The sequence below is a fragment of the Protopterus annectens genome, chromosome 7.part1, assembly GCF_019279795.1.
Source record: "Protopterus annectens isolate FY-2018-M chromosome 7.part1, PAN1.0, whole genome shotgun sequence".
Classification (NCBI taxonomy): Eukaryota; Metazoa; Chordata; order Ceratodontiformes; family Protopteridae; genus Protopterus; species Protopterus annectens.
The window spans coordinates 84,707,189-84,995,546 of record NC_056740.1 but is presented as its reverse complement, the minus strand read 5'-3'; positions in this window follow the sequence as shown (position 1 = coordinate 84,995,546).

The following is a 288,358-nucleotide window of genomic DNA, read 5'->3' as shown; positions in this document are numbered from 1 at the left end:
TTACTCCATAAATTTATCAGAACTGCTTCATGAAACACACCGTGCTTGCATTCAAAAAGACACACCTAATGTTCTCAAGAATTCCTTTCTGAATGCTGAAATTGTGCTGTGTTATGTCAGACGGGAGAGTATATTCAAACTATTCCAGCTTTTTCTGAAAGCCATCTACTGTCTAATTACTTCACAATCAATGCAAAATTCAAAATGAAGCTAGAAACACTCCCCATTACAGTCAAACTAGGCAGTTTTCATGAAAATTCAGGCTATCTGTTACAAAGACAGTTAATAAGTAACATCAATTAAGTTGCTAAAATCTGAACAAATACTAAGTTATTTACATCCCTGAAACATTATATATATGCTATTAACAATAGGATTATAGTTTTATAGGAAATACAAGATACCCAAGTCTTGCAACTATTTATGCCTTGCCAGGACCTCTTACCTCCATGTTTATTTACCTGGTGGAGAAAAATTGTATCCCTGGTTGTAGTATTTGTTGGACTATCTGATTTGTGAAGACGCAAGAGATCTTGGATCCAGGACCGAATGTCACAGAAACAAGGCATAGATTTTACCTCAGGAGTCTGTAAGATACTGAGTAATGGGATAGTGCCTCTATGCTTTTATGTGGTCTTTCTATTTGTTTGATATGCCTAGTGGAGAACATCCCAAAGGGTACATTGGATTCAATGGTAGACCTAATCAATGCCAAATATATAGAGCCAAAGACATCTACAGATCTGGATGATATTACTTTGGCAGTTAGTTGCACTAAGTAGGACTTTCTGACTCCTGCTGTTGCATAGGTAGTTACTAGGCATGCAGTCCAACAGTTAAAGAGACTAGCCCAAATTCACAGCTGCCCCAAAGCACAGCCTGGTTAAGGAACTTGCTCAAGGTCACACATAAGGCAAATAAATGTTGGGGGAATCAAATCCAAACCACAGGAAAGAGCTTGTTAACAGCATATAGTCTTAATCCTGTGTCCTAACTGCCATGCATGATGACAAAAAGAGGGAATGCAAGTTGTAAGCTCTCTAACTCTTTTCTCAGGTTTTCAATTTGTAGTATGGTTTTGTCTTTATTGTAAGCTGGGGGTGTTTGTTTACCAAATGTGATAATGCACCTTTTTAGCATTGCTTCTGACCTCATTGTTAGTACACTAGGTATTTATAAAGTGCAAGTCCATGATGGAGGACTTAGGTTCATAGGTTCATAGGTTCATACTAGGCTATCTGCCCTGGGGCAATTATAAGCCTAGCCCGATTCTGTATGGCTTATGCCACCCCTTGATTTGAGTATACTGTGCCCTTTCTAAGGTTTAGTTTACTGTGCCTCTGTCTAATAGTGACAAGGGAGTAATCCCTGGGACAAACCTACGATCCCCCATCCACCTATCGAGATTCTTCTTGAAGAGATTCAGTGAGGTGCTCTGCCTCACATGAACTGAAATTCTATTCCAGAGTGAAGGGAGCCTCTGGGTTATGAACCTGTCCCTCCAGCAAGTTCTATTTATTTCTGTGCTGAGGTTCAAGTCCCTCGAGCGTGTGCCACTAAGGGATTTAGATTTACTGAGGTGGAGCATGTCCATTAATTCTGGATTTGACATAGCTTTGTATGTCAGGCATAGATCGCCTCAAAGTAGGCGGTATGCAACTGAGTAGAGCTGGAGTTTTTTTAACCGAGCAGCATATGGCATCTGTTTGAGACCCTTGATCCTCTTGGTGAGATACTTTTGGGGTCTTTCTAATTGCTGCAGGTGTTGGGTAAGGTACATCCCAAAAGGGGCATTGTATTCTATGATGGGCCTGATGAGGGATGAATAAAGGGGCACGATTACCTCTCTTGATCTAGATGTGAAACCCTTCATGATGAGGTGGGCTATGTAGAAGGTCTTTCTAACCACTTTGGCAATGTGGTTTTCAAAGGAGAGATTGCTATCAACTTGGGTCCCCAGGTCCCTAATAACTTTCTCTGTACTTAATGGGTTTCCGCCTATGTGGTAATTTGTGGGCACATTGTTTTGCCAAAGGGTATGACTATACATTTTTTGGCATTTAGCTTTAAACCATGGCACTGGCACCAGTTATCTGTCTCTGTGAGACCTTTTTGAAGGATGTTTGTGTCAGCTGGAGAGTTGATTATGGCACCCAGTTTGCAGTCGTCTGCGAACTTGGTGAGCCATAGTCCTCCCACATTTGCCTGTACCTCAGAAAAGTATATACTGAACAAGAGTGGTCCCAGGACAGAACCCTGTGGGATGCCACTTATGACCGGTTTCGAGTCTGACATGGCTCCAGCAACTCTCACTCTGTGGGTTCTGTCTTTGAGCCAGTTTGCGACCCATCTTGTGACATAGGGGTTTATATTTAAGCTGGATAGCTTATCTATGGTGCCTGAGTGGGGTATTGTGTCAAATGCCTTTGCAAGGTCCAGATAGGCTGTGTGGACTACCTTCCCTTCATCTATGGCTTTGGTGACTGTTTCGAAGAAGTCAACCAGGTTCAAAAGGCAGGATCTGCCCTTGACAAAGCCGAACTGGGTAGGATCTTAGACATCAGGGGAACTTGACAATTACTCCCAGTTAGCAGTCATCTGCAAACCTGGTTAGCTAGAGGTCTTAGTTCATAGCCTGGAGATTAGAAAAGTAAATGCTGAACAATAGTGTCAACATTGATCCCTGCTGGACACCACTGGACACTTTCATACTCTCTGATAAGGCACCTACTCTCCACACTGTGTGGGTTCTCTCCTTTAGCCAGTTTGCAATCCATCTTACCACAAAGGGATCTATTTGCAGTGTGTTACCTAGCATGAGGGATGAAACCAAACATCTTGGCCAGGTCAAAGTGCACTGTGTGGGCAGCATGATTGCTATCAACAACCTGTATTATCCTTTCAAAGAAGTTAACCAAATTCATTAGACAGTCTCTATTCTTGACAAAGCTGAACTACTGTTAGTCTTCTTTGGCAAGAACTGTACTATTGCAGTTTATCATGTCAGTTATAATATGTTACATGTCTTTGCAAATAAGACATATCAGACTGATGTACCTATAATTCTCAGGCTCAGTGATGAGGCCACCATTGTGGAGTGGCATAACTGCTGTGTGTGTCAAACCTGAGGGACTAAGCCAGTGACTACACTCGTGTAAAGTAATTTAAGGACAAGGTCTGCCAAGACTTGATTAGTAGTGCTTATTAAATATGCATATTCATATAATTTTGTATCTAAGTGTTAATTTTCACAGTGAATGTAGGGTTGAATGGTGTTAGTTTTAGAATTTAAAGCATTTACATTTAAAATGGTATTTATTTTATGTTAAAACCTTCATTTTTAAATAGTATGGAAAATTGTTTGTATATTGTTTCATTATGTTATATGTGAGTAGCAGATGTCATTTTTAAACTTTAGTGATGATACAGTTGATCTAAATGAATGAATTTTAGTTTAGTTTTACAAATGAAGATTTATTTGTATGTTTGATTTTGTATTGAATAATTGTGTAATTACGGGGCGGAGGGAAGTGTATTTCAGTATAAAAGTTTGTTTGTACCTGCTGTAATTTGTCTGAAGAAGTCTGGTCATTGTACTAGACAAAAAGCACTTAACATTAAAGTGTGGTGCCGTGGTTTGTTCATCACTTTTCATTAAAGACCTGAATAGCTGAAGATTGCTGGCTGTTTGAGGTGCTTTTGTCCTGCATATTTGTTTTTTTCAATAGTGCTCATTAACCTCCAAGTAATATTATCAGGTCCCATAGAGGAGGTAGCTTTAGTCTTGGTTAGAACCTTTAGTGCATGCTCTTTAGTTATGACTGGGGAGTCTGTGAGCTTCAAAGATAAGTGAGCTTTTTTATAGTCATCTTTGAGGTGAAGCTGATACAGAACTTGCTAAAAAGTATGTTGGTGATATTTGCTGGGTCAGAGCAGGTATTGCCATTATTAATAAATTCATTAGACTGCTGGGTGTTATTGTTTAAATTTAATAGCATAGATGAAGAAGTACTTATAAGTGTCCTTAGCTACAGATGCTTACCTAAGTTCATGGGTTGCCTTAGTATTCCTAATATTACTTTTCAAGTTTGTAATCAATTTTCTGATGCTGTATTTGATTTAGGGATAGTTTGATCTGCTGCATACTTTAAGTAGTTCTCTTTTGTTGCAGAGCTTATGCATGTTGTTGGACCAGCAGGGATGTTTGTTTTTAAATTTCCCATTGTATCTGGTTGGGTCTGGTAGTTCTACACATTTTCTAAAAGGGCAACAAATTCCTTTGTGAAGTTACAGTGGCTGGGGTGATTATGCTGCTGTTGTAAGTGGATTCTAAAACATAGTCACAGAATTTGATGAGATGTGTGCATTTGAATTCCTTAAATTCCAAGGCATTGGTATCAGCAGGTTTAGAGATTTTAAAGATGAATGTCACTAGTTTATAATCTAACTTAACTGTGGAAGGAGACACCAGAGGAATAGTACATGAATGTCCTATATTCATCAGAGTCTTCTCTAGTCAGTCCAAGGAATTTTTGTTTATTAAATCTAAGAACATTTGGGCATGTCCTACCTTTGAGGTACAGGCGTTCCAGTTTACTGATGGGTAGTTAAAGTCTCTCAAAATAATAGAGCTCTGGATTAAATGGAATGTATAAAGTAAATTTAGGAACCCTGCATTATTCCCAAGGGTTAGAAGACACACTGTAACATTAACAAATGTGTTTTACTGTTTAATATGATTTGGATCTTACAGAGTTACATTTGTGGGTTTCTGGTAATATGTCTAGAGGAGATATAGCTCTACCAACTATGGACATGTCACCACACTTAACATCAGATCAGATGGCAGGATAGGTGCAAAAGCTAAACAAGGAGGCAGTGTTTTCTGAAGATTTAAACTAAGTTTCAGTAAATAAACATGTACATTCACCAAATGGAGGAGAACCTCAATGTCAGACAGTTTATTATTGAGACCTCTAGCTTTGAGCAAAGTCCCCCTCATGAGGTTCTGTTTTGGATTTTATATGTTAGTTTAGTTGTGATATCCATTAGCTGGACTCCACCTAAAACAGGCACTATGGGAGCAGTAAAGGCTTTCACCAGTAATGCAAGAGCCTTAAAATGAGTGGTACAGACCATCCTTGGGCATCTCATCACATGCTGATATATGACCACAAATAAATGCCTTCAAAGTAAAAGGCAGTCACTGGAAAAACAAAAAAATAGTAATCAGAAACTAACTCTACACAGCTTCACTGTCTGTCTCACCGTTAATTGTAAATTAAGTGCTTTTGTGTTATGAATGTTTGATTTCACCAGAACTAAATATAAAAGTGTACTTTTTATACAACCACATTTAAGTAGTCACATGATTTAAATTACATGATTAATATAAGCCATATGATACATTCATAATTTTTACATATAATACTAATAAAAACACATTCTAAAAACTTATAAAAAAATAATCATATCACATACAGACATTCTTTAGCTGCGGTGGTACAGCGGTAGCATTGTTGCCTCACAGCAAGAGTTTCTCCTGTTCAATTCACGGCTGGAGTGCCTTCTGTGTGGAGTCTACATGTCCACCCCATGGTCGAATGGCCTCCGAAAGACATGCGTGAATGGGCGTGCCTTCGCTGAAGGTTGGGTGTCAGGCTGGCAACTCAGCACCATAAAAAAATCTACTGCCACTCAATAGCGGACCGGTGTTCCGCTGTGGAGACCCCTAACCGGGAAAAGCCGAAAAGACAAACAACATACAGACATTCTTAATAACTTACATCAACTCATAAATAATATACACATTTCTACAAATAAATAATATACATATCTATAAATAAATAAATATGTACATATACATCCTTTTTCTCAGTCACTGCCTCTTATTGGTAATGGGATTTTTTTCTTAAATAAAAATGTAAAACATTTAAAATTAGCACATTTTTTAGCATATACACATAAAGACTTATTCATATCCACCATCCAAATACAATAGTCATGTTCATAAATTCTTTGTTTTAGTGCTCTTCCTGTTTTCCACACATAAAATGCATCACAAGACACACAGCCTGCTAGATACCACTGTTGGTGAAGACTTCCAGTAACTGGAAATTATAGAGCTGTGTGTTAGAAAAAATTGAGATTTTTCTAAGGGAAAAGTGGGTTTGTAATTGCATGCCCACATATGTGTCACACATTCGAGGGAGTGCAACTGTTTTTATTTGACAGTGCCAGAACAAGCATTTTTATACTCTAGTCCAGTTAGCCTAAATGTATCTGTACATTTTCAAATAGCTGGAGGCATGCAGGGGCAAGCTGGGAACAAGTTGCACATTTTTGGGAGACCCAAGGTTTAGGTACTTGGAAGAGGGATCTCTGGAAACTATTGGATGTTTTATGGTCAGTGTTTGGACCTCTTACAATGTAGCTCCTTTTGCTTGGCTTTAAGAGATTTGATCTCTCAAACAAAGGTGATTGGACATTGCTTTATCTGGTAGTGTTGGTGAGTGAAAGGCATATAATGCATGGAAAGAGAAATACTCTCCAAGAAAGTCAGACTGTTTACCATTAATGGAGGACAGTCTGAACTTGAAATTTATGACCAATGATCCTAAACAGTGGCAAAAGACATAGAAAATTGTGGACTCGTATCTTTGTTGGTGGTGATTATGACTTTGAGTATAATTAAATGTGACAGAAGAGTATATGGAAGCAAAAGAGTCACACTGAATGATGTGTTCTGTGGAAAACTGCAGAAGAAATGTGGCAGGTTTTGAAAGAGAAATTGAATGCAAAAAAATCAAAGAAAATGTTTAACATCAGGATCTGAGCACAGAAGGTCAGGAGGATATATTTCTATAAAAACAAGATGCTTGCTTAAGGTGAGAGACAAAAAATGTAAGAAATGTAAAATAAGCCACACTATAACTTTGAAAACTGAAATAATCTGGACAGACAAACATAGTATGAAACAAGATCAAGAAACAATTTAAGAAAATGTATATAAAGATATTGATCATAATAAGAAATCATATTATAGGTACACAGGATGTAGTAGTAAAGGCATACAAATCAATAAACTGTAGAGCCTAAATTCTACTCTCAAACACTGCAGATTATACATATATTTACAAAATCATATGCAAATTATTTTGGTTCCACAAGGGGGTAATACATTGCCTTATCAACTTTTAGGTACCTTCAGATACCGAAATGAAATTAGATTATATTGAAAAAGAATTATGCAAACTGGGCCCAAATAAAGTACAGGGATGAGATGGAATTAGTTATAACGACCTGAGAACACGTTGGCATGAGCTTACAGTACCATTCTATCTGTTATTCACTAAGTCATTTAAGTACAGGGAGGTTCCACAATATTGGAGACATGCACTTGTTAAACCCATCACTAATGGAAAGGGGAATAGGACAACCCAGATTCATACACTCATATGTTTACTTTCATGTTGTAGAAAAATGGAAAATGTTATTTGGATAAATTACTGTCAAAATTGAAAAGGTTGGGACTTGAAACAATATATCAGCATACATATGTTAAAAATAGATCTATAACTACCTGTAACATGCTGTTCTATAACAATGTAATAACAACTACAATAATGAAGAATTGTGCTGTTGTGTAATTTATATAGACAACTTCAGCATTTGATAGGAACATACACAAAACACAGATCAGTAAATGAAAACAACAAGGTATTGATGTAATTTTGATAAGATGGATAGTTGCATGATTTACAAATAGAGCATGGCAAGTATCATATAGCAACTGGACAGGTAAAATTCTAGGTTGCAGTCAAGATATCCCAAAGGGCTCTGTTGTAGGTCCATTCTTGTTTAGGTTGTATCTTTCAGATCTTTTTCATCTGAGGTATTCTACAGTCTGTATGGAGATGACGTCGGTACACTGATTACATGTGTTACAGATGGCATATGTCTGCAAAAGATTTTGACTAAATTGACCATTTGGGCAGAGGAGAATAATATGCAGATAAGTAAATAAATCAAATACTAAGCACTTGAGATTTTGGAGACATAAATTGAAAGGTGAATATTTAATACAGCACACAGTGTTTGTTAATACAGCACACAGTGTTTGAAACTGTAGACTCATTTAATGATCTGGTTATATGAGTAGATCCAGCTTTGAATTTTCCTAATCAAAGCAACCAATTAGTTAATAATAGTTATATAACTATAGTTTTTATAAAAATGATTTTAACGCATAAACAACAAAATCAGTGTGCAAAGCAGTCACTGCCCTTAAGGCCAAATACAACACCAAACATACTTGTCATAGGTGACTCCATAGTCAGACACACTGACGTCCCGCTCACCAGACTGAGTAAGGAGAAGGTCACAGTAAGCTGCCTGTCTGGCGCTAGAATCCGCCACATAACGCAAGCACTCGGGTCTCTCAACAGCAGGTACAAGTACGACTCAGTCATTGTCCACGCTGGTGTCAATGACCTGAGACGTACCTCCTTGGACTACATGAAAAGAGACATTGAGGAGCTCTCTGATTATGTAGCCCAGGCAGGTATGACCCTGACCTTGAGCAGTATCCTACCTTCACCTAGAATGATGCCACAATACAGTGATAAGATGATCAGCTTTAATAATTGGCTTAAATTCTGGTGTCATTCAAAGGGGATCAAATGTCTGTCTGCCTGGGATGACATGCTGGACAAGCCACGCTGCTTCGCAAGGGACGGCTTGCACCTGTCACCCCTAGGCTTCCGGATATTGGCAAAGGCTCTTGCCAGCCCATAGTGCCTTTTTAGGCAAGGCTCAAATTCTAAACCTACCACCCTAGAACACAAAAAAGGAAAAAAAACTAAGGGTAATGCTGCTCAATGCCAGAAGTCTCAATCTCAAGATGCACGCACTCGAGGCCCTTCTCAGTATGGAGAACATCGATGTTTGTGCTGTGACAGAAACCTGGTTCAAGGCTCCTGAGAGCACCCCAGCACTATCAGGTTTCACCTCATATCATGCGTTCCGGCCCCAAAATCCGGACAACACCAAGAAAGGAGGGGGGGTGTCCATATTCATAAAGGACACCCACACCTCAAGGTTGGTGGCAATGCACGATGCATCGGCGACCATCCAGGTGCAATTAACCATAGGCAAGACTGCTCTGCAATTTGTAGCATATTACAGGCCACCCTCTCAAACTCAGGAACCTCACATGGCCTTCCTGAAAACATTGGAGGGGATAAATGTATCTCCATACACCATCATACTAGGTGACTTCAACTACCCTAATATAGACTGGGAACACTACTCAAGCCCAAACACTCTAGCCCAAAGGTTCCTGGAGTTCATAAACTCAAATGCCATGGAACAACTAGTCACCTTCCCCACAAGAGGAGAAAACATACTTGATCTCATCATCACGAACATGGGATCACAATGTTCAACACCGGAAGTATACCCCTCACTGGTGAGATCAGATCATAAACTAATCTCGCTGGAGGTCCTCATCCCGCCCCGACCTGAAATAAAAAAGACCACAGTGAAAAACTTCTCAAAAGCCGACTTCACACTTCTAAAAACTAGTGTGGTCTCCTTTAAGGCCCCTGAGCCAGTGGTAAACATTACTCAAACCGCTGAATCACTTACAAATGCCTTCTACTAGCACCTACAGGACTGCATGGATCAGGCAATCCCAAACAAAACTAAGACTCTTTGTACCAAAGGCAAGCGTCCAGTCTGGTGGACCCCAGCCATAAACAAGCTCTACAACAAAAGGAGGAAGCTACTACAAGATAGAGCAAAATCCTTGAAAGGTAAGACACCTTTGATCATTATAAGTAAAAACTAAGAGCTCATAAAATCATCCAAGGCAAATTTTGAGAGAAAAATCGCCAAGGACTCAAAAGACAATCATAAGGCCTTCTTTAGCTATGTTAGAAACCTAGGAGGAAACTCCCAGATATGCTCAGAATTAGTTCAAAATGATGTGAAGATTACTGAACCTACACACATTGCCAACATACTGGCTGACAGGTTCAGTGCAAACTTCCCCCCTCCCCAAAAGGAGAGATATCTATATCAGAGGATTGTAGCCCCCCAAACATCTCCAACGCCCAGGTGAGAACTGCTCTCTCCAAGGCAAAAAACACAGCATCCATGGGACCGGATGGTGTCCCCAGCTGTGTGCTCCACGAACTCAATGAGGAATTAAACCCGCAGTTAGGACAGCTGTTTAATCTTAGCCTCACCTCAGGATACGTACCCAAGGAGTGGCGCACGGCGACTGTGGTCCCACTTCACAAGGACGGTGCCTCCACCGACCCTGGAAATTACTGTCCCATTAGCTTGACAAGCCTTATCTGCAAAGCCATGGAGAGGATCATAATGGAACTCATAAATAAAGACATAGGGAACTTGCAGACTTTGGATCCAACCCAGTTTGGCTTTGTCAAAGGCAGATCATGCCTTTTAAACTTGGTTGACTTTTTCGAGACAGTCACCAAGGCCATTGATGAGGGAAAGGCAGTCCACACAGCCTACCTCGACCTGGCAAAGGCCTTTGACACAATACCCCACTCAGGTATCATCGAAAAACTCATCAGCTTGAATGTAAACCCATACATCACAAGATGGGTTGCAAACTGGCTAAGTGACAGAACCCACAGGGTCAGAGTTGCTGGAGCCATGTCAGACTCAAAGCCTGTCACAAGTGGTGTCCCACAGGGCTCAGTCCTGGGTCCACTCTTGTTCAGCATCTACTTTTCTGAAGTACAAGCAAACACAGGAGGGTTATGGCTGACAAAGTTTGCAGATGACTGCAAACTGGGTGCCATAGTCGAAAACACATCTGACACAGATATCCTTCAGAAAGGCCTCACAGAAACGGATAACTGGTGCCAGAGCCATGGCCTAAAGTTAAACGCCAAGAAATGCATAATCATACCCTTCGGGAAAAACAAGGTTACCCCTAGCTACCATATAGGTGGCAATCCACTGAGCACAGAAGAAGTCATCAGGGATCTGGGGACCCAGGTTGACAGTAGCCTTTCATTTGACACTCATGTTGCTAAAGTAGTTAGGAAAACCTTCTACATTGCCCACCTGATCATGAAGGGATTCACATCTAGATCAAGGGAGGTCATCGTCCCCCTGTACTCATCACTCATTAGACCTATGATTGAGTACAATGCCCCATTCGGAATGTATCTGACCCGACACCTGCAGCAGCTGGAAAGGCCCCAAAAGTTCCTCACCAAAAGGATAAAGGGTCTCAAAAATATGTCTTATGCTGCCCGACTGAAAGAACTCCAGCTCTATTCAGTCTCATACCGCTTGCTCAGAGTTGACCTGTGCCTGACATATAAGGCCATGTCAAACCCAGATTTGATGAATATGCTTCACCTCAAAAAATCTAGATCCCTCAGAACCACAAGGGCGGGAGACTTAAACCTTGACACGGTTATTAATAGAAAGTGCTGGAGGGACAGATTCATCACCCAGAGACTCCCTATGCTGTGGAACAAAATCCCGGTACATGTGAGGCAGAGCACCTCACTGGCCTTGTTCAAGAGGAATCTTGACCAATGGATGGGAGATCGCAGATATACCCCAGGGATTACTTCAGTGTCACTGCTTGACAGAGGCACAGCAAAATAATAGGCATAGTTTTATTCAAACTAAAGGGGTGGCGAAAGCCACATAACTATGGGCTAGGCTTATAAATGCCCTTGGGCAGATAGCCAAGTATGAACCTATGAACCTATAAAGTCTAGGAAACCAGACATAATGAAATCATTGTTAGTTGCATTAGACCCAAACTGGAATAACAATATGGACACATCATAAGAAATCAAGCATGAGTAAATTACAGAGAGTAATTCAGAAATATACCAGTGACATTCATGGATATAAATTTTTAAGTTATTCTGAAAGATTTAAATACTTGAATTTGTATGTCTCATACAGACATTTAAGAGGAGACCTTATTCAGGTATGTAGGAAATTTAGAGAAAACTACCTCTGGAAATGCTTGGTGTTATCAAAAAAGTAGTAGACAATCATCTGACAATCTACATAAAATATTATATCAGGTCTGAATGGAGAGATAATAAGTCAGCAGCAAAAGAGAGTAGTATTGGAAACTGAATTCATCCTCAAGTCATGGTGAGTACCTTCACGAGGTGGACCCTGTTTTTCACAAAATCTCACCAAGATGACGCTGATATATAGATTGTATTTATATAGCATATATCATGGACAGAAGTAGGTCAAAAATTTAAAAAGATAGCTGGGTGCACAAGACCCAGGATAAAAAAAATGCCCAATCCTGGTAGGCGCACTGGTGCCAGGACTGGAAAAAATGATAGTGTAGAATCCTCAAAATACAGAAACATTCCTACAATGTGTTGCCCAGGCCAGGCCCAGGGGGAGGATGGCCCCCTGTTGTAGAAGGAAGAAGCAGTCCACAAAAATCACAAAAACTGATAGGCCAAAGAAGAGCCATAAAGACGACAAAGCAGACTACTGAGGCTAAGAAAGAAATTATGTATAGTTACTAGTATGCAAAATCCCAGAATTTCCAGGCACAAGGTATACAAAAAGATTGAGAGAAAAATTAGAGGAAAGAAAAATACTTCCACAAGGAAAACTGTTAGAAGCTTTGACTAAAAAAATAGTTTCATTACTACAAAAAATTTGTGACATTTTGGAGAAGTATTTATGAAGATCCTGTGGAACATAACAAAGATACAATCATATTTAGATATGCTATCAATACATCTAACTCCATACGAATTGCAGAAGGAGTCATTACTGGGCACATTGTGGGTGCTGTGAAGAGCTCTTCTGGCTGACATCAAAGACTGAAACAATACTCATTTCATGAACTTTAATCGTACTTTGACTTAGGAATGGAGTCCATTCTCATCATAGTAGTAGAAACCCAAACGATACGGAGAAATTAAAAAAGATAATATAGGAATAAGAAGTCTACTAACTGGTTCTCTGAGACTGTGGCTGCTACAAGGAGTATACTACCAAACTGCATTAAAACAAACACTGGTTTAAATATTTATAAGAACAACCTGTACACTTATTATGGGAATACCTGTTCTGGTATATTGACAGCTTAGAAGTGCATTGCTGCTTGTGCTTGCATGTATGAAGCATTTATATGTATATACATATTGTCCAGAAATGTAAAGCACTTGTCTCTTGTGTTCTGGTTAAAAGAAAACAATGTAAAGAATTTACTATATAAGGTATTAGACATTATGAGGGAGTCTGTCATACACCTAGGGACGGTATTACAGAGTATATTTTCCATTATCTACAACTCATGTTTTCAGCAGTTCTACACCTGTGTCATAGAGAAAGAGAAAACCATGACCTGGGTAAACTGTGTTGAATTAGTGGCCATGGGCACTTGATCGCACAGGCAGGGAGGATAGATGTTAGTTTATTGTAAGAGGGAGAGTGTCGACTGATCCCTTGTTGAGTGCTGGTACAGATTGGAGCTAGAAAAATGCCAGGGTAGTACATCAGGAGAGGGTTGAACAGGCATTATTGTTATATGGACCTGAGATGAACCACACTCAGGCTACTGCTCATTTTATGCTCAGCATGCTGGGGGAGGGAATTAGGGTTAGGAAAAGAAATCCTATGCCCATTAACGATGACAGCATTACTCCAGGTATGTCAGCCCTTGCCTTCAGGGATGACAGAAGATATAATGGAAAAGCCAGTGACCTCAACCTGTATTAATGATTGTGCCAATTGAGCATGTAGAAAGGGAGGCTTGATAGACAGAAGTGGCACATGGATGTGTAGTCAGCAGTACTTTCCATTGACTTGGACTTGTGGAGTTTATTTGTAGTTGAAGCAGATACTGTTGCAGTTATTAATTTGTGTTTCATGCTTGCTAAATGAGATGCCTCCTTATCCCTCCAGTAGTTCAACAAACTATAACTGTGCGGATTCAAACTGTTTTTATTCAGACTGCCTTGGTTGTTGGAACTTCTTTTTGTTTTTTACTTTCAAAATATAATGGTCTTTCATATGTTTTTATAAGACAATTTCAGTGCCTCTTGAATAAGTTTTCTTAAGAGTTGTGTATTAATGGAAAAGGAAGGAGGTCTGGGAAGTAGATGTTTTTCTTAGTATTCTGTCATTCATTCAAAAGAATGAGGATAAACTCTTGTTGCCAAATTGAATCCCTTCTTCCCTGTGCATTACTAATTATAAAGTCAGAGGTTTAGGGTTCCGTGAATAATGCAAATTTGTTTGAACCAGAAATGTCTGAAATTAAGGTGCATAGGTTCATAGGTAGGTACTAGGCTATCGGCCCAAGGGCCTAAGTAAGCCTAGTCAACAGGGTTCCTTGGCTTACACCACCCAAGAAAGTTAATTTCCTGTGCCCCTGTCGAGCAGAGCCACAGAAGTGATCCCCGGGGTGTATTTCGTATCTCCCATCCAGACATCAAGATTTTTCTTGAAGAGTGCTAATGAGGAACTTTGCTTGACATAGATGGTTAGCTTGTTCCAGAGTATAGGAAGTCTCTGGGACAGAAATCTATCCCTCCAGCATGTCCTGTTTATTGTGATGACAAGGTTTAGGTCCCTAGAGCATGTAGCTCGGATGGATTGGGATTTCTTTAGGTGTAGCATGTCCAACAGCTCTGGGTTTAACATAGCTTTATATGTTATGCAGAGATTGCCTCAGAGTAGGTGATATGCTACAGAGTAAAGCTGGAGTTTTTTGAGACTGTCAATGTAGGGCATCTTCTTGAGGCCAGTAATCCTCTTTGTGAGGTACTTCTTGTGGCCTTTCCAGCTGCTCCAGATGTCTTGTGAGGTACATTCCAAAAGGGGTGTTGTACTCTATAATGGGACTAATGAGTGCCGAGAAGAGGGGAACAATGATCTCTTTTTTCCTGGATGAGAACCCTTTTGTGATGGGGTGTGCCACATAGAAGGATTTCTTGACTACTGTGGCAATGTGATTATCAAAGGAGAGACTACTGTCCACCTGGGATCCAAAGTCTCTTATTACACATCTGGCATTAAGTAGACTGCCGTTTATGCGGTAGTTCATGGGTACAGAGTTTTAACCAAAAGCAGATGACAATGCACTTTTTGGCATTGAGCTTGAGGCCATGCCTCTGACACCAGGCATCTGTCTCAGTGAGGCTCTTCTGAAGGATGTCCACATCATTTGGGGACTCAACTATGGCTCCTAGTTTGCAGTCATCTGTGAACATCATTCTCCAGAGGCCTTCTGTGTTAGCCTGTACTTTCGAGAAGTAGATACCAAACAGAAGATGTCCCAGGACTGAACCCTGTGGTACTCCACTTGTCACTGGTTTGAAGTCAGATATGAAGTCTGCAACTTTTACAGTGTGGGTTCTGTCAGTGAGCCAGTTGGCAACCCATCTTGTGACATAGGGATTTATACCTTGTTTAGTGAGTTTAGCGATAATTCTAGACTGGGGGATGGTGTCGAAAGCCTTGGCAAGGTCAAGGTAGGCTGTGTGAACCACCTTACACTCGTCTATGGCTTTGGTGACTGCCTCAAAGAAGTCGATCAGGTTCAGAAGGCATGATCTGCCTTTCACAAACCCGAACTACGTAGGGTCCAGAGTTTGGAGGTTATCAATGTCTTTGTTTATGAGTTCCATGATGATACGTTCAATGGCCTTGCAGACCAGGCTTGTCAGGCCAATAGGGCAATAGTTCCCAGGATCAGTGGTGGCTCCCCCTTTGTGGAGTGGGATAACTGTTGCTGTGCACCATTCAGTGGGCACAAAGCCTGATGTCAGACTATGATTGAACATGCTGCTTAGGTGGGGAGCCAGTTTGTTCTGAAGTTCATGTAAAAGGCAGCCTGGGATGTTGTCCTGTCCCATGGATGCTGTGTTTTTGGTTTTAGAGAGTGCAGCTTTTACCTGCATAGATGTGATTACAGGGACTCTGCATTCTTCCTGTATAGATATGGGCCCTTTAGGAGGTGAGAGTGTGTAAAGTTAGCACTGAACCTGTCTGCCAGGATGTTGGCAATAGTTGGTTCTGTATATTTAGTGCCATTGTGCTGTAACTCAGAGCAGATTTGGGTGCTGCCATTGAGATTCTTGACATAGCTATAGAATGCTTTATGGTTGTCCTTAGAATCAGTGGTGATTTTGTTTTCTTAGCTAGCTTTGGAGGATCTTATAAGGGATCTCAGCTTCTTACTGACGCTGACCAGGGAGCTCCTCCACACGTAGGATTTTACTCTCTTTTCCAGTAGTTTCTTCCTTCTGTTGTAGAGTTTGTTTATGGCAGGGGACCACCAGATTGGCTTCCTTTTTTTGGAGGACAGCATATTGGTTCTGTTTGGGCTAGCATGATCCATGCACTCGTATAAGTGCTTATAGAGTGTATTTGTGTAGGATTCAGCAGTTGTAACTGTATTGTCCATCTGCATTGGTGTCATGAAGTTCACCACTTCTCTCTTAAGAAGCATGAAGTTGGCTTTGGAGAAATTTTTTACCGTGGTTTCCTTAATGGTAGGTGGGGGGGGGGTGCAGATATCTATGGTGATTAGCTTATGGTCGGATCTGACCAACAAGGAGTTAACTTCAGGTGTGGAACACCGGTCACTCATGTTGGTAATGACTAGGTCTAGGATATTGTTGCCCCTGGTGGGGGTGTGGATAAGCTGATCCAGGGCACTGGAATTTATGAATTCCAGAAAGCGTTGAGTGAAGGAGTTGATACATGAGCAGTTTTCCCAGTTAATGGTGGGGTAGTTGAAATTGTCCATTATTAGGGTGATTGGTTGAACCCTAATATTTTCCAGTATATCAAGAAAAGAGGAGTGGGAATCCTGGGGCATGGTGGGGAATCTGTAGCGAACTACAATTTGGATTGCAGTTTTGCCCAGAGTTAGTTGCACTTGAATAACCTCTGATGCATTATGCTGCGCAACTAGCCTGGAGGTGTGGATTTCCTTAAGGAATATGGAGACACCTTTGCCTTTGGTGTTCTGGTCCAAGTTAGATGGCCGAAAAGTGTGGTATGAGTTATAGCCTGGTAATGCAGGTGTGCTCTCTAAATCCTTGAACAGTCTCAGTCACTGCACAGATATTGATGTTCTCCATTTTAAGGAGTGCCTCGAGTGAGTTCATTTTGAGATTTAGAAGTCTAGCATTGAGTAGCATTACCCTCAGTTTTTGCTTGCCTGTTCCTCTTACGGTGGTGAATTTATCATTTGAACCTTGCCTAAAAAAGGCACTATAGGGGCAGTAAAACCCTTAGCCAGTATCCAGAATCCAAGGGGCAACAGGTTCAGGCCATCTCTGGTAAAGCATTATGGTCTGTCGACCATGTCGTCCCAGGCAGACAGATACTGGATCCTCTTAGAATGACACCAGAAGCTTAGCCAATTGTTGAAATCAATCATTTTGTCCTTGTACTGCGGTATCATTCTGGGTGATGGTAGGATGCTACTCAGGGCTAGGGTCATACCTGCCTGAGCTACAAGATTGGAGAGCTCTTCCATGTCTCTTTTCATGTAGTCCAAGGAGATACATCTCAGGTCATTCACACCAACATGGACAATGACAGAGTCATATTTGTACTTGCTGTGGAGTGACCTGAGTGCATGGGTTATGTGGCAGATCCTGGCACCGACAGGCAGCTTACAGTAACCTTCTCCTTGTTTAGCCTGGTGAGTGGGACATCAGTGTGCCTGACTATAGAATCAGCTATACCTAGTGTGTTGGGTATGTTGTTTTGCCTTTTGGGCTGTGGTTTATTGGCACACTGAGTCTGTGGGCTATGTGTCATTTTGGGTTGTGTTGGGGGGTGGAGGTTGCTTGTGTTTCTGCTTTGGATGTCTCTGTTGCTTGAGCAGATTATTATTGAGAGCCTCTGTGAATGTTTTTGTGTTTCTATGTGTGGATTTTGGTGGTGTAGGTTTAGTGGGACTATCTGATGAGTGTGGTGTGGTGCAAGTGATGAGATGTTGACATTTTTTATGTTTGCCTGGCATGTGGTGGCATAGATTGTTAGCTTATTGTAAGAAGGTGAGGGTAGAATGTTAACATGTGATTCAAATAAAGTTTTTGAATCTGTCACTTATATGTCTCTTTTAGATACTTCTTCAAAGCATGGCTTTATGCATTTGTATAACTAAGTATATGATTTCCCATCTGTGATACCTTTTGTGAATGGTTGTTTTTGGTCTAGTGTTTTTATATTTCAGGATTTAAAGCATAAACTACTAACATAAGGGTGTGATTCCAAACTGGTGTTTACCTCAATCTCAATCTCTTTAGGACTTTCATGTTGGGAAATAATCCCCTTTTTCCTACTTAGGTGCACTTCTTGGTAATGCAAATCTCAGCAGAACAAAACTAGGTAAATGCAGAAGAGCTAAGCAAATAATGTGCCATTAAATTATCTTACAAAAAAAAAAATAACAAAATAAGCAGGAAGCACAAAAAGATGGACCAGTTTCTTCAAAATACTTTATTAAACAAGCAAAAAAAAAATAATAATAATAATGTATAATTCCTGTAGCATCTTGGCCCTTCGGCCTTTACAGAGTATAACTTGTTCCTCCCACAAGTGCTTTATATACAACAGCATAACCACCAATTATTCAATCAAACAATTAAACATTACAAATTAAAATGGAATTATATTGCAATCAAATAAGATATTTCCAGTTGCATTCCATGTTAAGTCCCCCAGAGGACAAAGTATCAAATTGCAAAATAAAAATTGGCTCTTTCTTCAAACGTTTCCTTTTATATATCACATATATTGAAAGGCTCATAGGTTGGTAATAGACTATTGGCCCTAGGGCCTATACAAGCCTAGGCGTAACGATTCCCTGGATATTTCTTTCCACAATATTTACTTCTCTGGACCCCTGTCTAGCAGGGCAATTGACGTGATCCCGGGGTGAATTTCCTATCTCCCATCCAGTCGTCAAGGTTCCTTTTGAAGAGGAAGTCAGAAAAAAACTCTCCGCAAGTAGGACCCGGTGCAAGGCAGGAACAGATACAAGTAGACAAAATTGCCAGCACCAAATACAGTGAAAAGCATCAAATGAGTCTAGTAAGTTAAATACATAAGTATTTTATTAAGGTATAATGAGCATCCCAGACCGGTTTCAGCCAACAGGCTTTCCTCAGTGGGAATGAAAGTAGTAACAACTTTGAAGTGACACACACACACACACACACACACACATATATATAAATATATATATATATATATATATATATATATATATATATATATATATATATATATATAAAAACATGAATCATTCAATAGGATTCTTCCCAAAGTGATCTTCTCAACATTCAAATTGTTTCCTGTGTGAAAAATAAAAAGAGAATGAAAAGTTATACCATAAAACCACATTGTTAGTATCAAATGTAAAAAGTATAAATAAAACACATAATAAGTGTGATAAGAGACTTTGGGACACAGGTGGACAGTGGTCTCACCTTCGATAACCACATTGCCACAACAGTCAGGAAATCCTTCTATGTGGCACACTTCATCACGAAGGGCTTTTCATCCAGAAAAAAGGAGGTCATTGTCCCACTGTACTCATCCCTCATTAGACCCATTATAGAATACAATGCCCCATTTGGTATGCACCTCTCAAGACATCTGCAACAACTGGAAAGGCCTCAGAAATACCTCACTAAAAGAATCACAGGCCTAAAGCAGATGCCCTATGCTGACTGCCTTAAACTCCAGCTATACTCTGTCGCATATCGTCTACTCAGAGGCGATCTCTGCTTAACATACAAGGCCATGTCAAACCCAGAGCTGTTGGACATGCTACACTTAAAGAAATCCCAATCCCTCAGAGCTGCACGCTCCAGGGATCTAAACCTTGTCATCACAATAAACAAAACATGTTGGAGGGATAGGTTCCTGACCCAGAGACTCCCCAGACTCTGGAATAGATTGCCCATACATGTCAAGCAGAGTGCCTCTTTGGACCTCTTCAAGAGGAACCTTGACGATTGGATGGGAGAAAGGAAATTCACCCCAGGGATCACGTCAGTCGCCCTGCTAGACAGGGGTCCAGGAAAGTAAATAATGTGGGAAGAAATAGCCAGGGACTTGTTATGGCTAGGCTTGTATAGGCCCTAAAGCTGATAGCCTAGTACCAACCTATGAACCTATGAACCTATAATGTTATAAATGGTCATTCAAACCAAGTGAAAACAAAGCACCCAGTTTGATGATCCAATACTTCTCTTTTTTAGTGAGAATTGAATGCCATCCTTGTTTGTTAGATCTATCACCAAAAATTCTGTCAATAATAGAGAACTGGAATCTGGCTGAGTTATGTTGTAAGCAGTGCCTGCATAGGGCACTGGCCCCTCTCTTGGTTCGTATGTCACTACAGTGCTCAGACATACATAATTGAAGTAGTCGTGATGTTTGTCCAACATAAAATGAACCACATGTACACGTTGCAAGGTGCATCACCCAATTACTATTGCAATTGCCAAAAAATTTAGTGTAAAAAATCCTATCAGTGTTTTTACTGGTGAAATGTTTTGATGTAAAAATAAATGGACATGATGAAGAATGACCACAATGGTAGGTACCCAATAGTTTGTTACCTGTCATAGTTAGTTGTTGATGTATGGCTCCAGCCGAGCTTACTCTTTTAAAATGTGAAAAAAAAGACCCAGATGTCCTACCTCTTCTATATCCATACTTACATACATCACCAATCAGAGGTGTAAGTTCATCATTGGCAGTAAGAATGTTCCAATGTTTGGACATAATATTCCTGATTAGGTTAATGTTACGTCCAAATGTTGTGATGAACTGGATGGATTCATCCTGTTCAGTCTGAGTTTTTTCACGGTATGTAAGAAGGGAGGTTTTAGTAGAGTTGGAAGCAACTTGTTGGGCACCCTGGATGTCCAGCTCCTTGTGACCCCTAGCTCTAAACCTGCTGGCCAGATCCTGTTGGGATTTTTCATAGTCATTTTCTGAGGAGCAGATTCTGTGAATCCTGAGGAATTGAGATTTGGGTATGTTTCGGATAATGTGGTTGGGGTGCATACTCATTGCATGTAGTAAATTGTTGTACTGGGGATATTTGCAAAATGTTTTACTTTGTAAAGTGTCATCTGGAGTCCGAGTTATGATCACATCCAGAAAGTTGATCTCATTCCTATCATAAGTTGAGATAAAATCAATACTCCATTTGTTCTGGTTGAGATACAGTACAAATTCCACCAAATATTCCTCATCCAAACGCCAAACCAACCAACAATCGTCCAATTACCTACATCAAATGTCAAGTTCCTCAATATATGGATTGTGTGTCGAATCATAGATGCTCCTCAATGTATCTCATAAACAAGTCTGCATATATGGGAGCAAAGGATGCTCCCATTGCAGTGCCCTTAAGCTGCCAATAATATTCTCCCTGAAAATAAAAAATGTTTTTATTGAGAACATGCTCGGCCATGCAGACCAAAAGTGTGTTACAGCCTGCTGGATAAAGTTGGGCTTTGTCTAACCAAAATTTGAGGGCTTCCAATCAAGCCCAATGTGGTATATTGGTATATAGAGCCTTGACATCCAGGGTGCAGAGTAGCCAGTTAGGTTCCAGTTGATTATCAGAGATGATGTATAGAAATTGTGTAGTATCCTGTAATCTGGCATAAATAAGGCCAAGTAGTGGTTTGAGATATAATGTGAGGGACTCAGATAGTGGTTCAGTCAATTAGCCCATACCCGATACAACTGGTCTTCCAGGAGGTTTATTAAGGCATTTATGTATCTTGGGTAAAAGATATAATGTTTGTTTCTGTGGATCCTGGACCATGAGATGTGTCTTCACCGTATCGGATATAATACCCTCAGAGACAGCCAGGTCCAAAAAATCATCAATTTCCCGCTTGAAATTCGGAGTGGGGTCAATAGGCATCTTCATAAAATGGGAAGGGTTGGAAAGTTGTCCATTTCCCTCCCCCAGATAATAATCCGTGTCCATGATGACTATGGCCCCACCCTTATCAGCCTGAGTAATGACAATGTTTTTATTGTCCCTAAGTTGTTGCAGTGCCTGTTGTTCAGTGATAGATAAGTTGTGTTTCAAGGGAGAAAACTGATCCAACTTAAAGTGTATATCCCTGAGTACTGCTTGTTGAAAGACAGCTACATTGTGATTCATGGGTGGTACAAAGCTGGATTTATGAAATATGAATTCATTAGATCTTTGAGAATTAGATCTAGACCCAAAGAAAAGTTTGAGGTTAATCCTGTGGCAAAAGTCATTAATGTCATTAACTATGTCTGATTCATCGAGAAAAAACCCAGGAACAAAATTCAAACCTTTATTCAAAAGTTTCCTTTGGTCATCTGTTAAAACAGTTTATGAAATGTTCAGAATGTTACCATCTATAGTTTCATAAATGTTTGTAGAAGACCCTCAATTGTATCTATCTTTGTACCTTCTATGCTTTCTCCCACCCCTCCTCCTAATGTGTTTAAAGGATGGGTCTGGTTCTTAAATTTCTTGGGAACCAGGGATTCCCCAGTGTTAGTCCCTTCAGTGTCTGTAGTGGAGGAATCCTCCGCTGATGTACTGCTGTACGTATGATACCCCTTCAATATTGATTTGGGACTTTTTTTGTTCCTACCTGGTTCTGTCTGGTATCCATAAATCTAACATTTTTGGTAGTGTCAAAGGGTTGTCCGTTTTGGTAATCGGTTAAATCTCTATTGAATTTTTTGATTTTCTTTCCTTGATTTGTTTTTCAAACACCAACAGTTCTTTTGACAGCTTACTGAGGTATACAGAAAATTATGAGTGTCCCTCATAAATTTTGACTTCCTCACACAGGTCACCAACCTTTTTGATGTTAGTTTCAATAGTTCGTTGATAATAAGAACTTAATATTCGAACAAAGTTCATAGATGCCTGTTGTTGGGCTTGATACCAATCATTGGTCAAAGTTTTATCAATCTTACTTACTAAAGGTTGGGTTTCGATTCCCAGACCCCTGGAGGTTATTTCCTTATTCATACAGGCTTTGAAAAGCCTTAAATGACATATGTTTGTTCTCAGACCTTTCATACTTTTACTAAGTTTATGAAAAGCAGTGTTGCAGCTGTCAACTGGATCCGTTTGTTGTGGAATACCATTCTCATTTGGTATGCCAAAAACACCAATGTCATTTTTGTCGGCACAAAGCCCCTGAAGTATTGTTTCAAGATCCATGACAATAAGCTGTGGAATGATAGATCTTTTCAGATCACAAAAAATGTTTGTTGTTGTTTGTAGGAAAAAGTCAAAATAATAGTATATGCTGTAAGCTGTCAAAAGTACTGAGCTAATAACCCTATATATCCAGTGTAATAAGATAAACTGACTTATCAGAGGGGCAATCCTGGCACTGACCAAAAATAATGCCAATAAACCTAATTATATATGGTAGTGACCAATAAGCTCTGGCCACAAACTGGTACAAATTAAAAGTACAATTCGCTTGAGAAGTTGGTTTCAGCAGAATCCTGATAGGTAATTGTAAATATGCAAGCATAGGTGCTCAGAATATTCTTAAAGAACTAGTGGTTAGACATCATATAATAAAAATATGAAGAATTTAGGGATATTCTGATTAATACCAAAATATAATTCACAAAAGGCCTATTGCTATTTTGCATCCAAAAAATAGCTGTTTCATTTATTCTGTATTTGGAAATGCTGGGTGTAATGTCTCATCAAGATAAGATTAAACCTTATAATTATTAAGAAATTTTTGGAATGTTCTGATAAATACTAAAATCTAGTTCGCAAAATGCTAGTATTATTCAACCCTATAAAGGCTGGTGCCAGAGTGTGGCAATAGCCACCAACATAGAACAGGGTGATAGATATTGTTCATGGGGTAATCCAAAGGTGTAGATATTCATATATGATCATCCAATGTGAAATAGAAAAACAAAAGTGTTGTCCAACCCTATGAAACAGTATAGCAAGTTAGCTCAGTGTTAATCAATCATGTTCTGGTGATATCTAAACTGGTATCGAACTATCAAATTAGTCTGTCGTTTATATCTAAATTAAATAAATGAATAATCACTTAATCATACAATGGCAGTGAGTATATAAAAAAAAAAAACAATAATAACAGTATGAACCTGCAACTAGATAGTACATGAAATAATGGTTCTTAAATGTTAAGTAACTGAAGAGGCTATTTAAATGCAGTTATAACATTCCATATTTGTATAAAATCTAACAGTTGTCCCACTGGTGAGAAACAGGGTTATATCTTTGTAGTACCCATATTTGTTTCAAACATAATGTTTCCACATCCGGTTCCATACAACAATAGCCCTAAAATTAATAGCTGGAATCCGGCATTAATCCCAACATATATATCCGGTTTATCAGAACCATATAGATAGTGATAGCAATGTCCAAAGTTAGTTAACTTCCCAAAAAATGCATCCAAGTGAACTGATTGGAATACATCTATTGAAGTATAAAGAAAATTAAAGTTCCATGACCGTATGTTGTAACCAAGACCAGTTCCGTATTTCCATCTGCCAAAGCACACTGATTGTTGTCAAAAACAGCTACACATCCATGAAAAGAGCTCTCGTTCACATATCTAATCACATATAAATGTTCAAGCCCTAAGGTTTGTGCCCTCAGCAAAAGAAACAAAAAAGCCGTGAAAAAATACTGTAAGACTTATCCAAATGTTGGCTGAAACCGGTCTGTGATGCTCATTATACCTTAATAAAATACTTATGTATTTAACTTACTAGCCTCATTTGATGCTTTTCACTGTATTTGGTGCTGGCAATTTTGTCTACTTCCTTTTGAAGAGGGCCAAGGAGGCACTCTGTTTGACATGTATGGGCAGTCTATTCCAGAGTATGGGGAGTCTCTGCATCAGGAACCTATCTCTCCAGCATGTTTTGTTCATTGTGATGACAAGGTTTAGATCCCTGGAGCCTGTGACTTTGAGGGATTGGGATTTCTTTAAGTGGAGTATGTCCAACAGCTCAGGGTTTGACATGGTCTTGTATGTTAAGCAGTGATCACCTCTGAGTAGACGATATGCCATAGAGCATAGTTGGAGTTTTTTTAGATGGTCAGCATAGGGCATCTGCTTTAGGCCTGTGATTCTTTTAGTGAGGTATTTCTGCCACCTTAACAGCTGTTGCAGATGTTTTGTGAGGTACATACCAAACGAGGCATTGTACTCTATAACGGTCTAATGAGGGATGAGTACAGTGGGACAAAGAACTCTTTTTTTCTGGATAAAAAGCCCTTAGTGATGAGGTGTGCCACATAGAAGGATTTTCTGACTGTTGTGGTGATGTGGTTATCAAAGGTGAGATCACTGTCCACCTGTCTCCACCTAAGTCTCTCATCACACTTTTAGTGTTTAGTGTACTGCCACCTATGTAGTAATTTATGGGTACATGGTTTTTCCCAAAGTGGATAACTATACATTTCTTGGCATTAACTCATTCCCTCCAGTACAACTCTTCTGAGTGTGTACCTTTAACTCCTAGTGTGTGTGGCCTGAGCCTTTAAAAATTAAGTTATCACCTTACAATTCTAACAAATACTCATTGACAGAGGTCAGATATCAATACAATTGTGTTTGCCATCATGTCTGCTTCAAGATAAAATATTCTGATACCTTGTATGTAGCATGATTTTTGGAATTATTAATGCAATATGAACAAGTAATATTTGACGCCTAGAGGAGCAGTAGTAGGTAACTGCAGATGCACCCGGAGGCGTCACTCGGATGTAATGAGTTAAGCTTGAGCCCATGGCTCTGGCACCAAGCAAATGTTTCTGTAAAGCCCTTTTGTAGAATATCCACATCATTTGGGGATTCAGTAGTGGCTCCCAGTTTGCAGTCATCTGCAAACTTTGTTAGTCAGAGTCCCTTAGTGTTGGCCTGTACTTCAGAGAAGTAGATGCCAAACAGGAGTGGTCCCAGGACTGAACCCTGAGGTACTCCACTTGTCACGTGTCTGGAGCTGGATTTGGAGTTGGCTACTTTACAATCTGAGTTCTGTCAGTAAGCCAGTTGGCAACCCATTGAGTGACGTAGGGATTTATGCCCAGCTTAGTAAGTTTATCAATGATTCCAGAGTGGGGGATGGTGTTGAAGGCCTTGGTGAGGTCCAGATAGTCTGTGTGGACCACCTTACCCTCGTCCATAGCTCTGGAGACTGATTGAAAGAAGTCAATCAGGTTCAGAAGACAAGATCAGCCCCTCACGGACCCAAACTGGGTGGTGTCCAGTGTTTGAAGGTTGCCAATGTCTTTGTTTATAAGTTCCATGATAATGCGTTCCATGCCCTTGCAGATCAAGCTCGTCAGACTGATGGGACGGTAGTTCCCCTTGTGGAGTGGGATAACATTAGCTGTGCACCACTCAGTGGGCACAAAGCTTGAGCTGAGGCTATGATTAAACATGACACTTAGGTGAGGTGCCAGTTCATTTTGTAGTTCATGGAGTATACAGCCTGAGATGTCATCTGGTCCCATGGATGCTGTATTCCTAGCTTTATAGAGTGCAGTTTCTACCTGTGTGGCTGTGATTACTGGAATTTGGCAATCATTTGGTATTGAGATGGGCCCTTTAGGGGGTGAGAAGGGGGATAAGTTGGCACTAAATCGATCTGACAGGATATTGGCAATATCCTTGGGATTAGTATATTTAATGCCATTCTGATGTAGCTCAGAGCAGATCTGAGCATTGCCATTTAGATTTTTTCCATAACTATAGAATGCCTTGTGGTTGTCTTTGGAATCTTTGGCAATTTTATTTTCGTAACTAGCTTTGGAGGATTATATGAGGGATCTCAGCTTCTTACTGAGGCTGGTAAGGGAGTTTTTTGCATCTTGGGATTTTCCTCTTTCCTGCAACAGTTTCTTCCTTCTGTTGTATAGTTTGTTTATGGCAGGGGACCACCAGCTAGGCTTCCTTTTTTTGGAGGAAAGCCTGTTGGTTCGATCTGGGATGGCACAATCCATGCATGAGTGTATCTGCTCATACAGTACCTTAGTGTAGGATTCAGCAGTCGAAATTTCAGCTACCATCTGCATGGGTGTCATGAAGTTTGTCACTTCTGACTTGAGTAGCATGAAGGTGGCTTTGGAGAAGTTTTTTACGGAGGTTTCCTTACTAGCGGGTGGGGGTGGGATGTGGATGTCAAGGGTGATTAGCTTATGGTCAGACCTGATCAATGAGGGGGTGACCACTGGTGTGGAGCATCTATCTCCCATGTTGGTAATGACCAGGTCTAGGATACTGGAGCCTCTGGTAGGACAGTGGATTAGTTCATCCAGGGCATTGGAATTTATGAATTCCAAGAACCGTTGGGAAAAGGTATTGGTACCTGAGTAGTTTTTCCAGTTAATGGCAGGGTAGTTGAAATCACCCAGTATTAGAGTGTTTGGTTGTATCTTAATATTTTCCATTATGTTTAGAAAGGTGCATGAGAATCTTAGGGCATGGAGGGAGATCAGTAGAAAGCTACAATTTAGATTGCAGTCTTACCTAGTGTTAGTTGCACCTAGAGAATTTCAGATGCATTGTGTTGGGCAACTAGCCTGAAGGTGTGAATATCCTTGGTGAGTATGGACACTCCTCCACCTTTAGTGTTTCGGTCTTGGTTTGGTGGCCAAAAAGTGTGGTAAGAGTTGTAGCCTGGTACTGCAGGGGTGCCCTCTGGAGCCTTGAACCAGGTCTCAGTTACTGCACAAATATCAATGTTCTCCATTTTTAGGAGTGCCTTGAGAGAGTGCATTTTGAGGTTTAAACTTCTAGTTTTGAGTAGCATTACCTTCAGATTTTGCAGGCATGTATCTGTTATGGTGGTGGTTTTGTCCTTTGAACCTTGCCGAAGAAAGGCACTATAAGGGTGGCAAAAGCTTTAGCCAGTAACCTGAATCCCAGGGTCAACAGGTGCAGACCATCTCTGGCAAAGCATCGTGGTTTGTTGATCATGTCGTCCCAGGCAGACAGATACTGGATCCCCTTTGAATGACACCAAAAGCTTAGCCAATTGTTGAAGGCAATTATTTTGTCCTTATACTGTGGTATCATTCTGGGTGAAGGCAGGATGCTACTCAGGGCAAGGGTCATACCTGCCTGGGCCACATGATCTGACAGCTCTTTCATGTCTCTTTTCATGTAGCCCAGGGAGGTACATCTCAAGTCATTCACTCCAACATGGACAATGACAGAGTCGTATTTGTACTTGTTGTGGAGTGACTTGAATGCATGTGTTATGTGGTGGATTCTGGCACCAGACAGGCAGCTGACTATAATTGTCTCCTTGTTCAGCATGGTGAGTGGGACATCAGTGTGTCTGATTATAGAGTCACCTATGACTAAAGTGTTGAGTATGTTGTCTTGCCTTAGGGACTATTGCTGGGTGGCACACTGGTGTTGTGAGCTATGTGTCACTTTGGTTGTGACTGGTGTTTATTTGCATTTCAGTTCGGGGGTCCTTGTTGCTTGGGCAGGTTAATGTTAAGGGCCTCCACATACGTGGGTTTGGTGCTGCTTTGTGTGAGTGTTGATGGTGTGGGTTTTGAAGGGCTGTGTGTTGCTTGAGGTGTAGTGCAGGTGTTAACCTTCTCCTCTTGACTGTCTAGCACAATCTTGGCTAGAAAGAGCTTTGCTTCCAATTTGGCTATGTAAGTGCATCTCTCGCAGGTTGTAGTGTTGGGTGCTAGGAGGAGAGGGCTGTCTGTGTACATGAGGCAGTTGCTGCATTGCCCCAGTATGCCCAGCTTCACCAGGTAGACAGGAGAAATCACTGGAAGTTGACCCTTGGACATGCCTGTTTAGGCGCTTTTTTTGTAAAGTACAAGAGCTGTTTTCCCTTACCTTTGCAAGGTACTTTGCAATTATAGGCTGTTTAGTGCCTACAATTTATTTTTCCTTATTAACAAGTCAAACAAAGAACCGTCGGATGAATACTGCTATGTTCTTAAATATTTTATTAAAACCAAAAGAGAACCAATATATCCAAAAGATTAGCGCTTTCGGGTGTTAACCCTTCATCAGATAAAACATAAGTAACATTAAACACAATTTAAAATAAAAAGCATCCAATCAGACACTAGTAAAAACCCGCCTATTTCTCAGGGTGGGTTTCATGGGGATGACATTATTGAGGCCCGGCCTCCTATGAGCCATGAGCTCTATAATCCATTTGGACTCTATGAGCTCAGTGAGTTGTTTGATGTCACCCCCCCACTTTTATTAAGTTTAACATTTGCAATAGCCCTAAACCTGAAACTATGTGTGGGAAAGTCATTCACATGCCTGAATAGGGCATTGTGTATATCACCATTTCTGATGGCTGATAAATGTTGTAACACCCTTGCTTTTAGCATATTGTTGGTCTTGCCCACATAAAAACATGGGCAAGATTTACAATCAGCCAGATAAATGATATCTTTGGTTCTGCAGGTTGCCCTAGCCTTTAGCTGAAAAATTTTTCCTGTATTGGGGTGTGTGAAGGTGGTATCTTTATGTATATGAGGACATGCCTTACACATCCCACAAGGTACACTACCAGCTTGTATAACATATTGAGTTTTTTCAGTGGAATGTTCTCCACAAAGAATATCCTTCAGGTTCCTATTTTTTCTATATCCAAAAGTAGGATATGGGCCTGTTATATTTCTAATCTTGTCATCACTAGTCAGGATATTCCAATTTTTCCTTACTATTTCACTGATCTCTTTGATGTTACTGCTGTATGTGAACATCAACTTGAGTCTTCGCTCACCTGCTCTGCTATGTGTGGGCTCTATTGTTAATGGATCTGAGGAATGTAGCCATGGTTTATATCTCTGTCCCCTTTTGGCTTTACTATTACAAATAGCCTTATTAACCATATCCACCTGATACCCCCTATCTTGTAAAAAGCCTTTTAACCTATTGGTTTCTCCTTCAAAACAGGAGTCCTCAGGGCAAACCCTGGAAATCCTGCTCATCTGTCCTTGTACTATGCTGGGGAAAGTGTGACGTGGATGCATACTATCGTATGATAGGAGCGTATTTTTCCAACATTCCTTTCTGTGTAGACCAGTTGAAAACCCTAAGCTGGTTTGTGTTATGGAGACATCCAGGAAGTCTATGTTGGTATAAGATACCTCCTTAGTGAACCTGAAAAAATCAGTGGTAGAATGTAGGAAGGTAATAAACTGGTCCAGTAGAGAAGTCTCCCCCTTCCATAAAATAAAAACGTCATCTACGAAACGTTTGTACAGTCTGATATTGGACTGCCAAATTGGGTTATTGAGAATATACTGGTTTTCCCAGAAAGAAAGCACTAGATTAGCATACGTATTAGCACAGGGTGTGCCCATGGCCACACCCTGTGCTTGTCTATACAACTGTTGTGGACCCAAAAATACATTGTTGTCCAACACCAAACTTAACATGGTTCATATTAGACCTATCTTGTCTTCATCAACATCTCGTGTTCTCAAAAGTCTACCAATGGCTGTAATGCAATATTCATTGTTTATAACTGTGAATAGACTCTGTATATCAAGAGTCACCATGAGATATAGGTCCTCATTGGGTCCCCTTTGCACTTCCCCTACTGCTTTCAAAAATCCCCCAGTATCTATCAAAATGTTGTCCATGCTGTCTACAAATGGCCGGAGTGTAGTTTCCAGCCATATTGAAATATTTTCTGTCACCCATTTTCTCCCCGACACTATTGGTCGTAGGGGCGGATCTTTCAAGGATTTATGAATCTTTGGTAGGCCTTTGAAAATAGGGGTAACCACTCCTTCTATTTTAAGGAAATTGTATAATTCTTCATTTATTACCATGTTTTGCAAAAGCTGTTCCAGAGCTTTATGTACCTTGTTAATTAATAATTTAACATTTAGGGGGTTAATCGGAATATAAGTCTCCAAGTCAGATAATAAAAACCTTAGCTTATTTTGATAAAATATGGTGTCCATTATCACAATTGCACCCCCTTTATCTGCCATTTTTATGGTTATGTTATTGTTGTTACTTAAATCATGTAGAGCTTGCTTTTGTACTAAACTTAAATTATAATACCTTTGAGTAAACCCCCTCTGAAAATATTCTAGGAGGTCATTCTCACAAGCTTTTATGAAAAGATTCATTGATGCAGTGAATGTGGGAACAAAACTACTAGGTTGTCTCAACCCCATCCTATCGGTATTGCTGTTACCAAACATGTAGCGTAAAGCCACAGTTCTAAAATATAACATAAGATCCATCACTACTTCGTGATACACGCTTTCTCTACTTGGAACAAATGATAGCCCCTTATTCAAAACGTACAATTCAGCTTGACTCAAACAATAAGTAGATAAATTATACACAATGTCATTATTACCAGAAATAGTCACTCCAGAGTTCTCTTTTTGTTTTGTGAGTCTCTGCCTTCGCTCAACGAGCATTTCCAGGCCCCTTTCTTCCTGACAGGGACTGGCAAACTGTTCAAAAAATGCCGTTCAGCCATTAAATCCTTAGGACAAGCCCCCAGTCGAAAGTCATCATTAACAGTACTTTCCCTTCGATTAGTCTTAATCTCCATAGTTGTTTCTTTATGGTTTAGTACTAAACCCAAAGTCTTTTGCTGCTCTGCACCATTATGTTCCACTAAATCACTGGCGTCAGAAGCGGAAGCAACAGTCAAGGCTCCTGCTGTTGATGGAATCTCGACTCTGTGAGTGGCTTCAGTGTTTGAGGTGACATCATCATTCGTCACCAAGTCGCCTCGTTGATGAGTAGCCTGCGGTTGCTGTAGTGCAACGCTATATGGCTCTGTATCCCTCTTTTGTCTCTCTGAAATATTCTGAGTGGTAGGAAAGGATTTTACTGTGTTGCGTGAATGAGAAGGGTATCTGATGTGATTGTTGCCCTTCTCCGACTGCGCTATCCTAGGTTTCGCCCATACAAAGATACTCCCCCTGGAGAAATCATCATGGTCTCTTCTCAACTTATTCATTTTAGTCATTTTTAACTTACTTTCATTTTCTGATAAGGAATGGTAAGTATCATCAAGTCGTTGCATATATGTATCCCCTTCATATTCATTAAGGAGCTGATATTGCAATTTCTTAACATCTTCTTTTAAAGAGGCCATTTCAGGTGCAAAGTAGTCATTCAAGAGCTCCATATATTGGAAGCTCGTTTTTATATTAATGAGTTGCCACTTTGCCAGTAGCTCAGGGTAGCGATCCCCTTGTGTCGGCATGCATAGAACCCTCATACCACAAGGGACTATGCCATATTGTAAGCATGCTTCAAAGTGAAAAGTCTGCCACTGGAGATGTTGCAGTCTCCCCATTTTGTAACTGTAGTCTCTCAAAAGTTCATCAAAATTTTTATCTACCATAGCAGGAACAGAACCATTTAAACTGTTGTTCTTGAGGACCAAAAAGCCCATATTAAGCAACGGGTTGTCCATAGATATAAGGTCCTCAAAATTCTTACCATTTGCATTCTGTCTCAATAGTCCATTCTCAACTGTAGCATTAGCAAAACTTTCTTCAATAGACATAGCAGCTCAGCCCCAATAGAGCACAAACCCAAGGTAAATCCAAAAAATGCTCGATGCCAACGTGATCCAACCAAAGGAAGATAAACAGATACAGTCAAACAAAGAACCTTCGGATGAATACTGCTATGTTCTTAAATATTTTATTAAAACCAAAAGAGAACCAATATATTCAAAAGATTAGCGCTTTCGGGTGTTAACCCTTCATCAGATAAAACATAAGTAACATTAAACACAATTTAAAATAAAAAGCATCCAATCCGACACTAGTAAAAAACCCGCCTATTTCTCAGGGTGGGTTTCATGGGGATGACATCATTGAGGCCCGGCCTCCTATGAGCCATGAGCTCTATAATCCATCTGGACTCTATGAGCTCAGTGAGTTGTTTGATGTCGCCCCCCCTTTTATTAAGTTTAATATTTGCAATAGCCCTAAACCTGAAACTATGTGTGGGAAAGTCATTCACATGCCTGAATAGGGCATTGTGTATATCACCATTTCTGATGGCTGATAAATGTTGTAACACCCTTGCTTTTAGCATATTGTTGGTCTTGCCCACATAAAAACATGGGCGAGATTTACAATCAGCCAGATAAATGATATCTTTGGTTCTGCAGGTTGCCCTAGCCTTTAGCTGAAAAATTTTCCTGTATTGGGGTGTGTGAAGGTGGTATCTTTATGTATATGAGGACATGCCTTACACATCCCACAAGGTACACTACCAGCTTGTATAACATATTGAGTTTTTTCAGTGGAATGTTCTCCACAAAGAATATCCTTCAGGTTCCTATTTTTTCTATATCCAAAAGTAGGATATGGGCCTGTTATATTTCTAATCTTGTCATCACTAGTCAGGATATTCCAATTTTTCCTTACTATTTCACTGATCTCTTTGATGTTACTGCTGTATGTGAACATCAACTTGAGTCTTTGCTCACCTGCTCTGCTAATGTGTGGGCTCCATTGTTAATGGATCTGAGGAATGTAGCCATGGTTTATATCTCTGTCCCCTTTTGGCTTTACTATTACAAATAGCCTTATTAACCATATCCACCTGATACCCCCTATCTTGTAAAAAGCCTTTTAACCTATTGGTTTCTCCTTCAAAACAGGAGTCCTCAGTGCAAACCCTAGAAATCCTGCTCATCTGTCCTTGTACTATGCTGGGGAAAGTGTGACGTGGATGCATACTATCGTATGATAGGAGCGTATTTTTCCAACATTCCTTTCTGTGTAGACCAGTAGAAAACCCGAAGCTGGTTTGTGTTATGGAGACATCCAGGAAGTCTATGTTGGTATAAGATACCTCCTTAGTGAACCTGAAAAAATCAGTGGTAGAATGTAGGAAGGTAATAAACTGGTCCAGTAGAGAAGTCTCCCCCTACCATAAAATAAAAACGTCGTCTACGAAACGTTTTTACAGTCTGATATTGGACTGCCAAATTGGGTTATTGAGAATATACTGGTTTTCCCAGAAAGAAAACACTAGATTAGCATAAGTATTAGCACAGGGTGTGCCCATGGCCACACCCTGTGCTTGTCTATACAACTGTTGTGGACCCAAAAATACATTATTAACAAGGAGAGCTGAGTGCTTGTATCAGTTTAAGGCTTCCTAGTGCTTTCCAGCAGGTGCTAGAACAAGTGCTAGTCAAAGGGGTTCAGATTTTAGAGCTACTACTTTGAAACCAGCTAGTTCTATTGGAAAATTTGAAGAACAGACTTTCTGGCACCTGGAATAGTTTAACCACGGCCGGCCTTAGGAATAGGTGAACTAGGCGACTGCCTAGGCGCCATACAGTCGGCCTCATAAAGCATGGAATTTTAAGTATTTACTTATTTATTTTAGTACCGTTGTTGACTCACAGCAAGACGCTGTCCGTTCGATTCTCACCTAAAGCGTCTTCTGTGTGGAGACATGCGTGAAGGGGCTTACCTTCGTTGAAGGTTGTGCATCAGGACTGGCATCTCCGCATGTAAAAATCTTCTGCCAATCATTAGCGGACTGGAGTTCCACTGTGGCAACCCCTAACCAGGAAAAAGCTGAAAGAAACAGCAACAATGTTTGTTATTTTGTGATCTTCTCGGCACCCTGTCTCTGAGTGAAGGGCGCCGAGAAGATTGCAAAATAACAAAACCATACGGAGAAGGAAAGGCAAAAGTGCCCTCTCACTTTTATTCCTTCAGGTTGGCCAGCCATTGAATAATGCATCAGAATAATAGGAAGGTGCTTTAGATATAATGATCACTTTCCAGGTGTGATGCAAGGTTAATTACGAGCTGCAGGTCAGAGAAATGGAACAAACAGAGTGTGTGCGTGTGCATGTGCGTGTGTGTGTGTGTGTGTGTGTGTGTGTGTGTGTGTGTGTGTGTGTGTGTGTGATTCTATTCAGCGTAGTGTCTGTGATCTCATAAAGGATTGTTAACGTACTGAAACCTTTTCTGAAACCATGCTGACATTTACTGAATACAACATATTTATTAACATCAGTAAGTTGTAGGTATATATTTTTCAAAGATTTTTGCTACAAGCAACATGTTGGAAATGGGCCTAAAGTCAGTTGGCTGGATGGGGTGGCGTGTTTTATGGACTGAGTTATTTTAGCATTTTCTAAATATTGGCAATGATTGGGAATAGTTTTTTGTTTTATGTTAGTGGTTTGAGAATATGGATACTGGCCATTTTAAGAAATAAGGGGTGGACTTTTAATTCTGTCTGCTGACCAGTACTCTGTAGTTTGGCACAGAGTCAAAGCTTTCTTTTAGTAGAGAATATTTTGAATGTGAATTTAAGGACAGTGTAGCTAAGTTGGGTAAGTGTGTGGGGGGTATAGGGACGTAGATATGCTTGTGAATATGGGGTGGTATTGATGAGATGTGGCAAAACAGTCCTTCAGTAGATTTGGCAAGTTTAATTGTGGGAGGGTTTCAGAGTTAGGTCATGTCATGGCTGGAATGTTTGCTGGTTTATGTTCTAATAATTACTGGCTTTCATGCCAGCACATTTTGGAGTGACTCAATAGGAGTTTTCACATGGATCTATGGAAGATTGTTTAGCTATTCTCATGGCAGTTTTATGGCAGTTCTTCAGGACTGCTATTGTCAAGCAGGGGCTGCTTGTGGGAAGGATTTGGAGTGTAACAACTGTCTCCAAGCTGTTTCTTTACAATTTAATTGCACTTGTATATTTCTTATCACACAGAAACACCCATTCTTGCAGATTTTGTTACAGTGATCAGTTGGCTTTGCATGGAAGGAATGTTGATGGACAATATTTGGGGGGGCAGCATGTATATTGTATATGAGTCCAGTCTGTCACTGTGACTGCAGACAGAATGGATAGCTTTGTAGTTAGTAGAAAGGGGAGACCAGTGATTACTACATACTTTTTGTTCCTTAAGGAACCATCTGGAGATTGCAGGGTTACAGTTACTAATGGAGTTGGCTATATAATATAATTTCTATTTGTTTCTCTAGTGATATATATCTATACACAAATATGCTTGTGTGTGCGTGTTTGTCTGTGTGTGTATGTCGGTATCCTAGAGACTGCTAAGAGCTGACCTATGTCTGGCATACAAGGCATCTTCCGACCAATGATGGATTTTTTGTACATCAGAAAGTCCAATGGCATCATAGAACAGACTCCCCCCATCCACATAAAACAAAGTTCTGCCCTATGACTGTCCATAGTCAAACACAACTTGGATTTACCGATGGGAAGCAGAAAATTTACTCTAAGAGTGCTAACTGAGTGGGTCCTTTCAAATTATTTATGGTATGATCACAGTTATTTTCATGAAGGGTAATATATAATTATGAGTCACAGCCTGTCTCTCTCTCTCTCTCTCTCTGTATATATCTACATGCATATGTGATTGTGTATTAAAAGGGGTATCTGTTGCTGTTCTGTGTTTTCTGGTAATGTGCTGGTAAAGGAATCTAGACTCTCTATAGATCTCTTGTTGCTCTGCATTGCCTGTTTCCTAATTTTAATTTTTACTTGACTGTGCTTGTGTTATTTGCAAAAGTGATGTAGTCGATATGTCTTAACTTCCCGAACCCAGAAATAGTTGAAAGAGTGCACATCCACTTGACAGACTCTACTGACATTTTCTAGTTAGAATGGATATTTATATTGAGCTTATTTCTAGATCTCCAGACCAACTCCCTTTGTATTAAACAAGCCTTACTTCAGTCTGACCTGCACTTACTTCAGCAATGGTTGCATGCCCTTTCATTCTGTCTGTCCATTTTTTGTGTCTCTGGCAGTTCCCTTCTTCTCCTCCTGAAAGAAAACTCCAACTTACCCAACTTAAGCTGGCCAAAGGTCCTGTCTCTGAAAAGGGTACATCACCTAACTCTTTTGATCCTGATATAAACACACATGCATGTGCTCACAATCACACATGCATACACAGAAACAGACACACACACAAACTCTTTTATACCTGATCACCCAGACCAAACTATGGTTTTGCATCATGCACCTGACTTCTGTGAGTCTGTGGACTACTGTTTTCAAAAGTGGGGCCTAGGTCCATAACGGTTTGGGAACCACTGCTCTACACTAACTACCAGACTGCTGACAGGAATTAGTTTGACTTTCAGTGCGTTTTCACGGTATTAAGGGTCTCCGTGCATTTTCAAGGGATTATGAATTTTAGTTCATTTTCATGGCATTGTGAGCTTCAAAGGAAGAAAGTTTACTGCTGCTCATGCTAAGTTTGTTTTCAGTGTAAAACTGTTTTGCTTATCAAATGGCACACTGCGTTGTAGAATTTGAAAGCAGTGTTAGTAGCATAATTGTCTTTGGTGCAGGAGGCTATGGATTCTACTCCCACACCATGTAGATGGAATATTGAATTTGTAGTGCCCAATTGATTGCTGATTATTTGGTGCATTTTAAGGAGGAATAAGGGTTCTACACTCCTGAGTATGTCCTCCTTTATATGAGATGCCTAGTAACTATGAATGTGTTGTCAGTTTTAGCCATTTCCTATTGCAATATTAATGGTAATACAGGCAATTAATTCCTCAAGAACAACAGACACTGAATTTGTAGATGAAACATTAAGATGTAAAGTTGTTTGCCGGAGGCAACATCTTCATTAGTTATAGATCTCTTTAATGTGGAATTGTTCAGACAATTTCTCTTCTGCAGAGATTGTGTGTAGTGAGTGATATTAGTAGATTGCTATGACAGAAGTCCGAGTGGCCATTTATGGTTGAAATTTTCTGAAATGTGTAGTTTGTCATTATTGGTTTATACATTGTGTTTCATTGCTTATTAAAAGAATGTTTAAAACTACAAATTTAAAATGCATTCTACAAAGTGGTGCTATATTATATAAGGAATGTAATTTAATGCAATCAGGAAGGTGAATCAAAGAACAAATAAATGTATGCATGGCCCTAAAAATGTGTGCAAGGAGTCTGTTTTAAAAACATTCCAAAAGTAAACTTAATCCTCCACTGGCCAGATGCTTTTTCTATAAATGTGGGTTTTCATGTCGTTTCAGTGGCAAAGAAGTTTACTGTTCATGCTAAGTCTGTTTTAACTGTGAGACTGTACTGTTTGTTAAGCAAATGGCTTTCTGCGTGTGATATTCTAGCTTAAGCTACTGTACCCAGGGAGGAGACAGGTTACAATTCTACTTTCACTGAGCTGTAAGGCTTGCTCGCCTATGTTTACAGTAAATTAAGCAACCCTTTGGAACAAGGCACATGGGTTTCTATTTTCTGAGGACATGACTTTTATAGTAAAGTGTGTGAGAAGGAGCAGCAGATAAAGCAGCCTTACTAAAAGAAATTTCCATCTTCACTTGCAGTTTAAACTACATTACAAAATATCTTTTCTTCTGTACATTTAAATAATTGAAGGGAATGACTGGATTGAACTTCTAGGGTATTGGCCTACCTTTGGGCATGGCTCATAGTGTTGTTTCATGAGTATTGTGTGGGTGGGGCTTAAGGGGCACCGGAGCACTACTTTGCCTAGGGCACCATATCAGCTAAGGCCGGCCCTGAGTTTAACCATAGCTCCACTGCACTGCATGATGTGAAAAATGCGCAAACACATGCATTTTTAAGACAGAAAGTAGAAAGGGATAGAAATCAGCCCAAAATGGCTAATAAAATTACAATTTCAGAGCTGGAAACCATTCTAGTGTTAGATAGGCAGTACAATTCTAACCACTCCTACTGGTAAGCAGTAGGACTTCACTCTACCACAGCAAGGTCTGAATAGCTCTGAACACAGAAAATAAAGTCCTGAAACCAGCAAAGTGAAGGATCTGGACTATACTAGCTATAAAAGGCGGGAAATGAGCAAAAAAGACAGTATTTTTTGTGTTTTTTTTTTTGTTTTGTTTATTTTTTTCATTAAAACAATGCAATAATACAGAAATAAACTCAGAAAAGGCTAACACACTTGAGTGTGTAGCCCTAAACAGTAAATGCAACTAAACTTTACAAAATTAGCAATTAAAAACATTTTAAATGAAGCAAGGCAAGTGCACAACTGAAAAACGATTTAAGAGGCAGGAATACAGTAGAATAAGTAGCTAGTCTACATATACAGAAAAGTCTATATATACAGACAAGCAGCTAAAACACCAATAAAACAATTCAAATGCAGTGCAGCCTAGAGCACTTGAGTTGTAGCAATATTAAGGCGAATACAGTTTAAAATAAATGCACTAAAATATACTCTATATTTCCAAAACGTTTGAGAAACACATCGAGATTCAGGCAATTTTTTTTTTTTTTTTTTTTTAGAATGGGAGAAAGGAGGAAAAGAAGGAAAGAAACTAAGTGGGTTGGCCTTCTCAAATGTTCTCTCTGTATTAGGTAGAATGAGCTAATGACACTAGACTGGGAGGAGTGTCCAAGATCAAATTTAGAGTTGGGGCGGGTAACTGCAAGGCCAGCAGGCATAAAGACAAGATGCCAATAAGGAGGGAGGGTGGGAAGTTATTTTAGGCAGAAAACACTATAGAAATGTTTATCACAGCACAGCAGAAAACCATCAGTGAGCCAATAGCTATGAAATACAGTACAAGTATGCAGCATACAATAAAATTGCTATAAATATCTAGAATAAGCCACAAATATTAAAAATAAGAAAAAAAAAACAGGCTACTTATTGTTATACATCACAGATCAGGTGCTCCTCTTCGGATAGCTCTGTGTGTAATGGCTGAAACACTCAAGTTAACTTCTTAAGTAACAGAAAGTTGAAACCTGAAACAACTTGAAAAAAAGCTCAAAAGAACCAATGAGGTGCTTCCTCCTAGCTGTAGACTTGGCAACCCAACTAGACAATGACAATAGACAATAAACACTAAACTCTCAATGAAGAGGGGGATGGTCATTGCTAATTAAGATGGCATAGACAATGAGTTCAGAAAATAGCCTCTAACAAAGAACTAGGCCCACAGCACAATCAGGAATATAAAGAATATTTAGGCAGAACACACTACAGAAATGTTTATCACAGCACAGCAGAAAATGAGCAGTGAGCCAATAGCTATAAAATACAGTACAAGTATGCAGTATACAATGCAATTGCTATAAATATCTAAAGTAAGCAATAAATACTAAAATAAGCAAAAAAAAAAAAAAAAAGGCTACTTATTGCTATATATCACAGATCAGGTCCTCCTCCTTGGATACCTCTGTGTGTAATGGCTGCAACACTCAAGTTAACTTCTTAAGTAACAGAAAGTTGAAACCTGAAACAACTTTAAGAAAAAGCTCAAAAGAACCAATGAGGTGCTTTTTCCAAGCAGTAGACCTGGCAACCCAACTAAACAATGACCATAAACACTAAACTCTCACTGAGGTGGGGGATGGTCTTTACAAACTAAGATGACCTGGACAATGAGCTCAGAAAACAGCCTCTAACAAACAACTATGCCCACAAAACAATCAGGAATATGGAGAATATTACGGCTACTACCTGAACTATTTTAGGAGAACACACTACAGGAATGTTTATCACAAACACAGTCAGGAATATGGAGAATATTACAGCTATGACCTAAACTATTTTAGGCAGAAAACACTACAGAAATGTTTATCACAGCACAACAGAAAACCAGCAGTGAGCCAATAACTATGAAATACAGTACAAGTATGCAGTATACAATAAAATTGCTATAAATATCTAGAATAAGAAAAAAATACTAAAAATAAGCAAAAGAACAGGCCACTCATTGCTATATATCACAGATCAGGTGTTCCTCCTCAGATAGCTCTATGTGTAATGGCTGAGACACTCAAGTTAACTTCTTAAGTAACAAAGCTGAAACCTGAAACAACTTTAAAAAAAGCTAAAAAGAATCAATGAGGTGCTTTTTCCAAACCATAGACCTGGCAACCCAACTAGGTAATGACCATAAACACTAAACTCTCACTGAAGTGGGGATGGTCTTTGCTAACTAAGATGACCAGGACAATCAGTTCAGAAAACAGCCTCTAACAAACAACTAGGCCCACAACACAATCAGGAATATAGAGAATATTACAGCTACTACCTGAACTATTTTAGGCAGAACACACTACAGAAATGTTTATCACAAACACAAACAGAAATATGGAGAATATTACAGCTACGACCTAAACTATTTTAGGCAGAAAACACTACAGAAATGTTTATCACAGCACAGCAGAAAACCAGAAGTGAGCCAATAGCTATGAAATAAAGTGAAAATATGCAGTATACAACAAAATTGCTATAAATATCTAGAATAAGGAATAAATACTAAAAATAAGCACAAAGAACAGGCTATTTAATGCTATATATCACACATCAGGTGGTCTTCTTGTATAGCTCTGTGTGTAATGGCTGAAGCACTCAAATTAACTGCTTAAGTAACAGAAAGTTGAAACCTGAAATAACTTAAAAAAAGCTCAAAAGAACCAATGATGTGATTTCTCCAAGCTGTAGACCTTGCAACCCAACTAGACAATGACCATAAAAACTAAACTCTCACTGAAGTGGGGGATGGTCTTTGCTAACTAAGATGGCCTGGACAATGAGCTCACAAAACAACCTCAAACAAAAAACTAGCCCACAACGCAATCAGGAATATGGAGAATATTACAGCTATGACCTAACTATTTTAGGCAGAAAACACCACAGAAATGTTCATCACAGCACAGCAGAAAACCAGCAGTGAGCCAATAACTATAAAATACAGTACAAGTATGCAGTATACAGTAAAATTGCTATAAAAATCTAGAATAAACAATAAATACTAAAAATAAGCAAAATAATAGGCTACTTATTGCTATATATCACAGATCAGGTGCTCCTCTTCAGATAGCTCTGTGAGTAATGGCTAAAACACTCAAGTTAACTTCTTAAGTAACAGAAAGTTGAAACCAGAAACAACTTTAAAAAAAGCTAAAAAGAACCAATGAGGTGCTTTCTCCAAGCCATAGACCTGGCAACCAAACTAGGTAATGACCATAAACACTAAATTCTCACTGAAGTGTGGGATGGTCTTTGCTAACTAAGATGGCCAGGACAATGAGCTCAAAAAACAGCCTCTAGCAAACAACTAGGCCCACAACACAATCAGGAATTGGGAGAATATTATGGCTTCTACCTAATCTATTTTAGGCAGAACACACTACAGAAATGTTTATCACAAACACAATCAGGAATATGGAGAATATTACAGCTACGAACTAAACTATTTTAGGCAGAAAACACTACAGGAATGTTTATCACAGCACAGCAGAAAACCAGCAGTGAGCCAATAACTATGAAATAAAGTACAAGTATGCAGTATACAATAAAATTGTTATAAATATCTAGAATAAGCAATAAATATTAAAAATAAGCAAAATAACAGGCTATTTATTGATATATATTACACATCAGGTGGTCGTCTTGGATAGCTCTGTGTGTAATGGCTTAAACACTCAAGTTAACTTTTTAAGTAACAGAAAGTTAAAACCTGAAATAACTTTAAAAAGCTCAAAAGAACCAATGAGGTGCTTTTTCCAAGCAGAAGACCTGGCAACCCAACTAGACAATGACCATAAACACTAAACTCTCACTGAAGTGGGGGATTGTCTTTGTTAACAAAGATGGCCTGGACAATGAGCTCAGAAAACAGTCTCAAACAAACAACTAGACCCACAACACAATCAGGAATATGGAGAATATTACAGCTAATACCTAAACTATTTTAGGCAGAACACACTAAAACACTACAGAAATGTTAATCACAGCACAGCAGAAAATGCGCAGTGAGCCAATAGCTATGAAATACAGTACAAGTATGCAGTATACAATGAAATTGCCATAAATATCTAGAATAAGCAATAAATACTAAAATAAGCAAAAGAACAGGCCACTTATTGCTATATATCACAGATCAGGTGCTCCTCCTCAGATAGCTCTGTGAGTAATGGCTGAAACACTCAAGTTAACTTCTTAAGTAACAGAAAGTTGAAACCTGAAACAACTTTAAAAAAATCTAAAAGAACAGGCTATTTATTGCTATATATCAAAGATCAGGTGCTCTTCTTCGGATACTTCTGTGTTTAATGGCTGATACACTCAATTTAACTTCTTAAGTAACAGAAAGTTGAAACCTGAAACATCTTTAAAAAAAGCTCAAAAGAACCAATGAGGTGATTTTTCCAAGCAGTAGACCCGGCAATTCAACAAGACAATGACTATAAACACTAAACTCTCACTGAAGTGGGGGATGGTCTTTGCTAACTAAGACGGCCTGGACAATGAGCTCAGAAAACAGCTTCTAACAAACAACTAGGCCCACAACATAATCAGGAATATGGAGAATATTACAGCTACTACCTAAACTATTTTAGGCAGAACTCACTTCAGAAATGTTTATCACAAACACAATCAGGAATATAGAGAATATTGCAGCAAGGACTTAAACTATTTTAGGCAGAAAACACTACATAAATGTTTATCACAGCACAGCAGAAAACCAGCAGTGAGCCAATAGCTATGAAATACAGTAAAAGCTTGCAGTATACAATAAAATTGCTATCAATATCTAGAAAAAGCAATAAATACTAAAAATAAGCAAAAAACAGGCTACCTATTGCTATTAATAACAGATGAGGTGCTCCTCCTTGGATAGCTGTGTGTGTGTAACGGCTGAAACACTCAAGTTAACTTCTTAAGTAACAGAAAGTTGAAACCTGAAATAACTTTAAAAAAGCTCAAAGGAACCAATGAGGTGCTTTCTCCAAGTTGTAGACTAACAACCCAACTAAACAATGAGCATAAACACTAAACTCTCACTGAAGTGGGGGGGGTGGTCTTTGCTAACTAAGATGACCTGGTCAATGAGCTCAGAAAACAGCCCTTAGCAAACAACTAGGCTCACGACACAATAAAGAATATGGAGAATTTACAGCTACTACCTAAACTATTTTAGACATAACACACTACAGAGATGCTTATCACAAACACAATCAGGAATATGGAGAAAATTAACGCTACGACCTAAATTATTTTAGGCAGAAAACACTACAGAAATGTTTATCACAACACAGCAGAAAACCGGCAGTGAGCCAATAGCTATGAAATAAAGTGCAAGAATGCAGTATACAAGAAAATTGCTATACATATCTACAATAAGGAATAAATACTAAAAATAAGCTCAAAAAACAGGTTACGTATTGCTATATATCACACATCAGGTGGTCCTCTTGGATAGCTCTGTGTGTAATGGCTGAAACACTCAAGTTAACTTCTTAAGTAACAGAAAGTTGAAACCTGAAATAACTTAAAAAAAGCTCAAAAGAACCAATGATGTACTTTCTCCAAGCTGTAGACCTGGCAACCCAACTAGACAATGACCATAAAAACTAAACTCTTACTGAAGTGGGGGATGGTCTTTGCTAACTAAGATGGCCTGGACAATGAGCTCAGAAAACAGCCTCAAACAAACAACTAGGCCCACAACATAATCAGGAATATGGAGAATATTGCAGCTATGACCTAAACTATTTTAGGCAGAAAACACTACAGAAATGTTTATCACAGCACAGCAGAAATCGAGCAGTGAGCCAATAACTATGAAATACAGTACAAGTATGCAGTATACAATACAATTGCTATCAATATCTAGAATAAACAATAAATACTCATCATCATCTTCTTTCGGCTGTTCCCCTTATGGGTCGCCACAGCAGATAACCTGTTTCCATTTCTTCCTATCCTCTGCATCTTGCTCTGTCACACCAACCACCTGCATGTCTTCTCTCACCACATCCATAAACCTTATCTTAAGCCTTCCTCTTTTCCTGTTACCTGGTAGCTTCATCCTTAGCATCTTTTTCCCAATATACTCAGCATCCCTCCTCAGCACATGTCCAACATAATCGTGCCTCTCTGGCTTTGTCTCCAAACCTTCCAACCTGGGCTGACCCTCTAATATACTTATTCCTAATCCTGTCCACCCTTGTCACACCCAGTGCAAATCTTAACATCTTTAATTCTGCCACATCCAGCTCAAACTCCTGCCTTTTTATCAATGCCACTGTCTCCAACCCATATAACATAGCTGGTGCCACTACCCTCTTGTAGACCTTCACTTTCACTCTTACAGGTACTCGTCTGTCACAAATCACTCCTGACACTCTTCTCCACCCACTCCATCCTGCCTGTACTCTCTTCTTCTCCTCTCTTTCACACTCACCGTTACTCTGAACTATTGACCCCAAGTATTTAAACTCATCCACCTTCGCCACCTCTACTCCTTGCATCCTCACCATTCCTCTATCCTCCATCTCATTCACACACATATATTCTGTCTTATTCCTGCTGACCTTCATTCCTCTTCTCTCTAGAGCATATCTCCATCTCTCCAGGGTCTCCTCCACCTGTTCCCTACTCTCATTACAGATCACAATGTCATCTGCAAACATCATAGTCCACGGGGACTCCTGTCTGATCTCGTCTGTCAACCTGTCCATCACCATTGCAAATAAAACAGGGCTCAGAGCTGATCCTTCATGTAACCCCACCTCCACCTTAAATGCATCCGTCACTCACACCGCAGACCTCACCGCTGTCACACTACCCTCGTACATATCCTGTACCACTCTTACATACTTCTCTGACACTCCTGACTTCCTCATACAATACCACAACTCCTCTCTAAGCACCCTGTCATATGCTTTCCCTAAGTCTTCAAAAACACAATGCAACTCCTTCTGACATTTTCTGTACTTTTCCATCAACACTCTCAGAGCAAACATTGCATCTGTAGTGCTCTTTCCCGGCATGAAACCATACTGCTGATCACTAATCATCATGTCCCTTATTAACCTTGCTTCCACTACTCTTTCCCACAACTTCATGCTGTGCCTGATCAATTTAATCTCTCTGTAGTTACTACAGCTCTGCACATCACCCTTATTCTTAAAAATCGGTACCAAAACACTTTTTCCTCCTTTCCTCAGGCATCCTCTCACTTTCCAAGATTTCATTAAACAATCTGGTTAAAAACTCCACTGCCATTTCACCTAAAAACCTCCATGCTTCCACAGGTATGTCATCTGGGCCAAAAGCCTTTCCATTCTTCATTATCTTCATAGCTATCCTTACTTCCTCCTTGCTAATCCATTGTACTTCATGATTCACTATCCCTACATCATCCAACCTTCTCTCCCTCTCTCGCATTCTCTTCATTCATCAACCCCTCAAAGTACTCTTTCCATCTCCTCATCACACTCTCCTCGCTTGTGAGTATGTTTCCCTCATTATCCTTTATCACCTTTACCTGCTGAATATCTTTCCTAGCTCAGTCCCTCTGTCTAGCCAATCGGTACAGGTCCTTTTCTCCCTCCTTAGTGTCCAACCTTTCATACAACTCTGCATATGCCTTATCCTTAGCCTTCACCACCTCTCTCTTGCCATGCACCTCATCTCCTTATACTCCTGTCTACTTTCTTCATCTCTCTGACAATCCCACTTCTTCTTTGCCAACCTCTTTCTCGTTATACTCTCCTGTACTTTCTCATTCCACCACCACGTCTCCTTGTCATCCTTCCTCTGTCCAGATGTGATACCAAGCACCTTTCTAGCCATCTCCCTTACTAGCTCTGCTGTAGTTACCCAGCTATTTGGTAACTCTTCACTGCCACCCAGTGCCTGTCTTAACTCATCCCTGAACTCCACCTCACAATTACCCTTTTTCAATTTCCACCATTTGATCCTTGGTTATGCCCTCACACTCCTCCTCCTCCTCTTAACCACCAACATCATCCTACAAACCACCATCCTATGCTGCCTAACTACACTTTCTCCTGTCACCACTTTACAGTCTCCAATCTCCTTCAAACTGGTCCTCCTACATAAGATATAATCCAGTTGTGTGCATCTTCCTCCACTCTTGTATGTCACCCTATGCTCCTCCCTCTTGTTAAAATACGTATTCAAAACAGCCATGTCCATCCTTTTCACAAAATCCACTACCATCTGACCTTCTACATTAATTTGTTTAACAGCATACCTACCCATCACTTCCTCATCCCCTCTGTTCCCTTCACCAACATGCCCATTGAAATCTGCTCCATTCACCACTCTCTCACCCTTGGGTACAGTCATCGCCACTTCATCCAATTCACTCCAAAATTTTTCTTTCTCATCCATTGCACACCCAACTTGTGGAGCATATGCACTAACAACATTCATCATTACAACATCAATTTCCAGCTTCATAAACATTACTCTATCTGACACTCTTTTCACCTCCAAAACACTATTAGCATACTGTTCCTTCAGAATAACTCTTATGCCATTTCTCCTTCCATCCACACCATGATAAAACAATTTGAGCCCACCTCCGATACACCTAGCCTTACTCCCCTTCCATCTGGTCTCTTGCACACACAATATACCAACCTTCCTTTTGTCCATCATATCAGCTAGCTCTCTCCCTATACCAGTCATACTGCCAACATTCAAAGTTCCGACCCTCACTACCACAGTCCTAGCCTTTCTCCTCTCTTCCTGTCTTCGGCCATATCTTCCGCCACTTAGCCTCCTTCGGATAAGCAATAAATACTAAAGTAAGCAAAAAAAAAAAAAAAAAAACAGGCTACTTATTGCTATATATCACAGATCAGGGCTGCTCCTCGGATACCTCTGTGTGTAATGGCTGAAATACTCAAGTTAACTTCTTAAGTAACAGAGAGTTAAACCTGAAACAACTTTAAAAAAAAAAAAGCTCAAAAGAACCAATGAGGCGCTTTTTCCAAGCATTAGACCTGGCAACCCAACTAGACAATGACCATAAATACTAAACTCTCACTGAAGTGAAGGATGGTCTTTGCTAACTAAAATGGCCTGGACAATGAGCTCATAAAAAAGCCTCTAACAAGCAACTAGGCCCACAACACAATCAGGAATATAGAGATTATTACAGCTACTACCTGAACTATTTTAAGAGAGCACACTACAGAAATGTTTATCACAAACACAATCAGGAATATGGAGAAAATTACAGCTATAACCTAAACTATTTTAGGCAGAAAACATTAGAGAAATGTTTATCACAGCACAACAGAAAACCAGCAGTGTGCCAATAACTATGAAATACAGCACAAGTATGCAGTATACAATAAAATTGCTATAAATATCTGGAATAAGCAATAAATACTAAAAATAAGCAAAAGAATATGCTACTTATTGCTATATATTACAGATCAGGTGTTCCTCCTCGAATAGCTCTGTGAGTAATGGCTGAAACATTCAAGTTAACTTCTTAAGTAACAGAAAGTTGAAATCTGAAACAACTTAAAAAAGCTCACAAGAACCAATGAGGTGCTTTATCCAAGCCATAGACCTGGCAGGCCAATTAGACAATGACCATAAACACTAAACTCTCACTGAAGTGGGGGATGGTCTTTGCTGACTAAGATGGCATGGACAATGAGCTCAGAAAACAGCCTCTAACAAACAACTAAGCCCACAACACAATCAGGAATATGAAGAATATTACAGCTACTACCTAAACTATTTTAGGCAGAACACACTTTAGAAATGTTTATTACAGACACAATCAGGAATATGGAGAATATTAAAGCTATGACCTGAACTATTTATGCAGAAAACACTACAGAAATGTTTATCACAGCACAGCAGAAAACCAGCACTGAGCCAATAGCTTTGAAATACAGTAAAAGCTTGCAGTGTACAATAAAAGTGCTATAAGTATCTAGAAAAAGCAATAAATTCTAAAAAATAAGCAAAAAACAGGCAACTTATTGCTATATATCACAGATCAGGTGCTCCTCCTTGGATAGCTCTGTGTGTAATGGCTGAAACACTCAAGTTAACTTCTTAAGTAACAGAAAGTTTAAACCTGAAACAACTTTAAAAAAAAGCTCAAAAAAACCAATAAGGTACTTTCTCCAAGCCGTAGACCTGGCAACACAACTAGACAATAACCATAAATGCTAAACTCTCACTGAAGTGGGGGATGGTCTTTGCTAACTAAGATGGCCTGGACAATGAGCTCAGAAAACAGCCTCTAACAAACAGCTACGCTCACAACACAATCAGGAATATGGGGAATATAACAGCTACTACCTGAACTATTTTAGGCAGAACACACTACAGAAATGTTTATCACAAACACAATCAGGAATATGGAAAATATTAACTCTATGACCTAAAATTATTTAGGCAGAAAACCCTAAAGAAATGTTTATCACAGCACAGCAGAAAACGGGCAGTGAGCCAATAGCTATGAAATACAGTTCAAGAATGCAGTATACAATAAAATTGCTATAAATATCTAGAATAAGCAATAGATACTAAAATAAGCAAAAAAAAAACAGGCTACTTATTGCTATATATCACAGATCAGGTGCTCCTCATCAGATAGCTCTGTGTGTAATGGCTGAAACACTCAAGTTAACTTCTTACATAACAGAAAGTTGAAACCTGAAACAATTTAAAAAAAATGAGAAGAACCAATGAGGTGCTTTCTCCATGCTGTAGACCTGGCAACCCAACTAAACAATTAGCATAAACACTAAACTCTCACTGAAGTGGGGGATGGTCTTTGCTAACTAAGATGGCCTGGACAATGAGCTCAGAAAACAGCCTCTAACCAACAACTAGGACCACAACAAAATCAGGAATATGGAGAATATTACAGCTACTACCTAAACTATTTTAGGCAGAACACACAACAGAAATGTTTATCACAAGTACAATCAGGAATACGGAGAATATTACAGCTACGACCTAAACTATTTTAGACAGAAAATACTACAGAAATGATTATAACAGCACAGCAGAAAACCAGCAGTGAGCCAATACTTACAAAATACAGTACAAGTATGCAGTATACAATAAAATTGCTATAAATATCTAGGATAAGCAATAAATACTAAAAATAATTAAAAAAACAAGCAACTTATTGCTATATATCACAGATCAGGTGCTCCACCTCAGATAGCTCTGTGTGTAATGGCTGAAATATTAAAGTTAACTTCATTAAGTAACAGAAAGTTGAAACCTGAAACAACTTTTAAAAAAGCTCAAAAGAACCAATGAGGTACTTTCTCCAAGCCATAGACCTGGCAACCCAACTGGACAATGACCATGAACACAAACTCTCACTGAAGTGGGGGATGGCCTTTGCTGACTAAGATGGCCTGGACAATGAGCTCAGAAAATAGCCTCTAACAAACAAGTAAGCCCACAACACAATCAGGAATATGGAGAATATTACAGCTACTACCTAAACTATTTTAGGCAGAACACACAACAGAAATGTTTATCACAAATACAATCAGGAATATGGAGAATATTACAGCTACAACCTAAACTATTTTAGGCAGAAAACACTACAAAAATCTTTTTCACATTGCGGCAAAAAAAAACAGCAGCGAGACAATAGCTATGAAATACAGTACAAGTATGCAGTATACAATAAAATTGCTATAAATATTTAGCATAAGCAATAAATACTAAAAATAAGCAAAACAAAACAGGCTACTTATTGCTATATATCATAGATCAGGTGCTCCTCCTCAGATAGTTATGTGTGTAATGGCTGAAACACTCAAGTTAACTTCTTAAGTAATAGAAAGTTGAACCTGAAACAACTTTAAAAAAAGCTCAAAGGAACCAGTGAGGTGCTTTATCCAAACCATAGACCTGGCAACCCAACTAAACAATGAGCATGAACACTAAACTCTCACTGGAGTGGGGGATGGTCTTTGCTAACTAAGATGGCCTGGACAATGAGCTCAGAAAACAGCCTCTAACAAACAACTAGGCCCACAACACAATCAGGAATATGGAGAATATTACAGCTACAACCTAAACTATTTTAGGCAGAAAACACTACAAAAATCTTTTTCACATCCCGGCAAAAAAAACAGCAGTGAGACAATAGCTATGAAATACAGTACAAGTATGCAGTATACAATAAAATTGCTATAAATATTTAGCATAAGCAATAAATACTAAAAATAAGCAAAACAAAACAGGCTACTTATTGCTATATATCATAGATCAGGTGCTCCTCCTCAGATAGTTATGTGTGTAATGGCTGAAATACTCAAGTTAACTTCTTAAGTAATAGAAAGTTGAACCTGAAACAACTTTAAAAAAAGCTCAAAAGAACCAGTGAGGTGCTTTCTCCAAGCCATAGACCTGGCAACCCAACTAAACAATGAGCATAAACACTAAACTCTCACTGGAGTGGGGGATGGTCTTTGCTAACTAAGATGGCCTGGACAATGAGCTCAGAAAACAGCCTCTAACAAACAACTAGGCCCACAACACAATAAGGAATATGGAGAATATTACAGCTACTACCTAAACTATTTTAGGCAGAACACAAAACAGAAATGTTTATCACAAACACAATCAGGAATATGGAGAATATTACAGCTACAACCTAAACATTTTTAGGCAGAAAACACTACAGAAATCTTTTTCACATCCCAGCAAAAAAAAAAACAGCAGTGAGACAATAGCTATGAAATACAGTACAAGTATGCAGTATACAATAAAATTGCTATAAATATTTAGCATAAGCAATAAATACTAAAAATAAGCAAAAAAAACAGGCTATTTATTGCTATATATAATAGATCAGGTGCTCCTCCTCCGATAGCCATGTGTGTAATGGCTGAAACACTCAAGTTAACTTCTTAAGTAATAGAAAGTTGAACCTGAAACAACTTTAAAAAAAGCTCAAAAGAACCAGTGAGGTGCTTTCTCCAAGCCATAGACCTGGCAACCCAACTAGACAATGACCATAAACACTAAACTGTCACTGAAGTGGGGGATGGTCTCTGCTAACTAAGACGGCTTGGACAGTGAGCTCAGAAAACAATCTCTAACAAATAGCTAGGCCCACAACACAATCAGGAATATGAAGAATATTACAGCTACTACCTAAACTATTTTAGGCAGAACACACTGCAGAAATGTTTATCACAAACACAATCAGGAATATGGAGAATATTACAGCTACGATTTAAACTATTTTAGGCAGAAAACACTACAGAAATGATTATCACAGCACATCAGAAAACCAGCAGTGAGACAATAGCTATGAAATACAGTACAAGTATGCAGTATACAATAAAATTGCTATAAATATCTAGAAAAAGCAATAAATACTAAAAATAAGCAAAAAAAAAAAAAAAAAAAAAAAAAAAAAAAAAACAGGCTACTTATTGCTATATATCCCAGATCAGGTACTCCAACTCTACTGTAAAACTATGGCCTGCAGTCCCTGTGGATCCCTGTTATGGTAATTTTGAAAATGCATTTCTATGGGACTTTCCATTTTACCCTTTTTAATGTCCCCGATATGTTCCTTTACCCTTATGGCACCACATCTTTTGCTTTCGCTAATGTAAAATATATTGCATGGACATTTTAAAGCATATATTATTACCATAATATTGATCCACAAGGTAAATGGTATTGATATTCCTGAATAATTGGGAAATATGAGGGACAATAATGTAAATTATGTTATTAGTTTTTCTGGAGACACTTTTTGAATAAAGAAATTGCAATTTGGTATTTGTACTAATGATGTTATGCAGACTTTATGTCATTAAACGCAACGTTTTTAAACTAGTTAGAACGTTGCACCTAAAGGTTTATTTTGAAGGGGCCAATAGAAATAATAATGTTATAGAAGCAATGATAAATGTTGGCAGTGATATGGGTGATAGCGATGATAGTTTTTTTCTTGTCATTCTGATTGCGACTCCAATGTTTATTGAAGGCATAGTTTATAAAAGTGGGTTTATACTTCTTTTAAGAATGATATGATTCAACAGTTTTCTATGTTATTCAATTATGGTGTTGAAAAGGTATACAGTAAATTTTATGCTAATAAAGCAAATGTATGTTATAATTTAAGTACGAACGGCAATGTTTATAATGTATAAGTAGAAGAGACTTGGTGTTTAAACACACAGATAAAGGGGGAACATTGGTAGTTATGCATTATACCCAATATTTAAACATGTTATCAGCACTTGAATAATTGTGAAGTTTATGCAAAGATAGCCCTAGAAGTCAACAAAAAAGCATTGGAGTAATATAAAGAGTTATTAAGCAAGGGATTTAGACTAAATTATTTTTCATATGAAGATGTAGAATATAAATTTAGTTATAAAAATTGTACTATGGCTCATTTTTTTCTGCCTAACTAAGGTTCATAAAGATCTTAAGAATCTACCTGGCCATCCTATTGTAGCAGTGTGTGAATATTTTACTCATACTTTGTCATGTTTTTTACACAAATATTTATTAATGGAAGTAGTTAAATGACCATCTCACATAAGAGATGTGTTTGATTTTATGGATGAAATAAAAGATGTGAAATGGATGAAAGGTATTCATTTTATAGTAGTGGATGTAGTTAGTTTATACACAAACATAAATCATATGTTTGGATTGGAAGCGTTGCTTTACTTTTTGGGAGACAGTCCAAATACACAATTCATCACTGAATTAATTTATTTTTGTCTTAATAACAATATGTTTGAATTCGATGGGGAATTGTATAAACAACTGTAGGTCACAGCAATGGGGACAGCATTTTCCCCCATGTATGTAAATGTATTTATGGGGCTTTATGAATATCTTTATGTGTATAGGAATATTTTTTAAGCATTTTGTAATAAAATATTTTAGATTTCTAGATGATTTGGTCTTTATATGTAAAGAGATATATGATAAAGTGGATTGTTTTATACAGGATTTAAATGAAAATGGGTTTGGTTTAAGGTTTGATATTCTTCAGGTGGGAATTAAAGGTTTTTTTTTAGATATTATAATGAAGGGTGGCTTTAATGGTAATATAAAAATGAGGATTCATAAAAAAATTGAGAATGGAAATCATGTTTTGCACGAACGTAGTTGTCACCCCCACACACACTTTAAGAGCTTTACCTTTTGGGGAATTTTTAAGACTAAAAAGGTTATGTAGTGATGAAAGGGATTTTAAGCAGGAATTGGAGAGCACTGTCCAAGTATTCTACAGGAGATATCATGATATGGAATTATTACGGGAATGCAGAGAGAAATTGTTTAGACAGTATAATAAATGGAGCATGTATTTTAGGAATGGGGAAAGAATGGTGAAAGGGGAAATGGGACAAGAATCCATAATTTTTCATTACAGGATATACATTATTCTCAGAAAAATTGGTCAGTTTAGTTGAGTATTTTTTGGGTGTTTTAGAGAAATTTAAAAATGTGGATTTTATGGGGGGGGGGGATCAACCCCGAATTTCATATATACAGGGGAGAAGTATTAAGGATATCTTAGTACATGGCAAATTCAGTTTACCAATGGTAATTTTGAATAATGAGGTTGCTTTTAAAGGAACATTTTTGTGGGGTAATTGCTGTGATTTTATAGTTTCCCAAGAATCAATGGCAAAAGATTTCAGGTTCAGGGAAAATTTAGTTGTATAAGTAGGGGGGGGTGTGATATATGTTTTAAAATATCCATGCAATGAGTTTTACTTTGGTGAAAGCAAAATATGTTTTACTGTAAGGGTAAAGGAACATATCAGGGAAATTAGATAGGGTGAAGTGGAAAGTCCCATAACATGCATTTTCAGAATTACCATAATAGGGATCCACAGGGACTGAAAGCTACAGTTTTAGAGCCGATAAATTATGAGCCTTTCAATATATGTGATATAAAAAGGAAACGTTTGAAGAAACAGGCAATTTTGATTTTGAAACTTGATATTTTGTCCCCTATGGGACATAACGTGGAATGCAACTGGAAATGTCTTACTCGACTGAAGTATTATTTTATTTTAATTTGCAATTGCTTCATTGTTTGATTGAATAATTTGTGGTTATGCTTCTGTATATAAAGCCCTTGTGGGTTGAAGAAGTTATACTCTATAAAGGAATTTTACATTATTGTTTTTTTTTTTTTAAATAAAGTATTTTGTGGAAACTGGTCCATCATTTTTGTGATTCCTGCTTTTGGTGGTTGGTCAATTAACAAAATAAGGCTCACCATTCTTCTCAAATAATCTGGCTTTTATTATCTTAAAATAAATGCTTTTGTCTGAAGATTTAATCAGATCTAACAATGGAGATGTTCTACTTTTAAATGCACACACTTTGTAACATTGCCTTAAGGTGTAGGAGATTTCAATGTAGTCCAAAGGAGGGGATGTGTTGCAGCTGAGACTAGCGTGGGTCTAGATGCAATACCAAATAAGAGAAGCAATAAAAGCAGATCTACAACTGGATGAAAAAAATGCTATAATTGGTATGTCATATGTGGATTGCTGCAGAGAATCTATATAGACATACTGTTAATACCATGACAGTGGGAAAAATGAATAACCTCATTTAAAAAGATGACATAAATGTGAACACTCATCCATGTACATGTTATCAATGTAATATCATGTTTTACTTCTACATTCTACAAGATACAAAACAAGGATATTATTGTAGTAGGATTTTTTTTTTTGCTTTGGTTTTGAACATAGTTATTTATAAACTGAAATCTAAGTTGGCAGAAGGTGTTTAGTTTGTTTGTTCACCAATGTCTCTGACATAGTTTCATTTTTGTTCCAATGATTTGATTATTTAATTCAAGAACAAAGTTTGAATATCATAAACTCATTTTTAGAAGAATGCTTGAATGTTGGTGTGGAAACTAATAAATCTAATTGTGTTGGGTTTGTGATGTTTGTTCTACTTAGTAATAATCTGTTTACATGTGATACTGTTGCAAAACCTTTTTGGAATTCTTTGGTATTTTGTTAACTGTGGCAGGTAGGGTTACATAGTCTGAATGACATTGCAACTTTTGAAGACTTTTCATTTATTTTTTATGAAGAATGGTTTCTGCTTAATTTAGTCACAATAGAGTAAATGAATTATGTAGTGAGACATTCATTTTCTACAAATTTATGAAGACATTATTGACATTACTTCTTAACTTTATGTGGACTCGTGAAAACCTATAAATAGGATTAATATCTGTAATATGAGATAAAATAGTAGTCCTCATTTATTACATGCCATGATTCATTTTGTATCTCTTCAGCTGTTTTCATTCCTTTTTTTTTTTTTTTTTTGAAGAAAATCCCAGGGGTGTTTAAAGCCTTTCCTCTGAAAGTTTTCTTAGTGTAGTAATACTGAATAATTCACTGACTGCTTTCTCATTATGATATTAAGCAGGATGCGTTTGTAGCATGGAAAACAGTCTTTCTTATAAAACTGCATGCAAATGCAATAGTCTAGGGTTCGGTGCTAATCTAATTAGTCGTGTACTCTTCCACAAAAATGGCATGCCAGCAGGATAACTTGGAAAAACATTTCAAAGAATCAATCTACTTAGTTCCCTTTTTGGCAAAGAGGGAAATATGCGTGGGCCTATGACATTTCATTCATTGGCTATTCAGTGAATAGCCATTTCTTACAACAAACAAACAAAAAGGAGAATAACAACTGAAAAGTACTCATAAACAAAGCAGCAAAAAGTTCAGTCAGTGGCAGAAACCGCAACCATACAAAGTTTATTGTAAATAAATATTAACGCCAACTGTAACTCAGTTAAACATGTTTTCGTCAGAGAAAGCTCTCTGACTTCATCAGATAACACAGGTATAATACAAGAAACCATTTAAATACCAATTCCATAATGAATTAGTCAATAAGCAGTTGTCTATTAAAGCAGCAAGATGTAATATGTGCATAGTTAATATAGGAAACCAGCCAGTATAACTTCCTTACCAACATAAAATAATGCAATACAAAATATAAAAATATAAAAATAGATGGATATTGTTTGCAAAACAGTAAATGTTTTAGCTTAATTATTTAATAATTAAGAAAATATTAAAATATATGAGTAATGAAATACCAACTACTAAACCCAGCTAACTACCTAATTTGAAAGTATACCAAACAACATAAACCATGAATTTGCATGTAATGTACACATTTATATAAAAATATCTGATAATAAAAATGTATATAATACTAATACATAAAATTTATCCAGTATGTACTGAGTACATATTTGGAATAAGCATGAATAGAAAATTGTTGATTAAAATATCAAGAAACATAAAAAACATAAAAAAACATAAAAAAGGACAACTTGAGAGACTGTGTGTTAGTTAATGTGCATATTTCACAACTTAGCTGCTCTTAACTTAAGGAGAGGAACAATAGATATATTGTCATTTAATCCTGGTGTCCTGTTGGCTTCTAATATTATTTGCCAATATGTCTCTCGATACTCCAATTTAGTTTCCCAAGGGCCACCCCTGGCTTCCCTAGGAAGGGTTTCCAAAACAAAAAATAAAAACTTAGCTTGGTTGCAAACTAAAGTATGTCTGAATAAGGCATTTTTTGAATTTTGTTTTTGAATTTCATACATGTGCTCATATATTCTACGTCTTAGATGTCTCTCAGTTTTTCTGACATAGAACCCTTCACATATCTGACAGGTGGGAATATATACTAGCCCTTGTATATTACAATTGGATTAAGAATATGCTGTAATCCATCTGTTCCTAGCTGAAACAAATATTTTCTCTGTTTGTGAGATGCTGTTACATTGAGAGCAGGCCCCACACTTGAATGTACCCTTCCATTGGTTAGAAAAATCATTTGCCTACCTTCCGTGTTCAAGTATGTTTTTTTCTTACAGCACCTATTTATTGAAGCCACTCTTTATTGAATGGTGGATTTTAACTAGGGCAAACCAGCAGCTGGCCGCTGTCTGGAATTTGCCCTTTTCCCCACTATAGTGCAATCACGGAGTTGGTATATTTAGTTAGGGGGTGTGAGAGGTGTAGTCCCCACATTGTAGGGATGTAGGGTGGGTAGCCCCCTACCTTGGCAGGTTTTAAACTTTATTTTATTTATTAAAATTTTTTTTTGCGGTTACTTGATTAGCCAGCCACTTGTGTGCCCTAGTTGAAATCTGCCATTCAATCAAAAGCAGCTTCGATAAATATGTGTTTGAGGAATGGGTATTCACCGAATAACCATTCAATGAAATGTCATAGACCAATGTGTGCACCGTCATTTGTTGGTGTACATCCATTCATCCTATTGAAAATTTGTCATTCATACCATGTCAACAGGCAGGTATTGTGCATCCATGTGTGTGTGTGTGTGTGTGTGTGTGTGTGTGTGTGTGTGTGTGTGTGTGTGTGTGTGTGTGTGTGGTTGCCCTCAGAGATACTTTAGGTGCAGCTAACATTGGGTAAGACAGCGATTCAGGTCATAGCCTGCTATAGGTCCCTGACCATGTCCCAAGATTCACACTCCACGTTCCTAAGCACCATGGAGAATATTAGGGTCCAACCTAACACTCTCATACTGGGCTACTTCAACTATCCCTCCATTAAATGGGAAAACTACTCATGTACCAATACACTTGCCCAACCTTTCCTGGAATTCATTAATTCCAATGCCCTGGACCAGCTTGTTCTTACCCCTACTAGGGGTAGCAACATCCTTGTCATTACTAACATGGGCGACCATTGCTCTACAACAATAGTGAACTCCTCCCTGGTTAGATCCGACCACAAACTAATCACCTTGCAAATCCACATCCCTTCCAACCCCCTGCAAAGGTTACCACCATGAAAAACTTCTCCAAAGCTAACTTTGGGCTCCTAAAAACAGAGGTGGCTAATTTCACGGCACCCATGCAAATGGAGAATAGTTGCATGATCACTGAATCATGCACCAATGCACTGTATGAACACGTACACAAATGCATGGCTTTCACCATACCCAATAGAACCAAGATGCTCTTCTCCAAAAAAAAGGAAGCCAATCTGGTGGTCCCCTGCCATAAACAAACTGTACAACAGAAGGAGAAAACTGATGGCAGAATAAGGTGAAGTCCCAAGAATGGAACTACTCCCTTCTCAGCCTCAACAAAAAGTTGAGATCCCTCATCAAATCCTCTAAAGCTAGCTATGAAAACAGAATTGCAGCAGATAGTAAAAACAACCACAAGGCCTTCTATAGTAATGTAAAGAATCTCCATGGCAATACCCAGATGTGCTCTGAGCTACTGCACAATGGTACTTCCTATACCGAGCCAACTGATATTGCCAATATACTGGCCAACAGATTCAGTGTCAACTTTACCCCCCCAAAGGACCAATCACAATACCAGTTGATTACCAGGCACCCAGTATTACTGCTGCACAGGTTAAAACAGCACTGTCCAAGGCCAAGAATACAGCTTCTTTGTGACCTGACACTATCCCTGACTGTGTTCTACATGAACTACAAAGTGAACTGGCACCTCACCTGTGTGCCCTGTTCAATCACAGCCTTGCCTCAGGCTTTGTCCTTACTAAATGGTGCACTGCTACAGTCATCCCTCTCCACAAAGGAGGAGCAACTACAGACCCTGGGAACTATTGCTCCATTAGCCTGATGAGTCTGATATGCAAAGCTATGGAACACATCATCATGGACCTAATAAACAAGGATATAAGGAATCTCCAAACTCTGGAACACGCACAGTTTGTTTTGTGAAGGGTAGATCATACCTGCTCAACTTGGTCAACTTCTTTGAGCAGTCATCAGAGCTGTGGATGAAGGCAAGGTGGTTCATACAGCCTACTTTGATCTGGTCAAGGCCTTTGATATCATTCCCCACTCAGGAATCATAGAAGAACTCACTAAGCTAGGCATCAACTCCTATACCACTAGATGGGTTGCAAACCAGCTCAGAGATAGAACTCAGTGTGAATGTAGCTGACTCCAAGTCAGACAGTCAACCAGTCACGACTGGAGTACCACTGGGTTTGGTCCTGGGTCCTCTCCTGTTTGGTATCTACTTCTCTGAGGTCCAGGCCAACACAAAGGGACTCTGGCTGACAAAGTTCACAGATGATTGCAAGTTGGCAGCTATTATTAACTCCCCAATTGATATTGACATCCAACAGAAAGGCATCACTGAGACCAATGACTGGTGTCAGAACTATGGCCTTAAGTTCAATGCCAAAAAATGGGTCATCATCCCCTTTGGGAAAAACCCAGTTCCCATGAATTACCACATCAACGGTAGTCCACTGAACACAGAAGACATTATAAGAAATCTGGGAACACAGATTGACAGCAACCTCTCTTTTGACCACCACATTGCCACTGTGATCATAAAGTCCTTCTGTGTGGCACATCTCATTACTATTGGTTCTGCATCCAGGAAGAAAGAGGTCATTGTCTCCCTCTACTCTTCCCTCAATAGGCCAGTCATTGAGTACATTGGCCCATTTGGCATGTACCTCACCAGACACCTGCGCAACTGGAGAGGCTGCAAAAGTACCTCACAAAGAGGATCCTAGGCCTTAAACTCTTGCCCTATATGGACAGACTCAAAAAACTCCAACTATTCTCTGTCTCATATTGCTTACTTAGAGGCTATCTCTGCTTGACTTACAAAGCCATATCTGACCCAGATCTGTTAGAAATGCTACATTTAAAGAACTCCTAATCCCTCCAAACCACATGCTCCAGAGACCTCAACCTCATTACCACAATCAACAGAATATGCTGGAGGGACAGGTTTATAACTTAGAGACTGCCCATGCTATGGAATAGACTTCCCATACATGTCAAACAGAGCATCACACTGGCCCTCTTCAAGATAAATCTTGATGCGTGGATGGGAAATAGAAAATTCACCGCAAGGATCACTCCAGTAGCTACTCAACAGAGGCATCGGGAACTAAGGTCGGGTGGCATTATGCCAGGGTAATACAATGGGTTAGGCTTGTAAAGGCTCAAGGGCCATTAGGCTAGTAAACACCTATGAACCTATGATTATAGCAAAGATAGATGTGTGTGTGTGTGTGTGTGTGTGTGTGTGTGTGTGTGTGTGTGTGTGTGTGTGTGTGTGTGTGTGTGTGTGTGTGTGTGCATTTGGATGTGTCAGCAAATGGTTCTGTGAGTATAATCATGTCTGTAGGTGCTTGCATGGGGCTGCATGAATGTGTGCATATGTCTGCATGAGCAAACATACATGCATGGGTGTGTGTATGTGTGTATGTAAGTATGCATTTGTGGGTTTCAGTGAATGGATCTTTGAGTACGAGCTTGTCTGTAGGAGCCTGTATGGGACTACATGTATGTATGCATATGTATGTGTGAGCAATCATATATGCACGGGGGTCTGTGTGTGTGTGTGTGTGTGTGTGTGTGTGTGTGTGTGTGTGTGTGTGTGTGTGTGTGTGTGTGTGTGTGTGTGTGTGGATGCATGTCATGAGGTGCCTGTGGGCATTCAGGTCTGAGAGTGCAGAGCTTCATTCGGAACTATGGTAATTAGCTGCTAATGAGGCAGATTTAACTTGTTTCTTCATCAGAGATTCTCAGCATAACACTAATTGGTCAAGTTGCACTAAATAATCTCTCTGAATCTCTAAGCATATATATTTTTTCTAAGAATGATCTGATATTTTCAATTTACTGGCTTTACTTCATAATGTATTGCAGGAGAAGAAGGTTGAATATAGTGGGGTTTTTTTGTGTTTGAATGTATGCTTATAGGGCATTTCAGTAGATGCTATCTTAGCCAATGAACTTTTAGGTAAATATAAGTGGTATTACTGAATTATGTATTTGTTTTATTGCATACCTGTATAGAAGAACACATGCATATTTTATTGGCACATTTTTTTTCTAAATTTTCCCACATCTTATGTTGACATGATTTTCTTTGGCATGTATCCCAGGCAAGAGTAACGTGGTTAATAAACTGGTTTACAAAATAATGTAGTATTTTCTTGAGTGGATAGGGGGTGCTGGAAACTGCTGAGCATTAGGGTATGGAATATTATTGCACATGTATTTAGGGTACCAAAATGCAAAATTTTCTATATCTATACTACATGCAGTCATCAAGCTCTGTTCAGTGTCTATGACAGAAGCTTGAAGTCTCATTTTCTGGCATTTCAGGTGAGCTAAGTACAGCAGTTTGTTATATAATGCAGTGTGGGAGTTTTCTTATACTTTGAAAACAGTAAAATATTGCTTGTAGTGAAAGGGGTGGATAGAAAGAAATATTCAAGTTGTTTTTACTATTGCTTTATATTTTATAGCATTATTAGGCTCTAAAGCCATGGTGGTTCAGCGGTTAGCATTATCGCCTCATAGCAAAAGGTTCTCCTGTTCAACTCTCGGCTGGAGCACCTTCTGCGTGGAGTCTGCATGTCCTCCCTGCAGTCGAGTGATGATAAAGACATGCAGGTAGGGGTGAGCATAAATGGGTGAGCCTTGTTTGAAGGTTGGGTGTCAGGCTGGTAACTCAGCACAGTAAAATCCACTGCGAATCATGAGCGGACCAGAGTTCTGCTGTGGTGACCCCTAACCGGGAAAAGCCAAAAGACTTACAATTAGGCGCTCTTGATACATCTAGTTCTTGCTTGTGTTTTGTTTCAAATACAATTTTATGGTACCCCATACTCCTTTCTGATAAGTGCCATGGGATATTTTACATCCACCTGAGCTATCACAAATTTAGGGAGATAGGTCTTTAGTTAAAGTCCCATCTAAAGGATGGGTCTATATTAGAACATCGAAGTTTCAAAACTTCAAATGTTCTAATCTTGACCCCTGTTCAGTGAAAGCTGAAAACATCGAACATACAGAACAGTGAATTCTTTCCTAGGGAAAAAATTTCCTGCTCCAAAACACATGCACACAACACAAGCACACCAAACAAACAGCAATCCACACACATATACACCTAAAATCTTACACCTAACCCTGCACTAAACTATACACACACCACTAACTATCCACTTACCTTAACCCAAACCCTAACCCTAAGGTCCATCACTATCGCACACTCACCTCACCCACACTCTAACCCTAACTCACCTACCCCGCCCTAACCCACACATCCATACAATCGCACACTTACCTGTCCCATGCCCTAACCCTAACTGACCTAACCCACCATAACCCTCACGTCCACACAATCGCACACATACCTAGCCCGCACCCTAACCCTAAATAACTTAACCTGCACTCAATCGCACACTTACCTGAACCTGACCCGTAACTTTCCACCACAGTGCTGAAAATACCAAAGCAACAGAAACGGACAACCAAATTATTTCCATAGGAAAAAATTCATTTTTCTACTGCTTTGATATTTTCAGCTTTTGCTGAATAGGGGTCAATATTAGAACATTCAAAGTTTTGAAACCTCGATGTTCTAATATAGACCCTAAAGGACAACATCTCAAGGGGTGCAACACCCCCCCCCCCCCATGCTGCTCTTCAGTGTCATTAATGGAAAATACGTCCATTCACCTGGTAGGGGATTACAACCCACAGTCTTTTGATTTTCTCAGCATCAAGGGTAGAGTTGTTTCTTGTCGAAACACTGACACTAATATGCAGTTGCACTCTGTATACCAGGTGAATGGGCTTGGTGCAGTAGTCAGTGTTGTTGCCTCACAGCAAGAGTTTCTCTGTTTTGATTCTTGGCTGGGGCACCTTCTGTGCAGAGTGCATGTCCTCTCCATGGTCAAGTGAATTTAAAGGCATGCAGATAGGTGCATGTGTATGGGTGTGCCTTCCTTGAAGTTTGGGTGCCAGGCTGGCAACTTGACACTGTAAAAACTTGCTGCTAGTTATTAGTGGTCTGGAGTTCTGCTGTGGTGACCCCTAACCACAAAAAGCTGACAAACAGTACTCTGTTTACTATAGTTGTACATCATTTAACATTGCACATAAGTACATTTTATTATGACAAAGTTCACCACCATTTCCCTGTTATACAAGATGAATCTTTGATAGCAGTTTGGATACATTCTATGACACCTGTCAACCAAAAGAAATTCCTTAAATGGGCACATTACTGTGCAGAGGTACACTTTTTTAGTGAAGCACCCTGTATTTTTATTATATCTGAAGCATCCAAAGAATACCTCAAACATGAAGTTGTGCCTTCTGTGTCAGCAACTAATATAAATTGCATCCTGTTCAACTACCAGCATATTTTTCCAGTTAACTTGCAGTCAAAAGGCAGCATTAACACTCACCTGATGTCTGCAATACAGTCTTGGAAAACTTACATATCATGCTCATTATAACTGTTCAGGTGGCCATAAACCTATGTTTTGTGTAGCTAAACATGTGAGTCACATGGCCAGAAGTGCTTTTAAAAAGTCCATTAATGTGACTGCCATTATCCGGGATTTTTCTGTCTGTACCTCCTGGAAAACAGTACTATCTGCAGTAGAAGAACTATATCCTTGTTAAAGATTTTGTGGTTATGTTACACTGTCTGTGTTCCTTATGGAGGATATTTATATGTTATTTATTACTTTATAATCTGTGAGAGAGACTGTTATCAACTTTAGTATACCTGCCTGGTACGTAGTTTGGGTAATGACATGACACATCTTTTCAGCACATCTTTAACAAGCATTTCAGACTTTGTCTTCTTTGTCATGCATCAGTGGAGCTACTGTGCATGTGTGTGTGTGTGTGTGTGTGTGTGTGTGTGTGTGTGTGTGTGTGTGTGTGTGTGTGTGTGTATGTGTATATATATATATATATATGTGTGTGTGTGTGTGTGTGTGTGTGTGTGTGTGTGTGTGTGTGTGCGTGCGTGTGTGCGTGCGTGTGTGTATATGTGTGTGTGTGCATGTGTGTGCTTGTGTGTGTGTATGCATATATATATATATGTGTGTGTGTGTGTGTGTGTGTGTGTGTGTGTGTGTGTGTGTGTGTGTGTGTGTGTGTGTGTATGTATGTGCGTGTGTGTGTGCGTGTGTGTATATGTGTGTGTGTGCATGTGTGTGCGTGCGTCTGCGTGCGTGTGCATGCGAGTGTGTGTGCGTGTGTGCGTGTGTGTGTGTGGGTGTGTGTGTGTGAGACAATGTGTGTAAATTTTATTGTTGCTGATTATTTTCTACAGTATTTCCATGTTTTCTGCTTGTGAAACACATACAGTATCTGCAGTTTACATTACACCATACCTGTATTAGCTCTGTATAGTGTGTCTGAATGACCCATTATTTGTGCTGTACCTTGACTATAACCCAAGTCAGTAATTATTTGAAACGTCGAGACCAGCTAGAGAGAGTTTCAAAATACAGAATATAAATGGCCAAAAGAACAGACTTATACCAAGTCCGAGAGGCCATTTCTCAGAATATTCCCTTTTCTTTGTGGTATGGTGATCTTTATATATTTCTGAGGAGCAAAAAGAAGTCTAAAGGAGAAGATTAGTTTTCAGGATTTGCTGTTCTCTCCTGTTTGTGGCCTTTTCTTTTTCATTTAGTTGGCACTCAGCATTTCAACTATCGACATTTCAATAGGGTGCCCCAAATGGATTTGCATAACTGCTACTTTATGCTCTTTGGACACCTTTCACTCTTAAAATCTCACTCTTCTCATGTGCCAGTAGTTATTCAGATTCACAGACAAACTATCATTTGTCATGCTTTCTTGCCTACCTTATTATATGCTGTTCTACACCTCTAATCTGTACTCATTCTGATTGCACTTAACTTTGTACCAGTAAGCAAATATTTTACGTATGTCCTCACACCAGGCACATCTGTTGTGAGTTCGCTTATGCTTTGTCATTTTCTAAACTCCATTTCAGTCATTATTTTAATATCTTCTAAGGTCTTTGATGGTACACTGCATTAGTGTTGTTCTGTGCAGGGCACACCATTTGTTTTTGGAAACTTACACATTATAGCTGATTTGAGGTTGTTTGGAACAATAAGGCTCTCCTGAACAGAAAGACTTTCAACTTTTTAATATGACATCCAAGTTTTGCAAATCCACAGGAGGGACTATGAACTGCTGCTTTGTTTCTCAAGTGGCAACATTAATCAAATACTTGTACATGAACAGCCATAACATTTCCAGCAACAAATGAAAAGCTAGAAATTGTGCACTGATCCAAACGATGCAAAGCTGAATTAATCTGTTTGAAAGGAAGTATCGCTTTATGCATTTTGCCACAGTGTGACAGAACTTGCTTAACTGACAAAATGAAAATGTGTCAAGAAATTATAAAACAAGGCCTTCCTGAAAGTAATGTACAATATATTTTAGTAAAAGGTCAGAGCAGTGGCATTTTTAAATTCCAGGGGTTACGACCTAGTAGAATTAACAAAGCAAAGACATTTATCTTACATGGAAAATAGGCATTGCGTTACTTATAACACCTAGGTTTGACTCACACGTCTAGATTTAACATTTTTAATGCAGGCCTATGAGGAATTCAATATGCATTTATTTGTTTGTAACCTCCTGTACTGATATGAAATTATCGCGTTCAGATAAAAGTTAGGCCTTGCACGGAGAGTAAGCAGCAAAAAAAAGTAATCACGCAAAATAAACTGGGTGGCTATTATCATTCAGAGATAAAGAAAGTCATATAATACACAAACAAATATGGATGCATCTGGATAAATTGTTATACATTTGCATATGCTATTTTGTTGGGACTGTATATGTTTGATATGCTGCTACTGTAATATCTTATTTTTGTATGGATACATATTGTATTGCTATATGTTATAAATGTTGCAAGAATTACAAAGATGTCCTTTCACATCAGAAAGAAAATAATTTAAAAACTACAGAGGAAGGTATAGCTGTAAAACTGAATTATATTGGTAATTTACAACAAGGGTGCTAGGCAAATGCGAAATTTAACACTTCTAATTTAATTTTATTAGTGTTCTTTCCAGTCTAATTTCAGTTTGTCCATAAAATTCAGTTCAGATTCCTGGCCTAACATCTGGTAAGTGTTTCACTGGGTATATGAAAACCTGCAGCAAACCCAATCTACTTTAGTCAATCATAATAATGTTTCCTTTGCATTTCTATTGGTTATTGGAAAATTATGCTGCATATGGCAAATTCCTTGGAAATGCATTTCTTTCATGTGAAAAAATATGTGCTTGTGGCAAGTGTAAGTCAAACTAAATGGTAGTATAAGTTGCACTTATCGTCAGTGCTGTAAAAATGGAATAAAGCTTTTGAAATTCCCTTTTCCAATTCTGTCATCACAGAACTTAAAATAAAAATATGATTTACTGCAAAATATCTCCAAAACCAATGAAATTGTTCTTTTTATAATTATTTTGTAACTGTACATGTCCTCAGTGGTACACAAATTTGGCTCTCATTTATGTCTAAATACCCTGTATTCTAATTATATGCTGACCTTGAAGATGGTTACAGCTATATGACACAATCCATGTGATATATTGATGTGAGCGACCTCTGCCTCAGTCATAAAGAGTATTTTCTCTCTCAACATTCTGAAAAGATACATTATGTCACAGCTATGTTTGTCAGCTGTTTCTTCTGGTGATATGGATAGAGGGATGATATATTTTTCAGTATTCACTTGTGTTATGTGTGAATTTAAGTAACTAATTAGTAACCATCATGTGAAAATATTCTCATCTACATTAATTTTTTTGACATCTTTTTGATATGTCATCCACAAATATACCTTGCTTTCTATAAATGTACACCTCAGGTAGCTTTGCAGTATTTTAATTTGCTTTGACATCTCATTAAACCTAACTCTTTTAAACTGTCCAATTTGGTACAGCTTGCACCAGTTTACCATTTTGAGGCACACTTTTTCCCCCTCATAACAGTGTCCTTGATGTCTGGGCTATTGTTCATCTATTTCCAATGGTCATTATTTCTCCCATTTATCACTTAACCTAGTTTTAGCATGCAGTATAAAAGAAGTTTTCTGATTAAAAAATTTTATAAAATAATTTCACATTACTTCTGTGAGTCCTATCTAATATGTGCCTGTCTGCATCAATTTACTTACTAAGAGTCCAAAGAATCTGATGCAAATGCTATTTCTATCTGGTTCCTAGAGTATTATTATTATTTGGCTGCTGTCATCCATCCCTGGTGTGGTTCATAGATTATTATTAGGCTAAGTGCCCTTGTGGGTCATTTTAAGCCTATCCAATTACCCTACTTGAGAGTCAAACCCTGCACCTTGTGTTTCTAAGGTAAACACTTTAATCATTATGCCTGCCTCCCACCCCCCTTAAGCCACCCTCTCACCCCTTGCCAATGTCTTCTTTTTTTTTCTATTTTTTTTTTTTACATCAGATCAGAGCTGACACCTTTTCAAGTCCGCTTTTTCATTTTCTTCATGTTTAAGATGTAGTGGTATAATACTCACAGTCACATTAATCTGTTAGTACCCTTTTATTCCCTCTCTGTTGCATACCTGCCTGGCTATACCTGAAGTAGTTGCCTTATTTAGACATCTGTACTCAGCATAATGGCACTTTTGATGTTTGCTCAAAAGATATGTCCTGTAGTCAAATCTTGTTTCTACCAAGTCTATTAAGAAAAACACGTTACCATTTATAGATCCTATTGAGAAGCATCAAAAAACAGAGCCCCATATGCTATATAACAATCACCCTCTAATATGACCACTTACTCCATTTCATGTGTTCAGTATTATAGGTCCATAATGCTTAAGCAATATACCCTGAAAACCAAAAAAACTGTTCTGGTCTGAAATGAAGCTGTAGCATGGTACTTGTCACCAATGTAACAAGCATCTTGTTACAGTTAAATCATCAAACTTCAAGTACTTCAGTGCTTCAGCCATGGCCATGCCCAGGGCAAACACCTACTTCTTCACAGGATCATAGGAAGTTACTAGGCTACTGGCCCTGAGGTCCTTACAAACCTAGCCAAGAATTTAGCCCATGTCCCAACAAGTCAACACCCTATGCCACTGTCCAGCAGGGACACTCCTCACCTTAGCTACGGCTTTGACCTTGGATTTGTACATACCACTAGGGGCATTGTATTCAAGGATTGCTCTGATAGTACAATATAGAGATGACTTCTTCGGGTCTTGAAAATTTTCCCTTGAAACTTAATTTGGCTAGATAAAAAGATCTCCTGAGTATGGTAGAAACATGACTGAGAGATGGTTGACCACATAAGTACTCTGGTCACACACAAACATGTCTGTCTAAGAGGAGCATGACTTACAACATATGTGGTGGGAGCATTTTTTATTTCCTGAATGCTACTAAACTGCACTTTTTTGCATTTAGTTTGAAACTGTTTTTGGTATACCAGGTATGTGCATACTGAAGTTCTTGCTGGAGCCATTTAGTATCACTGAATAAGTGGAATAAGTGGATAAAAGTGTCCAGCTTGTAGCCATCAACAAGCATAATCAACCACAGTTCTGGGATATTGTCTTAGAAATCAACAAAATAAAGCAAAAACAAAAAGGCGGGAGCGCTGATCCCGCTGGTACCTCACTAGTTACAATGTTTCATTGAGAGAGAGAACTGACAGCTTTCACACCTTGGGATCCACTGGATAACCAATTTGCATTCCAGAGGATAACATGTGGGTTTACAATAAGCTTGTCTAATTTTTCAGTAATACCAGTATGGGATTAGCATCAAAAGTTTTGGGGAGGTTGAAATAAGCAGTGTGCATTGAGAGACCACTGTCTACAGCCTCTGTAATATTTTCAAAGAAATTTACTTGGTTTAAGAGACAGGACATGCCCCATCACAAAACTAAACAGATTGAGGTCTAGATAAATTGTCTTTCTAAAGTAGTTCAGCTCTGATATGTTACATGGTTTTGCTATAAAACTTGTAGGCTGAGGGTCTAAAGTTACCCAGGGCTGTCAATGGCTTCTATACTGTAGCCTTAGTGGGTTGTTCTTCAAGCATCAGGCACAAATGTGGAAGACAGACTGAGGTCGGGGATTTTAAGTAGACATTTGGACAGTGCATTCTTGGTATTAATGAGAAATGAGAATGCAGCCTGGAGTGTTGGCTGTTCTCATGCAGGTATTATTCTTACTTTTGACAGCTGGGCACTTTCCAAGGATTATTAATATAATTTGAGATACACACTCAAATTAACTAAGTGACACACAACAATCAGATTGATGTAATACATATTTCAATAAGATGCTTCTGATTCATGCCAAAAGAAGAGCAGTAGGTATCCTCTAAAATACATAAATACTTTAGTCTCAAGTGAACATTTTCAGCATGATTTTCCACAGATAAACATAGAAAAATGTTATTCTGAATTTAAATCTATTTGCATAAACATTACATTTAATAAAAATAAAACTGTGCTACTGAATACAGTATGAATCTTTTAAGAAAGGCAAGGAAAATGGAGACACATGTCTAGTCTAGGTAGGCTGCAATCAGCAAACATTACCTCAGTGTGACTTCAAAATATTACTAGTAAGCCTGACTCTGAGACACATTTGTTGAATGATATTGGACTTGTCTTGGAAGAGAGTATTCCAAAGGTGAGTTAGGCTGTAGAGACAAGACTAAATCTGAGCCACAGCTGTCCAAAGATACAAGACTTCTTTTAGAAGAAGATCTGGGGAGAGTCCCAAAGAAAGAACTCTGACAGGCTCAGCTATCAGACTGTACTTTACAGAGCATGAAGGAGGGAGCCAAACATGTTGCTTATCTTCTAGGCATGGGGTGTCAGTATACAGCACTAAGGCATTATTGGACAGTGATTGTTCTCTTCAAGAAGGGTTAGAGAAAGTGATACAGAAACCAGTTGTACCAAGGTTGTACTCATGGGTACTTCTGGTCATAGGTCCAGATAATCCTTTTACAGATTATATGAGCATAAAATGTACAAAAATAAGTTTTATCTAGAATTTTTTTTGGCCAAGTACATAAACAAAATGTGACAGGTTACTGCAAGATATGCGAGCAATTCCATAATTATGACAAGGGAGAAGGTAAATCCAAGATTGATTTTATGGCTTTGAATATTGTTGAGGAATCACTTCAGAGGACAGCAATATATATTGCTGGGTTTTTAGTTACACAAGCATCACATATTTTAATTATATCTTTGTGATGGTTGTGGTCTATGCTCTTAGATATCATGAGGCAGTGGCTCTAACCTCTTTTGAAGCAGTAAAGGTAGCAAAAAGTCTGTCGGAGACGTTCAAGCAGATAGGATTTCCCAGGGAAATACTGTCTGACAGGGATGTCAATTTCATGTGAGACCTGCTGACCTATTTGTGGAAGCAGTATGTGACTAAAGCATTTAAACAGTTGTCCTTACCATTTACAGACCGTTGGTCTGTTTGATAAGCTTAACACTGCTGTGAAGCTCACGCTAACTGTATTTACAAACTAGTTCAAGTGGATGTGGGACCAGTAACTTCTCCATATTCTCTTTTAATTTGTAGAGGTGCCCCTGGAAGTGACAGTTTTTCAACCCTTTGCGTTGTTGTATGGCCACATGGTGACATGTACCTGGATTTAATTTATATTGAGTGGGTGTAGGAATGTAATTTCCGCAAGGACGCTTTCATGAAAAATGTTCTAAACTTCAGGATTAGGCTTCATAAACTTATGGGATTAGCAGAGGAGCATCTAGCACATACGTAACAGCAGGAAAAGACTAGTATAACCAGGCAGCCAGGTCCCAAAAATGTACTGATAGATAGAATGTGACTGCTTATTTCTGCTCAACACGATAAACTGCAGGCTGCACAGAGGGTCCTTTCACTAATGTGAAGAAGTTAAATAATTTTAACTGCATGGTGTAGTTGTCAGGAAGAGGCCTAAACTTAAATTGTGCCATGTTAACATGATGTAGCCCTGTCATGCCAGAGAAGCAGCAGCATTCAGCATCTGCACTGGTTTACTGCTACCTTTATTGGGGAGGTAGTACTCTCACAGCAGTTATTTCCTACACAGGCTCAGTAAATTTCAGCAATAGTACATAAGCTTGGGGACATGCTCACAGGTAAATCAGTGCACGCTGAACTGATGAAGCACCATGTGAATGCAGGGAAACAGTTGCTAATCGCACAGGATCAGTATAGGGATTCTGAGCAAGTTAAAAAAATATGTATTAACTGACATGTTCACATAAAATGATTTTAGCTTGCAGATCTAGGAGACCCTCTCTCTCTGATACCCTCCCTGGGGGAGGAATAAAGACATCTTGTTGAAGTTTCCAGTAGTTTATTTAGCTAAGCAGGTAGATAGATGAGTGTTCTTGCTTTAATCATTACATTGAGGAGAGCTTGCAGGGAGTGGAGTTTCTTGTCTAGGCTCCTAGCATGGATCAGTATCTTTCCTTTGCTTGTTTCATTATGTTGGATGGAATATACATCTGGCATTGCCTAAAGCAATGCTATGGTGTTAGACAATGTTTTAGAAATTATTCTAAAGCCTAGAGAGGACAGGTGAAGACCATATCTGGTGAAGCAGAGTGGCTTGTCTATCATATCCCCCTCCAGGTTGACAGATATTGTACACTCTTCAAATTATGCCAGAAGGTAAGCCAAGACAATTACTGAAGTAAATTACTTTTTGCTCATATTGCGGCATCATCCTTGAGGAAGGCAAGATGCTGCTCAGTGCCAGACTCAAACCTGTCTAGGGCACTTAGTCCAAGAACTCCATCACATCTCTGTTCTTACAGTCAAAGCGGGTACATCTCAAGTCAATTATAACCACATGTACTCTTACTTGATTTTCAAGAACTTAAGTGATGCATAATCTAACAAAATCTGGCACCAGTCGAGCAAATAGCACGGATATTGGGTAGGGTAGATGCATGCCGTATGGGCTCAACATCTGTGACACTGGGAACACTAGTGATATGACAGCTGATAAGTTTACAGACTTAGAGTATTTCTGAGGGTGCTTAATGCCCTTGTTGCATTTTAGAATTCTTAGTGGTTGGAGGAAGTCAAGCTTTAGAACCTCAGCATGTGATAAACTGTTTTATGTGGGCTGTAGAAAGGTGTGTTGAGGGGAAATGCTGAAAATCCTGGTATCAGTGTAGTCTATGTGCAGAAGCATAGCTGCTGGCTTAACCACCACCCAGTGCTGGTACCATGGACCAACCAGCAACCCCACCCCCTCAGAGCAAAGAAAAAAAAATACTTTACTTTATTAAGCTGATTGACATTGTAGCAATCACCTTATTACAGATATTCTACCCCTGCCTCCAGCACTTCCACTGAAGAGCCAAAAAAGGATGTTTCTTCTACTAGCACACCACCCAGGATGCCAGATACACAACATGCCCTCCCACCCTCCTGCCTAGCCATTCAAGTCCATTTCTGTGCCCTGTCCCTAATCCTCCTCCCTTTTATTACAACAACAAACAACTTCTTTTAAACTGTAGCAAACTGCTTGCTATACATGTAGCAAACATTTGCTATAGTATATACCCTACGTGCATGGAGCCCTATGGCACTAATGTTTTAGGTAAAAAAAAAAAAAAACTTCTTATTAGCTATAATAAACTGCTTGTTACAAATTTAGAAACAGTTGCTACCATTTACACTCTGCCTCTACAGAATGCTACAGCACTCAGGTTTTAGTTAAAAAAGATATTTTCCTCCTAACTTTTAAACAGTTGCTACAGTTTAGACCACATGGAGTGCTACAGTGTTCAGGTTCCACAAATGCAATACCGGCTTTTAAAAGCTGTTATTGCATTAAATATTGGAATTGGTTGACCTCATCCTCTCTCAACACTTTGCACCTGGAGCAGTTGCCCGTTTTGCCCACCCTAGCTATGCTGCTGTCTGTGTGTGATATTTTGGCCTCCAAACTCATTGTATATGTCCATTTCTCTGACACACTGCATTATGCTGTTTGAGCAATAGGTGATCATCAGACATGAGAAAATTCCTACTTTGTCTCAAGATACTCATCTAAATCAGACTGTGCTACTCTATGGTTTCAATAGGTCTGAATTTGGGGAAAGGGAGTTTGGTACTTATTGGAGTAGATAATTGGGTTTCATTCTGGTGTACAGGGCTGATGGTACCTGCTGAAGTAGTTAGCTTGGGGTTTCTACTTATTTGAGGGTAGGTACCTTCAATATCTTGGGCTGGAGGGACTACTATACTTGACGTGCTTAAGCTCAGTTTACAGTGTGTTAATTTCACTCAGCACAGATCACAGTGGCTGCAGGTTTAATGTACTGAAGTCAGTTTTTATATAGTTGATCAATTGTATGGCAGCACATTTTTCAAATATTTAAAATAGAGGGAACATGATGGCAATAGGGCTGCAGTTTGCCAGCTCAAGAGATATGAAACCTCTGTAAGGGAATAACTCAGGACTGTTTCCAGAGTTTCTAGAATTATAGATACTTATGCAATGGCATGTGCAGCTGTTTTGAGATATTTTACTGGAAGTTTGGCTGCAGCAAGAACGGTGGATTCAAGTTTTTGAATATGTGTCTTGTCATTCTGGTAAGAGCTGGAATAAGTGGGAAGGCAGCAGTGACATCATCTACATAATTTACTGATGTATTTGGCTTGCTGAGTTCATTAAGGGAGTTAGCAGCTTTTATGCAGAATGAATTAAATGCATATGCTATGACTTAGTTTGTTTCATCTACGAAAGGACAAAGTAATGATTTTTTACCAGGCTGAATAAGTTTAATGATTGTTGACCAAAATTGTTTTGCAGATTTACTGTGGTTTTCCTTCAGGGAACTATAGTTTTTTGCTTAGCCTTTAAAATATTTTTTAGTTAGATTTCATAAGTGCTGATACTGTTGCCAAGTGTTGCTTTTTCTAAATGCCATTTTTGCAATGATTTGTCTCTATTGTGCATTATCTTTAATATATCTGATTTTAGCCATGGTGCAGGTTTTCATTTGACTCTTCATCATACTTCTCAACCTCTAACATCAAAAAATCTGGACAAAGTCATAAATGATGGGGCGGACAAAGGACCAAAAATAGGGACACATTTTAAATATTGCTCTTATAAACTTAGAAAATGGATAAAATAACAGGTTTTGCACCAGCGTGAATTTTCTGAAGGGTGTGAAGTCAGAAACTCATATATCTGCCATTATTTTCTGACTTCAATCCTCAATGATTGTCTGATGATTTGCCAGAAAACCACAATTTCATGAGAAAAAGAACAAAAATATGAGGCAAACATCTTGACATTCTGCAAAAATATGTCCAACTGAGAGGTATGCTCTTCATCTGCATTGAGGTGCAAGGGTATTTTTTTAACACAGTTAGTGTATCATTTAAAGGCAGTGTTTTAGTGGCTCCCAGTTGCTATTCATAAGGACAGACAAGACAGTTTCCTTATCAGTTTGGTTGCATTTCTTATTGTTTTATGTTGCATGTTTTATGAATTTTGATTTGTCTCCATAAGATGAAGACTGAGGTATGATTACTAATTGTATCAGGCATGTGTCTATATTAAATGTTTGAAAACACTTACCATTGAACACCTCTTCAGCAACCCTTAAAGAGCGAACTTGCATTACAGTGAAAGCCTGCATCAGCGATTTTTCCCCTGAGAAAGAAATCATTTGGCTATCCTAGTGAGTTTGCCCCTTTTTCCCCACTGTGGTGAGATCTTGGAGTTGGTATATTTAATTGGGAGAGGGTGTGGGGGGTGAAGCCACCCCCACTTTGTAATGCTAGAAGTTATGTTCCATTTTGTATGGGGCAAGTGATTTTGTTTTCCCAGGGAAACAAATTGCCTATTCAGGCTTTCACTGTAATGGCAGATCACTCTTTAAAGAGATGTTCCATGGTAAGTGTTTTCGAACATATAATATAGACCCATCAGGCATACCTCATGCAAAGTTAATTTTGGTGAGATCTGATATCAGTAAACATAAGTTCATAGGTTCACAGGTTTTTACTAAGCTGATGACCATCAGGGTCTTTATAAGCCTAGCTACACAACCCAACCCTGTTTGGTGTCCATTTACTTTGGGCATATATTTGGTGTGGTATGTTATTAAGGGAAGAGCTAGGTGTTACGTAAGGGGGGTGTTAGTTGAGGATTATTTTAATTACTGTTGAGGAAACATGATGGCAATGAGGGAGACATGGGAGTAATACTGGGAAGTGAATTTATGATTTTCCATCCAATGAGCAAGGTTTTATTTGAATAGATTCAGGGATGAACTCTACATGAACAGGAAGCCTATTCCTTAGGGCAGGGATCTTCTGAGACATATTAGTCTCTCTAGCATGTACTATTTATGTCACAGGAAATGTTCACGTCCTTGAACCTAGTGGTTCCGGTGTGCTTTGTATTGTGGATGTGCAAGAGATCCATCAGAGATGGATCTAAGGATGCCTTATATGCAAGGCATAGACCCTCCTCTCAGTAACCTATAGGAGACTGAGTATGTTGAAAAGATGATCTGCGCAGGACAGGGTATTCATACCCTGGATTTTCTAGGTGAGAAACCTTCGTTGGCATTCACACTGTTACAAGTGTCTGATTAGGTACATGCCAAAAGGAGTATTGTACTAAATGATGGTTCTGATAAGGGCTGAGTAGAGTTGTACTACAGCTTCTTCAGACCTGGATACCATACCCTTGCTTATGAATTGGACAAAGAGGAATGAATTTCTTACCATCTTGGCTATCTGGTGACTGAAGGCCACAATACTGCCTACATTTGTTCTCAGATCTATAACAACTGGGTCAATTCTTAAGGGTGTTTTATTGGTGGATTAATTAGCTTGGGTGGACAATTTCCCAAAGGGCACTATAATGCATTTCTTAGCATTAAGTTTTAATCTGTGGCTTTAGCACCAGTCATCTGTCTGTGTTAGACCCTTTTGCAGGTTGCTAGTGTCATGGGGGAATCTATGATAGGTCCTATTTTACAGTCATTTCTGAACTTGATGAGCCCGAGACTTATTAAAAACGAATGTAAATTCACCAAAAAACACCAAAGAACAGCAAACTGCAAGTGCACAATTTAATAGCATTCTGGTACCTCGGCTGTAAAGCCTTCAAGGAATAACTTACAAACACTAGCACACCAACTTTATACAATTTACATAATTGACATAATTGACTAATAATTCACAATTTAAGACCAATTAAACCCTTAAAGGGTAACAATACTCGTACAAAAAACACACCCCCAGATTCTGCATGCCTTGCACAGTGTGCAGGATTAGTGCAGGAGCTCCAGCAGGCAATATGTCTGCCGTGCGATCCAGGAACAGCCTGCAGGGGTGTGCACAAGTGCTCCTGCACTAGTCCTGCAAGGACTAAGCCCCTGTATGCAAATCACCCCATTTGCAGGAGAAATCCATGCAAATGAGGTAAATTTGCGATCCAGGAAGCTTGAAACTGGCTGTGCAGGACTAGTGTAATCTGAAGAAATGTACTCGGTTAGTAACTGAGTACATGTCTGCAAAATCCAAAACGGAGCCGTGACAGCTCCAAATAAAGGCTGCATATCAGTCAGGAAGCATGCCAATTACCGAGTATAAGGCCACTGGCATTGCAAACAGCCTAAAAAATAAAAAAATCAACTTTTATTTTTTTTTTGCCGCTCTCAGCTGTTTAAGCATAGGGCAGTGGCGCGCAAATGGGATCAGGGGGAAAATAATAAAATAAACCTAAAATAAGCATTCTAACTAAAATCACTATTCTGCCATGAAAATCAATGGCAGGCAGAAGACAACATGGCCAGTGAGTAGTGGTTGCTACGGGGGGAGGCTCAGTGTGAGATATGCAACTATGCATTAGCAAGCAATCCAATGCAAATGAGGGGAATCATAGTGAATCCCAGTTTTCCCCAGCATGCTAGTCAGGCCTCAACAGTGTAAGAGTAGGAATAGCTTGGTCTAAGCCTAGGAGTTAGCTGACATCATGGGGGGATGTCAGGCATACTGTAAGTGGATTAGAGCCCTGTGGCTCAGGTTTGCTCCTAGCTAAGCACAGCTAAGCAAGGGGATGTGTCTGAGTCTGCCTAGCACTCTTTACATTGCCTAAGCAGGTGTGTGTGCCACGCACCAGGTTTTAAAGGTAGAAAAAAAAAGTTAAACCAGGAAATTGCAGCTCTGTGCACATTTGAGCACTCTGTTTGCACGGCACACCCCTGGGCCTAAACAGGAAGACAATGGGAAGGGAAAACAGTAGTAGGAAGGTAATCTAGGAGAATTAGCATAGCTGGCAGGTGAAATGTATCAGAATCAGCCAATTACACAGGAAGCAGACCAGCCCAGCCCAGAACACTACTATAAACTATGCAAACACCTCCCCTCTGTTTTTTTCCACACTCTACACCACCGGTGTATATAAGCAGGGAACTTTTAACAAACAGAACAACAAAATGATAGGGGCTGTGGAAGAGGCTGAGGGTGGTGAGGATGTGAATGCTGATGACCAACCCACAATGAGGAGACGGAGAAGAGTGCACAGACCCAGGGTAACCTACCAAGGGCTACATGAGCTGGAGATAGTGGAGTGCTATAGGGTGGACAGGGACCTCCTACAGCAAATTGTTGAGCTGTGCCGGCCAAGCCTGACACACAGAACTAACAGAGGAGAACCCATCCCAGTGGAAAACAAGGTATGTGTAGGCCTAAGAATACTAGCTACGGGTACCTTCCAAAGGCCAACTGGGGATATGATGGGGCTCTCACAGGCATCAGCATCCAGGGTACTCCACCAGTTCCTGGATGCCATATTAGCACATGTCGGTGAGCACATATATTTCACCAACACCTGTGAGGCATTGGCCAGCATTATGTAACTGTTCCACCAAACAGCAGAATACCCTGAGATAGTGGTTGCAATATGCATCAAAGCACTACCCAGTGAGTGGGAGAGTCTACATCAACCGCAAGGGCTTCCCCTCCATCAACTGCCAGGTCCTGTGCGATGCCCAGGGCATTATAATGAATGTGTGTGCTGGCTGCCCTGGAAGCTATCATGATTCCCACATCTGGCATCTGACGCAGCTGTACCAGAGATTTTCCAATGGGGACATCCCTCATGGTCACCTAGTGGGGGATGCTGGATACACACTGCAGCTGTGGCTGATACCCATCAGAAATGTACACACACCCGAACAAGAACTCCATAATGAGGCACACGCGCAGACCAGAATTATAGTAGAGCATGCATTTGGGATGCTCAAGTCACGGTTCCGGTGCCTTGGCACATCCAGTGGAGCCTTGCAATACTCACCAGCTACATGTACCCAAAATTGTCATCATATGTGCCATACTACACAATATGATCCTTCAGAAACAGCTGCAGCAGGAACAGCACACGGGGCAGGGCCATGCAGCCCCCCCACCATTGCCAAGGACTGCACAGGCACAGAGTGACTCAAAGGAGGAACAACCTGAGCCTGCCCCAGTAGGCAGCAGGAGGCATGCCCAGTACGGCCTGCCCTTGGCAAAGAGGCAATGCATAGCACATACACTGACATAGGATGGACCAAGGGAATAACACCTCTCTCTGACTCTCACATACAGTAAAAGGGATGCCAAACATGACACTACCTGTGCTCAACCATGTGTAGGGAGTGTACTATGTGCATCCGACATAGGCAACCCTGCAGCACCACCTTCAATACTGGGACACCCACAAGGTAAGCGACTCACACATGCCAGTCAGGGGGGTACACATACCCAATAAAAGTCACAGCCAGCAGGACAAGTGTAGACAAACTCAAACAAAGGCTGTGCTATGGCCTTTGATTGATGCCTATGGGTAACCCCACCCCCCACCCCCAGGCCTACACAGACAGACTACAGCAGGTCAGGCAGTAGAACATTAGTTCTGAAGGATAGGAAGTCAAAAACTAATATTTAGGTAAATCAAAGCTAAGATCTGTAGTACATTGGTATGCCTCTAGTCAGCATGATAGGTTAGAATACAGAATGAAATAAAGTACCTGACATATCAGTACAGTCATAGTAAATGTGTACAAGTGTCAAGTGTGCCCCCCTCATACGTAGTAATGTAATAACAGTCACGTGTGCCCCCCCAATCCTGTGTAGAAATGTAGAAATAGTGAGGTGTGCCCCCCATTCTATGTAGACATGTAGTAACAGTCAGGTGTGCCTCCCATAATCCTGTGTAGAAATGTAGAAGTAGTCAGCTGTAGCCACAATCCTACATAGAAATGTACTAACAGTCAGGTGTGCCTCCCACAATCCTGTGTAGAAATGTAGAAATAGTCAGATGTGCCCCCCCGTCCTACGTAGAAATGTAGTAACAGTCAGGTGTGCCCCCCATCCTGTGTAGAAATGTAGAAATAGTCAGGTGTGCCCCCCATCCTACGTAGAAATGTAGTAACAGTCAGGAGTGCCCCCCCCAATCCTGTGTAGAAATGTAAAAATAGTCAGATGTGCCCCCCATCCTATGTAGAAATGTAGTAACAGTCAGGTGTGCCCCCCCAATCCTGTGTAGATATGTAGAAATAGTCAGGTGTGCCCCCCCCCAATCCTGTGTAGGAATGCAGAAACAGTCAGATGTGCTTCCCCAATCCTACTTAATTATGTAGTAATGGTCTGGTGTGCCCCCCCAATGTGATGTACACATGTCGTAACAGTCAGGTGTGCCCCCCCAAACCCTATATAGAAATGTAGTAACATGTATGTGTAGGTCTAATACCAGTGGAACACAGATGCACAGAGGTGGCCAAGGTAGCAGGATAGGTTGTAGCATCTGCACAATATGTGGGTATGTGTGTGTTAGGTTGGTGTGTGTCCCATGTCATGTGAGAGTGGTCAGTATGTATGCATGTTGAGGTAAGCCTGGTGGCCATTGCCCACTACAGCTGATGAAAGGGACAAGTCCTCATAACTGCAGTGCCATACACAATACCCATCAGTATAACACAAGCTAGCAGTAAGCCATTGCAAATGTATAGTGGTAATATGTGTCCCCATCTGAAAGACTAACATGGCATGGCTGTTGGTCTACATATACAAGCAGTACACAGGGGAAAGTACCCCAGACATACAGTATATATTGTGTTACTGTGAAATGGACACACCCTTGGAAATGTACATACAGGTATGCATCACATTATTTGGTCCTGTAATAGGGGATACTGGTGTTTACTGCCCAACCACTTGCAGATCACAAAGGAGGTAGGACTGATGTATTGGGAAACTGCTGATGTACCTGCACATGCAAGCATAACTGGAATGCCCAGTGCATATCTGTGTGTCAGATGCAAGTAGTGTCTATAGCACACATGCACCCAGCTCATGCAAACACCACCCACATGCACCTCTCTGGTCATATCCCTACTGTGGGGAATGGGTACAGTAAGACCCCACCTGCATATGGCAATAGTGGAAGACTGCAGCATGCAGTGCAAGTGTCCCATGCAGGTATGTCCCTAGTGGTAGGTAGCACTCTGCCAGCATCCACACCACCTAAGCAAGACTGTTAGGAGGTATTGGCATGAACACCTATCACACCTACACTGTCACCCCAGGGGAATATACTGTATGGAGGTCTGGGACTGTAGGACTGACAGAATGCAACGACCTGCCACATCTGGCATGCAGCAACACCTAATGCCCCACAGGCGTCTGCCAAAGACCTGTGTCTTACAGATACTGCCAATGCATGTTATGTCACGGACACCCAAATAACAACATAACACACTCCACATAAGCCATATGCAAGGCCATGTGGACAAACCACGTTAACATGTCCACCATGTCCCACTGCATGAACTGTGGACCAACACTAACACACACCTGTGATGGGGCGATTCCCTTAGGGAAAGTATCAGAGAATGTATGCATAATGTACAGAAGAGGTTAGAATAACAGAGGGGGGTGGGAGCATGGGCAACATGGAATGTGCAGGGTCCGACACCAAGATGTGAGCACACACTATCCCTGGCTGCAAACACATACATGGGTGGCTACACACCTGCCCATACACCACAATAGGGTAAATGTCCTGACTCATGGCCCCTACCCCTGGCTGACCTGTGCGAACCTATACAGCTGTGAGGCATTGCCACAGCAAGATAAACCCATACTGTCAGGCTGATGGGTGTACAAGTATGGAATCCTCTGCCAGTACTGTACCAAGTTGCTGAACCGGATACACAAACCCAGCACCAAGTGTCTGCAGCTCCCCCTCCAGAGTGGCATAACTTACCATGAATACATAGGTGTCTGCCCACAATACCGGACACAGCTGCAGTCACCCTTGTCCCCCAAGACATCACTGTGAGCAAGAATGTCCACCTGACAGTACATGAGGACAGAAAACATCACTGTGTATAACAGTACACGTCTGAATATCTTGGGAAACAGCAGTACCATGCAGCTGAAGCAGCATAGACACAATCACCTACAGTATACACTATCCCCTGCATGGTTTGTCCCCATATTGCCAAATGATCGATGGATACCCTGCAGAAACAGGATGCTACCTGTAGGTGTACAACACAAAGGTCTGCACTGCAGTACAAACTACCTGGGCGTGAGCCACACAGTCAATACAAACGGGCATACTGGGCATGCTCACACACTTAGAAAAATGAAGGCAATGTCAGTCAACAACATACTGAAAGATCATACAGGGCATGCTCACACACTTAAACAAGTGAAAGCCATGTCTGCAAACACCAGTGGACCTGACATATCTGGCAGTTGCAGATGTTAGTGCAGACACTCCTCAGTATGCACCACTCATGTTTTGCCCACACAGTGGATAGGAATACAGACATATATCTAAGGACAACACACTATAATAAGCCAAAGGTAGACTTACATAGATGTGTGGAAGAGGGTGACTGTGACAAGGAGCCATCCAGGCCTGTCCCACCCAGCACACAGCCAAAGGGCTACAACCACATGAGTTTCAGATGTCACTCACTGTAAATACTAGCCACCAGTATCTGTCAGCATTACAGACTGTGTGGTGCAAGTGCTAGCTGTACAATGTGACTGTACAAGGAAGTTGTCATCTAGCAGCTGTATACACTTACCTGCGGAATACGACCCTGTGTTTGCCTGCATATGGTGTTTCAACCTCTAGATGAATGAGTTATGGCCCATGCACACACACTGCCCTCCCCATAACCCTACTATGACAAGCCTGCTGAGGTCATCCACTGTGAAATACATCTTTGGGAAAGCTGTAGCCCAGTAATTGCCGTGGCTCCTCCTGTAACTGCATACTGCTGTAGTGTGATAAACTAGTTCGGTAAGAGTTCCGATCCTAGACATAGCAAGTGTGTGTGTGTGTGTGTGTGTGTGTGTGTGTGTGTGTGTGTGTGTGTGTGTGTGTGTGTGTGTGTGTGTATGTCTGTCTGTGTAGAAAGCAATGCTTTTTAGGGCAGTCACACTCCCTACAATTCAAATGCTCTACTTTGGTAAGGCTGCTGATGTCAACCGCATAGAAATACACCTCTGGGAAAGTTGTAGCCCAGTAATCTCTGTAGTGCATCCCAAAGCTGCGTACTGCTGTAGTGTGATAAAATAGTTAGGTAGGAGTTCTAATCCCAGACTTGGCAAGTGTGTGTGTGGGTGTGTGTGTGTCTGTCCTATCTGTATAGAGAGCAATTACTTTAGGCTACTCACACTCCCTACAATTCGAATGCCCTACTTTGTCAAGGCTGCTGATGTCATCCACCTAGAAATACACCTCTGGGAAGGGTGTAGTCCAGTAATCTATGTAGCACTTCCCATAACTGCGTGCTGCTGTAGTGTGATAAAATAGTTAGGTAGGAGTTCTAATCCCAGACTTGGCAAGTGAGTGCGTGTGTGCGTCTGTCCCTGTCTGTGTAGAGAGCAATTCCTTTTAGGCTACTCACACTTACTACAATTCAAATGCCCTACTTTGTCAAGGCTGTTGATGTCATCCACCTAGAAATATACCTCTTGGAAGTTTGCATCCCAGTAATCTCCGTAGCATGTCCCATAAATTCGTACTGCTGTAGTGCAATAAAATAGTTAGGTAGGAGTTCTAATCTCAGACTTGGCAATTGTGTATGTGTGTGTGGAGAGCAATGCATTTTAGGCTAGTTACACTCAGTACAATTCTAATGCCCTACTTTGGCAATCCTGCTGATGTCATTCACTGTGATATGCACCTTTGGGAAAGGGGCACTCCAGCAATACCTGTGTTTCATCCTATAACAGCATCATGCTGTACTGTGATATAGAACTCTGGTAGGGGTTCTATTCCCACACATGGCAGTTGTGGATGTTTTGTGTGTGTTTCTATGTCTGTGTAGGGAGTGATGCATTTTAGGCTAGTCACACTCAGTACAATTCAAATGCCCTACTTTGGCAATCCTGCTGATGTCATTCACTGTGATATACACCTTTGGGGAAGAGGCACTTCAGCAATCCCCATGATACATCCTATAACAGCATCATGCTGTAGTGTGGTGTAGAACACTGATAGGGGTTCTATTCACACACATGTCAGTTGTGTGTGTTTCCATGTCTGTGTAGGGAACAATGCATTTTAGGCTAGTCACACTCAGTGCAATTCAAATGCCCAACTTTGGGAATCCTGCTGATGCCATTCACTGTGAAATACACATTTGGAAAAGAGGCACTCCAACAATCCCCATGGTGCGTCCTATAAAAGCATCATGCTGTAGTGTGATATAGAACTCTAGGAGGGGTTCTATTCCCATACATGGCAGTTGTGGATGTGTTGTGTGTGTTTCTATGTCTGTGTAGGGAGCAATGCATTTTAGGCTAGTCACACTCAGTACAATTCAAATGCCCTACTTTGGCAATCCTGCTGATGTCATTCACTGTGAAATACACCTTTGGGGAATGAGTACTCCAGTAATCTCTGTGGCATGTCATATAATGGTGTAGTGCTGTAGTGTAATATACTAGTTAGGTAGGAGTCCTAATCCCAGACATAACAGGTGTGTGTGTGTGTGTGTGTGTGTGTGTGTGTGTGTGTGTGTGTGTGTGTGTGTCATTCGTATCCTGTGTGGAGGTGGCTATGAGTGTGTAACAACTAGACTAAATGTGGAGCGGGTTTTGCAAACTTCTTATATGGTGGACCAAGTATATATCACAATGTCCACCATACATGGATAACAGATGTGAAATAGCCGAGAGTCTGGGGTGCAAATCCATACCCCTAAATGTGACATAAATGCCAGCTGAGCATTAACAACCATTGTATTAGCCAGGGAACATTCTCAACCCATGTCTCATACACACATACACACTTGCCTAGGCAGCGGCTACGTTCGTAGTACCCTGGATATTTCCCAATGATAATAACCATGGTGTGATTGCAGTGGGCTACATAGGGCATGGCACCCTGTCCATCAGTCCAATAGGCATGTACATGCCAGCAGTGCACCTCCCCCATGTTCCCCACTGGACACCTACAACACCTGTGGTGCCATCAAATGTGACCCACAAAGGACATACCATGCCTGAAACACAAGCCCTGTATGGACAGATGCCACTGACACCAGGGAATACCATTATCATGCTATCAGTGTAGGTGCAGGGTCAACCTGCTGTCCATTAACAGTTCCCGCAACATGAGGCCAGGACTGGCACATCTGATGATAACAATCTGTGTACACAACATGGGCCAGACACCCCAGGTACAGTTCTACTTATCACTGTACATGCAAGTGGGAGGTGTGCACATCCCAGACACTGTCCATGTAATGGACTAAGGAACACATACATGGCAAGCAATGCACAGCATACGCCACATGCAATAGTCACCCAGGTGACTGGATGATGAATACAATATCTACGTGTGTGGGCAACTCCAAACACTACACCCCTGAGCCACATTGCAGACCATTGTCATGTGGCCTGATGCCAAGATATACCCATCAGCTAGCCTTGTAAAGCTGTCTGGCACCATCAACCACAACACACCCATGAAGCAGTCCACCCATGCATGTCAGTACTGGCACCCATGTCTGTGTGTGTGGTGTATGATGCATATGACCACATTCACAATCACTACAACCCCCATTAGCATACTAAAGCATGCCGTCTGATGTCAGACACCTCCACATACCCTTTGCACATATAACCTCCGTATGACCCCTGTGGTGCATGTGATACCTGCACAGTACTGTGTTATGTCAATCCCACTAGTGATGAGTTGTATTCCTGGCCCTGCCAAGTGTGTCAATGTGTGTGCGTCCCTGTGAGAGTGTGGCTGTGTTGATGCTGACACCTGTTCATGTAGACAAGCACATGTACTACACCTACCACATAGCTACCATATCCCTGCTGCAGATGTCACTCACCATCACATATATGTTCTGAGAGCTCCCCAACATGTAACATATGTGATGCATCCAATAACTGCACAGACATGTGATAGCACTACATAGTCGTTAGGGGTTTGATACTCTGTACTGGTAGGTGTGTGACACACACATGCTTAAGTTTTACTCTCCCATCCATACCTGCCTTTTCTGTGCCTCTGCCTGCCTCTCTCACTTCCTCTCTGGTGGATGTGGAGACTTACACCTGCATTGCTTAGGCAGCAGCATGTGTATTTTAAGTGATGCTCAGGATCAGCTGATGGCCTCTGCACAAATTGCAGCCCTCCTCTAGCTGATTGCATGTGGAGCAACTGTGGTAACATTCCCATAGCCAATTGCATGGAAACACACACGATTATCTGGGAACATCATGTTGGTGTTGGGCCTTTCATTCACTGTGAGCAGGAACTCGATCTGTTGTTTGGCAAACAGCATCTCAGATGGATTGGGAATTTACTTCTAACAACATACACTGTGGAAACAGGCCAACACACAGGAGGGGGATGTTTCTGACCTGACTACAGACTGTAAGTGCTGTTACACTGCATTTGGAGTAATACTGGTTTAACAGGGTGTGTGTCTATGGCTGTCCTACATGTTTTCATACCTGCCATGTCAGTGCTATGTTTATGAGGGAGCACCCATCTGTAGGTTCATCTTCAGACTGGCCAGTGTGTGGTGTCTTTTGTTTCAGGTGTTGCCCACAGACCATCTGTGCAGTAACAGAAACCTGGTTCAAGGCTCCAGAGCGCACCCCAGCACTACCAGGCTATAACTCATACCATACCTTTCGGCCCCAGAACCTGGACCGAAATACAAAAGGCAGGGGTGTATCCATCTTCATCAAGGATACCCACACCTCCAGGTTAGTGGCATTGCACGAGGCCTCGGAGACCATCCATGTGCAACTAACAGTGGGCAAAACTGCTTTTCAGTTTGTAGCTTGCTACAGATCACCCACCTTGTCTCAGGACCCCCACTCAGCATTCCTGAGAACATTGGAGAATATGAAGGTTTCACCAAACACCATGATATTGGGTGATTTCAACTACCCAAACATTGACTGGGAAAACTACTCAAATCCCAACTCCTTTCCCAATGTTTCCTGGAGTTTATAAACTCAAATGCCCTGGAACAACTGGGCACCACTCCCACAAGAGGTGACAGCATATTGGACCTGGTCATCACCAACATGGGGGCGTAATGTTCCACACCAGAGGTAAACCCCTCGTTGGTAAGATCAGACCATAAACTAATCACACTGGACATCCACATCCCGACCCCACCCCCAGCCAAGGAAACCACTGTGAAAATTTTCTCAAAAGCAAACTTCACACTTCTCAAGACAGAGGTGGAATGTTTCAAAGCCCCCAGGCTAATGGAAAATGCTGCCCAAACCTCAGAATCCTTTAGAAATGCATTCTATGAGCACCTACAGGAATGCATGGATCGAGCCATCCCAAGTAAAACCAAGAATCACTCCTCCAAAAACAGGAGACCAGTCTTGTGGACCCCAGACATAAATAAGCTATACAACAAAAGGAGGAAACTATTACATGATAAAACAAAATCCCAAAAAGGGAAGGCATCCCTGATCAGTATTAGCAAGAAACTATGATCCCTCATAAAATCATCCAAGGCCAGCTTCAAAAGAAAAATCACCAAAGACTCTAAAGATAATCACAAAACCTTCTTTAGCTATGTCAAGAATCTAGGTGGCAACTCTCAGATCTGCTCTGAGCTGGTGCAAAATGTCAAAAAATACACTGAACCCACTGACATTGCCAACATCCTGGCTGACAGGTTCAGTGCAAACTTTACCCCCCCTCACCCCCAAAAGGGCCTGTGTCCATCCCAGAAGAATGTAGACCCCCAGACATCACAGACACACAGGTGAAAACAGCCTTCTCCAAAGCCAAAAACACAGCATCAATGGGGATGGATGGTATTCCAGGCTGTGTCTTACACGAGCTCCAAAAAGAAGTAAACCCCTCACATAAATTCACTGTTCAAACTCAGCCTTACTACAGGATATGTACCCAAAGAATGGTGTACAGCAACAGTTATCCCACTCCACAAAGGTGGTACCACAATGGATCCCGGGAACTATCGCCCTATAAGCCTGACTAGCCTGGTCTGCAAGGCTATGGAGCGCATCATCATGTATCTCATAAACAAAGACATTGGCAACCTCCAGACACTGGACCCTACCCAATTCAGCTTTGTTAAAGGCAGATCTTGCCTCTTAAACCTAGTAGACTTCTTTGAAACAGTTACCAAGGCCATAGACGAGGGAAAGGTAGTCCACACAGCCTACCTAGACCTAGCAAAGACCTTCGACACAATACCCCACTCTGGCATTATAGATAAGCTTACCAGCTTGAACATTAACCCTTAAGTCACGAGATGGGTTGCAAACTGGCTCATGGATAGAACTCACATGGTCAGAGTTGTGGGTGCCATGTCCGACTCCAAACCGATTACAAGTGGCGTCCCACGGGGCACAGTCCTGGGACCCATCTTGTTCGGTATATACTTTTCTGAGGTACAGGCAAGCACAGGAGGACTATGACTAACCAAGTTCGCAGATGATTGCAAACTGAGAGCCATAATCAACTCTCCGGCTGACATGGACATCCTCCAGAAGGGTCTTACAGAGATGAATACCTGGTGTCAGAACCATGGCTGAAAAAATATTTGGCTCTGCTTACTGCTGCTTCTTGCTGCTTGCTCTTGCTGTGGGATTTGAAGTGTTCTTAAGACACTCAGTCTTTCTGGCTGCTGAAATCAAAGTCTAATTATCACAGTCTGTTTACCAAAGAAACTTGCAGAATATACACTGATACAGCATCTGACTTTAAACCCAGTAATAACCCTTTATAATAAACCAAACTGGACAAACGTTGCAGCTTAAAGTACTGTTCCAACTTTACTTCTCATATAGTACAGATGATGTGAGAGATATAACATTTACCTCAGGACAAATGAGTCCCTACCATACCTCTAACATAACTATATTTAATACAGACTTTATATATATTTTAGTTAAACACACACCCTCTTGGTTTTGGAAAGATACTGCCTTGATGACGCAAATGCTGACACATCTGTTCTTGTGCAAATGCTGATAAGTAAACTGTCTTCAAGGAAACGCCTTGTGGATTAGAAAAGCACATTTTTAAACTTTCTTAGAAAAACATGTCCTGTTGTCCAGTGAAAGCAGATTACATTCTTGTCATGTCTGTAAGAAGTCAGTTTTCTTGATGTGTGTGTAATACACTCATAAGCAAGTTCCTTATTTTTTTAAGCCACAGTCATTTAGTATGGTTGCTGATCACATATTACTAAACTCTGTTTCTGCATTTAAGCAAGCTTTTTCTTTCAGCATATTTACAACAGAATTAATTTCAGCCTTATATTCATAATATCTAACAATGACCTCAAGCTAAATGCCAAAAAGTGCATAGTCATCCCCTTTGGGAAAAACAAAGTGCCCACGAACTACCACATAGGTGGTAATCCACTAAGTATGGAAGATGTAATTAGGGATCTGGGGACCCAAGTAGATAGCAACCTCTCCTTTGATAATCACATTGCCAAAGTGGTTAGAAAAACCTTCTATATAACCCACCTAATCATGAAAGGGTTCACATCTAGATCAAGAGAGGTCATTGTGCCACTCTACTCATCGCTCATCAGGCCCATAATAGAGTACAATGCCCCATTTGGGATGTACCTTACCCGACACCTGCAACAGCTGGAAAGACCCCAGAAGTACCTCACCAAGAGGATCGTGGGCCTCAAACAGATGCCCTATGCAGCTCGACTAAAGAAACTCCAGCTCTACTCAGTTGCTTACCGCCTACTCAGAGGTGATCTCTGCCTGACGTACAAGGCCATGTCTAACCCATAATTAATGGACATGCTCCACCTCAAGAAAACCAAATCCCTTAGAGCTACACGTTCCAGGGATTTAAACCTCAGCACAACAACAAATAAGACATGCTGGAGGGATAGATTCATATCCCAGAGGCTTCCCTCGCTCTGGAATAGAATCCCAATCCATGTTAGGCAGAGCCCCTCACTGACCCTCTTCAAGAGAAATCTTGACGAGTGGATGGGAAATCATAAATTTACTCCTCGGATCACTTCTATGGCCCTGCTGGACAGAGGCTCAGGAATCTAATCAAATCTAAAAGGGAGGCGAAAACTAACACATTCTGGCTAAGCTTATAAATGCCCTAGGGCAGATAGCCTAGTACCTACCTATGAACCTATGAACCTATCTGCGAACTGCAGAAGGTAGTGTGAGGATTGCAGTCTGTAGCTGGTGACACCCATGAGTTACTGACTTCATATCCCTCATAGGGCATATGTTGCAACAAACCCTGTTACAACAGTAAATGTATGAGGTTATCACAGCAACATGTCAATATTGGTCCTGTGTATGTGCCTTCACCCACAACCCTGTTAACCTTTATGCATATGTCATGCAGTAAGGGGTGCATATGTGCTGTACACCATAATTAGTGACATCATATCTGATAACAAGCCAGTGAGATATCAGACTGCTACACATGTTATGTATAGTAGGGGTCATATTTGATGATATAACCTGGACATTCTGAGGTTGTGTGTGCAGTACTGAGGTTTGTGTATTTATGGTGATTGTTGGCACTGTTTGTATTGTTAATATGTACCTTGGCCTGTGTACAGACTGTGGTAGTTGTCATTGCTCTTGCTCCTGTTCTGTCTGATGTTAAATACTGCTCCACTGTATGTTACCCTGTCAGCTGACATGTTTGTAGAGCCATACATGCACATGTCCCATACTATAGACAGGCACTGGAGCACACTGTGTAGTGGCCCAGTATATGTAGGGTTAGTGTGTGAATGGCGCATATGAGGTTGATGTTGAACAGATAGTCCATATACTGTAATAATACGCTAGCATACCATATGTGGCTGTGGCTGTGTTCCCATTGGTTGTGGTTATGCACTTTCACACAAGTGTATGTTACTCTGTGCTGTGGCATGCCTGTAGAGCCTACTTTATATGCAGGTACATGTGCATTCCCCCATAGGAAATGTAGGCCAGTGTTGAGACGGTCTGCCTGTAGCCTGCACAGTGCTTTGTTACATGCCTAGCAGCTTGGTGTACTTACCCAGTGAGATGTAATGTCGAGATACTTGCCAGATGTACTCCTGCCAGGCCACCACAACAGTCATGTATGTCAGACAGAGCAGTGGGATGCTGAACAGATGTATGTCAATATCTAGTGGGTAGTATGTGGCCATGGCACCTCTCTAACAGCTGTTATTATGTGGCAGGACAAGCAGGGATGTGTGAATGCATAACCTATGGGGGCACATGTAAAACAGTAGTTATGTGTTATACCCATGTACATGGCTGACATGCACATTGTCAGGATTGGTCCACATGTCTTGCATTAAGGGGTTATGTGTATACCTCTGGACTGTCCAGAGTGTGTCAGACTGTCCACATATATTGGCCATTATCTCTGCTGTAGTCCACGGCAGCATTACGTGCAGGCAGTGGTACTGTACTATGGTGGCCTTAGGATGTATGTCAGTAGCCAATGGCTCACATGTTAAAAGAAGATGTGACCAACCATACACACCATGTCTGTGAAGACTCTCCCTATTACAGTAGCAATAGTCTACAAATATACCTGCTATACATACCTGACATCCCCTTACACTACGAAGTTAGGACTATAGGAGCTGAGGTAGGGCTACACTCCATGTTCAGGACATATGGTGAAAATATATGTACATATAATTATCTAGATATCTATATAGACATACACATATATATATATATATATATATATATATATATATATATATATATATATATATATTGACATACATAGATGGATATGTATATGTACATAGCTATATAAATAATAACCGAGATATACACATATACAGAGCAATATATGTCTGCACATATACAGATAGAGATACATATGCACATATATGTATGGATATCTACATATATATTGACAGTAGTAGGTATATCAGAATAGATATATATGCACATATGGTTATTGATATCTACATATATACCAACACAACTAGGCATATCTGTACACATAGGATGTGCATACATATATAGCTATATATACATATATCTATATATACATATACGTATCTATATATGCATATATCTATTTATACATATATGTATATGGGAGCGCTACAGAATCCTGAAAGCCCAAAGTCCTGAAGACCATCAGGGGTGAGCTGCTTTAAGGTATATGGACGTACATTATCATGCAATCCACCTTGGTTAAATGAAGGCCTACTGCCACCTGCCATACAGACTGTTCTGTTTGTCAGTGTGCTTGTGATGGTGTCAGTTTTGCCTTGTTATTTAACAGTTACATCCCATTGTGTCAGCTGAGGTATTTATCCCCTAGGGATTGTCTACAGAGTGTGGATAGAGGCTGCTGAACTATACTTCTGCATTACTTACTGTTGATTGTTTGGTATCCTGTGGCCCAGTCTGTCTTTATTATTGTACTACTTGATGGCCTCGGCCAGGACAGCAACATTTGTTAACTTTTCCAGACTACTGTATTAGTATAACTGTTTCAAAGTTGCATTACTCAGTTTACATGGATTTCCGTGTCTAAACAGCTATACCACATAGCATACACAGCTGTAATAGTACGCAAACAAAGCTTTCCCATTTATGCAAACCTGTATGTGGTGTTATATCCTTTGATTTCTCTGTGGGTATATGTTGCAGACAATGATTGTCATTTCTATGGGTGGCTCATATAGTCTCCAGTTGGTAAGGTGGTAACTGTAGGAATAGTGATTGTTCCATATTGTGTGCACCTACTGCATATGTATCTTACTATACATATCTTTGCGTGTGTATGTGTAGTTACATATATATATATATATATATATATATATATATATATATATATATATACATATATATATATATATATATATATATATATCTGTATCTGCATATATGTGTCTGCGTATATGTATCCTAGGGCTGCCCATGTCGTGTCAGGTCCTGGTTATGGGATCTGCAACACTTGGTAGTGTATATCAGGGCAAACATGTTTGGCTGTGGGGGGTATACCTATTCGTACAAGACGTATATTGTTTGGGGCCTCTCAACCCCATTAACGGTGCATGTAGGCATGTATATTTTTGTTATTTTCCCATTGTTATCTACAGATGTATGTCCATATATACCTATATATATATATATATATATATATATATATATATATATATATATATATGCTTACATATATATAACTTGCCATATATATTTAAACATATAGATGTAGACATATATATCTATAGATGTAGGCATTTGTATGTATATATATATATATATATATATATATATATATATATATATATATATATATGTGTGTGTGTGTGTGTGTGTGTGTGTATATATATATATATATATATATATATATATATATATATATATATATATATATATATATAGCTACATATATAGATATGTTTTATCTATTTAGATATTAATATATACACACACACACATACATCTACATGTTGAAATACATTTCCTGTTCTGTTGAATGATTGGGCTGGATTTTATATTCTTGCAAACATCAGGGTTATGTATATCTGAAATGGCTTAGTGGTAAATCACTTTGCCTATGGTGCCCAGTGTCTTGGGTTCGAGCCTTGCAAAGCCTGTTTATTTTGTTACTGCACAGAACAAGGGCAGTTGGATACAGAGTGATTTAGGCACTTTTGAGCAGTTGTAAGTGGGTTTAAGTGGGTTTGCGCAGAGGTAAGCTCTGCTAATTTCCAGTTACAGTTTCTTATACTAAGTTAGCTTGTAAATTGCTTAACCAGTGTAGGCATTGCTTACCCCCACGCAAAGAGGCTGAACCCCACTTACTGCTGCTTAAAAGTGCTTACTCCCACTTACCCTATGCTAATTTCTTTAAAAGAAAAGAAAAAAGGGTTGATAGGGAAGCGGTGAAAAATGGGCATAAAGTGGGAAGACAGTAGGGGAAATAGCTAGGGATGTTCAGGATGGGTGTAGGGAAGGTCCATAGCTGCCCATTTCTTCTACAGCAACAGCTGTGCATATACACTGAAGTTGGAGGTAGATTTGCACATTCAAACCTCTGGGAGGGGTTGAGAACAACAATAATAAGTTGTGATGCCAATTAGACCAGATTACATTTGTCCAGTGGACAAGTGTGCAAAATGGACAGCTATGTATGGGGTGAGATTTTTTTTTGGAAACAGATTGCCCTTTTTTTTCAGGTGAGAGTGGGATGTTGGGGAGGGGTAGTAGGTATATTTGGGGTGTTAGGTTGGGTAGGTTAACAGACAAGACAAACAAGACCCATACAGGGGCAGTATATGACACATGTGGGGGTAAACACCTTGATGAGGAGGGGTGTTGGGAAATCAGCATCCCATGAGCATCCTAGTGGAAACAGTGGGACTGAGGTCCCCACCCATGGGCAGTCACCATGGCACCTTCACAGCCCCAATGGTGGCTGTGCTGGGGGCTGGGTCGTTGAGCCAGACTGACGCTCTAGTTGTGACACAAGGCCCTCGAGCTGGCATAGAAGATCACCAAGCTGCTGGTTGAGCTCTCTACACACCATGACCCCAACCTGGCGATGGGTGACAGGTTCCTGTCCGCGCCCACTCCCAGGGGGGCGAGACCCATCCCCTGAGGTGGTTCCGCCTGAAGGTGGTGCAGGACCAATGGACAGGGAGGTCCCGGGTTGGGCCCCTGACATGCTGGTGCCCGGTACCACAGACAGCTGAGGTGGGACAGGTGGGTCCACTGGGACCAGCCTTCCCAAACGTGCTATAGTGTGTAGATTTCATCATCATATGTTGGTTAGTAATAGTCAACACATTCCAGGGTTAGGTATAACAGCATGCATAGATATTCCCATTAACCCAGACACCAGATACGGAACAGCTGCATAGCAAACAGGACACATGCATATATGGGACCACAGTGGTAATAAGAACAGCATGCAAGTACATTGATGGCACCATGCCACAATGTTGGAATAATTCATTATAGCACATGCATGGGAAAAAATAAAATATTTATCAAACTATTGGACATTATCAGAACATAGGTGTCATTACATACCAGTTGGGGTGGGTATGTTGATTATTGTTGGAGATATGGTGGGGGGAGAAATATGTCAATTAACAACTAGTATATTCCTGTAGTCAACATTAGTTTCCTAGTCAGTGCTGTTATCTGTACCTTACAAGTCTTACTACACTACCCTATAGCCTTAGTTTGGACAGTGATATGGCTGTTGTCATCTTTATACGTGAACTGGTTTTACCTGCAGTATACACCTCTTACCTGGTTTACCTGTAGAGGGAATGTTTGTTAACACTAACTAACTGTTTCTACACAACTCCCAGATTCCGGGTTGATTTTGTGCACATAGCTATCCAACTCTTTCTACACAGACTCTGGCCATGTGTTGACCACATGCAGGTGTGCTGAGACATATCTAGAATATTGCCTTCTTCAACCTTTAGTGACCTGACACACACACATATACATGCTTTCCTACACAGTTATATTATGTAGCACAGTGTGGGTGCCAGTGATCAGTGATACATTATTATTCAGGGAAACTGCAATTCCCTACAATACCAGAGTGAACAGTACCAGTACAGATTATAATGGTCCTTATTTCTCAGCACAGTGTTCATATCCAACATACCTGTGGGAGCAATGTTTGTTAGCACTACCTGAATGTTGCCACACAAACTTCCAGATTACACATTAGTATTATGCAAATACATCTCACTTTGTTACTATACACACTCTGGTCACAGCTTGACAACATGGGGGTGTAGATAGGGCATACTTGGCTTATTACTCTCCTAACAGTTTTGGGAGTTGCTACAGTGACAGATTTGTTCTCATAGATGTTTGGCAATAACTTGTATTCCCTGTTTGCTGGCTAAACATCTGGGATCATCCCACAGACTTACCAGGGGGACAGGCAGCAGATATGGGCCCCTATACTGGACATTCTGGCCTCATCTGTACAGTTGTGGGGTATGATTCTGTATGCAGCCTACTTCCACTCCCAGGATTCAGACCATGGCTGTGTCTGCTACAACATAAACACTGTCCATCACAGTTGTGTCTCTATATAGATATTGCTGTATATCTCCTACCTGCTTTCTGTCTTATTAATCCCCTGTACTTTTGCATGCTGACCTTGTATTACAACACTCTTATGCAGATTTCTTAGACAGTTTTATGTTGTAGGACAGTGTGGGTGACAGTGATGTGTAATACCTCATTATTCAGAGCAACTGCATCAGTCACACTGCCATACAATACCAATGTAAACAGTACCAGTACTGGGTATCATTCTTGTATTTCTGGGCACAGTGTTGGTATCTGACAGACCTGTCAGAGGAATGTTTATTAGCACTACCTGAATGTTCCCCCACACAGTGCCAGATTCCACATTACTATTATGCACATACATCTCACTCTGTTACTGTACACACTCTGACCACACCTTGACAATTTGAGGTGTAAATGGGACATGCGTGGCATTTTAGTCTCAAAAGATATTGGGGAGTTGCTAGTGTGTCAGCTTTGTTGTCATAGATGTGTGTCAATCAGTTGTATTTCCTGTGTTCTGCTTATACATCTGGGATCATCCCACTGATTTCCCAGGGGACAGGTTGATAGGCAACAGATATGGGCCACTTTACTGGACATTCTGGACATATCTGTACAGTTGAGGGGTATGATTCTGTATGCAGAGTACTACCACTGGCAGGATTTGAATCATGGCTGTGTGTGCTAAAAAAAACAACAGTTCACATATCAGTTGCATGTGCTATTCGGGTTTTGTTGCCTGTATTTTCCCTGTTTTCTGTCTATGTGTCTCTCAGTTGTACTAAATGGCCTCTGGGGATTATACCTGTCATATACAGGCATTCCTACACATTCAATTTCTGGTGCACGGTGTGGGTAACAGTGCTTAATACAGCAGTCCTATTACATGATTGCAAATCTACATTACCATATGATACCAGAGTATGCACATGCAGTCCAGAAGTTAGGCCTTTATTGTCAGGCTATTACACTTTTATTTACGTACAAATGATATGAGACTCTTCCTACCATATTCTCTAGTGTATGCAGTACTTGACTTGCACAATACAGGTTTTATACAGGCAATTAATTTACTACTACTTTTAGTTTTATTTGCTATCACAGTAAATGCATGAGAATTACTGACCTGCCTCATGTTGCAACGTGGCCTCCTGGTTCGTGGCCTGCTCCATTGCAGCTGTGGTGGACAGAAGAGGAATATTTAGCCATACCTATCCATGATATACCTGAGCTGGCAATTATTAGACACATAGTGGGGTGATACTTACACACAACTGGAACATCCCCTGCTGCTCTAGCCTCTTGGATCCACTACTCCAAAAGGTCCCCCTTATGCCACTTTAGGTAGGCATAATGATGCCTAACCTGCTCACCAGTTTGGGGTATGCCAGTGGCACTGGTGAGTTCATGGGCGAGATGGTCCCATGCCTCCACCTTATATTGGGAGCCCTGGTACTGGCCGTGCAGCAGTCTCTGATCATGATCTTTGAAAAGGAGTCCTACCATGACTCTTGACTCCTGGATGCATCAGCGCTGCACCCGAATGTGCACACCTTCTCCCCTTCCTGACATGGTGCCTGTAAGGGGAAGCCACAACCAGTTATGAGATGTATTCCTGCCTCTTGGGTTTAAGTAGGGCCAATTTCCCACACTTTTCCATGATTGGCTGGTTTTGAAAAGGCTAGACTATGGGCAAACCTGCTTACGTAGGGTTGGCATTGTTTAAAGGGGTATAACACTGGGCACAGTGAGTTAGCTGGCCTAGACATTGCTTACACCTCCTAAGCTGGCTTGTGCAATGCTTAGCTTTGCTTACATTAGACTTTGCATTATAATTCCTTTTTGGCATTGATTTATTATTCATTATACCTTATATGTATGCCTGGTATCCATGATTCATGTGTACATACACTGTATGGGGTCCTTGTGTTTTACTGGGGACTTCAACACTCTGTTACAATTACACCTGAATTCTGGGCTTACTGCTGTACTCCATTTCACATATTTATGTTATGTAGTGGGTTAAGGCACACATGTCTGTATACTGAGTCCTTTCACAAGTTCAGTTTGATTTTACTATGGTGAAGACTTGTCTGCTGATATCTCATTCTTCTGTGATGACTTGGTGGTTAACTACTATGACTATGGTGTATAGGGTCCTGGGTTTGAGACCTGCATGGCTGTTTAGTTTGTTGATGGGCAGAACAAAGGCCTTTGGATAAAGAGTAATTAAGGCACTTTTGAGCATTTATAAGTGGGTTTGCGCGGGTTTGCATGACGGTAAGCACTGCTAACCTCTGGTTACATCTGCTTATAGAGAGTTAGCTTCAGAATTGCTTAACCTGTGTGCGCATTGCTTACCCTTGCACAAACAGGCTTAAGCTCACTTACTAGTGCTTAAATATGCTTACTACTGCTTATTGGTGCTTAAACCTCCTTACTAGTGCTTTATTCACTATGATACTAACATCTCACATGTGCATTTACTGCAGTACTCCAGTTCATAAATATATGTTATTTAGTGGATTATGCAACATAAAGATTAGTCATAACGTGCTTTGCCATGGAAATTGGAATGTGCTGCAGTGGGACTTGAACTGGGAATGCCTGCTCGTAAGGCAACTGCACTGCCCAATACACTATTGCTATGCTGATTCATTTGCATATATCTTCCTTGTTATCCTCTTCAGCCATTTTAGCTGCATTAATCATAGCTAAGCGATGGGCACACCCGCACACCTATGGTTAGCTTTAATCGGATTTAAAAAAAAATAAAGGGTTTGTTCATTTTATTTCTGTATACTTTTGCTGTTGTACACAAGGGGAACTTTTGATGGGGATATGCGGACACCAATAAGCGGTCTTGCTCATTTCTTACCCCTTTCTGCTGTTCTTTATTGCGGGGGCATTTATATTCTGAGAGCTCTGCTCTCAGACATGCCCCCTGCACTCTTACATGCTCCGGGTAAGCTTAGTAGCTGAGGCAGCATGCCTCATTACTATGCATGGCGGGCTGCCGTCCTGCTCCTAAATGGCTGCCTCCATGCAGGACTAAGCTAGTCCTGCACAGAGGAATAGTAAAACCGGGGGACAGTATAATTATACTTAAACAGGAATATTAATCTATAAATTTATAAATCTCTAAATTTAATCCTACCAGTGCAAAAGTCCTATAATTCAAAATTAATCTACTTTCTAACTCTAAAGGTTATTGATCAAAATTACCTCCATTGGACATAAAAGATTTAGCAAGCACACTAAAAGTTAAACCATCATCTTTACCATCATGTACATTGTGAAAGTGTTTAGCGATGGGACTATCAATTATATTAGTTATTATATTATATTAGAGATTAATATTCCTGTTTAAGTATAATTATACTGTGTTTTTGTACTGACTATGGTTACCCTTTAAGGGTTTAATTGGTTTAAATTGTGACTGATTAGTCAATTATGTCAATTATGTAAATTGTATAAATTTGGTGTGCTAGTTTTTGTAAGTTCTTCCTTGAAGGCTTTACAGCCGAGGTACCAGAACACTATTAAATTGTGCACTTGTAGTTTGCTGTTCTTTGATGTTTTTTGGTGAGCCAGAGACTTCCAAGAAGTTGATATCAAACAGGAGTAGACCCAACACAAATCCCTGGGGTACTCCACTGGTTATTGTTATCTTGCTGGAGATGGTCACACCAATCCAGACTTCTTGGGTCCTATCTGTGAGCCAGACAGCAATCCAACAAGTTAAGTAGGGATTCATGCCTAGTGTGATGTCCCCCCACTCTGGATCAGTAATCAAGGAGCCTGAATCTTCACCACTGACACTGGAGAGGGATATTCACTTGAAACAAAAATGGATACACCCACTATCTTCAATTGTTGCCCTCTGCATCATGCACAATTTCCCTAAAGAGCATACAGGAAATATGGAACTACATTTCTCTCTCTCACCAGGCCTCCAAAAAGACTCCCCACTGATACAGCTGTAGAGTTGAGTCCTCAGCTGAGTGTCCAAGCCAAGTCCTCCAACACCCTTTCTGTGAAACAAGTGCCTTGTGTCCCTGCTCCAAACAGGTGACACACAAAATCTTTGAGATTTGACTTTCACACACACAAACACACCCACACCTGGGAAAAGCTGCACAGATTTACTAACTATGCACCCTTCTGCCCAGACTATAAGGTAGTTACACTGCCATCAGACACTCCAAATCCAGCTACACTAAGTCTCTTACAAGGGTACCCACTTATAGATTAATATTAATTCAAATGATAGTGTTTGACCAAAGCAGTAAGGCTTTCAGAAGTGGCCACAGAGTCACCAACTAGATAAAAGTACTCTCAAGGGTTAAATATTATCTAAAGGACCAACCAATAGGTAAGCATGCAGATAAAAGGGGTTTGATCCTAGTGGGAGAGAATCTGTCCTAAAACCCTAAATTCACAATATACAGCGAGCACCTTGGTGCTTGTCTTCACTATGGAGTGAAATTCTATTGGGAGCAAGCTCCCAACAGTGCTGAAATTGTGAAAACCAAGTAGTCCCACTTACGAAAAAAGTATGTTGTAGTTAAATATTTTGGCAAAACTCCATTAAACCTGTTAATGATTTGCAGGTATCTTACTAAAATAGAGTAACTTAATGGAGTAATAACTTCAAACGTAACAAAACAGCTTTGATCTGTAGAGCAAAAAAAATAAATAAAATATCCGAAGTTCTTCAATCAATTAAAAGATTTATTTTACTGTTTGGTAGGTGAGCGCAAACATGAAAAAATCAGAAGCTTTATAACAGACTTGCCTTGCTGGTGTGGCATTTATATACAACAGTGCAACTATTAGCATATATTTTTGGAGGTTTCCATTACAGTGAAGTATAGAAAAAGTACATATATTGAAGTGATGTTCAATTCTTAACAAGATGTATGAATACCGCTGCCTATGTAATTTTTAATTGAAATGCAGTACAAAACAAAAAGCTTTATTTTATTAACTTGTATTGAGCTGTAAAACACCATTAAAAATCTAATAAATATATAGGAAAACTAAACTAACCACATTATTGAAAAAACAATGGTGATTGCAGCTGTGCAAGTCCGTGGGCAGGGGATAGGCACCTGGAAACTGCTCTAAAGTGAACAAACAACCTTGTGGCAGACTATAGCCCTGAGAGTCCACTGTATTTCTACCTACCCCATAATTTCTGTTTTCACAACACACCTCAATATTAATGCTCAATTCAAGTTTTTCTACTCGTCAATAATTTCCCTAAGCCCTGTGACCATTTTTACACTGGTTACCAGTCCCCCCTAGATTCGATTACTTTGGGTGAAGTTATGCTAGGTTGGCCACCTATAGCCACAGGAATTTTAATTGAAACTCTATTTTTTAGCTATGGATTCACACACAGGACTACTATATTACTTAGATCTATAAAGTTGTGGACTGATTTCTCCTCATAGCCAGGACCAACAGAATGTGTAACATGAGGCATGGCTACATGGTTGGCCCTATTCTGAACAGACTTGTAACTGCTAGTCAGAACATTATACCATTAAAATATGGCTCAAGAATTCTTACAGGATAAGTTCAATTTTATTTTTGTCTAATAATGGATTTGGGCACAAATGATGTAGACCAATGGTGTTTAATTAGAAACACACATCCCACCACGATTATTATTGTTGAGTTGATAATTTTTTTAAGAAATTATGGGCATTGGCTTAAGTAGCCTATCATCCATTACTAAGTGTTTTTGTACTCCAGTAAGTTTCCTTCCATGCTGCCCCACGAACAAGCAGAACAACGTGCCACATCATAATACCACTTTTGGATAGTCTCGGTCTCCCACCTCGAAAGGCTTATGCCAGGGTTATGAGCCAACCAACTGCTTCTCTTAGGACCCTCCTCTAAGGACCCACCAACCACATCCATTGTTTCCCCCACCAATTGGAGCATCATGCACCCATTCCACCCCTCCCCGATAGCACCATTTCCCCTCCCACCATTCCAGGTTTGTACTCCCTGCCAATCTTGTTCATTCATGCCCAATTAACCCCGCCCCGATACTCATTCATCACCACTCACACACCTCTCCACCAAGCACTCCCCCACAAGCCACATTCTTTCCTCATTGACCCTCTTTTGGCATACACACACACCTATCACTTCCTCTAGCATATCAGACACATACACGCCCATATTAGCCCCTCCTTCACCCCTTCTTCTTTGTGCACCATTTACATAATGACCCATACACGTCACACTACTACACACACCCACACCCGATCTCTTCACAAACCACACCTCCCCACCACCACCATTGGCTAGTTATTTTTCCCACGCTAGACATCCCATGGCCCCCATTGGATATCTGCTCCCACGCCCCATCCCCTCTTTCATTGTTCTCCTCCAGCACCTTCTTCCACTCCACCTCTGCTTCTTGAATTAGACATGTACTCCTGACACTCACCAATCACAAACACACACCGGTAGACCCCCCCCCCCGTCCACGGACTCACCCCACCGCAATCACCATTGTTTTTTCAATAATGTGATTCATTTAGTTTTCCTATATATTTATTAGATTTTTAACTGTGTTTTACAGCTCAAAACAAGTCAATAAAATAAAGCTTTTTGTTTAGTACTACATTTCAATTAAAAATTACATAGGCAGCAGTATTCATATGAGTTAAGAATTGAACATCACTTCAATATATGTACTTTTTCCATATTTCACTGTAACGGAAACCTCCCAAAATATATGCTAATAGTTGTTGTACTGTTGTATATAAACGCCACACCAGCAAGGCAAGTCTGTTATAAAACTTTTGATTTTTTTCATGTTTGTGCTTACCTACTGAACAGTAAAATAAATCTTTTAATTGATTGAAGAACTTCGGATATTTTATTATTATTTTTTTTTTTCTCTACAGATTGAAGTTGTTTTATTACCTTTGGAATTACTCCTCAATTAGGTTACTCAATTTTAGTAAGATACCTGCAAATCATTAACAGGTTTAATGGAGTTTTGCCAACATATTTAACTACAACATACTTCTTTCGCAAGTGGGACTACTTGGTTTTCACAATTTCAGCACTGTTGGGACCTCAGTCCCAATAGAATTTCACTCTATAGTTAAAGAACCAACCACAAAAAAAAGTTTAAATATATTTAATAATAAACAATAAAAGAACATGAAAGTACTAAATGTGTATTTAGAATAAATACCAGAGTTTCAGTCACAATAAATATTAAAATAACACAGATGAATAGATTCCAACAGATACAAAAATACCATGCTTAAATATTGCTCACTATATTTTCCTGACTGATCCAAGGAATTACTATTCCCTGGTCACTTACTAGAGTAAGGCAAGATGAAGTGCATGAAAGATCTGTCTATGTCAAGTTCAAAACAGAGTGCCCTGAGACTTCAGTCTAATCTATTATTAAAACATAATTTCAATGTACATAATGGCATCATACACATCTGGTAATCTGACTTCTGGTTTCCATACTACCCCCATTACTAGAAACTGAACCAGGATCTTGCACATATGTGTTACAATACACACAGATAGAGATTTGCTAAGATCTGTTGCAGCTTCTGTAAGCCATAAAACCATTTTAACACTTTCATCCTTCCAGGGTAGCAATTAGTTCCAGCCTAGAGACAATACAGCTGTATTCCTAGTTCATGTCTTCACATTTTGTCTCTGGCTGCAATCAGAACTGCAAGTTACAATCTTTATGGCCTACCGGGTAATTTAATTTCAAACAATTTTTCAAAGTTAGCTGGACTGAGAGTAACCTCTTCTCTTCTAGTATCTTCTGTTACAATATATTAAGTTCAACAGTTATAATACAGTCTGACATACAAGTGTATTTATTTGCTGTCCAGCAGAACGCACTGCTGGAATATTTTAACACAAGCAGCTTTACAAATACATTTTCAACATAAACATCTGTACAAATCATTTTGATATACAAATGATATATTATTATTTACAAAACTCCGGCTAGCACTGCTGGTATATGTTGCACATCCACTCCCCCTATTTCTCCTAGCATAGCTGGCAATACCTCACATCATCACATCTAGTTTGGAGAGATTGTCATCAATACCTAAATGTGGTATTGTATTGAACATCTTGGCTAGGTCAAGGTAGGTGGTATGAACCATTTTCCCATCATTCATTGCCTTGCTGAATTTCTCAAAGAAGTCAACCAGGTTAAGTAAGCAAAATCTTCCCTTAATAAAGTCAAACTAGGATGGACCCAGAGTCTGTAGGTTGCCTGCATCCTTGTTGATCATTTCCATGATAATTCATTCCATGGCTTTGCATATTGAACTTGTCAGACTGATGGGTCTGTAGTTCCCAAGGGCAATTGATGCTCCCCTTTATGAAGAAGGATGACTGTCATGGTGCTCCAATTCATTTGGTACATAAAATGTTATGAGATTTTAGTTAAAGAGTGCCTCAATTGGACCTGATAGGTCATGTTTTAAACTATTTAGGAGGCAACTGGGTATATTGTTGGGGCCCATGCCCCTGGATTCAGCAAGCCCTGCATGGTGTGCAGGACTAGTGCAGGAGCTCCAGCAGGCAATATGTAGACTGTGAGATGCAGGAATAAGCTGCAGGGACGTGCACGAGTGCTTCTGCACTAGTCCTGCACGGACTCAGCTCCAGTATGCAAATTACCCCATTTGCAGGTGTAAACCATGCAAATGAGGTGAATTTGCAAACCAGGAAGCTGGCAGCTGGCCATGCAGGATTAGTGTAATCTGCAGAAATGTACTTGGTTAATAACCGAGCACATTTCTGCAAACTACAAAACAGAGCCATGACAGATCCAAATAAAGGGTGTATATAACGTGTAAAGCATGCCAATGACCAAATATATGGCCATTGACATGGAAAACAGTTAAAAAAAATAATAACTTTTATTTTTTTTAGTCGATTTTGGCTATTTAAGTGTAGGGCAGTGGCATGCAAATGGGATAGGACGAAAAATAAAAAAAAATAAAAAAACCTGAAATAAGCATTCTAATCAAAATCACTATTTTGCCATTATACTCAATGGCAGGCAGAAGACAACATGGCCAGTGAATAGTGGTTGCTAAGGGGGATGGCTCAGTGCGGGACCTGTAACTATGCATCAGCAGGCAATCCTATGCAAATGAGGGGAATGATACTGAATCCCAGATTTCCCCTCAATGCTAGTCAGCACACAACAATGTAAGAGCAGGAATAGCTTGGTACAAGCCTAGGAGGTAGCTGACATTATAGTGGGGCTTGTCAGGCATACTGTAAGCTGATTGGAGCCCTGTGGCTTGGGTTTTCCTTTAGCTTAGCAGAGCAAAGCAAGGGGGTGTGTCTGAGGCTGCCTAGCACTCTTTACATTGCCTACGTGGGTGTGCGCGCTGCTCACCAGATTTTAAAGGGAAAAAAAGTAAACCAGGAAATAGCAGCTATGTGCACATTTGAGCACTGTGTTTGCATGGCGCGCCCCCAGGTTTAAACAGGAAGGCAATGGGAAGGGAAAACAGCAGTAGGAAGGTAATCTACAAAAACTAGCATAGCTGGCAGGTGAAATGAATCAGAATCAGACAATTACGCAGGCAGCAGACCAGCCCAGCTCAGAGCACTACTATAAACTATGCAAACACCTTTCCCTCTGTTTTTTCCAACATACTCTACACCACCGGTGTATACAAGCGGGGAAATTTTAACAAAAGAAAACAACAAAATGACAGGGGCTGCAGCAGCTATCAGACAACAAAATGTGGAAGAGGCTGAGGGTGGTGAGGATGAGAATGCTGTCGACCAACCCACAGTGAAAAGATGGAGAAGGGTGTACAGACCCAGGGTAACCTATCAGAGGCTACATGAGCTGGAGATAGTGGAGCACTATAGGGTGGACAGGGACGTCCTACAGCAAATTGTTGAGCTGTGCTGGGCACGCCTGACACAGAGAACTAACAGAGGGGACCCCATCCCAGTGGATACCAAGATATGTGTAGGCCTAAGAGTACTAGCCTCAGGTACCTCCCAAAGGCCAGCTGGGGATATCATGGGGATTTCACAGGCATCAGCATCCAGGGTATTCCACCAGTTTCTGGATGCCATGTCAGCACATGCCGGTGAGCACGTATATTTCTCCAACACCCGTGAGGCGTTGGCCAGCAATATGCGCCTCTTTCACCAAATAACAGAATACCCTGAGGTAGTGGGTGCTATAGACTGCATGCACATATGTGTCAAAGCACCACCCATTGAGCGGGTAGGGTCTACTTCAACCGCAAGGGCTTCCCCTCCATCAACTGCCAGGTCATGTGCGATGCCCAGGGCATTATTTATTTATTTATTTATTTAAATTTGTTGACCGGGAGTGTCCGACTGGACGTAGGTCCATTTTCAGTGGAGGCCCAGGGTGAAAAGCTCCACAGTTAAAATAAACAGACAGTAGTTACATTGGATTACATAGCAAATAACAATTTACATAGCAATTACTTACAACATATTTACAGATGAAGAACACAATACATCAGTAGACAACTAGAATCTTTATCTGTGAAGTACATAACAGACATTAACAAATGTTACAATGAGAAGTTCCTGCTGTATAATAAGTACTAGGCTTATGAGCATCTGAGCTTGCTATAATCAAGGTAGTTAGTGGAGTGGGAAGAAAGGTAGTGGTTGGATAGGGTGGGTGATATTAGAGTGGGAGTTGCAAGGGCATAGCCAGCATGTTTTTAGGTGCGCTTTTAGTAAAGTTTTGAAGTGGGTGCATGATGGTACGGAGGTAATTGTGGATGGAAGGGAGTTCCATAATTTGGCTATGGTGCAAGAGAATAGTGCTTCACCAGCAGAGTTATTGGCTTTAGTGATCTGCAAGTGATTTTTGTTGCTGGGTCTTAGTGGTCTGGTGGTGTGATAGGGTTGGAGTAGATTCTGGAGGGATGGGACATTTAGTGGATGTTTACTAGTTTGTGGGTGAGTGAGAGTTGATACCACTGAAGGAGGTGAGGGAGTTCAAGCCAGCCCAGTTCAGCAAGTGAGAGACAGTGGTGACTACAGTAGGATGCTCCTGTGGCGAATTTGGCGATTTTGTTGTAGCAGGTCTCTAGCTTGTTTAGATCGCATTGCCTTAGGTTGGTATATATTGGAGAGGCATAAAGTAGGGTGGAGATAAGGTGGGAATTTGCTATTGAAATCTTTGCTGCTTTGGTGAGAAATTGCTTATTTCTGTATAACGCTCCTAGTTTTTTTTGGACTTTTTTTATGGTCATGGATATGTGAATGTCAAATTTTAGTTTATTGTCTATTTCCACTCCTAGCAATTTGGTGTGTTCAGTTGGGTATATAGTGGTGTTGTCTTTTGCTGTGATGTTAAAGTGAGAGTTGTTTTGAGTATGTTTGGTGGGTTGGAAGATGAGTAGTTTAGTTTTGTTTGGGTTGAGAATTAATTGGACATCGGATAACCAATTTCAACAGAGGGAAAGGCTTCCTGTGTGACTTTTTCCAGTTTTGGTAGGGACTGGGCTGAGCAGATGATGGTTGAGTCATCTGCGTATTGTATGAGTGTGCCATGTTTGGTGACAGAGGCTAGATTATTGGTGTAAACAGAGAAGAGTAGGGGTCCAAGGATGGATCCTTGGGGAACCCCTATGGAGACAGGTAGTTGTGAAGATATGTCATTCTGCCATACAATGGATTGTTGGCGGTCAGACAGGTAACTCTGAAACCAGTTGGTGACTGATTGTGAGAAGGATAGGTTATTGAGGACAGAGATAAGTTGTTTGTGTAGGACCATGTCAAATGCTTTAGATAGGTCTAGGAAAGTAGCAGAGGAGAGATAGTCATTGTTTTTATGCTGAAGGATAGTGTTAGTAAAGGAGAGTATGGCAGTGGTGGTGCTATGGTTTGGTCGGAAACCGTGCTGAGTACTGGAAAGGAGGTTGTTAGTAAGGAGGTAGTCTGAGACCTGAGAGTATATGCATCTCTCTAGTATTTTGGAGAGTGGAGAGAGAATAGCTATGGGGCGGTAATTGGTTAGTTCTGTGGAGGGTCCGCCTTTGTGGAGGGGAATTATATGTGATACTTTCGACAGTGTGGGAAAGGAACTTTCTGACAGAGATCGGTTAATCAAGATGGATACTGGGTAGGCTAGAGCATCAGCTGCGATTTGTAGGTATTCATTTGGGAGGTTGTCTGCTGCTAATTTGCTGGGTTTAAGTTTAGTTAAGAGTTTTTTTATGTTGGAGGTAGGTACAGGAGAAAAAGAGAAGGCAGTGGGGAGATTACTAGTTAAATGTGTGGGTTGGAGGGGAGGAGGGTTGTGTTGTTTAGCTAGTGATAGTATGGTTGGGGTGAAGTGTGTGTTGAATGAGGCAGCAATATTTTCTGAAGAGTGAGGGATGTTAGGAGGAGGGGTACTGACTTTACCTGGGTGGAGGATGGAGTTTATGGAGGACCAGAATTGTTTGGAGCTGTGTTGTGAGGAGTCTAGGGCAGACCTATTTTATATTGACTGAATTATAATGATTATAATGAATGTGTGTGCTGGCTGCCCTGGAAGCTATCACGATCCCCACATCTGGCATCTGATGCAGCTGTACCACAGATTTGCCAGTGGGGACATCCCTTATGGTCACCTAGTGGGGGATGCTGGTTACGTACTAGAGCCGTGGCTGATGACACCCATCAGAAATGCACACACACCCAAACAAGAATTCCATAATGAGGCACATGCACAGACCAGAATTATAATAGAGCATGTGTTTGGGATGCTCAAGTCACAGTTCTGTTGCCTGGACACATCCAGTGGAGGCTTGCAGTACTCACCAGCTACATGTACTCAAATTGTCATGGCATGTGCCATGCTACACAATATGATTCTGTGGAAACAGCTGCAGCAGGAACAGCATGTGGCAGGGTCACACAGCCCACCACCAATGCCAAGGCACAGGCACAGAGTGACTCGGAGGAGGAAAAACCTGTGCCTGCCCCAGTAGGCAGAAGGAGGTGTGCCCAGTATGCCCTGGCCTTGGCAAAGAGGCAACGCATAGCACATACACTGACACAGTAGGGACCCAGGGAATGACACATCTCTCTACCTTGCAAATACAGTAAAAGGGATGCCAAACATGACGCTACTTGTGCTCAACCATGTATAGGGAGTGTACTATGTGCATCCAACATAGGCAGCCCTCCAGCACCATCCTCAATATTGGCACACCCACAAGGTAAGTCACTCTCCTTACCAATTGCTGAATGGAATAGTAGGTGCTGTTACTTGTATATGTGGTATGGATGTGAGCATGCAAGGGAATGAGGTGGCTGAATGGGATGCCATCAGATAGCAGACACCTATAGTGGCAGCATGAGATCTGTAACAAATACTGGTATCACCATAGTAGCCAGTACTACACATGGTGACAAAACCCACTGCAGGAAATGTGCTCAGCCACATGTGTGTCCATATGACATACACATGCCAGTCTAGGAGGTTCACATACCCATCAACAGTCACATCCAGCAGGACAGGTGTAGACAAACACAAACAAAGGCTGTGCTAAAGCCTCTGAGTGATGCCATGGGTAACCCCCCCCCCCAGGCCTACACAGACAGACTACATCAGGTCAGGCAGTCGGATGTCAGTTCTGAAGGGTAGGAAGTCAGAAACTGATATGTAGGTCAATCAAACCTAAGACCTGTAGTATACTGATATGCCTCTAGTCAGCATGATAGGTTAAAATACAGAATGAAATGGAGTACCTGACATACCAGTACAGTCATAGCAAATGTGTACAACTGTCAGGTGTGCCCCCAATCCTATGTAGAAATGTAGTAACAGTCAGGTGTGCCCCCCAATCTGATGTAGACACGTAGTAACAGTAAGGTGTGCTCCCCAATCCTATATAAAATTGTAGAAACAGTCAGGTGTGCCTCCAATCCTATGTAGAAATGTAATAACAGTCAGGTGTGCCCCCAATCCTATGTAGAGATGTAGTAACAGTCTGGTGTGCCCCCCCCAATCTGATGTAGACATGTTGTAACAGTCAGATGTGCCCCCCCAATCTGATGTAGAAATGTAATAACATGTACGTGTAGGTATAATGCCAGTGGAGCACAGATGACCTGAGGTGACCAAGGTAGCAGGATAGATTGTAGCATTTGTACAATATGCAGGTATTCATGTGCAAGGTTGGTGTGTGTTACAAATTCTGTGAGAGTGGTCAGTATGTATGCATGGTGAGGTTTGACCTTTTGGCCATTGGCCATTACTGCCAATGACAGGGCTAAGTCCTCACAACTGCAGTGCCAAACACAATGCTCCCCAGTATAACACATACTAGCAGTAAGCCATTGTAAATGTATGGAGGTAATATGCATCACCATCTGAAAGATGGACATGTCATGACTATTGGGCCAGATATACAAGAAGTACACAGGGGAAAGTACCTCAGACAGACTGTGTATAATGTGTAACCGTGAAATGGACACTCCCTCGGAATTGTACATACAGGTTTGCATCACATTATCTGGCCTTGGAGTAGGGAATACCAATGTTGTCTGGCCAAACACTCACAGATCACAAAGGTCATAGGACTGATGTATTGAGAAACAGCTGATGTCCCTGCACAAGCCAGCATCACTGGAATTCCCCATGCATATCTGTGAGTCAGATGCAAGTAGTGTCCATAGCACACATGCACCCAGCTCACCCAAACACCACCCACAGGTATCTCTCCAGACTTATCCTTGCTGTTGGGAATGGGTACAATATGACCCCCACCTGTGTATGGCAATAGCGAAAGAATGCAGCATGCAGTGCAGGTGTCCCATGCAGGTGTGTCCCTAGCTGTAAGCAGCACCCTGCCAGCATCCACACCACCTGAACAATACAGATAGATAGTATTGGCATGAACACCTGACACACCTACCCTGTCACCCCAGGGGAATATAATGTATTTCAGTCAGGTACTGTAGGACTGACAGAATGCAATGGCCTGCTACAGCTGGCCTGCATCACTACCAAATGGTCTACAGTTCTCTGCCAAAGGCATGCATCTCATCCGTACTGCCAATGTATGTTATGTCATGGACTTCCAAATATCGACATAACACAGTCCACAGAACCCATATGCAAGGCCAGTGGACAAACCAAAGTAACATGTCCACCATGTCACACTGCATGAAATGTGGACCAACAACAATACACTGCTGTGATGAGGTGACAACTATATGGAAAGTATCAGATAACGTTTGCATAATGTATGGAAGAGGATAGAATAATAGAGGGGTGGTGAGAGCATGGGCAGCATGGAATGTGCGAACTCCGAAATGCAGCTATGTGCACATACTATCCCTGGCTGCAAACACAAGAATGGGTGGCTACAAACCTGCCCATACACCACAATTAGGGGTAAAGTCCTGACTTATGACCCCTGCCCCTGGGTAACCTGTGTGAATCTGTACAGCTGTGAGGTATTGCCACAGCAAGATAAGGCCATACTGTCACATCGATGGATGGACAAGTATGGGATCCTCTGCCACCACTGTATCAAGGTGCTAAACCAATTACACAGACCCAGCAGCATGTGTCTGCAGCTCCCCCTCCAGAATGACATTAGTTTGCAGGAATATGTAGGTGTTTGACCACAATACTGGAGCAAAAACGTCTACCTGATAGTACTTGAGGACATAAAACATCACAGTGTATAACACTACACATGTCTGAATATCTATGTTAACACCAGTGCCATGTAGCAGAAGCATCACAGACACAATTACCTACAGTACCCACTATCCCTTGTCCAGTTTGACCCCATATTGCCAATTGATCTACAGATATCCTGCAGAAACAGTTTACTACTTGAAGGTGTAGAACACAAAGTCTGCACTGGAGTACAATCTACCTGAAATGGATCCACACATTAAATACAGAAGGGCATACTGGACATGCTCCCACACTTAGAGCAATGAAGGCAATGTCAGACAACATACTGAAAGGTCATACTGGGCATGCTCACACACTTAAACAAATGAAGCCCATGTCTGGCAACAACAGTGGACCATACATATCTGACAGTTGCAGATGTTAGTGCATACACTCCTCAGTATGCACCAGTCATGCTTTGCACACACATTGGATAGGAATACACACAGATATCCAAGGACAACACACTATAATATTGCAAAAGTACACATACATAGATTTTTAGAAGAGAGTGACAGTGACAAAGAGCCTTCTATCATGTGGTCTGTCCCGCCCAGAACACAGCCAAATGGCTGCAACCACATGATGTGTAAATGTCACTCACTGTAAAAATTAGCCACTGGTATCCCTCAGCATTATAGACTCTGTGGTGTTAGTGCTAACTGTGTAACATGACTGTACAAGACAGTAGTCATATAGCAGTTGTATACACGTACCTGCGGAATATAAACCTGTATGTGCCTATGTGTGGTGTGTCTACCTCTAGATGAATGGGTTATGGCCCATACACACACACTGCCCTCTCCATAGCCCTACTATGCTAAGCCTGCTGATGTCAGTTACTGTGAAATACACCTTTGGGGAAGGGCTAACCCAGTAATCTCTGTGGTGCATCTTGTAACTGTATAATGCTGTAGTGTGATATACTAGTTAGGTAAGAGTTTTTATCTCAGACAAAACAGACATGTTAACTGTGTGTATGTTTGTCTGTGTAGGGAGCAATGCTTTTTAGGCTAGTCTCACCCACTACAATTCAAAGGCCCTACATTGGCAAGCCTGCTGATGTCATTCACTTTTAAATACACCTTTGGGGAAAGAACAGCCCAGTAATCTATGTGGTGCATCCTATAACTGTGTAGTGCTGTAGTGTGATAAACTAGGTAGGTAGGTAGGAGTTCTAATCCCAGACATGGCATTTTTTTTTTGTGTGTGTGTCTGTGTGTGTGTGTGTGTGTGTGTGTGTGTGTGTGTGTGTGTGTGTGTGTGTGTGTGTGTGTGTGTGTGTGTGTGTGTGCATGTGTACCTGGTTGTGTAGGGAGCAATGCTTTTTAGGCTAGTCACACCCACTACAATTCAAATGCCCTACTTTGGGAAGCCTGCTGATTTTATTCACTTTGAAATACAACTTTGGGGAAGGTGTATCCCAGTAATCTCTGTGGCACACCCTATAACTGCATAATGATGTAGTGTGATAAATGAGTTAGGTAAGAGTTCTAATCCCCACCATGGCAATTGTGTGTTTGTGCCTGTCTGTGTAGGCAGTAATGCTTTTTAGGCTAGTCACACCCACCACAATTCAAATGCCCTATTTTGGCAAGCCTGCTGATGTCATTCAATTTGAAATACAACTTTGGGGAAAAAGTAGCCCAGTAATCTCTGTGGTGCGTCCTATAACTGCATAATGCTATAGTGCGATAAACTAGTTAGGTAAGAGTTTTAATCCCAGACATGGCAATTGTGCGTATGTCTGTCTGTGTAGAGAGCAATGCTTTTTTGGCTAGTCACGCCCACTACAATTCAAATGCCCTACTTTGGCAAGCCTGCTGATGTCATTCACTTTGAAATACAACTTTGGGGGAAGAGTAACCGCATAATCTCTGTGGTGCATCCTATAACTGCATAATTAATGCTGTAGTGTGATAACTAGTTAGGTAGGAGTTCTAATCCCAGACATGACAAGTGTGGATGTTTGTGTGTGTGTGTTTGTGTAGGGAGCAATGCTTTAGAGGCCATTCACAGTCACTAAAACCTCCATTGCCCTTCTTTGGCAAGCCTGCTGATGTCATTTCCAGTGAAATACACCTTTGGGGAAGGAGCACTCCAGTAATCTCCATGGTGCATCTTATAACAGTGTAATGCTGTAGTGTGATATAGTGGTTCAGTAGGGGTTTTATTCCCAGACATGGCAAGTGTGTGTCTGTTTGTTTGTGTAGGGAGCAATGCTATTGTGGCCATTCACAGTCTCTACAACTGCCATTGCCCTTCTTTAGCAAGCCTGCTGATGTCACTCCCAGTGAAATACACATTTGGGGAAGGAGTACTCCAATAATCTCTGTGGCACATCCTATAACTGCGTAATGCTGTAGTGTGATAAACTAATTAGGTAGGTGTTCTAATCCCAGACATGGCAAGTGTGTGTGTGTGTGTGTGTGTGTGTGTGTGTGTGTGTGTGTGTGTGTGTGTGTGTGTGTGTGTCTGTGTTTGTCATTCGTATCCTGTGTGGAGGTGGTTGTGAGTGTGTAATAACTGGACTCATTGTGGAGCAGGTTTTGCAAATTTCTTATATGGGGGGCCTATTATATGTCACAATGTTCACCTTACAAGGATAACAGATGTCAAATAGCTGAGAGGCTGGGGTGTCAATCTATACCCCTACATGTGACATCAAGGCCGATGAACAAAGTAAGCAACCCTTGTATTACCCAGAGAACACTCTCAACCCATGTCTCATACATGACCATACTTGCCTAGGCAACAACCACTATGTTGGTAGTACCCTGCATATTGCCCACAGATAGTAGCCATGGTGTGATTGCAGTGGACTACAGAGGGCATGGCACCCTGTCCCATCACTACAATAGGCACATAATTGCAGACTGTGCACCTTCATTATGTTCCCCACTGGATGCCTGCAACAACTGTGGTGCCATCAAATGTGACCCACAAAAGACATACCATGCCTTAAACACATGCTCTGTATGGACAGATGCCACTGACACCAGGGAATACCTGTATCATGCTATCAATGTAGGTGCAGGGGCCACCTGGTGTCCATTATCAGTTACCGCCTCATGAGGCCAGGACTGGCACATCTGATGATAACAATCTGTGTACACAACATGGGCCAGACACCCTAGGTACAGTTCCGCATGTCATTAAACATGCATGTGGGGTGTGTGCACATCCCAGACACTGGCCATGTCAGGGACTATGGAACACATAAATGGCAAGCATTGCACAGCACTGTCCACACACAATAGTGACCCAGGTGACTGGATGGTGGATACAGTACCCACCTGTGTGGGCCAATCCAGACACTACACCCCTGAGCCACACTGCAGACCATTGTCATGTAGCCAGATGCAAAGGTATACCCTTCACCTAGCCTTGTATAGCCTTCTGGCACAGTCGACCACTACACACCTGTGAAGCAATGCACCCATCCATGTCAGTACTTGCACCCTATGTCTGTGTGTGTGTGTGTGTGTGTGTGTGTGTGTGTGTGTGTGTGTGTGTGTGTGTGTGTGTGTGTGTGTGTGTGTGTGTGTGTGGAGTAAGATGCTTTCGACAACATTCACATTCACTACAACCCCATTGGCATACTGATGCATGCTGTCTGATGTCAGACACCTTCACATACCCTTTGCCAATATAACATCCAGATACCCTTGTGGTGCATGTGATACCTGTGCATTACTGTATTGTGGCAAACTAGCTATTTAGGAAGTCTATTCCCGACCCTGCCAAGTGTGTCAATGTGTGTGAGTCCCTGAGAGAGTGTGGCTTTATTGATGTTGACACCTGTTCATGTGGACAGGCATGTGTACTACACCTACCTTATCGCTACTATATCACTGTTGCAGATGTCACTCACCATCAGATATACCTTTGGACAGCTCCCCAACATGTAAGCTATGTAGTGCATGCAATAACTGCATAGACATGTGATAGCAATACATAGTCAGTTGGGGGGTTGAAACCCTGCGCTGGTAGGTGTTTGACACAAACATGCTTAGCTTTTACTCTCCCATCCCCTCCCTGACTTACTTTGTCTCTGTCTGTCTCTCTCGCACCCTCTCTGATGGATGCGGAGAAGTACACCTGCTTTGCTTAGGCAGTAGCTTGTGTTTTGTAAGTGATGCTCATGATCAGCTGATGGCCTCTGCATGAATTGCAGTCCCCCTCTAGCTGATTGCATGTGGAACAGCTGTGGTAACATTCTCATAGCCAATTGCATGGGAACACACTCCAATATCTAGGAACATCATGTTGGTGTTGGGGCTTTTTATTCACTGTGAGCAGGACCTAAATTTGGTGTTTGGAAAATAGCATCACAGATGGTATTGGGATTTACGTATAACAACATACACTGTGGAAACAGGGCAACAGACAGGAGGGGGATGTGCCAGACATGACTATAGAATGTAAGTGTTGCTCTTCTGCATGTGGAGTAATGTCGGTTTAACAGGGTGTGTGTGGATATGGTTGGTCTACATGATTTAACACCTGCCATGACAGTGTTATGTGTTTGAGGAAACTCCCAGCTGTAGGGATATCTGCAGACTGGGCAGTGTGTGGAGCCTGTTGTTTCTTGTGTTACTCACACGATCTGAGAACTGCAGAAGCATAGTGTGAGGATTGCAGTCAGTTCATGATGACAGCCATAAGAGTTACAGACTTCATATCCCTCATAGGATATATGTCACAACAAACCCTGGTATGGCAGTAAATGTATGAGGTTATTACAGCAACATGCCAATATTGGGCCAGTGTTTGTAGCTCCAGCCACAAGTATGTCATCCTTTGTACATATGTCATGCAGTTAGAGCTGCATATGTACTGTACACCATTATTTATTGACATCATACCTGATAACATACCAGTCAAATATCAGACTGCTAGACATGTTATGTATAGTAGGGGTTCTTTCTGAGGACATAACGTGGGCATTCTGTGGTCATGTGTACAGTACTGGGATTTGTGTACTTATGGTGATTGTCGACAGTATGTGTATTGCCCATACGTAGCTTGGACTATGCACAGACTGTAGTAGATGCCATTGTTCTTTGTCCTGTTCTATCTGATGTTACATGCTGCTCCAGTGTATAGTACCCTATTGGCTCACATGTCTGTAGGGCCAGACACACACATATCCCATACCACAGACAGGCATCGGACCACACTGTGTCATGACCCAGTGTATGTAGGTGTGTGTGGGTTAACCATTATGTTAATCCCTGTGGACACATTTTGCAATGACAGAATATTATTTATCTTGCAGTTGTCTGACATACCCTTCTGATACCCCATCATGGTCACCACAGTGATGCAGTGCATTTAACAGCAACAATAAGTGAACATCTACAGCATGCATTATGGGTAGGTGTGTTAAATGTGTGCATGGAATATACCATAGCCATTACATGCCCGGTGTATTGGCAAGCATCAACATAAACCATACTTACCAGCTATAGGCTGCTGCCTTGATGGTATACCAGAGGGACCTACATAAGCGTGTGAGAGATGCAATGTCAGTGGCCACAGCTGTGGCATTGCTACAGGATGGGTGCAGCATTACAGTACATCAACAGTACAAGTCCACAATATGACCACTTATGCACATCTGTTTTATACTACTGTGCAGCAACAAACTATATATATGACAAGTCAGATATGCATGAGCTACCTGTACAAATGCAGATGCATATGCAACAGTGGTCTACTGAGGTGCCCTGTGGTTAAACCTGCATGCTCCTCAGCTGGTGTGTGGGTAGCACCCACCTCCACAATAGTATCTGCCCGTTGTTTGGTGTGCAGTCGGGCAGGTGCCACAAGGCTGGCGAGGAGCTCCTCAAAAAGTGTCAGGGGGATGGATAGCATGACCCAGTGTATGTAGCTGTTGTGAGGTGATCCCCCCGGACTGCAGCAGCACACTGAAGGGCATTCCAAAGCAGGTTAGAACAATGATTCCGGACCTGCTCATAACTGCGGTTATACAGGCTGACATCATTCACCCTGTGGACTGGGTCATTCCACAGGTTAGCCCCCTTGTGCTGCTCATGGGCAGCCCTACCAAACAAGACATGATAGTGCTGGATTAGGTAGTTCAGTACAACCTTGTTTTCTGCCGCTGAATACCCAGGTAGGTTGCCATGGGACATCTTGCCTGAAAGACATAAAGATGGAAACAGGTCTGAGCAACTCATATAGCAAGGTTACCATAGTTCTTAATACACATCTCTTGGAACAAAACCAATTTTCAGTGGTGGGTCGGGGATAAATGTTCCAGGCGCATGTCTTTATAATGTGGGAGGACACTGGGGCACCCGGAGGAAACCCACATGAATGCAGGGAGGACATGCAGACTCAACACAGAAAGCACCCCTGCTGAGAAACTTCTGGCTGTGAGGTGACAATGCTACTCCTACACCACTGCACCATCCACTTTTCTTTTGATGACATATATGTACTTGTTATATTCTCTTTTATATCTATAGATATACATTGGTATATACATATTTAGCTATACACACACACATATATATATATATCTATATATATATATATATATATATATATATATATATATATATATATATATATTTGTGAGTGTGTGTGTGTGTGTGTATATATCTATTTAGATATAAATATATATACACAGACACATACATCTACATGTTTAAATACATTTCCTCTACTGTTGAATGCCTGTGCTGGATGATATGTTTGTAAAAACAACAGGGTTATACGTATCTGACATGGCTTAGTGGTAAATCACTTTGGCTGTGGTGTGCAGGGTCCTAGGTTTGAGCCTTGCAGAGGCTGTTTATTTTATTGCTGGGCAGAACAAGGGCCATTGGATACAAAGTGATTAAGGCACTTTTAAGCAGTTGTAAGCAGGTTTGCATGAGTTTGTGCGGAGGTAAGTACTGCTAACTTCAGGTTACAGTTTCTTATACTCAGTTAGCCTCTAAATTGCTTAACTTGTGTAGGCATTGCTTACTGTCATACAAACAAGCTTAAACCCGCTTACTGCTGCTTAAAAGTGCTTACTCCTGCTTACCCCGTGCTAATTTCTTTAAAAGAAATGAAAACGGGTTGATAAGAAAGTGGAGAAAAAGGGGCACAAAGAGGGCAAGACAGTAGGGAAACTAGCTAGGGATGTTCATAGGTTCATAGGTTCATAGGTTGATACTAGGTTATCTGCCCTAGGGCATTTACAAGCCTAGCCACAGTGTGTTTGGCTTTCACCACCCTTTTAGATTTTTTGACTGTGCATCTGTATAGTAGGTCACAGAAGATAGCCCTTTTAAGGTTAGTTTACTGTGCCTCTGTCTAGTAGGGACACAGAAGAGATCCCTGGGGTAAACCTACGATCTCCCATCCACTCGTCAAGATTTCTCTTGAAGAGGGTCATTGAGGGGCTCTGCCTAACATGGATTGGGATTTTATTCCAGAGTGAGGGGAGCCTCTGAGATATGAATCTGTCCCTCCAGCATGTCCTCTTTATTTCTGTGCTGAGGTTTAAGTCTCTGGAGCGTGTATCTCTAAGGGATTTGGATTTCCTGAGGTGGAGCATGTCCATTAAATCTGGGTTGGACATGGCTTTATATGTCAGGCACAGATCGCCTCTGAGTAGGCGGTAAGCAACTGAGTAGAGGTGGAGTTTCTTTAGCCTAACTGTGTAGGGCATCTGTTTGAGCCCCTTAATCCTCTTGGTGAGGTACTATTGGGATTTTTCCAGTTGCTTCAGGTGTCGGGTAAGGTACATCCCAAATTGGGCATTGTACTCAATTATGGGCCTGATGAGTGATGAGTAGAGGGGCACAATGACTTCTCTTGATCTAGATGTGAACCCTTTTGTGATGAGGTGGGCTATATAGAAGGTCTTTCTAACCACTTTGGCAACGTGATTGTCAAAGGAGAGATTGCTATCTACTTGGGTCCCCAAATCCCTAATTACTTCTTCCGTACTTAATGGTTTTCCACCTATGTGGTAATTTGTGGGCACTTTGCTTTTCCCAAAGGAGATAACTATGCACTTTTTTCATTTAGCTTTAGGCCATGGATCTGCCACCAGTTATCCGTCTCTGTGAGACCCTTTTGGAGGATGCTTGTGTCAGTCGGCGAGTCGATTATGGCACTCAGTTTGCAGTCATCTGCAAATTTGGTCAGCCATAGTCCTCCTGCGTTAGCCTGTACCTCCGAGAAATATATACCGAACAGGAGAGGTCCCAGGACTGAGCCTTGTGGGGCGCCACTTGTAACTGGTTTAGAGTCTGACATGGCTCCTGCAATTTTGACCATGTGGGTTCTGTCTCTGAGCCAGTTTGCAACCCATCTTGTGACATAGGGGTTGATATTTAAGCTGGTGAGCTTATGTATGATGCCCGAATGGGGTATTGTGTCAAACGCTTTTGCGAGGTCCAGGTAGGCTGTGTGAACTACCTTCCCTTCATCTATTGCTTTGGTGACTGTTTCAGAAAAGTCAACCAGGTTCAAGAGGCAAGATCTGCCCTTGACAAAGCCGAATTGGGTGGGATCCAGTGTTTGGAGTTTCCCAATGTCTTTCTTTATGAGTTCCATGATGATACGCTCCATAGCTTTGCAGACCAGGCTAGTCAGGCTTATAGGGTGATAGTTTCTGGGGTCCGTTGTGGCACCACCTTTGTGGAGTGGGACCACTGTTGCTGTACGCCATTCCTTGGGTACATATCCTGTAGTGAGGCTGAGATTGAACAGTGACTTTATATGAGGGTTCAGTTGTTCTTGAAGCTCATGTAAGACGCAGCCCAGGACACCATCTGGTCCCATTGATGCTGTGTTTTTTGCTTTGGAGAGGGCAGCTCTCACCTGTGTATCTGTGATGTCAGGGAGGCTACACTCTGTTGGGATAGACATTTGATCTTTTTTGGGGGGGGAGTTTGCACTGAATCTGTCTTCCAGGATGTTGGCAATGTCTGTGGGTTCAGTGTATTTTTTGTCACTTTGCACTAACTCAGAGCATATCTGGGAGATGCCACCCAGGTTCCTGACATAACTGAAGAAGGCCTTGTGATTATCTTTAGCATCTTGTGCAATTTTTTCTTTCGATGCTGGCCTTGGATGATTTTATGAAGGATCGTAGTTTCTTGCTAGTACATATCAGAGATTCTTTCCCTTTTTGGGATTTTGCTCTATCATGTAGTAGCTTCCTCCTTCTGTTGTATAGCTTGTTTATGGCTGGGGTCCACCAGACAGGTCTCCTACCCTTGGAGGAGTGAGTCTTGGTTTTATTTGGGATAGCACGATCCATGCATTCCTGTAGGTGTCCATAGAATGCGTTTGTAAAGGATTCTGCGGTTTGGGCCATATTTTCCACTGGCCCGGGGGCTTTGAAGGATTCCACCTCAGTTTTGAGAAGTGGGAAGTTTGCTTTTGAGAAGTTCTTCACCATAATTTCCTTTGTTGGGGGTTGGGACGAGATGAGGATGTCCAGTGAGATTAATTTATGGTCAGATCTTACCAATGAGGGGTATACCTCTGGTGTGGAACAATGAGTCCCCATGTTGGTGATGATCAGGTCCAATATATTTTCCCCTCTTGTGGGAATGGTGACCAGTTGTTCCATGGCTTTTGAGTTTATAAATTCTAGGAACCGTTGGGCGACGGTGTTGGGGCTTGAGTAGTGCTCCCAATCTATGTTTGGGTAGTTGAAGTCACCCAATATGATGGTGTTTGGAGAGACCTTTATATTTTCCAGTGTTCTCAGGAAAGCCGAGTGGGGTTCCTGAGTTTGGGAGGGTGGTCTGTAGCAGGCTACAAACTGAAAGGCAGTTTTTCCCACTGTTAGTTGCACAGGGATGGTCTCCGCTGCTTCGTGCAGTGCCACTAACCTGGAGGTGTGGGTATCTTTGATGAATGTGGATACTCCCCCTCCTTTTGTGGTTCGGTCCGTGTTTTGGGGCCAAAAAGCATGGTATGAGGTATAACCTGATAGTGCTGGGGTGCTATTGGCAGCCTTGAACCAGGTTTCTGTTACTGCACAGATATCGATATTCTCCATACTGAGGAGAGCCTCAAGTGCGTGCATCTTGAGGTTTAGACTTCTGGCATTGAGCAGCATTACCCTTAGTTTCTTTTTCCTTGTGTTGTCTATGGAGGTGGGTTTGTCTTTTGAGCCTTGCCTAAAAAAGGCACTATGGGGGTGGCAAGAGCCTTAGCCAGTATTCGAAAGCCCAGGGGTGACAGGTGCAAGCCATCCCTAGTGAAGCAACGTGGCTTGTCAAGCATGTCATCCCAGGCTGACAGACACTGGATCCCCTTTGAATGACACCAATATTTTAGCCAATTGTTAAAATTGATCATTTTGTCTTTATACTGTAGCATCATTCTTGGTGAGGGTAAGATGCTACTCAAGGTCAGGGTCATACCAGCCTGGCTATATGATCAGAGAGCTCCTCTATGTCTCTTTTCATGTAGTCCAGGGAGGTACGTCTCAGGTCATACACACCAGCATGGACAATGACGGAGTCATATTTGTGCTTGCTTTGGAGTGACCTGAGTGCTTGTGTTATGTGGCAGATCCTGGCACCCGACAGGCAGCTTACAGTGACCTTCTCCTTGTTCAGCCTGGTGAGTGGGACGTCAGTGTGTCTGACAATAGAGTCACCTATTACAGGTGTATTAGGTGTGTTGTTTAGCCTTAAGGGCTGTGACTGTGCGGCACACTGACTTTGTGAACTATGTGATACGTGGGTATTGTTTTGGGGTAGCAGTTGTTTGGGTGTCTGCTTTGGAGGTCTCTGCTGCTTAGGCAGATTTTTATTTAGAGCCTCCGAGTATGTTTTTGTGTGTTTATGTGTTTGGTTTCCTGTTGCTATAGGTCTATGTGAGACTGGATTTGTGGTGTGTGTGGTTACCTTATCCTCCTGATTGACTGTGCCAGTCATGGGTTGAGAGAGCTCAGCCTCCAGTTTGGCTATATAGTTGCATCTCTCACATATATTTGAGTTTGTTGGGAGGAGGAGAGGGTTGTCTGTGTACATAAGGCAGTTGTAACATTGCCTCAAAATTCCCATATTCACCAGCTGGACTGGAGAGTATACATGAAACTGACCTTTGGACATGTCAGGATATTATGATGAAATACTTTTTGACTGATCAAAAAGGATCAATAGGGTGTTAAGTGTTTAAAAAAGAGTATAATAGGGGTTTAGTGCTTAAGTTTGTTGCTGTTTTACTTATAAGATTACTTATAAGAGCAAGTGCAAGGCTTTAAAATGAAAATAGAGTGGATGTGCAGGATGGGTGTAGGGAAGGGCCATAGCTGCCCATTTTCTACAGCAACAGCTGTGCATATACACTGAATTTGGAGACAGAATTGGACACTCATACCCCTAAGAGAAGGGTGAGGACAACAATAATAGGTTGTTAAGCCAAATAGCCCAGATTACATTTGTCCAGTGGACAAGTGTGCAAAATGGACAGCTATGTATAGGGTGAGATTTTTTTTGGAACAGCTTGCCCTTTTTTTTTTTCAGGTGAGAGTGGGATGTTGGGAAGGAATAGTAGGTATATTTGGGAAGGTAGATTGGGTATGTTAACAGACAAGACAAACAAGATGCATACAGGGATGGTATATGACACATGTGGGGGGTAAACACCTTGATGGGGAGGGTTGCTGGGAAATCTGAAGCACCCATGGGCAGTCACCACTGCACCTTCACGGCCCCGAAGGTGGCTGTGCTGGGGGCTGAGTTGGAAAGCCAGGGGGACCCTCTAGTCATGGCACACAGCCCTCAAGCTGGTGTAGCAGATCTCCAACCTCCCTGTTGAGCTCGTTATGCACCATGATCTGGACCTGGCAATGGGTGACAGGTTCCTGTCCGTGCCCTCTCCTGGGGGAGTGAGCCCCATCCCCTCAAGCAGTTCCACCCGAAGGTGGTGCAGGACCAATGGACTAGGAGGTCTTGGACTGGGCCCCAAATGTGCTGGTGCCTGGTGCCACGGCCAGCTGAGGTGGGACAGGTGGGTCCGCTGGGACCCCCATTCCTATACGTGCTATGGTGTTTACATTTTAGCAACATATGTGGGTTAGTAATAGTCAACACATTCCTGGATTAGGTATAACAGCATGCATAGATATTCCCATTAACCTAAACACCAGATATGGAACAGTTGCATAGCAAACAGCACACATGCATATATGGGACCACAGTTGTAATTACAACAGCATGTAGGTACATTGATGGCACCATGCCACCAATGTGGGAGTATTTCAACATAGCACATGCATGGAGACAGATTTAAATAGTTATTGAACATTAGGACATATGTCCCAACATTACAGTTAAGTCAACACATACCAACTGAGTTGTGTATTTAGTTTATTTTTGCAGATATATGGTGGGGGGGAGAAAGATGTCAATTAACAAATAGTATATTCCTGTAGTTTGCATCACTTTCCTAGTCAGTGTTGTTATCTGTACCATACAAGTATTAGTACACTACCCTATTGCCTTAGTTTGGACAGTGGTATGGCTGTCGATAATTATATACATGACCTGGTTTTACCTGCAGTATACACCTCTTACCTGGTACACCTGTGGAGGAATTGTTTGTTAACACTAACTGTTTCTACACATACTCCTATATTCCAGGTTGATGTTATGCACATACCTGTCCATCTCTTTTTGCACAGACTCTGGACATGTCTTGACCACATGCAGTTGAACCGGGATATATTTTGACTATTGCCCTCTTAAACCTTTAGTGAATTGTACAATGACAGGTTTGTTTTCATTGATATTTTCCAATTATGTACAGGCCTGACAGTCAGTTATATGACATGAAATGCTGCCTACATGTCATAGGTTAGCACACTGATATGCCAAGGGGGCAGGGGGACAGCCGGCAGATATGATCCAATTTACTGGACATTCTGGACATTTCTTTACATTTGTGGGGTATGATTCTGCATACAGCTTACTACCACTTCCAGGATTCGGACCATAGCTGTGTCTGCTAAAAATAAAACATTGTCCATCACAGAAATGTGTGCTCTTATCTGATTTCTGTATATAATTCTTCTGTGGTTTTATGTTCTGACCTTGTATTACAACACTCTTATACAGGATGTCCTAAACAGTTATATTATATAGCCCAGTGTGGGTGACAGTGATGAGTGATACCTTATTATTCAGAGCAACTGCAACACCAACAATGCCATACAATACCAGTGTACACAGTACCAGTAGAGGATATCAATCTTTTATTTCGAGGCATAGTGTTTGCATCTGACAGACCTGTAGGAGCAATGTTTTTTAGCACTACCTGAATGTTGCCACACAAATTACCAGATTCCACATTAGTATTATGAACACACATCACACTCTGTTACTGTATGCACTCTGGTCACAGCTTGACAACATGGCGGTGTAGATGGGACATACTTGGCTTATTACTCTCATAACATTTTGGGGAGTTGCTAGAGTGACAGATTTGTTCTCATAAATGTCTGACAATCAGTTATTTCTTGTTTGCTGCTTAAATGTCTGGGATCATCCCATTGATTTCCCAGGGGGACAGGCAGCAGATATGGGCCAATTTACTAGGCATTCTGGACATATCTGTACAGTTGTGGGGTATGATTCTGTATACAGGAAAAAAATTGCTGTTCTGATAGTTCAAAATTGTAAGCTTTCGCTTGCATATGGTCAATTAATCACCGTTTGCTTTTTTAAGCATTCGGTGATCTAATATAGACCCAAATATAGGTTTTCTGTGAACAATTTTGCGTAGGCAGCTTTGTTTTGGGGAATGAAGTGAGCCCTTAATTTTTTATTTTATTTTATTTTACAAACCGGGATAGTCCAACTGGACAGAGGTCCATTTATAGTAGAGGCCCGGTGAGAAAAGCTCCACAATTTATTTAACAATAATTAAAAAGCTGAAGGACAAACAAGAAAACATAAATCAGGGACACATTAAAAATCAAGTAGTAGTGACAAATATATTTACAATATCCAGTGTTATTTGTTCCTCAATGTGACAGGCTATAGCTATTAAAAGTATGTAATCCTGAAATTAGGAAAAGGGGAGAGGGGGAAAGATAGAGGTATTTATGTGATGCATGGGCACATCCAGTTTTTAGTAAGATGAAGTTTGAGTAAGTTTTTGAAATTCTGGGTAGAGGAGGCAGAAGTAATAGAAGTAGGGAGACTATTCCAGGCTTTTTCTGTGGTGTGAGAAAAAAGTGCTTTTCCTGCTGTGTTATTTGCTCTAGTAATACTAAGCAGAGACTTGTTAGCAGATCAAAGACGGCATTTGGTAAAATAGTGAGATAGTAGGTGATTTAGGGCAGGAGTTTTTTTCAGGGTAAGTGAGGATGCTGAAGGTTGTGACAAGTTGATGATAGCTAAGTAGTTGTGGAAGTTCTAGCCATTGTAAGCCCCTTGGTGCCTGACAATGATGGGTTCTATAGGGAGAGTTGTTAGCAAACGTAGCAATTTTATTATAGCATGACTCAAGTTTGACAAGATCTGTTTTTCTGGGTTGGGTTAGGATAGGTGCAGCATACATAAGAGTGGACAGTAGGTGAGTTTGGGTGAGGGTGATTTTTGCCTTGTCTGTGAGGAATTTTTTTATGTGTATAGAGAGTTCCCATTTTTTTGTGTACCTTTTTAATGGTTTGGGCTATGTGGACATCAAAGTAAAGGTTGTTATCTATTTCTACTCCAAGGAGTTAAGTATGGCTACTTGAAGAGATGGCAGTGCTATTATTAGAACTGATAGAGAAAAAGAGGGGGACGTGTTTGACATTTTGACAAAATTGGCATTTTGACAAAATGTCTCTTGATAGGATGTTAGTTTCCTTTGGAACAGTTTCTAACTGTCATGGACTTAGTTGGGTTTTCCAAATTGATTTGCATTTTGAAGATGACAGCTTTGTGGTCTGACCTGACCAATGAGGATGTGACACAGGTGAGGGGGGGTGAGCAATGCTCTCCCATGTTGTTAAGTACTAAGTCCAATATGTTAGATCCTCTGGTTGGATTGCATGCCATCTGGTCCAGGGTGTTCTTGTTGATAAAGTCCAGGAAATGTTAGGCTTGTGAGTTAGAAGAAGCGTACATTTCCCAGTCTATAGAGGGGTAGATTAAGTCACCCATAAATAAGGCATTTGGTTGGATGTTGAGTACCTCTAGTAGGTCTAGGAACAAGTTGTAAGCTGCCTGGGTCATACAGGGTAATCTGCAGCTGGCTATAGTAGGAGAAGAGACCTTGTCTATGGAAATTTGGACATGAATGAACTTCAGGGCATCATCCTGTATAAGTAATCTACTGTTGTATCTGTTGCTAAAGTAGATTGACACACCTCCACTTTAGTCCCTGTTTGTGCTACTATTGGTCTAAATGTGGGTAAAGCACTGTAACCTTGAACTGCCAGAGTACTTTATGTGGCTTTAAAGCAAGTCTCAGTAACTGCACAGATGTCTATATTCTCCAGAGTGAGGATAGCTTGTAGGGTGTGGAGTTATTATTTATTTATTTTTTGCTATGTTAGTAGTTTTGTCATTTTGGCATTGCCTAAAAAAGGCTCTAAGCATACCTCTCAACTGTCCAGATTTTCACAGAATGTCCAGCTTTTTGCCCCTTATTTTTGGTCTGTTTCTCATAAAATGTGTGGTTTTCTTATAAATCATTGACAGTAGCAATCACTGAATAAAACAAGTGCAGGTGCAAAATAGTAACATCAAGAAAATATGTTTATCTTAGCCTGGATGGATCTGGATGCAATAGAAACCATGTAAGGCATTGCTGAGCTTTGTGAATTGAGCACAGCACCATACAAATGAGTCTAATCTATAGCAGATAGAAAAAAGTTGAAAACGAACTCCTGTGCTTTCCTGCCAGTAAATAACTACACTTTGATATCCCTGAAGTGTTTACTAACTCAGAAAGACCAGAGAAACACCTTCTGCTACAAGACAGACAATCCTGGAATTTCTTAATTTAAAAGCACAGCAAAAGTAACTGTCAAGTGCAGATTAACTCCAAACAACTAAGTCCCTGGCTAATTTGTCTTTTGCAAGGTGATTTAGAAACAAAAAGAAACTAGAAATCAGAGAAATGACTATCCTTTATAAAAATAAATAAATGATTTCAACATGCAATTAAATAGTAGTGATCACAGAATAAAACAAGTGCAGATGCAAAGAATCAAGAAAATATGCCTATCTTAGCCTGAATGGCTATGGATGCAGCAGAAATATTTCTAATGCATTGCTAAGCTCTGTGGAAGTGAGTACCGAGCCACACAAATGTGTCTTAACTTATAACAGACAGAAATAAAGCTGAAAACTAAGCCCTTGCCCTCTGGCCAATAAACAATTACAACTGGATCTCATTTAAGTGATTCCCAACTCAAAGAGACCAGGTAAATACCTTCTGTCACAATGACACAATGATGAATGATCTTGGAATTTCTTAATATAAAGGCACATCAGAAATAACTGTTAAATGCAGATTAACACCAAACAACTGTTAAGTCCCTGGTTAATTTGTTCTTTTGCAAAGTGATTTTGAAACAATCAAAAACCATAAACAGAAAGAGAAATTATTATTTTTATGAAATAAATTACAGAAATGCTTTCAAAATGCAATAAAACAGTAGCAATCACTGAATAAAACAAATGCAGGTGCAAGCATTAAGAAAATATTCCTATCATAGCCTGGATGGCTCTGGATACAGTAGAAACTGTTGTAAAACATTGCTGATATCAGTGGAAGTGAGCACACAGCTGTCTAAATATGCATCATTTATAGCAGAGAGAGAAAAAAAGCTGAAAATTAACTTCTGTGCTTTCTGGTCAATAAACAACTACACTTTGAGCTCTATTTCCCAACTGAGATAGACCAGGTAAACACCTTCTGCCACAAGATGGATGGTCCTGGAATTTCTTCATAAAAAAGCATAGCAAAGGTAACTGTCAAATGCAGACTTAACAACTAAGTCCCTAGTTAATTCTCTCTTTTGGAAGGCAATTTAGAAGCAAAAAGAAATTGGATATGAAGTAGACAGAGAAATTACTATTTTTTTACTAAAAAAATAAATAAATGCTTTATCAAAAAATTAACAAAATGCTTTCACTCGGATGGGTATGCCCACCCTTCCCTGTTGCTCCATTGCTCCATCAGTCACCCTGCCCAAGTTGCTTACTGAACCTAGGTCAGCTGGGACATAGTGAGGGCTTTATCCCTTACACTCCTGGAGTGGGTTATTTTGTTTATAAATATTAATCTCATCATCACATTCTCTTAAAGAACTTAAAAATCAAAAATGTTAAATTATTTCTACTCTTCATTACAAATGATTATATGCCAGAAATGAAAGTAACAAATCTATCCTGACTGTTAAATGTTCATTTTTGGAACTGAATGCCACTTTTTCCAACACTACTAATTGAAATTAAACAACAAGGTCTACATGATGTTTTCCTGGAGGTTGTTATGGCCTGTTAATAGGATTTGATATCATTGTTCATTATACTGCCACTAGAAATGGAATCCTGTGATGCGTTTTTAAGCAGAACATGCTTTCATACAAATTTAGCACTTTTTCATGTAAACAAAATCCAATTGGAAATGTAATTGCAGCACCTTTCCTTTCTCTTTCATCTGTTATGCCTATCTTAACATAGCTTCCTAACTTTATAGCAAATCATATTACTTTGATCTAAAGTTAATTGTACAGAGAATGTTGAACATGTATATCATTGACCTTGCTGCAATAGCAGCAAAATGAAAATTGAAATGCATAATTATTATATAAAAGAGCATAATACAGCATGAGTAACATGATGGATAAAGTAAATAATTGCAACAGCAGTTCACCAGCTGCTGTGTAGCATTGTGGTGAGTAACAGTCCCTCTGAAAGGCAGTATTCATCGTTTAAGACTGGCTAGAGGATTTTTTTTATGTCTCTTATGCAATCCCATCCATTCCATTCAATATAATGATTTCAATTTATTTATTTCATGTTATGTTATGTAAGTTATTTTTTATTTATTTATCTGTTTATTCATACACTTACTTGTGCACTGTTAGTGCACGTGAGACTTTGGGTAGTGCTAGTTTTAATGCAGCTGTTAGTAGTGTTAAGTGTTAGAGCAAGTGTACGGCAAAAGGCTTTCTGCATGACTTTTCTCATGGTTCCCTTTACAGTGCCACCTTACCTCAAATAGTAAACCTGTGTTTCAGTTTACAGTTTGCTGATATTTCAGAGATTCTATGAGATATACAGTCAGTGCTCACTGTACGACTGACTTTATATCAAAGTTACGAAACCATATTCTACAATAACTCAGTATCTTATTACTGTGGTAAATCAATGCATTCATTAGTACTACTTTGGGTTCTGTTTTGCAGCAAAAATTATAAACCATCCAATCACCCAATTCATCAGACTTACATGGAAAATGAAGATGATTTTATGAGTGACTGCGTGTGTGTGTGTGTGTGTGTGTGTGTGTGTGTGTGTGTGTGTGTGTGTGTGTGTGTGTGTGTGTGTGTGTGTGTGTGTGTGTGTGTGCGTATATGTGTACCCATGTCTGTACTTTCCTGTACTTGTGTGCGCATGTGCATTTTTTATGTAAGCGTGATGAGGGATGGACTTAACGGCAATAAGCCAATGGTCATTATAGGAAACATAGTGTTTATCAGAGGACAGAGGTCAGAATCTTTACTGGAATGTTGACATGTTGTGGTGCATACACAACAGAATAGTTAAAAGGTGAGTTTTGCATTTTTATCACTTTTTTCCTCTTATGTGACTTTCAGAGTTGGTGTATACGCAGTTTGTGGTCTGCAAGGGTTTACCTCCACATCAGGGAACATAAATAACATTCCTTCAAAAATGTTATTTTTTATGTTTTACAACCTTAAGATTTTTGTTGTTTTGAATAGTAACCTCCTTATGTTTTAAACATTTTGCAGATGAATAACTGCTTATCAATTAAATGAAACATGATTATTCAAAATAAACCCAGTCAATATCATTACAGTTTATTTATTTGCCCGTTGATTTTTAAAATGAAAGGTATGTTTACCAAAAATGGCCAACTTTAAGGATAAACTGGACAAACATATAAAGATAATGTTGCAAAACCTAAGCTTATATGAAACAAACATGTAGACTTGTTTAATTTAGGTTAAATTTGACATTTTCTTCAAATGAAAGGTCAATTTAATAGCATGAAGAAAACACATACATAATTAAGTATTGTCTTATACTCAAAAATACAATAATTTCATCTTTCTTTAGTGCATTCATAGATTATAATAGACTTTAGATCTAAAATTCTACTATCCCATGATTAAAGGTTTTCACTAAACGTGCATTAATTCATGTAGAAATATCAGGTATGACATTTCTTTTCATGATGGTCATTCAAAAGAAGAAAACAAGTGGTATGTTAGGTGAACTATATCTGTATATCTATATCTATACATATATATATATGGGATCCATCAATATGTTCGAAGTTTCACTACTTCGACCCCCACTTCACCGAGTCCACTTGTTCGAAGTAGTGAAACTTCAAACATTGACTTTGGCAGTCACAGTACAGTGCGGAATGGAAATATTCCCTTTTTCCCACTGTAGTGTGATCTCGGAGTTGGTATATTTAAGTAGTGGGTGTGGGGGGACACAACCTCCCACATGGGGGAGCAGGGGGGCTTGCTATATCCTTCACTGAGTGCCCGTGCCCTTCTTGGCTTTCTTGCGAGTACTGCATCCTAATTTATAGCTGATAACTTGTTTTTTTTTTTTTTTTATAAGACATAGGCACTTTGTCTCTGATAATTATGTACATTTATCACACAAAGACAGTTTCCAATTAAAGTATAATAATATACATTATTCTGTTTACATGCATTCTGCACTATGTCAGAAGCTGTCAAAATGATGCAGCAGCTTTAATTTCAGAGTAAGCCAGCTACTTTGATTACAAAATAGATCTTTAACCAGGAAATAGTAGTGTGAAAATCCTTGAGCTATTGTACTTACTTTTTAGATTCACTGAACTTTTGCCAGAACAAATATGCCCAAGCTGTTGCATTTTATTGTTCCTTTAATCTTTCATTATTTTTTTCAATTACATGAATCAGGAATATTATTTGGTAGCTTTTGCTCATTGCATTCCATCCTTGAGAATTTGTATGTAGTTTCACAAATCAGGGGACAAATGACTTGACAGGACTGAAAATTATAATCCTCCTACATGATGTAAAAATCGTCATTTAAATCAGCCACAGAAATGTCCTTACTTCTGTGAGACAAATAGATATGTTTGAATTTACAGTTACAGTACAGAGGTCAAGTGAAGCTGAAAGACAGAAGATTCGTTTGCTGTACTACCATGAGTTTTTGAGTTACAGGCACTTTACATTTTGACTAAAAACTTTTTAGTTCTTGTGTTAAAAGTGTTGGCATTTCCTTTCTTAATCTTTTTTAATGATCCTGTGTTTGAAGTCAGTTACTTTAAATTTAATAAAATTGAAGAAACTGTACAGCAATGACATAGTGGGAGGTGTTACAATATTTATATTTATACATGCTCTGTAACTAGTAGTAAGTGAAGTATCATTATATACTCATTCATGTTTAATTGGCTGGTGTCCTATGTCATATAACTGGCATACTCACTCAGATATTTAAATTTCTTGTGTCTGAAGTAGGGTTTGGAGCCTGAAAGTGAACATGTTTATTTCATTTCTTCAATAAAATTTTCTTCTAAGTATGGTGCTTCATTTAATCTTGATACATTCATAAATAATAAATATGGGGGTAAGAACAAGCAGTATGAATTCCTGAAAAAAAAAATTTTTTCTCTTAAATAAAATGGAGAAAATTTGAAGAAAGGTGTATCTGGACTTAGCAGGTGTAGGTCTGTGAAAGAACAGAAAATGGAAACAAAAAGTGGTACACAGATGTCTATAACAGAGGCACAATTATTCCAGGGTTAAGCATATATGATAAATTTGAACAATGAGGAGAGGTAGAAATATAACAGATTCTTGCATTATCACTAATCAGTTCATAAACCAATGTGATGAAACATGATGCTGAGAAATGAAGCATCATTAATATATATAGTATACAGCTCAGCAAGCTCCTGCCTGGTACCCTGCAGAGTTCTACAGCAGCAGAGAGACAAAATAGAGACTTTGGAGTGATTAAGTATCATTTTTCTGCATTTTTGTTGCTGCCTTTAGCTAATTCTGCCTAAAACGCCAATTTTCTAGAGTTTCTGTGATTTAAAAAGTTTGTTTCAGCAACATATTGTACTTATTTTACTGCCTGCAGTTTAACAAAGTAATTTTTGTGTTTAAATTACCTGTTTAACTGTTGTAGGCTACACACTCAAGTGTGATAACCATTTATGTGCATTTAAAGTGTTTTTTTGATTGTATCTGCTTTATTTTCTGAAAAATACAAAAAAAAAAAAAAACAATATACTTGTTTTCCCACCCTTCTAAGCTAGTTTAGTCCAGTTTTCAGGTTAGTGCTGAATTCAGAGCTGTGTTACAAGTTTCTGGGTTTGCCCATACCTTACTTGGATAGAAGGAAGTTTCTCTGTTCACTGTGAGAGAAGGAGCTTTGAGCAGCCTATCCGTCCCTGGAGGAGTGGTTTCAGTCCAGAAATTAGTAGTTTATTGGCCATTTTGGGCTCATTTCTATCTCTTTCATTTTCCTGCTATAAAACCTGCATTTGCAAGGTTTTTGTGCTAGTATACAGCTCAGCAAGCTCCTGCCTGGTGCCCTGCAGAGTTCTACAGCAGCAGAGAGACAAAAGAGAGACTTTGGAGTGATTAAGTATAATTTTTCTGCATTTTGTTGCTGCCTTTAGCTAATTCTGCCTAAAGCACCAATTTTCTAGTGTTTCTGTGATTTAAAAAGCTTGTTGCAGCTACATATTGTACTTATTTTACTGCCTGCACTTTAACAAAGTCATTTTTGTGTTTAAATTACCTGTTTAACTGTTGTAGGCTACACACTCAAGAGTGATAGCCATTTCTGTGCATATAACATGTTTTTTTATTGTATCTGCTTTATGTTTTGAAAAAAAAAAACAAAATAAATACTTGTTTTCCCGCCTTTCTAAGCTAGTTTAGTCCAGTTTTCAGGTTAGTGCAGAATTCAAGGCTGTGTTACAAGTTTCTTGGTTTGCCCATACCTTACTTGGATAGAAGGAAGGTTCTCTGTTCACTGTGAGACAGGGAGCTTTGAGCAGCCTATCTGTCCCTGGAGGAGTGGTTTCAGCCCAGATATTAGTAGTTTATTGGCCATTTTGGGCTCATTTCTATCTCTTTCATTTCCCTACTATAAAATCCACATTTGCAAGGTTTTTGTGCTAGTATACAGCTCAGCAAGCTCTTGCCTGGTGCCCTGCAGAGTTCAACAGCAGCAGAGAGACAAAAGAGAGACTTTGGAGTGATTAAGTATCATTTTTCTGCATTTTGTTGCTGCCTTTAGCTAATTCTGCCTAAAACGTTGATTTTCTAGAGTTTCTGTGATTTAAAAAGTTTGTTTCAGCTACATATTATACTTATTTTACTGTCTGCACTTTAACAGAGTCGTTTTTGTGTTTAAGTTACCTGTTTAACTGTTGTAGGCTACACACTCAAGTGTGACAGCCATTGCTGTGCATTTAAAGTGTTTTTTTTAATTGTATCTGCTTTATTTTCTGAAAAAAAAAATATATATACTTGTTTTTCTGCCTTTCTAAGCTAGTTTAGTCCAGTTTTCAGGTTAGTGCTGAATTCAAAGCTGTGTTACAAGTTTCTGTGTTTGCCCATACCTTACTTGGATAGAAGGAAGTTTCTCTGCTCACTGTGAGAGAGGGAGCTTTGAGCAGCCTATCTGTCCCTGGAGGAGTGGTTTCAGCCCAGAAATTAAATCCAGCTCCAGACAAGTGACAAGTGGAGTACCTCAGGGTTCAGTCCTGGGACCTCTCTTGTTTGGCATCTACTTCTCTGAAGTACAGGCCAACACTAAGTGACTCTGGCTAACAAAGTTTGCAGATGACTGCAAACTGGGAGCCATTATTGAATCCCCAAATGATGTGGATACTCTACAAAAGGGACTTACAGAAACAGATGCTTGGTGCCAGAGCCGTGGGCTCAAGCTCAATGCCAAGAAATGTATAGTTATCCCCTTTGGGAAAAAACATGTATCTGTGAATTACCATATAGGTGGCAGTACACTAAACACCGAAAGTGTGATAAGAGACTTAGGGACACAGGTCGACAGTGGTCTCCCCTTCGATAACCACATTGCCACACAGTCAGGAAATCCTTCTATGTGGCACACCTCATCACTAAGGGCTTTTCATCCAGAAAAAAGGAGGTCATTGTCCCACTGTACTCATCCCTCATTAGACCCATTATAGAATACAACACCCCATTTGGTATGTACATCTCAAGACATCTGCAACAACTGGAAAGGCCGCAGAAATACCTCACTAAAAGAATCACAGGCCTAAAGAAGATGCCCTATGCTGACCGCCTTAAAAAACTCCAGCTATACTCTGTCGCATATCGTCTACTCAGAGGCGATCTCTGCTTAACATACAAGGCCATGTCAAACCCAGAGCTGTTGGACATGCTACACTTAAAGAAATCCCAATCCCTCAGAGCCAAACGCTCCAGGGATCTAAACCTTGTCATCACAATAAACAAAACATGCTGGAGGGATAGGTTCCTGACCCAGAGACTCCCCAGACTCTGGCATAGATTGCCCATACATGTCAAGCAGAGTGCCTCTTTGGCCATCTTCAAAAGGAACCTTGATGATTGGATGGGAGAAAGGAAATTCACCCCAGGGATCACGTCAGTCGCCCTGCAAGACAGGGGTCCAGGGAAGTAAATAGTGTGGGAAGAAATAGCCAGGGAATTGCTATGGCTAGGCTTGTATAGGCCCTAAGGCTGATAGCCTAGTACCAGCCTATGAACCTATGAACCTATTAGTACTGTATTGGCCATTTTGGGCTAATTTCTATCTCTTTCATTTCCCTGCTATAAAACCTGCATTTGCAAGGTTTTTGTGCTAGTATACAGCTCAGCAAGCTTTTGCCTGGTGCCCTGCAGAGTTCTACAGTAGCAGAAAGACAAAAGAGAGACTTTGGAGTGATTAAGTATCATTTTTCTGCATTTTGTTGCTGCCTTTAGCTAATTCTGCCTAAAACACTGATTTTCTAGAGTTTCTGTGATTTAGGGTTAAACTATTCCAGGCTCCATGAAATCTGCTCTTCAATTTTTCCCTTAGAACTAGTCAAAACTCTCAAATTAAGCACTCTAACTTCCTTTTACAGCCCAGAACTTGCTCCAAGCTCTCAGTAAGCACTAATAAACTCTAACACAACACCTCCCCTTTTACTATACAATAGTACAAGGCTCCCTAGTTCATCCCTACCGGACAATCAGTAAAACAGTTCAGATACCCATACAGGCATGTCCAAAGGGCAGTTTCAGGTATACTCTCCAGGCCAGCTGGTGAATCTGGGAATCTTGAGGCAATGTTGCAATTGCCTCATGTACATGGATAACCCTCTCCTCCTTCCAACAAACACAAATATATGTGAGAGATGCAACTATACAACCAAACTGGAGGCCAAGCTCTCTCAACCCATGACTGGAACAGCCAGCCTGGAGGAGAAGGGAAACACTTGCACCACACTTCAAGTCTCACATAAAACAGTCACACATGCACCAGCAAACAACACACATAAATACACAAAAACATACTCGGAGGCTCTAAATAAAAATCTACCTAAGCAGCAGAGACCTCCAAAGCAGACATCCAAGCAACCTCCACCCTCAAACAACAACCACGTATCACATACTTCACAAAGTCAGTGTGCCACACAACCACAGCCCTTAAGGCACAACACACCCAATACACTAGTAATAGGTGACTCTATTGTCAGGCACACTGATGTCGCCCACTCACTAACTAGACTGAACAAGGAGAAGGTTACTGTAAGCTGCCTGTCGGGTGCCAGGATCCACCACATAACACAAGCACTCAGGTCACTCCAAAACAAGTGCAAATATGACTCTGTCATTGTAAATGTTGGTGTGAATGACCTGAGATGTACCTCCCTGGACTACATGAAAAGAAACATAGAGGAGCTCTCTGATCATGTAGCCCAGGCCGGTATGACCCTGACCCTGAGTAGCATCTTGTCCTCACCAAGAATGATGCCACACTACAAAGAAAAAATGATCAGTTTTAACAAGTGGCTAAGCTATTGGTGTCGTTCAAAGGGGATCCAGTGTCTGTCAGCCTGGGATGACATGCTCGACAAGCCACCCTGCTTCACCAGAGAAGACTTGCACCTGTCGCCCCTAGGCTTTTGAATACTGGCCAAGGCTCTTTCCACCCCCATAGTGCCTTTTTTAGGCAAGGCTCAAAAGACAAACCCACCTTCATAAACAACACAAGAAACCAGAAACTGAGGGTGATGCTACTCAGTGCCAGAAGTCTAAACCTCAAAATGCACGCACTCGAGGCACTCCTTAGCATGGAGCAAATCGATATCTGTGCAGTAACAAAAACCTGGTTCAAAGCTCCAGAGAGCACCCCAGCACTACCAGGCTACAACTCATACCATACCTTTCGGCCCAAGAACCCGGACCGAAATACAAAAGGAGGGGGTGTGTTCATTTTCATAAAGGATGCCCACACCTCTAGGTTAGTAGTAGTAGTACAGCTCGAGGACTCAGAGACCATCCATGTGCAGCTATCAGTGGGCAAAGCTGATTTTCAGATCATAACCTGCTACAGATCACCTACCTTGTCTCAGGACCTCCACTCAGCATTCCTGAGAACATTGGAAAATATAAAGGTCCTACCTAACACCATGATATTGGGAGATTTCAACTACCCAAACATTGACTGGGTTAACTACTCGAGTACAAACTCCTTTGCCTACACTTCCTAGAGTTTATAAACTCAAATGCCCTGGAACAGCTAGTCACCACACCCACAAGAGGTGACAACATACTGGACCTGATCATCACTAACATGGGGGATCAGTGCTCTACACCAGAGGTAAACGCCTTGCTGGTAAGATCAGATCATAAATTAATCACACTGGACATCCACATCCCTACCCTACCCCAAGTCAAGGAAACCACTGTGAAAAACTTTTCAAAAGCCAACTTCACACCGAGGTGGAAAGATTCATAGCCCCTTTGCTAAAGGATAATGCTGCCCAAACCACAGAATCATTTACAAGTGCATTCTATGAGCATCTACAGGGATGCATGGATCGAGCCATCCCAAGTAAAACCAAAACTCACTCCTCCAAAAAAAGGAAACCAGTCTGGTGGTCCCCGGCCATAAATAAGCTTTACAACAGAAGGAGGAAACTACTACATGATAGAGCTAAATCCCAAAAAGGAAAGGCATCACTGATCAATATTAGCAAGAAACTACGATCCCTCATAAAATCATCCAAGGCCAGTTTCGAAAGAAAAATTTCCAAGGACTCTAAAGATAACCACAAAGCCTTCTTTAGCTATGTCAAAAATCTAGGTGGTAACTCTCAGATATGCTCTGAGCTAGTGCAAAATGGCAAAAAATACACTGAACCAACTGACATTGCCAACATCCTGGCTGACAAGTTCAGTGCAAACTTTACCCCCCCTCACCCTCTGAAGGGCCGGTGTCCATCCCAAAAGAATGTAGATCCCCAGGCATCACGGACACGCAGGTAAAAACAGCCCTCTCCAAAGCTAAGAACACAGCATCAATGGGACCGGATGGTGTCCCAGGCTGCGTCTTACACGAACACCAAAAGGAACTAAACCCTCACCTAAATTCACTGTTCAGACTCAGCCTTACCACAGGCTATGTACCCAAAGAATGGCATACAGCAATAGTCATCCCGCTCCACAAAGGTGGTGCCACAACAGAACCAGGGAACTATCGTCCTATAAGCCTGACTAACCTGGTCTGCAAAACTATGGAGCGGATCATCATGGAACTCATAAACAGAGACAATGGGAACCTCAAGACACTAAACCCTACCCATTTTTTCTTTGTTAAAGGCAGATCCTGCCTCCTAAACCTAGATGACTTCTTTGAAACAGTTATCAAGGCCATAGATGAAGAAAAGGTAGTCCACACAGCCTATCTGCACCTCGCTAAGGCCTTCGACACCATTCCACACTCTGGCATCATAGATAAGCTCACCAGCTTGAACATTAACCCCTATGTCATGAGATGGGTGGCCAACTGGCTCACAGATAGAACATACATGGTCAGAGTTGTGGGTGCCATGTCTGACTCTAAACCAGTTACAAGTGGCATTCCACAGGGCTCGGTCCTGGGACTCCTCCTGTTCGGTATATACTTCTCTGAGGTACAGGCAAGCACAGGAGGACTATGGCTGACCAAGTTTGCAGATGACTGCAAACTTGGGGCCATAATCGACTCACCGGCTGACACAGACATCCTCCAGAAGGGTCTCACAGAAACAGATACCTGGTGTCAAAACCATGGCTTCAAGCTGAATGCCAAAAAATGCAGTCATCCCCTTTGGGAAAAACAAAGTGCCCACGAATTATCACATATGTGGTAATCCACTAAGTACGGAAGATGCAATTAGGGACCTGGGGACCCAGGTAGATAGCAACCTCTCCTTCGATAATCACATTGCCAAAGTAGTTAGAAATTCCTTCTATTTAGCCCACCTAATCATGAAAAGGTTCACCTCTAGATCAAGAGAGGTCATTGTGCCCCTCTACTCATCACTCATTAGGCCCATAATAGAGTACAATGCCCCATTTGGAATGTACCTTACTCGACACCTGCAACAGCTGGAAAGACCACAGAAGTACCTCACCAAGAGGATCATGGGACTCAAAGAGATGCCCTATGCAGTTCATCTAAAAAAATTCCAACTTTACTCAGTTGCTTACCACCTGCTCAGAGGTGATCTCTGCCTGACGTATAAGGCCATGTTCAACCTGGAATTAATGGACATGCTCCACCTTAAGAAAACCAAATCTCTTAGAACCACACGCTCCAGTGAACTAAACCTCAGCACAACAATAAACAGGACATGCTGGAGGGATAGATTCCTGTCTCAGAGACTTCCCTTGCTCTGGAATAGAATCCCAATTTATGTTAGGCAGAGCCCCTTGTTGACTCTCTTCAAGAGAAATCTTGACGAGTGGATGGGAAATCTTAGGTTTACCCCTGGGATCACTTCAGTGGCCCTGCTAGACAGAGGCCCAGGAAACTAATTTAAAGGGGAGGCGAAAGCCAACACATTCTGGCTAGGCTTATAAATGCCCTTGGGCAGATAGCCTAGTACCTACATATGAACCTACGAACCTATATGTGTTACTTGCATATTTGTGAAAAATACTTATTTATTATAAATTTGTCTTTTGGAAAGTCTGACTGGGATATAGGCCTTTTCTCAGTGAAGGGCTGGGAAGAAAAGCACCATGTTTGTTTACAAATAAATTCATAATACATATACATTTATGATATTGAAAAATATATCATGCTTACATATAAATGTTTGCATGCACCATATTAGGCATACAGATATTAAGTAAAAAATGTGTAAAATACAATCTGCAGATGTTATTAAGAAAAACAAAAATAAATCAATAAACTTACATTTTGGATTGTTATTAAAGAAATAATTATACAACGTGGGAGAGAGAAAAAAAAAAGAAAAAAGATATTGGGTATTTACAGAGAGTGAAAAAGTGAATATGTCATATAGTGTTTCCTGAGATGAGTGTGTAAAGAAGAGATACAGTTTTAACAAAAGTGTTACAGATTAATAGTTTACATGAAAAAGAATTATCCAGGTGTAGAATATGAATAGAACCAGGTATGTTTTAGATGCTGTTTTTGTAGATTTGTAAAACATGTTTCATTTTCTGTCACTTTTAGCCATATGGAATGGAGACTTGCAGTTTTGCAACACAGCAGAAGTAGAGTGAGTTTCCAGCTCAGTATTTTAATTTATGCATGTCTATGCAATTTAAGTATGTCTCACAAATGTGCAAGTAACACCTGTATTACTGATGTTTCATCTCCCAGCATCGTTTCATCACATTCTCACTTCAGCCTTACTCATATCCCTCCTTTGCCCCCTTCTGTGCCTTACTATCCTCCTGGCTTTACCACTACATATAACTTCTTCCTTACAAACAATCGCCCCCTCATTCCTTCTCCTCCATATTCCATGTACCCTCTAAATATAACTCTCTGCTATAAATGTAAGATCCCTCCAGTACCTCTCTCTGCTAACCCACTTCACTTCACTGTAAATACTAGACCTTTCCTCAACTAGACTCCTAAATTACTCTCCCATTGAACCTGATCATCCGTCTTTTACATCTAGTCTCTCTCTCTCTCTCTAATTCTGGTGACATCCATCCCAATCCTGGTCTCACTGTCTCCACCAAAATCTGCTCCTCTACATCACCACAATCATCCTCCCCCAAAACCATCCACCTAGCTACAATCAATACCCAAAGTATTTGTAATAAAATACCCAACTTACACGCCTGGCTGTCACATAACCTCCCTGACATATTAACTGTCTCTGAAACCTGTCTCAAACCTCATATCAAAGATAATGAAATTCTTCCCTCTGACTACAAAATCATCATGGACAATGCAGTGGTGCAGTAGTAGCGGGACGGCTCAGTGGTGCAGCAGTAGTGCTGTCGCTTCACAGCAAGAGGTTCTTTGGTTCGATTCTCAGCTGGAGTGCCTTCTGTGCAGAGTCTGCATGCCCTGCCTGCATTTGTGTGGGTTTCCTCTAGGTGCTCCAGTTTCCTCTCAAGTTTCAAAGACATGCATCTGGAGCATTTCTCCCCAGACCTCCACTAAGAAATGGCTTCTTTCCAAGTCGGACTTTCACAGTAAACAAATGTTAAATAAAAGAAATAAATACAGAATGACAAAACTAATAAGAAAGGAGGAGGGGTAGCCATAACTTACTTCTCTTCTGTAACAATTATTTCATACAATAACCCCATTCCTAAATTCTCTCCTGCTGAACTATCCATAGCCTTCCTAAAAATCAACAAACATAAATCTTTATGTATAGCTGCCATCTAAATTCCCCCTGATGATAACATCCCCATCCTTGAAGACATTCTTTCATGGTTCTCTTCCAACATCAAAAAGGAAACATTCATATACAAAAGCATAAATATACAATTTAAAATGCAAATACAAAATCAGGGAGTATACGTTTAAAAAAACACAAATGTTAAAATATAGATAAAGTCAAAAGTAATAGAGACAAAGTAATACATCTACTGGGCCACCATCTCCTCAAACAATTAATCTCTTTAACTTCTCCCAGATAATAAATTACCCTACCAGACCCAGTAAAGATGGCTCCTCTGGCATAACACTAGATTGGATCTTAGCAACTCATCTCAACTTAATCTCAAACAGTGGAACTACACCTGATTTCCTTAGCAACCACCTACCAGCCTATGCCCTCCGGTCTGCCTCTTCTGTCCAAATACATCAATACATTCAAACTTGTAATCTCACCAACTTCAATCCACAGATGTTTTACGACTGTCTGAAAAAAATGAAGTGATCCCCTTTAAAGACTCTGCCTCTGGACAGTGCGGCTAATTACTTCAACAAAACCTTCCTAGACTTACTAAACAGCCTAGCCTCTCCCTGGCTATCTAAAGAAACCAGAAAACTAATGCACTTCAGAGACAAATGTTGGAAGCAATACCAAAGAAATAAGCAAACTAACTCTCTAATTGAATTCAAACAACTCCGCAACTCAGTGAAGAAATTAATAACTAAAGATGATAAGACTTATTACTCCAAACTCCAATCAGAACATAATTCTAACCCCAAAAAGTTCTGGAATTGCATTTCCTCCCTTCTAAACCTTGGTAGAAAAGAGAATTCATGCCTTAACCCAAACTCCCCAGACCATGAAATCACATCTAATTTCAACACCTTTTTTGTTGACTGCATAGCCAAACTGACCGCAAACTTTCCCATGTTCTCTCCCTCTCATAGTGCCCCACCCACTGCTTTTCCCTCTAACACTCCACCCTTCAGTCTAAGCAGCATAAAGAACTCCTCCTTAAACTAAAGCCTTGCTCCTACGCTCCTGATAATCTGCCTCCATCCTTCCTTAAGATGGCTGCAGACAGCATTGCCCTCCCCATTTCCATTCTTATCAACAGGTCCATCCAAGAAGCCTATGCCCCTCACTCTGGAGGCAGCAATAACACAAACACTCCTAACTTCTGTCCTATAACTATTCTCTCACCTCTTTCTAAAATCCTTGAAAAGTGCATTCATCACCAACTCTTGCCATACCTAACACACAGTCATCTTCTTACCCCAACACAACATGGTTTCAGGCCTGGCCACAGCAATACCACTGCTCTTCTGTCCTTCCTTGACACCACTAATCATGCTCGCAACTCTGGGAAAATTGTATCCACCCTTTACTTAGATCTCTCCAAAGCCTTTGACACTGTCTTACATCCTCTACTCTTATCTCAACTTTCCTCCCTCAATTTCTCTCCTTCCTACATAGCCTAGTTACAAGCTATCTTTCCAATAAACAACAAGCTGTTAAATGGAAAAATTTCACTTCATCCTTTCTCAACAATCCCACCGGCATCCCCCAAGGCTCGATTCTCTGCCCCTTACTTTTCAATGTTTTCATTAATAACTTTCACAAATCCATAGATAATGCTACATTGATCCAGTATGCTGATGATTCCACAATCATCTGTACAGCAAACTCTGCCTCTGAACTCTTTCAAAAACCCCAAACAGCCTTCTCCAATACCAAAACTTGGATGCTAAGCAACCATCTTGCTCTCAATGCTAACAAAACAAAAATTATGATATTCTCTCCTTCGAGAAATTTCACCATAAACAAAAGCTCCTTTAAAATAAAAAGCCACAATAATACTCTAATCAGTACTGTACTTCACACCAAACTACTCGGAGTCTCCATTGATGAACATTTAAAATTCGATATCCACATCCAAAATGATATAAAAAAAACCCATCAAAAACTAGGTCTGCTGTACAGACAAAATCGTTAACTGCTTCTACAAGATGTACTCTAGCCTCCTCCTACCTGCTCCCCTCTCTTATGTATCGTACCCCTCTACTTACTCATGTCCAACTTAGCCTAAAAAACAAACTGGAAGCCTGCTATAACAAAGTCTGCAAATCTGCTACAGGGTCCAAATACTCCACCCATCACTGCCATTCCCTCCACTCCCTAAACTGGCTTGAGCTTCCTAATTATTTGAAATTCATACAACTCACCACTGCTCACAAACTCATATTCCAACCCTCCATCTACCCCTCTCTTTTATCTATCTTAACCCCTTACCTCTCCAGTCATACTCTTAGATCTGAAAACCAAAACCTCTTTAAAATCTATAAATGGCTATGCCCTCCAGGCCAATTACTTCTATCACACTCCTATGCTAAACTATGGAATTCTCTCACCCCTTCTCTCTGCTATACTCACAACCACTCTAATTTTAAATCTCTCCTCGATTCTTACCTTACCTCAAACTGGGACTGTTCCTGCTCCCTTCCCACCTAAATTACATTGTTGTCTCTTTCAAACCTCCCTTCAGTCTCATCTACTATCATCTCTGATCACTAACATTATTGTTAGAACAAACACTAAACTTGCATAAACACTTTATGACTTGAACTTTTAATTATATTCTCTATTACTTTTGACTTTATCTATATTTTAACATTTGTGTTTTTTTAAACGTATACTCCCTGATTTTGTATTTGCATTTTAAATTGTATATTTATGCTTTTGTATGCTGTGTATTCCATACTGTACTTATGTTATATTCTGTTAACAACTTTTGGTGTTTTTCTCACCGGGCCTCCACTGAAAATGGGCACTGCTTGGCCCAGTGGACTTCCCCGGTCATCAAACTGGAAATAAATAATAAATAAATACTTACAGCTAGGGGAGATGTCTTATTGGGACATAGTGTTCTGCTGTTGCTGTATGGTTGTAAAGTGTTTTAGAGAGGGGCAGCTTTCTGCTTCTAGATAAGTATGTGGACCATGGCATGCTGAGAGTAGGTTGGGTGTTGTGAGAGTTCTACCCGCTGTAGGTCCTTTGAAGAGAGTTTGCAGTGAACTATTTTGGCATAGCATGTCTTAAGTTTTGACTTGATATTAATACTGAGATTTGTGATGATAGGGGATACATACAAGAGAGATAGAAGCAGGCAGGTTGTTGCAATGGATTTTCTTCTGGGTTCTATAATGCATTGCTTAGCTCTGTATAGGGAGCTTAGAATCACATGTATTTTTGTGATAGCTTAGAGATGTTGGTCATATTTAAGTTTATCATCTATAATTTGACAAAGTAGTTTGGCTTTTGTCACTGTTTCTATTGTTGTGTTTTGCCAGATGAAAGGATGCAGAATGTGTTTGTGATTATTATATTGTTTTCGTATAAAGACCTTTAGTTTAGTCTTTTTTATGTTTAGCTTCAGTAGGTCTGCATAGGTCAGAATAACCTTCTTCTGGCTTAGTTTCTATAATACAATAGATTCTTGATGCCCTACTTGAAAATCACTGCATTATAAATAGTGACCTACTGTTGACTAGAAACAGTAATCAAAACAACTGAAAAGCAAAAGCCCAGGTTCTGTTTCCAGTATGTGTTAAGTTTAACTGACCATTATAAGGCAATACCTATTATCCAGTAAATGAGTCTGCTGCAAGGAGCTAGACTAATTTGCAAATTACAGTATTGAGTACAAACACAGTAACTCCAGTCAGGTAATATTGTAATTCCTAATATACTTACCAACATCAGCTATTACCCTGTACCTTCTTAAGATGATATAGACCATGCCCTTGAGCATTTGCTAAGTAACATGCTTTTTCTTCTTCAATTCACATTTTTCCCATAGTCTGTAAAAGAACAAGAACCAGCCATTTCCATCTTGGGCACTGGCAGTCCACAAACAATCTAAGAAAAGTAGACACAATATATGATGACATGAACTGTTACATTTACCCATACAATAAATGCAAATATTTAGTATGAATACCAAGAACCAGCCTAAGATAAAGCTAAAAGAAACTTAGTAATCTCAATTACTGTAACCTAAGTTATTTGTTTATTTATTTAAATTTGTTTATCAGGTTAGAACATTAATCAAACAATGATCAATTATGGGGATGGCCAGGGGTACATAATAATGTAACAAAACAATGCAAAGCTTACAAACAGCAATGGTTTCCATTTATAATTACACTTAAAAAATCTGTCGAACAACATGTACACAGAAGATCTAAGAAACCAACTGTATTTACAGTTACATAACTGGAACAGATAAGGGAGAATACAGTTAAAGTAGGAGACCTAAAAGTGGTGAAGATAAAAACAGTAGTTACTAGTTAGGAAAACTATCAGGGACCCGAAAGATGAAGAAGGGCATCAAATTATGAGAAGTCGGTTTAAAGCAGCAATGGTGTGGAAGCTGAATCACAGTTAAGATGAATGAGTCACTCGGGTGGATTGGGTATATAAAAGATAAAGTTACTATGCGGTTGGAGATATTGATTTATGTGACATGGCCATTACAAGGACAATTTTATTCAAACTGTTTTAGTAAGTATTGTTTGAACTGCAGCTTGCACCAGGAGTAATTTGTGTAATCAGTTAAATCAGGAGGAACTGACTATCATGGTTTTGCGGCCAGCACACAGAAACAATCCCAAAGTTTCTGCAAGTCTTGCACGGTGTGCAGGATCAGTGCAGGAGCTCGAGCAGGCAATATGTCTGCCGTACAATCCAGGAATAACCTGTAGGGGCGTGCATGAGCGCTCCTGCACTAATCCTGCACGGACTCAGCCCCTGTATGCAAATTACCCCATTTGCAGGAGAAATCCATGCAAATGAGGTACATTTGCGATCCAGGAAGCTGGAAACTGGACGTGCAGGACTAGTGTAATCTGCAGAAATGTACTCCACCAGTAATGGAGTACATTTCTGCAAATTCCAAAATGGAGCCGGGGCAGCTCCAAATAAAGGGTGCATATCAGTCAGGAAGCATGCCAATGGCCAAGTATAAGGCCATTGGCACTGCAGACAGTTGAAAATAAAAAATAATCAACTTTTAGTTTTTTTAGTCGATCTCGGCTGTTTAATCGTAGGGCAGTGGCGCGCAAATGGGATGGGGGAAAATAAGAAAATAAACCTAAAATAAGCATTCTAACTAAAATCACTATTCTGCCATTATAGTCAATGGCAGGCAGAAGACAACATGGCCAGTGAACAGTGTTTGCTAAGGGGTGAGGCTTAGTGTGAGACATGTAACTATGCATTAGCAGGCAATCCTATGCAAATGAGGGGAATGATAATGAATCCCAGATTTCCCCAGCATGCTAGTCAACTCCCAACAGTGTAAGAGCAGGAATAGCTTGGTGCAAGCCTAGGAGTTAGCTGACATCATAGGGGGGGTGTCAGGTATACTATAAGATGATTGGAGCCCTGTGGCTCAGGTTTGCTCCTAGCTTAGCACAGCTAGGCAAGGGTGTGTGTCTGAGTCTGCCTAGCACTCTTTACATTGCCTAAGCTAGTGTGTGCGCCGCGCACCGGGTTTCAAAGGAAAAAAAAAGTAAACCAGGAAATAGCAGCTCTGTGCACATTTGAGCACTGTGTTTGCGCAGTGCACCCCCGGGCTTAAACAGGAAGGCAATGGGAAGGGAAAACAGTAGTAGGAAATTAATCTAAGAGAACTAGCATAGCTGGCAGGTGAACTGTATCAGAATCAGCCAATTACACAGACAGCAGACCAGCCCATCTCAGAACACTACTATAAACTATGCAAACACCTTGCCCTCTGTTTTTTCCCATACTCTACACCACCGGTGCATACAAGCAGGAAAGTTTTAACAAACAAAACAACAAAATGATAGGGGCTGCAATAGCTATCATATAACAACTTGTGGAAGAGGCTGAGTGTGGTGAGGATGTGAATGCTGTCAACCAACCCACATTGAGGAGACAGAGAAGAGTGTACAGATCCAGGGTAACCTACCAGGGGCTACATGAGCTGGAGATAGTGGAGCACGATAGGGTGGACAGGGACCTCCTACAGCAAATTGTTGAGCTGTGCCGGCCATGCCTGACACACAGAACTAACAGAGGTGAACCCATCCCAGTGGATACCAAGGTATGTGTAGGCCTAAGAATACTAGCTACAGGTACCTTCTAAAGGCGAACTGGGGATATGATGGGTACCTCACAGGCATCAGCATCCAGGGTACTCCACCAGTTCCTGGATGCCATGTCAGCACATGCCTGTGAGCATGTATATTTCCCCAACACCCGTGAGGTGTTGTCCAGCAATATCCAACTGTTCCACCAAATAGCAAAATACCCTGAGGTAGTGGGTGCTATAGACTGCATGCACATATGCATCAAAGCACCACCCAGTGAACGGGGTAGGGTCTACATCAACCTCAAGGGCTTCCCCTCCATCAACTGCCAGGTCATGTGCAATGCCCAGGGCATAATAATGAATGTGTGTGCTGGCTGCCCTGGAAGCTATCATGATTCCCACATCTGGCATCTGACGCAGCTTTACCACAGATTTGCCAATGGGGACATCCTGTATGGTCACCCAGTGGGGGATGCTGGATACGCACCGGAGTTGTGGCTGATGACACCCATCAGAAATGCACACACACTCGAACAAGGACTCCATAAAGAGGAACACGCACAGACCAGAATTATAATAAAGCATGTGTTTGGGATGCTCAAGCCACAGTTACGGTGTCTGGACATATCCAGTGGAGCCTTGCAGTACTCACCAGCTACATGTATCCAAATTGTCATCGGATGTGCCATGCTACACAATATGACCCTGCAGAAACAGCTGCAGCAGGAGCAGCACGGGGCAGGCCCACACAGCCCCCCACCATTGCCAAGGCCTGGACACGCACAGAGTGACTCGAAGGAGGAACAACCTGAGCCTGCCCCAGTAGGCAGAAGGAGGTGTGCCCAGTATGCCCTGGCCTTGGCAAACAGGCAACACATAGCACATACACTGACACAGGAGGGACCCAGGGAATAACACCTCTCTCTGACTCTCACGTACTGTAAAAGGGATGCCAAACATGACACTACCTGTGCTCAACCATGTGTAGGGAGTGTACTATGTGCATCCAACATAGGCAGCCCTGCCGCACCACCCTCAATACTGGGACGCCCACAAGGTAAGTCACTCAACCTACCATTTGCCAAATGGAGTAGAATGTGTTGTTACCTGTATCTATGGTATGGATGTGAGCATGCAAGGGAAACGGGTGGCTGAATGGTATGCCAGCAGACAGTAGACACCTATAGTGGCAACATGAGATCTGTAACAAATACTAGTGCCACCATAGTAGCCAGTACTACACAGGGTGACAAAACCCACTGCAGGAAATGTGCTGGGCCACATGTGTGTCCATATGGCTCACACATCCCAGTCAGGGAGGTTCACATACCCAACAACAGTCTCAGCCAGGAGGACAGGGGTAGACAAACACAAACAAAGGCTGTGCTATGGCCTCTGAATGATGCCTATGGGTAACCTCCCCCTGCAGTCCTACACAGACAGACTACAGTAGGTCAGGCAGTGGAATGTTAGTTCTGAAGGGCAGGAAGTCAGAAACTAATATGTAGGTCAATCAAAGCTAAGTCCTGTAGTACACTGATATGACTCTAGTTAGCATGATAGGTTAGAATACAGAATGAAATGGAGTACTTGACATACCAGTACAGTTATAGCAAATGTGTACAAGTGTCAGGTGTGCCCCCCCATCCTACATAGAAATGTAAAAATAGTCAGATGTGCCCCCCCAATCCTGTGTTGAAATGTAGTAACAGTCAGGTGTGCCCCCCCAATCCTGTGTAGAAATGTAGTAACAGTCAGGTGTGCCCCCCCAATCCTGTGTAGAAATGTAGAAACAGTCAGGTGTGCAACCCCAACCCTGTGTAGAAATGTAGAAACAGTCAGAGTCTGTCCCCCCACAATCGTATGTAGAAATGTAGAAACAGTCAGGTGTGCCCCTTCCACCAACCCAGCGTAGAAATGTAGTAACAGTCAGGTGTGCCCCCCCTCCCACAATCCTGTGTAGGAATGTAGAAACAGTCAGGTGTGCTCCTCCCAACCCTACCTAGAAATGTAGTAACAGTCAGGTGTGCCCCCCCCCAATCCTATTTAGAAATGTAGTAACTGTCAGGTGTGCCCCCCCAAGCCAATGTATACACGTCGTAACAGTCAGGTGTGCCCCCCCACAACCCTATGTAGAAATATAGTAACATGTACGTGTAGGTATAATACCAGTGGAGCACAGATGCACAGAGGTGGCCAAGGTAGAAGGATAGGTTGTAACATCTGCACAATATGCAGTTATGTGTGTGTTAGGTTTGTGTGTGTTTCATATTGTGTGATAGTGGTCAGTATGTATGCATGTTGAGGTAAGACCTGGTGGCCATTGCCCACTATTGCTGATGACAGGGACAAGTCCTCAAAACTACAGTGTCGAAGACAATACCCACCAGTATAACACATGCTAGCAGTAAGCCATTGTAAATGTATGGTGGTAATATGTGTCACCATCTGAAAGACTGACATGGCATGGCTGTTGGGCTAGATATACAAGCAGGACACAGGGGAAAGTACCCAGGACTACAGTATATATTGTGTCACTGTGAAACGGACACACCCTTAGAATTGTACGTACAGGTATGCATCACATTATCTGGTCCAATAGTAGGGGATACTGGTGTTGTCTGCCCAAAGACTCTCAGATCACAAAGGAGGTAAGACTGATGTATTGAGAAACAGCTGATGCACCTGCACATGCAAACATAACTGGAATGTCCAATGCATATCTGTGTGTCAGATGCAAGTAGTGTCCATAGCACACATGCACCCAGCTCATGCAAGCACCACTCACAGATACCTCTCTGGTTGTACCCCTGCTGTGGGGAATGGATATAATATAACCCCACCTGTATATGGCAATAGCAAAAGAATGCAGCATGCAGTGCAGGTGTCCCATGCAGGTGTGTCGCTAGCTGTAGGTAGCACCCTGCCAGCATCCACACCACCTGATCAAGACTGATAGAAGGTATTGGCATAAACACCCAGCACATCTACCCTGTCTCCCCAGGGGAATATACTGTATGGTGGTTTGATACTGTAAGACTGACAGAATGTAACAGCCTGCCACAGCTGAACCACATCAACATCTAATGGCCCACAGGCCTCTGCCAAGGGCCTGTGTCTCACACGTACTGCCAATGCATGTTATGTCATGGATACACAAATAACAACAAAATACACTCCACATAAGCCATATGCAAGGCCATGTGGACAAACAACAGTAACATGTTCACCATGTCCCACTGCAGGAACTGTGGACCAACACCAACAAACAGCTGTGATGGGGTGATAACCTTAGGGAAAGTATCAGAGAATGTATGCATAATGTAAGGAAGAGGATATAATAACAGAGGGTGGGGTGGGGACATGAGCAGCATGGAATGTGCAACGTACGACACAAAGCTGTGTGCACACACCATCCCTGGCTGTAAACTCATAAATGGGTGGCTATATACCTGCCCATACACCACAATAGGGGTAATGTCCTGACTTATGGCCCCTGCCACTGGGTAACCTGTGTGAATCTGTATAGCTGTGAGGTATTGCCATAGCAATATAAGGCCATACTGTCATGTTGATGGATGTACAAGTATGGGATCCTCTGCCACCACTATACCAAGGTGCTGAACTGGATACACAGACCCAGCAGCAATTGTCTGCAGCTCCCTGTCCAGGATGACATAACCTACCATTAATATGTAGGCGCCTGCCCACAATATCGCACACAGCTGCAATCACACTTGTCCCCAAAAACATCACTGTGAGCAGGAATGTCTATCTGAGAGTACATGAGGACAGAAAACATCACAGTATATAACAGTACACATGTCTTAATATCTCTGCTAACAGCAGTAACAGGTAGCTGAAGCAGCACAGACACAATCACCTACAGTACACAGTATCCCCTGCACAATCTGTCCCCATATTGCCAAATAATCGACAGATACCCTGCAGAAACAGTTTGCTACCTGTAGGTGTACAACAGAAAGGTCTGCACTGAAGTACAAACTACCTGGAATCAATCCACACATTCAATACAGAAGGGCATACTGGGCATGCTCACACACTTAGAGAAATGAAGGCAATGTCAGACAATAACATACTGAAAGGTTATACTGGGCATGCTCACACATTTAAACAAATGAAGCCCATGTCTGCAAACAACAGTGGACCAGACATATCTGGCAGTTGCAGATGTTAGTGCAGACACTCCTCGGTATGCACCGCTCATGCTTTGCACACACACACTGGATAGGAATACAGACATATATCCAAGGACAACACACTATAATAAGCCAAAAGTATTTGTATATAGATGTGTAGAGGAGAGTGACTGTGACAAGGATCCATCCATTATGGGGTATGTCCCACCCAGCACACAGCCAAATGGCTACAACCACATGAGGTTCGGATGTCACTCCCTGTAGATATTAGCCACCGGTATCTGTCAGCAATACAGACTATGTGGTGCAAGTGCTAGCTGTGCAACATGACTGTACAATGAAATAGTCATCTAGCAGCTGTATACACGTACCTGTGGAATATAACCCTGTGAGTGACCACATGTGGTGTGTCAACCTCTAGATGAATGGGTTATGGCCCAGGCACACACACTGCCCTCCCCATAGCCCTACTATAACAAAGCCTGCTGAGGTCATCCACTTTGAAATACACCTTTAGGAAAGTTGTAGCACAGTAATGTCTGTGGTTCATAGGTTCATAGGTTCATACTTGGATATCTGCCCTAGGGCATTTATAAGCCTAGCCAGAATGTGTTTGGCTTTTGCCACCCATTTTAAATTAATTTTGCTATGCCCTTTTTTGAGGTTAGTATACTGTGCCTCTGTCTAACAGTGACACAGAAGTGATACCCGGGGTAAACCTACGATCGTCCATCCACTCATCAAGATTCCTCTTGAAGAGAGTAAATGAGGGACTCTGCCTAACCTGGACTGGGATTTTATTCCAGAGTGAAGGGAGCCTCTGGGTTATGAATCTGTCCCTCCAGCATGTCCTATTTATTTTGGTGCTGAGGTTCAAGTCTCTCAGCAGTAGCTCGATGGGATTTGGATTTTCTGAGGTGCAGCATGTCCATTAATTCCGGGTTGGACATGGCTTTATACGTCAGGCACAGATCGCCTCTGAACAGGCGGTATGCCACTGAGTAGAGCTGGAGTTTCTTTAACCAGGCAGCATATGGCATCTGTTTGATCCCTTTGATCCTCTTGGTGAGGTACTTTTGGGGTCTTTCCAGTTGATGCAGGTGTCTGGTAAGGTACATCCCAAAAGGGGCATTGTACTCAATTATGGGCCTGATGAGGGATGAGTAAAGAGGCACGATGACCTCCCCTGATCTAGATGTGAATCCCTTCATAATTAGGTGGGCTGTATAAAATGTTTTTCTAACCACTTTGGACACGTGGTTGTCAAATGAGAGATTGCTATCAACTTGGGTCCCCAGGTCCCTAATTACTTCTTCTGTACTTAATGGATTACCACTTATGTGGTAATTTGTGGGCACTTTGTTTTTGCCAAAGGGGATGACTATACACTTTTTGGCATTTAGCTTGAGGCCATGGCTCTGACACCAGTTGTCTGTTTCTATGAGGCCCTTTTAGAGGATGCTTGTGTCGGCTGGAGAGTCGATTATGGCACCCAGTTTGCAGTCATCTGCGAACTTGGTCAGCCACAGGCCTTCCGTGTTGGCCTGTACCTCCAAGAAATATATACCGAACAAGAGAGGTCCCAGGACTGAGCCTTGTGGGACGCCACTTGTAACTGGTTTGGAGTCTGACATGGCTCCAGCAATTCTAACCATGTGGGTTCTGTCCTTGAGCCAGTTTGCAACCCATCTAGTGACATAGGGGTTTATATTTAAGCTGGTGAGCTTATCTATAATGCCCAAGTGGGGTATTGTATCAAAGGCTTTTGCGAGGTCCAGGTAGGCTGTGTGGACCACCTTCCCCTCGTCAATGGCATTGGTGACTGTTTCAAAGAAATCAACCAGGTTTAAGAGGCAGGATCTGCCCTTAACAAAGCTGAACTGGGTAGGATCCAGTGTCTGTAGGTCCCCAATATCTTTATTTATGAGGTCCGTGATGATCCTTTCCATAGCTTTGCAGACCAAGCTAGTCAGGCTGATGGGGCGATAGTTTCCAGGATCCGTTGAGGCACCACCTTTGTGGAGAGGGACCACAGTTGCTGTATGCCACTCTTTGGGTACATGTCCTGTAGTAAGGCTGAGATTGAACAGTAGTTTTATGTTTGGGTTTAGCTCTTCTTGGAGTTCATGTAGGATGTAGCCCGGGACACCGTCTGGTCCCATTGATGCTGTGTTTTTTGCTTTGGAGAGGGCGGCTCTTACCTGAGCATCTGAGATGTCAGGGGGGCAGCACTCTGCCTGGATAGATATTTGCCCTTTTGGTGGGGAGGGTGGGGAGAAGTTTGTGCTGAACCTGTCAGCTAGGATGTTGGCAATGTCTGTGGGTTCGGTGTATTTTTTGTCATTTTGGACTAATTCTGAGCATATCTGGGAATTACCACCCAGGTTCCTAACATAACTAAAGAAAGCCTTGTGATTATCCTTAGTGTCCTGTGTAATTTTTCTCTCGAAGCTGACCTTAGATGATTTTATGAGTGCCCGTAGTTTTTTGCTAATACTGATCAGAGATGCCTTCCCTTTTTGGAATTTTGCTCTATCATTTAATAGCTTCCTCCTTCTATTGTATAGTTTGTTTATGGCTGGGGTCCACCAGACAGGACGTCTGCCTTTGGAGGATTGGGTCTTGGTTTTATTTGGGATCGCATGATCCATGCATTCCTGAAGGTGTTCATAGAATGCGTTTATAAAGGATTCTGCGGTCTGGCCCGTATTTTCCACAGGCCGGGGGATATTGAAGGATTCCACCTCGGTTTTGAGGAGTGTGAAATTTGCTTTAGAGAAGTTTATCACTGTGGTTTTCTGGGCAAGGGGTGGTGTCAGGATGTGACTATCCAGTGAGATTAGTTTATGGTCTGATCTTACCATTGAGGGATACACTTCTGGTCTGGAGCATAGAGTCCCCATGTTGGTGATGATCAGGTCCAGTATGTTTTCCCCTCTTGTTGGAGTGGTAACAAGTTGTTCCATAGCATTTGAGTTTATAAATTCTAGGAACCTTTGGGCTAGGGTGTTGGAGCTAGAGTAATGCTCCCAGTCTATGTTTGGGTAGTTGAAGTCACCCAATATAATGGTGTTTGGAGAGACCTTCATATTTTCCAGTGTTCTCAGGAAGGAAAGTGGGGTTCCTGGGTTAGGAGTGTGGTCTGTAGCAGGCTATAAACTGGAAGGCAGTTTTACCCACTGTTAGTTGCACATGGATAGTCTCTGATGCTTCGTTGTGCCAACAACCTGGAGGTGTGGGTATCTTTGATGAATATCGATACTCCCCTCCTTTTGTGGGTCGGTCCAAGTTTTGGGGCGAAAAGCATGGTATGAGGTATAACCTGGTAGTGCTGGGGTGTTCTCGGAGCCTTGAACCAGGTTTCTGTTACTGCACAGATATCGATGTTCTCCATGCTAAGGAGAGTTTGAGTGCATGCATCTTGAGGTTTAGACTTCTGGCGTTGAGTAGCATTACTATTAGTTTCTTATCCCTTGTGATACCTATGGAGGTAGGTTTGTCTTTGAGCCTTGCCTAAAAAGGCACTATGGGGTAGCAAGAGCCTTTGCCAATCCGAAAAGCCCAGGGGTGACAGGTGCAAGCCCTAGTGAAGCATCGTGGCTTGTCAAGCATGTCATCCCAGGCTGACAGGCATTGGATCCTCTTTGAATGACACCAATACTTAAGCCAATTGTTGAAATTGACACATGGTGTGTCCTATAACTGTGTACTGCTGTAGTGTAATAAACTAGTTAGGTCAGAGTTCTTATCCCAGATATGGCAAGTGTGTGTGTGTGTGTGTGTGTGTGTGTGTGTGTGTGTGTGTGTGTGTGTGTGTGTGTGTGTGTGTGTCTGTCTGTGTAGAGAGCAATGCTTTTTAGGCTAGTCACATGCACTACAAATCAAATGCCCTAATTTGGCAAGGCTGCTGATGTCATCCACTTTGAAATACATCTTTGGGAAAGTTGTAGCCCAGTAATCTCCATGGTGCATCCTATAACTGCTGTAGTGTGATAAACTAGTTAGGTAGGAGTTCTAATCCCAGACATGGCAACTGTGTGTGTGTGTGTGTGTGTGTGTGTGTGTGTGTGTGTGTGTGTGTGTGTGTGTGTGTCTGTGTAGAGAGCAATGTATTTCAGGCTAGTCACACTCAGTACAATTCAAATGGCCTACTTTGGCAAGGCTGCTGATGCCATTCACTGTGAAATACACCTTTCAGAAAGCTGTAAGTCTGTAGTCTCCGTGATGTGTCCAATAACTGCATACTGCTATATTGTGATAAACTAGTTAGATAGGAGTTCAAATCCCAGACATGGCAACTGCATATGTGTGTCACTGTCTGTGTAGCGACCAATGCTTTTTAGGCTAGTCACACTCACTACAATTCAAATGCCCAACTTTGGCAAGGCTGCTGATGTCATTCACTGTGAAATGCACCTTACAGAAAGCTGTAGACCAGTAATCTGTGTGTCATGTCCTGTAACTGCGTACTGCTGTAGTGTAATAAAATAGGTAGGAGTTCTAATCCTAGACATGACAACTGTGTGTGTGTGTGTGTGTGTGTGTGTGTGTGTGTGTGTGTGTGTGTGTGTGTGTGTGTGTGTGTGTCTGTGTAGAAAGCAATGCTTTTTAGGCTAGTCAAACTCATTATAATTCAAATGCCCTACTTTGCAAGGCTGTTGATGTCATTCACTGTGAAATACACCTTTCAGAAAGCTGTAGCTCAGTAGTTTCCGTGGCGAGTCTTATAACTGTGTACTGCTGTAGTGTGATAAAATAGGTAGGAGTTCTAATCTCAGACATGGCAACTGTGCATGTGTGTGCCTGTCTGTGTAGAGTTTTAATCCCAGACATGGCAACTGTGTGTGTGTGTGTGTGTGTGTGTGTGTGTGTGTGTGTGTGTGTGTGTGTGTGTGTGTTTCTGTCTGTGTAGAGTTCTAATCCCATACATGGCAAGTGTGTGTGTCTGTCTGTGTCTGTGTAGAGAGCAGTGCTTTTTTAGGCAAGTCACACTCACTACAAGTCAAATACTGTACTTTGGAAAGGCTGCTGATGTCATTCACTGTGAAATACACCTTTCGGAAAGATATAGCCCAGTAATCTCCATGGCACATCCTATAACTGCATGCTGCTGTAGTGTGAAAAATAGGTAGGAGTTCTAATCCCAGACATGTCAACTGTGTGTGTGTAATAAACTAGTTAGTCAGGAGTTCTAATACATGACAGGTGTGTGAGTGTGTGTGAGTGAGTGAGTGTGAGTGAGTGTGTATGAGTGTGTGTGTGTGTGTGTGTGTGTGTGTGTGTGTGTGTGTGTGTGTGTGTGTGTGTGTGTGTGTGTGTGTGTGTGTGTGTGTGTGTGTGTGTGTGTGTGTGTGTGTGTGTGTGTGTGTGTGTGTGAGTGTACCTTTGTAATTTGTATGCTGTCTGGAGGTGGGTGTGAGTGTGTAAAAACTGGACTAAATGTGGAGCGTGTTTTGTAAATTTCTTACATGGTGACCCTAGTATATATCACAATGCCACTGTACAGGGATAAAGCTATGAAATAACCGAGAGGCTGGGGTGCAAATCTATACCCCTACATGTGACATCAAGGCCAGGCAAACAAAGTAAGCAACCCTAGTATTACCCAGAGAACACTCTCAACCTATGTCTTATACACACACACACACACACACACACACACACACACACACACACACACACACACACACACACACACACACACACACACACTTGCCTAGGCAACAGCCTCTATGTTGGTAGTACCCTGCATATTGCAAACTGATAGTATGCATGGTGTGATTGCAGTGGGCTACAGAGGACAGGGCACCCGTCCATCAGTCCAATAGGCATGCACATGCCGACAGTGCACCTTCCGCATGTTCCCCACTAGACACCTGCAACACCTGTGGTGCCATCAAATGTGACCAACAAAGGACATACCATGCCTGAAAAACATGCCCTGTATGGACAGATGCCACTGACACCAGGGAATACCGGCATCATGCTATCAATGTAGGTGCAGGGTCAACCTGCCTTCCATTAACAGTTCCCGCCACATGAGGCCAGGACTGGCACATCTGATAATACAAATCTGTGTACACAACATGGGCCAGACACGCCAGGAACAGTTCCACATGTCACTGTACATGCATGTGGGAGGTGTGCACATCCCAGACACCATCCTTGTCATGGACTAAGGAACACATATATGGCAAGCAATGCATAGCATTGGCCACACACAATAGTCACCCAGGTGACTGGATGATGAATACAATACCCACCTGTGTGAGCAAATCCAGACACCACACCCCTGAGCCACAATGCAGACCATTGTCATGTGGCCTGATACCAAGGATACCTATCACCTAGCCTTGTATAGCCATCTGGCACAGTTGACCACTACACACCTGTGAAGCAATGCACCCACGCATGTCAGTACTGGCACCCTGTGTCTGTGTGTGTGTTGTATGATGAGTATGACCACATTCATACTCACTACACCCCCCATTGACATACTGAAGCATGCTGTCTGATATCAGACACCTCCACATACCCTTTGCCCTTATAACCTCCATATGATCCCTGTGGTGCATGTGATGCCTGCACAGTAATGTGTTGTGGCAATTTCACTAGTGATGAATTGTATTCCTGGCCCTGCCAAGTGTGTCAATGTGTGTGTGCCCCTGTGAGAGTGTGGCTGTGTTGACACTGGCACCTGTTCATGTGGACAGGCACATGTACTACACCTACTGTATAGCTACCTTATCCCTGTCGGAGATGTCACTCACCATCACATATACGTTTTCAGGGCTCCTCAACATGTAACCTATGGTAGCACATCAAATAACTGCATAGACATGTGATAGCACTACATAGCCATCAGGGGTTTGATACACTGTACTGGTAGGTGTGTGACATAAACATGCTTACATTTTACTCTCCCACCCCTCCTTGACTTTTCTTTGCCTCTGTCTGCCTCTTTCACTCCCTCTCTGGTGGATGTGGAGACTTACACCTGCTTTGCTTAGGCAGCAGCATGTGTATTTTAAGTGATTCTCCTGATCAGCTGATGGCCTTTGCATGAATTGCAGTCCTGCTCTAGCTGATTGCATCAGGAACAGCTGTGGTAACATTCCTATAGCCACATGCATGGTAACACCCTCCAATATCTAGGAACATCATGATGGTGTTGGGCATTTACATTCACTGTGAGCAGGAACTCAATCTGTTGTTTTGCAAACAGCATCTCAGATGGATTGGGGATTTACCTCTAACAACATACACTGTGGAAACAGGGCAACTCACAGAAGGGGGATGTGCCTGACCTGACTACAGACTCTAACTGCTGCTATACTGCATTTGGAGTAATGTTGGTTTAACAGGGTGTGTGTGGATATGGCTTTCCTACGTGTTTTAATACCTGCCATGTCAATGCTATGTTTATGAGGAAACCCCCATCTGTAGGGTCATCTGCAGACTGGGCAGTATGTGGTGCCTTTTGTTTCATGTGTTACCCACAGAGCACCTATCTGTGAACTGCAGAAGGTAGTGTGAGGATTGCAGTCTGTAGATGGTGACAGCCATTAGAGTTACTGACTTCATATTCCCTCATAGGACATATGTTGCAATAAACCCTGTTACAATAGTAAATGTATGAGGTTATCACAGCAACATGTCAATATTGGCCCTGTGTATGTGCCTCCAGCCACAACTCTGTTAACCTTTGCACATATGTCATACAGTAAAAGGTGCATATGTACTGTACACCATAATTAGTGACATCATACCTGATAACAAGCCAGTTAGATATCAGACTACTACACTTGTTATGTATAGTAGGGGTTAAATGTTATGACTTAACCTGGACATTCTGTGGTTGTGTGTACAGTACCGAGATCTGTGTACTTATGGTGATTGTCGACAGTGTGTGTATTGTTAATATGTACTTTGGCATATATACAGACTGTAGTAGATGTTATTGTTCTTGGTTTAGTTCTATCTGATGTTACTTGCTGCTCCACTGTATGTTACCCTATTGGCTTACATGTTTGTAGGGTCATACACACACGTCCCATACCACAGACAGCCATCGGACCACACTGTGTAGTGGCCCAGTATATGTAGGGTTAGTGTGTGAGTGGCACATATGAGGATGGTGTTGAACAGATAGTCCTTATACTGTAATATTACACTAGCTTACCATATGTGGCTATGGCTGTGTTCACATTGGTTATTGTTATGCACTTTCCCACAGGTGTATCATACCCCACACAGTGATTTGTTAAATGCCTAGCAGCTTAGTGTATTTACCCAGTGAGATGTCATGTCCAGATACTTGCCAGATGTACTGCTGCCGGGCCACCATAACAGTCATGCATGTCAGACAGAGCAGTGGGATGCTGTACATATGTATGTCAATATAGAGTGGGTAGTACGTGGCCATAGCACCTCTGTACCAGTGGTTATTATGTGTCAGGACAGACAGGGGTGTGTGAATGCATAACCTATGGAGGCAAATGTATACCAGTAGTTGCATGTTATACGCATCTACATGGCTGTTAACATCCACATTGTCAGGCTTGGTCCACATGTCTTGCAATAAGGGGTTCTGTGTATATCTCTGGACTGTCCAGAGTATGTCAGACTGTCCACATATATTGGCCAATATCTCTGCAGTAGCCCACAGCAGCATTACATGCTAGCAGTGGTACTATACTATGATGTCCTTAGGATGTCGTAAGTAGCCAATGGCGCACATGTTAAAAGCAGATGTGACCTCCCACACACACCATGTCTGTGAAGACAATCCCTATTACAGTACAAATAGTCTACGAATATACCTGCTATGCATACCTAACATCCCCTTGCACTATGAAGTCGGGACTATAGGGGCTGAGGTAGGCCTACACTCCATGTTCAGGACATATGGTGAAAATATATGTATATATAATTATTCAGATATCTATATAGATATATACACATAAACATATCGACATACATAGATGGATATGTACATGTACATAGATATACATATAAACACTCAGATATATACATATACAGAGCAATATATGTCTACACATATACAGATAGAGGTACATATGCACATATACATATGGATATCTACATATATACTGACAGTAGTAGGTATATCAGACTAGGTATATATGCACATATAGTTATAGATATATACATATAAACCAACATAACTAGGCATATCTGTACACATAGGATGTGCATACATATATAGCTATATATACATATATCTACATATACATATACGTATATCTATATGTACACATATATATATATATATATATATATATATATATATATATATATATATATATATATATATATATGTGCATGTACATGTAGACATATATAGACCTATTATATGTATATAACCATATTCCTGTCATGTGTAAACCTCACGGTTGTGTATACCCTCCCAGATGTATCTCACTGTATGTATCTGCTATGTGTACATCATGATAAAACAACATATGTGATGCAACAGTCATATTAATAACAAGGACTATGCAATTTAGGAAGTAAAGGCAATTTTTCAATACTACACAATAGGTGTATTGACAGCTATATTGGTAAAACAATAGTTGTCTTCGCAGTGGCCATGGCGTAGTGGTTAAGTGTTGTGACTGTGTATAAATATATATACATACGGATGTAGACATATATATCTATAGATGTATGCATATATATGTATATATATTTATATATCTATATATATATATATATATATATATATATATATATATATATATATATATATATATATATATATATATATATATATATACATACATATATAGATATGTTATATCTATTTAGATATTAATATATATATATATATATATATATATATATATTCACACACACACACACACACACACACACACACACACACACACACACACACATACATACATCTATATGTTGAAATACATTCCTTGTACTGTTGAATGACTGGGCTGGATGATCTATTTGTGAAAACATCAGGGTTATGTATATCTGACATGGCTTAGTGGGGAATCACGTTGGCTGTGGTATGCAGGGTTTTGGATTTGAACCTTGCAGAGGCTGTTTATTTTGTTGCTGGGCAGAACAAGGGCCGTTGGATACAGAGTGATTAAGGCACTGTTAAGCAATTGTAAGCGGGTTTGCACGGAGGTAAGCAGTGCTAACTTCCGGTTCCAGTTTCTTATACGCAGTTAGTTTCTAAATTGCTTAACCAGTGTAGGCATTGCTTACCCCATGCATAAACAGGCTTAATCCCACTTACTGCTGCTTAAAAGTGCTTACTCCTGCTTAACCTGTGCTAATTTCTTTAAAAGAAAAGAAAAAAGGGTTGATAGGAAAGTGGTGAAAAAGGGGCACAAAGAGGGAAAGACAGTAGGGAAAATTGCTAGGGATGTGCTGGAAGGGTGTGGGGAAGGTCCATAGCTACCCATTTCTTCTACAGCAACAGCTGTGCATATACACTGAATTTGGAGGTAGATTTGGACACTCAATCCCCTGAGTGAGGGGTGAGGACAACAATAATAACGTGTGATGTCAATTAGACCAGATTACATGTGTGCAGTGGACACGTGTGCAAAATGGACAGCTATATATGGGGCGAGATTTTTTTTTGGGAACAGATTGCCCTTTTTTTATTTTTTTTTCAGGTGAGAGTGGGATGTTGGGGAGGGATTGTAGGTATATTTGGGGAGGTAGGTTGGGTGGATTAACAGATAAAACAAATAAGATGCATACAGGGGTGGTATGTGACACATGTGGGGGTAAACACCTTGATGGGGAGGGTTGTTGGAAAATCAGAAGTCCATGAGCTCCCTAGTGGAGACAGTGGGACTGAGGTCCCCACCCATGGGCAGTCACCACTGCACCTTCACAGCCCTGAAGGTGGCTGTGCTGGGGATTGAATTGCAGAGCCAGGCTGACCCTCTAGTCACAACACACGACCCTCTATCTGGTGTATCAGATCACCAAATTGCTGGTTGAGCTTGCTACGCACTACGATCCAGACCTGGTGACCAGTGACAGGTTCCTGTCCATGCCCGCTCCCAGGGGGAGGTGAGCCCCATTCCCTGAGGTAGTTCCATCAGAAGGTGGTGTAGGACCAATGAACAGGGAGGTCCGGGTTGGGCCCCAGACATGCTGGTGCCCAGTACCCTGGCCAGCTGAGGTGGGACAAGTGGGTCCGCTGAGACTGGCCTTCCCAAAAGTGCTATAGTGTTTAGATTTTATCATGATATGTGGGTTAGTAATAGTCAACACATTCCAGAGTAGGTTTAAGAGCATGCATAGATATTCCCATTAACCCAGACACCAAATATGGAACAGTTGCATAGCAAACAGAACACATGCATATATGGGCCCACAGTGGTAATATGAACAGCATGCAGGTACATTGATGGCACCATGCCACCAATGTTGGAATAATTCAATATAGCACATGCATGGGAACAATTAAAATATTTATCATTATCAGAACATTGGAGTCATTACATACCGGTTGGGGTGGGTAGGTTGTTTATTGTTTGAGATATGGTGGGGGGGGGAGATGTCAATTAACAACTAGTATATTCCTGTAGTCCACATTACTTTTTGAGTCAGTGCTGTTATCTGTACCTTACAAGTCTTACTACACTACCCTATAACCTTAGTTTGGACAGTGATATGGATATCGTCATTGTTATACATGAACTTGTTTTACCTGCCTTATACACCTCTTACCTGGTATACCTGTGAAGGGAATGTTTGTTAACACTACTTTTTTCTACACATACTCCTAGATTATGGGTTGATGTTGTGCACATAGCTATCCAACTCTTTCTGCACAGACTCTGGCCATGTGATGACCACATGCAGGTGTACTGGGACATATCTAGACTATTGCCCTCTTCAACCTTTAGTGACTTACCACACACACATATACATGCTTTCCTACACAGTTATATTATGTAGCACAATGTGGGTGACAGTGGTCAGTGATACTTTATTATTCAGAGAAACTGCAACACTCACAAGTCCCTACAATACCAGAGTAAACAGTACCTCTACAGGCTTTATTGTTTTTTTATTTCTCAGCACAGTGTTCATATCCGACATACCAGTGGCACCAATGTTTGTTAGCACTATCTGAATGTTGCCACACAAAGTTCCAGATTACACATTAGTATTATGCACATACATCTCACTCTGTTACTGTACACACGCTGGTCACAGCTTGACAACATGGGGGTGTAGATAGGACATACTTGGCTTCTTACTATCCTAACAGTTTTGGGAGTTGCTACAGTGACAGGTTTGTTCTCATAGATGATTGGCAATCACTTGTATTCCCTGTTTGCTGGCTAAATATCTGGGGTCATCCGACAGACTTACCAGGGGGACAGGGGAACAGGCAGCAGATATGGGCCCATATACTGGACATTCTGGTCTTATCTGTACAGTTTTAGGATATGATTCTGTATGCAGCCTACTTTCACTCCCAGGATTCAGACCATGGCTGTGTCTGCTACAACTTAACATCAGAGTTGTGTGTGTTATAGAGATATATATCTCCTATCTGCTTTCTGTCTTATAATTCTCCTGTGCTTTTGCATTCTGACCTTGTATTACAACACTCTTATACAGATTTCCTAGACAGTTATATTTTGTAGGACAGTGTGGGTGACAGTGATGAGTAATACCTCATTATTCAGAGCAACTGCATCAGTCACAATGCCATACAATACCAATGCAAACAGTACCAGTAGAGGGTATCATTCTTGTTTTTCTGAGCACAGTGTTGGTATCTGACAGACCTGTGGGAGAAATGTTTGTTAGCACTACCTGAATGTTGCCACACACAGTACCAAATTCCACATTTACTATTATGCACATACATCTCACTCTGTTACTGTACACACTCTGGCCACAGCTTGACAAGATGGGGGTGTAGATGGGGCATACGTGGCTTCTTAGTCTCATAAGGTTTTGTGGAGTTCCTAGTGTGCCAACTTTGTTCTCATAGATGTGTGTCAATCAGTTGTATTTCCTGTTTGCTGCCTATACGTCTGGGATTATCCCACTTGTTTCCCAGGGCGACAGGTTGACAGGCAACAGATATAGATCACTTTACTGGACATTCTGGACATATCTGTACAGTTGTGGAGTATGATTCTGTATGCAGACTACTACAACTGGCAGGTTTCAAACCATGGCTGTGTGTGCTAAAAATACAACAGTTTACATCTCACTTGCATGTGCTATTTGGGTTTTGTTGTCTGCCATTTCCCTGTTTTCTGTCTATGTGTCTCTCAGTTGTACTAAATGGCCACTGGGGATTACACCAGTCATATACAGGCATTCCTACACATTCTATTTGTGGTACATGGTGTGGGTAACAGTGCTTAATACAACAGTACTATTATGTGAATGCAAATCTGCATTACCATATGATATCAGAGTATACACATGCAGTCCAGCAGTTAGACCTTTATTGTCAGGCTATTACACTTTTATTTACATACATAATATATGAGTCTCTTCCTGCCATATTTTCTGATGTATACAGTACTTGCCTTAATGAATATAGGTTTTATACAGGCAATTAATTTACTAATACTTTTAGATTTACTTCGTATGGCAGTACATGCAAGAGTATTATTGAACTGCCTCGCATCGCTACCTGTCCAGGTGACTTCCATGGGCCTCCTGGTTCATGGCCCACTCGATTGCAGCCATGGAGGACATAAGAGGAATATTTAGCCATACCTATCCATGCTATATATGAGCTGGCAATTATTACACACATAGTGGGGTGATACTTACACACAGCTGGGACATCCCCTGCCGTTCTAGCCTCTTGGATCAACTGCTCGAAGAGGTCCCCCTTATGCTGCTTTAGGTCGGCATAGTGATGCCTGACCTGCTCACCAGTTCGGGGTATGCCAGTGGCACTGTTGAGGTCATGGACGAGATGGTCCCAGGCTGCCACCTTATATTGGGAACCCTGATACTGGCCCTGCAGCAGTCTCTGCTCATGGTCTTTGACAAGGAGTGCTGCCATGACTCTGGACTCCTGGATGCACCAGTGCTGCACCCAAAAGCACACACTCTCTCCCCTTCCTGACATGGTACCTGCAAGGGAAGCTACAACCAGTTATGAGATGTATTCCCGCCTGCTGGGTTTAAGTAGTGCCAATTTCTCGCACTTTTTCTTGACTGGCCAGTTTTGAAAAGGCTAAGCTATGGACAAATCTGCTTACCTAAGGTTGGCATTGTTTAAAGGAAAATAACACTGGGCACATTGAGTTAGCTGGCCTACATATTGCTTACACCTCCTAAGCTGGCCTGAGCAATGCTTAGCATTGCTTACATTAGACTTTGCATTATATTTTCTTTTTGGCATTGATTAATTACTCATTACATCTTATAGGTATGCCTGGTATCCATGATTCATGTGTACATACACTGTATAGAGTCCTTGTGTATTATTGGGGATTTCAACACTCTGTTACAATTACACCTCACTTCTGGGCTTACTGCTGTACTCCAGTTCACATATTTATGTTATATAGTGGGTTATGGAACATATGACTGTATACTGATTCCTTTCACAGGTTCAGTTTGCTTTTACTATAGTGAGGACTTGTTTGCTGATACCTCATTCTTATGTACTGCTGTGATGGCTTGATGGTTACCTAATGTGACTATAGTGTATAGGGTCCTGGGTTCAAGACCTCCAAGGCTGTTTATTTTGTTGCAGGGCAGAACAAGGGCCGTTGGATACAGAGTGATTAAGGCACTTTTGAGTAGTTGTAAGCGGGTTTGCACAGGTTTTTTTGTGAGCATAAGCACTGCTAACCTTCGGTTAATGATGCTTACAGAGAGTTAGCTTCTAAATTGCTTAACATGTGTGCATTGCTTACACCCATGAAAATGGGCTTAAACCCGCTTACTAGTGCTTACATATGCTTACTACTTATTGGTGCTTAAACTTTCTTACTAGTGCTTTACTCATTATGACACTGACAAGTCACATGTGCATTTAATGCAGTACTCCACTTCACAAATATAGTTTATTTAGCTGTTTATGCAACAAAAATATTGGTCATAACGTGCTTTGCCATGGAAAGTAGAATATGCTGCAGTGTGATTCGAACCAGGAATGCCTGCTCATACGGTGAATGCTCTGCCTACTACAATATTGCTATGCTGCTTCATCTGCATATATCTTCCTTGTTATCCTCTTCAGCCATTTAAGCTGCATTAACTGTAGCTAAGCGATGGGCACACCTGTGCACCTATGGTTAGCTTTATTTGTAATTAATTACTGTTGTACACAAGGGGGAATGTTGGTGGGGATATGCGGACACCTATGAGTGGTCTTGTTCATTTCTTAGCTCTTTCTGCTGTTCTTCATTGCAGGAGCGTGTATATTCTGATAGCTATGCTCTCAGACATGCCCCTGCACTCTTACATGCTCCATGTAAGATTAGGAGCTCAGGCAGCATCCCTCATTAATATGCATGGTGCGCTGCTGTCCTGCTCCTAAATGGCCGCTTCCATGCAGGACTAATCCTGCACAGAAGATTAGTAAATTCAGGGAAATGTCTAGTAGTGTTTGGTTTGATAGATGGGATTTGTACAGTGGAACCAGATTTGATTGATTTCATAGGTTATAGGTTTGAGTGGCAGTAAAAAGTTTGAAAGTAGGTGGTGAGGGTGGTGAGAGGTTTTAAGATTATTTATTTTGAAGAAAAAGAAGAGTAGGGAACCAAAAAGAACATTTGATCTGGCCTGTAATGGAAGTCACTTAGCTTTTGAAGAGTAAGGCAGTTTATTCCATTGTGAAATAGCTATGAATCTACATATTTTATTGGGTATTCCATATATGTATGTATATATATATATATATATATATATATATATATATATATATATATATATATATATATATATATATATAGTATATATATATATATATATATATATATATATATATATATATATATATATATATATATATATATATATATATATATATATATATATATATATATATATATATATATATATGTACACACACACAAACACTCACATATATATGTATATTATATATGTGTCTACTTTTTTTGGTTCGAAGTTATATTATTTTGAACAAGAAAAGTACGGCCCCACTTCTGCGAAAGTGCACTTCAGCGAAAGTGCATTTTCGTGAAAGCCAATTTACTAAAGTACTGTACAATGGGGACAAGGAAATATAGCTTTTTCCCCATTGTAGTCCGATCTTGGAGTTGGTATATTTAAGTAGCGGGTGTGTGGGGGGTACAGGGTCTTGCCCCTCTGCAAAACAATGTTTTTTGTCTGTTTTGTATTTATTTTGCTGATTCGGTGAAGTGCACTTTTATGGAAGTCAGGTCATACTTTTGTTAGTCGAAGTAATGTAACTTCGACTAATAAAAGTAGACCCATATACATATATGGACATATATATATATATATATATATATATATATATATATATATATATATATATATATGTCTACTCAGATTCACTGAAAACTCATTTCACAGCTTTTATATTTATGAATCTCATTTCACTGAAAGCTAATAATATAAAACCAAAATTACGTGGGGGGCTACATACCCTACACCTCCAAATGTGGGGTGGCTGTGCCCCCCAACTATATATATATATATATATATATATATATATATATATATATATATATATATATATATATATACTAACTCCAGGATCGCACTACAGTGCTGAAAAGGGCATATACATTTTATTTGCCCAACAGTACTTGCATTCAGTGAAATGTGATTCAATGAAATGAGTTTTCAATGATTTGAATTTTCAGGGATTTGGTGTGAGTGTTTTGAAATTCAGTGAAATTAGTTTTCAGTGTATCAAAGTAGACCTATTTATATATATATATATATATATATATATATATAGAGAGAGAGAGAGAGAGAGAGAGAGAGATGCACACACATATATTTATTTATTTACTTATTTTAAAATGGTATAATGACATAAATTTTGCTCTGATTATAATGCTTTGACAGTCCTCTTTCCTTTTCTCTAAACTACCTAAAGCAATATCCCCAAAGTTCTACCTACAAGTTGTCTGGTTATACATGTTACCAAGGCTTTCATTTACTTTAGCTACTGGTTATACATCTTACCAAGGCCTTCATTTAATTTAGCTACTGGTTATACATCTTACCAAGGCCTTCATTTCATTTAGCTACTGGTTATACATCTTACCAGGGCCTTCATTTCATTTAGCTACTGGCTATACATCTTTCCAAAGCCTTCATTTCATTTAGCTATTGGTTATATATCTTACCAAGGCCTTCATTTCATTTAGCTACTGGTTATACATCTGTCCAAGGCTTTCATTTCATTTAGCTACTGGTTATACTTCTTTCCAAGACCTTCATTTCATTTAGCTTTAAAATGGAAAAATGTAACTCCACAGGTAAAGCATGTAATAACATAGGGAGGCAACCACACTTTTCATTGTTCATCTAGAGTTTGCCAGACTGTTTTCTTTTTTCACAGTCTTCTTCTTCAGATTGATCCTAATGATCTGTCATTATACATATATTCTCACTTAGCATAAAGTTTCTTCCCTAGCAGATACCTAGAATTCAGCAACATTTTACTCTGCTAATCTATTTTTTCTAAGGTCCTCTCTCTCTCTCTCTCTCTCTTTCTCTAAGTAGCTTAACTGAGATCTCACAATTCTCCCCATATGACTCTTTGCTAACATTCTTTGTATACATTTTATTGTAACTAAAGTTAGACTCTTAGAACCAGATATAAAATAAAACTGTTAACCTTCTTCTGTACCATCATGAAACCTACCCTAAATAAATGCATCAAAACAGTCCATTCCTTTAAATAACCCAACCTCTGAATCTCTGGATTAAACTAGTGTTAGCTTTATTTTATTTATTGTTCATTAGCTGTGTAAGTGGTGTGGCCTTTTCCTTCCATATCTCATGGCACAAAGACAGGTATAAATGCTATATATATATGTATGTATATATATATATATATATATATATATATATATATATATATATATATATATATACATGTACACACACATATGTATTTATATATGTGTATGTGTGTTTGTGTGTGTATGTCTGAGTTGTTCTTCTTCTTTCGGCTTTTCCTGGTTTCATGGGTTTCCTCCGGGTACTCTGGTTTCCTCCCACATTCCAAAGACATGGATCTGGAGCATTTCTCCCCGGGCCTCCGCTGAAAACAGGCTCTGTGGAACCTAGTCGGACTTTCCCGGTCAACAAATGTTAAATAAATAAATAAATAAAAAATAAAAAATACTTCTCCAAGCTATCAGCAGGGACCAGGTGCTGGCAGCCCTCGTTAAAGTCAAGAACACTACCCCCAATGGTCCCATCATTATACACTGATACTTCCTGAACAGTCAAAAACATGACATATCTGGATCATTTGAGGCATTCTTCAGCTACAGCCTTGAGAGAAACTATGTTCTAAGCGAATGGAGGATCACAACATAATTACCTTCTATAAGAGTGGACCATCAGCTGACTCAGGGAAATACAGACCCATCACTTTAACAAGTCTAATATCCAAAGCCATGGAAGAAATTATTATGGAAATGATAAACAAGGACATTGGCAACCTACAGATGCTGGACACATCCCAAGCTCGCTTTGATAAAGGAAGGTCATGCCTACTTAACCTGGAAAAGGTCTTTGAAAGGGTTACCAAGGCAATGGACAACTGTAAAGCAGTGCATACTGCATATCTTAACCTGGCTAAGACATTTGATACAATATCCCACTCAGGTGTTATTGGTAAGCTCTCTGAGCTATGTGTGAACCCTTACATAATTCGCTGGATTACTGGCTGTCTCACAGACAGGATCCAAGACATCAAGATTGGTCAAACCACCTCCAGCAAGAGACCAGTCACTAGTGTAGTTCCCCAGGGCTCACTGATGGGCTCACTCCTGTTTGGCATCTGCTTCTCAGAAGTCATTGCTAACATTAAAAGCCTCTGGCTCACTAAGTTTGTAGATGACTGTAAAATGTGAGCTATTATAAATTCCCCTCCCAAGACACAAACAGCTTTCAAATGGGTTTAACACAGACAAATAACTGGTACCAAAGCATGGCCTGAAACTCAATGCCAAAAAATGCATTATAATGCCCTTTGGGAAACTGTTAACACAAGTCAATTACTCTATTACAAAAACACCCTAAGAGCCAACCCAGTAGTAAGGGATCTGGGAACATCCACCCAGCAATGTAAACCTTGGCCCTAGATGATTTTCACTGGTGAAGCGATACCACCACCCCATGTATAAAAATGGGAAAAAGGGGTTGTGGGTGGATGGATGGATGCGGGCAGCAATCTGGCCTTTGACCAACATGTATCTAAGATAATAATAATTAAATTATTCTGTGTCACTCAACATAAAGGTATAGGTATGGCATCCTGGTCCAAAGAATTTATACTGCCATTCTACTCAGTCCTTATCAGACCTATCATTGAATACAATGCCTCTTTTGAAAAATGCACCCTTTGACATGCATGTAGCCAGACACTTGCAATAGCTCGAACACCCACAAAAGTTTCTCACCAGGAGAATTCACAGCATGAATACCTTGTCCTTCACTGATCACCTAAAGGCTCTGTTTCTTTATTCAGTCTCCTACAGGCTGCTGACAGGGAATCTACATCTGGATTACAGTGCTCCATCAGAACCAGCCCTGATGGACCTATTGCACATGCACAAAACAAGTAGTACCAAAAAACACTTGCTCCAGGATACTGAACTTCACTTGTCACATAATTAGAACATGCTGGAGAGACAGATGTGTCCCAAAGGATCCCCTCACTATGGAATAGGCTCCCTATCCATGTGAAACAGAATTAATCCCTAACCCTATTTAAACAAAACTTTGATAAATCAGATGGGAAATTATAAATGTACTCCTGATCTGGCCCCCAAGTCCCTAAGGACAGAGGCCATCAGTAAGAAGAGTATAGCCTAACTAACATCCCACTACAAATCCTTGGCTAATTGCCTACTAACATGCTCTTTGTATGATACTTGTAACCCAAATAGCTTCAGGTGCATGGCTAGGTTTGTATGGGCCTTAGTGGTTGTTAGCCTACTAAAAACCTATGAACCTATGAACATGTGAACAATTACTTCAGCATGTGCCAAATAAACTGCTTTAATCTAAACAACATGGCTTCTAACTGATGCCACTCTACTAGTATTTCTTAATACCACATATCAACAAAGGAACAACAGCAAACTATTTGCTTCAGTCTTCCCAGACCAATGCAAAGCTTTCAGTATGGCATCTCACCCAATTCCATTTCCATCTCCAACTGTACTACATCATGGATATATAGCTATCATCAAAAGTGACTACAGTGTGTCTAATGTCAAAGTACCAACTCTGTTCATCTAGTTGTCAAAGTTGATGTGTCACAAGGATCTATACAAGGGCACTTAAAGTTCAACATTTTCACAAATAGCCTAGTAATAACTTGTCAACAATCAACACTAATGCAATATGTGGATGACTCTTCCCTTATTTGCTCAGTCATCACAGTGGATAAACTGCAGTGCAGTACTCAAAATTCTTTCTCCTTCATAGAAACCTGATCAGAATAATACTCACTTGATATTAACCCCCCAAATAAAAATGAGGTAATGTTATTTCTTCTTATATAGAAACTTGCCAGTAAATCCATCTTCAATACTACCTCCTCAAATAATACTTGTTTAAAAGTGTCCCCCAGACACCCACACACAAATCTATTAGGAGTAATTAAAGATAAAAATCTAAGTTTCAACTTATATATTCCACAAGTAATTAAGAAAACTGAAAACTCATCCTAAAATTGGACTCTTATGCATACCCTTGCACACTGATTCCTGATAAAAAACTACATCAGCATATCAGATTCCTAACTACTCTATGTTACCCCATTACCCACCAATCTATCTTCTACTCAATTGTCTAAACCTGGACACTGTTACAACATAATTGCCAAGTTTGCAACTAATCTCCAATCCTTAAGATACCACTATGTAGGCCTCATACAATTAAAATAGTTCTCTTAAGTATGGTAAACTAACCTACTAGAAAATTCTCTACTAACTCACAAAATGCCCTCCCTTAAACTTACGATTATAGTGGCACTTACCCGCAAGAGATCTCTGCTCTAATGACAAATATTTAATTCTATATCCAAATCGAATAACTTGAGTCACAACTCTAAAATATTGAATGTTATCTCTACACAGCATAGTTTGATCTCCACTCTCCACAGCTTTAAATTCTCCCTAACATCCTATTTTCCAGATTTCTAGATATGCTCTTGCCACTACTCCTGGAGGTAGTTTAGAATGCAGTAAATATTTAACTTCATAACTCTCAGATTCAGATTTAATCATGTAATCACAGTCTTGCTATGAAAATATGTGCAGTCATGATGTGTATTTGGCATTACATATTATATTTTCCAATAAGTTTGACAGCTAAGGATGTGTAGTATATCACCTAAATGTAAACACCCCCTTGTACACTTCTTTAGGTCCAGTTCTTACATTTGAAGTCTACAAAGGACAAAAGAGCTTATCCCAATAAAACCTATGAATGGAATGATCTGGACTCAGAATCTTTTTGGAAGAAGGAGGATTTGGAACTTGATTTATTTTGTTTCCAGAAATAAAATGATTTAGATGAAGGGATTTTTCTAAATATCTGGACTCTCAAAAATCCTGTACTGGACTTTCTTCTTGATCCCGCCTGCTAAATACTTAGATTTCATCATTGCTGCTTTTTCAACCATTTCTGTGCATCCTCTGCCTTCCCAGCCGCCTTCTATATCTCCTGTAGATCCAGCTTCTGCTGTAACTGCTATCCTCACTTTCCTGTGTAATCACATTAGCCTTCTTCTTTTTCTGCCATTTTGCTTTTTTCTTACACCCTTGCCATAGCCCTGACTACATCATTCCTCATTTGCTCCCATAACTTGTTTGCTCTCAACCTTTAATGCCGGTCCCTTAGCTCATCTTTGAACCTCTCCTCCAGTACAACATAACACACACTTCTAAAATTTTACAAAACTGCCTTTGTCTGTGAGTTATTATCCTTCTGCCCTATGCTAATCAGACACTGGCCTGCTTCTACTCCATGTCAGTGGAGCAGCATGTACCACACGTGCCTTTGATGCAGAATACTATAAGTTCTATTCCCACATACTCTATCTTGATTATTGTCATTGCTGTGCAGCATAAGGGTGGTGCAGCACTCCTGAGTGTGTGTCATACTTTGGATAAGGTTTTATATTGAGGTCCCAGCTGCTTGAGTTGGTGATATCTCAGGTGAATGTAAAAATACCATGGCACCCATCAAAAAGAGTATGGCAAGTTCCCTGAAGCCCTGGCTAAATTTCCCCTAGTAGAATATATTGAAGAAAGTGAAGTTTTTAAATTTGCTTTTTCACTTCCTCCTACTTCTTACTGACTGAAAGTTCCAGTATCACTTTCAATGAATTCTGATCTCTCTTTTCTCCTGTGCCCAGATTTCTAATCTTATTAGTGACTGATTCTGCAAACCAACACATCTCTTTCTTCTGTCCTCACAATGGCTGTCATCTCCTTCACTTCATGCTCCATGCCAATGACCATCCTATCTGTAACCTTGCCACTTCTATTTCCAACACTCTCAGCCTTTTTCATAGTTTGTGCAAGTTGCCTGCATCCCTTCCTGTGTTGTATCAGTTCTCTTCACATCCCTCCTGTGCTCTTACAATAACACTTCTCCACTGTTATTTCTCTTTGGCCCTCTGCTTGTCACATCATCAAATTGTTATCACTATGACCCCCCTTATTTCCATTTTGTTGTTAGCTCCTGCATGACCACCCTTCTTCTGTCTTTTTTATCAATTGGCATTTCTCTTTACATATCTCATTCTACCATGATGTTCTTCTCCTTGATATTTCTTTTGTAGCTGTACATCCAAGTTTTTTTTCTGTATCTTTCTCTGTGCAACATCACCTGTCTGTATTCCTCTGGCAGCCTCTATATTTCCCTTGTCCTCTGCATTTTATTCATTCAATGTTTTCCTAAGCATGTTTTCTTCTTGTATCCTTCACTCCTGTCTCAGTCTATTGCTTTGTACCTATCATGTCAGTCTACTAATGTATGGATCTCATATTGCTCTACAAAGCTTCATCATTCATCTCCAGGCTCCACATCTTCTGCCCCATATCCGGAGCATCACAGAAACTTATCTCTCACACTGTTCTATTCTAGCCAGTGCAACTCATTTTCTGTCTCTTTCCTGTATCCTTAACTTTCCCCTGCACTTTTTTATGAATATATATATATATATATATATATATATATATATATATATATATATCTGTGTGTGTGTCTACATACCTATCCACATACACAGACATGCACATGTGTGCACACACACACACACACACACACACACACACACACACACACACACACACACATGCACACATGCTGATATTTGACTGAATGCTCATTTGTCTTAATCAGAAATGGTCAAACACGCTTGACTGAAAACTCTTTTTACTGAAATCTCATTTGAATATGAGTTCTTTTCTAAACCTGGTCAGAATTGCTATTTAACTGCAGCCTCCAAACAGGCTTTCTGTTGATCTAATACAGGGCTGCAACAGTTATACCACTCCACAAGGCCAAGGCATTAACAGTCCTGGTGAACTATTAACTCATAAGCCAGGTTAGTCTAATATGCAAAGCCATGGAAAGAATAATTGTGGATCCATTAAATGACAACATAGGAAACTTATAAACACTAGATTTAACTCAGTTTAATTTTGTCAAGAGCAGATCATTCCCACACAACTTGGAGGGCTTCTTCAAGAAGGTCAGCGAACTAATGGATGAAGGCAAGATGCTGCACACTGCCTACATTGACCTGGCTAAACCTGGCTAAAGTATTTGATTCAGTACCCATTTTGGGCAATGTAAACAACCTCACTGAATTAGGTATTAACTGCAACATCACCCACTGGATAGCCAATTGGTGTACAGACAGGACCCAAGAAATCAAGGTAGGGGAGTCTATCTCCACAAAAAGTCCAGTCACTAGCATAGCGCTGAGGTTGCTCATATTTGGCATCTACTTCACTGATATCTAGTCCAAGCTAATGTCAAAGGCAACTGGCTGACCCGGTTTGCAGGTGACTATAAATTAGATGCAATCAGTAAACCCCCCAAGACACAAACACCCTCCAAGAAGGCTAGACACAGACTAATAACTGGTGCCAGAGTCACAGAATTAAACGCAATGCCAGGTGATATATAATAGTATCTTTTGGTAAGGCAGCCATCCCTGCAAATTACTTCATTAATAAAACACCCCAAGAGTAGACCCAGTAGTCTAGGATTTGGAAATACATGTAGACAGTAACTTGGCCTTTGACCCTCATGTGTCTACAGCAGTAAAAAATCAATCCACGTTGCCCAACCTATAAGCAAGGGTATGGCATTCAGGTCCAAAGAAGTCATTGATCCATTGTATTCTGTCCTCATAAAACCAGTCACTGAGTATGATGTCACCTTTGGCATCCACAGAGGTTCCACACAAAAAGATTATATTGTAGAAAACAAGTCCAATGTGGACTGCATCAAAGCCTTGTCCTTATATTTGGTCTTCTATACCCTGCTGAGAGGTGACTTATGCCTGGACTAAAAAACATCTTCTGATCCAGCCTTAATGGACCTGTTGCACATCCAGAAAACAAATAGCATTAGAAACAACCACTCTAGGTACTTAAACCTCAAGTGTGACATAAGTAGGATATGCTGGGTGGGCAGGTATGTGTCTCAGAGGCTACCCCTTCTGTGTATAAATCTTTGAATCCATGTGATTCAAAGTTCTCTCCAGCATGTATTCAAGTAAAAGTTAGATCTGTTGATGTGGAATTGCAAATTTACCCAGACTCTGGCACCTATGTTTGTATTAGAGAGACAGGAAGCTTATAAATGGTCAGTCAGTCATGCCAAAGTTTATATACTTCCACAAAATGTAAGGGGGCAATACCTTTTTAATATTTCTGGGAAGCATGGCTAGGCGTGAAAAGGCCCTTTAAGGTCCTTAGCCTAGTATTGTCCTATGATTCTAAGATGACTGAATCACAATCGATAGAAACATATCAAAGACTAAATACAGTATGTGATGGCACCATTTCTGGTGATATGAATTATTAGGGAAGTGGGTCTAGAGGATTATTTGTGTATTGGGAATGGCAACTATTGTGTTATGACCCAGATCTGAATGCATTTGTGTTTGTGCACTAGCACTGAATTACTGTTTGTGCGCTTTTTTTATTTCATACATAATTGTGCAACCATGGAGTTAGTATACAAAAATAAGGGGGTGTGAGGGGTGTAGGAGCCCTTGCCCTCCCAAAAAAGTTTTTATGTCATATTTGTTGTGTAGAATGTTATATTTCAGTGTCCTGTACAAACAGTTTTATGGCATATTTGTTGTACAGAATATTATCTGCCAAGTGTAATTTAGTCAGATGAGTCTTTATTCAGTTTTTTTCAGTGATATCTTATTCTGTCAAATAAGCATTCAATCAAATATGCCAATGAGTGTGTGTGTGTGTGTGTGTGTGTTTGTGTGTATATAAGTGTATATATATATATAGATAGCCTAGCCATACTTCCATTTAAAATTTGATAGGTTTTGGTTGCCAAGGTTTGTGTGGGGGTAGATATACTTGATCATGGGTGACTAAGACTTTGCAAGCTTCCTCTCTCTAATAGTGACATAGGTGCCAGACCAGGGATATATTTACAGTTTCCCATCCACTAAATCAAGTTTTGCTTGAATAAGTACAGGGATGAACTCTGTTTCACATGGATGGGAGGCCTGTTCTAGAGAAGGGAAGCCTCTGAGACACACAACTCTTTCTCCAGCATGTCCTATATATGTTGCAGATAAGGCTTAGTTTCCTAGATCAGGTGCTCCTGACGTTATTTAATTTACAGATCTGTAACAGATCCATTAGAGCTGGATTAGAGGATGCTTTGTAGGCTAGGTGTAGGTCACCTCTCAGGAGCCTGTAGGAGACTGAATAAAATTCTCTGTTTGTATAAAAATTAAACCACCCCAGATGGAACTCATACCCACGATCCTTGGCAAGGTGGCCAATACCTTATTCATTAAGCAATTGAGGACTAACAAAAGACTTCAGTAGCAATAATCTAATTTTTAAAATGTCTTTATCCACATGGACTATAAAGCTCTCGTTCCTCTGCAGAGTAACTCTGATCCACATTTTCTGCTGCCATGGAGACTGGGACACCTAGGAAAGCATCGCAATGCTGAGATGTTTTTTTTTTTTTCATGTCCTAACTTCCCTTCCCATTGCCTGCAGTTATAACATTTGGGATGGAAGTATCACCATGCTGCTAAGGAGCATTTTTCCCATGTCTTAACTTCCCCTCCCATTGCCTGCAGTTACAAGATTTGGGATGGAAGTATCACCATGCTGCTAAGGAGCATTTTTTCCGTGTCATAACTTCCCTTCCCATTGACTGCAGTTATAACATTTGGGATGGGAGTATCACCATGCTGCTAAGGAGCATTTTTTCAATGTCTTAACTTCCCCTCCCATTGCCTGAAGTTATAACATTTGGGATGGAAGTATCACCATGCTGCTAAGGAACATGTTTTCCATGTCATAACTTCCCCTCCCATTGCCTACAGTTATAACATTTGGGATGGAAGTATCACCATGCTGCTAAGAAGCATTTTTTCCATGTCTTAACTTCTCCTCCCATTGCCTTCAGTTGTAACATTTTGGATGGAAGTATCACCATGCTGCTAAGGAGCATTTTTCCCATGTCTTAACTTCCCCTCCCATTGCCTGAAGTTATAACATTTGGGATGGAAGTATCACCATGCTGCTAAGGAGCATTTTTTCCATGTCATAACTTCCCCTCCCATCACCTGCAGTTATAACATTTGGGATGGGAGTATCACCATGCTGCTAAGGAGCATTTTTTCCATGACTTGACTTCCCTTCCCATTGCCTGAAGTTATAACATTGGGATGGGAGTATCACCATGCTGCTGAGGAGCATTTTGTCCATGTCTTAACTTCCCCTACCATTGCCTGAAGTTACAACATCCAGGGGTAGACATGCTATAGGGAATACTGATGTTTCATTCCACAACCAAGGCAACACATCTAATGCCCCTTTCCCCTAAGGACAATGGCCTCTCAGTGCATCCAGCCTCTGCTAGGGATCATCTCTGAAGTATGCTCAAGTACCGACTCTCTTCAGCAGGATGGACACACCTTTCTCCCATTGCCTGTGTCTCAGATAGCTAAGCTGCTAAATGAAACTGGTTCACCTGAGCTGTATTCAAGAATTTGTCCTTATATTTCAGCACTGGTTTATTGTCATACCTCTCAACTGTTCAGATATGTATGTAATGTCCAGATTTTTGCCTCAAGCTTGTGGTCTGTTTCTCAAATTTTTGGTTTTCTGGCAAATAAATGCTGATTTTAGTCACTAATAATTACAAACATTTGAGTGTGTATATCATACAAAAATGTATGCTATTACAAAGCCTGTTATTCTAGCAACTTTCAAATTTTACTCAAGCATTATTTAAAAATCTGTCATTTTTAGGACTTTGCCCACCCATTATTTTTGGCTTTGCCTAGATTTCTCACATGAAGAGATTGAGAGATATGCTTATAGCATATTAAATATTGGTAGGAGTTTAACAGTTAATAAAGTATCATATTCTAGTACTAGACTATTTCTATTTTTGATACATAACAATCATCTTTGCCTCATCTGATTTTTTGTTTTGTGATATACCTCTCAACCTGCAGATTTTGAAAACAGAAAAAAAGGCCCTTAAACAGCAGGAACATCCATATATAAAAATCTGGACATCTAATTATCATAAATTTTGAATAGAAAATAGTGCATAACTCTTCCCGCTTCCAGGTGGACTGTGGGATACTACTAAGAAAAAAATGTTTAAAAACAGAGTGACAAAAATGATGGAAAAATATAAGCATATTTTCAAAGAGACAGTGTAAAATCTGTAGATTTTAAGGAACTATATTGCAAAATTCTACCACAGAAGGTCATTTATTTCAGGTTATGGAAAAAGGGTGATGTAAGATGTTTATCCTCTATCTTTAAATTATTGTGGCCATTAGTATGTTGGTCATTCAGTGTGATTCTCTGTGTACTTGGCAGCTTAAAATTTATATGTGATGAAGACTATGCAGAATATTGTGAGAAGGGGTAAATCAAGATTGAAAACAGGGACATTGCCCCCTAAATAAGGCCATCTTGTGCAGGAGTGAGACATGGCTGAAAATAGAAATGTTCCTCCAAAAAGGGAAAGTATAGAAGTCTGTTATCAGATACTTACTTGTCAAGGCTTGTTGTTACTTTTTCTATAATGCGATACTTTAACCTTTGTTTCTCATATAACAGTTATCAATCATACCTTCTTGGAAACAGGAATCATGGAATGATTTTCAGCAAATTTAAATTGAAAATTAATTAAATTAAATGGTTTTACAGGAAGTAGTTTGTCATTCTTTATCTCAGAAAACTTCTTACCCGACAAACTAAACATGTATAGAGTCACACTCACCCCATGACAAAATTTAAGTAAATATTTTTTCTCTTGCCCATTTAAAAATATGATAGAAATTTCAGAATGCAACATATACATTGAAACAGGAATAAACAGGGAGGAACTGATAGGAAGAAGTTTGAAAGAGAAGAGGGTAAGCCATTAACTTTGCAAATGTCTATAAAAATAAATGTTTGTGGTTTATAATATTTGGCTTATTCTGGTTTTCTGAAATGTATCCTCTGGCTCACAAGTCCTGCCCTATGATGCCCTCTCAACCAAATCATTCCCTTCTTTTCTGATGAAGCACATCTCTACCTCCTTAATCCCTCTGCACTGTTGATACTTGTCAGGTGTTTTTGTGATAATTAAAACATTGTCTTCTCTCTACCTGTTGATGCCTGCATTAAAAGGAAAATGTTTCAATTTACATTATTTAATAGAACCACTGGAAAGGCTTGCAAATGTCATACCAAACAAGTAGTGCAACATATGATTTTTGCAGGAGTCCTCTCTGCTATTAATGTTTTTCTTCATTGCATTTAACAATAAATCTCTTATCTGTTGTTACATGTCAATTTTGAAAAAAAAGCACTACAAAATGATGCAGATAAAAGCACACCTTGTATTATGCATTGCTTCATGCTCTGTTGTGTTCAGAAAAAAATTCACCCTGTTGTCCATAAATGCACGTTTGGGAAATGATGCATACCATGGCAGGAAAATAATTTGTATATTGTAAGATGAACTGTTTATAATTTGTAGTGAAGCTCACTATACCTTAAGCTGTAACTGTAAACTAATGTGCTATAGTTTCTTTCTGGTTGTCATAAGATAATTATAGCCTAATGTAATGCAGGCTGTAGCAGCTGCACTGTGTTTTCTCATAAATGTAAATAAATTTGCTGTTGCCATCCAATGTGACCTTTAACATGTAATTACAGATTAGACCACTCAGCTGTTTTCAACTGACTTGAAGTGCTACAGTTACAGTTTCAATTAAGCACATTTCTTATGCCCATAAAATGTGCATTCAAAAGTTTAACCTTATAAAAATATTCAGATATTCCAGCTGTGTTCTCTGCCCCAGCCATATTATATAAACGCAACCATATAAAGCACTTTCTCCATTCTCTGTGGAAGTTTATTTTAGAAATTACTTTGAAATTAACAGTGATCATCACCTAAATTGCAATTATAAAATTATCCCAAAGAATTTAATGTTAAGTACACAATGTACTGCTTAAAGATGTAAAACATATATTATATTCTTGGAAAAATGATACAAGGTACACTGATTTATTATTTACTTAAGGGAATAATCCTTGAGAACATACAATGCACACTAAACATTTTAACAAGTTGCTCATATCATCTTAAAACTGCTTAGTGTGCAATTTCTTTGACGTGATTAGTGTTGAAGTTTACAATATCATATAATTCATGCACTGTGCAATCTCTGTCTGGAATTGCTCAGTTTAATACTCTGAACTTGATAATAGATGTTTGCATTTCAAGGAGAAATGGTGTCTGACAAGCCATTCTTTTTTATGTCTTTTTGATGTGCTTATCCAGAAGAAATGACTACAGGATTAATCAGTCTCAAGTACAGATGGAGGAAATTCAAAAGCAAAGGGGAAAAAAAAGATGCCTTATTAAATATGAATGATCTACTCACTCTTATCAAAATCATTCAGCTATACAGCCAGCATGGAACAGAAGCAAATACAGAAGGAGTACTAGAGTGATTCACTTAGCTGAAAATATAGTAGGTAGAACACAGGTAATGCACTTGTAAGACAAATATTCAAGTTTCATCAGCATCACTGCACCTGCTGGTTAAATCCATATCCTTAATTCTCCTTAAGGATAATAATCCTTAAAATACAGTATTTAAATTGATTTTAACTGTGTGTTGCAGGAATATTAACTGAACTGGAAGTTAGTCAGTGTTTGCTGAATTTTGTTATTTGCTAGTAATTACAGGTGTGGGGGTAGCCACATTCTTTGATTTCCTGTCCTTGCCTATTTAAGTGGTACAGTGTGAAATATTTTCTGCTTAAAAACCTCAGCTTTGGCCGGCTAAGAACTTGCTGTTTTCAACTGGACGTATAAAAGAATTTAAGTACCTTTATCTGCACTTTTTTTTTCAAAAAAATACAGTATTTAAATTGATTTTAACTGTGTGTTGCAGGAATATTAAATGAACTGGAAGTTTTGACTCTACTCTTCAGTTAGTCCCACGCACCCTCCCTGTTTTTGTTTTGGTGTTAATCTTAGTGGCCTTGAAACTGCCCGCCCCTCTTGTAAATTTGTGTTTGGATACTCCTTTTGGGCCCATCTCATTTGCTCACTCAACTGAGTGCAGTGAAATCATATTCTGATTTCAAGCACTCCTACTGTGTACAAAGAGAGCATCTGGGAAACAGAAAAAAAAATAAAAAATTAAGCTTGTTTCCTGCCTTTCCTGTTAAGTGGTATACACTATTTGTAGGCTTCTGAGCCCCCAAGCCCTTCTGTGTTGGAGGGAAGCCTTCTAGCTTAGTTTTTTTTCTTATAACTAGCCAGTTTTCTAGTTTCAGCACTCAAATCTGTTTCTTTGATCTCAGCACTTGTTCAGAAAAAAAAAAAAAAAAAAAAACATCTGCTTTTACTGTACTTGTGTTTCTACCTACTTTATTTTACTTTTGCATCATCTTAAAAGTACTCAATTGTATTTATTACTGCTTGGTGTAACTCATTCTAAGCCTTTTGGTTTAAACACTTGGGCTTCGGACCAGTTGTTTTGCACTGAGAGGGTTTGTGGTCTGCACTGCAGTGGCAGAACAGGTAGCTTACATCCTTCTAGGTTGGGAACTGCTGATTGAGGGCTCAGTGTCTGTTATTCTAAAAGTGTATTAATTCTGGTTTAAGCACTTGGGCTTTCAGGCCAGTTATTTTACATTAAGAGGGTTCGTGGTCTGCACTCTTGTGGGAGGAGAGGCTGGACTCTGCCCTTCTGAGCTGGGAATTTCTGGTTAAAGGCTTATAGTGCATGCATATCTGAACTGCTTCTTACTGAAGTTGGTGCCTTGTTTGCTGTGGCATAGACTGGATTCGGGCCTGCTGGATCTAGCTTTGTTTGTGTAACTTGAGCACTAATCCAGGCATTCTCTAAAGTATTCAATTGTATTTATTACTGCTTGGTAGTAACTTGATTAAAGTGTAGCTATCATTCTAAGTCTTTTGGATTAAGCACTTGGGCTTCAGACCAGTTGTTTTACATTAGGAAGGTTTGTGGCATGCACTGTGGTGGCAGGATAGGTAGCTTTCATCCTTCTAAGTTGGGAACTGCTGACTGAGAGCCCAGTGTCTGTTATTCTTAAAGTGTATTAGTTCTGGTTTATACACTTGGGCTTCAGGCCAGTTATTTTACAATAAGAAGGTTCGTGGTCTGCACTCTTGTGGGAGAAGAGGCTGGACTCTGCCTTTCTGAGCTGGGAATTTCTGGTTAAAGGTTTATAGTGCCTGAATATTTGAACTGTATCTTACTGAAATTGGTACACCTTGTTTGCTGTAGCATAGACTAGATCCAGGCCTGCTGAATCTAGCTTTGTTTATATGCTTGTTGTTTGTTTGCTTGTTATTTCCTGGAACGCTAATTCCACCTAATACGTGCTTCTCAGCTTCTGTGGATCACTAGTGATATCTGCATTGCTTACTGTACTTATTTCCTTGTTTCACTTGAAAGAAAGTTACTGTTTGTCATTTTTGCATTTAAGTTACCTGTAACACATTGCACTTAAGTTACCTGGCACTTGCTCGCTAAAGCAATTATATAAGTCAGCACTAAAAATTAAAAGCACTAAACCCTCACTCCCCACTGGCCCTTGTTTTCAATTATTAAGGAATTCCCAATATTATTCTAGCATGTCCAAAGGTCAGTTGTTAATCTCCTCTCCGGTCCAGCTGGTGAATCTGGGAATCTTGAGGCAATGTTACAACTGCCTCATGTACACAGACAACCCTCTCCTCCTCCCAACAAATTCCAACACATGTGAGAGATGCAACCATATAGCCAAACTGGAGGCTAAGCTCTCTCAACTCAGTACTGGCAAAACCAGTCAGGAGGAGAAGGAAACCACACTCACTACAATTCCAGTCTCACATAGACCTACCACGACAGAAAACCAAACACATAATCACACAAAAACATACTTGAAGGCTCTAAATAAAGATCTGCCTAAGCAGCAGAGACCTCCAAAGCAGACACCCAAGCAACCGCTACCCCAAAACACGTGCAACACATATCTCACAAAGCCAGTGTGCTAAACAGTCACAGCCCTTACGACTAAACAGCACACCTGATACACTTGTAATAGGTGACTCTATCGTCAGGCACACTGACGTCCCGCTCACCAGGCTGAACAAGGAAGGGGTCATGGTGAGCAGCCTGTCGGGCGCTAGGATCCGCCACATAACACAAGCACTCAGGTCACTCCAAGGCAAGTACAAATATGACTCAGTCATTGTCCATGCTGGTGTGAATGACCTGAGATGTACCTCCCTGGACTACATGAAAAGAGACATAAAGGAGCTCTCTGAGCATGTAGCCCAGGCCGGTATGACTCTGACCTTGAGTAGCATCTTACCCTCACCAAGAATGATGCCACAATATGAAGACAAGATGATCAATTTCAACAATTGGCTTAAGTACTGGTGTCATTCAAAGGGGATCCAATGCCTGTCAGCTTGGCATGATATGCTCGACAAGCCACAATGCTTTGCTAGGGATGGCTTGCACCTGTCACCCCTGGGTTTTCGGATATTGGCAAAGGCTCTTGCTACCCCCATAGTGCCTTTTTTAGGCAAGGCTCAAAAGACAAACCCACCACCATAGGTATCACAAGGGATAAGAAACTAAGAGTAATGCTACTCAACGCCAGAAGTCTAAACCTCAAGATGCACGCACTCGAAACTCTCCTTAGCATGGAGAACATTGATATCTGTGCAGTAACAGAATCCTGGTTCAGGGCTCCCGAGAGCACCCCAGCACTACCAGGTTATACCTCATACCATGCTTTTCGGCCCCAAAACTTGGACCGAACCACAAAAGGAGGGGGAGTATCGATATTCATCAAAGATACCCACACCTCCAGGTTGGTGGCAAAGCACGAAGCATCAGAGACTATCCATGTGCAACTAACAGTGGGTAAAACTGCCTTCCAGTTTATAGCCTGCTACAGTCCACCCTCCCAAACCCAGGAACCCTACTCGGCCTTTCTGAGAACACTGGAAAATATGAAGGTCTCTCCAAACACCATTATATTGGGCGACTTCAACTACCCAAACATAGACTGGGAGCATTACTCTAGCGCCAACACCCTAGCCCAAAGGTTCCTAGAATTTATAAACTCAAATGCTATGGAACAACTTGTTACCACTCCCACAAGAGGGAAAACATACTGGACCTGATCATCACCAACATGGGGACTCTATGCTCCAGACCAGAAGTGTATCCCTCACTGGTAAGATCAGACCATAAACTAATCTCACTGGATATTCACATCCCGACCCCACCCCCTGCCCAGAAAACCACAGTGAAAAACTTCTCTAAAGCAAATTTCACACTCCTCAAAACCGAGGTGGAATCCTTCAAAGCCCCGGGCCTGTGGAAAATAAGGCCCAGACCGCAGAATCCTTTATAAACGCATTCTATGAACACCTTCAGGAATGCATGGATCATGCGATCCCAAATAAAACCAAGACCCAATCCTCCAAAGGCAGACATCCTGTCTGGTGGACCCCAGCCATAAACAAACTATACAATAGAAGGAGGAAGCTACTAAATGATAGAGCAAAATCCCAAAAGGGAAGGCATCACTGATCAGTATTAGCAAAAACTACGGAACTCATAAAATTATCTAAGGCCAGCTTGAGAGAAAAATTGCACAGGACACTAAGGATAATCACAAGGCTTTCTTTAGTTATGTTAGGAACCTGGGTGGTAATTCCCAGATATGCTCAGAATTAGTCCAAACGACAAAAATACACTGAACCCACAGACATTGCCAACATCCTAGCTGACAGGTTCAGCGCAAACTTCTCCCCTCCCCACCAAAGGGCAAATATCTATCCCAGCAGAGTGCTGCCCCCCCTGACATCTCAGATGCTCAGGTAAGAGCCGCCCTCTCCAAAGCAAAAAACACAGCATCAATGAGACCAGATGGTGTCCCGGGCTGCATCCTACATGAACTCCAAGAAGAGCTAAACCCAAACATAAAACTACTGTTCAGTCTCAGCCTTACTACAGGATATGTGCCCAAAGAGTGGCGTATGGCAACAGTGGTCCCTCTCCATAAAGGTGGTGCCTCAACGGATCCTGGAAACTATCGCCCCATAAGCCTGACTAGCTTGGTCTGCAAAGCTATGGAAAGGATCATCATGGACCTCATAAATAAAGATATTGGGGACCTACAAACACTGGATCCTAGCCAGTTCAGCTTTGTTAAGGGCAGATCCTGCCTCTTAAACCTGGTTGATTTCTTTGAAACAGTCACCAAGGCCATTGACGAGGGGAAGGTGGTCCACACAGCCTAACTGGACCTCGCAAAAGCCTTCGATACAATACCCCACTCGGGCATTATAGATAAGCTCACCAGCTTAAATATAAACCCCTATGTCACTAGATGGATTGCAAACTGGCTCAAGGACAGAACCCACATGGTTAGAATTGCTGGAGCCATGTCAGACTCCAAACAAGTTACAAGTGGTGTCCCACAAGGCTCAGTCCTGGGACCTCTCTTGTTCGGTATATATTTCTCGGAGGTACAGGCCAACACGGAAGGACTGTGGTTGACCAAGTTCGCAGATGACTGCAAACTGGGCACCATAATCGACTCTCCAGCCGACACAAGCATCCTCCAAAAGGGCCTCATAGAAACAGACAACTGGTGCCAGAGCCATGGCCTCAAGCTAAATGCCAAAAGTGTATAGTCATCCCCTTTGGCAAAAACAAAGTGCCCACAAATTACCACATAGGTGGTAATCCATTAAGTACAGAAGAAGTAATTAGGGACCTGGGGACCCAAGTTGATAGCAATCTCTCATTTGACAACCACGTGGCCAAAGTGGTTAGAAAAACATTTTATATAGCCCACCTAATCATGAAGGGATTCACATCTAGATCAGGGGAGGTCATCATGCCTCTTTACTCATCCCTCATCAGGCCCATAATTGAGTACAATGCCCATTTTGGGATGTACCTTACCAGACACCTGCAGCAACTGGAAAGACCCCAAAAGTACCTCACCAAGAGGATCAAAGGGATCAAACAGATGCCATATGCTGCTCGGTTAAAGAAACTCCAGCTCTACTCAGTGGCATACCACCTGTTCAGAGGCGATCTGTGCCTGACGTATAAAGCCATGTCCAACCGGGAATTAATGGACATGCTGCGTCAGAAAATCAAATCCCATCGAGCTATGCGAGAGACTTGAAACTCAGCACTGAAATAAATAGGACATGCTGGAGGGACAGATTCATAACCCAGAGGCTCCCTTCACTCTGGAATAAAATCCCAGTCCAGGTTAGGCAGAGTCCCTCATTGACTCTCTTCAAGAGGAATCTTGATGAGTGGATGGGAGATCGTAGGTTTACCCTGGGTATCACTTCTGTGTCACTGTTAGACAGAGGCACAGTATACTAACCTCGAAAAAGGGCAGAGCAAAATAAATTTAAAATGGGTGGCGAAAGCCATACACATTCTGGCTAGGCTTATAAATGCCCTAGGGCAGATAGCTTAGTATGAACCTATGAACCTATGGATGATCAACAGGGTGTGGGTTCTATACTAACTGTAGTCCTTTAGATTCTGGGTACAAAAGTGTAACATGGCAGTGATGTACTGCTCAGGAGTGTCATCCTTTAGATATATATATATATATATATATATATATATATATATATATATATATACAAAAAAACAAAGAAACACACCAAGCCAGCAGGAATTATAGTTAGCGCTTTCATTTACTTCATAAGCAAACTTCATCAGACAACAGTTAAAAACCACAAGTCATTTAAATATCCCTCCAAAAAGACCAATTAAACAATTAATTACATACTCAAATTGTCCTTAAAGGAACATACACACAAAATTGTGCATGCTATATAAAAATCAGTACATAAACATCAAAGTGTATACAGCAAGCTAAAATACATCCATAAATTGAATTAATAATAATCTAAAACAGGATTTCAATTTTAACATATATTTTATAGCTAAATTACATTCAGTCCAGGAAGGGAATGTGCATTAAACTTCAATTGCCAAAGCAGTTCCCTTTCATCTAATTTCAGGGCTATAGGACCACCTCTATTATATTTATCCAACACCTGATCAATGACAAAAAATAGAAATGCATGTGACGGAAACTGATTTACATGACTAGCCAAGGCATTATTCAAATTCAGCTTCCTAATGTTCTACAAATGTTCATAGCTGCGCTGTTTCAGGCATGTTTCTGCCCTTCCAATATAAAATGCAGGACATGCTTGACATACCGCCATGTACACAACATTCTTAGATGAACAGTTATATCTGTCCTTAAGCTGGTATACTCTCCCATACATCTCAAAGGAATCAGTAACTTTAATAAATTTACAAAAATGACAAAAAACACATTTTGACATACCACCAAGAATATTAATACCACGATTACTTTCCAAGGCATTTTTGAGGTTACAACCCTTCCTAAAAATAACATCAGGTTTCTCTCTAATCCTATTATTAATCAATGCGTCCTCCCTCAGAAAACACCAATTCTTATTAATAATATACCTGAGGTCATCAGCATCAAGTGAGAATGTAGTAATAAATCCACTATATCGGACATCCTCATTCAAATTAGGTTCAAGAGACAATTCACCCACACCTAAAAGAGAAGTGACCATACCATCTTCCAATAAATTAATCTGTTCAATAAAAGGGACATCTCAAAATGATGAGGCAGTATGCAAAAGGGGTTTAAAAGACCCTCTCTTTCTTTTAATACTAACCTCAGCACAAACCACATTCACCAAGGGGGAGTGGGTAACCCCTTTTCACAAACATCTCTGTTAATAAATTACATTCAAGAATGAAGTCAGCCTCATCTGTAACCATTCTGGATGCCCTAACAAACTGCCCTTTTACAACAGCCTTCTTTTGATGGTAGGGATGAGCACTAGACCAGTGCAAAAAAGCATTGGAATAAGTGGCCTTTCTAAAAATCTTGGAGGTAAATTTTTCATTAACTAAATCCTTACTTAGTTCGATGTCCAAGTAGGAAATAGAGTCCACTTTAAACTCAAAAGTAAACTTTAAAAATCCAGTGAAATTATTCATATGTTCAAACAAAACCTCCGCTAATTCTAAACCACCCTTCCAGACCATAAAAATATCATCCAGATAGCGTGTATACCATATGACATTATTCTTAAACAGGGCATCCTTAAACAGGAACTCCTTTTCCCAGTGGGTCATTACTATGTTTGCAAAAGTAGCTCCACAAGGAGAACCCATTGCTACCCCAGTTTTTTGCAAGTAATAATCCCCATTAAACATAAAATAATTATTCATCAGGACTAATTCCAAAATGTACACCAATGTCTCAATTTCCCTACCATCCACACCTTTGCTAGTAAGGAAATCCCTAACCCAAACTAAAACAGTTTCCTGAGGTATGACCATATATAATTCCTTGACATCAACTGTCAAGAAGTCATAATCAACTTGAAATTTCAAGCTGTTCATAGCTGAAAGAAATGCCCAGGAATCATGACAAATATGCTGTTCCCCTTCCCGAAGTTTCTTTAACTTGGTATCCAAATACTTCGCACATCCAAATGTAAAGGACTGCCTACCATCCACAATGGGATGAATAGGAGGATTTTCCATATCCTTATGTATTTTTGGCAGTCCAAAAATCACAGGAGTAATGGGACTAGAAACCGACAAGTAATTCAATAAATCAATATCTATAGAAGCTTCTATAAATAAGTCCCTAATAAACCCTTGAAACCGTTGACAAGCCCCATTCATCTCATTCCTGGACACTTTTTCATAAGCCTCACATGCTAGTAATTTCTTCATGCAAGTGTTATAATCATCCAAGGTCATAAATATAAGGCCACCCCGCTTATCAGGTTTTAAAACCCAAATACCCTTAGTTCTTAACAAAGAAAGGACATCCTTTTTACTAACAGTGGTGTTAAACAAAGAAGGGTTAGGTTTATAATTATTTAACAGACATTGTATATCATTTTCACAAACTCTCTCAAATAGCTGGATAGTATTATTAAGAGGAGGATTAAATACACTTGCAACTCTAAACTCACTGGTCAAATTACTGTTGTTACCAAACAATACATTTAGATTCAACTTGCGTGTAAACATTTTCAAATCTATTAAAGTTTTAGCCAGATCCACCTGAGCCGAGGGAACAAAAGTCAATCCACGGGCCAGCAATTCAACCAGCACTTTGGTAGGCATAAAATCAGTGTAATTATAGATTTTAAAGTCCCCATATTGATTACACATAATACTGACCGGTTTCGTATTAACTGTCCCAGTATGACAACTTTCAAGGGAAGGCAAAAATGTTACCTCCTCCCCCGTTTGTTCGATCTCTTCTTCCATTGCTTCCGAGACACACCACCTTGTTGGTAAGCCTGGTTGTTCACATTGTTCATCTGAAAATTCTGTTGAATGACAGGCTGCTGAGGGTGAGCTTCAAGAACTTGCTGCACTTGTCTATTTTGAACCTGCCTGTTCTGGAGCCATTCACTCAATCTAACAGTGGAATTCAAAGTCTGAAGGAAACTCATGTGAACACAGGCAGGACATGCACACTATACACAGAAGGGACCTCAGCCAAGATTTGAACTGGGGAACCTCTTGTTGTGAACCAACAATGCTACCTGCTGTGCGAAACAAATTTTAAATATTTCCATCCATCTATCCACACATTATTTTTCCCATTTTTTGCACATGGTTGGAGTGTCACTTCAAAAGTAAAAATCATCTAAATCCAAGGTTTACACTGCCGGGTGGCTTGCCCTGTATTGACTGGTAATTATGTATTTTTGTAAGTTTTTTGATTCAGATGTCTGTGAATGATGTCTGTGAATCTAAATGTTCATATAATCTGCCACTGGCTAGATGCATTTTTAATAAATGTGAGTTTCAGTCCATTTTTAATGAATGTGTGCTTCAATGGAAGAGGAGTTTACTGTTGTGAAGTCTGTTTTCAGTGTGAGACTGTTTTGTTTTGTTTAGCAAATGGCCACCAATGTTTTTGTTATACAATTTTAAATAACGCTTTTAAATAAAATCTCTGTAATCATTGTGAAAGTAAAGAACAAAATAATATGTATACTGATGAGTTTTTGGTAACTGGGGAGAGACAGCCAAGTAGTACGCCACTTGAATGGCTCTAGGATGGGGACCTGTGATATGAATGTGATACAAAAGGCTTTTACTTTGAGTGAATGAGAGATTACCCCCAGATTCTCAAAAGCTTGCACGGAGTGCAAGATCGGTGCAGGAGCTCAAGCAGGCAGTATGTCTGCCGTGCGATCCAGGAACAGCCTGCAGGGGCATGCATGAGCGGTCCTGCACCAATCCTGCAAGGACTAAGCCCCGGTATGCAAATCACTCCATTTGCAGGTGAAATCCATGCACATGAGGTGATTTTACAATCCAGGAAGCTTGCAACAGTCAGTGCAAGACTAGTGCTATCTGCAGAAATGTACTCGGTTAGTAACCGAGAACTTTTCTGCAAAATCCAAAATGGTGCTATGACAGCTCCAAATAAAGGTTGCATATCATGTAGTAAGCATGCCAATGGCCAAGGATAAAGCCATTGGCATTGCAATCATAAAAAAAAAAAAAAAATACAAAAATCAACTTTTATTTTTTTTTTAGCTGATCTTGGCTGTTTAAGCGAAGGGCAGTGGCCCGTAAACGAGTTAGGGGGGAAAATAATAAAATAAACCCAAAATAAGCAGTCTAACAAAATAACTATTCTGCCATGCAAGTCAGTGGCAGGCAGAAGACAACCTGGCCAGTGAGCAGTGGTTGCTAAGGGGGGAGGCTCAGTGTGAGACATGTAACTATGCATTGACAGGCAATCTTATGCAAATGAGGGTAAGGATAGTGAATCCCAGTTTTCCCCGACATGTGAGTCTGGTCCCAACAGTGTAAGAATAGGAATAGCTTGGTGCAAGCCTAGGAGTTAGGTAACATCTTGGGGGTGGAGTGTTAGGGGTGGGTATTAGGCATACTGTAAGCGGATTGGAGCCCTGTGGCTCGGGTTTGCTCCTAGCTAAGCACAGCTAAGCTGGGGGGGGGGGGTCTAAACTTGCTTAGCACTCTTTAGAAAGTCTAAGCGGGTGTGCATGCCACGCACCGGGATTTACAGGAAGAAAAAAGAGGTTAAACCAGGAAATAGCAGCAGTGTGCACATTTAAGCACTCTGTTTGTGCGGCACGCACACATGCTTAAACAGGAAGGCAATGGGAAGGGGAAACAGTGGTATGAAGGTAACCAAGTAGAACTAGCTTAGCTGGCAGGTGAAATGTATCAGAATCAGCCAATTACACAGGCAGCAGACCAGCCCAGCCCAGAGCACTACTAAAAACAAAGCAAACACCTTCCCCTCTGTTTTTTCCACACTCTACACCACCGGTGTGAACAAGTGGGGAACTTTTAACACTCACAACAGCAAAATGATAGTGGCTGCAATAGCTATCATACAACTTGTGGAAGAGGCTAAGGGTGGTGAGGATGTGAATGCTGTCAACCAACCCACAGTGAGGAGTCAGAGAAGAGTGTACAGACCCAGGGTAACCTACCAGAGGCTACATGAGCTGGAGATAGTGGAGTGCTATAGGGTGGACTGGGATCTCCTACAGCAAATTGTTGAGCTGTGCCAGCCATGTCTGACACACAGAACTAACAGAGGAGAACCTATCCCAGTGGATACCAAGGTATGTGTAGGCCTAAGAATACTAGCTACAGGTACCTTCCAAAGGCCAACTGGAGATATGATGGGGATTTCACAGGCATCAGCATCCAGGGTACTCCACCAGTTCCTGGATGCCATGTCAGCACATGTCGGTGAGCACGTATATTTCCCCAACACCCGTGAGGGGCAGGCCAGCAATATGCAACTGTTCCACCAAATAGCAGAATACCCTGAGTTAGTGGTTGCAATAGAGTGCATGCACATACGCATCAAAGTACCACCCGGTGAGCAGAGTAGGGTCTACATCAACCACAAGGGCTTCCCCTCCATCAACTGCCAGGTCATGTGCAATGCCCAGGGCATAATAATGAATGTGTGTGCTGGCTGCCATGGAAGCTATGACGATTACCACATCTGGCATTTGACGCAGCTGTGTCAGAGATTTGCCAATGGGGACATCCCTCGCGGTCACCTAGTGGGGGATGCTGGAAACGCACTGGAGTTGTGGCTGATGACACCCATCAGAAATGCACACACACCCAAACAAGAACTCCATAATGAGGCACAGACCAGGATTATAGTAGAGCATGTGTTTGGGATGCTCAAGTCACAGTTCCGGTGCTTGGACACTTTCAGTGGAGCCTTGCAGTATTCACCAGCTACATGTACCCAAATTGACCTTGCATGTGCTATGCTACACAATATGATCCTGCGGAAACAGCTGCAGCAGGAATAGCACAGGGCAGGGCCACATAGCCCCCCACCATTGCCAAGGCCTGCACAGGGACAGAGTGACTCGGAGGAGGAATAACCTGAGCCTGCCCCAGTCGGCAGAAGGAGGCATGCCCAGTATGCCCTGGCCTTGGGAAAGAGGCAATGCATAGCACTTACACTGACACAGGAGGGACTTAGGGATTAACACCTATCTCTGACTCTCACATACAGTAAAAGGGAAGCCAAACACTACACTACCTGTGCCTAACCATGTTTATCGAGTGTACTATGTGCATCTGACATAGGCAGCCCTGCAGCACCACCCTCAATACTGGCACACCCACAAGGTAAGTGACTCACACATGCCAGTCGGGGGGGGGTCACATACTGAACAACAGTCACAGCCAGCAGGACAGGTGTAGACAAACACAAATAAAGGCTGTGCTATGGCCTCTGAATGAGACCTATGGGTAACCTCCCCCCAGGCGTACACAGACAGACTACAGGAGGTCAGGCAGTAGGATGTCAGTTCTGAAGGATAGGAAGTCAGAAACTAATATGTAGTAATTAAAAACTAAGATCTGTAGTACACTGGTATGACTCTAGCCAACACGATAGGTAAGACTACAGACTGAAATGGAGTACCTGACATACCAGTGCAATCCTAGCAAATGTGTACAAGTCTCAGGTGTGCCCCCCATCAGACTTAGAAATGTGGTCACAGTCAGGTGTGCCCCACCCCCAATCCTGTGTAGAAACGTAGAAATAGTCAGGTGTGCCCCCCATCCTATGTAGAAATATAGTAACAGGCAGGTGTGCCCCCTCACAATCCTGTGTAAAAATGTAGAAATAGTCAGGTGTGCCCCCCATCCTATGTAGAAATATAGCAATGGTCAGGTGTGCCCCCCACAATCCTGTATAGAAATTGTCAGGTGAACCCCCATCCCACGTAGACATATAGTAACAATCAGGTGCCCCCCCCACAATCCTCTGTAGAAATGTAGAAATAGTCAGGAGTGCCCCCCATCCTACGTAGAAATATAGCAACAGTCAGGTGTGCCCCACCACAATCCTGTGTAGAAATGTCAAAATAGTCAGGTGTGCCCCCCATCCCATGTAGAACTATAGTAACAGTCAGGTGTGCCCCCCCACAATCCTGTGTAGAAATGTAAAAATAGTGAGGTGTGCACCCCCATCCTATGTAGAAATATAGTAACAGGTGTGCTCCCCCACAATCCTGTGTAGAAATGTAGAATTAGTCAGGTGTGCAACCCCATCCTATGCAGAAATATAGTAACAGTCAATGCCAAATGATCGACGGATACCCTGCAGAGACAGCATGCTACCTGTAGGTGTACAACATAAAGGTCAGCACCGCAGTACAAACTACCTGGACTCGATCCACGCATTCAATACAGACGGCCATACTGGGCATGCCCACACACTTAAACACATGAAGGTCATGTCTGCAAACATCAGTGGATCAGACATATCTGGTAGCCACAGATGTTAGTGCAGACACTCCTCAGTATGCACCACACATATGCTTTGCACATACAGTGGATAGGAATACAGGCATATATGTAAGGACAGCACACTATAATAAGCCAAAGGTAGACAGACATAGATGTGTGGAAGAGGGTGACTGTGACAAGGAGCCATGCAGGGCTCACCCACCCAGCACACAACCAAAGGGCCACAACCACACAAGGGCCTGATGTCACTCACTGCAGATACTAGCCACCGGTATCTGTCACCATTACAGAGTATGTGGTGCACATGCCAGCTGTGCAACATGACTGTTCAAGGTGTCTATATTAGAACACCTAACATTTTAAATGTCGGGTGTTCTAATATTGACCCATTTTCATCGAACTCTGAAAATATTGAAGTAACAGGAAACTGAATTCTTTCCTAGGGAAAGAATTTGGTTGTCTGTTTCTGTTGCTTCAGTATTTTCAGTGCTCTGGTGGAAAGTTACAGGTCAGGTTCAGGTAAGTGTGTCATTGTGTGAACGTGTGGGTTAGGGCAGGTTAGGTGAGTTAGGGTTAGGGTGCAGGTCAGGTAAGTGTGCGATTGTGTGGACGTGTGAGTTAGGGTGGGTTAGGTGAGTTAGGGTTAGGGCGATGGTGAGGGGACTGTGCTATAGTGATGGACCTTAGGGTTAAGGTTTGGGTTAAGGTAAGTGGATAGTTAGTGGTGTTTGTACAGTTTAGTGTAGGGTTAGGTGTTAGAGTTTAGGTGTATGTGTGTGGATTGCTGTTTGTTTGGTGTGCTTGTGTTGTGTGTATGTGTTTTGGAACAGCAAATTTTTTCCCTAGGAAAAAATTCACTGTTCCGAATGTTCAATGTTTTATTTTTCGATTGCTAGGGTTCGATATTAGAACTCCCGACATTTCAAATGTTCGGTGTTCTAATATAGACCCCTGTTCAAGGAAGTAGTCATCTAGCAGCTGTATACATGTACCTGTGGAATATGACCCAGGTTGTGCCCGCATGTAGTGTGGCAACCCCTAGATGAATGGGTTATGACCCATGCACACACAATGCCCTTCCCACAGCCCCACTATGACAAGCCTTCTGAGGTCATCTACTGTGAACTACACCTTTGAGAGAGGTGTACCCCAGTAATCTCTGTGGCATGTCCCATAACTGCATACTATTGTAGTGTGATAAGTTAGGTAGGAGTTCTACCCCAGCCTTGGCAATTGTGTGTGTGTGTGTGTGAGATCACACTCCCTACAATTGAAATGCTCTACTTTGATAAGGCTGCTGATGTCATCCACCTAGAAATACTTCCCTGGAAAGGTTCCATCCCAGTAATCTCTGTGGCTCATCCCATACCTGCATGCTGCTGTAGTGTGATAAAATAGTTAGGTAGGAGTTCAATTCCCAGACATGGTGTCTGTGTAGAAAGCAATGCTTTTTAGGGTAGTCGCACTCCCTACAATTCAAATGCTTATCTTTGGCAAGGCTGCTGATGTCATCCACCTAGAAATATACCTCTGGGTAGCTGTAGCCCAGTAATCTCTGTCACGCATCCTGTAAATGCGACCTGCTGTAGTGTGATAAGTTAGTTAGGTAGCTGTTCTAATCCCAGACATGTCAGATGTGTGTGTGTCTGTCTGACTCTGTCTGTGTAGAGAGCAATGCTTTTTAGGGTAGTCGCACTCCCTACAATTCAAATGCTCATCTTTGGCAAGGCTGCTGATGTCATCCACCTAGAAATGCATCTCTGAGTAGCTGTAGCTCCATAATGTCTATAGCGTGTCCTATAACTGTGACCTGCTGGAGTGTGAAAAATTAGTTAGGTAGCTGTTCTACTCCCAGATATGGCAGGTTTGTGTGTGTCTGTCTGTCTGTATAGAGAGCAATTCTTTTTAGGGTAGTTACACTCCCTACAATTCAAATGCTCATCTTTGGCAAGGCTGCTGATGTCATCCACCTAGAAATACACCTCTGAGTAGCTGTAGCCCAGTAATCTCTGGAGCATGTTCTGTAACTGCAACCTGCTGTAATATACTAAATTAGTTAGGCAGCTGTTCTAATCCCAGGCATGGCAGGTGTGTGTCTGTTTGTCTCTGTCTGTGTAGAGTGCAATGCTTTTTAGGGTAGAAACACTCCCTACAATTTAAATGCTCATCTTTGGCAAGGCTACTGATGTCATCCACCTAGAAATACACCTCTGGGAAGCTGTCGCCCAGTAATCTCTGCAGCATGTTCTGTAACTGCGTACTGCTGTAGTGTGATAAATTAGGTAGGTAGCTGTTCTACTCCCAGACATAGAACGTGTGTGTGTGTTTGTCTGACCCTGTCTGTGTAAAGAGCAACTCTTTTTAGGGTAGTCACACTCCATACAATTTGTATGCTCTACTTTGGCAAGGCTGCTGATGTCATCCACCTAAAATACACCTCTGGGAAGGCTGTAGACCAGTAATCTCTGTAGTATGTGCCATAACTGTGTACTGCTGTAGTGTGATATCGACCCCTGTTAGGGGTTCTATACCCACACATGTTGGTTGTGGATGTTTTGTGTGTATTTAAATGTCTGTGTAGGGAGCAATGCATTTTAGGCTAGTCACACTCAGTACATTTCCAATGGCCTACTTTGGCAGTCCTGCTGATGTCATCCAATGTGAAATACACCATTGGAGAAGGAGCTCTCCAGTAATCCTTGTAGTGTGTGCAGGCTATCGTGTGATATAGACTTCTGTTAGGGGTTCGTGTGATATAGACTTCTGTTAGGGGTTCTGTACCCACACATATCTGTTGTGGATGTTTTGTGCATGTTTCAATGTCTGTGTGGGGAGCAATGCATTTTAGGCTAGTCACACTCAGTACATGTCCAATGGCCTACTTTGGCAGTCCTGCTGATGTCATCCAATGTGAAATACACCTTTGGGGAAAGAGTATTCTAGTAATCTCCTTGGCATTAACTATAACTGCATATTGCTGTAGTGTAATAAACTAGTTAGATAGGAGTTCAACTCTCAGACATGGCAGGTGTGTTTGTAACTTGTATCCTATGTAGAGGGGGGGTGAGTGTGTGACACCTGGGCCCAATGTGGGGTGGGTTTTGCAAATGTCTTTTATGGTGGCCCTATATCACAATGTCCACTGTACAGGAATAACAGATGTGAAATAGCCAAGAGGCTGGGGTGCAAATCCATACCCATACATGTGACATCACGGCCAGGCAATCACAGTTAGCAACCCCACTATTAACCAGAGCACACTCTCAACCCACCTCACACACACGCACACATGCCGAGGCAACAGACAATGTGTGTGTAGTACACTATATACTGGCAACTGATAGTAACTATGGAGTGATTGCAGTGGCCTACAGAGGGCATGGCACCCTGTCCATCTGTCCAATAGGCATGTACATGCAGACAGTGCACCTTCCCCATGTTCCCCATTGGACACCTGCAACACCTGTGGCACCATCACATGTGACCCACAAAGGCCATACCATGCCTGAAAACATGCCTCTATGGACAGATGCCACTGACGCCAGGTAATGCTGTTAGCATGCTACCAATGTAGGTGCAGGGTTAACCTGCTGTCCATTACCAGCTCCTGCCACAGGTGGCCAAGAGTGGCAAATCTGATGATAATCTGTGTACACAACATGGGTCCAACAACCCAGGTACAGTTCCACATGTCACTGTACATGCATGTGGAAGGTGTGCACATCCCAGACACCATGCATGTCACGGACAAGGGAACACATACATGGCAAGCGATGCACAGCATTGGCCACATGCAAAAGCCACCCAGGTGACTGGATGGTGGATACAATACCCACCTGTTTGGGCAAATGCAGAAACCACAGGCCTGAGCCACAATGCAGACCATTATCATGTGGCCTGATGCCAAGGTATACCCATCACCTAGCCTTGAATAGCCATCTGGCACAGTCAACCACCACATACCCGTGCAGAAATGCACCCATGCATGTCAGTACTGGCACCCTGTTTGTTTGTGTGTGTTGTATGATGTGTATGATCACATCCACACTCGCTACAACCCCCAGTGGCATACTGAAGCATGCTGTCTGATGTCAGACACCTCCCCATACCCTTTGCCCATATAACCTCTGTATGACCCATGTGGTGCATGTGATACCTGCACAGTGTGTTGTGGCAATCTCACTAGTGATGAGTTGTATCCCTGTCCCTGACAAGTGAGTCAATGTATGTGCATCCCTGTGAGAGTGTGGCTGTGTTGACGCTGGCACCTGTTCATGTGGACAGGCATGTGTACATCACCTACCGTATAGCTACCATATCCCTGTTGCAGATGTCACTCACCATCACATATATGTTCCATGGACTCCACAACAGGTAACCTATGTGGCATATCCAACAACTGCATAGGACTGTGATAGCACTACATAGTCATCAGGGGGTTCATACCCTGTGCTGGTAGGTGTGTGACACAAACATGCTTAGGTTATACTCTCCCACCCCTCTCTGACTTGTCGATGCCTCTGTCTGCCTCTTTCACCCCCTCACTGGTGGATGTGGAGATCTACACCTGCTTTTCTTAGGCAGTAGCATGTGTATTTTAGGTAATGCTCATGATCAGCTGATGGCCTCTGCACAAATTGCAGCCCTCCCCTAGCTGATTGCATGTGGGACAGCTGAGGTAACATTCCCATAGCCAATTGCATGGAAACACACTCCAATATCTAGGAGCATCATGTTTGTGTTGGTCCTTTTCATTCACTGTGAGCAGGAACTTGTTCTGTTGTTTGGCAAACAGCATCTCAGATGGAGTGGGGATTTACTTCTAACAACATTCACTGTGGAAACAGGCCAACACACAGGAGGGTGATGTGCTTGACCTGACTACAGACTGTAAGTGCTGCTATACTGCATTCAGAGTAATGTTGGTTTAACAGGGTGTGTGTGGATATGGCTGTCCTACATGTATTAATACCTGCCATGTCAGTTGTATGTTTATGAGGACTCATCTGTAGGGTCATCTGCAAACTGACCAGTGTGTGGTGCCTTTGGTGTCATGTGTTACCCTCAGAACTTGTATCTGTGAACTGAAGAAGATAGTGTGAGGATTGCAGTCCGTAGATGGTGAAAGCCATGACAGTTACCGACTTCATATCCCTCATAGGACTTATGTTGCAACAAACCCAGTTACAACAGTAAATGTATGATGTTATCACAGCAACGTGTCAATATTGGCCCTGTGTATGTGCTTCCAGCCACAACTCAGTCAGCCTTTGTACATATGTCATGCATTAAGAGGTGCATATATGCTGTACACAATAATTAGTGTCATCATATCTGATAACAAGCCAGTGAGATATCAGATTGCTACACATGTTATATACAGTAGGGTTATATTTGATGACATAACCTGGACATACTGTGGTTGTTTATACAGTACTGAGGTCTGTGTACTTATGGTGACTGTTGACAGTGTGTGTATTGTTAATATGTATCTTGGCCTGTGTAGAGACTGTGGTAGTTGTCATTGTCCTAGGTCCCGTCCTATCTGATGTTACATGCTGCTTCACTGTATGTTACAGTATTGGCTTACATGTTTGTAGGGCCATACACACACATGTCCCATACCACAGTCAGCCATCAGACCAAACTGTGTAGCAGCCCAGTATATGTAGAGTTAGTGTGTGAGTAGCACATATGAGGATGGTGTCGAACATATAGTCCATATACTGTAATATAATGCTAGCTTGCCATAAGTGGGTGTGTTCTCATTGGTTGTGGTTATGCATTTTCACACAGGTGTATCTTACCCTGTGCTCTGACATGCCTGTACAGCCTGCTATATATGCAGGTACAGGTGCATTCCCCCATAGGAGATGTAGGCCAGTGTTGAGCCAGTTTGCCTGTAGCCTGCATAGTGCATTGTTACATGCCTAGCAGGTTAATGTACTTACCCAGTGAGATGTCATGTGCAGATACTTGTCAGATGGACTGCTGCTGGGTCTCCCATAACAGTCATATATGTCAGAGAGAGCAGTGGGATGCAGTACAGATGTATATCAATATCTAGTGGGTAGTATGTGGCCATGGCACCCCTGTACCAGTGGTTATTACGTGTCAGGCCAGACAGGGGTGTGTGAATGCATAACCTATGGTGGCATATGTATACCAGTCATTATATGTTATACCCATCTACATGGCTGTTAACATCCATATTGTCAGGCATGGTACACATGTTTTGCACTAAGGGGTTCTGTGTATACCTCTGGACTGTACAGAGTATGTCAGAATGTCCACACATATTGGCCAATATCTCTGCTACAGTTGACAGGTGCAGTACGTGCTAGCAGTGGTACTTTACTATGATGTCCTTAGGATGTCTGTCAGTAGCCAATGGCACACATGTGGAAAGCAGATGTGACCTCCCACACATACCATGTCTGTGAAGACAATCCTAATTACAATAGCAATAGTATATAGAACTGTAATAGTACACAAATAAAGGTTTTCCATTTCTGCAAATCTGTGTGTGGTGTTTTATCCTATGACCTCTCTGTGGGAATATGTTGCAGGCAATGATTGTCATTTGTATGGGTGGCCCATACAATGTCCAGGTGTTCAGGTGTGAACTGTAGGCACAGTGGCTGTTCCATGTTTTGTGCACCTTCAACATATGTATCTTACTGTACGTATCTCTGCGTGTGTAACTGTAGTCACATGTATATCTATATATATGGAAAAATATATATCTATATGTACATCTGTATCTGCATATATGTGTCTGTGTATATGTATCCTGGGGATTTTGATAGCTTCCACATTTTACATTTCCTATGGGAGCCAGACTGTACTGCATGATATGTTACCAATACCAGCCTGACATCATACAGGTTGGACGTAGTACTGTTAACATCTTGTGCCCATGTCATGTCAGGTCCTAGTTATGGGATCTGCAACACTTGGTAGTGTATTGCAGGTCAGATGTGTTTGGCTGTGGGGGGAGTATGCCTATTCGTACAAGACGTATATTGTTTGGGACCTCTCAGCCCCATTAACGGTGCATATGGACATATTTGTTTTTGTTAATCTACCATTGCTATGTACAGATGTATGGCCATATATACCTATATAGATATATATATCTGCTTGCATATATATGACTATGTCCGTATATACCAAATAGATATATATCTGCGTACATATATGTACATGTACCTTGCTGTGTATATGTAGACATATAGGTGTAGACATATATATGTGTCAATGTAGGCCTTTGCATTTATATATGTTCATATATATTTATATATATATATATATATATATATATATATATATATATATATATATATATATATATATATATATATATATATATATATCTTGACATACATAGATGTATCTGTTTAGATATTAATATATTTACACACACACACACACACACACACACACACACACACACACACACACACACACATACATCTAGATGTTGGTATACATTCTCTGTACTGTTGCATGACTGGGCTGGATGATATGTTTCTGAAAACATCTGATGTATGTATGTATGTCATAGCTTAGTGGTAAATCACTTTGTCTATGGTGTGCTTGGTCCTGTGTTTGAACCTTACAGAGGCTGTTTATTTTGTTACTAGGCAGAACACGGGCTATTGGATACAGAGTGATTAAGGCACTTTAAAGGAGTTGTAAGCGGGTTTGCATGGAGCTAAGCACTGCTAACTTCCGGTTACAGTTTCTTATACTCTTTTAGCTTCTGAATTGCTTAACCTGTGTAGGCAGTGCTTAACCCTGTGCAAACAGGCTTAAACCTTCTTACTGCTGCTTAAAAGTGCTTACTCCTGCTTACACTTGCAGTAATTTCTTTAAAAGAAAAGAAAAAGGGGTTGATAGGAAAGTGGTGAAAAAGGGGCACAAAGAGGGAAAGACAGTAGGGAAAATAGCCAGGGATGTGCAGAAAGGATGTAGGGAAGATCCATACCTGCCCATTTCTTCTACAGCAACAGCTGTCCATATACACTGAATTTGGAGGTAGATTTGGACACTCAAACCCCTGGGTGGGGGTGAGGACAACAATAATTCATTGTGTTGCCAATTAGACCAGATTACTTGTGTCCAGTGGACACATTTGTGAAATGGATAGCTATGTATGGGGCAATATTTTTTGTGGGAACAGATTGCCCTTTTTTTTCAGCTAAGAGTGGGATGTTGGGGAGGGGTAGTAGGTATATTTGGGGAGGTAAGTTGGGTAGGTTAACAGACAAGACAAACAAGATGCATACAGGGGCAGATTATGACACATGTGGGGGTAAACACCTTGGACAGGGAGGGGTATTGGGAAGTTGCAAGCCCATGAGCCCCCAAATGGAAGCAGTGAGACTGAGGTCCCCACCCATGGGCAGTCACCACTGCACCTTCACAGCCCCAAAGGTGGCTGTGCTGGGGACTGGGTAAGAGGGGCAGGTGCACCCTCTTAATTACACCACACAGCCCTCAAACTGGCACAGCTGGTCTCGAATCTCCTTGTCGAGCTCCCTACACACCATGGCCCGGACCTGACGGTGGGTGGCAGTTACCTCTCCATCCCCACTCGGGGGGGATGAGCCCCATTCCCTGAGGTAGTTCCACCCAAAGGTGGTGCAGGGCCAATGGAGGAGGAGGTCCCAGGCTGGGCCCCAGATGTGCTGGTGCCCAGTGCCATGGCCAGCTGAGGTGGAACAGGTGGGTCTGCTGGGACCTGCCTTCCCATATGAGCTATTATGTTGCAGTTTTAGGACAGATATCGGTAAGTAATAGTCAACATTCAGGATTAGTTATAACAGCATGCATAGGTATTCCCATTCACCCAAGACACCATATTTACAACAGTTGCAGGGTGAGCAGAACACATCCATATATGGGACAACAGTGACCATTACAACAGCATGCAGGTTTCATTGATGGCAACAATCCACCGATATGGGAGTATATTAACATGGCGCATGCATAGAACCAAATGTGCATGTTTATAAGCCAATATGACATATGTCCCAACAAAATTTTGGAGTGTACACATACCCATTTAGTTGTGTAATTAGGTTATTGTTGCACATATGGTGGGGGTGAGAGAGAGAAGTCAATTAACAACTACTATATCCCTGTAGTTTTCACAACTTTCTTAGTCACTGCAGTGATCTGTCCTTAACATATATTATTACACTACCCAATGGCCTAACTTTGTACAATGGTATGTTTGTAGATAAGTATATACGTGGACTGTGTCTTATGTATAGTCTACACCTCTTACCTGTTATAGCTGTGGGGAAAATCTATGTTAACCCTACGTGACAGATTCTACACATACTCCCAGATTCCATGCTTGTAGACAAGTATATGAGTGAACTATGTTGTAACTTCAGTCTACACCTCTTACCTGTTATAGCTGTGCAGAAATATTTGTTAATACTACCTGACGAATACTACACATACTCCCAGATTCCATGTTGATGTTATGCACATACCTAACAATCCATTAATGCATACACTCTGGTCAAAGCTTGACAGGATGCGGGTGTTAATGTGACATATTTTGGAATAGGTGTCATACACTTTGGGTGAGATGCTACACTGACAGGTTTGTTTTCATATATATTCTCTTTTTATGTTCATGTCTCACTATCCATTATATGTCAGTATAAGCTGCCTACATTTCTTGGATCATCACACTGATTTGTCAGGGGAACAGGTGACCAGACAGCAGATATGGGCCATTTATCTGGACATGCTGTATGGATCAGAACAGTTGGGGTGTATGACTATGCATACAGCTTACTACTTGAACATTCTGCCACAGTCTGTACAGTTGATGGTTATGCTTATGCTTACAGCTTACTATCTGAACATTCTAGCAAAGTCTGTACAGTTTTTGGGTCTAATTATGAATACAGCTTTCTATCTGAACTTTCTCACAAAGTCTGTACAGTTGTGGGTTATGATTATGCATACAACTTACTACCCCTCCCGGGATTCAATCCCCTGTTGTGTGTGGTAAAAGTGTTACAGTCAACATCACAGTACACTGTGCTATCAGGGAATTAGTGTGAAGCATTCCAATGGTTTCTATGTCTCCCTCAGTTGTTCTATATGACTGACCTCTTGGGACTTCCAACATTGTTATACTGAACTTCCTACACATTTTAACTGCATTGAACAGTGTGGGTAACACTGCCTAATACAACAGTACCTTTTATAGAATACAGCACTACAACAACATATGACAGCAGAATGTACACAAGCACTCCAGGGGTTATATTTTTATTCACAAGATATTACACCTTTATTTCCACACAACCCATATGACAGTCTTCCTGCCATATTGTCTGGTTTATTCAGTACATCCCATACACAATACATTTTTATACAGGTACAACACTTTCTAAAGCTGTTATATTTTTTTCTTATGACAGTACATGCAAGATTATTACTAACCTGCCTCGCGATGCAGCCTTTCCAGCCTAGCAGCATGGGCTTGCTGGTTTGCAGCCCGCTCATCTGCAGCTGTCAGAGAAATACAGTGATATTTAGCCATTACCTATCCATAGTATATACAAGTTAGGCAATCATTATCTATGTAGTAGAATGGGTACTTACTCAGTGCTGGGGCATCGGCCATTTGCCTTGATTCTTGGATCCACTGCTCCAAGAGATCACCCCTCTGCTGCTTTAGGTCAGCATGGTGATGCCTGACCTGCTCATCAGTCTGGGGGATACAATGACCCTCACATCTGGCCTTACTGCAGTACTCCAGTTCACATAGTTATGTTATGTAGCAGGTTATACAATATCACACGTACATAGATTCATTTCACATGTTCAGTTTGATTTTCCTATGGTGACGATTTGTTTGTTGAAACCTCAATCATATGTATTGCTATGATGGCTTAGTGGTTAACTACTGAGGCTGTAGTATGCAGGGTCCAGAGTTTGAGCCTTGCAGAGATTGTTCATTTTGTTGCTGGGCAGAATGCAGGCCATTGGATACAGAGTGATTAAGGCACTTTAAAGCAGTTGTAAGTGTGTGTGCGCATGTTTGCGCGGCAGTAAGCACTGCTAACTTCCAGTTACAGTTTATTATATTCAGTTAGCATCCACATTGCTTAATCTGTGTTGGCAGTGCTTACCCCCGTGCAAACGCACATGCTTAGTTGTGCTTAAACCTGCTTACTAGTGCCTTATTCATTATGACACTGATACTTCACATGTGCATTTCCCACAGTACTCTAGCTCATAAATATGTGTTATTTAGTGGGTTTTGCAACAAAAGTATTGGTTATAATATGCTTTGCCATGTAAAATAGACTGTACTGCAGTGGGACTTGAACCAGGAATGCCTGCTCATTAGGCAGATGCTCTACCCACTACACTATTACTGTGCTGCTTCATTTGCATATATCTTCCTTGTTATCCTCTTTAGCCTTTTAAGCTGCTTTAACAGTAGCTAAGCGATGGGCACACCTGCACATATACAGTTAGCTGTACTCGGATTTATAAAAAAAAAAATACATGGGTTTCTTCATTTACTTTTTATGTACTGTTGCTGTTGTACACATGGGGAACTGTTGGTGGGGATATGCGGACACCTATGAGTAATATCACTCATTTTTTGCCACTTTCTGCTGTTCTTCATTGCAGGGGCTTGTTTAGTCTGAGAGCTCTGCTCTCAGACATGCCCCCTGCACTCGTACATGCTCCGTGTACACCTAGGAGCTCAGGCAGCATGCCTTCATTACTATGCATGTCACACTGCCATCCTGCTCCTTAATTGGCGCTTCCGTGCAGAACTAAGCTAGCCCTGCACGGACGATTAGTGAATCCGGGGGATTGACTTTTGCCTCAGTATAAAGAAATGAGGGAAAGGATTAATTTAGTTATTCTTTATTTTTCTATGAAACAGAATTATTTTAAAACTTGTTTATCATCTAGTCTATGTGACTAACAGGCAATTGTTTATTACGTTCTTTTACATTTCTAGAAGTTTGATAAGACACCTGTTTATTAGTCTATGAGACTAAAAGACATTGGTTTATTACATTATTTCACATTTCTAGAAGTCTGATAAGGTACTTGTTTGTTACATTATTTTATATTTTTCTCAAGTGAAATTGCAGAGTCATTGGGTATGGCAGGCTTGACTTAAAATTCTGGGATAGGTGGCCAACATCTCTGGTCTGTGCTGGGAAGTCTTTGTTGATCCATAAAGGTTAAGTTCCCAGGAAAACTGGTAAACAGCTAGGGCATAAAAATGGGACTCTCTGTCATTTGGTTGAAACCTCACCTGTGGAGAGGATGCACTGCCCAGGACTTTCACAATAGAGTCTCCTACCTGAACTCAACGGGGTTTCCTGGTCGAAGTGTGAGCTAGGATGAAGTCTCTTACTTTATCAGTGATGTATTAACTTTTTTTTAAATTCCTTGATATTAATATTAATGCTTGCCTGACATAAAGGTATAGCTGTTTTGATATTAATGCTTACCTGACATAGAAGTATAGCTGGTTTGATATTAATATTAATGCTTGCCTGACATAGAAGTATAGCTGGTTTGATATTAATATTAATGCTTGCTTGCCTGACATAGAAGTATAGCTGGTTTGATATTAATATTAATGCTTGCCTGACATAGAAGTATAGCTGGTTTGATATTAATATTAATGCTTGCCTGACATAGAAGTATAGCTGGTTTGATATTAATATTAATGCTTGCCTGACATAGAAGTATAGCTGGTTTGATATTACTATTAATGCTTGCCTGACATAGAAGTATAGCTGGTTTGATATCAATATTAATTTTTGCCTGACATAACAGCATAACGGGTTTAATATTACTATCAATGCATGCCAGATATAGAAGGGTAAGAGTGTATTGTTTAATAAAGCTTTGTTCATTGGAGTGAAAATTCTTTTATCATTTCTGTCCTGCTAAGAAATTGTGTTTAGGCAATACAGGACCCTCATCCACTTCCTTGCCTAGGGCTCCATTTGGCCACAGTCTGGCTCTGATCCTTTCCTATTCAAAGTCCACCCTACCTCAGTGATGTTTCCATGAGTGAGAGACTCAAAGTGGAGGGCAGTTTCACTGGCTATGGTACATAACAATAAGGCAATCCACAAAAGGGGCTAATTCTAATTTTACATGTGGTCTTCCCCTGAAATGAATATGGCTAAAGATTTACACTGCTAATTGATTCATATAATCACTCAGCTGTATAAAGTTCAGGAGAAATTTAACTCAGAGATCATAAACTGAAGTCAGTGGATGAAACTGCAGTTCAGATAAGTTTGGCAAAATTCAGCAAAGACATAGAGTTGAGGATGTCTGAATCTGTTAAGTTATGTGGCAGTATGTGTGTTCAAGTCTGCAGGGATATGAATGGAGTCAGAAAAGTGTTATGCAAGTGTGAGTGCACCAGTGTGCACATGTGTGTGTGTGTGTGTGTGTGTGTGTGTGTGTGTGTGTGTGTGTGTGTCTGAGAGTCCAATCAAGTGAAGGGGTAGTGATGTTGTATGGATGTCTGTGTGTATGTGCACATGTCTGTGTGCATGCGCGCATGTGTGCATTAGTGTGCTTGTGTGTGTGTGTGTGTGTGTGTGTGTGTGTGTGTGTGTGTGTGTGTGTGTGTGTGTGTGTGTGTGTGTGTGTGTCTGCACACACACATATGAATGTATGCATGATGTGTGTGTGAGTGTGGCAGGATACATGTCATATGTCTCAATGTTATTGTTCAAAAATTCTGGAATAAGTAAAAATTAATGGGAGGATAAGTGACCAAATTCATGGGCAAATTTTAAGTATCACTCTAATTAGGTTAAGAAGTTAGAAAAACAACAGGTTTTGTACCAACAAGCATTTTTGTAACAGTAATAAGTATTAAGCTCTAACATTTGGCATTGTTGATTGACAGTAATTCTCAGTGATGTACCGGTTAATCTATAATTTTATGTGGGACAGAGAAAATATAAGAGGCAACATTTTATTAACATAACATACTCAACCTTTCTCAGAATACTGCGGTGGTGGTGCTGCGGTAGCATTGTCGCCTCACAGTAAGATGTTGTCCTGTTTGATACTCAGCTAAAAGCGTCTTCTGTGTGGAGACATGTGTGAGTGGGTGTGCCTTCATTGAAGGTTGTGTGTCAGAGCTTGCAACTCGGTACGTAAAAATCTACTGCCAATCATTAGCGGACCGGAGTTCCGCTGTGGCGACCCCTAACCGGGAAAAGCCGAAAGACACAACAACTCAACCTTTCTCAGAGCAATTAGAAGATATTCAGATCTCTTTATTATTTAAGGTACTATCGGACAGTTGAGAAGTATAATATCTGTGCCAGTGCAATGCCTAGACCACTGGAAGACACTCCTGCTGCAAACTGCTTATAGGGCAGGCAGTACAATCAAGTGATTCACAGACATGCAAATTAGCCAGTTGAGGTTTCTCTCACTGCATAAGAAGTTGATTCTGAATCAAATTAACTATTGTGTGAAATGACCAAACTGAGGTAGGCACTTAACATGACTGCAGCCCTCATTTTTTGAATCCCAAGGCTAATCTGTTAAATACAGAGGATTACATTCCTTAATCCATCCTTCTGGAACCCCTTTTTCCTATATGGGGTCAGGGTGGCTAGCCCTGCTATAGTTGCCTTCCATACCACTCACACGCATGCACGCACACTTCAAAATTATGGCCAGTTTGGAGTGCCCAATCCAATTACTGTATGTCTTTGGAGTGTGAGATAAAATCGGGTCACCTAGAGAAAGACCCACACAAACACAGGGAGGACATGCAGACTGCACAGAGAAGGCACCCCGGTTTTGTATAGGTGCACTTATTTCTGCCTCTGGTGTGGTAACAACACTATCTGCCGTGCCACTGTGCTTCCCTGTTATATTCCCTAATATTCTGAAAAACAATATCCAAATTATTGCAACTTTAACCACAGTATGTGTGAATTTCTAAAATTTCTCTTATGACAGTGATCACAATACCTTGTCTTCATTTTTCCTTTATATTTTTGGACATTTTCAAACTCAGAAGATAGGGAAATGTGTATTTTCTGATAAGAATGTCTAAGCAAATGTTTATTTGTATAACAGATGCTAGCTACTTCTACTGCTACTATATCAGCATTATAGTTTCTGTGATATGGTATAACTGATCAAAAAAGGAAAAACAAAAAAGAAAATAGATTATACGCATACATATGCACATACATACATGCTTACACATACATTTGTTCACACACACACACACACACACACACACACACACACACACACACACACACACACACACACACACACACACACACAAACAATGCACACACATACACATCTATACACTTATATGCATTTTTTTATTTGGAATAGTAAAGCCTGTATAACTTACTGAAAATTGGCTGACTGAGTTGTAGTGGTTTCTTTGAGGAATATCATGATAAAGAGGGTTTTTGAAAATGTTTCCTTTCCCCACTGAAGTGCAATTTCAGTAATTATTGGGGGGTGACATGTCTCCCTGCAAAAACAGATTTTATTTTTGGTTGTTGATGTTATTACATGCTTGATGATTAGAGATTTGAGTTTTTATTTGTGTGTGTGTGTGTGTGTGTGTGTGTGTGTGTGTGTGTGTGTGTGTGTGTGTGTGTGTGTGTGTGTGTGTGTGATGTTACACAGTTTTTTGCCCCTTTCATAAATAAGGAAATGCAGCATTTAATATCTAGGACATGTGTGCATGTCTGCCACAACAAATCAGATTTTTTGATGCCAAAAGACACTAGTCATATTACAGAATGTGCTTATAAAACGGGTTTGCAGCAGTACGTGTTAAGTGTTTTGTAGTTTTATTTATATATTATTTTGTTTTATTAAACCTGCAGAGTTCACTGTTGGCCTCCATTGCTATTTCATCAGGTGGGGGTATAGGCTTTTAATTGGATAGTGACATAGAGAGTCCTCTGGGTTGCCAAGCTTAAGGTTTGGTATGTAGTGAGGAACTAAAGGCACCATTCAGTTGCTGTCTGTTTGCTATCTAGTAACATAGGTTCATAGGTTAATAGGTAGGTACTAGGCTATTGGCCCAAGAGCCTACGTAAGCCTAGCCAACAAGGTTCCCTGGCTTACGCCACCCAAGAAAGTTAATTTCCTGTGCCCCTGTCAAGCAGAGCCACAGAAGTGATCCCGGGGTGTATTTCCTATTTCCCATCCACTCATCAAGATTTTTCTTGAAGAGTGCCAATGAGGAACTTTGCTTGACATAGATGGGTAGCTTGTTCCAGAGTTCAGGAAGTCTCTGGGACAGGAATCTATCCCTCCAGCATGTCCTGTTTATTGTGGTGACAAGGTTTAGGTCCCTAGAGCTTGTAGCTTGGAGGGATTGGGATTTCTTTAGGTGCAGCATGTCCAACAGCTCTGGGTTTAACATAGCTTTATATGTTAGGCAGAGATCTCCTCAGAGTAGGTGATATGCTACAGAATAAAGCTGGAGTTTTTTGAGACAGTCAGTGTAGGGCATCTGTTTGAGGCCAGTAATCCTCTTTGTGAGGTACTTCTGTGGCCTTTCTAGCTGCTGCAGATGTCTTATGGGGTATTGTACTCTATAATGGTTCTAATGAGTACTGAGTAGAGGGGAACAATGACCTCTTTTTTCCTGGATGAGAACCCTTTTATAATGAGGTGTGCCACATAGAAGGATTTCCTGACTACTGTGGAATGTGATTATCAAAGGAACGACTACTGTCCACCTGGGTCCCAAGGTGTCTTATCACACATTCAGCGTTAAGTAGACTGCTGTTTATGTGGTAGTTCATGGGTACAGAGTTTTTACCAAAGGGGATGATAATTCACTTTTTGGAACTGAGCTTGAGTCCATGCCTCTGACACCAGGCATCTGTCTCAGTGAGGCCATTCTGTAGGATGTCCACATCATTTGGGGACTCGACTATGGCTCCTAGTTTGCAGTTATCTGTGAACTTTGTTAGCTAAAGGCCTTCTGTGTTAGCCTGTACTTCAGAGAAGGAGATACCAAACAGGAGAGGTCCCAGGACTGAACCCTGTGGTACTCCGCTTGTCACTGGTTTGAAGTCAGATTTGGAGTCTACTACTTTTACAGTGTAGGTTCTGTCAGTGAGCTAGTTGGTAACCCATCTTGTGACATAGGGATTTATACCTAGTTTAGTGAGTTTAGCTATAATTCTAGAATGGGAGATGGTGTTGAAATCCTTGGCGAGGTCAAGATAGGCTCTGTGAACCATGTTACCCTTGTCTACGGCTTTGGTGACTGCCTCAAAGAAGTCTATCAGGTTCAAATGGTATGATCTGCCTTTTGACAAACCCAAACTGAGTGGGGTACAGAGTTTTGAGGTTACCAATGTCTTTGTTTATGAGTTCCATGATGATACATTACATAGCCATGCAGACCAGGCTCATCAGGCTAATATGGCGATATTTCCCAGGATCAGTGGTGGCTCCCCCTTTGTGGAGTGGGATAACTGTTGCTGTGTGCCATTCAGTTGGCAAAAAGCCTTATGTGAGACTATGATTGAACATGGTGCTTAGGTGGGGAGTCAGTTCGTTCTGAAGTTCATGTAAAACTTAGCTTGTGATGTGATCGTCCCATGGATGATGTGTTTTTGGTTTTAGAGAATGCAGCTTTTACCTGCATAGATGTGATTACAGGGACTCTGCATTCTTCCTGTATAGATATGAGCCTTTAGGGGGTGAGAGGGGGGGTAATGTTAACACTGAACCTATTTGCCAGGATGTTGGCAATATCAGTTGGTTCTGTAATTTTCATGCTGCTGTGCTATAATTCAGAGCATATCTGGGTGTTGCCATTGAAAATCTTGACATAGCTATAAAATGCTTTGTGCTTGCCCTTAGAATCAGTTGTGATTTTGTTTTCGTAGCTAGCTTTGGAGGATCTTATAAGGGATCTCAGCTTCTTACTGAGGCTGACCAGAGAGCTCCCCCACTCATGGGATTTTACTCTCTTTTGCAACAGTTTCTTCCTTCTGTTGTAGAGTTTGTTTATGGCAGGGGACCACTAGATTGGCTTCCTTTTTTTGGAGGATAGCATCTTGGTTCTGTTTGGGATAGCATGATCCATGCACTCGTAAGTGCTTATAGAGTGCATTTGTGTAGGATTCGGCAGTTGTAACTCTATTGTTCATCTGCATGGGTGTCATGAAGTTTGCCACTTCTGTCCTAAGAAGCATGAAGTTGGCTTTGGAGAAATTTTTTACTGTGGTATCCTCAATGGTGGGTGGGGGCGGGATGCAGATATCTAGGGTGATTAGCTTATGGTTGGATCTGACCAACAAGGAGTTGACTTCAGGTGTGAAACACCAGTCACTCATGTTGGTAATGACTAGGTCTAGGATATTGTTGCCCCTGGTGGGGGTGTGGATAAGTTGATCCAGGCCATTGGAATTTATGAATTCCAGAAAGCGTTGAGCAAAGGAGTTGGTACATGAGTAGTTTTCCCAGTTAATGGTGGGGTAGTTGAAATCGCCCATTATTAGGGTGTTTGGTTGAACCCTAATATTTTCCAGTATATCAAGAAAAGATGAGTGAGAATCCTGGGGCATGGTAGGGGATCTGTAGCAAGCTACAATTTGGATTACAGTTTTGCCCAGAGTTAGTTGCACTTGGATAACCTCGGATGCATTATGCTGCGCAACTAGCCTGAAGGTGTAGATATCCTTAATGAATATGGACACACCTCTGCCTTTGGTGTTCTGGTCCAGGTTAGATGGCCGAAAAGTGTGGCATGAGTTATAGCGTGGTAATGCAAGGGTGCTCTCTAGAGTCTTGAACCAGGTCTCAGATATTGCACAGATATCGGTGTTCTCCATTTTAAGGAGTGCCTTGAGTGAGTGCATTTTGAGATTTAGACATCTAGCATTGAGTAGCATTACCCTCACTTTTTGCTTGCCTGTTCCTTCTCATGTAACTGGAATAATTGCGTAGCCATGTTGGCCTGACCATTGGGCCACCGATAGAGAAGTCTAACCTTGATGTCTGCCACAGATGTCACTCACTTCTGGGCAAGACCCCCCCCCCCGGGATGGCATGGTGGGTTGACCTTACCCCACCCTATTCCTCATCATGGTGTTTCTGCTTCCTTTGTGTGACTCCCCCTTTTCTGTTTGTAGTCCAGTCCCCATTACCAGTAGTCAACCATTTGATTATCACCACTGGAGCCCCTTTTTCGTCAGTAGCTCCCCTGTCAGATTTGTATGCATTATATATTTTTGTGTCTCTTCTGCTGCCATCCCAGTAACTTCTTTCCTACCCACAACTTCCCTTATGCTTCTTTCTCCCTCTATCCTTCTAATAAAGGGCACCTGTCTCAAAAATACATTTCTTCCCCTGCTTCCATTCCACTCTTCCCTTCCCTGCATTCTTCTGTTTGTTCCTCTGCTTACTCTTCCCCCTTTCTACCTGACCTGTTGCCCCTTTCTCTTTCCTTTAAAAAGTAAATTACTTGACATTTTGCTATCTAGCTTTTGTACAGGATCCCAGCTTTGTACATATTGCAAGTATGAGGCATTTATATGCACCTGTGAATGAACAATTGGGTGAACATGCTATCTGCATGCCATTTTTCTCAGGTCTTACGACCAGTCTTAGTGCAGTCCACTCCTTTATGTGGTGACTGCTGCTTTTACAGATGCACTGCTTCATAATACATGCTTGTCAAAAGCAGGTCTTTGTTATCATGGCACTTATGCATATCTAATCCCTTTCAGGCCAGGTTGCACCAACAAGACCTTGCTATTTATAACAGCTCAGTCATGTTGCAATTCTTTATGAATACCCCCCGCCCCCGAAGGCAGATGCTTTCAGCTTCCAGCTACAAGATGATTCATTGGAAGTGCCTCCCCTTACATCAACAGCAGAACTTAGCATACCCATGCTGGTGTTTGCTTATGTAAGTAAAGAGCATGAAATTTACTTCATTTCACCTAAATTCCAAAGTTGTGTGAAATCAGAGTCATGTTTAGCTTGAGGAAGTTTCTTTTCAACAAAATTTTTATCAAAAACTATAAAAACTTAAAACTGCTAATAATAATATAACTCATTTAAATAAATGCAAATTTTAATTATTTAATAGTAAAGTCCTCTCTCATATTCCTGTCTGCTACAAAATTAAATGTGTTCCATAATCTAACATTAGAATTCAGGCAATTTCTCACTGCTCATGGAAATGGCCTACAACACCGAGGTCAATTTCCATGATGGTGAAGAAATGCAGGCCAAAGACAGCTATGGCCACAAGTGAGAAAGACCACATTACTGGCTCATTAGCATTATATATAAATTGTACTTTAACTAACATTAGCACTATCAGACTTGACAGCAATAGCATTCTTCCTAGCACACCATGCTTCATGTTGACAAAGGCACACTTACACACACACACACACACACACACACACACACACACACACACACACACACACACACACGCACACACACACACACACACACACACACACACACACACACACACACACACACACACACACACACACACACACACACACACACACACACCCTATCCTGCATCATGGCTGTTTCCAATGGTGTGAATGGGTGACTGTGGTATTTTAATGGCATTCGCTTTTTTCTCCAGCAGTGAAATTTTTCAGTGTTCAGTGATTCTCTGAATTGCTGGCTAGTTTAAAATGGACCTGTTGGAATTTCTGGGAAAGAACATGTCTAATTAGCTTTAGCAATTTCCCTAGATTGTCATATTAGCATGTAGCTCTACCACTGAGACAACTCTCTGTGTGGAATAGCAGATGTATGGTGGACTAAGAATCAGGAAAGCTTACCATGAGAGGGAAAAGGTCATATTAAAGCTTCCCCTTCAAGGTACGCCTTTCTGAATTCCAGTGTAAATCTCACTTATACTGCTATAAAGTGAATTATTTATTTATTTTATTTATTTTACATTTGTTGACCGAGCTAGTCCAACTGGATACATGTCCATTTTCAGTAGAGGCCCGGGGAGAAAAGCTCCACATTTACAATATTATTTACAGTAAGAGAGAGTTTACAAAAAAAATGAGGTATATTACAGTATTTTACTTTACACTGGAATTTTACTCACAAATTTAGTACATATCCGGTATAGTTAGTCATAGCAATGAAATCACAAGTAAAAAATTTTCAACTGTACAGATGCATACTCTTTTTAGGTAACAGAAAAGTATCTAGCACATGCAGATAAGATGAGTAATACCCATTGGTAAGTGAGGTAGTCAGGGTTAGCACAGGGGCATGACCATTGTGTTTTAAGGTATGGTTTCAGTTTGCTTTTAAATAGGGTGATTGAGGTAAGGGAGGTTAGATCACTGGGGAGGGAGTTCCAGGTTTTGCCAATACTATTAGAGAACAGAGAGTCACCAGCCAAATTGCTAGTTTTACATATTTGCACAAGTTGTTTATTAGATGAGCGTAAGGTCTTTAGGTAGCTATAGGGGGTAATAAGATTTGTCAGTATTGGTGTGTTAGTAGATAGATACAGGATCTTGTGGGCAACTGTTAGTTGGTTAAATGTTAAAAGATTTGGCAGCTCTAACCATCCTAGCTGTTTAAGATTGTGACAATGATGGGTTCTGTAGGAAGACCCAGTTGCAAATCTGGCAATGTTATTGTAGGAGATGGCCAGCTTGTTCAAGTTGCTTTTACATAGTTTAGTATATATAGGGGAGACATATAGTAGAGTAGAGATTAAGTGGGTATGGGCAATAGTGGACCTGGCTAGTGGGGTTAGAAAGGGTTTGATCCTATAAAGGGAATCTAGTTTCTTGTTGACTGATTTTATAGTACTGTTTATATGGAAATCAAAGGTAAGGTTGTTATCTATTAGTACCCTAAGTAGTTTTGTAGTGAGTTCTGGAGAGATAATAGTACCATTACTTGATGTAACAGTAAAGTTAAGTGTGGAGAATCTATGGGTGGGAGTAAATAGTAGAGGTTTTGTCTTTTTGGGGTTCAAGATAAGACATCATTGTAGAAACCATTTCTCAACTGTATTAAACACATTTTGGGTTAGTGACTGAAGATCTGATGGAGAAGTGGCTGAGCATATTCATGTTGAATCATCTGCATATTGGATTCAGGTAGCTTGGGGTATTGCAGCATGTAGGTCATTTATAAATATAGAAAATAAGAGTGGTCCTAGTATGGAGCCTTGAAGGACACCGAGGGTAATCGGGAGGTTAGAAGATAAGTTATTCTCCCATAATACAGCCTGTTGCCTGCTGTTTAGGTAGGATTGGAACCATTGTATAGCCACTGTATCTAGTGACAGGTTTTTGAGTATGTTAATGAGTAGTTGGTGGTTTACCATGTCAAATGCTTTTGACAAATAAATAAAGAGGTCAGAGGATAGAAGCTCATTATTGCGATATTTATTAATGTGATCTGAGAAGGATAAAAGAGCAGATGTGGTGCTATGAAATGGTCTAAAACCATGTTGGCTGTTAGCTAATATGTGGTTTTCTAATAGGAAGCTTAACAGCTGTTTGTGAATGCATTTCTCCATGATTTTTGCCAGTGGAGATAATATGGCTGCAGGTCTATAGTTTGATAATTTATTGGAGTTACCACCTCTATGCAAGGGGATAATATATGAAATGTTCCAGACATTTCCTTCTGTAATGGTTCTATTAATCAGGATGGATATGGGGTAGACTATGGCTTTTCAGCTTTTTGTAGGTATTCTGCAGGTAGTAGATCTGCTGAGAGGATGGTAGGTTTAAGTTTTTGAATTAGGGTGCAGATAAGGGATGTGGGAACAGGCTGAAAGTGAAATGATTGAGGTATGTTAGAGTTTGAGGTGGTGGAAGATGAGGTGTCAGTGGGTAGCCGATTGGCAACTGATTGAATGGTCTCTGTGAAGAAAGTGTTGAAGGTGTTGGTTAATTAATAGTATTTAATAAACATGATATGAAGGACAGGCTTACCAGTTCAAAAAAAGTAGTGATATAGTGATTGTTGATAAAATATAGTGCCTTATATTTCAATAAAAGAAAGCATTTTTTTTAAAAAACAGTGTTTCTTAAATTAAGTTGGTATTATTTAAATTTTGGGATTTTTTATGTTACTGCTTGCTTTTAACTTTTACTTCATGCATTTCTTTTATGTGAGGTATAACTTTATTCCATAGCTTCATAATTTATTATCAGATTATTTTTCTGTATAAAAAATGCTTCTTGCAGTATGTTGAATATATTGGTGTCATTTTGGAGAAACAGCTTTAGCTTATCTGCAAACAAATTCTGTACAGGTTTTGACTAATTTCTTCTCGGCATTGTGGTATAGCCCTTATTAAATCTCATGATATTTGAGCTAGTGTTTCTTGCTGGATTTGTCTATACCATTTTCAGTATTAGTTCTTCATCCTGAAAAGACGCAAAGCTCAAGATTATTGATGTAAAAGGTCCCATGGCATCTATAAAAAAGAATAGGAGTCCTTTATTTATATACTAAAAGCCCTCTTATTTACAAAATATTTGCATATTTACAAATATTTACAAATGTAAAAATATATTTATATACAAATCTGTTTAACAATCATATTACATTTTCATCCCTATTAGATCCCCAGTCCTTTTTCTATAGCCACCACCTGATTTTACTTAATATTGTTGCTAAAATCCATTTAATATTACACATAATTTCATTTATTCTTTCATTCCTTATAACCCATATGACATAAAATAACTTTTTCTAAACTCTGTAAACTTTGCACAAAGCCTAGACAGAGTTCATATGTTTGCACGGTGAGCAACAATTCCCAATTACATATTCATGCCATGCACCATATTTAAATGTAAACAAGCACAGTTTTGTACCTAGCAACAGTGTTGCCAGCCAGGAAACCACATACGGATTTTAACAGATGTGTAGACCTGTTTACTTACAGGCAAACTAGGTCTGTGGGGTTCCCCAGAATACAACAATGATTACCAGGGTTAATAATATAGAAATGTATATCCTCCAGATACATTACAGGACAATGTATACAGTGGCAGAGTATTGTGGAATCCCATTTCAGGCATCTTGTACAAACGTTGTGTAAGTGATCCATAATAAGTCTATATTATATGCTCAAAGGTTTAAAACTTCGACTCTCATATGATCGACACCATATGAGCAAAGGTTTAAATCTTTAAACAAATAATAAAAAAATTAAAAAAAAACTTACCTGAACACTCCAGGAATGGGGGCAAGCCCCCCCTGCACCCCCAATGTGGGGGACTGTGCACCCCCCGCTACTTAAATATACCAACTCCGTGAATGCACTACATTGAAGTAAAGGGAAATATTCCCTATGGCAATCTCCACTGAAACTTGTGAGCTTTCAAAAGTTCATTCATATGGTGTCAACCATATGAGGCTCGAACTTTTGAATGTTCGAGATTTCTAATGGAATCCATCCATAACAGTACATGGACTGTCAGTTAAAATAAACAATCAGGGAAAGTATGTGTATTGAATAAGGGACACACAGATGAACTGTAGGAATGAACAGAAGGAAAGTGGACAGGTGAAACATCTTAATGTACAGCAGAGAAGAACATTTAAATGAACACAGTTGTAGAAGGAAGACCAATAATGTGTTGACATGATACAGTACAGACTGCACAGTTTAAAGGTATTTATGTAACTATTCCACAGGGTGACAACAATGGAGAAGATGTCTTTGTGATAGGAGCATCCTGACATGTAGAATGGAGAGGACATCTAACACGGATGTTATATACAATAGGGGTCAGCAGCATATTATGAAGCTGTGCAAATTGAGTTGTCTAAATATGATTATAATGTCATCAGAGGTCTTCACCAAGTGGGACACATAGTCACAGGCTCATGAACAACAGTAAACTGAAGAAAGCAAAGTCATGGGCCACATCAGAATAATACCACCAGTAATCCCATGTCTCTGTGATTGTGAGTGATTATAGATGTTTCTGCACTAACACACTTGTACAACTATTATGAGATGTCAGCAATCTATGAGGTAATTAAACATACCTCCCTGACACTTTAACATCTGCTGAAGGTATTAGGAGGAGCACTGCCATACCTGTATGTGACATTATGAGTAATACAGGCTAGATGACAGGTGTGCATGGCATATATATGGCACAATCCACACTGCCACAAATGTAAGCCATGCTTTCAATGTTGTCAAACAGCTATGTCTGTACTGTGAGCAACACTTACTAATCAATCTACAACAGGACTTAGAGGACCAAATTACTATCCTCTGTCACCATAGGATGAGAACGGGTTTGGTTCCAACAGATTAGAAAACTAGTAATTTCCTTGCACAAAGGAGGCCTATCAAATAACCCTGGGAAATGTGGACCTATAAATCTAACCAATCTCATCTGCAAGGTCATTGAAAGAATCATCATGGATCTTATTAACAAGGATGCAGGTGACCTGAAAACTCTAGACTTAACCCAATTTGACTTTGGTAAGGGTAGATCATGCTTATTAAAAATAGTACACTTCTTCTACAAAGTCAACAAAGGGTTGGATGATGGTAACACAGTACATACTGCCTATATTGATCTGAACAAGGGTTTTGACACAATCCTCCACTTCGGCATCATTGAGAAATTCTCCCAGCTGGGAATTAACCCTTATATTGGTAGATAATTAGCCAATTGGCTCACTGACAGAATGGGTCTATATCACTTCAATGAAATGACAGTGCAGCGATCTTCATATCCTCATAAATGCCATTCCTTGAATTCTGCTCATTTGAGGGGCTGCATCTTCCACCCCCCTGCTATATATATATATATATATATATATATATATATATATATATATATATATATATAAATGTAAACATATCTACAAGCACTGCACCTATGAGGAAAAAATACAGGCAGTCAGAAGAACAAGAAAAATAAATGATCAGCAAAGCAAGGCATCCCAGGGTCAATACAGTCTTTATTATTCCTTGACTAGCTAGTTTGGTTTACTGACTGACAAAGATTACAGATGAGGACAGGGCTTTTATACAATCTTGAAAGATACAGCCCTGCATCTTTAGACATACACTGTGTCCAAATCGGGTTAGACATCCATTTAAAACTGCTTGTGAGCAGACTATTTTAAAAGTTACTATTATAACAGGTTTCTTCCCTTTTTAGTGACAATTACAGAGTCAGCATTCATTTCTTCAGCTTGCTTTATCATCATATGTTCTTACTGCTTAATTGCCTTTCATAACATTTCTAATGAGAAAGACGTTTATTGTTACACCTGCAGTTCATATTTACAATATTACTGTTGGTGAATAATTCAGAACTAATGAAAGTTTGCAACTTACAAAGTAGTACAATACAAAAGCTTAATAAAAACTTCATATAAAGTCTGCAGCTTTGCATTGTGCATATGCAAGGGACGACATCTACCAATCATTCATTCTATAGATAATGTATGGAGTAGAATAATATACATTTTCTGATTCTTTGCTGTTTATGGCATATATGTACATTTTACAAATCATGTATTTTAATTATTTGCATTCTTTACACATATAGTTTAGGAATGTTTGATATAAATAGGAAAGTACTGACTAATACATGTTTTATACAACTTATAATAGAAGAGCCATTCCTACTTCTACAATACATCAGTGTGTGTCAGTGTGTGAGCCTTGTTTCAGGCTGCTGTGACCTTTCCATTCTATTTTTGCCTGTTTCAATGGCTGAGCTAACAATTCTAAAAACCACTGTGAAGTCTTATACCTAGTTTGCATCTGTTGTCTGACATTTGATTATAAGAGGAATTATTTTCAGTATAAATATTTATTTATATTAATAATTATGCCTTGATAAAGAGAGGAATTATTCATAAGCACTATCTTATCGTGGTTGATGCTGTTTTAGCCAGGCATTCCATGCAGCTTTTTATGTCACTGTCATTCACATAAAGGATTGTTCACACATGCTGCTCAGAGAAGATTTCTGTAAGCTGGTGTCCCAGCATTGCTTGAGATCCCAATGCTATAATAGTTCCCCCTGAACAGACATGAGAACCCATGTCTGTTGATTTTATTTAGTGCATATTATCAAGCTTCATTGGGTCAGAATACTCCATAAATCATACAATGTCTTGGACCTGATGCATTTGGTCCACTGTCAAAACTTGTACTGCTTGCCATCTTACACATTCGATTCCACAATTGATAACAATAATTACTAGGCTTATACATCCTAAAATGCCAACTATGACCAGTATAAGCTACATTATTTTTCCTCCCCAGCTACTGATAGAACCACTCAGCCAAGAGAACCATGTTTCTTTTTCTATTTGTCCTTTTTGAGCAACTTCTTCAATTAGCTTGAGGTGACTCCTGACTTCAGGTTCATTATCAGGATTATAAGTACAACATTCCTCTCCTATTAATACACAAGTACCTCCTTTACTAGCAAGAACAAAGTCTAATGCCATGCAGTTTTGTAAGACCATAGTTCTCATGGTAGACATTTCTAAAGTATCTTCTTCTATTGTTTCAAATGTAGCATTACTTAATTTCTCCAATAATCCTGCCAATTTTCTAATTTCCCAAATAGCTTTCCCTGTTCCTTAGAATGGAAAAATTGCTACTCCTGCAAGGACATCATCTCCTACATTCATTTTTTCTATGTTAATATGTCTTTTTAATCTAACATTTCTAATAAAATCAGGTAATGTTGTAGTATGTCTAATGGATGGAATTACATGTCCCAAATAACACAATCCAGTCCGGTTCTCAGGTAGCCATTTGTATGCTTTATTACCACACATGTAATATATGCCTGTTCGAATTGGAACCATCCATGTTGTAACCCAATGTTTAATTCTAGCTTTTTTAAATGTCCAGCAAGTTTCATTACTAAAATGCTCAAAACATTGTTCACTGGTATTTTGGGTAGCAAAATTAATATTACAAGGACTTTTTCCAAGAAATGGGTGATTACTTGTTCCTTCTCCTCGTAAACAAACATCAGCAGTCACATTTGTATGGATAAGCCTCAAGAAAGGATGTGTCTTTGGGAAAGAGTTATTTCTTGGAATCCAGTCTTGATTTGTGAGGTTCAACATTTCCAGAAGGATAAATGGAATAGGTCATAATGGAATTCCATTGTTTGCATCTTGTGATATCTTAGCACAGATCCAACATTGTTTAGCTTTCAAGGTTTCTGAGTACATTTGCAGTGATTTGGTAAAGGTATTGAAGTTTATCTTTCCTTGTGTGGATGAATAAAAACTTGTCAGGATTACGATTAATATCAGGGTTTTCATGATTCAATATTTTCTGGAAAAGAAAAGAATTGTGTTCTTATTAGTTGTATCTGATATTATGTCCCTTTATATCAGTTATTACATTTATAAGTTATTCAATTTTCTCCCCTCCATTTTAATCTTTTAACATGATCTTTAGGAATCCAACCACTTTTTGGTGGCTGATTTTTATATGGCTGGATTTGTACAGCCACTAACCCCACCTTGTTAACAATGTAGGGTCCTATCCATTTTGAATCCCATTTACTTGTGTTTCCAGACTGATGGACCATTACAAGATCTCCTTGTTCCAATTATACCTCCCTTAATTCCCAAATCTCATTTTGTTTACACAGTTCTAGACTATGGGCTTGTTTAGCTTCCCACATTCTCCCTTTTGCCCAAGTGATTTGGTCTTGGAGCTGCTCCCACAATTTTGTTTCTTCTAATGGTATCCCATAAGGGATTTCTCCTGCTTGTAAATTCATAGGTTGACCCATCATTAGTTCATGTGGAGCTAACCCACATCCCTGAGGAGAATTTCGCATCTTAATCAAAATGTTGGGTAAATGTTTTACCCAATGATTCCCATAATCAGAAATCATTTTCTTTAATCCTTCCTTCAGAGTTCTATTAGCTCTTTTGACTTTTCCAGAACTCTGAGGATGGTAAGGAGTATGAAACCTTTGCTTGATTCCCCAAGTTTTACACATTTGTTTTGTCACTTTTCCAGTAAAGTGAGTCCCTTGATCACTATGTATTTCTCAGGGCACTCCCCATGTTGGAATGATCCTTTCACTTATTATTCTAACTACTGAGTTTGCATCTTCCTTTTTTGTTGTATGAGCTTCCACCCATCCAGTATATTCATCTATCAAAGTAAGTAAGAAACAAAACCCTCCAGGTGCTGTTGGAAGAGGTCCTGCAAAATCCATTTGTACCCTTTTCCAGGGTCCCAATGCTTGTGTAAGTCTATATTGTTTTCTCCTATTTTGTTTTCCCACATTGTGCATGGCACATGTAACACATCTATCTACATGATTTTGGATGCCTGTTGTCATTCCTTCCCATTTAAATCTAGAACTAACAATTTGTTGTAGTCTTTCCCTTCCTGGATGACCTAGGAAATTATGATAATAAGTTAACAACAGTTTTCCTTTTTCAGGCTCAATTGTTTGTACACTATGCAATGGACCTTTTTTGAATTCTCCTGGTATCGACCAAGGCTCTGGAAATCTAACCCATTTCCATTCACTTCCTTGTATTATTTCATATTCTTCTATTTTCTCTTTCTTAATGATGTCTGGCTGTTCTCTTAGAATTGTTACTAAGCTTCCTAACTGCTGATTATCTTTGTTTATTTTTGCATTTTAGGTCATATGAGTACCTTGTTCAAATTCAGGACCCCATAACGGCTTCATTTCATCTGTTCCTGTCACTGTTCATCCACATACAGTAGGTGTTATGATGATCCCACCACACTGGATTTGGGTAATTTTACCTACCTCACTTTTCCACTCTATGTTCATACTCTGTACACTGATCTCTGCAAAAGTTAGCTGTACAATGTAAAGGTAAAGGATTTAGAGGTAAGTCCATTTGTATTTGGCACTTATTGAAACTATTTTGTACCATTTCTCTTATTTGCTTTTCTTCCATGTCATTTGTTTCCCATGCCCAGTATTGAGGAACATTTTGTATTGGATAAGTTTCTTTGGAGTCAAGGGTCCCTTCTTTTGCTAGCTGATCTACTATTTTATTAGCCTGACTGTGTACCTCATTTTTGGTGTGAGCGTTGACCTTATTTATACTCACTGAAGAAGGATTGTCATCTTTTATCAAACTTCAAATTTCTGTCAACACTTCTTGATGACTGATTGGTTTACCATCAGCTGTAATCAAACCTCTCCTTGCCCAAATGGGAAGAGATGACGTTAAGACTCAGACTACATATTCACTGTCTGTATAAATGTTTACTGGTCTGGGCAATAACAAGGCTTGTTTAACTGTTTCTAGTTCAGCTCTTTGTGCTGAGCATCTCCCTGGGAGACTACCTTTCTTGTGTTCTTTGGTCTCTGCATTGTATATTGCCCATCCTGTCACAAAATACCCTCTTTCAGAGCTCCAGAATCTGGATCCATCTGTATACAATTCTGACACTCCTTCAATAGTTTGGGTGCCCACCCTTAAGTGTTCTTCTTCATTTTCTAAGTCAGGATACTCATGAGTTCCCCTTGGTAATTAAACAGTTCTGGTAAAAACTTAATCTGAGGGATTTCTACTCTGATTCCTCCTTCCTGACTTGCAAGACTTGCAGTGATTCTACCAAGTCATGCATTATTCATTCCCTTTCTATTTCCTTCTAACATGTATTTCACTGGAGTATGTTTGGTCTGTACCACAATTGGAGAGCCCTGAATTATATGGCATGTTACTTCAGTACACCATTCTGCTATGATGGCTTGCTTCTCACATTCTCTCATTCCTTTCTCAACTGGACTCATAGCTCAGGAATAATAACCAAAAACCTGATATTGAGATCCACTTTTTTGTAACACTATGGCCATCATAGTTAGACCATTGTGTCCAAACTGTATGATGAACTCTTTATCTCTTTCTGGGACACCCAAAGCAGGTGCAGAAATTAGTTCTTCCTTGACCTTAGATAAAGCTGCTAGTGACTCATCTTTCCAATTGAGAAGTTCATCTCCTTTTTTGTTTCCTTTAAGCATATCAGTCAATGGTTTTACTTTTCCTGTATAATCTGGTATCCATTCCCTTGAGAATCCAAAGATTCCTAGGGCTTGCCTTAACCATGTGACAGTAACTGGAACTGGTAACTGTCTAATGAGTTGCTTTTTGTCTTCACTAATGCTTCTTTGTCCTGCTGATACCGTGACACCCAAGAAAGTGACAGAATATTTCATAAACTGACTCTTCTTAGGGTTCAGTTTTAATCCTGATTGTCTTATTGCTTGGAAATTTTCTGTTAATGCATTTAAGTGCTGCTTTTCAGTTTCTGTTCCTACAAGTATGTCATCCATATATTGAATAATAGAAGGTCTACATTCTAGTGGTTTTAGTATTTCCTGCGTTACATGATGAAAAACTGTTGGGGCATTATGAAAGCCCTGAGGCATTCTTGTCCAAGTATACTGTTGGCCTTCTACAGTAAAAGCAAATTTCCATTGTGAGTCTTTATCTAGAGTACTAGAAACCATTTCTCACATCTAATGTGGAGAAAATTTTCATTTTTTTCCTGAATCTGAGCAATAAGATCAGGCATGCTTCCTAACATTGGCAAAGAACGAGGTAACACCTTATTAAGTTCTCTGTAATCAACAGTAAGACGATAACTTCCATCTGGCTTCTGTACAGGCCAGTATGGACTGTTAGCTGGTGAATTAACTTTTCTCACTACCCCTTGAGCTTCTAAGGCTTTCACAGTATTCAGTATTGCCTGTTCTGACTCTTTCTTTACTGGATATTGTTTTATAGGTTTCTTGGGACTGCCTCTTACTTTAAGAATAAAGTCAGGGACTTGTCCACAATCATTCCTATGTTTAGCAAAAATATCCTGATAGCAATAAATTAGCTGAGCCAACTCTTGCTTTGGTGTTTTTAATAACTCAACTAAATCATACTGTCCTGGGTCTTTGACACTGTATTTGCATAATGTTTCAGAGATGACTAATACTTCATTTAATGGTCCCTTAATCAATTCTCTGTTACACAAATCTATAATGTAACCTCTTTGTTTTAAAATATAATTTCCAATTATGTTTTGTAGATGAGGACCTGATACCCATGCATGCTGGAAGGTGTCTTCCCCTATCTTTGTTTTTATAGGGAGACTTACTTGAGCTTGAGAGAGTTTTCCTCCCAAACCTTGCAAGTTTATAATTTTTGTTCCTGGGAATGTTTTTGTAGTAATACTAACTGTGGCCCCTGTATCTATCAAATATGTATCTAAGTGGCCTCCTACCCAAATTTGAGCATGTGGCCTCCCATCAGAGCCATTTTTAGGGTGGCCATGAAGACCCCATATTCCTAACTGGATAAGAAAGGATTTGCCATCTTCTTTTCAAGATTTTCCAATCTTTCCAGAAGAGCTTGAGGAACTCCATCCCTATTTTTTTTTCTTTTTCTTCCTGTTTTCTGTTATGACTAGGTCTTTGTCCACTCAACCCCCACCTCATGACCAGCAATCCTTGGCTACATGTCCTTCTTTCTTACAATTCTGGCATTTTACCTTGTACTTTGTTTTATCACAGGTTTGATTTACTTCCCCTTCATTAACATATACTGTTTTAACTCTTTTTTGTTTATCTGTTAATTCTTTTCTCATTTCCCAAAGTGATAACAAAGCTTTATATAAATCATCATATGTACAAGGTTGACCCCTTACTAGGATGGCCCTTTTCAACCAAATTGGTAATCCTTCTAACACTGTTCCTAGAAATGCTGGGTTATCCATTTCAAGCTTTTCTTTTCCATTATACAATCTGTAAACACCCCATTTTCTGTGAATATATTAATCTAAATCTCCTCTCTCTCCTAACTTTATTTCATTTATTTTTCCCCAGTCAACTCTAGGATGAGGTGACATATCAGCAGTTGAGGCAGAACATCAAGCAGTTGAGAAACAAGAAAATATGGCGCACATGAATATGAGGCATTTTTCAGTCACATCAATATCAATTTTCAGTAAAGAGACTCATTCTAAAGGGGGAGAACCAGAAAGGGTTGACCTCACACAGATGGATGTGTTGGATCCAGTGGATTTTCCGTTTTTAATGAACCAACCTCTTCCTATGCTGGAACCATGGACTCAGATTGCAGAGTTTAACAGAAAACCACATGAACGAGACTTTGGTGAAACTCCCCTATACCAGGTGCCAGAACAACAGATAAATAAGACCTTTTTGGTGTTTAACCTTTCTAATCATGTACTTTCTGACTCTGAACTGTCTGTTTTAAACAAAGGTTTAACCTTTGTACCTGCTCAAGTAACGGACATTTCTAAGACTCTAACTGAAGTCAAGCATTTTGTTCACAATTTAAATTTGAAAATATATTTTGGCACTGCAAGTAATTATGAAGCTGTACTTAAAAAGAGGAATGTTTTTTCTCCACACATTACAGTTGCCTTACAAATATTTGAGAAAGCCATTGAACGAGATATATATAAATTGTATGAAAATAATAGGGTTAATAGATATTATAATTTAACTAAAGATGAGTAGTAAGCTATACGTTCACTTATTGAGAATCAGGATTTAGTTATTAAAGGTGCAGATAAAGGGGGAGGGATTGCAGTAATGGGAAAACAGTTTTATTTTAACAAAATGCAATCGATGTTACAAGAGGGTCAATATAATCCCATTATAAGAAGTGAAGCAAACGGCTTAGGTTTGGAGTTTAACAGGAACCTATGTGAAATGCATGACACTGGGTTAATTACAGATGATTTGTTTAACTATTTATTTGTTGAAAACCCAAAGCTGCCATTTATTTACGGCATACCGAAGTTGCATAAAAGTGTCAATAACCTCCCAATGAGGACTATAGTATCATCAAGGGCGTGGGTCACAGAACTGATGTCTAAATATCTTGAATGGCAACTATGGATAGTCTTAGATAAACCACCATACTGGAAGATACAGATAGTTTTTTGGAGCAATTTTATAATTGGTCAGCAGGTTGTTTAAATGATATGTCGCATTTTGTTACAGTGGATGTTGACTCACTCTTTACCTCCATACCACATGATGATGGAATAGCTAGTACTAAGACATTTTTAGTAAGATTTTCTAGGTATAATATGTAAAAAATCAACATGTTATGTGAGATGTTAAGATTAGTCTTAACCCATAATGTCTTTTTATTTAACACAAAGCTATATTATCAACAAAAGGATGTAGTGATGGGAACGAGTGTAGCTAACACCTATGCGAATATAGTCATGTATATACGGGAAGAAAGGTATGTCTTGTCTACATCAAACATACACAGAGAGCACATTATGTTTTACAAACATTTTATGGATGACCTTTTTCTATTCTGGGAGGGGAATATAGAACAACTTCATATGTTCTTGGCATGTGCAGATGAAAGTATTCCATTCTTGAAATTTAAATATGAATGTTCTTTGGAACGGATAGCATTTTTGGATGTTATGCTAATAAGAAAAAGAGGAGGTGAAGTACATACTGAAATGTATAAGAAGGAAGTAAAACGTAATAATTATTTACATCAGAATAGTAGGCACCCCCCTTATGTTTGAAAATATAGTTTCAAACCAAATGCAGAGAGTTGTAAGGTTAAACACACAACAAGACAGTTTGAATAACCAGCTAATAAAAATGAGTCAGGACTTCATTAATAGGGGCTATTCAGAAAGAACAGTGGATAAAACACAAAATGAGGTTAAACAACAATATTTAAAGCAGGACATAGTCCCATATTTTAGTGATGGGCACCAAGGAAATGATAGGGCACAAATTAGACCAAACAGTACAAGATGTATGCTTACCTATAACAGGAATACCACAGCAATTAAGAATATAATAGTGAAACATTGGGAAATCCTAAGGCATGTTAAAGGTTTGCAAGAACTAGTAGCAGAAGGACCAGCATTTGGTTATAAATGCAATTGTACATTAAAACAAACATTATGCTATAAAGAGCAACCAAAAAGTTTTTTTTACTGGCTTTAAATGCAAACAAGGTACATTTAAATGTAATAATTGTGTTTACTGTAAACATTTATACACCAATCAATCAATAAGACGTCCAGTAACCAAAATGGAGTTTATACTTCAAGCTTATGGGAACTGCAATACTAGCAATCTAATGTATATGGCTAAGTGTGAACAGTGTGATTGTTACTATGTGGGCACTAAGTAAGCATATTTTGGAAAAGGGCAATCAACATTTATTTAAATTTATGATTTTGAAGGTAATTTACAAACCATTGAGGGGAGGGGATGTGAAGTTGCTAACAGAAAATGAAGAAATGAAATGGATCTTGCGGATGAAGTCCCATATACCACCAGGACTAAATGACCATTTCACTTTAAAACCCTATTTAAGGGAACTACATCAAAAAGTTTGAAATTGTGTCATGTGATTTTATTTAATATTTAACTGATGACTGCAACTTTTAAGATGTATTCACCTGAAGAAGCCTTGTGGTGAAAGTTTTAACTTTTATGAGACGTTTTAAGTTTCAATTTTTAATAAAAGAACTTGAGTGTTCCAGAATTTTTTCTTTTTTTGGATTCACATGTGTAGTTGATGTATTGGTATCAAAGAAGCACTTTACATGACATTTATTGTGTTTATCCATTGCCCATGTTTGGCTAAACTGTGCACCATGCAAATACTGGCCTTAAAAACAAAAGAAAAAAAGAAAACAAATTCATAAAATAAACAATACTTCAAAATATATGTTAGTACACATAAAATATTTTTACACAACTCTAGCTTTGAACTCTCACACCAGTGAACCTTCAATACACAGTAAGGGTGCATATCACTCTTTGCCACAAACAGCTTTGCAGCAGACAATGAAAATCATTGTGCATACAAGCAAGTGCAACATAGTTTCATAGTTTCATAGTATAGTACTAGGCTATCTGCCCTAGGGCATTTATAAGCCTAGCAAAAGTGTATGTGGCTTTCGCCACCCCATGTAATGATACAAAAGAGTACAATTTAAATTAAATTTACTTTACTGTGCCTCTATCTAGCAATGACACAGAGATGACCCCCGGGGTAAACCTACGATCACCCATCCATTCGTCCAGATTTCTCTTGAAGAGAGTCAGTGAGGGGCTCTGCCTAGCGTGGACAGGTATCCTGTTCCAGAGTGCAGGAAGCCTCTGGGTTATGAATCTGTCCCTCCAGCATGTCCTATTCATATTTGTGCTGAGGTTTAGATCTCTAGCTCTCGTGGCTCTGATGGATTTGGATTTTTTGAGGTGGAGCATGTCCATTAATTCTGAATTGGACATAGCCTTGTACGTAAGGCACAGATCACCTCTGAGCAGGCGGTATGCTACTGAATAGAGCTGGAGCTTTTTCAGTCTGGCAGCATATGACATATGCTGGAGACCCTTGATCCTTTTGGTAAGGTACTTTTGGGGTCTGTCCAGCTGCTGCAGGTGCCGGGTGAGGTACATACCAAATGGGGCATTGCATTCAATCATAGGCCTGATAAGGGAGGAATATAAGGGTACAATGACATCCTTTGATCTGGATGTGAATCCCTTCATGATAAGGTGGGCAAGGTAGAAGGTCTTTCTAACCACTTTGGCGACGTGGGTGTCAAATGAGAGGTCACTGTCAACTTGGGTCCCCAGGTCTCTGATTACTTTTTCCGTACTTAATGGATTACCACCTATGTGGTAATTTGTGGGTACTTTGTTTTTCCAAAGGGATGACTATACATTTTTTGGCATTTAGTTTAAGGCCATGACTCTGGCACCAGTCGTCTGTTTCTGTGAGGCCCTTCTGGAGGATGCATGTGTCAGCTGGTGTGTCGACTATGGCGCCTAGTTTGCAGTCATCTGCAAACTTTGTCAGCCACAACCCCCCTATGTTTGCCTGCACATCTGAGAAATAAATGCCGAGCAAGAGGGGTCCCAAGACAGAGCCCTGTGGGACTCCACTTGTGACTGGCTTAGAGTCTGACATAGCTCCAGCTATTCTGACTTTGTGGGTTCTGTCCTTTAGCCAGTTTACAACCCATCTTGTGACAAATGGGTTTACATTTAAGCTGTTGAGCTTGTCTATGATGCCTGAGTGGGGTATTGTGTTGAAGGCTTTTGCCAGATCCAGGTAGGCTGTATGAACTGCTTTGCCTTCATCGATGGCTCTAGTGACTGTTTCAAAAAAGTCCACCAGGTTTAAAAGACAGGATCTGCCTTTTACAAAGCCAAACTGGGTAGGGTCAATTGTCTGTAGGTCCCCAATGTCTTTGTTTATGAGTTCCATAATGATCCTTTCCATAGCTTTGCAGACCAGGTTGGTCAAGCTTATGGGGCGGTAGTTTCCAGGGTCTGTAGAGGTGCCACCTTTGTGGAGTGGGACCACTGTAGCTGTATGCCAGTGTTCAGGGATGTATCCTGTAGCAAGGCATTCTTATGTGCGGGTTTAACTCCTCTAGGAGTTCACGTAGCATGCAACCCGGGACACCATCAGGTCCCATGGATGCTGTATTTTTAGCTTTGCTGAGGGCAGCTCTCACCTGGACATCTGCGATTTCAGGGAGGTTGCATTCAGCTGAGATATTTATTACGTCTTTTGGGGGAGAGGGAGGGGAGAAATTTGCACTGAACCTGTCTGCCAGTATGTTGGCAATATCTGTGGGTTCAGTGTATTTTTTGCCATTATGAACTAACTCTGCGCATATCTGAGGGTTTCAGGTTTCTAACATAACTGAAGAAGGCCTTGTGATTATCTTTAGTGTCCTTAGTGATGTTCTCTCGAAGTTGGCCTTTGATGATTTTATTAGCGAACGTAGTTTTTTGCTTGTGCTGATCAGGGATGCCTTCCCTTTATGGGATTTTGCTCTGTCTTGCAGTAGCTTCCTTCTCTTGTTATAAAGTTTGTTTATGGCTGGGGTCCACCAGATAGGATGCCTGCCTTTGGTGGAAAGGGTCTTGGTTTTATTTGGGATTGCATGATCCATGCATTCTTGGAGATGCCCGTAGAAAGCATTTGTGAAGGATTCAGCAGTGTGGGATGTGGTTTCCACTGGCCCAGGGGGCTTGAAGGATACCATTTCAGTCCTAAGGAGTGTAAAGTCGGCTTTCGAGAAGTTTCTCACTGTGGTCTTTTGTGCTGGGGTGGAGGTGGGATATGAATATCTAGGGTTATTAGTTATTAACATGACATATGACATTTGTAAGTATTAATTTCAGATGCAGTGCCATGAGTGATCACACAACCATTTATGACTATTGCTTGGAGAAATGCAGCTCTGTCTTATCTTTCTGTGTATATTGATCATTCTTCTCTTATCGGAGCAGTACTCTGAGACATGCAGTCTGTATAGAATTTTGTATTATTGTCCTTAAATGTGTGAGAAAATTAAATGGCAATAATATGCAGTTTTCAACAAATGCACGGGAGGTTGGATGTTACTCAACAGAAACTGTGAAATATGTATTTATTACTTACATTTAAAACTTTGAAACAATTACTTCTATACTTTGTAAGTCTAACCTGGGTGACACATCCACTGGAGGTAAGGGAGTCTGAATTGCTGTTGTGTTTTTTTTCTCCCTACCAGTAGTCATTCACAGTTGCAATCAATTAGGAGCAAACATTGAGGGATTGCCTGCACTGTGTTTACATTTGATACACAAAGCCAAGAATTTGGGATTTGGCAATTCTAATGAGTTCACACCTTATTTGCATCTTCACTATGCTCACATGCCTGAATTTGGGAGGGATTTTTTTTTTGAAGTTGCAAACAGAAAATGAAGAAATGAAATGGATCTTGCGGATGAAGTCCCATATACCACCAGGACTAAATGACCATTTCACTTTAAAACCCTACTTAAGGGAACTACATCAAAAAGTTTGAAATTGTGTCATGTGATTTTATTTAATATTTAACTGATGACTGCAACTGTTAAGATGTATTCACCTGAGGAAGCCTTGTGGTGAAAGTTTTAACTTTTATGAGAAGTTTTAGGTTCATAGGTTCATAAATTAGTACTAAGCTAACTGCCCTTGCGAGCCATTTTAAGCCTACCCAATAATCCTTTGTGAGACTCAAACCCTGCTAGGCCACCCTCCCAACCCTATATGTATATATATATATATATATATATATATATATATATATATATATATATATATACATACACACACACACACACACACACACACACACACACACACGTGTACGTAATGTATATTATATATCTATTCATATGTTATTACACGTGTTACACACTCTCCTAACTTCTTTTAGAATATTCAATACCCATTTTTTAATGGTTGCCCCATTCCAGGGGGTCAAAGAATAATCACAGCTGGCAATCTGAGTGTGTTCAGGTTGGAGTGTATGATGGTGCCCTTGTTCTGTGTTAATAGCTCAACTTACTGAGGCAGCAACCATGGTTCCTTCTTGCTTAGACTGAGCTTTAGTGGACACCAGTGCTGCCTTGGCTAATCTAGGGCTATTAGAATGACCCTTTGCCAGTCTTCCCTTATCTTCAGGAATACCCTGGGGAGCAAAAGTAATGGGAGGAAGGCATAGAAGAATAGGCCTGTCCACCTGAAGGAGAAGGCATCTGCTTCCTGGGCTGACCTTGTTTTGGTCCTTGAGCAAAACTTTTTCAAGTGAACATTCTTTCGTGATAAAAAGGTCCATCTCAGTGCACCATATTCTTTGGTTATGCAGAGAAAAACTTCCTGATGCAGTTGCCACTTGTGAGGATCTGAAAGACTCCTGTTTAGATGCTCTCACCGTTGACTGGTTTGTCCTGGAAGGTACTGTGCCATGAGGTACAGAACTAAGCAGTTTGATGTTTTCCAAAGGTCCATGGCTAGATGACATGGTAATTGAGTCCCCCCAGCTTATATACCACAAAACTGTTCAACTGGCTGGTTGTCTACTAAAAGTATCTCTTATTTCCACTTATCTTTGAAGGCAATCAGACATTTTTCGACTGCCATCAGTTTTAACTTTCAATGTTTAATAAAAGAACTTGAGTGTTCCAATGATTTTTCTTTTTTGGATTCACATGTGTAGTTGGTGTACTGGTATCAAAGAAGCACTTTACATGACATTTATTGTGTTTATCCATTGCCCATGTTTGCGCTAAACTGTGCACCATGCAAATACTGGCCTTAAAAACAAAAGAAAAAAAGAAAAGAAATTCATAAAATAAACAATACTTCAAAATATATGTTAGTACACATGAAAGATTTTTACACAAGTCTAGCTTTGAACTCTCACACCATTGAACCTTCAATACACAGTAAGGGTGCATATCACTCTTTGCCACAAACAGCTTTGCAGCAGACAATGAAAATCATTGTGCATACAAGCAAGTGCAACATCATCTACAGTATTAACATGACATATGACACTTGTAAGTATTAATTTCAGATGCAGTGCCATGAGTGATCACACAACCATTTATGACTAATGCTCAGAGAAATGCAGCTCTGTCTTATCTTTCTGTGTATATTGATCATTCTTCTCTTATCTAAGCAGTACTCTGAGACATGCAGTCTGTATGGAATTTTGTATTATTGTCCTTAAATGTGTGAGAAAATTAAAAGGCAATAATATGCAGTTTTCAGCAAATGCAGGGGAGGTTGGATGTTACTCAACAGAAACTGTGAAATATGTATTGATTACTTACATTTAAAACTTTGAAACAATTACTTCTATACTTTGTAAGTCTAACCTGGGTGACACATCCATTGGAGGTAAGGGAGTCTGAATTGCTGTTGTGTTTTTTTTTTCTCCCTACCAGTAGTCATTCACAGTTGCAATCAATTAGGAGCAAACATTGAGGGATTGCCTGCACTGTGTTTACATTTGATATACAAAGCCAAGAATTTGGGATTTGGCAATTCTAATGAATTCACACCTTATTTGCATCTTCACCATGCTCACATGCCTGAATCTACACTAAAAAATGGGAACCATGTTGGTACGGAACCTGGAGGTGAGAAGACCTTTTATGTGGATAACACAGAAGAAAATTGCTATTACTTTGGATTTATCTGCACAGAAGACTACTGATCTTGATAAAGTATGATTACATTCTTCAGTTATATACTGGATATGCTCAGGTGTAACTTAGATCTTTTTATATGTGCATTAGCAAATGCTACTTTTATCTGTATACACTTCTTAGAATTTACTGATGGCATAGGCATTTTTCTTAGGGCATTTCACTTTCTCAGGTGCACAGCCTTATTAAATTTCATCATAAGTGATAATGTGAGGTGGCAAAGGCTAAGGATAAGGCATATGAAGAGTTGTATAAAAGAATGGACACTAAGGAGGGAGAAAAGTACCTGCACTGATTGGCTAGACAGAGGGACTGAGCTAGTAAGGATGTGCAGCAGGTAAGGGTGATAAAGGATAATGAGGGAAATATACTCACAAGTGAGGAGAATGTGTTGAGCAGATGGAAAGAGTACTTTGAGGGGATGATGAATGAAGAGAATGAGAGAGAGAGAGAGAGTTGGATGATGTGGTGATAGTGAATCAGGAAGTGCAATGGATTAGCAAGCAGGAAGTAAGGACAGCTATGAAGAGGATGAAGAATGGAAAGGCTGTTGATCCAGATGACATACCTGTGGAAACATGGAGGTGTTTAGGTTAAATGGCAGTGGAGATTTTAACTAGATTGTTTAATGAAATCTTGGAAAGTGAGAGGATACCTGAGGAATGGAGAAAAAGTGTTTTGGTACCGATTTTTAAGAATAAGGGTGATGTGCAGAGCTGTAGTAACTACAGAGGGATTAAACTGTTCAGTCACAACATGAAGTTATGGGAAACAATAGTGGACGCTAGGTTAAGAAGGGAGGTTAGGATTAGTGATCAGCAGTATGGCTTCATGCCAGGAAAGAGCACTACAGATGCGATGTTTGCTCTGAGAGTGTTGATGGAGAAATACAGAGAAGGTCAGAAGGAGTTGCATTGTGTCTTTGTGGACTTAGAGAAAGCATATACAGGGTGCCTAGAGATGAGTTGTGGTATTGTATGAGGAAGTCGGGAGTGTCAGAGAAGTATGTAAGAGTGGTACAGGATATGTACAAGGGTAGAGTGACAGAGGTGAGGTCTGCGGTGGGAGTGATGGATGTGTTTAAGGTGGTGGTGGGATTACATCAAGGATCAGCTCTGAGCCCTTTCTTATTTGCAATGGTGATGGACAGATTGACAGACAAGATCAGACAGGAGTCCCCGTGGACTATGATGTTTGCAGATGACATTGTGATTGGTAATGAGAGTAGGGTACTGGTGGAGGAGACCCTGGAGAGGTGGAGATATGCTCTAGAGAGAAGAGGAATGAAGGTCAGCAGGACTAAGACAGAATATATGTGTGTGAATGAGAGGGAGGATAGAGGAATGGTGAGGATGCAGGGAGTAGAGGTGGTGAAGGTGGATAAGTTTAAATACTTGGGATCAACATTCAGAGTAATGGTAAGTGTGGAAGAGAGGTGAAGAAGAGAGTACTGGCAGGATGGAGTGGGTGGAGAAGAGTGTCAGGAGTGATTTGTGACAGTCAAGTACCAGTAAGAGTGAAAGGGAAGGTCTACAAGAGGATAGTGAGACCAGCTATGTTATATGGGTTGGAGACAGTGGCATTGACAAAAATGCAGGAGTCAGAGCTGGATATGGCAGAGTGAAAGATGTTAAGATTTGCACTGGGTGTGATGAGGGTGGACAGGATTAGGAATAAGTATATTAGAGGGTCAACCCAGGTTGAAAGGTTTGGAGACAAAGCCAGAGAGGCAAGATTATGTTGTTTTGGACATGTGCTGAGGAAGGATGCAGAATATATTGGGAAAAAGATGCTAAAGATGAAGCTGCCAGGTAACAGGAAAAGAGGAAGGCCTAAGATAAGGTTTATGGATGTGGTGAAAGAGGACATGCAGGTGGTTGGTGTGAGAGAGAGCAAGATGCAGAGGACAGGAAGAAATGGAAACAGATGATCCGCTGTGGCGACCCCTAATGGGAGCAGCTGAAAGAAGAAGATAAGTGATAATGTCACAGTTGTTTCTCTTTACACTCTTCTATGTTATTTCAGTGAAATGTACATGTCCTATATCATCAATGGCACAGTGGTGTTAGCCTTCTATGGTGGCCCATACACACCTCTAGGGGACTGCTGGCCACAGGTAGATGTGACTGTAAGTTGCATAAAATTGAATGATCTATGGTAAATGTGTACACATATTTTGGGAATAGTTTACTTAAAAGCAGTTAGAGCAGCATGTTTTATTCCTTTTTCCTTTAAGAGTGGGGAGCCAAGTTTCATTTTTGTGATGTTACAAACAAAATTGTTTGTACAGAGGTTTGCTTTGCTATTGTTACTCTCCATGTTTTGGATCCAAACTTGCTTTATGTGATTGTAACTAATATGTTACATCCACGTAAATCTTTTATATTTGAATATCTTGACTGTTTTTGTTTCTCCAGTGGGTAATATTGAAAAAACTACCTTTATGTATTATATCTAAGCAGAACTGTTATTTATGTGATACTTATGTGTATTATTCTTCTTCTATGTTTTATATCACCTAGGACTATGACACCCAGGCATCTCAATCCCCACAGACTCCCTCCAGTGACCCTGAGAATGAAGTCATTGTCCAAGTATTTAGGCAACATGTTTTCTGCTTGGAAGAAGACATGGGGATATGTCCGGAAGAATGCAAATTGGAAGCAAATAGTGGCTGATCTAAATGCTGTTAGTGGCCAGAGCAGAGCATATGAGCAGGTGCATCAGAGGGTCACTGAGATGGTTTTATCGGCCCAGATGAGAGCAGCTGCAGTGGCCTGTGGGAAGATGGCTACAGGGGGGGGGACTGCTACAGACCTACCATTGACACCAAATGAAGAATTCTTGTCTGCTGTTGGGGGTCCAGACAGCTCAGTGGTAAGTGCACAACTACAGGTGATTGATGTTGGTGCTGCTGTTTCAGGGAGAGCAAGTATGTCCCATGGGGAGCTTCCAAGTATGCTTACATATCTCAATTGTTAAATATTTCTTCTGTAGTAAAATATTGACCGCAATACTTAAATTTTTTTTAATATAAAACATTTTTTGGGGGGGGGGCTAGTTTTAGGTTGATACAGTTAACAATACATTCTGGTTGATTGCTCATGGGCTTGGGGTGGATGTGTCATCTAAGTTTTTGTTTAAAATATTATTAATGCACATACAAAGGGCCAAAAGTTATAACCCCCTGTGTTACTGCTAATTGTGATATTGGTCTCCTTACCTTTTGCTTAGTTTCTTCCAGGACCATATTCCACAGGAACTCTGGAGTCATCTGCACATGGTAAGCCAAACATTTTTATGTCAGTACAGTTCACAGAAATATTTATTTTATCCATAAGGCAATGTGGGTGTCAAGACTGTTGTGTGTATTGCTGTACTGTCTGTAATAGTGGCATCAATGTTAGTTTGTTAGCATATATTGGACTACAGTAGTGTAGCTAATAATCTCTTGCCTGTGTTTGTTATTTATTATCACAGGTGATCCTGTCAGTGGAAGTGTATTACTCTTACCACCTCATGTCAGAGTATCAGCAGATTTTGTTGATGATGGTGGGCAAACAGAGGCTCAGCTGGAGGGTGCATAGGTTGAATCTGACTCTGAGGTTGACATTCTGGCATCTCCTGTAACACAGGAAGTAGGACTACACAAACCCATTCCAGTGAGCCCTCAGATATTGGACAGGTGGAGGGTGAGACACTGGATCAGGTTAATATGGAAAGAGCGGCTTCAGCATTTGTTGACTCTGGCTGTAGCCAAAGTGCGGGTGAGGTACCATGCAGGAGGTTTGTTAGGGATGCTTGGAGGAGGTCTGCTGTCCATCCTTCACCTGATACAGGTATGTCTTTCTTTTGACATTCGACATATGTTTAAGGCAATCATGGAGGCGCAGGCATGTTCCAATAGGTCATACAAATAGGTCATACAAAAAAATGCTTAGGGTTGTAGATGTGGACCAGGCTGACATGTGACTGCCTCCACCATGTTGTTGATTCAATGGATCAGATGAAGTAGACATTGGAACAGGGAGCGTCTGTGATGGAATGTCTGCTGGAAGGGGGATGGCATCCATGCAGGCATAGGTAAGCCACACCATCTGATGTTAGCCAATGTGCCCATGCCCAATCATGCTCCCATACTGGCACTACTTCCTCTGCTTTGCTTCATCTGTGGTTGAGGTGTCCACACTCAGACATGGCAGGCCATGGGGCTATTGTCCTGGGTGTCCTTAGTCATGTTCAAGTAGCAGCAGTGCATCTGACTGTGGGTTTGAACATGCCAGTGCAACTCCTGGCAGAGCCACTTCTTGTGGTCAGGTATGACAGTGGTGAACTGCCACCTCTACCATGCATAGTTCACACCTGTCTGACATGCCAAGACATAGAAAAAATACAGAGCCTGTCCTTGCAGACACTCACACACCAATTTCACCTGGAGTGCACTTACAGACACACAAACACAACAGTTACATGGTTCAGCCGTAAGACTTTGCTCATTCTGTCTCAGTGGCCATTTATTACTTTATCCAAATGTCTGCCTGTTATTCTTTCTCACTTACACACAATCTCTTACATTTTGTATCAGCCTAGGTTTCCTACCCCCCAACACACACACACAACACCCTGTGCAAGTGATAATAACTGTGCCATATCCTTGTTTTTTATCTTTTGTATTCTAAGACTTTTGACTAATGTTCAGGGTGCATAGCTGACAGTGTTTAGTATATCTGTGTTTGTGATGCTGTTTTGCTAATTGTACTGCTTTCTTATAGTTTTTGTAATGTGTACATGCCTCCTACATCTTATAGCAACAAAGGTGGATCAAGCCACAAATACAAGTGTGACAAAGGCTGAATAGGAAGACTTTTTACATATTTTTGTCTTACAAAGTTAGACAGTTGATAGAATCAAAACAGTTTTTGCATCAGTTTTTTTTAAGATTCTTCTGAGGGTTATGAAGTCTGAAACTGAAATGTGTTTCATTCATTTCTAACTTCTCTTCAATGATTTTCGACTACAAAAGTATGAGACCAAGCTAAAGGCATTCGGTGACCATCAGTACTTCTGAGAGGTATGAATGTGTGAATCTTTGATTCCTGAGGCCTATTACTTTATGGACACTTGTATTCAAATAAGTCACTGCTATCACATGTTGAAGCCATTGTTGTAAAAATCACCCATCTTTTACTTACATTACCAAGACTCAATATGCAAGGATATGCCATTCATTTATATCACTACACATTTTTTTTGAATATTCAAGGTTCAGCACTTACTGGCAGTTGCTGCAGTTTTAGTTCAGGGATGAATCTGTCTGATGCTAGGAGTACACAACCATTACATGGGTAGGTAAAGGTTGTGAGCATTGCTTGGCATCAAGGTTACTATATGTATGTGCAGAGGGTGAAGGTTTTATCCCCTTAGATGGTGAGAGAGTCTGCTATGCTTTGCCTCTTAGGCAATGCAAGGGCATATTGAGCTTGCCCACATCTGCCTACGCCCACAGCAGCGCTGGTTTCCCTCTGACTCTTCACTTGTGTGTGGCTGTGGTGACCATGCCAGTGGTGGTGGAATGTATGTCCCTTGTCCTTATTGATCCTGCTGAAGCTGTTTTCTTAAGATGATGTTGTGAGTTATGGCAAGACAGTGAACATTTCTGTATATGTACATGGACTGTACTGCAGGGCTCCTCCAAATGTATTTAGGCACTGGAACCGCAACTTCAGCAGCCCAAATACATGCTCTTTGATATTTCTGGTTAGAACATGTTCCTCATTATGGTATTCTTTATTGGGTGAGTGTGCATTTTTGATGAGTGTCACCTGCCACAGTTCCAGTGCATAACCTGCATCCCCCAGTAAATGACCCAATGGGATATCACCCAAAGTAAATATCTGGTGCATTTAGGAGATGTGTCACATATGTGAGTTGTGGTAACTTCCTGGGTTGTCAGCACACACATTCAAGATGACTCTCTTAGCATTACGTATAACTTGGCAGTTAATGGAGCTGAAGCCCTTTCTATTTATATAGACCGTTCCCTGTTCCCTGGGTGGTGTTTTAATTTCTATATGTGTACAATCTCTCACACCTAGTACTTCAGAGTAATGAGCTACAGGGTAGAACTCCTGCATATTTGTTGTCCTGGCCCCAGGTGTATGTGGAGAATATATGTGGTCACTGGCATAATGTAGCATAGCATTCAGAAATTGATGGAGGATCTTGGATGATGATGCCTGTGACAACCCCATCATGTTATCTGTTGGTCTCTAAAAAGTTTGTGTAGTTAAAATTCTAAGTGCTACACATGCCTTTGTCTCCACCAATCTTGGTTGCCCTCTGTTTGCCCTTGGTCTAGGGTGAGGATGACAGAAGTTGCAGACTTCCTGTAGTGTGTCTCTATCCACCCTGTAGTGCTCTACAATTTCCACCTCATGCAGATTGTGATAAGTTAATTGGGGTCTGAAAACTTTTCTCCTTCTTGGACGCAGTCTATTAGCAGCAGCAACAGCATAGACTTCAGCCTGTTGTACATACACATGAATTAAAGCAACAGCAGCCCCTAACAGTCTTTCTGTGTAGACTCCTTTCTGTGGTTGTACTCCAGCAGGTTTTGGAATTCACAGGGAAAACCAGCATTGAGTCTACACTGTTCCTTTATAGCTAGTTGAATGGATCCTCCATCTTGGATTGGTTGATTAGCATACAATTCAGCTGCTTATGCTGTAATTAGTGTACCACAGAGTTTATCATGTTTGCATGGATCTACACAGCACATAGAGCCGCTTACTGAAGCCAAACCTGTGCGCTACCATGTGCATATTGAACCATGACATGCACACAGTCTTAGCAGACCATGTAAGCGTTATTGAATCTACTTCCATATTCTTTTCATCTGTTCTTATAATATCTATATTTAATCATATCCATGTTTATTTCAGCCACTTCTTTTACATTGTAGAAAAAAATATTGTTTACATAGTTTTCCCGATAACTTTTTACTCTTTTACATTTCAAAAACACAATAACATAGTTTCTTCTTCTTCATAACATAAACATAATATTCTATCACTTTTCTTCTTATATGGCATATTTCTTTATACTGGTGATTTATCTATTACCAGTCTCCACAAAAAATCTTGACATTCTACTCTCTGATTAGTATTTATTTTTCTTGATAACATTTTATTTCTTCATTTATACATTGTCTGTTTCTTTTACACTTTTTATCATTCCTCAAAATTTATCATGCTTATATTTATACAGTTTTACTACTAATCTTATCTTTTTTTCATTCATCCACATTAATAATTGTGTACACATTTAATGAAGCAGCATATACCACTGGGTTAATTAACCCTAAACTGCCTACTTTATTTACATACAAAACTCCTCTTTTTACTAGGTTTAGTCTAGAATCCCATATAAATGAAAAACGTATCTGCAATAATTCCTTTTCAAATACTGTTGGCAACATAAATATGCTCACTAAGTATGCTGTTTTTCCCATCAGTGCTGAATTTATTAAATAAGCCTTTTTTTCTGAATGATAATTTATAACTTCTCCAGAAAGACAGGTTTGTTTTATTTTTTCTTGCTTTTCTCATTGAATTATACTTACATCTTTATTCAAAACTTTATACTTAACACACAAATTTCACTCATTTTAAAATACATACCCCTTTCTTTACTAGATCACCTAAACCTTTACTTTTCTCTTAATTTAAAGCAATCCCTTTCACCTCTAGACAATCATTTGTGCAAATTATTACTTTTCTTCTATCCAAATTCTGTTTTTTGAAATTATTATAATGCCATCTGCATATGTTAATGTAAATGGAATTCTTAACTCTTCAGATATTATATACCCCTCCTTCTTCATGTTGTAATTTATTTCAGATACTCCAAACAAACTCAAGCAACATGACGACCAAAACCACAAAGTTGCTGAAATAGTCCGTGAAACAAGAAACGGATCCAAAAATGACAAAAACTTTATTCAGAGCAAGTGCAAAGTTTAGCACTTTCATCAGGTAGTGCAATCCCTAACTTCATGATAAACACAGGCTTGTTGCCTAATACACCAAGAATGTGTGGGTCTATATTAGAACATCAAATGCTCTTATATCGACCCCTATTCACCGAACGCTTTCAACATCGAACATGCAGAACAGCAAATTTTTCCCTAGGAAAAAATTTGCTGTTCCAAAACACATACACACAACACAAGCACACCAAACAAACAGCAATCCACACACATACACCTAAAATCTTACATCTAACCCTTCACTAAACTGTACATACACCAGTAACTATCCACTTACCTTAACCCAAACCCTAACCCTGAGGTCCATCACTATTGCACACTCACCTCACCCGCACCCTAACCCTAACTCACCTACCCCGCTCTAACCCTCACGTCCACACAATTACACACTTACCTGACCTGTGCCCTAACCCTAACTCACCTAACCCTCATGTCCACACAATCACACACATACCTAACCCGTGCCCTAACCCTAACTCATCTAACCTGCGCCCAATCGCACACTTACCTGAACCCGAACCGTAACTTTCCAACTCAGCACTGAAAATAGCGAAGTGGCAGAAATGGACAACCATATTCTTTCCCTAGGAAAAAATTTAGTTTTCTGTAGCTTCGCTACTTTCATCTTTCACTCAATAGGGGTCGATATTAGAACATTCAAAGTTTTGAAACTTCGATGTTCTAATATAGACCTGAATTTGTGGGTTTACCTTGAATATTCACAAAACGGGTATCAATTTTAAACAGTTGTTAGAATATAAAACTAGGACAAAAGAGGAAGATGGTAAGGGGACTAACCCCTGTGGGCACTGTAGGCAGTACACATACATCAACAAGGTGACACCTTTGATGTGAGGGAACATAATGAAAAATAATATTAGGTATAAACCAGGGAATTCTGGCACTAAATGAGTGATATACCTTGCTATATGTGGTAAGTGTGCAAGTTATTATGTGGGCAAGACGAAATGGGCAATGAGGAGTAGAATTTATGAACATGTATATGACATAAATAACAAAAAGGAGAGCAACACCCTATACAAACACTCCTTAGTGTGTGAGGGGTTTGATAAATTTGTTTTTAGCATTTTGGATTTTGTTGCTATTGACCAGAAAGGGGGCAATTGGAAGTATGCTTTGATGAAGAAAGAGATGCAGTGGCAACTGAGACTGGCTGCTAACTTTCTCCAGGTCTGAATGAAGTTATTTCTATATCTCCTATATTGGAAGAGAATGCTTAGAAATGAGACAATTAAAAAAATGTTTTGCAAGCAAATTCTATATATATATATATATATATATATATATATATATATATATAGTTTATTTTGTGAATTGTAATGTGTGTACGGCATATATTTTTTATTTCATGTTTATTCCCTTTAAGGAATTTTTATGTCATTAATAGTAAGTGAAAAGTGGCCAGGTGATTTGTATTGCTAGCCAATTGCATTGTTTATCAGGATATTTAAACAAGGTCATTGAGTGTAACTATGTATTCTGATGAAGTCTCACTTTTGTGGAGACAAAAGCGCTTAATACTTGTGTGTTTTTTTATTAAAATCATTTCCATCCAGTATCCTGTCCCAGTACGTTTTATTGGAATCATTTCTGTATCTGTTTTTTGCTTCACAGACTGTTTCACCAACTTTGGTTGTGGTTATTTCACATACTATCACAGTCATAACTAAAGAGTATACAACTCATTGGACATCCCTATCTTACACCACTCTTCATATGAACCTCTTGGCTTAACCAGACATTTACAAATATTTTACTTTATTATTACTCTACCTGACATATATAATTTCCTAACTTTTTCACTTTATTTTATATTCTTTCATTATTATTACCCATAATATGTCATGTCTAATTGTGTCAAATGGCTAGTTATGGTCCGCTATTGTGATTTTTGCTTATTCATTTCTGTTCATAATATCATCCACAATTTATCTAACTATAATTACTAATTCTTGACACTCCTTCTACTTCATACTATATATATATATATATATATATATATATATATATATATATATATATATATATATATATATATATTATCTTCCATAATATTTTTCTTTTTAGTTTCAAATGTTTTTTGTATTATTTTCATAAAGCTCTTGTAATCAGTATTATTCTATACTATTTGTCTCCATATTTAAATTGTCTTCTATCTTCCTTCTTTCATATGAATTCTTGCATTTGTTCTTGGTTTCTTTCATATCATTCTTTTTCTTTGTCAAAGTACTTTCTATCATTGTGTTCTCAATCTTCCAAAGCATCTTTGTATGTTCTTTTATATTTTTATTTTTCTATTTTTCTCACATCATATTCCCTCTGTAAAAAATGTTTTTGTATTTCTCCTTAAATATCGTGCACTATTTATACCATTTTTATAAAATGTTCTCATGGTAATATGATCTTTTTAGAACTGTATCTCTAATATCTTTCTTTCTTCATTCTATACTTTCTCACTTATCTTTATATTCCTTTTCCTAATTTTTATATTCCTTGTTTTCCTTTATCTTCAGCCATATTGCAAAGTGATCAGAAAATCCTATTTCAACTCTGCCACATCTCCTATATCTAAACCTTCTGATACTATAAAATAACTTAAGTTCTATCTATACCCCTTTTGTAAGTCCATGAATTTCTGTCTCAAAGCTTTAACTTACCACATCTTATAACGTCTAACATTTTCTTATATTATTTACATTCTTTTTATACTGGTCTCTTAAATCATGACTAAAGTCTCCTAATATTATAATATTCATATTTGTCACTATATAATTTAAAATCTGATGAAATAAGCTTTACCTTTATTTACAATTAGTCTAAGCATATAATGTTATAATTCTATAAACTTGTTCTTTCCATTTTAAATCTGCAATGGTTAGTCTTCCCATTTTTGCCAAAGTTATGTCTAATATCTTTACTGTACTTCTACAGAATACGACTGTTACAGAACATCTCTCATTTCCCAAATTCCAGATTATCTTTCCTCCGCATAGTTTCTCTGTTTATAATCTTTTTTATTTGTTAAAAATCTTGTGTCTTGTATTCTAAAGCAGCACATTATTAACTCCTGCTGGTGCCATTGTGACAATTCTGGCTAACCTTTTCCTCCAGATTAGGCCATATGGAGTCTGTTTATAATCTTATGAACTTCTTTAAAATGTATCTTTTCTCTTGGATGTATTAATAATTTTGACTAGCTTCCAAACACTCACAGTAATTTACTTTTAATTACTGTATAACATTTATTGTATTTGTAATTCTGTATTTGCATAATGCTTCTTATAATTCTACATCACAGTGTATTTTGTTATTTGTTCCTAGTTTGTATATATCTGTAATTAGGAGCTTATCTCCCTGGGCCTCTGCTGAAAATGGGTTATTTTGGCCCAGTCGGATTATCCTGGTAAACAAATGTAAAATAAATAAATAATCACATATACGTCACACATATTAAACAACTCCAAAATTCCTATTCTTCTTATTGTATTCTTAATACTATTCACATGTATTTATTTTTTTTTTAATTTAATATTTGTTTACTGGGAAAGTCCAACTGGGACAGAGCCCATTTTCAGTGGAAGCTCAGGGAGAAAGGTTCCAGAAGCATGTCTTTGGAATGTGGGAGAAAACCAGAGCACCGAGGGGAAACTCACATGAACACAAGGACGACATGCAGACTCCACACAGAAGGCACCCCAGCGGAGAATTGAACCAGAGAGCCTCTTGCTGTGAGGTGACAATGCTAACCGAGAAAACACTCTAAAAGTTTCATTTGCCCTCTTCCTTAGATTCATGATTTCATAAGTTTATAGCTACTTACTAGGTTATCTTTTTTTAAAGGGCCATTCTATGCCTAGCCAGTTTCCTTCCCAAAGGTGAGACTCAAACACTGTGCCTTGTGTATGTGAGTCATATACCTTAACCATTATACCAACACCTAGTCATTAGCTGCATGCATTCTTTTTCATCCATTTCCTCTCTTTTTTTCTTTTGTACTTATCCCTTAATTTTTCTTTTTCTGTCTTTTTACCATTTTACCAATAGAATATTTTTTTTTGCCTTTTACTACCTCCCAGTTTTTATCTTCTTCATCATTTATTTCAGAACCTTCTTCTATGTCCTCTTTATTATATTTTTTTAATTTAATGTTTGTTCTGTTTCTACTACTTATAAAATGTCTTCTCTTGGTTCATTTTCTTCTCTTTCTTTTTCTCTTTTCTTACTTCCATTTTTCCAATCCATCCATACATGTCCAATTTTGTTACATTTATAACATTTCAATTCACATGTTTTTGCATCATGTTACATTTCCCCACACATGTTTTCTTCTGTCACAGTTATTTATCAAATGTCCTTTTCCACAAAAAAAAAAAAGAAAAAGAAAAACATGCTTTACACATATACATATATATATATATATATATATATATATATATATATATATATACATATATATATTTTTTATTTCTTTTTTTCTATCTTTAACACATTACAATCCCATCTACCAGTCCATAAACCCCTTTGTCTTGAACTTTTGCAATGTCCAGTATTTCTTTAAATACATTTTCAAATGTTCTTTCAAATTCACTCTTTCTACCCCTGTTTGAAATTGAATGCAAATTTTCTTTTTTGTTTCCTGTTAAATGCTTTTATCACATAAAGATTCCATGGGTTACAGTCTTTCTTTTCTTACATATTCTCCAAGTAAAATTCCCATTGAGAAAACTGTCTCAAATATAATGTCATAAAATGTCTCTTTTTTAATAAATAAGAATACATGCTCTTACCTCATGTGCTTTTACACCCAAATGAGCTATTAAATTGTCCCATACTTCATACCTATCAATTTTGTCTTCTTTTAATGTGAATGCTTACCTCATATTTCTGTTTTTCATTTTCTTCTGCCTTCTTTTCTGCTACTCCACTTTTGCCTTCTATTAATTTCTCTGCATATGTTTTCTTTTCCATCTCACCACTATTCTTCAGGATTGTCTCTGCTTCCTCTGTTTGTGTTTTCTCCATACCCCCCCCCCGAAACATCTCCTTCATTTTTAGCCCACCCCGTACCACCATTTCTTTAAATAAATTATCCCATACCCTTCCTGACTGTAGGGCTGTAATTATACACCCATCACTTGCTGAGTCATCTCCATCAAACAGATTTCTTTGAAACATTTCTACAGAATGCTGCACACATTCTCTGGTCTCAGTATTTGCTTTTTCCTCCATTTCTTTCACCACTCCGTCATCTCCTTCTCCCTCCATCTGCCTTCCTGTTTCTCTGGGCCACATCTGTACCTGGAATGGATACAGAACATGCTCCTATAAAATGGGTCCCACTTGCAGCAATGTCTAGTAGGGGAAGTTCCACAATGCCCTGGCCAAATTTCTCCTAGTAGTACAAATACCACCTTGATTTTCCCCTAAAAAAAAGCTACTAGCCTAGTGGGATTAACCCAATAAAAATCTGGGTAGTGCTCCTGGTTCATCTGCAGAGATTGCCATTGGCATGTGCTCTCTCTCCAAACTACATAAAACTTTTTATAAATGAAAACCTTTGGCAAACATGATGTTAAAAAATGTTATATTACTTCCTTCCATCTTTTTTGAAGGACCATGTGTCCTTGCATTATTTTCACTTTCTCTTTTCTCTGTATTCCAGTCAGGTAAGTGATGAGCTTCAATAACAATTTTATTCAACATTCTTCCATCTCTAATGTTCCATCTATGTCTGTCAAAAATGTTATTATTAACATTTATTTCTTTAATTTTGTTACATTCTTGGTGGATTACAGACTTCAGAAATTCTGTTTTTAAAACAATTTTATGATTATGTCCATTTCTTTTCTGAAACTGGGCCATCATGAGAAAAAGATCTTGAACAGAGAAAGCAATCAAAAAGTTATATTTCACCATTTCTTTGGTAAACTAGTGAAAGAACTTACTTTCCCTTTGTCTGACTTAAAGATATGTCAGAACGGAACATGATACATTTTTAAGACCAATTCTTCACTGCAGAAGTTCTTCACCGATGATCATTAAAAACAGACACATAACAGGTTTTACACATTCGGGCATGGAGAAGTCCCACTAAACAGCACCCTTTCCTCTCCAAGCGTCACAGAAACCTAAACTTCATACTGCGCAGACATCTTATATCCTGGTTCCTCCTGTCAGACTTAACTTTCCTGGAGACTCCTCAGGACAATCCTTTCTAGACTGAAGATTCAGGAAAACAGTAATCCAGAATGTGTCTCCTTCTGTTCATTAAATTTCTCCATGTACACATTTATTGTCTCAAGGCTTACCTACCAGCTCTGATTTAGACTAGACACTGTGCTCCCTATGCTTAATAACTAGCCCTATTTCATATGACTCCCCAGCATTGAAACATACTTCAAGCTCCAGTGTATGGGATGTACACCTGAGACAGTACACCCATGTTTAGGTAGTTGCTGTCTGAATGATGCATACTACTGAAATTGTAGGGCTTGAGGTTAATGCGAATAAGACAGTTTGCAGTTACTGTCCTTATGACTAAAATGCCATTGGAGAAGTGGCATAGTCTGTAAACTGCATAATGTCTTTCCTAGCAAGCAGCATTTGACAGTGTTGAAAGACAATCTTTTTTACCAGGCACTCCCTCTCTCACTAAATAGTGTTTTTTTATTATTGTTGTTGAACTTTCTGCTGCTACATCATGATTTTCCTACACATGCCCAAGTGTCAGTAGCCTGCAGACAAATGAGATGACTGGCATTATGCTGTGCTCTTGCAGTGATTCAGTTTTCTAGGAATTTTTGTCACTTCTTCAAGTTACTGTAATTGTGGAAGTTATATATATATATATATATATATATATATATATATATATATATATATATATGGTCTTTCAAGAAGTTGGCATTTCATAACAGAACATAGAGAGTGCTCCTTCCCCTCCACAATCTGGTGCAATACTGCTCTGATGTTCACTTTACAGGTGTCAGTGTGTACCAACAACTGTTTGAAATACTCAGGTGTTTTTATTGGTCCTAAATACATCACATATTTTAATTTCCTAAAGTCTGTTTGAGGTAATTTCTCCCCTGAGCTTTCAATGGAGCCTTACCCTTGGATGAGTCAGTCATAAAGCAAAAAACTGATACCAAACAAATTTATGATAATGGGCCAAAAAAATGACATTTTGTTTTGATCTGGAATGTATAAGTTTTAAACAGTGTCATACATTTCAGGCTGTTGTTTCACTCTTCCTTTATATATTCTATATCATAACCTGACCAGCACATTACTGTGTTATAAGACAGTTTAAATCAATGCAAAATATTTAAATGTTTGGCCTTAAGGCAGCCATCATTCCTATTTTTTTTACAAAATACTATCATAACATCCAGGTAGGCTGCAACATACATAGTGTGCGATCTAAGAAATATGTCTATCAGCCTCTGAAATGTTACAGGCACTCTATGAAGATAAAAAGCCAGCACTTTATAGTGAAAGAGTCTAAATTTTGGAAAAATGTAGTTTTCTTAGCTTCTGTGGCAAGTATAATTTGCCAGTAAATTGAGCAGTTCCAAAGTGGACTGTAACCTAGCTTTACCCAATTTTTCAATAAGTTCATGCACTCAGGGCAGAGGATAGAATAAACTTTAAACATGGTATTTACATTTATAAGCCATTATAAAACCTTACAGTCCAACTAGGCTTAGGAAACATTACAATTGAGTATTTTATTAACAACTGAGATCCCTCTGTAACCTAAAGTTTAAACATTTTCTTATTGCTTCAAATAGCACTCTGATATCCAGCATGGTGTCATATTTACTTTCCCATCAGGCACATGTTCTATGCTGTGCTGTATTAAACTGGTTATGTCAGACAACTCTGAGAGTTTGCCCTTATTCCAGAGTACAAACTACTTTACTTACGTTTTTGAGACTTTAAAAACGTCACCTATTCTGACTTCAGAACATACTATGTGAGCCTTAATTTCCTCTGTAGACGTGTATTGCAGAAACTTTCAGTCTTTCTTCAAGGTTTTAGAATATTTATATGGTGTAACTGTTTTTGATTCCTTTTTTCCTTTTCCAGGTATTCTTACCTTATAGTTCATCTCAATTACTTTTACTATAATTATAGAAGGTCCTTGCCACTTTACAAGAAATTTGTTTCCAACAGTGATTATTAACACTAATATTTTATCTTCTGATTTGAACTCTCCAAAATGAGCAGTTTTGTTTTATCTTCTCTGATGACTATCCCCTGCTTCCCCACACATTCTCTTGTTATATGCATTACTGTTCTTAACCTGTGCTGCAGACATGTAAAATGCTCTAGTAATATGCTCCATCACATTTTAAATGGAGTGGTTTCCTCCTCTCATGTTTATTTTTTGTAATATCTAGTGAGTCATGGAGATGTCTGATATGTAGCAATTCAAATGGTGTTAGCCAGTTGAGGATAAGGGTATGTATCTTATGGCAAATAAAAGAAATGGAAGCTGTTCATCTCAGTTTCTCCAATCTACTTCAACAGCCATCTCTTAACATAGATCTCAAAGTTTTGTTAAGGCACACAAGAAACCAAAAACTGAGGGTAATACTACTCAATGCCAGATGTCTAAACCTCAAAATGCACGCACTCGAGGCACTCCTCAGTATGGAGAGAATCGATATCTGTGCAGTAACAGAAACCTGGTTCAAGGCTCCAGAGAGCACCCCAGCACTACCAGGCTATAACTCATACCATACTTTTTGGCCTCAGAACACAGACCGAAATACAAAAGGTGGGGGTGTATCCATTTTCATCAAGGATACCCACACCTCCAGGTTAGTGGCACAGCACGATGCCTCTGAGACCATCCATGTGCAACTAACAGTGGGCAAAGCTGCTTTTTAGATTGTAGCTTGCTACAGATCACCCACCTTGTCTCAGGACCCCCACTCAGCATTCCTGAGAACATTGGAAAATATGAAGGTCCTACCCAACACCATGATATTGGGTGATTTCAACTACCCAAACATTTACTGAGAAAACTACTCAAGTACTAACTCCCTTGCCCAACGCTTCCTAGAGTTTATAAACTCAAACGCCCTGGAACAACTGGTTACCACTTCCACAAGAGGAGACAACATATTGGACCTGATCATCACCAACATGGGGGATCAATGTTCCACACCAGAGGTAAACCCGTCACTGGTAAGACCAGACCATAAACTAATCACACTGGACATCCACATCCCGACCCCACCCCCAGTCAAGGAAACCACTGTGAAAAACTTTTCTAAAGCAAACTTCACACTTCCAAGACCAAGGTGGAAAGTTTCAAAGCCCCCTTGCTAAAGGATAATGCTGCCCAAACTGCAGAATCCTTTGCAAATGCATTCTATGAGCACCTACAGGAATGCATGGATCGAGCCATCCCAAGTAAAACCAAGACTCACTCCTCCAAAAAGAGGAAACCTGTCTGGTGGACCCCGGCCATAAATAAGCTATACAACAGAAGGAGGAAACTATTACATGATAGAGCAAAATCCCAAAAAGGGAAGGCATCCCTGATCAATATTAGCAAGAAACTACGCTCCCTCATAAAATCGTCCAAGGCCAGCTTTGAAAGAAAAATTGCCAAAGATTCTAAAGATGATCACAAAGCCTTCTTTAGCTGTGTCAAGAATCTAGGTGGCAACTCTCAGATCTGCTCTGAGCTTATGCAAAATGGCAAAGAATACACTGAACCAACTGACATTGCCAACATCTTGGCTAACAGGTTCAGTACAAACTTTACCCCCTCCTCACCCCCAAAAGAGCCCATGTCCATCCCAGAAGAATGTAGAGCCCCATACATCACAGACACACAGGTGAAAACAGCCCTTTCCAAAGCCAAAAACACAGCATCAATGGGACTGGATGGTATTCCAGGCTGCATCTTACACGAGCTCCAAAATGAACTAACCCCTCACCTAAATTCACTGCCCAAACTCAGCCTTACCACAGGCTATGTACCCAAAGAATGACGTACAGCAACAGTTATCCTGCTCCACAAAGGTGGTGCCACAATGGATTCTGGGAACTATCACCCTATAAGCCTGACTAGCCTGGTCTGCAAAGCTATGGAGCGCATCATCATGGAACTCATTAACAGAGACATTGGGAACCTCCAGACACTGGACCCTACCCAATTCGGCTTTGTTAAAGGCATATCTTAAACCTAGTTGACTTCTTTGAAACAGTTACCAAGGCCATAGATGAGGGAAAGGTAGTCCACACAGCCTACTTGGACCTCGCAAAGGCCTTCGACACCATTCCCCACTCTGGCATTATAGATAAGCTTACCAGTTTGAACATTAACCCCTATGTCACGAGATGGGTTGCCAACTGGCTGATGGATAGAACTCACATGGTCAGAGTTGTGGGTGCCATGTCTGACTTTAAACCGGTTACAAGTGGCATCCCACAGAGCTCAGTCCTGGGACCCCTCCTGTTCGGTATATACTTCTTTGAGGTACAGGCAAGCATTGGAGGATATGGCAGACCAAGTTCGCAGATGATTGCAAACTGGGGGCTATAATTGACACTCCAGCTGACACAGACATCCTCCAGAAGGGTCTCATGGAGACGAATACCTGGTGTCAGAACCATGGCCCCAAGCTAAATGCCAAAAAGTGCATAGTCATCCCCTTTGGGAAAAACAAAGTGCCCATGAACTACCACATAGATAGTAATCCACTAAGTATGGAAGATGTAATTAGGGATCTGGGGACCCAAGTAGATAGCAACTTCTCCTTTGATAATCACATTGGCAAAGTGGTTAGAAAATCCTTCTATGTAGTCCACCTAATCATGAAAGGGTTCACTTCTAGATCAAGAGAGGTTATTGTGCCCCTCTACTCATCGCTCATCAGGCACATAATAGAGTACAATGCCCCATTTGGGATGTACCTTACTCAACACCTGCAACAGCTAGAAAGATCACAGAAGTACCTCACCAAGGGGATCGTGGGCCTCAAACAGATGCCCTATGCAGCTCAACTAAAGAAACTTCAGCTCTACTTGGTTGCTTACTACCTACTCAGAGGTCATCTCTGCCTGATATACAAGGCCATGTCCAACCCAGAATTAATGGACATGCTCCACTTCAAGAATACCAAATCTCTTAGAGCCACATGCTCTAGGGATTTAAACCTCAGCACAACAATAAATAGGACATGCTGGAGGGATAGATTCCTGTCCCAGAGACTTCCCTTGCTCTGGAATAGAATCCCAATGTATGTTAGGCAAAGCCCCTCACTGATTCTCTTCAAGAGAAATCTTGACGAGTGGATGGGAAATCGTGAATTTACCCCTAGGATCACTTCAGTGGCCCTGCTGGACAGAGGCTCAAGAAACTAATCTAAAAGGGAGGTGGAAGCCAACACATTCTGGCTAGGCTTATAAATGCCCTTGAGCAGATAGCCTAGTACATACCTATGAGCCTATGAACTTAACTAGACTACCTGTTTGAGGTAGAACACAGAGGTCCTCAGCTGTTTCACTTGCAAACAATTGTGAAAGTTCATGTATTACTCTAGATATGAAATGGACATCTTGTTGAGTAAGAATTCCTACCCTAGAGAAAAGCAGTGCAAATATTTTTTTTTAACGCTTTTGCATTGACTCTTCATAAGAGACTGCCTCAGGAAATTTTGCTGCATAATACTTACTAGGACATATTGAGGCTGCTTACTCATTTTTTTTCAAGTGGACCAAGAATGTGCATTGCTGTACATTGAAATGGGAATTAGCATAGGTTACCAAATGATTACTAAATTCTGGGTTGGGTGCTGTCCTTTGACACTCTGAGCAAGTTATACAAATGTTCTCTATGCCTTTTGTAGTACTACACCAGTAAAATCTAGCTAAATAAAAGCTTCTGTCCTACCCATCTCTGAATGAACATCCAAATGGGGTTGTGGGATAACTTCAATACAGTTGACTAAAAGGTCTTGGAAGTAATTCTTGCCCCAGTATCTGTTCTTTATTTTTTTGGTTACCCGTACAGCAAACCATTCCTTAACTCAAAGTAGGGTAATCTGTTGGATCGGCTTTGTTCCTTTACCTTTCCATCTGATTGTTCTGTATTTTTTCTATCTTTACTTAAAGTATTATCCAAACATTAGTTCTTTTTTGATTGACATAGCTTATCTGTAAGCCAAGAATAAGTCACAAACAATCCAATAAGTGTCCCGGCCCCTCGATTTGCAACCTCAGCAAGCATTGTAATAAGCCAAAAAAATCACTAAAAAATATGATGGTAAAACCTGGTTCATAAAACACTGCACCGTATCAGAACCACTCCAACAGATAGTGCCACAATGGAAATTGGCTCCAAAACGCTTTATTCCAAAAACAAGTGGTGAACAACAATAGATGAAAAAACAAATCTTGCTTCAAAACCACATGTCAAACGATACAAGGTTAAGTGCTTTCACCCACTAAAATTATGGGCTTCTTTAGAACCCTTTGTAAATGATAAAACAAACATTTTATTATAAATTTGGCACCAAAAGGAAGTGGATACTGATGAATACTATGTAACTTAGTATAAAACCTGTTCGGCCCCTTAAAGTAAAAGTCCGTTAAAACTTCTAATACACAGAAAAATTGTAATTATGAACGAATGTTTATCTTTGTTGATAAATCACTTCCATGTAATATTTGATATCAAGTTGAAAAACAATATCAAACTATATTTTGCTGTGTACTGTTGTTAACATCATCAAATCCATCACCTGTTAATACAACTATTAACATACCATTTTAAATACTAAAAAACATTGTCTAACGATGTATGGTATGTATCACAATCCATGCATAAAAATGAAATGTTCTCATTGAGACACAACCAGTATATCGGAAAAGTAACACAGTTGCCATATCCAATAAAATTAAATTTAATACATAAAATAAAATAAAAAAAAAAAACACATATAAATGAGAATATTAAAAAAATGAAATACAAGGCTGTTGTATAACCCCTATTTAGAAAGTGAATATTACCTATACCTATATTACCTTAACAGAATTCATGATACTAAAATTGGATTCAACCAACTAGTTGAACTACATGTGAAAATCTACTTATATGAAAAATAAAATAAAAACATATGGAAAAATGCAATAAAAAACTCATGTACAATTTTCTAAAATAGGTTTACAGAATATTTAATCATTGAGACCGGGATGGGTTGTGGCATCTAAAAAAGTTGCCACCAAACCTCTTTAACACTTAACAAAGATTTGTAATCACCACCAGTGGGGTCAACCACAATGGTTTCCAAAATGGCAAACTTAAACTTGTGTCTATCATCAGTAATACTTATAAGCTTCACCACAAAATGGAATCCAATTCAGTGTGGAACAAGAATTTATTCTAAAATGAACTCGAATAGCAAAAAATTGTAGTATAAATCCACATAAAGTACACAACAGGTAAATTCTCTAGCGCCTCGGCAAACTTGCCTTTAACATATTTAAAGTTTAATTGTTTAATTGTAGTGTTAGTTTCATTTTGAATGATCAATTTGTTGTCTTCTAATATGTACCTGCACTGGTTGCAAGAACCACATTTGAAAGTATGAGATAATTCGTTTAACCTCCTGTCCTTTTTTACTCTCCTAGTAACCAATAAGTTCTTTATATTTCTTCCCATTTTGTAAATGATTCTAGGTTTGGTCCCCGTAATTTGTATTAATTTAGAATCCTGGGATATCAAGTACCAAAATTTGTTTATTATATGAATGATCTTGTCTATCACTGGACTGTCTAATAATATTAAAGACCTTTGATGACCTGTGGAAATATTCCATCACTATTTTCAGCATCAATCCGATGCCTGGTTTCAAAACCCATTCCCAATAGTGGCCGATATTTATTGTCCCTTTCCTGAATGACAAAATGACCAATGGTAGACAAAACATTTGATGGATACTCTTTCTCAACAAACAATTTAGTAATATACTAAATTTCCTCTGTCAATGTTTTAATGTCAGACGCCATGCGGGTGGCTCTAATAATCTGTCCTTTATATATACTGTGTTTCATGTTCATTGGATGGCAACTACTATATTCCAAGTAGTCATTGGTAAATGTATGTTTCCTATATATTTTGGAATGAAAAGTTTCATCATGCTTATAAATGTAGGTGTCAAGATACGCTATACCCTCTGTATTGTTTCTATAGGTGAATTTGAGATATTCACTATTAGTATTTAAGAAATGCAAAAACATGTCTAATTTTTCGACACTATCATCCCATAATATATACATGTCATCCAAAAACCTCGAATAATGTTTAACGCTTTTGAAATATTCACAGGGAAAAAGCATGGTGAATTCCCAATCAAGCATAACCAGGATGGCAAAGATGGGTGCACACGCTGCACCCATAGCTACCCCTCTGGTTTGCTTGAAATACTCACCTTCAAAAAATATAAAATTATTATCTAACACAATAGCCATCAATTCCATAATGAGACTGGTCTGTTCCCAGGTCATATTTGCAAATTTGATAATACTATTACAAAAAGCCTCCAGTCCAGCTTGTTTTGGTATACTTGAAAAAAGATCAACAACATCTATGGTGAAAAATATCAGGCTTTCATTACTTATATTCATAGGAAACATACCCAAAAATTCCAGAGTCTTTAACCATATGAGATATATTACTATAGATATGTTTTAATTGTCCATCTATATATTTTACCATAGGATATGTTTTGGATTTACTGCCCGAAATGATTAGAAGAAAGGGGGGGTCTTGTGTATTCTTATGTATTTTGGGAATTCCCACAATGGTTGCTAGCCTTGGATACTTAACCTTCAAAAAATTGTAGGTCTCCCTGTTAATTTTTCCATCAATGTAAAATTCCTCTATGTAGGAGCAATATTGACTTAATTGATGGAAATACTATCATAATTCCCAGTATAATGTAAAATGTCATGAATTTTTTTAGAATATTTTATTTTGTCATATATAACTATACCACCCCCATTGTCTGGTTTCATCACCCTAATGTTTGAGTTTTCCTGCAATGCCTTAAGTGTCTCTCTTTCCTCTTCTGATAAATTACTAATATTGGCATTGTCATTAATAGTGTTAGATACTCGATAAATTTTTCTAGTTACTATTTTCTCATATAAATCCACATTTGGATGGCTTGGAGGTATAAACATACTTTTAACTTTCAAACTGTTAACTTCATTCTTTACCAAAGACTTTTCAATATTGCTTTTGTCATTGAAAAATATTCCTAAATTGATCTTCCTAATATATTTTTTTAATTCACATAAACAATCTACTACGTCAAAATAGGAATTGGGAATATATTTCATACCTTTGGACAGCAACTCAAACTGTGTCTTACATATCTCTAAACTTGAAAAATTGTAAATGTTAAAATTATTATATGTATACATATTATCCACTCTAACTAAATCAAAACATACTGTTTCAGTTAATTCCTTTCTCTCCACTGTTGCTTCCACCCCCACTGTCTCTGCCTGGGTCTCCAAGTTGACCGATAATCCTGTTGATAGGTGTTCCTGTACGGCTGCCCCTGTCTGAAGACCACCCTCTGAAAATGGGAATTTTGTTTCATATCTTTGGCATTATCTGTTTCATACTGATAATCTATTTTCTTAATGTATGTGCTACTATTCTTTCCCTTATATGTATGTCAGTCATAAACTGTACCATTTTATACTGTTCACAATCTCTTATCAATTTCTTTTGCTTTCTAATACAAATTTTTTCCACCCATTTATCTGCCTGATTGTATTGTTTCTTATATAACCTTTCCCAATCAGAGAATAATAAATCACTGGTAATCTTTGTGTTTAAATCCCCAGTCTCCTGTATTAACTGGCATAATCTTTCATCATTGTACTAAATGAGTATATTCATGAAATTAAACCCACATCGATTGAAAAATGCATTGAACTCAGTTACACCTTTGTCAGAAATGACTATACCCATAGGTATCTTAAAAAATCTTAGACCCATAGGAACAATTTTCATATTTAAACATTTGTGTAGATATGCATTGTCAGCCTTGATTCCATTAATATTTTTAAGTTTTTTACCAAGTATAAAAATCATGTCTTTAGGACTCCCCAAATCCCTTGGGGTAGTCTGACCCTCCTTTAGACCAGTGATAACTTTATCAAAATTATAGTCAGTTGCCAAGAATTTGTTCAACTGTTTGTCACTACTGGTCTGTTCATTCTGGTCTGAAGAAATAACATTGAAAACAGTACCTTTTCTATTGTGTGGGGAACTGTTGGTAACCAACGGATATGTTTTTAGTGGTAAAGGTCGCTTTGGTTTGGCCCAGTGCATTTCCCTTCTTCCTCCACATCATAAATAGAAAAGTTGAAAGTGAAATCAGTGATGTTAATCCTACTGTTGTTCACTGGTCCTGTAATAGCCAATCTGTTGGTAAACCTTTTGGGACTGCATGTCAACTACCACAACCGTTGTGGCACTATCTGTTGGAGTGGTTCTGATACGGCGCAGTGTTTTACAAACCAGGTTTTACCATCATATTTTTTATTTTTTTGACTTATTACAATGCTTGCTGAGGTTGCAAATCGAGGGACCAGGACACTTATTGAATTGTTTGTGACTTATTCTTGGAAGTTTTTTTGCCTATTTTTCATTCACTTATCTGTATGCCAGTCAAGTCAACTTTACTTTCTACAGTATTCTGAAATGAGGCAAAGGTCAATCCTTCTGTAAATGTAAGTACAAGGATTCTCATTCATCTAATTCATTCTCTAAAAAGGCATTCCAAGTAAATTATTTTCTTCCACTGCATATTTCTTATTATTATTATTTGCCTTTAAAGTCTTGCTTCTGTTCTTAATTGGATCACTGCTTTGTTGTAATGGGAGGGAAAAAGGCTTTCCTTTTCAGTTTCCCTCAGTGTGAGAGTCATGTGTTTCTTTCTCATGTTTATACTAACTTGAATTTCCTTTAATACATTGTTGAATAAAGGCCTTTCTCTGTCAGTTTCTACACTGCAACATGCATAGGTAAAATATTGCTACTAGCCCTTGCTGTATGCATGTCAAACTTAGGATTTGCTAGTTCACTTAACCAATAAACATTTTACTTAAAAAAGTAACTGTTCAGAAGACTTGGGGGTCACTCTGGAGTAACCGCTTTTCTTGAATTGTAAGGGAGTGCCCCTTAATTCGTATTTATAGCCAACATTTCTGAAGTTGTATTTAGATTGTTAACATGAGGTTCTAACCACTTTTAAAGCTTGCATTATGTTACCCATTTGCCACCTTACTCGTCTGCCCATACTGAATGTCCAGTTATGAAACTTAAGAGGCTGTGTCTCAAGTGAATCTCCAGCTCTTGTCAAAATCACGCATCTAAGTTTCTGGTAGTTATGGCCTCAGCATATTCCTTCAAATTCTCCGACACATGAGATGATAGAATTTAATCTTTTGGCAAGTTACCAGGTAGGTCTCAAACTCATCTTCTTTGCATAATTTCTTTACAGCACCACTGACTATTGTAGCTCTGAGTCAAGTGGGCTGCTGACTCATAACAATGAAGATACATTATTGCAGTGGAGGCAAGAGTTGGTCAGTGACTATACAACTCTCCAGAAGGGCTGCGGTCATCTTACTGAAGCCCTAAAAGCATTTGCTAAGACTTTCTGTAACCATTTTTCATTGTGCACAAGAGTCAGTATTAACAGTTCAGTGCACATGGAACTGTGGTTTCAAAGGAAAACAAACAATCACAATATCACTCTTCATGTAGCCCTACACATTGCCACAAGGATCCTTTCCAGAATAAATTTTCATATGGGAACAGGCTACCTCTGTTACTCAAAATAACAATTTTCCTGCCATGAGAACCTCTTTTACTAAAATACAAACTAATTTTTGCTCAAAAGTTTAATAGTGTCCTAGTTACAGCAAGTTTTTCAGTTAACAGTGCACAGTTTGCTTCCAAAGATGACATATACTTTTGGTACTTTGGCACAGTTTGCACTTCTAATGGGGATAAAAGCAAAGCAAGAACAGTTTCCAAAATTTCTGCTTTGCAGAAATAAAATTCAGGCAAAGAACCTTCCAGGTAGTGCAACAAAATGTCGTAATATAAAACTATTTCTTTTTCTGCCTGCATTCTTCATCATTGTAGATTTTAATAGTTTAAATGCTAATAAACCCATATCTAAAATAGCTTTCTCAGAAGGTATAACAGGTTTATTTATATAGGACAACAGAAACAAATTGCTTCCTCATACCAAATATTGTAATGGCAAAATAAATTCCAACTCCTTACATCAGATTTTACAAGCATAGTTAACACTTCTTGAAGTTCTTAACAGGGGACATTTCAAGTAAATCACTGTTTGCAGTTACAGACGAGCGAGCCTCCTGTTGTTTCTGTAGTTACCTCCTACTGACACCTCTAGAAGTCAAAATATTGCTTGTTCATATTTACATTAATTAATTAATTCATTCATTCATTCATTCGTGCATTCATTTTTTGGCCATTTCATTACTGGGGTGGTCTGACTGGATGTACTAAACCCATTTTCAGAGGAGGCCTAGGGAGAAAAGCTCCATATACCCTGCAATGTAAATACATTATAGTCCAAAAACAATACAAGTGATATGAGGAATACTATACAAAAATAAGATAATAGAACGTAAACTAGGTTACAAGATATACTACACATCTGAACAGTTCTATAGAGTTAATCATTATAGACAATTTTAGTCATTCTAAGAACATATACATAGCCTATGAGTAGCTAAAGTATGCAAAAGTAGTATGTAGGTACTACGGTGTATGACACTGGTAGTTATAGTACATGAAAAATAAAATGTTGGTTTCAGTTAGGAAAATAATAGCAGAAGAATTAGTGATGCATTAAGATAGTGAGAGAGTTAAGAAGAATAGAGGCATCACAGACTGAGCAGCAGCTTAAGGATATGGTAAAGAAACAAAGGAGTTGTGAGAGACATTAGGATCTTGTAGGGTGTGAAGGAGTGAGATTGAAAGAAGAACAAATGAAGCTAGCATGGAAGATGAGGAAGGCCTAAGCATTACACTGGATTTATACAGGAGCATAGCCATGTATTTTTGAGATGATTTTTTAAATAGGCTTTAAAGTGGGTTAGGTCAGGCATAGACCTGGTAGCAAGAGTTAGTGAATTCCATAGTTTGGAGACAGATACAGACACTGACCTGTTTTTTTTTTTTTTTTTTTTTTGTGGGTTTTGAGATAGCTAAGAGATTTTTGTCTTCTGATCTTAGGGATCTATTTGCTGTATAAGGTGTGACTAATTTGGCTAGCACAGGGCAGGCAGTAGGCTTGAAAATAAGGTTGTGCAAAGTGGATAGCTGAATAAAAGCAAGTTGGTTGGGAAGTACACTCCAGTTTAGTTCTAGTAGTGCTTTACAGTGCTGTCTGCAATATTTAGAGTTTGTGGAAACTTAGCTACTTTGTTATAGCACTGTTACATCTTGCTTAGGGTAGAAGTTTGTAAATTAGTGAGGACAGGGGCAACATAAAGAAGGGATGGAAGTAAAAATGTTTTTGCTAGGGAAACTTCAGTTGCTGTAGTTAAGAAATGTATTTCTATATGTAACAGTCCCAGTTTTTGATGAGTTTTCTTTATATTTTGCTGTATATGATGGTCGAAGGAAAGTTTATTGTCAATGATCATAGGAGGTTACTAGGCTACAGGTCCTGCGGACCTTATAAGCCTAGCCAAGAATTTATCCCATGTTTAAACAAATCAGCACCTGATGGGCCTGTCCAGCAGGGACATGGATGGAATCCCAGGAGTATATTTTCTGTTTCCCATCCAGTTATCCAGGTAGGCTTAAAAAGGAGTAAAGAGGTACTCTGCTTGATGTGAAGAGGGAGTCTATTCCATAGATGGGGGAGTCTCTGGGACACAACTCCGTCCTGCCAACAAGTCTTGTTGATGTCACAGACCAGGTTGATGCTGCACATGTGGGTTACTTGAGTAGAGCTTGACTTGCAGATATGCAGCAGTCCCATCAAGGTGGGGTCCGTGATTGCCTTGTATGCCAGACAGAGGTCACCTCTGAGGACTCTGTATGAAACTGAGTGGAGGGATGGAGCTTTTAGCCTATCGGTGTATGGTAGATATTTGAGGCCCTGGATTCTCTTGATGAGGAACCCCTGTGGTCTCTCCATCTGCTGTATGTGCTTTGTGAGGTACATGCTGAAATGGGCATTTTACTCAATAATGGGCCTTATAACGGAAGAATACAGGGATGTTATGACCTTCTTGTCCCTGGATGAGATACCCTTACTTATGAGGTGAGACATGTAGAAGGCTTTCTGCACAGCAGAAGCAACATGGTGGTCAAAAATCAGGTTGCTCTCAACCTGGATGCCCAAATCCTTCATGACTGATTGCATTTAAATTTACCCCAGGGATCACTGCAGTGGCTCTGCTGGACAGAGGCACAGGGAACTAATGGCTCTGCTGGACTGAGGCACAGGGAACTAATCTAAGGGGGCGGCGAAAGCCAACACATTCTGACTAGGCTTATAGATGCCCTTGGGCAGATAGCCAAGTACTTACCTACCTATGCTTAGGACATTGTTATTAATGTGATCATTTGTGGGGATGTCACTCTCCCCAAATGAGATGATGATGTATTTTTGATATTCAGCTTGAGGCTATGTTTCTAACACCAATCATTTGACTAACTGAGACCCTCTTGGAGGATGTCCATATCACTAGGGTAACTGATGACAGTACCCAGCTTGCAGTCATCTACCTTGGTTACTGGTTTTGGCCTGCAGCTCAGAAAAGTATATCCCAAATAACAGAGGCCCCAAGACCAAACCCTAGGGTATGCAGCTTTTTATAGGTGTAGTGCTTGAGGTGGCTTCCCCTATTTTGACTACGTGGGTACTATCAATGAATCAGTGAGCCAGTTTGCTACCCATCTGGTAACATATGGATTGATGCCTAGTTGAGAGAGTTTATCTGTTATGCCTGAGTGGAGAATAGTGTCAAAGGCTTTTGCCAGGTCAAGGTAGGTGATGTGCACCATCTTCCCCTCATCCATGGCTTTGGTGACTGTCTTAAGGAAGTTGACCAAATTTAGCAGACATGACCTCGTCTTAATGAAGCCAAACTCTGTGGGATCAAGTGTTTGGAGGTTGCCAATGTCCTTGTTAATGAGGTCCATGATAATCCATTCCATGACCTTGCAGATCAGGCTAGTTGGGCTGATGGGTCAATAATTTCCTGGATCGGTGGATGCTCCATCTTTGTGTAAAGAGATGACAGTGGCTGTTCTCCACTCAGCTGGGATGAAGCCAGTACTCAAGCTTTGGTTGAAAAGGGTGCCTAATGGTGCTGCAAGTTCCTGCCTGAGTTCAGGTAGGATGCAGTCTGGGATGTTATCGGGTCCAATGGAGGCTGCATTTTTTGCCTTTGAGAGAGCAGTGATGCCTGTCCCCTAGATATAAGGGGAACAGGGCAGATACTGGGGATGTCCTGATTTACTGATGGTGGGGACAGAAGGGTAAAGTTTTTGCTGAATCTGTCAGCCAGCAAGTTTGCTATATCTATGGCATTTGTATATTTGGTGTCCTGGACAACCATTTCTGAACAGATCTGGGTGCTTCCTTTGAGGTTGTGGACATATGTGAAGAAGGCCTTATGATTGTCTCTAGTAGATGCAGTCAACTTGGACTCGAAGTTTGCTTTGGAGGATTTCTCTAGTGGTCTTATTTGCTTGTTCAGGGTAAGGAGACATTGCTTCCAAGTGGGCACCTGCTCCTTCTTGGTCTTGGACAGCAATTTTTTCCTTTTGTTATAGAGTTTGTTTATTGCAGATGTCCACCAGATAGGTTTATTCTTCCTTGCGGAGGATGATTTAGTCCTGTTGGGTATTCCTGATTCCATGCATCTCTATAAATGCTTGAATAGTGCTTTAGTGTAGTTTTGGATATTGGTGCATGTTCCTACAGAGGGGGAGGAGGCTGTGAAACTGTTTATACTATCCCTCAGGAGTCTGTAATCAGCTTTGGAGAAGTTTTTATGTCTGATCCTAGCTAAAGGGGGGTTGGGGGAGATGGTGACTTTGAAAGTGACTGCTTTGTGATCTGATCTTACTAGGGACGATGATACTATAGGGATGCTGCAGTGGTTACTCATGTTGGTTAATACTAAGTCCAAGATATTATCACCCCTTGTGGGGGTATTGACTAGCTGTTCTAAGGCATTAGCATTTACAAAATCAAGGAATCTCTGGGATTTGTGTTCTGACATGAGTAGTTCTTCCATTCTATGTTTGGGAAGTTAAAGTCACCTGAGATCAGGGTAAAGGGTTGAATCTTGACAGATTCAAACATTTCCAAATAGGTGGATTGGGCATCTTGAGTCAGATTTAGGGGCTGGTAGATAGCTATGATTTGAACAGGGGTCTTGTCAATGGTTAACTGGACCTGGAGTGTCTCCTGTGCATCATACTCTTTGACCAGCCTGGAGGTGTTATGTCTTTAATGTATATTGAAACTCCACCTCCTCTGGCTTTACTGCCCACAGTATGGGGTCTGAATGTATGATAAGTTGAGTAACCAGGTAAAGCTGGGCTGCTCTCCGCAGCTTTGAACCAGTTTTCTGTGACTGCACAGATGTCAGCATTTTCCAGGGTTAAGAATGATTGCAATGAGTGCAGATTTCATGTTTATACTCCTAGTGTTTAGCAGCATGAACTTTAGTTTGTGTACTCCTAGACATTTGGTTTCCTGCACTATTTGTATGACAGTGTTGTCAGATGCAAAGACGTTGAAATGACTGAAGACAGGACAGATGTTTTTAGGGTGGAAGAGTACTAATTTAGTCTTCTTTGGATTAAGAAAGAGTTGGACATTTTTAGCCAGGATTTGACTGCAGTAAAGGACTGTTGAGTTTTGAAAGCAGTTCTGGAAGTGATTTTGATGTACAGATTATGGTGGAATCATCAGTGTATTGAATGAGTTAGTGAAACTGTTAAAGAGTAGGGGTCAGTGGATGAAGCCTTGAGGAATTCCAGCAGGGTTGTGGAGAAAGGGTGAGAGTTCATTGGACCATTTCACTGCTTGTTTATGATTCCCGAGGTAGCTCTGAAAACATTTAACTATGTTATGTGAGAAGCCTAAGTCAGACAATGTGTTCGGTAGTAGGGAGTGAAAGACTGTGTCAAAGAGTTTAGAGAGGTCAAGGAATACTGGGGCTGTATAGGATCCTGCATCTCTGGCCTTGCTCATGGTGTCTGTAAAGGATAATAGGGCTGTAGATGTGCTGTGGCTAGGTCGGAAGCCATGTTGGTAATAATTCCAAAACCATGCTACATACAAGGTATCAGATTTCATTTTAAAACATACATGATGGCAAACACAATTGTGTTGATATTTGACCTCTGTCCTATGCAGCAAAAGTGATATTGAATATTATTTGCATGCAGTTTATTTGTATTGAAATAATTTTCATATTTCTCTAAATATCAAAACATTCAGATAACACAGACAGAACTGCATAGCTTCATATGAAAGTTCACAGCTGTATGAAGAAATACCTGCTAGCAGTATGTGTCTTGCTTGAATGGTTACTGAGCTATCATAATCTCTTTTTACAATATTACAAAAATTAGTATCCATTGTCTATATTTTGGCTTATAAAATCCAGTTTAAATCATCAGACTGTGTGAATGCCACTAATGTAAATATTTTTATTCTGAATAGTTTGCCATTTACAATTTATTTGTAACACTTAAGGTTCCAAAGATATGATTACTTGTTTGAACTATAAGGTGATAACTTCATTTTTTTAAAGGCTTAAGCCACACCCACTGGTAGTTAAAGGTACACACTCAAAAGACCTATAATGGATGGAATGAGTTAACATACACACACACACACACACACACACACACACACACACACACACACACACACACACACACACACACACACACACACACACACACAGTTATGGATATGCTGCAGTCAACAATTGCCTTGCACCTTCAGGCTTCCATGACACCTAAATCCCATCCTTCAGATGAGATGTTAAATGAGTTCTCACCTGCCTGAGATGGAGGCAGCTCAGGTGGATGTAAATGATACCTTTCCCATGGCACTCATCGAAGAAAGAGTAGAGGAATTTCCCCTGTGCCCAGACTAAACTTTCCCTAGTAAGTATGAATACCATCTTGGGTCTTCCATGGAAAGAAGACAGTGGCCTAGTGGATAGACCTGGTCAACAAAAAGTAAATAAAAAAAAAAATACATTTCAAAGTGCAGGGACATAATTCAGCCTGGTTCCTTTCTTCAGATTTAACTTCCCTGAAGACTTCTAAACAAAATCCTTTCTTAACCAAGGATTCAAGAAAACATGAATCTGGAAACTATCTGTTTCTCTGGCCATTATATTTCCCAGAATGCACCTGTTACTTATTAGGATTTGCCTTGGTCATGCCTCCTTCACACGTATAGTTTGATTTATCAGTTTATCATTTACATAAAAACAGCAGCACTCCTGTAATAACAGCCTTTCTATCATGCCAGCCATCCATATGTACATTCCAAACTATGAATGCAAATATCTCTATTGGGAGAGCAGATGATTATGCACAATCATGATTAGCATGTTCCAATATCGTATATTTTTAATATTTTTAATTGCATCAGAAACAGTCATCATTTATAAAGTATGTCCTACAAGATATTTTTCTAACCTTTTGTGAAGTATTTGATTAATACTCCAGTGATCATGTGAAAGCAAGCGGTAGTAGTGCCATTCACCTTCATAAAAGAAAAGAAATACTACATCTAGCAGGAGCAATATTTTTCCATTTTTCAGTATTTTGCGGGGATGTTTTCCATCTGATCGAATGCTTCATGCTCATCTGTGTTTTGAACCATTTTTTTCCTGAGCTGCACATATGTCCAAATGCCTCAGCATCCCTTTGGTTGCTCCATTAGACATCTATGTAGCTTTGGATGGAACATAAAAAAAAAATTCCTTGCCAGCAGTTAGTTCACTTCCACAGATCAAAAAAACTAATAGCTACAGGACAGGACTCATTAACTCTGTGTTGGCTCCATGTAGAGCCTACACAGAGTGTATCCATGTACATAAAGGTGGGCAGCAGTGCATGGCAGTGTGCAATGCATATTAATGAGGCGTGGCATGCCTAAGTGAGGTTTTGTGGCTTGTGCCAGTATTGCTGGCCACAAAACCTTGTAAATTAACACAGATATTGTGTCCATGTAAAGGAAAGCACAGATAGTCCCCCCCCAAATGAACAGCACACATCATGTTATGCAGACCATTCCTCCCAACCTCTTAGGGCAAGACATTTGGACAAAGCCATAAATAATACATGGGACAAGTGTCAGAAATGGGTTCACTTTTAAAATATTGCTCTTACAAACTTAGAAAATTGACAGGACCATGAGGTTTGCAGAATGCAGCTCTGCTGCCACACCCACCAAGGATCAGTACACATTGTAAGTAATGCAGACCTCCCAACTTCTTAAAGAAAAAAAAATGAACAAAGCTATAAATACTGGGGTGTCAAAGGGCAAAAAATAAGGGCAGTGTTTAAATACTGCCCTTACAACCTTAAAATGTTGATAGAATAACAGGTTTTGCAGTAACATGAATGTTCTGAAGGGTATGAAATCTGAATGTCAAATGTCGGTCATTATTTTCTGAATTCAGTCCCCAAATATTTGCCTGTGATTTGCTAAAAAAAAAAAAAAAAAAAAATTTGATGGGAAACAGACCAAAAACATCAAGCACAGATCTGGACATTCTGCAAAATCTGTACAGTTGATGGGTATGACGGCAATAGCTTCCTCTTGTTTGAAATTTGGCAGGGTCCCAGTTGCATTTAAATAAGGAAAAATCATACAAGGGACCCTACCATATATGTAATTTTGCATGTATTACTTTCATATATTTTACTGTTTTTCATTTCTCTCTCTCTTTTTTTTTTTTTTTTTTTTTTTTTTTTTTTTGTGCATGTTTGTGCATGTTTGTGTGATGGTTAGCTCATTTGCACATGTATCAGACATGATCCAGACAGACAAAAATAGAAACCAGATGATTCAGTTAATACCACTGGGCACTGCTCAAACCCAGTAAGTGAGGCAGCACTCTGCTAACACCGTCATGTTAACTATGAATACTAACACAGGGGATACCATGTAACTAATCCAGTGGCAATAGGTGGTAAGTCTAGGTCTGGAGTGCAAATGGCCTTGGGTTCTAGTACAGGGGGGAGCAAAGCTTTGTTTTACTGTGTTGACATTGCAGATTATACAAATAAAGTGCAACATAGACAAGTACTTTCTCAACCTTATTAGGGCAACAGCTCTAAGTTTAGGACTACTGTACACATGGTCCTGGGTTTGAAAGCTGCATATGCCATACAGTTTTAATGCTGCTCTCCATCACATCATATTTACTCTCACTCATAGCTGATATTAATTTTTACATGCATGAGTGCTGAGAAACTGTACTAATATTGTTTGAGTTATGTTTACCTAATCATTTATATATGGGTATTGTGCATATATTATGAAAAGTATGACTGTGGGTGTAATATGTACTATGTTGATGCAAGTATATTTCTGCAATCCCATTTGAATAACAGAGCTACATAAATGGCTGTATAGCAGATATCCTTGGAATTGCATTTTCTTCTTTTTTTAATTGCCCACTGTTGCATGCTGCCTACCATTGCGCACCTTGGCTTACAATGTTTGTGTGATGGTAAGCAGCGTTCGGCATTCTCAAATGTAATAAAAAACAAACAGTGTGCACTCTCAGTAAGTGCAATATGTCAATTGGTGGGAACACATGTATTTAAAGTGGAATTGGTGGGAAATGTTCATTAGACATTGAGCTTGATCATTAGGAGACATGGCTGGTGTTGGAGAGGGTGTGAGTTTTTGGTATTCAGGAGTCCAAAGTTTTTGTTGGGCTCCTAGTTAGGGAGCATGGCACATGTCTATTGCAGTGGGACTACCCAGGTTCTCAGTACAAGTCTGAGGCCTCGACTTGTTTGACTAGGGCTTTGACCAGTGTGACAGGTATCCCAAGCAGTGGTGACCAGTGTCGCTATCATTATGATGACCTCAGTAGGAAGAAGAGGGATACCCTTGATTAATGGACCAGGGAAAGTAGAGCAGGCAACACTCCACAGATGTGGAAGTATAAAATACATTGACCAGTAGTAAAAGTTATAGCTGAATATTGTCAAGACTGGTATTCATAATGGCATTCTGTTTTCTTTTTCTTTTCCACAGCTGCTGAAGACAGGGCTTTGAATGTGAGGTCTCATGGAGAGTGCCTGGCAAGGATGAGGGAAGCATGTGGTATGCATGCATATATAGAGTACTGTTATTGTAGCTTTAATTGTTGAAGATGGATTACTTGTTATTTCAGACTGTTGGATATAACTGAGCATGCATATCTCCATTGTAAAAGAAAGTATGCATGCCATACTCTGTAGCACAAAGCAACCATTTCACATTTTCAAATGACAGTGATCAGGCATGTATGCAGTGTAAAAGGATAGCATGCATGTAGTAGTCTGTAGTCCAAAAGATAATTGCAGCCTTACAGTAGTCAGTGGTTGTTGGTTCAAAGACTACACTGCCCACATATAAAATAGTGTGTTCAATAATGTTATGTTTTCAGCATTATATACAAAATACTGTTAGCCAATCATCATTATAGCAAGTTTCAGACCTAAATACCTCTGGCATGAATGGCCTGCTGTCAGGTGTAAGCATGCATATGTGCAATATATGCACACGTGAATGACTGTTGGCTGCAATCTGATCAGTACGACAGTGTCTATCTGTTAGTAACTGGGCAGTCATCACTCTTTGGAGTATGTAGTGTTAAAAGTAAAATTTAACAGAATAGAGTGAAATAATTGTAGAAAGCTTTTGTATATTAGCTATGACATTAGTAGTGTTTCCTTTTTTTCCTCTCACCCCATCCCTTTTTTCCTTTTCTCATTGTTTAATTGCTGTTCATTTTGTTGTTATTATATATATTTTTATTTTAATTTATTATCCCTGATTATGTTTGTATTATACAATTGTTTTTTCTTATTTTTATTGTTAATATGTTTAACTTTTGTTCTTTTTTGTTCACCTATTTATTTATTTATGTCTCTACGTTTTTATTTTCATTTATTTGTTTTGTATTATAATTGTATGTTCATGTTTTGTTTTATTACTACAGCACAGCAATTTTGGCAGATCCCCTGTGATCCTCCCACTCTCACTCCAGTGGCTACAGCACCAAGACCCAGCACATATGGGCTGCAGCCTGGCAGCACCCCCTCTGCACTACTTGGGCCCTCAGATAGTTCTGCCCCAGTGGATAGGCCTGTGGTCCCCTCTGGGACCAGTAGTGGAAGAGGTGCATTTATCACCTGGAATAATTTGCCAGGTATGGTGCGTAAGATTGTCCAACCAATGCTGGACATATGCCTATGTTAAATGGAGTGCCTGCTTTCCATCCTGGGACAGAGTACCAGTCATAGACACACACATCAGGCACTGCACCTGCTGGTGCAGTGAGGGGACAGTGGTGACAGTCTACAAAGGATTAGCGCTTTTGGCCATAGCCTGCCTTATGAGTCCAGGAAATAGTTATTGTTATTCCATGATTGGTTTCTCCTTTGTCTCTGAAATCTACTGATTGGTAGGAGCTGCTATGCTCAGTTAGTATAGCAGATGATTTGTATTGGGTACAGAAGAGATGTGTTCTTACAAGCCTGCTTCATTTAGCCAGCACAAAAGATGATTTGGACTCATGTCTCATTGGCTATGAAACCAGGAAATATTTACTATTGTTTTATGATTGGCTCTTGATTAGTCTTGAGAACCAATGATTATTAGAATTGTTTTGGACATTAAAGAGGTCTGTCTCCTTTAGCTAAGTTTAATTAGTTGCATAGAGACAAATATGGACTGACGTCACACTGGTTTTAGAACCAGGAAGCATTCAGTACTCTACCATGATTGGTTCTTGTTTACATTTAAGACTAATGATCAGAGGAAACATTGGGATCTGAGGACAGTTACAGCCAAAAGCAATAATCCTTTGTTTGCAACCATTATTTTGATGTTCTTAACCTTTATTATTTCCGTTTTACTAAAATACGCTTTTAAGAACTTTTTAGTGTGAAAACCCATGGTGGTACGTACGTTTGTTTCTTTGATATTTGCACTGCTGTTTAGATTACCTTTAGTACCATCAAAGGTTTAGTTATATAAGTCTAAAAAATAGGGATAACTCTTACATACTTGCTCTTACAAACCTAGTAAGCCGATACAGTAACAGGTTTTGCACTTGCGTGACCTTTCTGAAGCGTCCGGCCTGAATCACGTCTGACATTCGTTAGTGATGCCAGTCCTCAACCCTTATGCAATTATGTGACAAAAAAAGACAATTATATCTGTAACTATACAAAGACTGGACATTCTGTGGAAATCTGTTCAGTTGACAGGTATTACTGTATTACATACCAACTAAGCCTATACCTCACAACCTCTTACAGTCAAAAATGTGGACTGAGCAATAATTACTGGGGGTACAAAGGCACAAAAATAGCAAAACATTTTATATATTCTTCTACAAACCTGGAAAAGTGATACAATAACAAGCTTTGCAGTAGCACAGATATTCTGAAAGGTATGAAGTATGTGATACAAATGTCATTTTCTGACTGTAGTCCTCAATGCTTTGGCTAAGATTTGCCAGATAAACACATTTTATGAGAAGGAAACCAAAATTATGATGCAAAAATCTAAACATTCTGCAAAACCCATACAGTTGAGCAATATTACAAAGCAGTGTTTAACTTTTAATGCTACAATAACAGTACTGTTATAATGCATACATAAAACATGCTGCTCGCATCCTTGCCATTCGACTTTCATGGGTTCTTACATTCAGATCATGATCTGCCTCAGCTGTGGCAAAAACAGAACAGAATACTATTATGAATAATCAGCCTGACTATATTCAGCTTTAAACTGTTACAAGTAATGTCTGAAAGTCATACTTACACATTTGTGGGGTGTCACCAGTCTGACATTCCTCGATCCAATGGTCAAGGGTATCCCTCCTCCTCATCCTGAGGTATTGCTAGTGGTTCTTACAGGGTCTATATTACCAAATTACATGTTTAGGTTATCAAACACCTAAACATTGAACTGGAATATCGAAACTAAAAACCGTGAATGGCGTAGGGAAAGAATTCTGTTGGCCACAAAAAAAAAAAAACTTTAAACTCAAACAAAGTGGCGGGCTTCACCCCCCACACACCCCGACATGGGAGCTGTGCCCTACACACACACCCTAACTAAATATACCAACTCTGAGATCACTCTAAAGTAGACAAAATGGCAAAGTCCCATGAATAGCCAAGGGAATTCTTTCCCTGTGTTAAATTGGCCGTTCGAGGTTTTTTGCTTTCGATATTACCAGTTCAATGTTTAGGTGTTCGATAACCTAAACATTCAATCTGGTAATATAGACCCATTCTTACACTATTCACCAGTGTGGAGGATACCAGTAGCACTGGTCACAGCCCGGGTCAGACTATTCTTTGATTGTGAGCCATGACAGTGCCTCTGCAGGATCCGGATCCATGTTCATTCACAAGGAGTCCAACAAATACTCTGGACTCCTGGACACCCCACCTTTGAACCATAAATTGCACTCACCAGAAAGGCCTTACATCTCTGTCACAGAGCAATTCCAAAGTAGAATGATATTTCCTGCCAATTGCAAGCATTCACATTTACTCAGAGGGTGCACTTTCTGATTTGGCAACATTTGATAAAGCTAAGCATGGCTTACTGTCATACAAACAAGGTGCAAAGGGTGCAACATGTTTGTGCAATGGTAAGCAATGCAAAAGTTTGATAACTAATGTAATTTCTATGTTATTGAGATTCAGGCAATTCTGTAACTTTGTCGGTCCAATAAGAAGGGCATGCCAAGCCACATAACAGGAATATACTTACCTGTACATAGTACCCATTATACCCACACTCATACGTTTGCGTTAAACTAGACAATACATAGATTAATGAATAATAACATAACTGGCACAATATTATTGTGTCATTCCTAAGTTGTATATATATTATATAAGGTACACTGAGTGACTATAATGTGAATTAGTACAATATTAAAATTGAATGACATATGCTATATTCGAATCCTGGACCACATGGATGGTAGTCCTGCAATGACAGCTATTGCCACATGAAAGTTAGGAAATGATTTCTCTGTGTGTCATTTCATTGCCAAATACTGCAATGTCACAACAGTAAAATAAATACCGCACACCTTGTACTCGAACCAAGAACCATCTAGACTTCAGACCTAGACTTAACACCTGCTGCTACAGAGTAAGCTGCACATCATTCCTGAAATTAGCATTCATTGTTAGGTTCTTGCTGTTAACCACATCACAACAACACTTAGTAGGTTTGTGCAATGCCAATTACATTACTAGAAAGCATCTGGTTTCTATTTTTGGCTGTCTGGGTCCTGTCTGCTACCTGGATGGTCCAGCCATCCATTTTGTGCAGTGCTGTTCTACACACAAAATGGATTAGCATAACCAAACCTGTTTGTGCTTAGTGGTGCGTCGTGCAAACAATGCACCTCACAATTCCCCGCATACTCACTAAAGTAAGACAGAAGGTGAAAGAAAAAAGCAAATAACTTTAAGTTATCCATCACAGAACACTCTTCCACAATGTACTTTAACTGATATCAAGCCATGAGCTGTTATTTATACTTGTATTGTATGAAATAGATTTGGATGTACTGCACTTAGTGGACACAAAACCTGTTAGAGCTATTGTTTTAAATTATACCAATCTGTGTTGCTTGGCCATTCAGCAGTTATCTGACCAGCATTAGAAGATATGCAGTGTGAAATACAGTCTACATCATTTACCTTATGTTGTGTGTACATATTAACTGGGAATAGTATGATATGCTGTTATCAGCTAATGAAGGCCAAGTTGGATGGCACAAACAACCATACATTGCTCTTTTGGTGGTGGAAGCAAAAGTTAATTCCTGTAATGACACATCCAAGGGTACACTGTTCATATGAGGGGATGGACCAAGCTGAGGTCACATTATGGCACAACTGCTCTATGTAAAGATATTCCATTACAAACATATGGCTAAACTGAGGCCATGCATTGATCACCAGTACTTTGGAGAGTTATGATTATGTGAATCTTGCATGGCTAAAGACTACTACTTTCTAATGGACACATACAATTGAAATAACTTTCTGCTGTCACATTACTTGACTTTCTGTACACATCTCCCACATTTTACCTGCTTATTATACCACATAAGGAAATACAAGTACATGCTATAATACTATTATGCAATGCAGTACATGTTCAGAACTTACCCTGTAAATGCTGTGTCTGTACTCCACACTTTCTGACATCCTTAGGAAAAACTTGCATGGATTCTGCATGGATGCTTTATATCTTGTTGAACATTCTCACAAGATTGGTTGATTAGCATGCAATTCCCCTGCATATACAGTAATGACCATCTTTGGAACACAGAGTAGGACACATGCAATCCATTAATAATGCACTCCATTATAAAAAGGCAAAATGTGTAGCTAGCCAAACGGATGTTGAGGACAGTTAGTACATTATTCAGCTCACTGAGACAACTCTTTCTTCACAGTATTTCTCTACAGAGGAGTATTGTGTACAGCCCTCTGGGATGAATTAATGGCCAACATTAACACTGTTGGGTGACACAATCACACATATAATCAGGTGTGGCACAGAGCAACAGACATGGTAGCAGCTGCAAGTAGGCATGCAGCTGCAGTGGCAAATGATCAAGTCACAGGTAGAGGCCTCGCTGAAGGAAACCCCCTCTTGCTGCCATTAAGGAATTCATGGTGAAAATTGCCATCCAGGACAGCTCCCAGCAATCCATGGTACATTATGTTCTTCATGTAGGCACAACTCCCGCATCCCAAGAGGAGCTTCCTGGTATGCTTTGTTAAATAATAATAATACTGTGGCATAGTGCACTAACTTCAATAATGTATACTGTATGTCTGTGCCAGTTGTTTGTTTGGTGGGTGAATTTAGGATTGTTACAATTAGAAGCTTAACTTGAGGTTGTTAGCCACGTTCCTGTTGACATTTGAGGTACTGCAGATATAGAGTTGTAAATGTATTACCCCCCTGTACTACTGCTAAATGTGATACTGTTGCCATTACCTCTTGCTTTACTTATATCAGGATTGCCAGGAATACAGAGATGCAGGCCTCCTGCAGATGGTAAGCCTAATACATTTATGTCAGAACTGTAGATAAATTTAAAAATATCTCATAACGTGTCCTCTCAGGCCTGTTGTATATATTGCTGTACTATCTGTATTAGCAACAGCAAGTGTACTTTTTTAGTATATATGGCAGCATAGTATTGCAGGTGTTAATGTATCCCTTTTTATCACAGGTGAACATGACAGTGAGAGTGAGGGCACTCTGACACCTGATGTCAATGTCTCCACAGACCCTGATGAGGATGGTAGCCAAAGTGAGGCACAATTGGGAGATGCAGAGGTTGCATCTGGCACAGAGGTTGACATCCAGTGACCCCCTTCATTTTCCCTGGACACAGCCAGTAGGCTTACACCCACCCAGTCCACTGAGACCACAGATATTGGACAGGTTGAGGACATGGACATTGATCAGGGGAGTGGGGCTACTTTGGCTTTAGTGCCTGTTGAATCTGTCTGTAGCCAACATGTTGGTGAAGTGTCATTCAGGAAGGTTGATGATGTGCTCAGAAGAGGTCTGCAGTCTCTCCTCATCCTTGTGCAAGTGTCTCTTCCCGTGTCACTCAACTGATGTTTAGGGCCATCATGGAGGCACAGGCATGTTCTGAAAGTTGCAACAGACAAATGCTCAGGGTTTTAGATGCGGCACAGTCTGACATTCGTGACTGCCTCCACCATGTAGTCAATTCAATTGATTGGTTGAATGACACATTGGAACATGGAGTGTCTGTGATGGAATGAGTGGTTTATATCATGGACCATGCAGTGTCTGTGATGACACAACTGTTGGGAGTGGTACATCATCCATGTGGGCATAGGTCAACCGCAGCCTCTGCTGCTAGCCAATGTGACCGTGCCCTATGATGCTACCGTAGTGGCAGTAATTCCCCTGTACCATCAGGGAGTGTGCTGTCTGCATCCAGATGTGGAAGGACATGAGGTTGTACTCCTGGACATTCCAGTGAAGGGAGCACATCCAGCAGACAACAGTCATAGTCAAGTAGTAGCACTGCATCTGACCTTGGGTATGGAGGTGCCAGTGCATCTCCTGGCAGACCAGGTCTCGTGTTTGGGGGAGACAGTGATGAACTGGCAACTCTACCATGCACAGCTCACACCTGCCCAACATACCAAGATGTAGAGCAAGCACTGAGCTTGGCTGTGTTCATGCACAATGTCATACACCACTTTCACATGGAGGACCCCTACAGACGCATACATAACAGTTAGACTGTTCAGGCTGCCTGCTTTCCCCACTCTTACACACACACACACACACACACACACACACACACACACACACACACACACACACACACACATGTGCACGCGCACATACACACATGTGCACACACACACACACACACACACACACACACACACACACACACACACACACACACACACACACACACACACACACACACACACACACACACACACACACACACACACACACACACACACACACACACACACACACACACACACACACACACACACACACACACACTCAACTGCAGGGTCTGAGATTCAAGCCTAACTTTTACTCAGTGTGTTAGAGTGGATATTGAATGTTCTTCCCACATCTGTGGGGATTTATCAGGATATGACAGTTTCCTCCATCATCCCACAAAAAATGCAGGTTGATTTTCTCCACTAAACTCCTGGGCATAGAGAGAATACTATGCTGTTAAGTAATTACTAATTAGCTTCAGTAGAATTTCACACTTCCTGCCACTTGCAGATTTCCTGTATAGAAAGCTCACATCAGAGCGGCATTACTGAGAATGCAGTTTCATAACCTGTTTATAAACAAACTTATTTATTTATCCCTTGTTGACCAGATTAGTCCCCTCTTTTTAAGGGAGACCTGAGGTGGTACTTTATACTACTAGGGTAAATATGGCCGGGGCATCATAGAACTTCTCATACTCTTTTTGATAGGTGCTGTGGGATCTTTTACATCTTCCTCAAGCAGATGGGGGCTCAGTTTAATGTTTCTTCTGACGTATGACATACACAGGAGTGCACCCTCCTTACACTGCACTGCAGTGCCAGTAATCAATTTTCCTCGGGCAGGAATAAAACCCACAGTCTTCTGCAATGTATGAAAGTGGGGTTCCTATCAGCAAACCAAAGATGCATGTTTTCGAATGCGTCTTGTTTGAACTTACAAAACTGAAACTGCAAAATATCGAAGTGGCATGTAAGCGAATTCTTTCCCCTGGGACATAATTTGCTTGGCCGCTTCGGTACTTTGCCGTTTTCGGCACTGTAGTGTGGTCTCGGAGTTGGTATATATAAGTTGAGAGGGTGTAGGGGGCATAGCCCCCCACATCGGGGGGTGCGCCCCCCACTTAATCTCATGTTTTAATGTGCTTTTTTTTTTTGGAACTGACAGTTCGGTTTTGTAAACTTTCGCTTACATGGGGTCGATTAATCACCATTCGCTTACCTAAGCATTCGGTGATCTAATATAGACCCATGAAAGTGTGCGACCATCTGTGCCACTAACACCACAAAAGTATGTTGTTTTTCATAGCTTTCATTTGATACCATGGAGGATCAGATAAACTCATTGCTTTTCAAGTTATTAGATGTATATAACATGAGAACTATATATTTGCAAAGACAGTAAAAATATGAAAGCTGTTCAGCACACAGCCCTCTGCACAATGGTCATATTAATTTGTCAGTCATACATCTAACTGATTTATAGTGTGAGTGGAATTAGATAATACATACATTTTATCATTGTAATTATAACATTAGCTGTCAGCATCTCTGCACCTTGGTAGATAAGACACTATCTAAGTGACTTTTGTTCACTCAGAAGTGGTCTTCAATTTGTTAAAATGTAGGTTTGTTAGTATCACTACATTTTTGGGGATATTTAAAGAAATATGAATTGTATGCACATTTGCAAATTTTTTAGACATGTATACATCTATAAAGTGATGCTGCTTTTCTCAAGCTATCAGTGTAAAGTTTATCCAGTGTTTGACATGCTTTAATATGATACCATGGAGGACCAGATAAAGTCCAACTTGTTCAAGTTATTAGAAAAATTATCAAAACATGTCATACAAGTATAATTTGCTATGAATAATTGTACTTTTTCACTTAGTAACCACTCCATTTGGGTCAGCAGCCATACCTGACCTCTATGTTGACTTCATCTGTAAAATGCTGTGCTACAATTGGACATTTCCTGATATACTTACATAAATATGAAATGTATGCCAATCTGTATATTTGATTGTTAAAGAAGCTCAAATTTCTACAAAGCAGTGGTTGTTATGACCAAGATATCCTTGTGAAACTTTTCAGTATTGGGTAGACTTTCAATGAAAACCATGAATTATCATATGAATCATCCTGGGTCAGGTTATTATTAGAAATATTAAAACTGCACAGATTTTTAATTAAACAGGAAAAAAATATACTTTCATACTTAAAGATAACCCCTTTTGGGTCAGCAGACATTTCTACCCTGTGTGATAAGTGATAACTGCTAACTTAACTTTAGAAATCTTGCTACACAATGGTATTAGCTTAGTAGTACATGACGTATTTGATTAATATAATATTTATGAATGTTTGTATATTTTATTGCAAAAGGTAAGCCTGACCATTCAGAAAAGCTTCAGTAGTTAGGATTATATTGTGTCCCATTAGGCTAGATAAAGAAATTTGATCATAAATTAAATAGGGAAATCATAAAAAAGACCTTCATTAAATATCTGGGGACAGTGGAATATGTCAGTTTACACTCAGACTACAGTGAAGCTACCATAGACAAAGGACAATACTGTGCAACTCACCTAGTTTTGAATTGTATATCTAAACAATGGCAATGATTGCAATACTTCATACCTCACTAATATGATCCATTATTAAACACAACCTGCAAGAGTGCAACAATTCCTTCCAATGCTGCGAAACTTAAAAACAAGACAAGTTATAAAATGTTTAGGAAATGGCATTATTTTCTCTTTTTTGAAGGTTACTTAGAAATCAGTTCTGCTTGTTGGATAACTCTATGAAAAAGTTTTACTTGAAAGTCTTTCTCTGAAACACAGTCTGGTTAGAAATATATATATATTAGACATATTCTAAATATATATATATATATATATATATATATATATATATATATATATATAGATATATATATATCCAGAAACAAGGAAAACAATAATCCGAACATCCTCAAACCTCAAACCCAACTCTCAACCACTCAAGAAAAAAAAAAAAAAAAGAAAAAACTGTCGCTGCTAGCTAGTTATAGCAAGCCCAACAACAACAAGCACATATACAATTAATAAAGTCAAAGATAGATAAGTAAGTATGAAAAAAACGCTGCTGCATCAAAATCAATCCTCACACAGTTTCTAAATATAAAAAAAGCAGCTTAGTAGTTTTAATCAACAAGATAAATCCCATTTGCAAAGAAGTAAACCATTCGTTCAAAAGTTGATATATATATACATATATAGACATATATATATATATATATATATATATATATATATATATATATATATATATATATAAAATATATATATATATTAGACATATATATATATATATATATATATATATATATATATATATATATATATATATATATATATATATTAGACATATTATATATATATATATATATATATATATATAAAATATATATATATTAGACATATTATATATATATATATATATATATATATATATATATATATATATATGTGTATATATGAGTCCACCTCTCAATTTCAAAAGATCAGAATCTCAAGACTTTTAATATCGAACCCAGAATCTCAAGGTTCTGAAATCTCGAAATTAAGAAAAAAAAGAATATAAAAAATGACAACTGCTAAAACCAAGTTATTGCAGGGGGGCCTGCACCCCCCACTCCCTGCAACTTAAATATACTAACTCTGAGATTGGGCTGCAGTGAAGAGAATGGTAATATTCCCGTTCCGCACTGTATAGCACTGTGCATTACCAATCTCTTTACAGTACAGCGATCTCAGAGTTAGTATAGTTAGGTTGCAGGGGGTATGCACACACACACACACACACACACACACACACACACACACACACACACACACACACTTATTACAGCAATCCATTTTTAGAATTATATAAATTTGTATTTTCTTTCATTGTATATAGAACAAGGTTCTGGTTAGATATTGTATGAATTTTCCAATATTCCTTTGCATTGTCACTGCTACTACTTTGTTATAATCACATCTTGGCTTAATACTTCATAGTCTGCTTCTGTAGTCCTGCACATCCAAGCAATTAACTGTGAGGGGGATTCATGAAAGTCTACACAATAATTTTTACCTCATGCACATCATGGCATAATGCGCATACTGGCAGGACAAGTTTTAGATTCAGTAAACTCTGTTCAGTGGCTTGCACTCGCATACAAATACTGACACTTCATCAGCATGCAAATTACAGCATAAGTAGTTGAATTTTATGCTAATGATGCATATTAACATGGTGCAGTTATTCAACAACATCTAAAGTAACCGCGTGGACTCTGAGTTTGTTTTGGCCATGTATTCAGAAACTTTCCAAAAAAAGCCACAGAAAGAAGACTACATGGAAGCAAGAGCAAGTAAAATCTCTTAAATTTTGTACAGAACTTTCCTCAACATGTAACCCCATATATTTTATGACTTAAATACACAATGTGGGTGCTAAGATATTACAGTTACAAAATAAAAAATACATTTGTAAGGGCCATGACACAAATGAACCTCTGCTCCCCCTCCCCAAAAGAAAATGTAATTGTGTGTAATGCTGGCTGCTATAATGTTTGTACATCCTGTAAACCAAGTATTATACTGTACTGTAAGCATATGTAGTATGTAGCAGATAGATTGGCAAAGGAATAGGCTCCCTTGTGTTTACAGCATTGTGCTCCTTTACAGTTTCTCCAATGACATGGCTACTAATTTCATGCTGTCAACATGCTGAATATGCAAATTAGGTAAAAACTCATTGGTATTGCTGAATCCCAAAAAAGAATAACCCTGTAGTAATGTTCACTCCATGAAGGCACTTCCACTGTATTTTGTTTTCGATGGATATCAACAGTGAGTGATGACATCAGTGGTGTGTGTCAAGTTAGACATTCAATGTTGTATAGGTCAATATGTGGAGGGTAAAGGTGCATGTAAGCTATGCACAAATCACAGGTCCTATGTCATCCTCAGAATTTTGTTAAAAAATGAGTCTTCACTGTCAATTTCAAATAACTCTCATACATTTTTTAATGTCCTCACTTGCATGATGGTGTACTACTCGCACCATCGTAAATAATACTGTGGCACCATTTGTATGTGTAGGACTAGAGTGCAGACAGTCCTGGGTTTGAGTACAGGGTGAGCAAGTTTTTCTTTTTATACTTAATGTTTGATGATATCACGGGAATGGAGAATAGTTACTACAATTTTGCCATGCTTGCTTTTTATGAAACTTAGTGCAATGATGAGCAAGCAGCAGGTGTGTGTAATAGATGCAGGTGAACATCATTTTCATGAATCAATCAAACATTGTGTAGCTATTCTACATGGTATAAAGCATCCATGTAACCTCCATTCTTGTTTTCCTAAAAACTTCAATACCACTGGAGTATAGAAAAGAAAATTTTATCTGACACAGTGCTAGGGTTTGCTTCAGTTGTTCTACATCTGCATGTGCTAGAGGCTGAAGTCAATGCTGCTGATGCTGATGACAATAGGCCTAGGCCAAGAAGGAGAAGGGTGTTCAGGCCCAGGGAAACATAAGATGCTACATGACCTGGAGATTGTAGAGTGCTACAGGCTGGACAGGGACACCTTACAAGAACTCTGTGAGCTCTGCCACCCTCAACTCAGAGCCAGAACCAATCAAGGGGAATCCTTCCCACTGGGAACTAAGGTATGTAGAGCCCTTAGAATATTAGCTACAACATGTACTTTTCAAAGACCAACTGGGGACATGGCGGGTGTGTAACAGGCATCAGAATCCAGGATCCTCTATCAGTTCCTGGATGGTATGCTCATACATGCCATCTACATTAACCACAAGGGATACCATTCCATCAACTGTAAAGTCATGTGCAATGCCCAGGAAATAATCTTGAATGTGTGTGCTGACAACCCTGGCAGTTATCATGACTCCCATATCTGCATACACCACAGCTGAATCAGTTGTTTGTTAGGGGGGACATCCCACAGGGCCATTTACTGGGGGATGCTGGCTATGTACTGGAACCATCAGTGATGACACCCATCACAAGTGCATGCACACCCATGAAAGAACACCATAATGATGCACACACCCAAACAAGAAGCATCATAGAGTGTGTATTTCAGCTGTTGAAGTCACAGTTCCAGTGCTTAGATACAACTGGTGGAATCCTGCAGTATAATCCATTGACATGTGCAGAACTCTTTGCAGTATGTGCTAAGCTACACAAACCAATCTTGCAGAAATGCTGCAGCAGGATCAGATAGGGGAATGGACACATACCCCCCCACCAATGCATAGGTTTCCCACAGCCACAGTCAGAGGAGGGCTCAGAGGAGGAACCACCAGCTGCTGTTCCTGCAGGCAGATGTAGGTGTGGTCAGTATGCCCTTGCTTTGGCTAAAAGACAATACGTAGCACATTCACTGACCACCTAGGTGCCTAATACATTTCTGCTACTCATACACATAGTAAAATTGATGCTAGACATCTCACACAACCTGCATCTCCCAATGTTCTCGCTGTGTACTCTTTGTAGCAGACAGAGTCATGCCTGAATGCAAAATGTGTCTGTTGCTGCATTTGCAATAAGTGTTGAACCTGGAGTGTAGTTTTTGAATGATATTATGACATACCCCAGTATCTAGTAGGTTGGAACAGTAATTAAATAAATAGTGCTGTGGATTTGTGCCAAAAGTACTTTAACATGTGACAGCAGGGAGACCTTTATTCATATGTGTCCATTAGTAAGTACGAGGCCTCCAGGGGTCAAACATTCATACAATCCTACCTCTGTTCTCACTGCAGACTCTGTGTGTGTGTCTATGTCTCTAGTCAGCAGACTATAAGTGCTATCCTGCAGTTACTTCTTCAATGGCATGGCTTGGCATTTCTTGGATAGCTGCTCATCCCTACGTAGTCATTCCATAATGGCATCCCAAGCTGTTGTCTCCCCCAAGGCCTGCTGATGTCATCTACTATGAGTCCACCCACACTCCTGTGCAAGGTAGACTTGTTCTGTGGTACATGGGTTAAATACTGTGCACTTAGATGGGTGGGGGTTCTATTCTTACTGTAGTGAAGTGTGTGTGTGTGTGTGTGTGTGTGTGTGTGTGTGTGTGTGTGTGTGTGTGTGTGTGTGTGTGTGTGTGTGTGTGTGTGTCTTTCTGTGTGTGTGAGTCAGCTGTAACTTGATATTACAGAGATCATTTTACACCAGCAGGTGGGACAGTGCTATAGTCTCAACAGACACTGCTGATGTCATCATTATAAAGTATTGTCTGACACACTCCAAGTCAGCCTTGTGCTGTGGTGCTTGCTTAAAGTCCTAGATTCTGTAGTCTGTGTACTTAGGTAGGGGTACTATTCTCACTGCAGTCAAGTGTGTGTGTGTGTGTGTGTGTGTGTTTGTGAGTCAGTTGTAACTTGATATTACAGAGTGCATTTTACACCAGCAGGTGGGAAACTGTTATATTCTCAGCAGGCAATACTGATGTCATCAGCTATAAAGGGTCGTCAGACATAATGCAAGCCATATTTGTGCCATGGGGTGTGTTCTATGTTCAGAGATCTGTAGTATCTGTACCTAGATAAGTAGAGGTTCTATTCTCAGTATAGTTAACTGTGTGTTTGTGTGTGAGTCAGATGTAACGTGATACTACAGACAGTATTTTAGACCAGCAGGTGGGATACTATTATTCCCATCTGCTCAGCAAACAATGATGATGTCTTCGGCTATATCAGAGTACTGTATATGCATGTATCTCACTAAGATATGATTAGAAAGTGGCCTAGATGTCAGGCAGACATCACATTATATGATACAGGACAGATTAAAGTGACATGTGTTTTAATCTGTACACATACATCATGGTATGGTTTGTAGGCGCTGTGTTAGCTTGATGAGAAAGACCTGTTGTTTGTCCTGCAGATGCATGTTTCCGGTGAGCTACATTAAACAGAGAACATGAAAATGTACTGTTCTGATAAGATTACACTACAGTGCTGTCAT